A 286,130-nucleotide genomic window follows, 5' to 3' on the forward strand; every position below is an offset into this window, starting at 1 on the left:
TGGTCTTTAGTTAGGAAAACACTGGTTATTTGGACACATTTTTTCCCTCTTCTGTACGTAAAGTTAAAACACATGACTTTTGTTTCAAGCTCACAGAGAAAGAATGTCATTCCAAGTGTACACACTAAAATAAAGATACTTCAGTTAAAGAAAACCTTTTCCATTAAAGTGCCCTCTGCCTCCTGTGGTTCACAGTCCCTGGTTTGGAAATCTGAACTCCAAGGAGGCCTTCGCTGTTCAATCACCCCCTTCCCAGGATCACGACTGGGTGTCTGTTAGACATTACTTTACCACCGCTTCCGTCTTGTCGTTAGTGCAGACCTATTGCAAGTAACTGGGTTTGCATCTGAAACTGTGGAATTAAGTATTTTTCTGACTACTCTCTTTTCTTGGGAAAGGTACACTAGAGACCTCCTCTCTTCTCGGTGCCTGTGTAAATTCAGTTAGTGCCTGCACAGACAGTATGAGAATCAAAGCTGTGAACCAAGGGCTATGTTCACTCTGAAAACCAAGGATGCATTTAAACAAAGAAGAATTTCAACTTTAAAAACACCCAGGGGTTCTAACATTTTCACTTACCACTGAAAAATTACAAACGTCTTCCATCTGTATTTATAGATTTAACAGAGCTGTACTGCAATCAAGTTATCACATTTAACATATGCAATACAATGCTTTCTTTAAAATTTTTTTTCAAGCATAAAATTAAATATGTTCACGTTAAGGAAGGATTGAGGAACACACGAGGGTAAAACACTAATCACACATCATACAAGACAGCTGATTCACATTTTATTTCATATTAAAAATATAAACAAATACATGTTTTGTTTTCATAACTATGTTTATATTTACATATGCCGTTTTAAATCGGAATCACAGAATTCTAACGTTGGAGAATTTATTTAGTTCTGCCTTGTCATTTTTCAGTGAGCTATCTGAGGCCCAGAGAAGTTAAGTGACTTGCCAAGGTCACACAGCCAGTCCTTGTAAAGTCAGGGCAAGAGGCCACTCCTCCCGTCTCTTTCCTTCAGATACCATGCTGTTGGTCTTCACTGTGACGTGGGTCCTTCTCCAAAAGGACTGGAAGGTCCTTGAACAAAAACAACACCTTGTAGAGGAGTAACACGACACCTGGGAAGATGCTTTATCCGTCAAGCCATTAAATCCCCCTTTTGTGCGTAACAGACCGAGACCACTGGTAATTGGTGATGACACTGCCATTTTTCTAAATAACAACTTGATTGAGCTGTAATTCACGTAGCACACAACACACTGTATATCAAATGGCTTTGGGCACATACACAGTGTTGTGCAACCATCCCCTCTCCCTAGGACCCCAATGCTCCATCACCCCACATCCACCAACAGTACCCGTGTCTTCTTCCAAGTCCCCTGCCCCTGGCAACCACCCCTCCACTCTCTGTCTTTATGGGTTTGCCCCTTTGGAACATTTCATGTAAGAGGAATCTGACAGTACATGGCCTTTTGTGCCTGGCTGCCTTTACTCAGCACACAGTTCTCAGGGATCACCGGTGCTGTGGTGTGTATGATTACTGCATTCCTTTTTTGTGGCTGAATCGTGTTCCACTGTGTGTTTGTACCACCACTGTGTATCTGTTCATCAGTGGACACACATTCGGCTGTTTCCACTTTGGGGCCGTTATGATTAATGCTTCTGTGAACAAGTTTGTGTGTGGATGTACGTTTTCATTCCTCTTGGGCCTGTACCTAGGAGTGCAATTGCTGGGCCACATGGTAACTCTATGTTTAACCTTTTGAGCAACTGCCTGGCTGTTTTCCAAAGTGACTGCATCGTTTTACATCCCTGCCAGCAGCGTGTGAGGGCTTCTCCACGTCCTCGCCCACACTTGTTACTACCTGCCTCTTGATTCTAGCCGCCCTGGTGGGAGGACGTGGTACCTCACTGTGATTTTGATTTGCATTTCCCTAATGTCTAATAATGTTGAGCGTTTTGTGTGTGTTTACTGGTTATTTGCATATTTTCTTTGGAGAAATACCTACTCAGATTCTTACTCTGTTTTTAAATTGGGTTATTGGTATTAACTACTGAGTTGGAAGCGTTCTTTACATACAGTACATGCAGGTCCCTTGTGCGTATGGTATATACGATGACAATGATTTGCAGATATCCTCTCCCATTCTGTGAGATCTTTTCACACTCTTAATAGTGTCCTTTGTCATTTGGATTGGATCTAATGTGTCTGTTCTCTGTATTGCATTTGTTGTCATTTCTAAGAAGGCTCTGCTTAGCCACAAGATCATGATGATTTAATACATATTTCCTTCTGAGAGTTCTACCATTTTACAGTTACATTTACATCTGTGACCCATTTTGGGTTAATTTTGCTGTGTGCTGCGAGGAAGGGGTTCATCTTTACTCTTCTGAATGTGCATATCCAGTTGTCCCACCACCATTTGTTGAGAAGACCCTGCCATTTTTAACAGGAAGCAGAGAAGCATGCCTTTTAGATGATTTTAATAAAATGTCAGAGGAAGAGAATGTGGGTCTGAAGCAGGGACAATACGACAGTTGTCGCACACTATTTATGTCCCTGATGATGGATCTGGGATAGTGTAAAAGCAATGAAACGAACATGGCCCTAACTCCCTGTTCTCTTAACTGGGCTTCACCTTAGCTTTTCTGGAGCCCGCGTCTCTGCTGCTCACGGTGTCCCCGGGCAGCCTGGACAGCCCTTGCCGTCTGAGTCAGGTGACCTCGAGTCACTGCACTTTGCAGTTTGATATCTTTCTTTTCCACATAGTGCCCTTCCAGGAAACTGCCTCATTCTTTCCAGTTCTCAGGCCGCAGGCTCGGGAAGGGGCAAAGGTTACTCAGGTTGTGGGTTGACGTTCAGTATGTATTTTCACTTCAGTGAGGTGCTTGGGGAACCTGCAACCCATGAGAACTAAGTGAACACTCGTCAGTAGGTGACCTTGGAGCAGGATGGCAGACCCTTGGGTGGGAGGACTGTGGTACCTGCAGCGCACTGAGCCCAGTGTATCTGTCTCACTGTTTACAGGGAAGGATGTGAGGATGTGTGGCTGAAGTGAAAAAGCGAGTGTAGAGCAATCTGTGCTGCAAGGTTTCTTTTTTGTAAATTATATGTATATTTTTTAATTTTATATATATATACATACATATACACACACACGTATATTTGCCTGTTTGTGGTTAACAGGGTTAATCCCAGACATTCACTTTTGGATAAAGGAGCAGGTAGGCAGAAATTCTTTTTGCTATACATACTTACATATGTTTGAATATTTTATTTAAGATGTGCATGTACTACTTCTGTAATTAAAAAATGTAAACATTTTAAATGACCCAACTCCATAAAACCATTTAATCTGATGCCTTTTTTAAAAAGCGATCTAACTTGATTTTTAATTTTTTCTGTAATCATTTGTTCATTTAAGATTGCTACTTATCCTTTAAGTCAGTTTTGAAAACTTACATTCCTTAAAAACTTTTAGAAAAATTTTTTTCTTTTGGATTGTTAAATTTATGGCCATAAATACATTATACCTTTATAATTAAAAATATTTTCACATCTTTTATTCCTAGTGGTTGTTTATATGTATTTTCCTTTTGTCTCTTGACTGGACTTGGCAAAGTTCATCTGGTTATCGACTTTTTTAGTTTTATTGTTCGATTCAATAATTTATTATTATTTTTATCTATTTCATTAAATTGTGCTTGACTTGTACTGATTTTTTTTTCCTACTTTCTCTAGATTAATTTTATTTCATTTTGGGGGACAACTTCCTGAGTTGAAATCTTAGTTAATGTAGTTTATAATAAATGTATTCCTACTTAAGACTTTCATATGTAGAGCTGTGGTTTCTCTTTTTTTCTAAGTAGTTAGTAATTTCTGGTTTGTTTTTCTCCTTAAAAAAAATCTTTCAATTTATTCAGTTATGTAATGTATTTTAAATTTCTATTCAATTTTTAATTATTTTTTCTAGTAGGTGGTTGGCTGTCTCTGTATTGTTAATTTTAGGTGGTTTGCACTGTGGCTCGGAAGAATGCCTTTATGATTTCTGCACTTTGGAATTTATCTGTACTTCCTTGTGGCTTTTCTTTTTCCTTTGCAATGATTGTTTCCGATTTGCAGAAAGACTCAGTTCTCTCTTCGTTAGGTATATATTCCATGTTTCATCAGCTCAGCCTTACTGACTGTGTTACTCTCAGCCATCTTGGTCGATGCCCCCTGTGATTCTGCTAGGCGTGTGCTGAGTCGTCAGTGTAACTGGTGATTTGTCTGTTTCCTTGATACTTACCAGTGCCGGCTTTGTCTGAAGCTACAGTGCTAGGTGTCTAAATGCCCGTGACTCTAATCCTCTTGTAGCCGTTACCAGGTTAAAGATCCCTTTTATTTCTTTTCATCACAGATCCTATTCTGTCTGTTGTTTCTATTACATTTCATTTACTTTTATTAATCTTCACTTATGTCCATCTTTCTGTACATAACCTTCTTGCTTTTTTTAGGGTTGTCTCCCATGAATAGTGTGGAACTAGAATTTAAGCTCAGTCTCAGAGTCTCATTTCTCATTTATTTTTGTCCCTAATGTGTTTTCATTGGTTTTACACTGTGTGTTTTCTATTTACTGTGGTTAGTTTTCAACAAAGTTCCCTCCTTCGGGTTTCTTTTCTAGTTGTTACTCATGCATTTTGAACACATACATTGAAGCTTTCTTTTTTCCACCCAGAAATCTCAGTGTGTTTTTTCTCTTTCCTCTGCTCTTGAGGTTTGGGGGCATTGTCACTCCAGATCACTATTGTTATATTCTTTACAAACAACATGTTTAAACGTAGCACTATAGTTTTTCGGGTTTTTCCAGGTTTCTTTATTCACCCTTGTTTTTTCTACCCTTTTTAAAATGTATTTTTTATTTCCAGTTTTCTTTAGTCTGTGATTCAGAAGAAGAATCCAGGCCCTGAGGTTGGCCAAAGCTCAGTGACAGGAAAACATAAAGTTGCAATTCTACATTTTGAGGGGGTTTTCATAAGTGAGGCAGCAGATAGAAAGCGAGACGTAGTGTATAGCTTTAGCATCAGGGTGGGTCCTGGGCCTGGAAGGACAGGAAGGCAGGGCGGGGACAGGTGCCCTGACAGCAAAGACCTGCAGAGCCTCAGAACCTGCCTTTTGAGGAAAGGTCCAGTGGGCACCTCCAGCAGGGCAGGCAGCCCGCACTGATGTGGGCGGGCACTCCCTAAACTCACACTAGCCAGCACCCTGTTTGTGGGCTGTGGCCGGCCTAGTGGCCGTACTGGCCAGGAAGGTGATGTCTCCGAGGCCTGGTGCCACATGTATGTCCTTGTGTCTTCATTTCTCCTGACCATTTGTGTCATACCCAACATGCTCACATTTCTTCCACCGTCAGATGAGCAGCAATGATGGAGAAGCCTCTGCCTTGACCCCCAAGACCCTCCCCTTCCCAGGGGTCCCTGAGGCAGGCTGGTCTCACGGCCAGCCTCTCCCCACACCTCTTAACAATGACTCTACCACGCAGCCTTTCTCCTCATTGGAGTCAGAGCAATCTTTAAAACATATCTGATCACGTCCTCCTCTTAAAAGTGATTTGGTGGCTGCCAGCTGCCTTCAGTGAAATCCGTCTTCCTTCTGTGGTCCCTGTGGCCCCTGCGGCCAGTGGTCCCCGGCCCCGGGCACACTCTCTACCACTCTGGGCCTCCAGACCAGGGAGGGGCTGGCAAGGCAAACAGCCAGTTCAAAACCAGATTTAGGTTGCTTTCAACTAAGAGAAACAGAAATCCCTGACTCAAATGGCAAAAACAAAAGGGCAAATTCATCCCTTAGTCCAGGGCTGGGTGTCTGCTCCAAGCTCGGTGGAATCAGAGACTTCCTGCTCCCCCAGGTTCCAGGGTGGAAGGTGACCTCAGGTGTCACAGCCCCAAGCTGCCACTGCTCCAGGTGGCCGCCCCGTGGGACAAGTGGGGTAACTATTTCTCCACCTCCGATTCCTCTTATCAATGAGAAGACCTTGTGCTGGAAGCCCCTCTACCCGCTCCCAGCAAACTGCCCCTCGCGGCCAACGGCCAGCCTCGCACATCTAGGTCTAGCTCACCCACACCCGGGCAGGGGGACTGGGTCCCCTGTATTGGCTTAGACCAAACTCAGCTCCCGCTTTTGGGAGCTGGGGCTGCCCTCGCCTTCCGGCAGCGTTGCCCAGCGCAGACTGGACCACGCTCAGGACGGGGGGGGGGGGGGGGGGGGGCTTGAGTGACTGTCAGGCGGGGAAGCAGCGGCGTCTGCAGCACGCGCTTTAACCAGAACGAGCGCGCCAAGCCCGGAGAGCTGCGGGAACACACGCACGGGTTTCTAACCAAGAGCCGGGGCTCACCAGTCTCCGACCCAGTGCGACGTCTCTGCCGAAACCCGGGAGCAACTCGCGGCCCCAGAGATGTCCTCACGGCTGGGGACGCCCAGCCAAGCGCCACACCTCATCACACACGTGAATTCAATACATCTGTCGAGGGCGTGAGTGCCTTTATCTCTGCTCACATTATGTGTTTTATAAATTATTATCATTGTGAGAACGCTGAGTGCCGTGACCGAAGTCACAGTGAACATTTTGGGCTTTCTGACTTGCATGTGGTTTTAGTGATACTACGTGCATTTAGAGTCAGAAGTTCCTTGTGTTCCTTTAGCCTCTGAAATGTTAACATGACGCATTTTTGTGAAGACTGCTAAGGTCGTACTCATACACCCGACTGACGCGGGCAGCGTTGAGTCTCTCCAGGAGTTATCCCAAATTCACAGTCATCGCCGCTACCTTTTGCAAGAAATTCTTGGCGAGAGGAAGAATCACCATTCTTATTAAAATTTCTCAGTGTCCCTGTACCAGGGAGCTTAGACCTTACACAGACTAGAACAAGGACATTGTTCTGCCTTAAAATTTCACAGAAGGAGCAGACTGACACCCGCACAGCCAGGAAGAAAGCCCTTCCTGCAGTACGTGGGGCGAATGGACTTTAAGAACTATCCTCTTAGACACGCAATTCTTCAAAATATTGTATGAATTCAAAACAATTCTGCTTCTAAATGCCTGCGCCACACATAAGCACTTTGCTATGAGTTTTAAACTTTCAGAGGAGCTAACAACTTTGAGCCATTTCACTTTGCTGTTGTGAGGAGGATTAAAATACAATAAACGAAATAAACTACACAAACGGAGCATGCGCAATTATTACAACTCCATAGGGTAAACCCGCTACTGTTCCAGAAGGAATGTAATGGTCGTCTGTTCTCATCAGAGCTGGCGTGGAGACGGACAGACTCACAGAAACCACAGTGCCTCGGTCCCTGGAAGATGAGATGGTTCACAATTCATGCACTCATCTTTTTTCACTTGTAAAGAATCATCTGTAATTCATCATTCCTACCTTCCTGTCTATGGCGTTTTCTACACACTAACTTTGAGTTAGAAAGTGGGCATCTCCGCACGCAGAAGAGAGAAGAGGTTGTGTGGCTTTCATCACTCTGTTTCCAATGTACGCAGAACCAGCACATACGAAACTCCCACCACGGTGTGGAAATACCTGTGTGGTGCAGGGTTCATTGAACATAATGTGTTTTTCACTTGGTTTCTGTATTTTCCCTCAGAGTCTTAGATAACCAAAATGTTTACAGTCCCCTGTCTAGATGTGCAGTGTTTATTCCGTGTTTGATTCCTCAAGACAGAGCGAGACTGCAACGAGCAGGGTATTTGCACCGTTAACTTGCCCGTCATTTTGCGCAGCGAGGGCGGGTGAAGCAATACTGTGCAATAACGTACTGGGGGGAAGAGAAAGACATTAGTCAGTGGAATGATACTGTTACAGGTTCTTCTGGAGCAGACTTTAGTTTTGGAAATCCTTTTCTGTTGTTGGTGATTGAAAGAAAGTTTCACCAAAATTTTCAATTTGAGGTACATCATTGCTTTTAAAGAGAAGATGGAATTTCCTGGCTTTGAGAGGGTCGGGGACTGTGGAACAGTTACCTGCTGAACACTTCACAAACATAGTTAAAAAAAAAATTAGGTGGTTTTGCATTGTTCTAAAGACATGTATTTCACAATTAAAATTATTAGTCAAATCACATTTTCATAATGTTTCCTAAAGAACACAAGCTCCAGAGTGGACCTTTGTTATCCATTTGCCCAAAAGTTGCTCCAGAGACAACTGGACAAGCCTGATGGCAATAAAAGGGGGAGAGTGGCGTGGGGGAGGGCTGGAAAGCAGAATATGGTTTTCCACCAGTAAGTATGGCGTAATTTCTTTTCTGAAAAAAAGCAAAAAAAGAGTCATATAGAAAATGACTTCATTTTAAGGATTCCTTTAGTTTTGCTCATACCCTACTTTACCGGAGTGTGGAAACTCGGAGGCAAACTAGAGGGAAAAAGAAATAGCCACCAGCCGCTCGGCTCATTCTGCTCGGCCCGCTTTGCCCACACAACAGGGAGACCCCGGCTTGAGTGGCAGCCTCTCCTCTTTGAATTTCCTTCTTTTGTCAATTTGTCAGTCCGTCCCTGAACTTTGTTTGAACAGAGTTTAGTACTTAGTGGATGATTGTATTGTTATTGTAACTCACAGGGTTACGAGTCTCTTCTGTATTTATTTTAAATAAAGCCTTTCTAGCAGCCAAAGGGCTTCAGCTGTAGCAAATAAAGAAGGAAGTGTGCATCCAGACCTGCAAATGCTGCATGTGACTCAAAGGCCCTGCTGTCCACACCCCAGAAGTTTCTGTAAAGCCAGGACAGTCAGGAGGCCTCCCTGGTCACAGGAGGCGAGGGCTGAGGGCCGGTTTTGGTTTATCTTTGGAGTTTGCCAGAGAGAAGCCAAGTGCTGACAAGTTCCATCCCAGGAGGGTCTGTGGCCCCAGGGAATCTGATCCTTCCCTGCTCGGGGTGCCAGGAGCAGGCAGGGTGCCTGGAGAGGGTGGAGCCGAATCGCCCACCATGTGCCCCACCCCACCCCCACGGGCACACCTGGATTAGGTGCTGAATGGAAACAGCTTGTAAACATCCACGGTTTGGGGTGGGAATCCGAGATTCTGTAGGCTTGACCACATCAGCAGCATTTTATGAAAACAAACAAAATTCTGAAAATCAATGTGAGAAAATTGAATGGTCCTAGATATGACCCCCTCCCCTTCTGAGAGTACTAATACAATTGGGGAGAACATTTCCGATGCCTTCAGATGTTTTAAAACAACATCTTAAATTAACATCTGATTTTATCATTTTGATCACATCAGCCACCATCTGGTGAGGCAGGACCTGCATATTCAAACAAGAGCTTACATTTGTCCACATGAATATATTATTTTTTTTGGTGGGGGAAGGTAATTAGGTTTATTTATTTTAGAGGAGGTATTGGAGATTTAACGCAGGACCTCGTGCATGCCAAGCAGGCGCTCTACAACTGAGCTACACCCTCCCCACTGAGTATACTATGAAAACAATTTCAAATGATTTTGCATTTTCACTTTTCTTGTTCCTAATAACTCTAAGAGCAATTCCCACTTTGCAGATAAGGTGATTAATGTCAGTTCTTTCTAAATCATAGTGAGGAACACTGGATTTTTTTGTTTGGGAAAAAGCTTGTTGAGAATGTAGTCAGTTACATACCACAATCTCTCCTTTTCGAGAAATTATAGAAGAAATTTCACATAGATGCCAAACAGAGGGTAGTTAACTCAGATTCGGCCTTGTAACTTGCTCCATGTATTTACTGGCTGTACTGGTTTCCATTTGGGAAGAAGATGGAACTTTTTTTCTTATTTCCTCTGAAGATTATAAGGAGGGAAACATAAGCAAAGACAGCCTGAGTGGGAGATAATTGTAAGAGAAGATAAATTCTTGAGAATTGTTTTTGTTGAGATTACAGTCACTTTGCTAATCTATTTATTTGGCAAAATTCTTGCCTGGGTGCATATGTAACTGCTACATCTTTTACAAAGAAGGCAAAATTGTATCGATCTACAGCTTTGAGGACATTGTACTGGGTGAAACAAACCTGCACCGGAAGGACAGATACTGTGAGACCCCGCCTGTATGAGGGTCCCTAGGGTAGTCAAATTCAGAGACACAGAAAGGACGAGGTGGTGGCCTGGGGCTGGGGGGAGGAGACAGAGGGAGTTGCTTGATGGGCAGTTTCAGTTTTAAAAGATGAAGCCAGTTCTGGAGATGAATGGTGGTTACGGTTGTATAACAGTGTGAATGAACGCCCCTGAATAGTACACCTGAAAATGGTTAAAATGGTAAATTTTGTCTGTTTCAATGCAATAACAAGTCACCAAAAAAACTGCACCCAGCCTTCCTCATCAACAAAATGTCTCAACTCCTTAATTATGACAACTACCCACCCATATTCTGACCACTTCTTTTCTTCTGGTTCTGATTCTAACACCACCGAGTCACCTAAATGCTAAATTCTGCTTTCCTTCAGACGGCATTCTGTGCTGCGCCAAGTGAGATCTCACGCAAAGGCTTCTGAGCACTTGTTCCCTCCCTGGTTTCGTTACAAGTGTATCTGCCGACCCGGAGCGAAAGAGACATGGCTGTTCCCTTATTTTATTTTCAGTTCTCTTAGGAAAGTTTGCATAAACATGCGCATGTGATCAGTTATGCATGGTGAAACAGAATGAGATTTGGGGGCAGAAAAAGTCAGTGGTTTTGCTGTCGCGACAGCGTGTGGTGTTAATAGGTCACAACCAAGCTGCTAAGTAATTAACATACCGTAGGGCTATGGGAAGAGGTGGTAAGACAGGCCCTCTCTTCCCTGACGTGGGAAATCTTTCAAAAGGGGATCCTTCCTGAATTGGTCTTTCCATAAATGGATTCTGCTCCACCGCCAACTTCCTTTTATTCTTCAAGCCATGACAAACCACATCTGTGGAATTCTGTATCAACTCTTCTGCACCAGCTGTGGCTGAAAGTCTTCCACTTTAGTTGAAATTAAGAACAGATTTGAGGGCCCTCTACCTGCTGTGGAGTCCTGATGTAGTTACCAAAAATTGCAAATGGTGAGAAAATCTGGAACTGCCTGGAACTGTTAGGATGTGTTCGATACTTTTTCCTCAACTGTGAATCTGCACTAACTCTGTGATGGGAAGTTATTAGTGCCGGTATCTTTGTTGTCAACCAAGACATGTGCACAACAGTCAGTGAAGGAAACCCTGCGTTGCCATGAGAATAGGATTATGGGTCATTACGGAGTTTTCTTCTGAGCAGAAAACAAGGAGGGATTGTTAAAAGAGCTGATTCCCCGGGAAGGGTGAGGTTTCTGCCACAGGGAAAGGTGAGGAAGGCATTCTCTGTGTCATGTACACGGGTATATTTTGCACAAATCTTGGAGAGATGCTTTGCTGATTATTAAACCATATAAAAATTCAAGTGTGGCTGTTGAAGGTGTCTTCAGACTTGTACACCACGGAGACATGAAGAAATTGTCACTTTCCAACAGCATGCAGGTTTCCATCATGACTGACTAAAGCTGAAAGCTCAAGACAGAGTGACCAAAATTGCCAAATTTACACAAAAGACAGCACCAGAGAAAGCTGCACAGGGAGAAGTGATCTTGGTGTAAACATGGGGGAATCCGGGCGTCGATCACATTAGAGGTAATGGTGTGTGTGTTTAGAAGTGTGCAGTGTCTGTTTTACAGCCACAATATGCATCACCTTCCAAAGAATTAAAATTTAAGAAACAATTGAGATCATCTACTGTACCCAGAGTAAAAATATTCTGTTGGTTGACTTCAGATTCAAGCAGTCTGAAACCATTTAAAAAGACTATTTAAAACATAATCACCATTGCCTCCCATCAGGGCAGGGGATCACCATATGTTCAATTTCATACTGAATCACTCATGCCGATGCGCTGTTTTTCCTGTATAGTCTGAACACAGCGTATTCTCTGAGTCTCCAAGTTCTGTGAAAAGGAAAGATTTTAGGAAAGAACAGCAAGTTAGGATTGGGGTAATATTTTTGAAGCCAGCAGTGATGAAATAAATAGCCAAATTTCATTTACACATGAAATTACTACTCCAAATATCATAAAGGCAGGCAGCAATGAAACTTCTCCTAAAAGTCTTTACCTAGGAATATTTACTGACCATTTAAATCAAATTTATCCCCAATCCACTCTGAAATCCGTAAATTTAAGTTCGTTCTGAGAGATTATCCCAAGACTTAAGTGCATAACGTCCTTCTCCTTTTTCAGATATAATTTATAAAATCCTAATAAATTCACACAAAGACTTAACATTAAATATTTACTAAGTAGTGCACTTACATTTTTGAACATGCATATTTAATACATATTTTTAGCTTGTCTTAGAATTCATACTACAGAGAGTTTCACTTTCAGCTTTTAGACAGACAAGGCCTCTTCGGGGTTCTTTTTTTCTTTTTTTTTGTATGTATTTGTTTTTCACTTGTAACTATTCTTTAATGGAACCTCTTAAGAACTTTTCTGATCTAAATATTCAGCAATCGCGCCATCGCTTCACTTATGCAGACAAACCACTGAACACTGTTTCATTAAAATGCCATTTTCCTTAGCGTGAAGGAACAAGAGTCCCAAATACTCAACAAATAACCCCTTAATTATAACAAATAACAAGGGAAAAGAGGCATTTTTCTCTTCATCTATTTCATTAAGCAGAATTATTGTCTGTTATAAAGTTATAAATAGCCAAATACACATTCAACCATCAATCCATTAATATTGCTGACTTCTCTCCATCCAAATATTGTAATTTACCTAAATGCTTCAAAATAAAAGGACCTCTCTTGGGGATTTCAGGGATTTATATTTTGTGTAGAAACAGTGTCCTGAATCCTTAATGGTAACTGTAAATGTTAGAAGACTTTAAACAGCTGAAATTTTGACAATGCTAAACAATATGAGAGCTCAAATCTTTTGTTTTTATATCGTTTTTAAAAATACAAGTGAACAATAACGTAAACACATTCCCGCTCAGGAATGCTGCTCTCATCAGTAACAAAACCCTTCTGGCCCTCAAACTGCCATTTTCCAGGATGTAACTCTTGCCGCCTCTCAAGTTACAGCCTCAGAATCTGCGTGCGTTGTAGAGAAACATGGAAGAAAGAAATTATTTTAAAAGCACAATATTGTTTTAGAAGCCGCATAGCCCTGAGTGAAATTACCTGCGGCTGATAAGTGGACGAGAGAAGGGAAGCGAGTACTGAAAATCACAATTTTACGTGGAGGAGTTTGGACGTTTTGCTCACTGACTGTTGATCTAACTTGTCAATTTCCAACACATGGAAGTTATTAGTGCAAGACCGGAGTTTTAAATAGACCCAAGAATTTTTACCATGAACTCAAATCCATCCCAAAATACTACAAAAAGCATTAAAATTTCAAGTATGGCAGTTTTAAGCTCTTTTGGGGGTGAGTACACATATATGTGACACTATGTCTGTATATGACATTTACATCCATATAATTAGTTGCAGTGGGGGATACTTTTATTTGTGAGTTTTTACTCTGCATTGTAATGAACGGTGGGCACTGCAACACTTTTCCGTGAATCCGACTTTAATTTGCTTGTTCCAGAATACATCCCACTTAGGCATTCACGCTGAAAGCAGCAACAATTGCCAACGACCTTTACCAGGCCTGCTACCCAAATGAGTGCGCAGCATGAATCACATTTTATGAGTAGGGGTCCTTCTCAGCCCTCTTGTCCCTCCCTGTCTCTCTCCTCCCGGCTTCCTTCCTCGAGACATACGCACATGCACACCCATCACACACACTGCACTCACAACACACACGCAGAATGGCCCCAGGGCTGAGTCCAGCTTTGCCCGCACAAGCCCCTCCCTTGGCGCCTGTCCGCAGTGGTTTCTGTTGTAGATGCCCTAAGTTGGAGTGGGCCGAGAGCCGCAGCAGCCTTGCGTGCTAGCGAGTGGTAGGCACCGGGAGAAATGCCACCGCGGAAGGTAACGCCTGGACTGTGGCGCTGCCTCTCCAGCAGAGCTGCGTCCGTGTCCTGGACGGGATCCACCTTCACTGCGGGCTTGTCGCGAGGAGGGCACGGCATGGCCTGGAGCCTGGTGGGAGAAGATGTCGCTACCCCTCCGCAGGCCACCGCGCCCTGGGTCTACGTCACCGTCAACTCAGGGGGCTCCCCCTCCCACAGCCTCCCTCCTCCTCCCCTCTGCCCCCTCCCGCCCCTTCTCCTTCAGCACCCACCCCACCCCCCATTACAGCTTTCTGGAGTCAAATGGGGATTTCTATTCCCAGACTCAACTTAGCGCAACTAACTACGGCCCACAGAGAGTAGTAGTTGGGGTGAAAAAAATGGAGTTTGAAAAAACAAAAATTAAAGTTGAACTTTTCAAGGAAAAAAGTAAAAAAACAACAGTCATTAAAAAATTGCCACACAGCAGAATCCTTGTAGTGAAGTCTTTCCAGGGGGACCCCATCTTGATTCTGGACTTAATCTGCCGATACTCCGCGTCTGAAAACCCCTGAGCACATTTATCAGGAAGTTGGGTGAAACGCACGCCCCCGGCGGTCTGTAATGCACGCGCGCCCGGGATCCCCGGAAGGATACTCGCGTGTAAATCAGGATCGAGGCTTAGCGCTCAGGTGCCCGGGTCGGCTGAAAATGCATCCCCAGCACGTAGGGATGCGTGCATGTGTGTGTAGCCGTGTGTGCGCGTAAACAGCTTCCCGTAACTGGATCTGCGGCAGCGCTGGTCCTTGGGAGGAAGGGGCGACAACGAGCCGCTGGGATCGTGATTCAGTGCTATTAGGAGAAGAATTATCTGTGTCTGAGTCATCGCGAGCCTCCAGACTTTCCCCGCAGTGTGGCAGAACTTTGTGCTGAAGAGACAATAGTGGAGCGTGTGCGTTTCCTACAGGGCAGACCATTCCGGGGCTGGGGGAAGCCTCCGGCCTGCGCCCGGCCGCGGGGGCCCGGTCCTCTCCCCGCGCGGCGCAACCCCCCTAGCCCGGCAGGCGCCGGGGTCCCCGCGGGGCGGGCGCGTCTGGGGCGCGCGCGGGCGGCGCGGGGAGGGGGTCGGGCGCGTGGCGGGCCCTGCGCGCCCTCGCGCGTCCCCCGCGCCCGGGCGCAGCTGGCGCGGTCGGTCTAGTGCAGCGCTCGGCTCCGCGCCTCGGGCGCTCGGCTTCACCTTCAGAGGCGCGGGGCGTGCGCGTCCTCCTCCCCTGGCCGCCGCTTCCCCTCAAAGGTAGGGGCCGGGGTCGGGGCGCCGCGGGGTCCGCGGGGGGCGGGGGGCGCGGGGCCCGGGCCTCGACGTGTGGGGTACACGGCGTGCGCCGCGGGGGTGGGGGGCGCCGGGGAGGGGCTCCCGGGCGCGGGGAGGGCGGCTGGCTTTCCCTGTGGGTAGTTGCTTCGCTCCGCAATTCCAGGAGAGGGAAGATGCAACTTCGGGCGGCCAGGCGAGCGCCCGGGAGGTGGTTTTTACCGCAGTGGAGGGGCGGGGTGGGGGCCGGGGTGGGAGCGCGGAGGAGGCTCCGGCTTTGTACACTTCGTCAAAGGCGACGCGGGAGGAGGGGAGCTCGGATGCGCTCTCCATCCATTAAGAGACAAAGAGCAAATTGCCTTACTTTAAAGTAAAACGCTCCGGCTAATGAAGGTGGGTGATGGGGCTGCGGGGCCCAAGGAGCTGCTTCAATTATTAAGGGTTCGGCTGATGGGATCGATGCCTGTGGGCACCGAGTACTGCTGCCTCGGGGACGTGTTTGCGGGGAGGGGCGTTGTTTTTCCTCCCCCACCCCCCTGGCTGCGTGCCCGTCAGCTGGGAGCGCCTAAGTGACCCTAACATTAAAGAAGTGAGAGCCTGGAAGGGAAGTTAGGGCAGGGGTGGGGGTGGGGGAGAGGGTTCTCGCAATGACTCTGAGGAGGGGTGGGGGGGTCCGGGTGGCATGGGCTCCTCGGAGATGAGCCCAGCCTGGCGTGGTGGCGGGGGGTGGAGGTGGGGGAGGTATTGATCGCGATATATACGCGTGTATATACAAGAAAAGAGCACTTGGGGTGTGTGTTGGGGGAGGGAGGCTGGAAAAGCGCCTAATCTGCCATTTCCAGGGAGCGCTAACCTACCAAAGAGTTATGATCAGTATTCAGATTAAACCACCTCGTCAAGTTTAAAAGAAACTTTGTATGGATAAATTTGTTAAAAGCCTGCCGAGTTGGGTATTTAAAACAGCGTTTCGTGGAGGAACGTTGGTTGGTGTGCGGTGACAGTCAGTCCTGGTGGTCTGGGGAGCCGGTGGACCCCTGCTATTAGGGACCAGAGAGACGAACCTTTTACCGAAAAATGTGGGTCTGTAAGTCAGCCCCAATTATTATCAGCGTTAATAAGCTCCCGCAGCAGACCAGGATCTGAACAGGAGCTTTTGGGGTTGTGTGTCTGTATCTTACTCATTCCTCTGGGCTTATTGATAAAGAATTACTTGGTCTCCGGGTGTGCAAAGATCAATTTGCTCAGCCCTCTTTTAAAATATATTCATTCTGTGCCTTATTTAATCCAGATGCACAAAAAGCCATTTGCTGCTTCATTGTTGGTTTACATTTTTTGAAAAGGCGACTGGTGTAACCTGTGGAATTTGAAATGCAAATAAAAGCCCGTGGGAGTTGAGGCAGAACAAATCAGCATTTATAAAGTGAAAAAGATTTAATGTCTTTGAAATCATTGCGGAGGAAAAAAACTGGAGAGGGGGAGTGATTTTTCAGGGAGTGAATTGTGACGTCAGGTCTTTTTGGAAAAGATGTTATTTTTAAGGTCTGCAACCCGGGTATGTAAAGTGCTTACAGGAAAAACAGATTACAAGATTAACATCTGTTAACATGATTGTTTATCTCCAGCCAAAAATAGGTCAGTTCTTTCTTAAGGAAACACGATTGCTGGCGCATGCTTTAATAATAAAGTTAAAATAATGAGTTCATAAGTTGGGACCCGCGTTTGTTATCATCTGACCTGTGAAAAATATTTTTTAATTTCGAGATCAGTGAAAGGTCAAAGTCCCTTTTGGGTGTTGAGAACAACTCTTCACCCCGCGTCCACCCCTCCCGGATGACCCCCCCTCCTTTTTACTGAGAGCTCCCTCTCCGCCCCCACTCGGATTGCTAATTTCCCTTTTCATCCATTGTGGAAGTACGAAATATATTTAAATGGATATTGTCTGACGCCCCCCTCGTTAAAGAAGGCAAACTCGGCACAGATGGCTAACTTTCAGAGCTCTGCTGTTGTTTTACCAATAAATGAAACGGTAGGGAGGAGGGGAAAAAAAGGAAACAGCCTTGGAGAGTCTCCCTGCCCCCTGGGTGTGAGTGACGGCTCTGCCGGCCAATCGCAGCGGCTTTCTCCATCCCGGAGGTAATTTGGGGTGTGTGTACGCGCCCGCGCGCGTGCACGCGCCCATGTGTCTGCACAGTTAAGTCCCACCAACCCCGCGCATCCGCAGGCTCCTGATTTGCACAGTTGTGAGCTGTAGACGTGGACACGCTTTTATCTGAGTCTGCAGCTAGGTGGGCACGCAGCAGTCCAAATGGAGACCCACCCTCCTTCCCCGAGTGTCCTGTGAAGAACGGCCTTAAGAGGTGCTTTCGGATTCAAGCAGAAACCTGTAGAAGGGGAAGAAAAGGAGTAACGTGATTATGCTTCTCAGCAGTTGGGGAATCGAAATGTGTGGTTCCTTCCGTCTCGTTCCCACGCGGCAGGCGCGCCCTGCGCACTTGGGGTCCGAGTGCTGGAGCCCACTCGCCAGGCACTAAGCGTGGAGAGATCGAGGATAGGTGAAACTGGTGTTAACTCTGTAGAAAAAGTGAAGGACAGCATGTACCTTACAACTTCAAATTTTATTTTCTAACACTGGAAGTTGATACTTAAGTCCTTGGCAAATTCTAGAATGTTACCTGCTCGTGGTCATTGAAAGTTCTGCTGCCCACCCGACTTATGAACGCGAAGCGCTGGTCCGGGCTCCCCCGCACAATGGGCACATTCAGGGGCGGAGTGCGTCACGGCCTCCCCACGTTCCCTCCGGGCTTCGTCTGGCACCAGTTTCCCCAGGAATATCGGTGGTGATGTGTGTGGAAGCCTGTGGACCGGGCTGGCCGTGCGGCACCGCGGTTCAGTGTTGGAGTTGTGCGGCTTCACTCCGGGATGGATGGCGATGCTGCAGGGAACGGGTTAAGCACCCACTTGTGCCCCCTCCTTCCCCGAGAGCCTGGCAGGAGACCCCTGGGAGGGACCCCGCGCTCCGGCCTGGTCCACGCTCGGTGTGTCCGGCTGCAGGGCCGCACGGAGGTCACCCCGAGGGTCCAGAGGCGACCCCGGGCGACCTTCGTCTTTCCCCTGCAAGAGCCTAACTCGGTTACAAGGGAGTGTCCAGCCCCACGCCTCCCTCCGGGCCATTTCCGCCCCCCAAATCTGAGTACCACTCGATTCTGCTCCCCCCCCCCCCACCGTAGGCTCGCGGATTGAGGAATGGGCAACAGGGGGAGGTGTCGCTGGATTAAATCATTCCTATTTCTGTTTCTCCCTGCGGTGCGGCGCTGGGCCCGGGGCGCCGGGGGAGGGGGGCGGAGCGGGGGCGGGGGTATTTACCTGCCCGCCCCGGGGGCGGGGGCGGCGGCCTCTCGCGGCCTGGCTTACTGGGGGAGGGCCGTGGGCGGGGCGGGCTGGGCCGAGAGGTGGGGGAGGGCCCGCCCCCGACGCCCGCCCCCCGACGCCCGCCCCCCGCCCCCGTCATGTGGAGCGGACGTCACAAGCCTGCACTGTAACCCAAGAAGTGAAAGAGACGGGGACCCACGGCCCAACTTCGCACCGTAACAAAGGCAGGGGTCGGTGCGGGCCAGAGGGGGTCTAGTTAGTGAGCGATCGGGCTGACGGGAGGGTGCGGGGGATGGGGCTGGGGGGTGGGGCCGGCTGGGCCCGGGGCTGCGCTGGGGCGGGAGACTGGGGGGCCTGGTCCGGGAGTGAGGGCCTGGTCTGGGAGTGGGGTTCTGGCTGGGGCGGGGTTTGCGCGCGGGCGGGGAGTGGGGGCCGGGGCGGGGGTGTGCGCTGCGGGGCGGACCGAGCTCCAGGGGCCGAGGCGCGGCGGAGGCCAGGTAATTGGTTTCTATTTTAAACTTCACTTTGTCCTGGCGGAGGTGGGGCGGTGGGAAAGGCGTGGCCCCCGGGCGATTACATAAGTGTTCATACCTAATTCGGCCCCGGGTCGGGGGCAGCGCGCGGGTTTGGGCGCGAGGTGCCGGGGGGCGCCGGGCCCGGGCGTCCCCGTGCGGGGCTGCCGCGCGTGGAGTTGTGTCCTGCAGGGGGGACCTGATGCGTGTCGGCTGTGGGGAGCCAGCGTGCGCTCCGGGCTCGGGCTGGCAGCCGCGGGGTGCCCGTGGCGGGGTCCACGGGGTAACAAAGGGCAGGGCTGCGGGACCCTGGGCCGCGCACCGCGCTGACCTAACGGCAAGTCACGAAAGTCTTAATTAAACGCGCCACAGAAAGGCCTTTCCCGCATGAACCTGCCCTTAGGCCTCCCATCTTGATTAAAGATGATTAAACATTGAGGTCCACCCCGCACCCCGTGGCTGTGTGAGAAGTGCCATTAAAGGGCTGCCTGGAGGGGAAGCCGGGGTGGGGTTCTCCTAACAGGGTCGTCTCCAGATCATTTTTCGTGCCGCCCTATTAATAAGATTGCAGTATTTTGGTTTAGGAATGTAAGTGCTACTTTAAGGAACTCGGCATGCGTGCTATTTGATGGGATACTTTTTACTGCCGCCAAAAAAGAGCTCATTTTATCATTTGTTTGTTCCTCCTTCACTTTCCCTTGCATTCTTTGATTGTGGCGTCAAAATAGCTGTGTTATTTATATTGACACAGACCGGCCAGAATTAAACATACCACATGCCCCTGCTGCGCATGAATCGGAGACTTTTACTCCTCTGTGTAAAATTGGAGGGTGGCCGGCGTTGCCTGGGTCTGAGGGTTGGGTGTCTGAACAAGGACAAACTTAGTTTCACAAGAGCGACTCCCAAGCTGTCCTGAATGGGCCCTGGGAGAAACTGAGCTCCGACTCCAGCGTTTTGGTCGTGGAATTGGGATTCTGGTGTCTTAAGATACAAACGCACTGTGTCTGATGGCTTGGTTTTGTTAAACTTGCTAATTTGAATACCCTGAAACATTAAGAGTGCATTAACATTCCAAAACAAGTAATAACCCCGAGGGGTGTGCAGTAAAGCTAACCAAGAGAAGTGGGAGTGTCTCTGAAATGAAACATAGTAGCCAAGGAGTGCCTTCCGTGGGTACAGGACTCAACAGTGGGAGGAGACAGGGGTTTTGCTTAGTTTTATTTCTGAAAGCTTTTGTTTGTCAGGGTCCTCTTTCCCAATGGCTTAGTGTGCTGAAACATGCTGGATCAAGAACTGCAGCTTTTGGATGTGTAACTGATGTTCGTGGCTGATGACCCGAGAGTACTTGACATCCTCAGTGTTAACGCCATTGTTATTTGTAAAGGATCTTCAAAGTTGACTCATTTAGAGGTTAAAGTTTTCTTGGGACTCTGAAGTCATAGGTTTCTAACTTCATAAAATATTGTCCCAGAGACCAACACGGAGTGAATAGAATGAGAGATGTTTTTGAAAACAAGTCGGTGCTAAAATCACCTTGTCTCCACTTCCATGAATTAAACTTTAACTTCCTTTTCCTTACTTGCTCCCACGTGGAGATGTTGGAGTCTTATAGGTGGAGCATTTGATGTGGAGATTAAGTTTAGCAGCAGTTATGTGAGAAAGAAAAGGAGACTTTAAAGAATAACTCTAAGTGAGGTAAACGCTAACAGATGGTTCTCAGCCTTCCTGCCCAGGGAAGAGTGATAATGTGACCGAGGCGTCTCAGCAGGGTTTAGTCATGGGTTGTACTTGAAAAATCAGGACTCAGCTTATTGGGTGGTTGTGGATTTTTATTTATTCACTTTTTAGGCTGTGTATTGGTCTTATTCATAATTTACTAGAAGGAATCTTTTAAAGAGAACGGGAATGGCTGTAAGTCTGATGGGAGATTGTGTTCAGAGTTTCAACTGCATTATACCTTAATGGCATAGAAATAGGAAACTGAAATAGAAGGTGACTACAATCAGCAGGAAGGAGCTTGTGCAAACGTGTGTGCTTTCCTTTTATAGTATGCTCTTTTTGAATGTTCAAGACATTACACTGTTTTGGTTTTTATTCCACTTTCAACATTGGCGTTAATTATATAATTAAAAGTGGTATTTTGCTTGTAATGTAACTGGATTTCTCACTGAATAGAGCAACTCTTTTGTGCAGGGAACAGATAACTTTTTCGTTGGTGTTTGACGGCCACATTTAGCTGGAGACATCTCAGCTTCCTCAGTGGTAGGCATAAATTTAAGCAGAAGTAGTAGAAATGGCCTAAGAAGGTGGAATGTGTTTGATTAGATATCTGTGTTACACGTATTTGAACGCAGAGGCAACATTCCTTCAAGAGCAGACGTCTTACACGTCTTACGTGCGGGAGATGTTTATACATTTCAGCACTTGGATGGAATTACTCTGACACAATCCTTTCAAAAATGCATCTCTTTGCTGTTCTAACCCCTCCTCCTCAAAAGTTCTGGAGGCTGTGGGAAAAGTCCAATTAACTCTCTTCTTCCTGAATGCGGTCCCAGAGAAAGCTCGTGGGCCTGTGGGCTGTGCGGCCCTGGCCCTCCGGGGTGCTGCTTGCTCCTGTCACTGTCCTGACGCTGACCACGGAGCCAGCACCCAGCACACGGCCCGGCCTTGGCCTCCTTAGCGCTGGGCACCTCTGAACTCCTCCTCCAGAATTATTCATGTCTAAACACGGAGAGTTACTTGTGCCACTGTCTTTAGCTCCCAGGCTCTTACTCTGCTGGTAGGAGACCACGTCACCTTTGGATTTGCGTTTTCCAAGTGCATAGCGGTGTCGGTGTGGATTTGTTCTGGAGTCTGATCGGGGGTGTCTGGAACAGGTCTCCGTGCGTGGTATGGAGACAGACAGCAGGATGGAGCTTTCAGAAGGCAGATGCCAGCTCTCAGATAGCAGGATGGAGCAGCTGGGCTGTGGAATGCAGGTATGCCTCCTTGTCCGCCATTCAGTTGGCCCTGGAGTTCGGGTACCAGCAGTGATTCCACTCTTGTTCTGCGTTGGGCCTGGAACTTGGTGGTGGCATGAGTCACACCGGGGGTTGTGGCCCTGCTCTCCCTCCTGTCTTCCCCTTGGGACTGTTACCCCCACCCTTTTCCATCCAACAGCTAACAGTATGTTGGCAGCAGCCTGTTAAGGGTTTGAATGTGCCTGTGGGCCACACGAGTGACAGCATTTTTCAGGTTCAAGCCTTGGCCTCGGTTCTCTCTGGATCCAGGAGCAGCTGAGTTTGGGTGGGGGAGGTAGGCCGTTTCTCTTTGATGGAGGGGTGACCTCTGCCCTGAGTGAATTGAGACCCCCCCCCCACCTCTCTCACCAGAGCGAGGGGGAGTGATTTATGGTGGGGCGCTTCATCCTTGGCTTCGAGCTCTGAATATCTGACGGTTTTAAGAAATATTGGCAAATTGTCACAGGCTCGTTTGAAGAAAGGAATCACATCAAATGTTTCTTTATACAGAAGTTATTAATACAATTAACTTATGGGAAGAAGAAAAACTTTCACTATACGTTCAGAATGTCTCATCCAATTCTTTAAAGAGCATTTTTATTTTAAAATTAGTTTTCTCCAGGAGAAGACTATTTTAGGGTTGTCACTTAATTAGCCGCAAGGACATATATATGCAGGTGGTGTGCCTGCTCGGCTCGCATTTGGAATTTATACTGTCTGCTAAGGTATATCGAGTATATTTTGGATGGACTGGTAAAAATGAGCAGTTGCAACTGTCTCTTTCGTGTGTTCTTTATCCCTTGCATCTGGCTACACGTGATTTGAACAGCTGAAGCTTTTCTTTGCAGAGCTGGAGCTGGCTGTCGTATTTACGTCCAGAATGAAGGGTTTTCCAGCGCCATACACTGGAATTGTAAAGAAGTGCAATTTGTGGCTTTCCACGTTCCTTAAAAGTAGTTTTCCAAAAAGGATCTGGCCTTTAGTCTCCAGTTCAACTGCTACTAAAAATTACAGAGCACAAGTAATTAGAGATGCAGTGATTTTTAGAACCCAAACATGTGAATGTACGTGCAAGAGGGTGAGTACAGCACCACCCCAAGTGCAGAAAAAAGAGATCGAAAAGGCAGCTGCATCAGGGGAGGTATGTTCACTGCGTGTCTCACGTGTGTGTTCCTTCCGGGCAATTTCCTTTCTGGGTCTTCTTCCTGTTTTGTTGCTGATGTTTTGTGGTCAGGAATTGAATCGAGTCGTCACGTTCTGAAAATTTACTTTAGGAGAAATGCGTTACTTGTGACTGTGACGTTCAGACACGTCCTCAGTGGAGTATTGAAAGGGTGACAAGATACTAAGATTTTTTCCTTTTTTTTCAAGACGAAAGTAATCGGGCGTTTTATTCCTTCAGAAACAGGTAGACGTGTCTCTCGCTGTCCCTGACCCCCGGGGAACTGCTCTTGTCAGCTCGGCCTTCCCCGTGCAGCTGTCCTGGTGTTTTTTTTGCTCATTTAGGGGATGGTGAGCGTAGGCCAACATGTGGTGTTAGCTTTCAGAACATAGTTGAAGGGAGATTCTGAAAAATTGAGGTTCTCTGTTGAAACTCTGATTTTATTCTTAGCCACCAAGAATTTTTAAAAAGCCCTTTTTTCCCCAGCATAACGGCCTCCCTTGAAAAGCCCTCTCCTCTTCAACTTTTTCCACGAAAAGTAAAGGGTCGTTGTGGACAAATTTTTGCTCTTTGTTTCGGAAAAGGGTGCATGTGTCTGTGTTTGCCATATGGCACTGTTTAACCTGCGTCGCTCAGGCTGACCCGGGCAGCGTGAGGCACTGAGTCCTTTCAGCATTCCAGAATGTTCTTTGAAAGTCAGGCTGGTGAGGGGCGTGTGCAGAGTTGTGTGGGGACACCAGCTCTGTCCTCTGTGGCTTCTCCTTCTGCTGACATTCAAGAGCCATGAGCAGGTGTCACTTTTTTTTTTTTTTTCCCTGAAATCACTTTTGAGGGGCATAGTTTGAAATGAAATGTTGGCTGATGGTGTTAATCCAGGGAAACAGCCCAACGTGAGTGGTTCGAACTCAGGCTGTTTGCAAACAGGCTGAGGTTTAGGCTGTAAGAAAGGGCTTGCGTTGTTCAGTGCCTGAATGTTCTGGTGACTAACCTATAACTAAAAGATACTTATCTTTTTCCCTTAAAGAATTAGTTGTTTTTTTTTTTTTAAGTGGATGGATCGACCAGTGAGCAGAAGGGTGATCCCATTCTGTGGTTTAAACTTTCGTATTGCTCCCCTGGAATTATCTGGAGGCAGAACTGTGATGTTTTCACTTTAGAATTTGTTTTGTTTACACGCGTAGGAATTTTTGCGTAGACGTGTATTTCATCACAAGGGTGGCTGCTTACAGCCACGTCTCAGGAAGGTATTGGTGTGACCATCACCGAAGATTCTGCCTCTGTTTTTAAGGCCCCGTGTGGCCGTGGCGTTGCCCACCAGGGCGAATGTGTCTCCGGATACTCTGTCCTGCTGGGTTTGTCTCATTAGCGTTCATCATACTGTTCTTCTTGTTTTAAAGAAGGAAGTAAAGGAGTTTATACACACTGATGAGTCTTGCCCGTAAAGCACAGGTGGGCGCCCGCGGGGGGGGCGGCGCTGCGCAGAGACTCGGCGCGGTGTGAGTGGGGGCTGCTCTGGGGGACACATACTTCACACTGGCCTCGTCAGTGACCCGGAGAAAAGATTTTTGGTGCCAGTTTGAAAAAATACCATCCTTCACGTTGATCATCACCGTCCCACCAGACTCAGATTCATCACACCGAAGCTTTCCGTGTCCTCAGCGTGACCATTAGCACAATGACGATAATTTGTTCCTTTGAGTCACACCGAGTGTAATTTGAATTAGTGCTGTTGTGATGAGTACAGCTCAGCCCACGTGCTCCAGTGGCTTCCTTATTTCAAAAATGGCTTTTGACTTTTTAAAACAGGAGGCCAGGAAGGCGATCTCAGGCCTAACACCAACCTAAAAAGCGTAACTGTGAGTAAATAACTGAATTCCTCATGTGAAAACACTTGCCCTAGCAACGTAAACTTGGGACAGTTCTGTAGAGTCATGGGATTAGTGGTTTAGTGGTTGGATTAAAATTGGCCTCAGTAAATTACCCTGGTGACAGAAAGGCAGAATCTGTTAATGGTTTTACAGGAAGATTGGCTTATCAGTTATTTTCTGGGTTGATGAAAGATTATGGGCTGCTTAAAATTTGAACTTTAGAGAGGAAGGTTAATTTTCCTAATAGCCACACATTTTAAAGTGTCTGTAGGGACTGGTTAAAAAGAAAAGTTACTGCGCTTAGAATTTGGGATTTTATGTACATGTGGGAGTAGATTTATGATCCATGTTTGTTCCCGTACAAATGTTCGGGGGGCTGTTTAGAGGATGCATTTCAGCCAGTCATTAAATTAGGCTTCCCAGTGTCCATGGAAATAGTAGACCATTCTGGGAAGTGCATTAGATCTTTGGGGCCAAAAAGGCACCATTTGGCTGCTCACTGAGCTGCACCTTCCTGGCCTGAGCAGGTTAATGTGGTTCCTGCTCCAGAGTGTGGTTTTCCTGTCTGTCAGGAGTTTTAAATTGATTCCACAGAAAGACTGCGAAGGAAAACACTTTTGTTCGTGATTATTTACTTTTCTTTGTGTTTCTGTGATTCCTATTTGGACTTGTTTAAAAAGGTTAATGTTGAGAGTTGTTATGCATGTTACGGCAGGTGACTGAGAGATGGTCTGGGGGTGAGCCCTGACATTTCACAGGTGCTGAGATGCGGAGGGCGTCAGGGGTTCAGCCGCAGCCGCTGCGGTGGAGCAGGCTCAGACCCAGGTTTTGTGACGCGCAGACCAGGCCCTTCCCAGCACGCCGTGCTGGGCGCACAGAACCCGGTGAGGTCGCAGCCCGGTTTCAGGACGAGCGAGCCGAGAAGGTGCGCTGTCGACGGGGCTCTGCGAGCTTCGCAGAGCGCGGCCCCACCAGGTGCCGGGCTACTTGGGGCAGAAGTATCGGGCCCCACTTCAGTTTCACTTTCTGACCTTTAGCTCGATCTCCAGAGAGAAGAAAAAATATTGACTAAGTTTTTGCATCTCTCGGCGGGGCTGTCCTGCTCTTGTGAGGACCAGACGGGCTGTCCTCCTGAAAGGTGACTGTGGTGTCAGAGCGCTCAGACCAGGAGGGAAAGGGGAACCTGTCACCCAAGACCTGGCAGCTGTTGGCACCTGCTCCCAGCTCAGCGCGGGGCCAGGGTGCAGGTTAGGGTTAAGGGTAACATCCCCCTAAGGGCACTTTTATAAGAGAGCAAGTCTAAGAGGCGAAGTCCTAGAAGAAAAAAGCCACCGTGATATTGCGGGGAAAGGGGTGCTTGAAGCCCATTGGTGGCTGTGATGGACCCCCAGGTTTTCATGGGCATCCTGTCTGAAGCCACAGCAGAGGGGAAGGGCGCGCTCCGGTGGAGAGCAGGGCATGTGTCCTGCGAGGCTCTCAGCGCGATGGGGCAGGTGCTGCTGAGGCCCAGAGGGCCTGGGGATTGAGTAGGAGCTGCTGACCGGGTGGGTCAGGGAGGAGGCCCAGATGGGGACCGGGCCAGGTGGGCACCTTGCCCTCCACATATCTCTGGTGCAGGGCAACAAGATGGCAACGAAGAGGAAAGAAGTGAGGGAGAGGAGCAATCTGAGCACAGTGTGACCACCCTTCCGTTTTTCCTCTCTGATGGCAGTTCCGACGTGTGACCACACACAGCATCCCCAGGGACTGGCCGGCCGGGTCCTGTTCTGCTCCTGGACACTGTATGGAATCTGGGAGGTCCGTCCCCTCCGCCTGCTCCGGTGAATTTGGGAGCTGGGCCAGGGCGCCGTGAATTTTCCTTCATTGCCCATGAGCCACTTAGAAAACCTGTCTCCTTTACGTCTCCCATGTGGGCAGACACCGCCAGCCTTCTAGTGGTTAAGAGGAGAAATCAGTGAACTGAGACTCAAATTTAGAATCTGCTTTCCCTTTTCCAAAGAAGATAGTAGTGCTGAGTGCTTTTTCATGATTTACCTGAAACCATGTCCTAGGGAGCTGGCTGCCTTTCTGGAAGTTTCTCAAACTGTGTCATGACCAGTGAAAGTAAAAGTTGCAAAGATTTATTTAATCGGTGCATGGACATCATCCTGAATGCCCTCGTGTGAGAATTTCTGCAGGCTTGTTGGAGAATCTGGAAATTTGAACTCTATTCCTCGTATGTTGGTAGGAAGAGTTTGCTGGTTTGACCTCGTTGCATTCCATAAAGGGTATGAGGTGCACCTGAGGTCAGACATTAAATATAGAGTAAAACATAAGTAAAAGTGGGGAACAAGGAAATGGAATGATAGTCACGACCGGGGAAGACAGGACTGCACACCCCAGATGTTGTGTGCTCTCGGTGGGTATCCTGGGACCCACGGTGAGAGTCTCAGCTTTCCAGCAGCTAAAACAAAGGGCGAGACAGGGCCACTGATTTGTCGAGTCAGTGGTAAGGGCAGAGCCCACCAGTTCTCCTGGGGAAGACGAGCCTTCCTCAGCCCGTAGCCCTAAGGCAAACCTGCCGCACTGGTTTGCGTGTTGGGCCTTTTCTGCGTGTTTTTATGTGGACAGCCTTCAGCACTCTGAAGGCGGATCTGCAGTGCTTCCCAAAGCTGGTTCCTCGAAGCTGCTCTGACCCCAGGGGCCCAAGGACATCAGGACACAATGTCCTGCACTGAGAGCTGTTACTTGAACCACCGTGACAATGTGATCCCAGCTTTATGGTTTCCCACTGTGTATCAGAAGTTTAATTTTTGTCACCAGTGGCTTCTTACAGACTTGAACCAGGTTCGGCGCTTGCCTGAGTAACCAGCCCCCCCGGGAAGCAGCTGGGAGGCGCCCTGTGGAGGCTCACTTCCCGCCCGCAGGCGGCCGTTCTGGGTGTGTGGCTTAGTACCCGTCACGGTTACGAGGCAAGAAGTCATTTTAGCCCCGTTCCCCCCGGAGGACACGGAGACCCTCACAGTTAGGGACCTTGGGCGCTCTGGGTAGACCGTCCTCTGGGCGGTCACCTTGGGTCTCTGCGCTTCCTCCTGCTGGTGAGGTCACAGGGAGTTTGTTGGGTCTTGGTCCGAGCCGTCTGGAATTGTCACTGGAGAGATGGAGACAATGCTGTGGAAGACCAGTGTCCCTCCTCCTGGCCGCCTCGCCCTTTCTGGGTGGCGGGAGTTACTGGCGGGCCCCCCAGGAGGAGCGGGAGCCTGTGTCCAGGGTCCCCGGAGCTGGGACTGGCTGCCTGAGCCTTTCGGGCCCGAGCCTGTATATGGCGTGCTCACTCTGAAGCCGAGCGAAGGTTTTGAGTAATCCATCAGGAGGGAGAAGTTTGGAGGGTGGTCTGAGGATTTGAAGCGTCCAGCCGTCCAGCCAGCTGGGGGCTGTCGGGGGGCCCGGCCTGCCCTGGGCTCTCTGGCCCTCTGTTCCCCTCCCACCTCGGCTGCCTCTTCTCCAGGTTGGCTTAGGGAGTTTGTGCAGAGCCTCAGAGGGGCCTGAGCTCGGGAGACCGGGGCCTCTCTTGGCAGACCTCTAGGGCGGGGTCGGCAGGCTTGCTCTTTAAAGGGCTGGATAGCAAGTATTTTGGGCTTTGTGGGCCGAAATGTCTCGGTGGGAGCCTGTCCACTCTGCCTGGTCACAGTTACAGAAGTAGCCACAGACAACACGCCAGCGAGTAAATAAGCTTTATTTGTGGACAACGAAACTTGACTTCCGTAGAATTTCACGAGTCACAAAATACCATTCTCCCTTTGATTTTTCTTCCCAGGCACTTAAGAATGTAAAAACCCATCTCAGCTCACAAGCCGCACAGGCGTTGGGCAGGCTGCACTTGGCCCTGGGGCCCTGGGCTGTGGGATGCTGACCCTCACCCTGGGGACAGTGTTGCTTGGGAAATAGAATGCTTCTGTCATTTTAGGAGCTTCTAGTGAGCCTGTGAAACAAGGTTAAAGACATGGGTAAAATGAATGTTCATAGTGTGTTTCATTTAACCCGATACATCCAAAATGTTACTTGAAGATGTAAAAATGACACACAAATTACTACTGAGATGGCCCTTGCTCTTTGTTTCACACGAAGTCTTTGAGATCTAGCGTGTGTTTTCCACGTAGGGCTCAACCCGATTTGGCCTCGGCCCATTGGGCTACCATGGAGGATGGGGCAGGTGTGGCCTTGAGATATGGGCACCTTTCACTGTCATCCCTGACCCAGGATTGAAGTTGAGTCCAGAGTCTCCACTCCCTAAGTCCAGCTGGTTTTAGACAAGTACTAAGGGGAGACATGATACTTTGGAAATACCTGCATTGAATACTAGCCGGGGAAAAAAGTTCTTTCTCACCACTCTCAGGATCCAGGCTGGGAGCCAGGGTTGGCAGCAGTGGGGCACTGGACACTGAAGGGTGTGCTGGGTGGCCGGGAGGCTGGGGCCTGACCCCAAGAGTGTCTGCCTCTCCTTGAGGCCCTGGGAGATTGGCCTTGCACGCTCCGAACCACGAGCCGTCCTGTCTTGGTGTCTTCCTGGGTTCCCTGCAGCCAAGCCCCCACCTGGGATGTAGCATCCAGTAACTCATGTGGAGGGAGGGATGGCAGTGTGGCTTCCCATCCAGCACCCAGTGGTGGTCACTGCTGGCCGGTGTGGAGCCTGTGTGCCTTGACTTGTTCATCTGTGAAATGGGGAGAGACGCCAGCCTTCCCCTGGGGCCAGGGTTGCGCAGGGCGCAGTGCATCGGGGAGAGAGGAGTGGAAAGCAGGCTGGATTCCAGGGAAAGGCCACTCACCCGAGAACTTCAGAAAGCAGAGGGAAGGTCGTGGTGGTTCTAGTTTATTCAGTCTCATCCAGTGGTAATTTTACAGCCAGCATGTAAACATAGACATTTTACATCCAGCTTAGAAACGGATTTGGTTCTTCCTATTTTTTGCACATTAAAAAAAAAATCCTCTGTTTATTTGACAAAAGAGTTGTGGCCTAATTCAGTTAGGTAGATGTTTCTGCTGAGCGTATTAAGCCCTAAACCTGTTTTTATCATAATTGGCCACGTTTTTGTTTACCTCCCAGTAGAAAAAGCAGATTTACAAAATATAGATACTGTTAACTTTGCTTGAGGGCTTGAGGTATACCTGGAGTGAAAAGCACTGGCAGGGTTAATTTATTACTTTGTACATTGTTGCTGTAAAGGCCGGGCACCAGCAGCAAGCCCTCCGTGCTGAGAACTGGAGTGTTTTTCTGAGATGATGGCTGCTCGGCTCCTCCCCCACATTCTCCACGGACGGACTTGTTACTGTCTCGTCCACTCCCAGGTCCTGGAGATGTGAAATACAGCTGTTGGACGAGCACTGAGTACACTTTGAGCTCTTGTATCAGAGCTCGTGGAAGTGCTGACGTTGGGGGTTTTCGCTTCAGAGGGCCCCGTGGAAAGGCAGAAGCTCCTTTTTCTTGGAATAGGTCTGGAACCAATGGATTTCATCAGGCTTTTGAAAGTAGGTCATTTACATATAATAATAAGACTAAAAATGAAGATTTCCTCCCTGCAAATGGGTAACAATAATGGTTCAGAAAAGCTGTTTCTCAGAGGGAAGTATAGTCAGTAACTCAAAGCAAATGAACCCCCTAAATTTAAGAGGATGCTTCTTTTGAGGAGATGAGGGTTAAACGCAGTGGAATGAATTTTTGTTCTCTTACGTCAGTTGTGGTTTTTGAGCATGATTCGTATGTTGTTCTGGTGCTGCAGGGAGTTACAGCGAGGGGCACAGAGGCCCTGTCCTCACGGACCTCACAGCAGGCCATTTCTGGAGTGCTGGCGAGGCTGCTTTGGGGTGGGTTGGCAGCCAGGCGGAAGGGCATTTACAAGTGTAAAATTGCAGGAGAATCACGTTGTGTCAGTGTACTTATTACCTGCCACAGGTAGGCACAAAAACCTGCCATTTTCAGAGCCCGTGCAAAGCTAGTCTTTATCCCCAGGTGTCTCAAGACGGCTATTCTATTTGGTGGTTCAGTTTTGTCACATTTTCAAGGTGAGACCTAGTTAAATTGCTTCCTCATTCTGGGGCTTCCCTGCTCTTCATGCCTGTAAATGCAGGTGCAGGTCGCAAGTTTATTATTTAGACTGAGGGTCAAGTTCCATGTCTTGCCCTGTCAGTCACTGAAATGCTGCTTTTGATAATTAAATGGTGTTGAAACAGACTAGGATTCTGTTTACTCTCGAGTGTGGAACCACAGTACCGTGTTCAGAAAACTTATCAGACATTTTTTTTTTTAAATAAGATCGACTATCTTTCAGGTGGAATAACAAAGTCCAAATCTTCATGGTTCAACTCTGATAAAAAGTGCTGTTTATCTTTCTTCTGTTTCAGCAGCTCAGCAGAACAGTGCCTTGGACAAGTGTGTTAGTTTAGGCAAAGGGATATTTCTTTAAAGGAGAAATGAGAACTTTCAGTGTTTGGAGCACCATTTTCCTAGCGTGTGGATCTGAAATTCTTTGGGGAGTTTTGCAAATTCACATGCGTCTCAACGAGTTAGGTTTCACAAGCAGGCCCTGATCTAGGAAGTGATTGACGGCCCCAGAGCCGGTCACCCCGTGCTGGCCGTGCATCTGGGTGGGGGGGGGCTTAGGAGCTTAGGTGGATTCTGTGCAGTCATGCGAGATTTATGGGTATTCATTTGCCTCAGGATCTGCTAGTCAGATGGGACGTCAGCATCACAATAAATTAAAGGGTTCTGATGAAAACATCCCTTTCTTTGGCAAACCGTGACTGCTTTTGGAAGTTAGTGGAAAACAGAGGACTGCGGGCTTCCATTTAATCACTCAGGGCTGAACTTCTTTCCTGTTCATTTAAAAGTCGCTTTGTTTAATTCGCTTTAAGATGTCTGAAGTTGGAGCTACGAATTTGAGCTCTGTCCTATTTTTAATTGAGCGGAGTTGTAGCGGCCAAGCCCAGCGGGCTGCCTCTCCCTTTCTCCTGTAACTTTGTTTCTTCTGAAGAGTCCCACTTGCTGGCAGGGCAGCGAGTTGATCTGAATGTCCCTATCCCAGGAAGTTGATATGAAGCTACGCATTTTAATTACCAAACCAGAAGTGAACATGGGCAGCTGGTACCCGAGGTCTAACGCTGTGTTTCTCTTGTGGGAGGGGTTGAAGATAGACACGGTACTTCACCTGGAAGATGTACTCAGAAATGTTCACAAATGAGTTACATAGCAGGTAGTAGGGCTTGTACTCTGCATGGGTAAGGTACTTGGTTCGATCCCCAGCACCTCTAATTAAAAAAAAAAAAAAGCAAAAAAAAAAAAAAGCTGCAGAGAAGTTCACAAAATGGTCCTAAGACACAGGCGGTAGGGATGGTGTTAATACATGAATTGATTTTCAACCACATATTTGAGCAATTTAATTATAGCCAAATGCTTAGGGTGATGTTCCCCTTGTGTCAATTAAATGGTTTCTTTTCAGGTAATTATACAAAATGCATAGTTCATAGATGGCAGAGACTCTGTCATCTTTGCCATCAAGTTATGTACAATCCAAAGAGGAAACTGCATTTGGAGGAAAAGGAACGTGTGTGACATTTCACAACACGGATGCCGTTTTGTTTTATGCATGCTGCTGTTTGCTGAGTGCCTTCTGGGCGCCAGTGACGGCACTGGGCATTTAAATACACGAGCTTAATGAATGCGCTTAGATTTTTAACGTATGTGTATAAACTTTAAACATTCAAGTGGGGCCTTGTTGTGTGAGTTTCCCTGCAGCTTCGTAATGTAACCTCACCGCTGACTCTTTTGAAGGGATGTGTGCAGTGTGGATGTTCGTACACCCGCTCTGTGATTTTCCAAGGACCCAGTGTGCCCACTCTGTGGGAGCGGCCGGCCTCGCCAGCTGGTTGTCGGCCCCAGGAAGCCGCTCCGTACTCGTGCCCATGGGGGCATTTGTGTCACTACCAGTTCCCAGTGTGCAGTGAGCTTCTCCGATACACAGTTCTGTGCACTTGTGGGGATTTTTTTGGCAGAAAGGGGGCATTTTCAAGGATTGATATTGCCGATTTTCCCAACAGGATGTCAAAACGCGCCCCCCCCCACCCCCGCAGCAGTCAGGGACCTGTGGTTTCCTCTTGGTCAGCACTCGGTGTTATCAGCCTTTCAGTCTTGGGTAACTTGATAGGGAAAATTCCTCATTGTACTTTAAACATTTAAAGCTACGTTGCGATGCTGAGTACGTCTGAAGTTTGCCGGCTCTTTTATTTCTACTGTGAACCACCTGTTCATTGACTCGGTCAGTTTTTCCACTGAGTTCTTCATGATTTGTTGCTTTGTAAGAACATTTTGTTTATCAGGACAAAATGCTTGTGGTTGCGGTTGCTTGTTGCACATACCTTTTTGTTTATCTCTTTTATATCTTTCATTTCATGTAAGTTCTTTCGGCTCCAGAAACATTCAAGTAGCCTACATCTAAGTTGTTTCTCAAAAGACGTGTGGCTGTGGCTGATCTTTGTGCGCTCGAGGGGATGGCGTGTGTAACAGTTTGACTTCTGATATGATGATTGCTCGGGTTACTTTATCTGTCGATTCCCGGATAAATTGTGGACATTCATATTTTACTAGACAATCAGTCATTTCTTTCAACATTATGGCATTTGTTAAGGTAGAGTTTTGAAAACCATTGTATTTTCTTCACTTTCCTCTTGGTAGTCGGTAGACCTCATCTCCACTAGCCCCTCCATCATCGTCATCATTATTACATTGTTATTATTATTATTTGATTAGCCAGCTCATCATTTTTCTCATTCATTGGGGTTATCAGAGCCAGTTACTGATTTACTTAACAGTTTTACTGTTTTTTTCTCCCTGATTTATGATTCCCTTTTCAAATGCAAGGGTTTTAATTCTCTTTTTGGTTACTTTTCGATTTGAATGTTTCACGTATATATTTTCTTTATTTTTAACCACTGCAGCTGGTTATACTTTTAGCTTTCTGTGTGTCCCATAGATTTTGACACTGAGGAGTTTCGGGGGAGTTTTGTGGTTGCCCTATGGTCTCCTGGCCCGGGAGTGGTTGGGGGAGCTGAACGTTTTCCCAATGGCTGACCTCATGTCGGGGGGTCCTGCTCCCACTTGTTAATTGCGGGTGTCCTGCACTGCACCGCAGAGCTCAGGAGACCCGCGCTGTCCTGACCTGTGGGCTGTCCAAGCCCAGCTCTGGGCAGGGCTCCCTGGGGGCTGCCGTGTACTGGGTTGTGTACTTGTGTAGCAGACAAGCCCTACTTCTTAATTCTAGTCTCCTACTATTGTTTTTGCCCCTTTAATCTGCCACGCTTAAGAGAGATTTGTTAATTCTCCCACATCCAAGTTCTCTTGGCTTGATCTCCCCAGGTACTCACGGGGGTGTTTATGTGTTTTGTTTATGTTATTTGACTTAAACGTGTAGGACAGTTTTATTCTTTGCGATTTTTAAATTTTACTCTTAACAATTATCGCATGACTTGTGCAATTTAATGCCTTTTCAAACCATATTTTAAACTTTTAGTGATTTTTTATTTTCACTTTTGTTTTTGTTGGCATTTTTTCTGGTATATTTTATCCATGTGTCCAACTTTTCTGCGTTTCTTGGTTTTGGGTGCCTTTTGTAGGGCAAATAGTTGGATTTAGTTTTTGCTTCTGTCATTGCGTCTTTTAATAAATAAGTTTATTCCATTTATATTTCTGTGGTAACAGATTTATTAGGTCTTCTTTCCTAATCAAAAAAATTATGTTATTTTTGCTTTCTTCCTTTAAAAAAAACTTGGTTTTCTGATCATTGGTCTATGAATTATGTTCCTTGCCTTTAATCCTTGAAATCAGAAGGTAGGTAGAAAGTCCAGTGTTTTCAGTTCTCCTAGTGGTTATATTTATAACTTTTGCTTAAACCTCTGTTTCTCAATCTATCGAGTTCAGTCACAATATAATTGGACTTCCTCTTGGGGAAGAGTGAAGAAATGAGAGCTTTTGTTACCTTCCTCTGCTTCCTCCACCTCTCACCTCTCCCGTCTCCCCACGTGGGGCTGTAAGTCCTTTTTTGGGTGTCGTCTTAGTCTGCTATTGTTAATTGATGAACTTTACGTTACCTGTAGTCTGTTGTGAGAAACGCAGCAATGGCGAGTTTCCATATAGACCAGTTACTTCGACTTGATTCTACTTACACTTGCGTCTTTGGGTATCGCGTTTAGTGGTTGTTACCAGGTTTTTTTCATTTTTACTTTTTCTGCCTGTGAGTTCTTTGAGTCATTTTTTGTTTGACTGGATTGCATTTCTGAATGGATTGTAAAGGATGGTGCCAGTGAGGACAAGTGTCCTGGGGGAGCTAGTTCCCTGAGCCGGAGAGGATGCTGGCGGCGAATCCAGCAGGGGGCAACGATCAGAGCTTTGAGGTGTGCGTGGGGGCACGCGTGTGCGTGTGTGTGTGTGTGTGTGAGGGTGGCAGGTGCTCTGAGAGGTCATTGGGGCAAATCGTCACAGCTCTGCTAGTGACCTTGAGGGCCCTGGTCTCTGTCTGAAAGGCAGCCGGGCATTCTGAGGGCTCTCACCAGTGGTGAGGGGATGAGTTCTGGGTGACCCTTCAGTGGTCTGCAGTGGGGGCTCACCAGCCGGGGACTGGATAGGGGACCACTTAAGGAGGATGGCGCTTCAGGCCAGACCAGTGGTGGTGAGATGGTTCTCCCAGGACCTGGAACTTCTCGAGGGACCCGAGAGTGACACTGGAGAGTGGCATCCAGGGATGTGGAGATGTACTGGCTGGGGTGGGAGATGGAGGGAGGTGCAGAATGGTGTCAGGTTCCTGCGATGGGGCTGCTGGACAGCGGTGCCCTCACCAGGCAGGTGGTCCTGTCCAGGAGGAGGCCAGAGGCTCGGCGCGGACATGGGGGTGAGGGGCCTGGGCCTCCTGTTCGGGCCCGGGAGAGGCTGCATCGAGACGGGGCCTGTGGTCCAGCGTCCTGAGACTGGTGGTGTCACCTGCGCTGGCTGGGACCTCGTGCCCAGTTAGATCATACAATTCTAGGTGGCCACTGAATGTTCTGGGAAGAGGGCTGACCACTCCTGCGTGGAATATTTTGACAGTGATGGCCTGGGTCTCCTAGGTCCCAGAAACTCTTGGTTCCCCTGCACTCCCACCCCGCCGAATTGGGCGCGTTACAGCCTGCCCGTTACTAAGCCCTCACTCCACACGTGGGCACATGAGGGCCAGAGAAGTGCCGAGGCCACGCACCCCGTTACAGAGGAGGGGGTGGGACCCAGGAAAGCTCCCTGCGTGGAGCTTGCCTCTGTCCCTTGCCAGGTGGCAGAGTGGGTGCAGGCCGCTCTCTCCTTTCCTGCCAGGACACTGGGGGCAGAGGATGCCTTCCACCTGAGCCCAGGGGGTTGAGGGCTGGATGACTGTCATAGCCTCTGAACTGACGGTACATTGTGCATACTTGTAAAATGATTCTTTAAAAGTTCTTAACAGCAATAGTGTTTTTGTCTGTTTCTGATTTCTTCTGGCTGACAGAGTGGTGAGAGTTACTGTAGGCCCTGTCTTTGGTGTGGGTAGGATAAAACCTCTGAAAGTTGTCTTTTAATTAATCAACTTACAAAAATTCTTTCAAGAAAATTACTTAGAAAGGAAAAAACAGTATAAAAGGACTTAAAAAAATCAAGTTTATTGAACTTTATGGAAACATTCTCCAGGATAGGGTAGGCCTTGAGGTATGTGGGGTTTGTATAAAATCATAGATCAGAAGTTCTTAATGTGAATTAAGTCAGAACTTTAGTGCTTTTGGCCAAGGACGGCTGTAGCATATTTGTAACCAAAAAATGAAATGGATTAAAATTCTCAGAATGAACCGGAACAAAACAGAATAGGAATTTCCAGTCAGGAAGAAGCGGGGCACTCCACAGCCGATTGGTAAAAGGGCCCCTAGGGTCATAGCACCAGTGTCAATTAAATGCTGCATCTGAAGTATCCTGAACTTGGACGCTCTCAAGCAGTTAGTGCAAACGGAGTCACTGTTAAAGCATGTTTGTGTTGGATGGAAATAGACCCTTGATAGAACTCTGCTTTCTGTGCTCGAATTAGAATTGTGTTCTTCAAACTTTTGATTTGTTCTGGAGCTAAGTTAAAATTGAGGGAGGAGAAAAGAGAAAACTTTGTTGGTAAGTTTCTGGCCCAGGGAACCCCTAGTAGAGAACCTGACCTGTAACAGAGAAATTCACAAATAGGCTGCTCCAAATTCGGCGCATGAAAATTGGCTGCCTCGCCTAGAAAAAAGATTTTAAACCGTTGGTGGATTCTACTGATGACTTCCGACATCTGGAGGTCTGATTCTCATTCAGGGTAATACTTTTTCTAGAGTAACATATTTCTTGTCTTTTGAACAATCGTTATTGACATGATGCCTGTAAATACTATTCATTTATATTTTGGGTTATGATTTTTAAGAGAGTACAATATGAAAGCATTTTTAGTGATTTTAAACCTTTAAAACCTATGTGTTTTTGTTCTGTTTTGTTTTGTTTTGTATTTTTCATTGTGGTAAAATATACATAAGGTAAAATTTGCCCTTTTAACAATTTTGAAATGTGCAGTTCACGGCCTACATTGGTTTTTAATTAATGAATTTTACTTGAGAGGAACATGAGCCAACTCTGCCTGATTTTTTGAGCACAGTGTGGTTTACCCTTTGAGATTCCAGGGCTGGAGAAGAAAAGAAGACGAAACTCAAAAACGAAGTCTCTGTTTAATCCCAACATTAAACTATATTTTTAAAAATGTTAGAGTTTCTGGTCAGGACACGAAAGTTACCAAAATCCCTTTTGTCTAAAAAGTGGATCACCTCTGTTGGCCTAATGCAGTAATTTTATTTAATTTCTTCTTACATTGAAAGAAAGCATTTTTACCCTAAATGCAGTAGTGGAAACTCTTACCAGGTTTCTGGTTATTTCAGTGCAGAAGGGAAAATATGTAACCTGGAATTATGAGGACGTTCTTGTAACTGTCCACTCTGCACAACACATGCATTCACAGATCTGTGCTAAACTTACTTTTAAAAAGCCCGCTATGTATAAAGAGGTAATGAGTGCTGCTTTCTTAGTAATCTAAAAACAGGACAGCAGATCCTTAATAATAATAAGTTTGGGGGTCATTTCGGGCTGGTGACCTCACTGTGCTGCACGGTTTACTAGTTTTACATTTTGCCGGGAGGAGGCACAACCTCTCCCAGTGGAGGGGACTGGAGCACACCCTGCCTGACCTGAGCAGCACACCCTGACTTGACTTGCTGGGTATTTATATTCAGGCATACAGAGCTACACACACGGAAACACTGTAACTTCATTTAAGAAAAACTGTTCAAAGTGGGATAGTTAATAGCCCAGTGGTAGAGCGGTGCTTAGCATGCGCGAGGTCCTGGGCTCAATCCCCAGTCCCTCCATTAAACAAAAAGAAAAACTGTTCAAGAAGGAACTTGAAATGTCTTTAAACCAATACAGGAGGTTGGAGACCGGGAAGCACCCTTTCAGTCCTTGTTTTTAGCAGTGTTATGCTTTGATGGCTCGAGACCTTTATGGTTGGAGAGACATATAAAATGTGCAGGGCTGGTAAATGTGGTCATGTTCCCCAGGCCCCCCTTTGAGGACCAAACCAGATCGTTAACAGGGGAGGGTGGGTCAGCGTTTCCATTTATTCCCCTCAAGTGAGAGCCTGTGTTGCATATATAGCCAGTGTGGTGGTTTTTCCTACTAAGTGAATGTGGGCCTGCCCCCGTCACAAACTTTGGGCACTGCTAGTCTCAGTTTGGGTATCTCTGATTTCGGCTAAATGAACACACTTCTGTGAGAGCGGGAAGCAGAGACTAGATTGCCTATTTCTTGACCTTTCTGGTCCATCAGAACAACTCATCTTGTCACACCTGCTCCAGGAGACCTTCTCTTCCAGGTGCGTCTGTGTGTCTGAAAGGCTACCTGATCCTCCGTGGGGGCACTGAGGCATCTGTGTGCAGGTGGGCGTGGGCTGGACTGTGTTGACGGCCATCCCAGAACTACTCTAGGTCTTGCCTCATTCTCCAGGCACAGGTCTGGAATAGGCTCCACTTCCTCCTGGGAAGGCTGTCCGGCAGGACAGAGGGAGGTAGAAATGACCAGTCACGGTCAGCAGCACTCTGATACCTTTTACTTTTCACGTGGCTGCCTTGAGGGGCTGTGACGCACTGGTTCTCTTACCCCTGGAGATGCATTTCCCTGGTAACAGAAAGATCAGGAATTGAATGTACTTACAGTTTGAACATGTCTGCAAATGCAGGAAGTTACCAAACTTCTGCTTTGAAAATGAGGCTGCCCAAGCACATTGCAAAAGATTTTTGAGGTTCAGACTGTCCATCGATCGGATGTGTCATGTCTTTCTCAAGACTGCAGTCAGAAGTAGCTACACCTGGACCAGGGCTTGGCTTCACAGCTCTCCTGAGCCACGTTGTCACCTGCAGCCCCGCAGGAAGACCGGCCACTCTGCACCCGGGGCGCTTAGAATCTGGCTGGGCAGGGAGAGCCTGTGGGAGACGTTTGCTTTTGCCTAAATTGTGTGTCAGGAGACTCGGTGCCTCCCTGCCCGAGGTTCCAGGCAGTGGTCCACGGGACCCAGGGTTGCCTCTGACAGGTTCTACTTTCTGGATGCCTGGGCCTCGCCTCTGAGCCTCCACTGGGCTTGAACCTTGAACCGGCTTCTGGGTTGAGTTTCTCCTCGGAAATCCAGGCCAAGGCCCCTGCCTGGTCCGCCCAGTGCCCATGTTTGCTGCGGGGCCCATGGGATTGGCCCCTTTGGTCTCCTTCTTGGCGCCAGGGGACTTTGTAACCCATGAGTCTTTGTGTCTCTGACGTGAGATGCTCCTGGCTGCAGGGGTCTCACACGCTGCTCCGCGGAGGCAGGTCTGTAGCGTGGTTGGCTGTGCCACACCAGGGGCGCTCATACCCTCCTTTGCTCTGAGGGGCCTGTATCTTCTCCTTCTCATACGCTGTCCCTCTCTATTCTCTCTGTAATTTTGTTTAATTTTTTTGCAGATAAACAGCGTTTTATTTAAATGAGACAGCTTTTGTAAAAGTGTACACTCTCTAATAAAATGTTCCATTTTGATTTTAACGGGTGATTAAATGGTTTTCTGCCCAGCATGCAATGCAATGTTTTTATTTTGAAGTTTGGGATAATTCTAGAGTTGCCGGCACCCCCTTCACCTGGCTCCCCCGATGTGACATCTAGGAGCTTCAGTGCTGTTGTCAGGCTGGTAGGAACAGTGTTGGTGCATCACTGGTGACTGGACTCGGGACCCTGTTGGGCTCGACGGTCCCCGCGAGTGTCCCTTTCTGCCCCCGCCGAGATGCCACGCGGCATCTGGCTGCTCCCGCGCCCCAGCCTCCCCCAGGCTGTGGCGGTGCCTCGATCCTCTGTTTTTCTCTGCCTTGTTACTTCCGAGGAGGTCCAGTCAGGTGTCTGGTAGTTTGTGCCTCAGTCTGGGTTTCTCTGCTTGGTTCCTCTTGGGCTGAGGATTTTGGAAGGAAGGCCACAGAGGGGGAGGCTCCACCGTTACATCACTTCGGGGGTCGGGTAGTCTTTTAACACTTGTGCTTGGCGGCCTTTCCGGCTCTGCTTCCCCTGTCTTTTACTTGGCGGCCTTTCCGGCTCTGCTTCCCCTGTCTTTTACTTGGCGGCCTTTCCGGCTCTGCTTCCCCTGTCTTTTATTGCTTAATGAGTCTACAAATCAAGGTGCAAATTGCCGGTTGCCAAGGCACTGGCTGCCCTGAGGCCCAACCCTCTACTGCACGTCCGGCCGAGTCGGGAGCTTTCCTCCTGCGGGTCACGGGAAATCGCGCCATCAGAGCCTCCCGTGGACGTGGACTGGCTCCTGTGGCCCAAGGGAAACAGTAAACAGAGGTTTTAGAAGACCTTCTCCTTTGCGTTTCCTTGACCAAAGAATCGCAGCTGAAGGGTAAAATCTGTTTCTTCCTCCTGTTTGCCCGCGGAGTCGGGGCAGGACGTTGTCTCTGAGGACACGTGACTCTGAAAGGGTCAGTCAACGAAAGCTGTCAGGAAAACGTTCGTGCTTATTTTTAAAAACTCCCAACGTCGAAGACAAGGCGTCCAGCAGGGAATCAGTGTGAGATAAGTTAAAACCTCCGGGCACTTGGAGAGCCCAGTCCTGCTGGGGCCGCCCCGCCCTGGTCCTGGGGGGTCCAGGGCCCCTGGGAGAGTCCCTAAGGTGGGGTGGCCCTTAGTACACGAGGGGGCGTCGTCCTCACACGCAGGTGGAGCCTCCCTGCACCCCTGAGGGTGCTCGGCCTACGCCATCCTTTCTCATCGCCCAGCTGCCTCATCCTGTGGGGTCCACAGTCCATCTCAGATCTGAAAGGATATGTCTGCTCAGTAATTTCTTTAAAATGGAAGAAAGAACAGGAAACTTCTCAGCCTCTTCGCAAGTGGAGTGACCAGCCATGGGGTGCAGGAGAGGCCTTGCCAGCCCCCAGCCACACCCCTGCTTCCGCGCCTGCAGGAGAGGCGGCGGTTCTGCGGGCTGGTGCGTGAGTTCCGGTCCCGAGCCTGGAGCCGCGGACCCGTTGCGTGATCACGGAAAGAAAGGGGAATTGCCGGGGTCCCCGCCTGCCTTCTGTCGCCTGTGAAAGGCCATGTGCATTTGCGGTTCAGAAGACAGACTTCCGCGCACGGCCTTCGGCTCACGCAGCAGAGGCACTTCCCTGCAGGCGGCAGAGGACGTTTGCTGGGGTTCAAGCCCGCGCCGGGCATCTGCGGGGCGCCCTTCCGGGGTGAGAGCGGCCGTGCACCCCAGTCGGACCCCCGGCCCGACGCTCTGCTTTGTTGGCATAGACGACGCTGGGGGGCGGTGTGCGGGTGCTGCCCGGAGACCCGCGGCCCGGAAGCAGCCACCCCCGGCCTGGCGATTCTGGGGCGGCTCCACGTGCATGGGGACAGCGTGCGAGCACAGCCCGGCAGCGGGGCTCTGTTGGCGACGGGCTAACAGCCTGCATCCGCGGCGCGTCCCGGGGGGTTAGAGCCGAGGCACGTGGACCCCTCCTCCTGTCCCGGCGCTGAGCCCCCCTGTCCGCGTTCAGGCTTCTCCGCCTGCGGCCGTCGCTCCCACGGATCAGCAGCCACCGTCCTCGGTTGCTAACAGCGCGGTTTTGCTGGTGGCTGCCTTTGGGGTGCTTTTATTTACTCTGAAAACATCCACGGAGCCTGGAAAAGCCCTGCGCATTTGCAACAGTTTATTTCTGTTTTTAAATTGAAGGCCAGCTGATTGACAGTGTTGTGTTGGTTTCTGGTGGGCAGCATAGTCATGCAGTTAGACGTGTATATTCTTTTCCATATTTTTCACTGTAGGTTATTATAAGCTATTGAATGCAGTTCCCTGTGCTCCGCAGTACGTCCTTGCTGTTTATCCATTTTATATACAGTAGTTAGTGCCTGCAAGTCCTGAACTCCTGATTTATCCCTCCCCCACCCTTTACCCTTCGGTAACACAGGTTTGTCTGTGAGTCTGTTTCTCTTTTGTAAATAAGTTCATTTGTGCCATTTTTTTTAGGTTCCACATGTACCTGATATCATACGATATTTCTCTTTCTCTGACTGACTTCACTTTCTTCATTTCTTGAAAGCAAAAGCAAACTTTTCCTTAAGAAGGTAATTCTCTTCATACTGATGTTCGATCATTTCGACTCTGAGAGGCCAGGGAGCCCTTCCTCCTCACAGAACCAGCATCGCGTTTGGGGGGCGGGGGAGGGGGCCTTGTTACTTCATTTCCACGTTCACGGGAAGTCAGGTCTGGTGCAGGCAGAACTCCTATCTGTTGGGTCCCTCGGACTTCCGTCTCGCAGACCTGGGGGTGAGGGCGCCGAAGCACCGGTTGTTACTTTGACCCTGGCGTGGGACCGCGTCTCCTGGCTTAGCTGGAAACCTGTTAAAAGGGGTCTGATGGTGCGTAGAAAGGTAACTGAGCACGAATACCTGAGTGTGAAGCCCTCTGGCCGCCTTTTTATTAGGACCGAAGGGTCATAGCGCGAATTAGAGCGAAGCTCTCGGAGCGTTCTCCCTGGGGAGGCAGCTGTGTGAGCAGCTCTGCAGAGCTCGGCGCGGGTGGGCGCGGTGCGTCCTGTCACTTTATTATCTGGGAGAGCGCGCTTGAAGGTGGTCAGTTTGCATGTGAGACTCTTTCTGCGCACATTTGCACAGCTTGCTGCTGCCGGGTGGTCTTTTTGGGTAGAGGGCTTCTGAGATGCCAGTAGCTGCCCCTTCCCCTTCAGGAGGAGCCATCTCGGCGCAGGAAGCAGTGGTGCGGTCAGCTAATGCCAGACTCAGAGATGCTTCTGTTCCCGTCGTCGTGGGGAGGGGCTGTGGCTGTCGGCCGTCTGTTAGGAGTGGGGCTGTGCGTCTTCTCTGCACCCTGTGCGTGGGGACACGCGCGGACTCGTGCCGTCACAACTGCTGTGCTTCCACCTGGAGGAGTGTTCTAGAGGCTTCAGGATGCCAGGCCTGCAGCTCCTGATCAGGAGAGGTGTGGTGGGGGAACGCTTCTTCCTATGTCTCCAGGAGTCCTGTGCCTTGTCCTTTGATGCAAGTCATGAAATGGTTTGATTTGAATTTGTACAGAGTCTCCAGGTTTGAAAAAATGGAAATCTGGGCGGATGCCATGCGGTGCCTGGCGTGGCCATGGGTGGGAGTAATCGGGTGGCTCAGTGTGGCCATGGCAGGCTCGCCGGGGAATCCTGAAAAGCCCTTCTGTGTCAGAAACACTCGGAGAATCAATTGAGATGCCTGAAGGAAAATGCTGAGTTCGATTTTAATCTGGAAGGTGTTATGATGGAAAATAGGGTAGAAGGAGAGGACTTGCATGTTTTGTCTCTGGATTTGGGGAAAATCACTGGACCAGGGTCAGAGGAGGATGGAGCCGAGGCATGCCTATCACCATCCACCAGGGACTGAGCCAGCGCCCTGACAGGCAGGTGCGGATGCCCAGGGGTGAGCGCCGCCTGGTGGCCGAGCTGGCCCAGGTGGGCACATAGCAGGTATCCGATGGCCGTCAGCCTGACCACACCTGGGATGTGGCCCTCGGACTCAGGCCCCGGAACCCAGTCCTGGGTGGTGACGGGGACTGGAGTTGGTTTCCATGCACTTTGACCTTGAGCATTCCCACTGTCACCGAATCTTGGATTTGGGACAGGAAGAAGGAAGTGCTGAGGGCCCACGAGGTCCAGGCACTGGGCTGAGGACTGGACCTGCACTGTCTCATTTTACATGTACGGCTGCAAATCTTTGTCCTAAGAGTGAATTTCTGATGACTGCAGGAGCTGTGGGATAGATGACTCCCCCTGATTTTCTCCAAAGGCACATTAAATAGTGCTTCTCAAACAGTGTGTGTCCCAGGCAGGTGAGAGGCTGGCCCCTTTGGCCCCCTCAGTGGTGGGGAGGCCCCAAGTGACCTCGTCCGCTCACACTCACAAGGGAGACAGACAGTCCTGTTCTTGAGGGGCCGGGGCCCGGAGAGGCGGGAAGCAGCCCCGGGGGCCAGAGGAGCTGGGACGCTTGTACCCCTGCATATGGGGCCTTGGTGGTGGTGACGGGTGTGCCAGCAGGAAAGGGTCCCGTCTCTGTTCCATGTTGTTGTAAACATCACCAAGGAATTCAGGAGCTCCTGAAAATCAATGCCTGCCCTCCCCGTTATTTCCAGAAAAACAAAGGAATAGATAATTATTCCTCGTAAACAAAGACAGTCATGGAACACAGAGTCTGTGGTTTGGGAAGTGGGGCTCCGATTTTCCCTGCAGCTCTTTTTCAGCAATTTCTCTCCTGGGGTGGGCTCCCCCGGCTCGACCCTGGTTGCGTGAATCTAGACTCCCTGGCCCTAAATAGTAAGGGTGCCAAGTCCTTCGCTTGCATTTCATGAGCTGCTGGGTTTATTAGAAAAAGAGTGCAAACCGGAGGTGGGGACAGATTTCTCCCAGTTTTTGTTACTAGCTGGCAGCAGGAGGTGCCACCTACCACACTGTCGCCTCTGGTTCCACCTGTCCGTTTGGACTCGGGGTTGGGGGGCATGGTCCACCCTTGAGATCCTGGCCCCATTTGTGCCCCGAGGCTATTTTGTATTCCGAGAGCAGCCCTGATGATCGGGGTGGGTGGAAGCACATCCCTGAGACTCCCGAGTGGTCAGGCCCCTCCGCGGGGGGCGGGGGGCGGGGCTGCTGCCCGCTGGGCTGGCTGCCCGCTGGCGGCCGGTGCGCCTGCGCGGACGTGCGCGCGGCGGGTCTGGGCCTCGTGCACGTCGTTAGTGGTGGGCCCGCTCCTTGTCTCTCGTTGACGCGGACGGAAAGGCGAGGTTCTGGGGTTTCCGCGTGCCTGCGTCTTTGGGTGGGTGGACCCCGGGGCCAGGACCCGCCTCCCCACGTCTCTGCCCACCCGCCTTCGCCTCCTGAGTCCGGCGCCTCCTCCCCGGGCCTTCTGTGGGCGGCGTGCCCCCACAGTCCTAGTCTTGGACTCCACCAACTGCCGCTGCCCTGAGATCCCCGAATTGTAGGGGAGCCCCTGTCCTCCAAGAAAAATCTCCTGTGCACGTGTCCAGTCTGCTTCGTGTTCTGCTGCCCGAGGCCCCGCTGAAGCCCCAGGGTTGGGCCACTGCTTTGGGCTGGGAGGGAGGGTCCCCGCGGGTGCGTCGCGAGGCTGGTGATGGCCTTTCAAACGAGGCGCGCGTTGGTGCCTGAGTGCATCCTGGAGGGGGTGGTGAGAGTCCTTACCCCCGTTACGGCGCCATCGGGGCTGTGTGGGTAAGAGGGAGGGGCCCGGTGGGCGCAGTGGGATGCTAGTCGACCCCCAGGCCCCTCGCTCGCTGGTCCGTGGAGGACGTGTGCCGCCCTGGTGGCAAGAGACCCCGCGCCGGGAGGGAAGGACAGTGCTGTCTGGGTTCCCTCAGCAAGGATTCCCGGGCGCCCTCCGTGTGCGCGGAGATGCTGCAGGCGCCAGCCGTCACGGCCAAGTCCTGTCCTGGGACCTAGGACGGGGTGCCGCCCGGGAGGACCCAGCGGGCTGGCGAGCGGGTCGTGGGCTCGTTAGAAAGCCAGCACTGGTGGTCACGAGGGTTGTGTTTCTGCAGCAGCAGCCCGGACCTGGACGTGCTAGTTGGCCTCCACGGGTGGTGCCGGGCAAGTTGTTCTGTCTCAGGAAAAACTCTCCCGTCCTCATCTGCAAGATCTTTATGGTCTCTTCAGGTGCAGAAGCTCCTGGGCTTTAAGAGGCCCAATCACACAATAACGTTATTATGAGGACTTGACGTGGAATTTTGCTTGTTTCTTCTTTTTCGTTCCTTGTAAGGAAAGCATCGACGGTCTTTTATCTTCAAAACTTAGAACTTGCAGTGATGTGTCATTAGCTGTGCTTGAAAATGTATTTTTAGACGGGCAAGGCAGGATAAATCCTAGAGCCATGTGCCATCGTGTTCTTGTCGAGAACTGCTCTTTGTAAACATTCTCTGATGGATCGCTCTCCTTAAGAGGCTGGAATATCCAGCTGCTTTCAGAGGTGCCTCGTGGGTTAGTGATAAACTAGGTCATGTTACAGTAGTCGTAGGCAGTAATGGATCTGGCAAATTTAAACTGGTTATGCATGTGCACGTTACATAGTAAAGCATTTGGGGAGGATTTGCCCTTTTATAATTTTGATCCTCTTACAGTATTGATTGGTGTGGGTACAAGGGCAGACAGATCTTAAATAACTCCTTGCATGATATGCCTTTCTGCTCTCCTGCCAAAGTGTACTCAAGTTCAAGGTGTTCTTACAGACAGTGTTTGTAAGCCATTGCTTAGAATTCAGTAAAATTGACCATTGAGGTGTTTGTCTGCTGTGTGGCCTTAATGAAGGGGTTTTGGGGGCTGACTATTGTGCTAAACAGAACGACCTGAGAGGGTAATGTTTAACAGAGTGTTTTATGGCTTACTGCACAGAATTACCCCTCTCTGTATGCCGGGGCACAGCTCTTTCTTTCATTTGGTGGTGGGGACTTCCAGGTGCTTTCACAGAAAAGCGCAGAAGAAAGAGAACGCTGGACAGGTATTCGCTGTGATCTGTTTTCTTAGCTGGGAGGGAAACGCTGGTTTTAGGAAAGAGACTGGAAAACAGGTCAGTGTAAGTGTGCTGGGAGCAGATACTGCCCTTCGCTGTTGGTTTATGTGGAATAAAATGCAGCTTATTTCTAGAAGCAAATTTCAGTTAAAATGCACTTATAATCAGCTAATACACATTCCAAGAAGGTGCATCCGGAAGACCCGGAAGTGTTCTGTACTGAGAGCCCATGACTGTTTTGTTTCCAGTGCAGATAATTTCTTAAAAAAAAAAAAATTGAACAAGAAATTGGTGGCATTTTCTACACTTTGGAGTTTAGGCTGAGTGAAAACCAGTAAGTCACTTTCCAACAGGATTTTCCCTGCAGTTTAACTAAGGCCTGATGTTCCGTGTTTGTTTTTTAAAAAAGAAACTGAAGAGTCTTCATTTTCTCCGGCGTCCCCCAAGGTTTCAGTGTTTTTGAATTAATGGGAAAGACTTTAATCATCTTGGTGCAGGATGTGAAGAGTGAAACTAAAAGCTGGTTCTTCTGTGGTTCCAGTCCTGGAGAGCGAGGGATTTTTCTCCGTTTTTGTAAAGTGCTGAGCAAGCCCCTCGGTGATGACAGATTTCGTGGAGCCGCCCCGTTTGGGGGAGATGCAGCTCTGAGCTTCTGGAAATGCAGCTCTTAATGGAAATGTTGACAAGATCATTAACTCTCGGCAGAGCCGCCGTGCCACGCAGCTGCACTTAGCGCAGACCCCAGCTCTTTGTGGCCGGCCAGGGGCTCCGGCAGGACACCTGTCTGCAGAAGAGCCCAGAGCAAGTGCGCTCCTGACTTGTCTGTCTTTTCCTTTCTTTTTGTCTTGGTTTTGTGACATTTACTTTTTAAGGACAAGCAGCTTGATAAGGTCACTACTTAATACAAGCCTTGGGAAACCGTAACAAGCAGCAGCAGGGCATTCATTTTGGACAGCAGAAGAAAAAGCAAGGAAAAGGACACTTCTTTCCTCTTCAGATAAAAAAAGAAAAGTCCGCCGCCTTTGTGTTCACGTGGACGCCTCTTCATTGAAGTCTCCGTGACCATTTTGGATTTCTCAGGAGGTGTTGTTAATGACCGAGGAGAGAGTTCCCACATCCTCCCTTGTTTGTTCCTGGTCTTTCCTGAGTGTGATCAGTCATTATGTTGTGTATTCACCTGCTGTTTTGGTTCCCCCGCGAGGTCAGGTTTGACTGCAGATCTTTGCATTTTAGTAAAAGGACGCCTGGCAGCTTACGTACTGGTGGTGACATGTACCGTCTTCAGCACCTTTCTCGGCTGCTGTCTTTACTGTTCGGAAACGTTCTTCTGTCTGGAGGTGAAGATGGAATCCCTGAGCAACCAGGAACTTGTTGCTTTCTTGATAGATTGTGGTAAACCACTTGATCCAAGGTAACCTACTCGCAGAATGACATTCAGTTCACCTCTGCATTTTGCTGCCAGTGGGGCAGTGACTCTAACGCGGTGGTTAGAGGTACAGAACTGAGGTGAGCCTTGCTTTTCAAATGATGGTGGAGTTGGCATAAAAACCCTTATGTAGACAGTAACTGACACTTGGGGACTCAGGGTGGCCCTCTCATTGATTTATCTGGGGCGGAATAATTTATAGGAAGGTGGAATTTTGTCACCTCGTGTCCTGAACAAATCATTTTTGAGGAGGCTTCCCTTTAAAACGAGCGTTTTTGGCGGAAATGCCTGGGCACATCGCTCTCTGGCTGCTGGGACCCAGGTCTGCGGGTCCTGGGTTCTCCGATGCTCTGGGGTCCCGGCGGTGGCCCCCCCGAGCGGGGGCGGGGTGGACTTGCTCGTGAAAGCCGCGATTCTGGTCGTGGCTGCACATCTTTTCGAGTGGAAACGGGGTTTGCTTATAATGGATTATTGATCGACTGGAGCCAGGCGGCCTCGAGGCCCTGCCACTCTCGGCCCTGCTCTCCCCGCAGTGAATGCGCCACTTCATGGGCGACTCGGGACCCTGGTCTGGGGACGCTGAGCCTGGGGCTGTGAATCTGGGGCAGGGTGGCGCGTGGGGAGAGGAACTCCTCCTCGCTGTTGTGGAATGCCTCCCCGTTTGTGCCGAGAATAGGCTTTTTGTCTCCGCAGGAGATAAGCTGGCGCGGGAGGTTAATGGTGTATTTTAATTCACGGCTCATAATACTACAGTGTGCCCGGGAAGCCCGGCCCATTGTCTGCTGGAGGACAAGCGGGCAGTGTGCTGCTGCAGACAGACGGACGGCCTGCGCCCCCGGCGTGTGCTGGGGCCCCGCCTGCACCGGCCAGGGGGACTGCCTCACAGTCGCCCCCCGGAGGTGACTTTTAAAATTTTTTGACCTGCCTTCTAGAGCCAGAATACCCTGTCAACACCCTGAGCCTCCTGTCTGCCTGGAGCTGTTTTCTCTGTGAGGCCATCTCCCACCCCCCCACCCCCACCCCCACCCCCACCCCCGATTGCTCATATCGGTCCCCCAATTCTCCCGTTACCCCCCTCACCCGGGACAGCAGGCCCTTCTGCGGGCTCAGCCTGGCTCCCTCCTCCTGGGAGCTCTCCCCTCCACCCCCCAAGGTGACTAAGGGAGAGAGAGACCACAGGGCGGTGGCGGTGGCGGTGGCGGCGGGGAAGCCAGGCCACTTCTTAGCATCGTGATGTGGTTAATTAATGAACTGAAATGGAAGAGACTTACCTGACGAACAGCACAAGCTTCAGGCTTGGCTTCTGGAAACAGGAAAGCAGCAGACCTGGCGCAGGAGACGCCCCTTCCAGCTGCTCCTTCACACCTCCCTTGGGCCCAGGGGTTCGGTTTTGGGGTTCCTCTATGTATGTGTATGACTGAACCATGATGCTGTACACCAGAAACTGACTCTACTTCGTTAAAAAAAAACTCACACTGTTGTTTCCTTATGCAAATTACTCTTAAATATTTGAGGTTATTTGAAGATCAGCCCTCTGATTCCCTTTTCAGGATGAGGTTTTGCTAGAACTGACTTTGATGGCTTTGGGGGAAATCCGTACAACACCACCTGGCTTTTGCTTTGAGCCAGTTTACTCCACAGGGCAGAACACAGCACGGCTTCCTGTAGAGTCAGAGCTATGCTTACGGTGCAAAAATACAGGATCTCCCCCGCCCCCGCCCCCACAGCGCCACCCTTAACTGCTCAGAGAATGATTGTTTAAACCAGGGAAGAGAAGCCTGGGCAGCAGGGCTGGATTTGGACCCTGGGAGGCGATGGGATGGATGGTTTCCACTGGGACGGCGGCTGACTCACCAAGGCTGTGCCCCACCGGACCTGGGGTGGGGTCCTGAGTGTCTCTGGGGCAACGTCAGCAAGCAGCCTCTTAAAACACAATCCTGCTTTCATTTGGACAGTCTCACATGATTCAGATGATTTTTCTTTCTTTAAGTTTTGAATATTAGAATTCACAAAAGGTACTTTCCCCCAAATGGCATTCCTTAGAGCCCTCTGAGCTTCCTTGTGGCCTGGAGCCAGGCAAGGAGAGGGAGGGTGGGGGAGGGGAGTGCTGGGGTGGGGGAAGTAGGGGAGGTGGGGGGAGTAGAGGAGGGGGAGTAGGGGGGGGGGAGGTGGGGGGGAGTAGGGAGGGCCATCCCCTGTCCCAGACCATCTCTGCTTTCCACTGTGTTACTTACTGAAGTTGCAAATGGAAGTTTTTTTTTAACTTCTGTGAAAAACATCCAAAACCCAGAAGAATGGAAAGAGAAACTGATGAGCGCCTGCACGCCCCCACCTGGGTGTAGCCGTCGTCCGCGTTTTGGTGTATGTGCCTGTTCTCCGTCTTTGGTAAACCGCCTCTAAACTGCTTCATCACACGTCTCCCCCAAACTGAGAGCATTCTCCTGTGTGACCAGCCTACAAAAGTCACGGCAATTGTCAAATATCGTCTCATATCCAGTCTGTACTAAAGGTCACCCGGCACGGAGCCTGGCGCTAGAACGGTGTGATCGTGTCCCCCGCGGCCGGTCTCAGCTGTTGTGGGAAGACTGTGAGTGTGCCAGGGCCCGGCGAACACACAGGTCTTGACTACAGCCGCTTCTGTTGCAGCCTGCCAAACTGTTTGTCCTTTTGAACTGATTAAAGAGTGTCACTGACTGCGCGTGACTCAGTCCCCTTGGGTGCTGCACCGACATTTCATTCATTCATTTGACAATCACTAATGAATAATAGCACTCATGTGGACTGACCACTTCCTGGGAGCTGGACATTGCACCGTGCGTGCCGTCATTTAAGCCTCACAAAAATACTGTCAGGTGGTCATTACCATCATTTTCATTTTAAAATGAAGACATGGACTGGGGAGCAGAGAAGTCAAGTCACTTGCTCACGGTCACACAGCTGATCTGAGTGGGTGGAGGACCTGGGTTTGGCTCAACCTTGCAGCTCGCGGTCCAGACCGCCTCTCACAGTGCCGCGAAGCAGGATTCTCGGGGAGGAAGCTCGGTGTTTTGTGAGCCAGCCTTCACGATGTATGGTGTGTCACCAGGAGTGACTGACTAGAGAAGTGGGGATACTGGCAGATCCAGGCTGCCCTGGGACGGGGCTGAGCCGTGCAGGGCCATGCGGGGCTGTGCAGGCTGCGGGTGGAGGGCACTGTGGGCCTGACCTGGGCACGTGAGGCCAGGAAAGGCCTCTTAGGAAGGGGGGTGGTGGGTGAGAACCGTGCACGTGGGGGCCCAGAGGTGAGAACAAACGTGCGTCCTGGTGCACGGTCATCATTCGTTGGCTGGGACCCCAGGAACCCCGGCAGTGTTGGGGTTCAGGGCCTTATAAGACCGCAAGGAGAGTCCAGGTCTCATCTTCAGGGTGTGAAAAGGGGTTGAAGCTTTGGGGAGGCCACCTGGCTCTGCATTCGGGGAAATGATTTTGGTTTGAGGTGAGGGGAGTGTGTGGAGTAAAGTGTGAATTGGCAATACAGCCCACAGGATGTGGCGGGGTTGGGGGACTCCTGGACGTGGGCAGGAGGGACCCGGGAGTCGCTCTCAAGGCTGGCTGAGCCACATCCCGCTGGTCCCAGGACCAGCCTGGGCTTCCCCCGGGGCACGGCCGCCCGCACCAGGCCAGCCACCACCTCTCCGCCTGTTTTCTGTGTGGTGCCTGTTGCCTCTCTGACTTCTGGGTCCCTCGAAGCCAGCCCTGTTGCTTAGTTATCTGATCCTGTAGGTCCCCTGAGTGGCCCGCGCCCAGTGGGCTCTCAGGAATTGTGACAAAACCCTTGTTAGCTCGGTTATGCCCTGGGAGCCGTCATGGTAGGGGGTTTGGGGCCTGGATGCACTGAGTCGCATGTCGGTTCTTGGTCACTGAGCTCTTCCTTCCTCGGGGCCTCCTGGATCCCAGCCCCACAGGGCTTGTTCTGAGAGGAGTTACCGTTGGGCAGGTGGTGTCACCCTGGTGCTCGGATCACCGGGGGATGCGCCTGGAAGTGACTTTCCTGCCTCGTGTTGGGTCCAAGACACATTCTGGGGGTCATCACTTACGCAAGTGATTTATTAATCGAAACATTTACCCACAGATTAAATTTATCCTAAACACAGTGAGTGTAAGCTCTCGAGAGAGTCCGCTCACTTCGTCTGTGCGGGGGTGACAGGGACAAGAACCTCCCGGGGCGGGCGGCGTGGGTGCACGTGTCTCCTCAGGCCTTGTGCGTCACTGATTCTTGCCTTCACATGATCACTGAAGTTTAGCTGCATAGTTTGTTTTCAGAACTTCTATACTTTGCCCTCCCTTAAACCGTTCTATGCATTTTATGTTATGAATACAGGTTTATGTTTTCTTTAATAAACATTTTACCTTTTCCTATTTTTTATAATTGTGATTAAATTACTTTTTCGAAGTGAAATTCATTTATTTTGAAAATTATATAAGTCAGTTTTAAAAAGTAGCCCCAAACTGTTCCTGACATCCCTGTGACACACACACACGACACACACACACACGGTTCTGTTGATGTTAACGATTTCCTTAAGATAATAGTGCTTTGAGCTTCCATAGTTAAGACCCTGAGAGTATTTTTCCGTTTTCCCATTTTTGTATTTTCCTTCTCACAATATTTGTAGGTTCTTTAAAAAGACATCCCGTGTCGTTCTCGCAGGGATTTACAGCAGGCCTTCGTGTCGGAAGCTGGGGAGGGCAGGGACTGTGGGAGACAAGGACTGAGTGCACGGGGCAGGTGCCCTCGGTGCCCTTCCTTGAGACGATGCCTGTAAGTTGCAGGCCCTGCTGGCGCTGGGTGAAACTTTTAAGCTAGTTTTACAGGAAGCTCGAATAAGGATTGAAAACTATATTCTCTGGTGTTTGGGTCTCTTGAGAGGAAGTGTCTAGGCTTTGGCTGAGGGGTGGGGGGCATCGGGGAATCAGAAACTTTAAGCACCAAGGCTGGAATGTAAGAGTGTGGTGTGGACTTTCTCTGGCGGCAAAGGCGGCATTGCTCAGCCGTTTTAAATGTGCAGAGGATTCTGGGGTCCCCCCCGCCCCATGGAAGAAGGGGGCAGTGCAGGCGCGTGCTGTTGGACCCGCGGGGGCCTGGGTGCTGGCAGTGGCTGGGACCACCTGAGGCTGCCCTCCTGCCTCCACTGCGGTGGGTGGGGCTGCGCCCACGTCTTCCTCCTGCACTTGGCTCAGGCCTGCAGGGCCGGATGCGGCCTCGTAGTAGAAGCAAGGCCCCGCTGGGCCGGTGTTTTGCTGTTTGTGGACTGTTTACTCTGCACTGGGAGGGGGGTCTAGGTGGCTGGCCCTCGGAGGAGATGATGGAAAGGGGCGTTGGTGTCACACGGCTTCCTGGTGTCCTTTCCTGACAGATGAGGGCCTGCCCCGGTGGGAAGGACACCTCCGGAGATTCCCATGGCTGGCAAAGGGGAGACAGGGCTCCTGGGGTCCCGTCTGCACCACACCTGGATGGCCCAGTGCTGGGGACTCTGTGCGCATCCCCAGAGAAGCCTTCCTTTGGCTCCGGGAGGGCCAGAAGTTGCAGGGGATAGCAGAGGAGGAAGGAGCACACCGCAGAGCGAGCTTCTGATGGTTCCAGCAAGTCTTCTCACTTGAAAAATTCATTTTATCTCTAGTTGCACTTGTCGGTGGTCATTTACGATTCCTTGACCAGCTGAGCATTTGTGCTCCATGAATCTTGCTTCGTGGCTGGGCTTTGGTTGTTTGATTCCCTTGACTTGGAGAACTTCTGACATCTAACCTCCTTTATGAACCAGCTTAGTGGTCCAGTGCAGTCTGCAAAAATTATTTCAGAGTCACCAATTTCTGGTATTTTTTTTTCCCTCTGTAAACGTGTTCCAAATGGTTCTTTAAGCATGGAAGATGTTTGTGCCCAGATTGGGTCATTAAGTGAAATGTCAACAGTCTGTTTCATTTATACTTTTATATATGTTATATCAAAGTCAACATTTGAGGGGATGAAATAAGCCCTCAATAGAAGGAGATACACGGAAATAATTTGTCCTATAAAATCTTCATAAATAATATGCAGCCATCGAGGGCTGAAGCAGCTTTAGAAGATAAATGAGCTTAAATTGCCATAAGGAAGTGTTCTTGTTCAGCTCACTTGTTTATCCAGTTTTAGGGGGAGTTTGGTTTTTTGTTGGAGTCTAGCCGGTTTACAACGTTGTGTTGGTGTCTGTGCACATACAGCATAGTGATTCAGTTACGCATGTAGACTGATTCCTTTTCATATTCTGCATCGTTGTAGGCCGCTGCACGGTGCTGTGGCTTTTACCTTTTTTCTCCTGGGAGGCTCCTGTCTCACGGCTCGCTCTCCCTCTCCTCGCGGGAGGGGCTCTTGCACTCGTTCGTGTAGAGTGAGGGCTGTCTGTCTGTGTGCAGCTGTGTTTCCTGCCTCTTTCCAGTTTGCTGCCCACTCAGTTGGTTTCTTGAGCACGGGAAACTGGCTGACCTGAGGCTTTCTGGAAAGGTGTGAGAACACATGATCTGAATAAGATTTCTGCCTCTTGCCTGGGTCTCTGGGAGGAGGCGTTCGGAGAGAGCAGGAGGTGTGTTTTTTTCCCGGACGGCGACGGTGCCTCGTGGTTCCTCCCCCTGTGATGACTGGAGCGATAGAGTGTGACCCGCTCAGAACCCCTGGGAGTGTTTGGGTCACACCCCCTCCCGCCCCTCCTCTGTGTCTGTTCCTGGTGAAAACGTGGCAGGTTGGATGACCCAGAGCGAACAAGGGTCTCTGGGGACAGGACCTTTCATCCGTGAACAGACGACGAGCCGTGTACCCTGTCTGCCTGAAAGCCAGGAGCGCGCAGCTGCTTTGTGTCGTGTAACTTTTAAAATATGAGTGTATAGTGTGTATGAGGTTGGAAGTTTGTAAAAAACGTGGCTTCCCTTCTACGTATTAGAGCTTTTTTAAAAAGGAAGAATCTGCCCATCTGTGCCTCTCTGTGCAAGTCTGGAGCCTCCCCCAGTAGGGAGACCCTCAGAATCATTAACTCAGTTATTTCGGTTTAGAGATAAGAAGGATAAACAGACGGGGCCCCAGGGGCCTGCGTGTGCCCCCTCCCTTCTGACCCGGCAAAACACTGTCCAGAAAGACGCCATACCTCCCTCTTGTCCCTTCTGGTCGGCTGCTAGTTTCCTTTATTCCCCTTATCACGAGTCAGATGGAAATTCCTGAGATAGCCGCCTGCAGTGCGGGCTGCCTCTGGCCTGCGTGGCGGTTTGCAGGCGTCTAGATGGGCTCCCCTGCAGCACGGAGGGTTGCCCGCCATGCACTCGGCACAGCGCTGGGCGTCCATGTCCATTTGGCCTTGGCATGTGCACAGGGTTTGGGAAACACCCAGGCGTCTGGAGGAGTGGCCCAGATCGAAGCCGGCCTCTTGTTCTCCAGAGGGGGGATGGCCGTGAGAGCGATGGTGACCACAGTGTGACACCAGCTGTCACTGGGCTCAGGCCCCACCTCCCTGGAAGGGTGGTGTGGGCATCCCGCCTGTGGGGAAGTGGGGAGACCCCACGACCTGCCGGGATGGGGAAGGTGTTCTGCCCTGGGCCTTGGACTCAGCTCTGCGGCCAGTTTTGGGTGCCTTGTGTGGGAGAGTGAGAGAAAGGACAGGACCAGGTCGGGAAGGGGGAGGTGGTGGGATGAAGAGTTCAGGCTTTTTATCTAAGACACAGTGAAGACCAGTTGTCACTCTGGCCGCGGCCTGGTGGTCACTCACCTGGCAGTGGTGTCCGCTGGGGTGGCCGGAGCCTGGAGCAGCAGACCTGCAGCATGGGCCTGCAAGGACCTCGGGGCTCTGCCCCTGTACTTGGTCGCTTCTCTGTCACTAAATCATCTGTGTTTCTTAACCAAGACACACGGACCCGCTGTAGGGCGCCTTTCCCGGCTTTGACGGCCTTTGCAGCTCACTTGTCCTGCACGTGCCCCTATGTCCTCCTCCTGGCCCGTCCTTCTCCTGGCCCGTCTCCCTCCGTCCTTGTCCCCAGAGGCTCTCCTGTCCTGTCGCCTGTGTTTCTCCCTCCCACCAGCTCTCTCACTACAGTCCTTCATTAAAGATTTTGACATCTTTGTTAAAGAATTGTTTTAGTGTCCATTTATAGTGATTTATTTTAATGCTGCAGCACACAATTATGATCAGTAATTAACTGTTTAATTATTGCTCTTTTAAAGGAAAGAAAAGCTGCTTGTGTGTGTGTGTTTAAACTTTTGCAGGGGCTTCTCTTCTTTAATCTGGAGGGATTGGTATTTTTGAGGAGGAGCAGGCCACTGTCGCCGGGTGTTACCGGGTCCCTGTGGATGCGGGAAGCCTGGTTCCTAAGGTCTCCGTGTCTTCTGTGTTTCAGGTGCCCGCCGCCGCCTGCCATGCTCTCCAGGTAGGACATGTGCGTCCTCGGGGCAGGCGCACCTCAGCAGCTGGGAAGCAAAAGGCTCACCTGAACATGGAGAGATAAGACGCTGTCTGGCAGGCCCCAGAGACAGAGTCGCCCCCGCTGGGCGAGCCCCGGGCGTCAAGATGGACCGCAACCGAGAGGCCGAGATGGAACTGAGGAGGGGCCCCAGCCCCAGCAAGGCTAGCAGGAGCCCCGAGGCAGACGGGGACAAGGCCCTGAGCCACAGCTGCTGCATCTGCGGCAAGAGCTTCCCGTTCCAGAGCTCCCTGTCGCAGCACATGCGCAAGCACACGGGGGAGAAGCCCTACAAGTGCCCCTACTGCGACCACCGGGCGTCCCAGAAGGGCAACCTGAAGATCCACATTCGCAGCCACCGCACGGGAACGCTGATCCAGGGCCACGAGCCCGAGGCCGGGGAGGCGCGCGTGTCCGAGGGACTGGACGGCTGCACCAGCCCCACGAAGAGCACTTCGGCCTGCAACCGGATCCTGAACGGGGCCACCCAGGTGGACAACAGCAAGATCCTGCTGCGGAGCAGCAAGAAGGAGGCGGAGGGGGCACCCGGCGCCGCGGAGCAGGGCCAGGCGGCGGCCGGGCAGTGCGCCTTCTGCAAGAGCAGGTTCGAGCGAAAGAAGGCCCTGGAGCAGCACGTGCAGCAGGCGCACAAGCCCTTCAAGTGCCGGCTGTGCAGCTACGTGACCCTGCGGGAGGAGTCCCTGCTGAGCCACATCGAGAAGGACCACATCACGGCGCAGGTGCCCGGCGGCGAGGCGTACGCGGAGAACGGCAAGCCCGAGCTGCCCCCGGGCGAGTTTCCCTGCGAGGTGTGCGGCCAGGCCTTCAGCCAGACCTGGTTCCTGAAGGCGCACATGAAGAAGCACCGGGGCTCCTTCGACCACGGCTGCCACATCTGCGGCCGGAGGTTCAAAGAGCCGTGGTTCCTGAAGAACCACATGAAAGCGCACGGCCCGAAGGCGGGGAGCAAGAACAAGCCCAGGAGCGAGCTGGACCCCATCGCCACCATCAACAACGTGGTGCAGGAGGAGATGATCGTGGCCGGCCTGTCCCTCTACGAAGTCTGCACCAAGTGCGGGAACCTGTTTACAAACCTGGACAGCTTGAACGCGCACAACGCCATCCACCGCAGGGCGGAGGCCGGCCGGCCGCGCGCCCTGGCCGGGGAGGGCGCGGCGCCCGGCCCCGGCGGCGACTCCCAGCAGCTCTTCCTTCAGTGCCTGAACCTGCGCCCGGCGTCCGTCGCGCCCGCCCGCGGGCCGGCGGGGCGCCGGGTGGCCGAGCTGGACCCGGTCAACAGCTACCAGGCCTGGCAGCTGGCCACCAGGGGCAAGGTGGCCGAGCCGGCCGAGTACCTCAAGTATGCCGCGTGGGACGAGGCGCTGGCGGGGGACGTGGCCTTCGACAAGGAGCGGCGCGAGTTCGTCCTGGTGAGCCAGGAGAAGCGCAGGCGCGAGCCCGAGCCCGGCGCGCAGGGCCCCCCGCGCAAGAGGGCGGGCGCGCCCGCGGACCCCGCGCCCGGGCTCCCGGAGCCCCGGCCTGCCGCGCGCCCCAGCCGCCGCGCCGCCGCGCCCCCGGGCCACGGCAAGTCGTCGGAGTGCTTCGAGTGCGGCAAGATCTTCCGCACGTACCACCAGATGGTGCTGCACTCGCGGGTGCACCGCCGCGCGCGCCGCGACCGCGAGCGGGACGGCCCCGGGGACCGCGCGCCCCGCGCCCGCTGCGGCTCGCTCAGCGAGGGCGACTCGGCCTCGCAGCCCAGCAGCCCCGGCTCGGCCTGCGCCGCCGCCGACTCCCCGGGCTCCGGCCTGGCCGACGAGAGCGGAGAGGAGGGCGCGGTCCACCCCGCACCAGGTGAGCGCATGCGCCCCGGCGGGCAGGCTGGGCTCCGGTGGCCCCGTCCTCAGGTGGCCCGTTTCCAGGTAGCCCCTGCCCAGGTCTCCCATGCGCAGGTAGCCAGGACTCAGGTCGCCCCGTACCTGGGTTGCCCCGCATCCTGGTAGCCCTGTGCCCTGGGTGGCCCTTCCCGAGGTATCCCTGAGCCCAGCAGGTCCAGGCCCAGAAGCACTGCAGTCAGGTGGCCCAGGCCCGGGCAGTCCTGGCACCCGGGTCACCCATGCCCAGGCAGTTGAGGCTCAGGTGGCCCTGCACCAAGGTGGCCTGGCGCCCTTGTCTCCCAGACCCACGGAGTCTCGGTGCGTTGGTACCCCATACCCAGGAGGCCTCACACCCAGGTAACCCTGTGCTTGGATACCATTCCCCAGGTGTCCTGGGATCAGGTAGCCTGGCACCTGGGTGTTCTGCACCCAGTGTGTACTTGGAGCTTGGACTTGGGGGTGCAGACACAGGCCCACTTCATGCTCCTGTTTGCTGATTGCGCATAGTGTTTGCACAAATTAACGCCTTTGGTTATTGAGGTGAAGGTCTCTCTGGGGCATCAGTCATTCCTGAGCAAAGGACAGGTGAGGGGCCGGCTCCCCGATGTGCCCTTCTCGTCCTCTGCTGTTGGACCCAGTTCCTTCCCACACAGCTGGCGTGCACGCGCTTTCCTCTGGTGTCCTCCCACCAGACAGCTGAGTGAAAGAGGAACTTCAGATTGGTGTGCAGTTATAATTAATCTCCTTGGATGCAAGTAACCCTGTGGGCTTAGAGATGGGTAATTGGAACCAGATTACTTTCCAAATTGCAGCTATGTAAATTTTTAAAGATGCGTGGCCATCTTTGTTTTCATCATTTTCCTTTTTTTTAAAAAAATAAATTTTAAACATCTTGATATTTTCCTCCTCATTTTTTGTTTTGGGTAATTCTTTTAAGTGGAAGGTGATGTCTCATTTACGACCTTGTACCTGTGTGTCTCCATGTAGCCAGGAGTGTTTTTCTCTTCTCCCTGAAAATTGGTTAATGGTTGTTGCTGTTACTGAAAGATCAGAGATGAAGGAAGCCCAGGTACCGCAGCGGGGCGTTCTATGTTCTGTAGTGAGGAAAACCCACACGTGTATGTCATTTACCCCTTGTTAAAGATGTAGCCAGTTCTTTGGAACAGAGTTTAATTATTACAGGTTTATACAGTGTATTGTGTGAGCACCTGCTTCCCTCAGATGTGCGCGGAGTCATTCCTCGTGCAGAAAACGGTTGTTCCTCTGATCCTGCGGGACACCGGATGCCACACCTGCACACGTGTGTGTCTGTAGGTAGATGAAAAGTAGCGCGTTCTGCTCAGCTCCTATTTTGCGTTTCATTTCTTAGTCATTGACCTGTGACAGAGGAAGAAACAGGGCAGTCTCCTCTTCTCTGAAAATGCAGTGCTCATTCTGTGAGTTTGTTGGGATTCTTCCAACAGCTAGTCACGTAAAACAGGGGGAAAGAACCCATTTGTGACCCCTGAGTGGCATTTTTGAAGATTAATTCTTGGTTTTCCTTTTTAAAAATGTTGTCGACTATAGATTTTACTGGTCACATTCTGATAATACTGTTGGAGCCCACTGAATAAAATATTAAGCTGACAATAATTGTTTTTACTTTGATGACATATTTTTACTGTATTGGAAAGGCTCTTGGGCCTTACCCCTCATCTGTTAGGACAGCAATGAAGTGGTTACTAATACACGAACTCAGTAATGCGTCATCTTTTGTTGTTGTTGAATATAGTCAGTTTACAATGTTGTGTCAGTTTCTGGTGCACAGCATCATATTTCAGTCGTACATACACATACGTGTATTCATTTTCATGTTCTTTTTCATTATAGGTGACTACAAGATATTGAATATAGTTCCTTGTGCTGTACAGCAGAAACTTGTTATTTATCTATTTTATATATAGTAGTTAGTATCTGCAAATCTCAAGATCAAGTGACATTCACTGTAAACTGGAATTTACTCTTTTTTTTTCTTCTCAGGTTCATTAAATCTGAGACTATCACTTATTTCTTAATGAGATTTTGTGTGTTTTCTCCCTACGTAATCTCCTTTTTTTTTTTTTTTTTTGAGAAATGTGATACCTGAGATGATTCCAGAACAAGATTATACATGATGGTGAGTTTAGCAAGTTGACCACAGAACATTGTGGCTCATTGAGAGACGAGGAGAAGACATTTGGGGTATGACAGTGGCATAAAGCATTGAAGAGCATTGTAGGCCTGCAGGGGTCACTGTTTGTTACCCCAAAGGACAGTCTCTTTCCTCCTAAAAACACAAACTTAATATCATAGCAGGCCTTTAGGCCCTGACTGGCACTAAATCTCTGCTTCACGGGCGCCCCTGAAGGACGAGAGACGTGTTACATGGACTTAATACTCACAAAACAGTCTGATTGTCAGGAACTGGCAGGGCCTTGGAACCAGCCACTTTGGAAAAGCAAATGGATATTTTGACTTCTCTCTTTTGATCTGCAGCGAGCTTTTCTTTTGCTAAAAAATGCATTCAGCTTTGAAAAACACTCGCCTTTCTTGTCACTAAAAGGTTACTTAGATCTTTAAACTTTAAATGACTTTAACTTCTCATAGAGCCTTGATGGGATGACTGGTTAAAATTATTAGCGGAAATGTGGACATTGAAGGACAAAAAAGTCATACTAGCTCTCCTAAGAATGAATTTGCTACTCGGTAGCACAGTTGACGTTAGAATTCAGGTCTTCATGACCCTCTCGCAGATCCCCTTTCCCTGCAGATGTGGCAGCCGTGCATGGATTTGAATGCTGCTGCTGGCTGCAGAGATAAGCTGCATCATCACATTAATTGAAAGAAACTTCTTTTTCTCAGGAAACATTCTTTGTTGTGTGTCTGCTCATTTGGAAAGCTCTGATTGTCACATTACCTTTCTTTCCACCGAAGACAGGGGCCCTCATTGCTGGCTTAACATAGTCCAAGAGCAAAGTTGGGAATAACATTCAATGATTTAAGATGTGTTGCCGAGCTAGATGTAAATCTTCACTGAGAGGGTGATGTGGCTCCGGTAGAAAGTACACTTTCGGAGGTCACAAAGATGAGTCCTTTTAGTTAGGGAAGGGGAGCTTTGAAAGGGCGTGTAATTAAAATTTATAAAAATTAAAATTAACGTTTTTCAAACACAATGTAGAGTCAGATCACTCAAAGGTCCTCAGTGAGGACAAGCGACTGTCGCCTCACAGGTGAGCGGGCCGGAGCGGGATTCTTGTTCAGCAAGCACTGGGACGGCCTCGGCGGGATGGGGGCCCCCGGGGGCGCTGTCAGCCGTGGTGCCGCCCCTTGGGAGAAGCCCGGGGCCTTACAGTGTTGGAACTTCCCCTGAAGCAAAACTCTTCTTTACTCTTTTTTTTTTTTTGATGGTATAAAATCTTTGATTTCATCCCAATTTTTTCTTTTCCTTTTTTTTAATTTGAAGTGTACTCGGTTACAATGCGTCAGTTTCTGGTGTACAGCACAACGTTTCAGTCATACATACACCTACATAAATTTGTTTTCATATTCTTCATTATAGGTTACTGAAAGGTACTGAATACAGTTCCCTGTACTCTACAGAAGGAATATGTTTTTCATCTGTTTCTATATGTAGTAGTTAATATTTGCAAATCTTGAACTCCTAATTTACCCCTACCTTCCGCTTCCTTTCCCCCTGGTAACTACAGACTGTTTACTATGTCTGTGAGTCTGTTTCTGTTTTGTAGATGGGTTCATTAGTGTTTGGTTTTTCCTTTCTTTTTAGATTCCACATATGAGTGGTATCATGTGGTATTTCTCTGTCTGGCTCACTTCACTTAGAATGACAACCTCCAGGTCCACCCCTGTTACTGCAAATGGCATTAGTTCATTCTTCCTTATGGCTGTGTGGTATTCCATTGTATAAATACACCACAGCGTCTGTCGGTAGACGCCGAGGCTGTCTCCACGTCCTGTTGAGTGCAGTGTTGCTCTGAACGTTCTCTTCCGTACTCTTTATCTGCTCAGTGTTTCTGCCAAAACTTAGGCGACTACCCAGGTGTTTTTTCAAATTGAAGTGTAATTGGTGTACAGTAGTAGGTGAGTTTCGTGTGCACGACGTGGTGACTCACTGTCTTCATAGGTTATGCTCCACTTAAAGCTACTGTGAAATAGTGGCTCTGTTTCCCTGTGTTGTACAATATATCCTTGGCTTTGACTCTTTTTTGTCTGTCTCACTTCTTCCGTCACATCAAACGCACAGTCTCTTGAGCTCGCCCTCCCTGTATGTCTTTGGATCCTGACTGTAACTTCATGGATAGTAAAACCCCAAGTTTTGAAATTGCAGATATTTGACTATATCTGACAGAAGTGGCAAACCATATGGTTCAAGGGGATAGAACAAAAAGTTCTCAGAACAGGTACCGTAGTGTTGTATGTCGTTTCAGGAAGGAAGGAGACAGTTTTTAGAATTAAAAAATAGAGCTCAGGGAGGGGCGGGTGCTCGAAGGGGGAAATGGCTTGGTTCCAGGAAGCCCCCGTTTGCTCAGGGCTCTCTGCTTGCAGCCCCTCCAGGCCGGCGCCCCGCACATCCGAGCTCCCCGTCTTCCTGTCCTCACTGAAAGAGGACCCTCCGTGTTTTGATGGTAACATGTTAGTTGAGCGCATGCTTTGAGACTGACCTGTTGTCCATGGCTGTGCGCTGGCGGGCGAGGTGGGTGGGGAGCACCCCTCGGGCTGCGGTCACCCAGCCACGGGAAGGATAAGCGATCGTCCTTTCCTCTGATAGAGCAGGGACAGCCGTCGGAACGGCTCAGGGGGAGCGTGTTCCCACACGTCCTCCTGTTGTAACGGGACGTGGGGTGACTGGCTGACAAGGCAGGGTGTGGAAGGAGGGCTGGGCCGGCAGGGGTGTGTGCGCGGGGCGACCAGGCCTGCTGGGACCGGAGGCCTCTACTGGGACTTACGCTCAGCGCTCACTTCGGAGTCGAGCAGAAGGAGCTCTTGTGGGATGCGTTCTCCCTGCCGTCCTTCTGGCCAGATCCGTGCGGGGCCTGAGGGTCCTCATCAGCACGCTGGGACCTCCTTGCAGCCCCACCTGGTTCCCGTCTCCGCAGTGGACTCAGCGATCGGGAGAGACTTGTCTTTTTTCTTTTTAAAATTTTTTCCCCTATTTTTTGGTTTGGAGGTAATTGGGTTTATTTAATGGAGGTGCTGGGGATTGAACCCAGGACCTTGTGCATGTGTTCCACCACTGAGCTCTACCTTCCCCAGGAGAGACTTGTCTTAACACAGGACGTCATCAGTGGCCCCACCAAGAGGCTGAAAATGATGCCACAAAGAAAGGGCTTGGGGGCTTGGGGACCAAGGAGGTGAGAACAGGAGTAAAGTGAGATGCAGGGCGAGAGATGGAACACCCATCGCTGTGGATGGGCGGGGTGTACGCACCTGGGAACAGTCCACGGGCCCGAGCTGGGGCCGTGCTCATCCAGGGGGGCTCCGTCCAGGTGGGGCCCCTGTCACATAGGAATCTGCAGAGTGGGGCTCACTGACAGCTGAAGGCCGGCTCTCCTCCGAGACGTCCCTTCTGCTCACTGCGCCATTTCCTCATTGCTCCGGCAGCCCGAGGGGCATCGTGGGTGTTACCTAACAAACGGCCACACGTGGGTTGATCGGCCGCTCAGGAAGTGCCCTGGCCCTGCAGTGGCTTGGAGACCAGACCGTGGAGCGCAGGATTGCTCTCTGCCGCGTGCCAGCCAGTGTCCGGAGCCCAGTGCCAGGATGCGCCTGGTGAGAGGGAGCTCTGGGCGGGAGAGACGGGGATTAGCAAGAGCAGGTCTGTTCCAGATTCCAGAGGAGGGGCCGTAAAATGCCAACAGAGTCCTTCAGACAAACGCAAAGGTGACACCACCCTTAGTGTCTTGTACTGTATAGAGCACCGAGGCATTTACTTAGCTGGGAATAGTTAAGTGAGAGTTGAAAACCCTCATGCTGACAAATAAACTTATTTACAAAACAGAAAGAGACTCACAGATGTAGAAAACAAACTGGTTACGGGGGGGAAGGAGTGAGGGAGAGACAAGATTAGGAGTTTGGGATTAATATATACATTACATATTTATATATTAATATAGACATATATTATAATTAAATTGTACATTATACATTATATATTATAATTATAATTATAATATATAATGTGTGTATGATAAAATAAATGACAAAGTTCTACTGTATAGCAAAGGGAACTATATTCAATATCTTGTAATAACCTATAATGGAAAGTCTGAAAAAATATACATGTATAACTGAATCACTGTGCTGTACACCAGAAACCAACAGAACATTATAAATTGTACTTCAATAAAAAACAAAAAAGAAAACCCTCATATTAAATTCCTGTTCAGTATAAAAATGCAGCAAAGTTCTTTAAGAAAAATATTCAGCCACACTTGACAGCCGCCCGCAGAACGCCCTGCGGTTCAGGCAGCGTCTTAGCAACCAGAACCACTCCCGTCCGCACGCACGCGCACCACGGTGCTTGTCCACGTGGCACTGCAGTCCCCTGGCGTGCTCCTGGCTTCTCTGAGGAAGACTGAGTGACAATGAGAACAGTGCCTTCTAAGCATGTTTTACTGTTTTCTGATTCTTCAGACATTGATCATCTGCGTGTGGCATGCATGCTGAAGCTGGCTTGCACACAGTGCTGCATTCCCTGACCTTCCAGAGTGAATTTATTATTCTGTGGAACACATCCGGCCCCGGGGACTACACTCTGGCTTTCCTCCTGTCTCTGGCAGACACACGTGGGATGCATGTCCTCCGTGTTGTAAAACAGGTGCCACGCCGACACTTTGATTTGTTAGCAAAATTCAGAAGCTTGATTTGTGGTCTGTGTCACCGTCTCTTCCACACCAGATAGCATCGTAGAGTTTTGGAGCTGGGAGGGACCTGAGAGACGTTTAGTCTGTCCCGTTTTAGCAGCGAGGAAGCCAAGGCACGAGGGGGTCAGCGTCATTTGCCCAGATCCCTCTGGTGTGTTTATCGCCCAAGGACCGCATGGCTGGTGGAAGACACGTGAGCTGGCACGCCGCGATTGTGTTCTCCCTTTGCAGGAACTAGCAGTGTGTCTTCCGTCGACTCTGCAACCCCTTGGTGTCTGGCTTCCGGGGAGGGGGTTGCAGTAGGGGTGCCAAGATCCCTGCCTCACCCCCCGCTGTACCCTCAATGCCCCCCCAGAGCTCCCCACTCCGCCCGTGCACGCCATGTGGACGCTGCGCACACTGCAGACTGGAACCTCTCCTGCCGACTTGGCTGGTCTCACCCTCCCGCTTAGATTGTCTCTTCCAGGCCTCGACCCTCTCTGTTCCTGGAATTTGCATGTCTGTGCAGTTTCACGACGTCGGCCTTGTGCCGTACGTGGTGGGCACAGCCCTCTCTCCTGGAATTGTGCTCTTGGTGGGCAGGGGCCCGGTTATCCATCCTGGCGGAACAGTGGCCGGCTCGCGGGGAGGCGTGGGTCAGGTCCGTCCTCGGTCTGCAGCGAACTCCCAGGAGAAGGGCGGTGTAGTCGGCGGGAGGACCAGTGCCCCGGAGCAGGCAGGAAGCTCACAGTCGTTCCCAGCCTCGTTGTCTCTGCCCGCTGCCCAGCGGGCACATCTCCTGTGACAGTAGCAGCAGCTCAGCGAGAGGTGTTTCATGTGAGCGTCTTGTGCGCACACAGTTTTTCAGGTAAAAGTGCCAAGTTAATGTGGAGTAATGGCGTGGCCGTTTAGATGGACTGGGGTTGGTTACGTTTCGGGCGATTTGGGGCGAGTTCAGGGTCTGGGCAGGTGAGTTTCTCCCGGCTTCCGACCCCGCATGTCTTGTGTCTGTGCCGTGACTGGGCGTCTGTGTCCCGGGCCTTTCGGGGGACCGTCATTACTGGGGAGAAGCAGAAACGGGCTCACGGGGTCTGATGCTGGGCGGCCGAGAGCACGGTGCTGTGTGGTCAGCTCTGACCTGGGACATGTTCATGATGAGTGTCCCAGGAGTTGGTGACGCTGCGATGGGTCCCTGCCTCACTGCCGGGATCCCCGTGCCTGGCGTCTGTGAAAGGGCTTGGGCGCAAGGCCTGGGGTTCTGCGTGTGGCGCCCCACCCGCCTGACCCCGTGGGAAGGCAGGGGCCACATGGCCCCACGTGCACTCGGGCTGGTCCCTGGCCCAGCCTGTGGGGCTGTGATGGGTGGTTAGGCCTTGGGGGGCAGTCAGTGGCGGGCTCAGCATTGGTGCTTGAGCTGTGGTGCTTGGGGCGATTTTTGGTGAGTTCAGGATGCTGGGCAGCTGCGTTCCTCCCAACTTGTGACCCTTTGTGTCTCCAGACCCCGGCGCAGCTATGGGGGCCGTGTGGGGTGCTGGAGCCCTGGGGGCTGCCCTTCCCAGGGGGAGGGGGTCCTCGGGGCTCAGATGCTCAGAAGAAGCCGAGACCGTGTGCCTCTGCCTCCTGCCGTGGAGCCTTTGCTAAGAAAGGCAGTCCTCTCCTGTTCCCGCCGTGGCCCAAGCCCCTGCGAGTTGGAAGGTCACGGTCACCTCCCGTGACCTCGGAATGAGACTCGCCGAGAGCCCTCCCGACCCCTTCTTTCAGGGTGCACCCCCTGGCCGTGCGTGATGCTCCTGGCCGGGCCGGGCTGCCCGCTCTGTCTGTGGCTGCTACTCGGTTTGCAGCACGCTTGGTCCGTGCGCTCGCCGCAGGGAGACCGGATCGCTTAGTTGGCTGGGAGTCTCCTTTTTCAAGCCTGTAGGTTTTATTTGATAAGTATTTTTATTGTGCGCGTGTCTCTGGTACAAGTTGCTAATTTTTCATTTGTAAGTTGGTTTGTTTGTTTTTGTATTTCTTAATTTCCTGTGTGCTGGACCTCCTCTGAGGCTGGTGTTTCAGGAACCTTTGTGGGCTACGGGTATGATGCAGTGTCAGTGGACGCAGTTGGCACGAGCCTTCGCACGTTAAGACAGGTTGCGGCTCCAGACCTGTATTTTACTAGAACTGAAAAAGCTCGGGATGGTCTTCTCTGGATTGAACATTGGAAGGTCACCCTCGCATGACTGGAACCTGACCTGTGCCTGTGTGTGCACTCAGGGTGGGCACGTCCGCTTAAAGGACGCCTCCTCTTCTGTTTTATTCACAAAGGGAAGTATCTCCACAGACGAGCAAGACTTTCGGGCTGATGGCTGGCTGCCAGGTGTGTTCCCGTAACGATGTGCCAGGTCCGAGGACCACTCGTGCTCTTTTTCTCCAAACCCCAGAACGGTTACTTCCCGCGGCATGAATAGGCAGGGCCCCAGTTTCACTCTGATCGCTCTTTCCATTTAACAACCCAGCATTACTGACATGCGCCATTTAAAGTGATAGTCCAGCGGTGCCCTCTGATGACGGGTTAGCCCTCGACGGAGAAGTCTGCATGCGCCTGAGTCTAAGACCTGAGACCCACTGAGGACCGACAACTCCCTCTGGGGCCGTGGAGCCAGGCTGTTCCTGCGGGGGACAACGCAGCAGTTGAGGAGCTCCTTAGTGGCCTGGACTGTTTGAGAACATCACGTCTGAGCCTGGAACGACGGTTGGATTTCCACCCGGACTTCCAGCCACTGTAATTGCTTTGATTTAAGCTTGCCTCTGATGTTACTGGTTTTTTAAAAATGCATGTCTGCAGAATTCATGACATATGATTTATACAGGTTTTTCTGGTGTTGGACTCAGAATGCGTAGTGGTGGGGTGGCTTGAACGTTTTCGTTTTTAGGAAGCACAGTTTGGTGCCGTTTTTCCAAAAATGGTGAAATTGGATAGGGCGGGGCCATGAGGTTGAAAACAGGCATTTCTGATAGAGGAGAGTCACTAACAGCCTGACAAGGCAGCTAAACGTGCCACCTGGGGGGACCTACAGAGTCCGTGAGCTTCAGGTGTGAAGAATGGGACTGCAGAGCGCTGACTCGGGAAATTCGGAAACTCTGCACACGGGGTTCTGGACAGGCTGTGTGTTATGCCAACGGGAAAAAGAGCCCCTGCAGTTTCCACGGTGACCGCCCACTCGCCACTTCGAGCAAATTCTTGATATTGTTTTGAAACCCCAGTTACAAAAGGGCGGCGTGCTTGAAAGTTACTGGGGAGGAGACCAGATCTCTGACGTGGAGGCCTCTTGGGCTGGACAGCACCGGGCGGGCAGCAGATTCTGTGATCCCTTTTAAACACCCAAATTTCTTTTCCGTCCTGGGTCAGAATTTCTTGTTTTTTTCTTCCTTCCTTCCTTCCTTCCTTCCTTCCTTCCTTCCTTCCTTCCTTCCTTCCTTCCTTCCTTCCTTCCTTCCTTCCTTCCTTCCTTCCTGAGATAAAGATCCTTTTCTTTGAGTTGAAAGGTCTGGTATTGGGGATGGTGTAGAAGCTGGTAGAGGTCTGCGGAGCAGGACTGCACCTGGGAGCCTCTCGGGGCAGCTGCAGGATTGGGTGGGGGCTGGTGTGTCCCTCCTGCCATCCGTGGTCCAGTGCCGCCCACACCCACACAGCTGGCCATCGTCTTCCCTCATTCTTCTCAGCCCTCATGCCCCCCTCTTCTGTCAGAGGGCAGTGGGGAGTGAGGAAACCGGGCATCGGGTCACACCAGGCACTCAGCGTGCACAGCCAGGCACGATGTTGGGGGCAGTGGGTGCGTGTGGCGGCCCCTCCAGTCTCAGACAATGTTGTGCCTGCTCTGGGGCAGAGACAGAATCCCAGGACACCGATGCACCTGGGCCGCGTTGTTGTGGCCCCGTCCTTGTCTCCTCCTGAGGCCCCCACCCCTCTGCCCTGCCCAGCAGCAGGGCCTGGAGCCGGGCCTGGGGGCAGGGGGAGGGGAGCATTTCAGCCACCTGCCCAGAGCAGGTTCTGGGATGAGGTGCAGCAGGTGGGCCCTCGCCTGCACGGGGGGACTGTTGGTGTCACCGAGGCTCCAGGAGGCCCCGTCACGGTGGAGGACGGTCATCAGTTAAGTGCCTGCCCTGTGGTTTGGGTCTCGGGGAGGTAAGAGTGGCTTCTCCTCCACACCTCCCTGTTTCCTTGGATACATTCGGCTCTTCTCAGTAAGTGAAGGACACTGATTATAGATAAAAAGCAATCTTCCTCTTGATCTATGATGTTGGTGTTTGCATCAGTGTTGACGCCTTTTTTTGGGTCTTAACTCACTCAGCGCGTCCTTTGAAGCCACTCATGTAAATAATGTGTTTAGATGAGAACACGTGAGAGGTTTAAAGGCTGCCTGTTAAACTCGGGTTTCAGATGAACACCGACTACTTCTTTTAGCATAAACATGAGCATCCCTGTGATGTCTGAGACACACTTAGGCTAAAGGACACGTCGTCTGTCTGGATTCCTGTTACCTGGCTGTCCTGCGCGCTCCCTGGCGTGTGTCTACGTGGACCTTCTGGCAGGCGGATCTTTCGGCTCACCCAGGAGATGTCTGGTCTTGTTTCCTGGGCCGCTGGTCGGCCAGCTCAGGCCTGTGCAGCAGCCCTGTGTTTGCTGCCAGGCAGGATGCGGGCGACCTCACGCCGGGGGTGCTGGCAGGGTCATGAGCTCAAGAAGAAGAGGAAAGGGCCTTCGGGGGAGATTGCACTCTTTCCGTAGTTTAATGTGCTGATGTTTATTCTTTCAGTAACTTTTGGAAAGACCCCAAGGATGGGCTTTTTTTTTTAATTTTAATTTTTTTTTGGAGGGGAAGTAATTAGGTTTATTTATTTAATGGCGGGACTGGGGATAGAACCCAGGATCTTGTGCACGCGAGGCATCCACTTACCCCTGAGCTATACCTGCCTGTCCAAGTGCTGACACTTTAAACGTGTATGACTGCTGCCAAGGGTCCGAACGTCGCTGGTGGAAACAGATTCAAGAGGAAGCTCAGATCTCCTTTAGTCTGTTTGTTTGGCTGCCCCCCTGCCCCCCGAACCTTTGCATTTTCTAACGTGGGGAACATACTGTAGAGTTTCCAGAGGCGGGATGATGTGACGTTCGAGTAGTACCTGAAGGGCCGTGACCTTGAAAGTAGCTGACACACATCCCAGGGAATACGCTGCCTCTTGGGCACAGACATCAGCTCTCAGCGCGGGAAGCTGTGTCCCGTCTGTGGCTTTGTAGGTGGAGGGTCTGTGCCGAAGCTTCGCCGTCATCCAGGGTGGTGCTGTCCCGTGGCGGGTGTCAGCGTTCTGAGATGTGGGACAGTGGTCACAGCTTTGCCCTGATGTTGTGGGACACTGGCAAGTGTCCCAGAGAATCTGGTGAGAAGCCAGGTGCCAGTGAAAGACTCCATCACTCACCTCTGAAGCTTACCCCACATGTGTGGGCCGATCTTAATTCAAAGTCATTCAGAATAGAGACCAAGACTCCTTTAGACCCTACTCACGACCCAGGCTGCCCTGATACAGAGGTGCATTTGGTGATGAGTGATATGTGACCTGCGATGTTCACAAATAATAGTAAATCATGATCCGGGACTTGCTACGCCTGCCCCAAAGCAGCATGAGGAAGTCGGTTCTGGTCGTGACGTGGTGTGTTTCCTGGATGTGTTTCTCCTGATTCTGCGTTGACTCTGCCTGTGTATGATTCAGCCTTGCTTAGTTTTGTTGAAAAACATACTCCATAAATATGTGTGAAAACATCTGGCAAACCCTGTTGTCTTGGGAATCATGTGTCCTGGGTGTGGACTGTTGAAGACTTACTGGCGCTTCAGTTGTCGGTTCTGTGGTGCAGGTGGAACAGTCCTAAAAGCCGTGGGCTCTTCCCACCCCTCTGACCTAACAGAATATGCAAAGAGACCTCAAGTTCATTTGAAAAGATGGGTCTATAATTGAAATGGAAAGTTCTGGAACCTGGCGTGACCTGGAGAGAAGGCCTTTGTGAGTCAGCGGAAGGCGGTGACTCCACCCGGAGGCGTCTCAGAGGTGAGCGTCTCCTGCCCACAGACGTCTTGCCCTGTCTTGCTGCCTACCTGTCTTTTAGGCAAGGTCCTCCCAGGTCACATTAGGGAAGTATTTTGGGAAACCTTCAGGAAGGGCTGGGCTGCGTCTCTGTCCCCAGAGTTTGACCCTGTAACTTCTGCCCTTCCAGCCTGTAAAAGGGCTGGTGGCGCTTTCCTGCTGGGGACTCTTCCCTTGGAAGGACCGCATGTGAACCCCGGTGTGGGATCCTGCTCTCACTGACGTCCACTGGAGGGGCTGCTTGCTGCTGGATAGAGTCCTGGAATCTCCGAGTGTCCCAGGCAGAGCCTTTCAGATGCACACAGCACAGGTTTCCGTGCCGACTCCAGGTGGCAAGAGGATGAAATATTCAGCTGTAGAATTGCATGCAGTTTGGAGAGGATGCCTTGTCTTCTTTCATTAAGTAAAACGCAACCAGCCAATTGAAGACATGGATTATCCTTGCATGTCTTGAAGATCCATGCAGGGAGAAGCATGAGGATTGGGGTGGGGAGGTCAGAGGGCTTCCAGGCAGGTGGAGGTGGGAAGCCGCCCAGCGCACCTGTCCAGCAGGCATCCTTAGCGCTCGGCCCAACCCAGATTTTAAGGAAATGAGAACAGCAATAAGTGACTCCTCAGAATGAAAAGCAGCAGAAACACGGATATTGAACAAATACTAAACAGCGAGCATCATCGCCCCTGGAGCTGCTGGCGGCGTTGGGTCCCCGGGCACCGGGCTGTGCGCTCACCTGCCTGGGGCTGTGGTCTTTGCTGGGCGTGGCCCTGGAGGCTGGGGCCGCCCCTCTGGTCCAGGCAGCCTCGAGATTCCTTGGCCTGTGGGCGTAGATGAAAGTAAAAGGACGATGTTTTTGAGGTGGTTAGTACTTCTGCTATGTCTACTCTGTTGGATGTTTCCGTGTTATGTTATGTGCAATGTGATCATTACAGAAAGTGCAGACGAGGAAAAAGGAAAAAAGTAATGTCCTTAGAGACGGCGATGGTTGAGTTTTGGTCCCGCCATGCCTTCTGTGCAGCTCTTTGGGTGTGCTGTTTGTGCAAGTGCACGCACACACACTTGTGTCATATTAGCGTGTATCCACACGCACGTGCGCACATACTTGTGTCTTACATTAATGTATCCACGTGCATGCATGACACACTTGTGTCTTACATTAGCGTGTATCCACGTGCACACTTGACACACTTGTACCTTATATTAGCGTGTATCCACGTGCACTCGCACTCAGCTGACAAATGATAGCTCTGTGGCCCAATTTTTTTGGGGAGGGCGCATAATTAGGTTTGTTGATTTAGTTTTAAATGGAGGCACAGCGGATGGAACCCAGGATCTCGTGCGTGCTAAGCTCTACCCCTGAGCTGTCCCTCCCCCACTGTGGCCCGTTTTTTTAAGCTTAATGTATTATGAGCTTTTGTGTGCAGGTTAATGTTCTGTTCTGGAGAGTGTGTGCCCCCTGGGTCTCAGAGGCCGGAGGTGTAACTCATTCCTGGCTTTTCAGGGGCTGTGACGGCGTGGGGGCGGCGGTGACTTAGTGTCCCCTCCCAGCTGATGGGCTCCCTGTGGGAGGCCCAGCCCTGCCTGGACCCCGACACATTGTGGACTTCTTGTGTCTCATTTCCCACCTGGGAGCCAGGCCCGGGTTCCACCCAGATCCCCTCTCTGCGCCCTTGTGTTGTTTCTATAGTTCCATCAAGCAGAAAGGTATTTTTTGTAAGTGTAGTCAGTTACAATGTGTCAATTTCTGGTGTCCAGTACAGTGCCCCAGTCATGCATGTGCCTACATGTGTTTTCATATTCTTTTTCATTAAAGGTTACTACAAGATACTGAATATAGTTCCCTGTGCTGTACAGTAGAAACTTACAAAAAATCTATTTCTAGGTACAGTGGTTAACTTCAGAAAGGCATTTTTATCTTCACTTACTAGCAAACTGGGTCAGTCATTGTTTGTTCAGTTTTTGACTTCACTTCTAAATTCATTATATATTTTAAAGTGATTGCTTTTCTCTTGCTTAGCACTGTGTCACAGGTTGTCAAAGAGAAAACAGAAACTGGTTACATTTTGAATGAAGTTATTGCTAAAGAATTTTTGTTTCCACCTTAATTCTTTTTTCACATGTAAGGCTAACCCAAGGAACAGAGTCTTTTCTTCCCCCCCTGTTTTTTCATATTTTAGGCCAGTTTATTTCAGGCAGTGATCTGAGTGAGTTACTGTTAATGAACAATACTGTTCTCAGTGGTGAAATGACATTTTGGGGATCCCAAAAGGATTGGGAAAGAGAAATTCAAAAGTACTGTATTTTACTGACACATTTATTTTACCAACAAACTGCTTATAATTGAATTATAAAAATTCGCAGTTGTCTTTGACCACTAGGCTGAGAAACCTTTGCAGCTTGAAAACTAGCAAACTTGTAGGATCCATGTTTAGTGGGTGGCTACTCTTCTGTCCTTTGAGAATTTAAGTATCATTTCTCTTCAGAGGCTGAGATGGTGTAAATATTGACTTAGGAACTTCCATCAAGTTCCATAAAAGGGACTCTACGTTTCTTTTTCCCAGAAAATAAAATGTTCAATGCAGTATTTTCTCTAATTGAAAGCTACCAAGTTAATATAATTAATTACATCAAAAAAGGGATAAAAAAAACCCTTTCAAGTTTTATTACTTCTTGGCTTTAAATAGCAAAGAAATGTCAGATGTGAATTCCGAGATAACAGGTTTTTATTGAGAGCTACTTAAGGGGATTGGTTAAAGTAATAAAAAATTTGTCCTTGGATTATGCCCCTATTTAAATATTTTAACAAAGCATGTGTTGGAAATATTGATGCGTTGTTTGCAAATATCCTTGGTAAAGACAAAAAGTCGTGAATGTGTTCAGACTGAGTGAAGGCAGAGGGTTTTCAGATTTTAAAAGCTTCTTGGGACTCCTGGAGTTGTCCTGATGAAAATTTGTCTCCACGTTTTCGTGGGTTAATAAAATGCCAGAAGAGCCGAGGGAGTGTGGAGTGAAACATTGAAGGCTGAAGCCACGCTCCCAGCCCTCTGCCCTTGCCGGGGACAGGGCCAGCCTGCTCTTTGAAGTCAGGGACCAGATGCACCACTGGGTAGCTGTTACAGAGTGGAAGGATTCAGAGTTCAAAGGCATCTCACGGAAACCCTTTGCCAAGTCTCATTTCAAAACTTTACAGCAACCATCAAATGGCTGCAAGCTGAGAAGCACTGTGAAAATCTGTTTATTTCTCCGGGTCCCAGCCCGTCCTGACCCCGTGTTTGCCAGGTCGTTTATGGAGGTCTTGGGGGCAACGCTGGCCACGTGTGAGAACCCTGCCTTCGTCCTTCGTCGCTCTTTGTTTGCTTATTAACAACAGCTGTAACTGGAGATGAATTTGGGGGAGGGACTTGAAGGAGGTGCGTGTTCTTTTATCTAGAGTCAACTTGGGAAGGAGGCAGTATTTCAGATGGAAGGAAATGGATATTTTCAAAAACACTTTTTTGCCAACAATGAAGACACTCTGGGTTTTACTTCCGAAGTGTGTGCGCCGTGAGCCTGGTCTCCGCTGCCCGGAGGTTTGGCGTGCCGTTACTTCTCATTGAAGGGGCTCCATGCTTACTGCTGAGAGATGCTTCGGATGGAGTCCAGTGGGAAGGAGTCTCAGGGCTGCGGCTTGTTTCTTGAAGCCGACAGAGAATGTGCCATTTATGCTGTAGTTTCCTGATCTGGCTTTTGGACTTGGGTTACATTTTTATGATTTGAAACAGGATTAAATCTTTGAAGACCAAAAAAAAAAAAAAAAAAAAAAAAAAAAACCAAACAAACCCCAAAACAGTTAGTTTGGGAAACTTGCAGATCTTGTCTTTGGTCACTGATGGGAAAATCCATGGCCTCTGACGTGGTCTGAGCACGTGCCGCCTTCCCTGGCCGGCTGTGCCTGGCCCAGTGCACACGGGGCGCAGAGCTGGAATCGGGTGCTTCCCGGCTCTGCCTGGAAGAGAGACAGCGCATCCTCTCCGTCTGTGGGCGACACCCGGGGCTCCTTGCCCCCGGGGAGCCGCCCCCTCCAGCAGGACCAGGGTATCTTCCAACTAGGGTGCTTTCATCCCTTTCCAAGGATGCCTTTCTGTGCTGGGTTTTCATCCCGAAGTTTCGTCTGTCTTTTCTCTGAGCCTCGCCTGCCTTCCCTGCCAGTAAGATGTGGTGATTGAGTGTGCGGTGCTGGAGGCTGACCTTCTCTTCCCATCACCGAGCGTTTGGTGCGGAGGGAGTGTCACTGAACAGCTCACTCCGTTAGCGTAGGTCAGTGAGGTACTCCCAGGTGTGGGGAAGGTGGCCGAGAGCACACGGACTCCTTTGCAGACAGCTCACGGGGGGCTGGAATCAAAGTGACTGATGAAAACCATCCCTTTTACGAGTCCGAGTGATGCTTTTTTGAGCCTTGCTCTGTGGAGGGATTTGCACAAGAAGCTCTGAAACCAGCTTTGTCTCCAGGACAGGATCGTTCAGCTGGTGTCTCTCTGCAGGTGAAACCAGAGGCCTGTAGTTCCTGGTAGCTCCACGGAGCCCCTGCCGGCCGCCTCGGACCCCCAGCCACCCCGTCAGCAGAGCCCTGGCGCGATGCTGGGGAGACGCCGCCGCCCGCAGGGCCAGGGGCGACAAGGAAGAGAGAAACGGGCGCATGGTGCAGTGAGTTAGGGACCTGAGCCCAGACAGGTTTGCTGTAACCGTCATCAGAGTGCAGTGATCATCGTGTGCGGACAGATGTCAGCTCGGATTCAGATTTCATTGCATTTCAAGTCGTCACACCCTCCGACTTCTTTATCAGCCTTGCTCCCTAAGAGGTCCTCCTAAGAGCTCAAGATGGTTGCTCTCCATCCTGGACCACGTGGTTGAGCCACTGCAGGGAGACAGTTCATTTAGGATGTGTGTGTATGTGTGGTGTGTGTATGGGGTGGTAATGTGTGTGTGTGGGTGTGTCCATGTGTCACGTCATTTGGAAAAAGATTAAAAGCCAGACTCGGATGGGGACATAGTGCAGTCTCCCCAGTACGCCAGCTTTGCAGAAGAGCATGCTTTCAAGGACGTCTTGTCTTACTTAAGTACATGCTAGGGCGCTAGTCGAGAAGAAAGGGAAATGCCTTGTTTCAGTATAAAGAGGGTGGTGTTTTTTTTCCCCAAGGTGGGATGGTGAACAGTCAAGGAGTAACACCGAGAGCCGGCAGTAGTGGGTGATGCAGTTTATCTAAGCGCTTAGGGGTACATGTGTCTGTGTACACGCACGTCTTCACCGTTCTGTTAGAAGTGCAGTCTTACAGTGAATTTGTGCAGAGTAAGGGCAGAAGATCATGTGCTTTTGGTGGCATCAGAGTTTCTCCAAAAAACCTTTTGTTTCAGGTATTTAATTTTTTTTAAAAAATAAACAATTCATAAAATTCCTTGAGCTATTTGGGTGGTTATATAAGCTGTTTCAATATTGTATCAACTTGAGAAAAATTTAACAAAACCTCTTAAATAAGCAGATATCCCCTCTTCTCAGAAACATAAACATCATGTTGGAACATTTTTGTTCACAGGGTTTTGTGCAGAACTTTACTTGCTCACTAATATTACTTGCCTGTGCCGTTTTTTAAAGCTCGTTTGTTTCCGTTTTGGTTTTATCGAGTCATGTGTAACCCATGCCAGAAGTGGGTTAGATGAAGAAAGCATTTTTGCTGTTAGCATAAAATCAGTCTCTGTGGGGTGAGACTGAGGGGAGCCAGAGGGTGAGGTATGTGTGGGGAGGATTATTTGAAAGAATAAAATCAAATCTTAGTTATAGAATAGAATAAGTGATGTGAGAATGCCTCAAAAACAGTAGAAAATATAGGAAAAATCTAAGGCAATTAGAAATCCCAGTCGTTACACAATTCATTTAATTTTTTAGAAATCTGCACTGTATCTTATTCAGTGTTAAAAAGTGGGCTTAGTGGACTGGTTCGTACCTGGTTGCATCGAACACACGGGTCCTGTGGTTGCTTTAGTCCTGATACCTGCCCATCGGCTGACTGGTTCTGTAATCCATGGAGACCTTGACTGGCTGTGGGGCTTCAGGGAACTAGAGAGACGTGCCACCTGGGGCTTGTTAGTGTTGAGAAGGTCACGGTCTCGCTGAGAAGGACGCTCAGTGCATTTCTGCTCGGCAGTTCAGAACCGAGGGCTGTGTCAGTGTTTGCCTGCAGGCTTAGCACAGGGACACACGTGGTGCGTGTGCGTGTGCACATGTAAACACGTGGCGTGTGTTATGTAATTTCAAAGTCCTGGGGTAGTAAGTTTCAGCTACGAAATTCTTCCCAAAGTACTTGGGAAACAGCTTTAAGATGTCTTGGCAAGGTTGGCGTGGTTGGGGTCGGGAGGGGGGAGGGGGAGGGGGAGGGGGCCCACTTCAGAGGCAGAAAAGCCGTTCTTCTGAGTCTGCTGAGCCCTGTGGTCGCGTCTCCACAGCACAGCACTTGGTTTCTGCCTTCAGACACGCTTTCTCCTTCCTCACGTAGGACCTGGGTTTCCACGTTCCTTCTTCCCAGATGTGGGATCTGCTGTCAGGAGGGGCACATCCTCGTGGGGCCCCACCGGGAAGGGCACAGCTGGGACCACCGGCGCGGCCTTGGGCTCGACCACTGGTGTCATTGGTGGGATGACACTCAGGGTTGGGCTGCGTGGGGACTGGGGGGACGGCATTGGATTCATTCGAATTTTCAAGACACCGTGAGAAGGAGGACTCAGAAAGAAGCCCAGGGTTCACGGGAACACGAGGGAAGCAAATGTGACTCAGGCCTCCGTGATGGCCCGAAACTGTGTTCAGAAGGTGTTGAGGTGGAAGCGTCAAGAGTCACCAAGGTGCCACTGTCACTTGGGTCATCGGGGCCACATCTTGGCAGCGGGCTGACCTCCCACCTTCTCCGACGAGCACCTCACCCTTCCTGTTGCCGGCCCGTCCTCCTCTTTCGTCTCCTCGTTAACCCATCGGTCAGCGGTCCCAGCAGCACGAGTTTGAAATCTGTGGCCACTTTCTTGCTGGGGCCGAGCTTCCGGGTCACCAGGCCAGAGGGCAGGGTCTGTATGGACTCCCTCTAGTCCCTGAAGCCCAAGGCGGTGCTTCCAGGCCACACACGTGCAGGGCAAGGAGTGTGGATGAAGGCTGGGCGTGGTGGCCCTCCTCCTGTCCCATTGGGGTGGCCCTGCAGGTGCACCTGCCCCCTCCCCGGGCCCCCACCCCCCAGCTCCCCTGCCCTGCACGGAAGCAGCACGTGTGAGGACCTTGGCTGCCTTGGTCCGCACCTGGGGAGGGGCCCAGTCAGGAAACGGGGGACTTCTGTGTCATTCACTCTGGGAATAATGGGCGGCAGCGGCTGGGCAGTGTGCGTGTGTCTGTGTCTCGTGCGCGTCTACACTGGAGACAGATGTGTGTGTACTCATCTCCAGTCACTTGCATCGGGCGCTTTCCAGGGGCCTTCCCACCCGGTGCCCGCTGGAGCCACATGTGTGGGATGTTTGCAGGAAGCAGGGGACCGGGTATGTGTCACCTGCGTTTGCTGCCAGGACCGGGAGGGTGGCTGTAGCATCTCCCGTGGCCTAGCGGACTCTACAGATGATGGGGGACCGCCAGCTCATGCACGTGCCCCCGGGCACACACGTGCGTGCCCACAGTGGTGATCACAGGGTCGTTGGGGCTGGAGGGGCAGTAGGGCCAGTGGCCGGGGTCCCACGTAGGACAGGTGATGAGGCCACACACGGGTGTCACCAGCCCAGCTGGCAGTGGTGGAGGAGGGGCGACTGGCTTCTGTGGTCCGTCCTTGGCTCACTGCATCTGCTGAGCTGTGTCTCGGTCAAGTTCAGGCCCCACACTCGACCTGTGCCCACTGGGTGCTTTGGGAAAGCAGTTAGCGGGGTGAAAGGCTGAGAGCCCCACCCCGAGCCCCGATGCCCGGTGGAGTGGAGATGCCCAAGTTCAGCCCCAGGGCCGGCGCCTGGGCTGCCTGGGGCCTCAGGAGCGTGCGTCGCAGGCAGCTGCTTGGTGGCCGTGACCGTGGAGCAGAGGGCGGCAGTGGTCCTCGGGGATGCTTGAGGGAGGACCTGTGGTTCTGAAGACGCAGAACTATGCCGTGTGACTGTATATTTTTCCCAGATTCTAAGAATAACAGACACTTCATTTTTTGCAGTTACGTGTTTGTCTTGGTGAGCGTTTTGCAGGAACCGTGACTGACAGCGGCCTGTGAGTAGAGGGCCCTGTGTTTCCTGCTGGCTTAGCTCACCTGGGCCGTGAGCTTGGGCGCCCTGAGTTTTGAGGGTGTGGACTGCTGCGCTCCGCTTTTAAATATACCCCGACAGAGGCACACGTTTTCTCCTTTTAAAGAACGGTGCCTTCACTGGGTTTTGATTTCTGGACTTTGTAATTGTCTGGCTATGGGAAAGGAGTGATTCTCAGGACTCGGGGTCACGTGTGAGACGATCTGGTTGGACACTAGCTGACCCCGGCCGGCCTCCCAACCCAAACACTGCGAGGCCCTTGTGGGAAACTGTGTGTGTGTGAGACCGTGTGTGCACGGGGCCTTTGCATGTGGGGGCCTGTGTGTGCCCTGTGTACACGTGTGTGGCTGGCCTGCTTCTGCACACACATGACTGTGATGGCGTGTGGCCTTGTGTCTGTGCCCAGGAGGCGGGAAGGGTCAAGATGGACGGACGGACGCCGACAGGAGAGGGTGCAGGTTCGGCCCGGGGACCTCCAGGGTGGCGAGGGGACGGCTCGGCAGCTCTGAGATGAGTAAGGGATGCAGACACACTCTCTCTTTGAAGGTGCTTTATTTCGGCTCCGCCACCACCGTCGGTGGGCCTCAGTCCCGTGTGAACTGCCAGGGCTTTCAGAGGAGTGGAGGTTGTCAGTTAAGGGTGATGGAGACACAGCAGCTGGTAAAGAGACGCCTTAGATCAGAGGGAAGAAACAGAGGCAGTGGCTGTTTTCCTTAAAAAGTGGGTTTAGGTAGCAGAACGTGTGTGGGGACTGGTTGTGACTTTCAGATCACTTCCCATTTTACATCCTGCATCCTGATTGTCCAGGCCTCACTCTGTCCTGGGGATCTGGGTTCCCTGTCCCGAGGGCCTTCCCTCACGTGGGTGCCGAGGGACAACACAGGTCCCAGGTCCCGGAGGTCGCAGGACGGGCAGAGCGGGGGAGGTGGGGGGCCTTCCGGCTCTGGGACGTGGCCGGGCTGCCGGCCTCATCACCACGAGTTCACGTGGTTGGCTGGCTGGCTGATCAGCGGGGATCTCCCTTCCGGGGAGGAGCTTGGTGGGGACCACGTGTGTGCTCTGCTCACCACGGAATCGGGGAGAGCAATCACAGAGCCTCCTGGGCTCCGGGTACAGAGTAAATTGATTAATATTGACCAAGGCGATGTCTTTAACAAGTAGAAGACGTGGGGCCGCGACGTTGACTGGTGTCCTCAAAATACGTCCTGAGAGCGCTGTCCCCACCCCCCGGCGCGGCCCCTCCCCTCCCGCGCGTGCAGGCAGCCAGGCACGCGCACACGCGCAGTCCAGGAACGACGGCGCGCACTCAGCAGGTGCACGGAGAAACCCGCCTTCCTGCACGCGCTTCAGAGCTGACCGCGTCCTGAAGTCAGGAGGACGGTGGCAGAGGCGTCGTGGGCTGAATGCAAGTGTGACCAGCGATGTTTCCCGGCCCCTCCCCCTTGCCCCGGGTGTCTCGTCCGCGCGGGTGGGCGAGTTATTTTAGGCTGGTCAGCCGCGAGCCTGCAGCCGCGGGTCCCCTTAGGTCTCAGACGGGATGCCAGGCCAGTGGGCCGGGCTGGGGGGGCCCTTCCTTTTGAGTCCAGCTAATAGAATTTGACAGAAAACCCTTTACTTAGCTGTAAACATTTTAAATTCGTAGATTCAGGGCTCCTGCGCAGCCAGCAAGCCGTGGAACACGGTCACGGCAGCGCCCTCTCAAAACAGAAATCTGACTAAAGGGTTGAGAAAATAAACGTTAGTAGCTGGGGCTTTCCCGGGCGATGTTGCTCTACTGGGGCTTGTAATTCTTTGTCTTGACGTAAAAAAAAAAAAAAAAAAAAAAAACTGGATAAATTGAAGGTAAGCTATAAATCAGGAGAAAAAATTAAAGCTATACAAGAGAGGGGAATACAGTTATTTCCTCTTGATTAAAAAAAAAAGGAGAGAAAAAGAAAACTAAGGAATCAAGAAGTTCATGAACAAATGTATATATGCTTTTTTTCCCTCACATTTTAATGAAGAACAGAATAATTACAGCGGGCCTGGGCAGCTCGTCTGAGGTCCCTGAAACAGCTTCGTGATGAGACTTGGGAAGATTTGCTTAAATTATTAAGTAAAATATAAAGAGATTCTTTCCACACAGTGTCTCTGGTGGAGCGAAACCTCTGAGATTTAAAATTTATTTAAGACTGAACTCTTCATGTGAGCAATACAGAAAAATCTCTGTTTTATTCTCATTTATACATTTATAACCATAAAAGTCTACAAGATTACTGGGCCCGCTTCTGGCGTGGGTGAGATTCCAGGCCACACAGGCTGGTGCCACTCAGTTAACGTTCTCTGTGGTTCCCTCCCCGTGGTCACGGCTTCGTGGCTCCCGGTTAACTCCGTGCGAGGTCCGTGGTGCCCATCAGTCGAGACCAGAGGAGAAGGGATGTTGCATGAGGCCGGGTGGGATGTTTACTGTGTATAGTTAGCTTCATGAAATGATCAAGTTTTAACTTTGTGGGCACGGAGCTGGCAGATCCTGCCAGACGCCCAGGAATAGGTCCCTGGAACAGGCAGTCCCCCTGATCTGAAGACGCCTAGGACGCTACTCCAGGAACTCGAGAATTTTGATTTTGACGTGGACGGAATTCTGTGTGTGGATGAACATGGATAATGAGACCACGTCCCACACACCGTGGGCCCTTTCCCCTTCGAAGCACCCCCGTTTCTGTGTGTTTCTCTCCAAAAATTGCACATTTGGAGGTGCTGCTTATAATCCAACCTCCAAAGTCTGTTGCCTGTAAATCCATTATTTCATCTAAGTTCACCTCTGACAAATAATTCAAGTATATTCCTAGTTTAAAGCCCCCGGCGTTTTAACCGCTGGAAACCCTGATGAACAAAGGGGCATGTCGCAACGTAAGAGGCCGGAAGACCTTTTGATTGAGCTGCTTGCTTGCATCATTTAGAGTACGTTTCGTCTGCACGGACGGAGCGGATGCAGACGCACGCACGACTGTCCTGGCCGTTTTAAGGCCAGGTCTGGGTGTTGCTCTGGCTGGCAGATACCTGCTGCTTGAAGCAAATGTCTGCAGCCCCCGCGCCACCCCCCCCTCTCCCGAAATCAGGGACCACGCGCGGCCGGGCGCGGGACGTAGGCTCTTCCCTTGTGATGCGGCGCCATCTGGCGGCGGTGTCCGCACACGACGCCGGAAGCCGCGGCCCCGGGGACAGCCTGGCCCCTCCTCCAGCCCGGGGCCCCGTGCTCCCACGGGGCCTTTGTTCCGCAGGTCAGCCCGTGCCCGCTGTTCAGTCTGAAGACTGCGCTGATAGATAACCCCAGCTTTTTTTTCTTTTCTTTTTTTTTTTTAATAAAGGATAATTATAACTTGCTGGTAAACACACTGAACTGGGGCTTTGCGTTTTAGCCCTAGAAAACCTGCTAACCCACGTGAACGCTGGTTTGTGTCTGCGGTACTTCTTCGACGGTGTGGGTTTACGGGGCTGCTTCTCTTCTCTTACTCCTGTTACTGGTCTCCTGAAACACATCTTGTGAGAGAAGAAACCAAAGTGGCTGAAGTGAAGCACGTTCCTTAGGGTTCTGCCTCCTGTTCCTCGGGGAAGCCAAAAGATTGGAAGACGTTGCAAAACAAACGTTTTACGTGCTGAGCTTTCCCTGCCCTGGTTCTTACTCTGTATTTCCTTAATGACGTTTTAAAATCGGAAAGTGATAGAAATACCTTCTTTTCAACAATTGCATTTGACTTACTTTGTTTTTTGCCTTTGTAAAACGGGAATGTTCATTACTCTTTAGAGCCAAGTTTGGGAAGCTTTGTTAAATGATTTCTTTTTATTTTTACATTTGTTTGCATTTTGCCCAACAGACAATTTACAGTTTACTGTTAGGATTTGGGGGTGAAGGAGGGTGTGTAAAATGTACAACAGTTGTGAAAATAGACTTGAACCTGTTCCCTTCAGCATGAATTTGATTTAAAAATACTCCTCGAGTGACACATTTTTATGGTTGCATCTATGAGAAAACAGTAAGTTCTAGATTTCTTGAATGTGATTACGTTTTATGGCAAGACTCCTTTTTAGTAACTAGAAACTTGGGTGGAAACAAGAAGTATTCAATTAACCTTTAAAATGTTGGTTTTGTACTCTTTTAATTGAAACGTTCATGGAAAAAAAAATCATTCCCCAGACTTTAAGCTTTTCCTTGTGGAATGTGGTTAATCTGTTTAGTCAGAAGTCCTGTATAATTTGTAGCTGTTTTTCTTTAGAAATCCAAATCTAGCTTCCAAAGTGCTAAGAGATTTACATAATTTTCCATTAACACAAATAAGTTACAGTTTTGCAAGTTATTTATGTTAATAGATTAGTTACTTAAAATGAAAACTTGTATACTGTGCTCAGTCAGACAGAAAAGGCGGCAACAGTGACTTGGGGAATGTAATATTGATTCATTTATGAACGTTTAAGACATGATCATTCCGTTGTCACACATTGTTCCGGTTCCGATTTCCTTCTCACGGAGACGTTATGATGATGATTGTTCTAGTTTACACTGCATGTGGAGTGAGGCGGCTTTAAAACACTCCTAAAGGGACTTCTCCGACCGTAGAGCCGAATCGGCCTTGACGGACCCCGGGCCACTGGGAAGCATCGTGTGCAGTGAAACAAAGGCTGCTGCTCTTCGCGGAGGGTGAAGTAGGGCCGAGCCGGGACTCCCACTCGGGGGCTGGGGCTGCTCCAGGGCCTGGGGCTGCTCCAGGGCCTGGAACCCATAGTGACCCCCTCGTTTGCTGGAACCGCCCTTCACGCGGCCTCTCAAGCAGGTCACGTGGTTGTGTGCTGTCCCGGGCGCCCCGCTGTGCAGGACAGATACTAAGTGTGTCTGCTCCTTGGTTTTTTCCCCTTGATTCTTCCAGAAGGAGAACTTCCGGATCAGACCAGCCCGTGGCAGTGTTTTTCAGCATTCCACTAGCACAGAAAGCTTCCTAAATCGTGTTTGTTGATTCAAAAGCCTCCTGGACGTCGCAGCTAGAAGTTTTTCTTAAGTCGTTCCTACATTGCATCCAAGACCTCCCGTGGTAATAACACTTCTGCACCCACTTAAAGCTAACTGAGAGGTCTTCACCACGTGTCATCGAGAATCAGTGTTTCTGAGATTCTTGGAGCTAGAACGTCTTTCCGGGGACTCTTCTTGCCCCCAGACACATACATCTTTTTCTCTTTGTTACTAACTTCTTGCATGTCAGTTGTCTGAGTAACTTCCAACTAAATCTCGATGCATAATGGCTCTCATTTCTTTCAAAGCATTTTACTTTTTATTCTGCCGTGTATCTGTTTTTGTTCCCAGTTGTTCCTTTTTCAGACAAGGTAAAAAAATGATCAAAGAAGGATCTTCTGAGAAACACTATTTAAAAACTGACGTTCTTGCTGTCATAAATTTTTGGTAACTGGTAAGCACGTATTATAAAAGTTATTAGGAACTCACAAATATTAACAATAACTGCTGGAATCACAGTTACTTTTAATACAGGAGTTCTTTTTAAATTTTTTCTTGAAGTGTAATTGGTTTACCGTGTTGCGTTAGTTTCTGGTAGACAGCAGAGTGATTCAGTTACCATATGTGTGTGTGTGCATACATTCTTTTCCATATTTTTTTCCATTATGGTTTATTATAGGATATTGAATGTAGTTCCCTGTGCTGCACAGTGTAGGACTTGTTGTTTATCTGTTTTATACAGACTAATGTGTATCTGCTAATTCCAGGCTCCTAGTTAATCCCTCCCCACTCCCTTTCCCCTTTGGTAACCATCAGCTTGTTTTCTGTGAGTCTGCTTCAGTATAGGGGTTCTTAACTGGGAGAGTTCTTAAGGCTTCTAGTGCTTGGGCTGTTTTGTCTTTGGAGGAGGGTTATTATACGCCATCTAAGGCTTGAATCCCTGGTATAATTTGAATTGAGGCTATTTTCTATCTACTCAGCCCTGTGCCCTCCCCGACCCCCCCCCCCCACCAATACACTTGCATGTAGAATTAGCTGGGTGGATATTTCGTTCTTAATAAAGAGCAATGGCAAGCAGGGCTTGGAGACGATCTTGTAATCGCAGCCGCCAGGGTTGGGAGAACTGGTTACCTGCACGTGCAGTTTGCTGTCAGCCCAGAGCACCAGCTGCCGTTTGAGGTCAGCCCTCCAGATCTTACGTCTAGGTTTTAATTAAGAGACCGCGGCTGCTAATCGCATCTCATACTCCGGTTGTGACCGCATCACCTTCTGAGTCCGGAGAGGGGCCTCAGGAGAAGGCATCTCTCCTTACATCTCAGCTTTGCACACACCACGGGGCCAAGCGCGGGAGCAGGGAGGCGTGTCTCTGGGCCTGGAAGGCAGCCGGGCGGTCCTCTCCAGGTCCTCCGTATCAACCAGGGTAGATCTGACTTTGTGAAGTGCTCTGTCTGGCCATTTTGACATGACCGTGGGCTGGTGTGCAGCCTACTTTGGAGACAAGACTGTCTTCTAGAATTGCATAACCTGAAGTCATTTGGGGTTCGGTATGAAAAGTTCTAGAAATTTGCTGCACATGTGAGGCTCAATGCTTCACCTTATGAGCATCCAGTTCAAATATAACCAAGTTTTTGGAAAAGTCAAGCCAGGTTTCCCCTTAGCCTCTGATTCTCCTCCAGGCAATTACTCGACAGGGTCACTTACGAAAGACGTGGCCCTTGGACGTCCTCCTGAGGGACAGCGATGCACGTCCTTGTGGTCCGAGCAGGTCTTCCGTCTCCTAGATCACCATCCGGGTGCCTGTGTGTCTGTAGAGTGCCCTGTCTTGATTGGGAAATAAAAAAAGAAAATCGTATTTTTCTTTTCCAGATTCAGCCCACATTGAAACATTCATTACAGACATCTTGTTTAGTTTTTAAAGACCCAGTCTGCAGGAAACCCAGAGACTGCGATGGCAGTCAGTGCACTAGCTTGCCTTAAGGACTGGTTTGACTGGTTATCAGTGGCCTTTTCATGGCCCAGAAGATGATGCTGGTAGAACTCAGCCTGAACTGTGTGTGGCCCATGATGAAATCAAAGTTCAGTTTTCAGATCTGTGGGAGTTTGGCAGCATCTTGGCCTTAATGGTAGAAGGTCTTTATTCCTTAGAATGAGGCAGAGGATATGGCCCCAGCCAAACCTTTCTTCAGAAGTCAGAGCAGGTGTCTGATGGCATTCATGGACCAAAGAATTCCAGAGGGTGGGTAGGGTCACTTTAGGACTCGGCAAGTCTGAATACTCCAGGACTCTGGTCACTGTAAATAGGGGAGGACTCATCAGGCCGAGGCTGGGTCCCTGACGGCCACCCTCAGCTCCCGTAAATGGTCATGAGCCGCGTTTGTTGTGTTTCTAGGACCCCACCCAGCACGTGACGCTAGGCTGGTGACCCTGTGAGTCTTTGCTCTGTGTCTCTGGACCCCTTTCACCCCTGAGATCACCTGCATGCTCTTTACTTCTGCATAGGTTTTTTTTTTTTTTAAGTGGAGCCGCTGGGGATTGAACCCAGGATCTTGTGTGTGCTGAGTGCACGCTCTACTTCTGAGCTGTGCCCTCCCCTAAGAAAAATTTGCATTTTTTTTTTTAATGAAGTCTTTACTTTTGGTCTCTGCAGGCCCTTAAGAACGGCTCGCTGAACGCCGCACTTCATGCCGCACCGCGTGCCCTCTGGAGTGCGTTAGTTGTGTGCTGTCTGCTTACGTGTTAATCTTGGACATTAAGTGCCTTACTCACTCATTGATCATTGATTCAATGTATGTTCATGGATTATTTACGGAGGACGAAATGCACGAGGTGCTGGCAGTAAAGAGGTGAATACAACATGGCTTGCCCTCTTGGAGCTCAGATCCTTTTCGAGGGAGGCAGAGAAGAAACAATTACATATGCACAGGGCCCAGGAAGGGCAGGACTGCGCTGGGTAACTGGGAAGGGGTGTGCGGGGGGGTTGTTATGCAGGGAGGTCTGGAATATGCTTCCTCGTGGGGGTGCGAGGCCTTGGGGGCCCCCAGCAGCAGAGTGTTTCTGAAGAACACCAGGTGCATAGACCCTGAGGCAGGACCGTGACTGGTTGTTGGACGCGCGTTCCCGTGAATGGTGGCAATGTGGGACGAGGGCAGGAACTCCCGCCCTCCTGGTTGAACGTTTGCTCCATTAGCACCTGATAAGGTGTCATGCGGACACCTTTTCAGTGACTTTGTTCCATAACATGAAATACTCCTGCCGTGCCTTATATATTCACGTGTTTAGTTAGAGCGGAGGGGTTTCCAAGGATCGGTTTGAAATACACAAACCTGGAATGTAGTCTTTGTTCCCCAAACTGTCCGCAGTTCAGCTGGAAGGAAGGCGTAACGGACAGTGGCCATGGAGGGTCCATGCTCGCTCTCCCGGCCTCCTCCCAAGGTGCCCTTTTTGTCCCCTGGGACCCACAGGGTCTTCCCACAACCCCCTCCTCCCAGGTGAGCCTCTTGTGTTACCTGGAGCGCACGTCCTGGGTGCTGACCCCAGGGGCTTGTCGACCGTGATCCACGGACAGCGCATCTCGTCAGCTCTTCTGCCTCCTCCGGAAGCTGGAGTCCTGGATCCTGTGTCCCACCTCCTTTCCTTTTCTGTCCAGTCTCCTCATGTCCACGGGGACAGAGAGCAGAGGGTTCACCGAACCTTGTCGCCAGGCCCTTCCCTGGGGAAGCAGCACCACACTTGCTCCCTTACTGGCCTTTTCGGGGGGGCAGTCCAGCTGGGAGTGGAGAGAGAGCTGGGGTGGGGGACGTGGAATCAGCCACTGCCACTGCCCCTCCTCTTGCCTTTTCTGTTGGCCACACTGGACGTCGGCCCTGTGTGCTGAGCCTTTCTTGCCTGTGGTTGGCCCTGGGCTGACCTCCTCCTGCCTTTGGGGTCTGTCTGTCTGTCTGTCTGTCTGTCAGAATAGTGGCCGTCGGGGCCCAGCTCAAGTGCGGCCTTGCCAGGGGCGAGGGGTCGAGGCTGGAGGGGAGGGGACGACGCCGTCCTGGGTGGTCCCATCTGGCCTCCGGGCCACCTGTGAAGGGCCACTCTAAACGCAGTGCCCTCCCAGCCGGTCTCTGCTCCCCCACCTCCCCCGGGGATGCAGGTCCTGAGCATCCTTGGGCCCACCTGCTGGTTCCTCCATCCCTGCAGCCCCTCCCCGTGGGGCTGCGTGGGCACCTGTCTGCCGCTTTGACTGAAGCCTGACGGCATCCAGGGCTGCGCTTTGTAGTGCGATTCTCGTGGGGAGGAGCTGGGGAGAGAGGCCGAGGGCAGGACGGCGGGCCTGGCCTCCCTGAGTTGACCTGCTGCTGGCAGTTGGGTTCCCCAGCCCTGTTAACCGAGAGCCTCAGCTGGAAGGGGGTCTGGTTTGGAGAAGCACCTGCTCCTCAGCTGCCCTCCTGTCGCCCCCTCTTGATCTCAGGCTGTTGACATTCCCCGTTCTCACTGGTCCTCCGGAGCTGGGAGGCCGCCAGCCAGCGGTGGGGCCTTTGCTTTTGTCACTGTTTCCCCTGATAACACGGCCCCGCCCCCATCGGTGACGCGGGTAACTTCCCTGCTTCAGTTTCTTGCTTAGCGTCTTGGTCAGAGGCGCGCAGGTTCTCGCGGGGCTCTTGTGGGAGCATCGCGTCTGGGGGCTCTGACAGACGTGCTCGGAGCACCTGCAGGTGCGGAGTGTCCGCTCACACCGGCCCCGCTGCTTCAACACGCCCGTTCCTCTCATCGTGTCTGGCATGGGGCCCCACACATCTGCGTCCCTTTAACGCCGGAAGGAGCCAGGTCCCCAGCTGCAGGCGTGACTCTGAAAACGTAAAAGTGAAGTTGACAGACTGAGCCTGAATCCGAATTAAGCAAAGGACGAGATGGTCCCTTGAATTTAATTCCAGGTTCTATACCCCCCCTCTTGGGGGGGGGAGGTCATTAGATTTACTTATTTACGTTTGTATGTATTTTTAATGGAGGCGCTGGGCTTTGAACCCAGGACTTCACGCGAGCTGAGCACATGCTCTACCCCTAAGCTCTGCCTCCACCCTCTCCTGGTTTTTGATGCACCTCGTCACCCTCTGTTAACTAGTAACCTGTCGCTGGACAGGAGGCTCTGTCGTTCCCGTACAGCCTACTGAGTCATTTAACTGAAAAAAGAAGCCCCACCCCAGATACCGCCATCGTGCCCTCAGGTTGGGCTGCCCTTAACCGAACCTGCTGCTCCCGGGCCCGGATCGCGCTGTGGCCTAAGACGAGCGTGTCCCTCCCCGCCAGGCACTCGGCGGTTGGGGGGTGCTCCTCCGTCTCCTGTTCTGTCCTGGTGAGAAATGGTAACTTGGCGTTTTGCGTTTTGATCCTCCAGGGGCAAAGCCACACCGCTGCTGCTTTTCTGAGGAGGTAGCATCGACTGTGCTCACCAACGGGGCCCAGAGTCTCACACTTGGAAATAACCCATCAGGAAAAGACGCGGGCGAGCCCCGCGCCGGGATCGCAGCTTCTGTGTCCGCACTTGAAAACAGCAGCAGAGGGGCTTCCACGAGACCAGAGCAGCCTCGGTTCTCTAGGGACTTGCAGATGCCAGCGTTCCACCCCAGGCAGGAGGCCCCTGGCCCCAGGCATGCTGCAGGCTTCTCTTCCAGCTCCCATCAGACTTTTCCGGAACGAGCAGACCCACAGCTCTCCTCCGAGAGCCAGGCCAACCCCGCGAAGGAAGAGAAACTGTCCGATTTGCACAATAAGGAGCCTGCCGGGGGAGGGAGAAGGGCGCCGGCCCCGGACCTGATCCCGCTGGACCTGAGTGAGCGGTCGACGCGGGACGACCCCAGCCGTAAGGAGCTGGCCTCCTCCCTGCAGGCCGCCCTGGCCGTCCACCCGTGTCCTTACTGCAACCACAAGACCTACTATCCCGAGGTCCTGTGGATGCACAAGCGAATCTGGCACAGGGTCAGCTGCAACTCCATGGCCCCCCAGTGGATTCAGCCCAACGGTTACAAAAGCATCAGAAACAACTTGGTTTTCCTTTCCCGGAGCGGGCGCACCGGCCCCCCGCCTGCCCTTGGGGGCAAAGAGTGCCAGCCTCTGCCCATCTCTCGGTTCACGCGCACTCAGGTGCCGGGCGGGGCGCCGGGGCCCAAAGGCAGCCCCTCGCCCCTGGGCGCGACCACGAAAGCCGCCAGCCTGCCTCGGAGCAAGGAGAGCCCTGCCCCCGGGGGCCCCTGTGCGCTCTGGGCGCCCGGCCCCGACGGGCATCGGCAGACCAAGCCCGGCCTGGGCCCCGAGCTGCCCGGAGCTCCGGCCCAGCTACCCCCGCCCAAGCCCAGCAAGCCGGAAGCTGGCCCCAGACCCGGGCCCGTGGCGGGCGGCGGTGGCTTCAGCAGAAGTGCCCCCCCGACGCCCACCGTCATCACCCGCGCGGGCTCCCAGCCCCCGGCCAACAGCAGGCTGGGGGACAAGTACCTCACCCCCCCGGCCGGAGCCGGCCTTGGCCCCCCCAGTAAGCACAGTGCCCCAGACCCCCCGAGAGCCAAGTTCAGCCCCCAGCCTCAGGGTCAGCCACAAGGGAAGGGCGACGGGGGCCCCCCTCTACCTCCCCGAGAACCCCCCTCCAAGGCTGGCTGCGGAGCGGGCCCCAGAGGGAACGCGGCCGTCCTGCACACCATCAAGCCGGAGCCGCCGTCCGAGGGCCCCGAGAAGCGCCTGGACTTCCTCAATGTCTTTAAGACGTACATTCCAAAGGACTTCGCTGCCCTCTACCAGGGCTGGGGTGCCAGCGGCCCAGCGCTCGAGCACAGAGGTAAGACCTGCGGGCCCCCCCCCACCCGCCCTGGGAGCGCGGGCACCAGGTCCTCAGGGACCTCACCGGGGAGCCTCTGCTTAGAAGGGCCCAGTGTGCCCGCCCGCTGCGTCTGCGTGCAGCCCGCCCGCCCTGCACGCAGGTGTACGCCTTCCTGCTCCCGGACTCCCGCTGGGGAGCGGGTGCCTGGTGTTGGAGGCGTCGCGGCCTCCTGGGGGCGGTCACCTGCACACCTCCCGGGTCTGTCTCCATCTCCTCCACGCCGGGCAGGCGGCCTCCAGGGCGCGTCGCACTTCGCTGTGCTAAACCAGGAGTCGGTGGGTGCTCACTGTGCCTTGTGTCTCCAAAGGCAGGATGTTCGTTTGAAGAGACTGCTTTATTTTCACTTGTACATGATGTTTAAAATGCTCGTCAGTGCTCCAGCATCGTGAGCAGAGCCTTTGCAGAGCATAAGTGTGCCGTAGGTTTGGAGAATTAACTTATGCTCAAATTCTGGAAAAATTAGACCTCAAATCATTATCTTCCTTCCTCCCAATATCTTGGTGTTGATCCCTAAGAGTGATAATAATTACAAATTGTCAGCGAATGTCCCTGTGGGCATTGAACACCTGCACTGGACATGGTGCCCTTTTTCTTGAATGTAAACTGAAGGTTGCTCTCAGTTAACATCCTGAACACCGGGAAATCCAAGTATTTCCTATAAAAAAAAACCAACACAGACCAAAACCCCCACTGGGGCTCCGGCTCTCAGTTCATTACCTGGGTGGGCCTCACTTTTGGACAGAACTTCACATCATGCATCTATCATTTGTCAAAGTAGGCGACCATTTATGATGAGTTGAGATCTGGTTTCTCAAATTCCAGGAACTTGGAAGCACCCGTGGGGGACGTAGTTCGGGGTCTGGGGAGGTTGTATAAACAGGGAGCACCCCCATCCGTCTTGCGAATGTCCGGTGGCTGTGGTTCCGAGTGGACGGATGTGCATCTGTGAGCTCCTGGTTTTCTCCTGTGGCTTGGTACCTGCTCAGCTCCATGCCTGGAGCCATGTCCACGTGACCAGGATGCTTCGGTCCCAGTCTACCCTTAGGGAAAAATGGAGACTTTTTCCACTAGGAGAAAACTCAGGCATTCCTTGGTCTTAAGGTTTTGTCAGTGGAGTCCTTACCCTGGAGGCCTGGGGGCTCCGGCTCAGATCAGTGCTTGTTGAGAATTCCTAGAAGGAAGTGGAACCTGGCTGCCCGGAGGTGGTGGAGAGGCCTCTCTGGAGGAGTTCACGAGATGCAGTGCACACAGGTGTGTCCTGGTTAAGGCTTCCTCCCCGCCCCGGGGCTTGATTGCGGTGCGCGGCCCCTTGGTAGGCAGTGGAAGGCTCCTCTGCGTGCGTAGCTCGGCGTCTCCACGGTTACGGATGTTTGTGAAATTTAGCGAGTGCTCCGTGTTCTCAGCAGTGTTTTCCAGTCAGGCGCATTATTTGCTCTGCGATGGAATAAACGTAAAAATGAGCTGGCTTTTTGGATCTCACGCCAAGCTCGGTGCTCCAGGTGGACCCTAAAGCAGGGGAGATTTAGGCACAAGATGATGGTGAGTTTTGGGGGCCACGTTCTGGTGCCCCCTCTGTCAGTGCTGCCCCCAGACGGCACCCTCCCGGGGAGTGAGTGGGGCGTCTGCACCAGTGGTTTGTTTTTGGTTTTTGTTTTAATGATTTCCACCTAGTAAACTGGACTTGCGACTTAATTCCTTACACCCTAGTGACCTGCTCAAATCACATGGTTCTAACCTGCCGGCGCACCTAGTAAGTGGCGGACAGGCCGGCTCCTGAGAGGCCCTTGTGCTCCTGGTGGGTCTTTCTTGTTGCTTTTCTTCCTCTCGTGAGAAGCAGAAGTGAGTTTCAAGTAAGATTCAGTGAATTTCAGGTGACAAGATTGAAAGTACAAGTAGCCCGAAATGTTTTCCTTTTCTTTCAGATTTTCTAAATAAACAGTTCGGGGGCTTTTATATTTTTCTCGAACAGAGGCTAAATATTTATCTTTTAAGTGTGAAAAGTGCCAACTCGCCCGCAGAACATGTGTGTTCTTCCCAGATGGGGTCCTCTTCCCAGGTGCACGCTGAACTGTGTCAGGGGTAGGCCACTCTGGTTTGGGTTTCTTAGGGGATGTGCCTACAGACGTTTGGCTTTAACACACCAGGTGATCGGTGCGGTTTGAGAACCGTAGCCCTCTGGCTTAGGGGAGGACTCAGGTCAGCTGTGCAAACCCTGGTCGACATGCCTCGGTTTATGTCGGCTGCCCTGCAGGAGGGACTTGAACCCCCCCCCCCCACTGGCCCCTTCTCTCTCCCGACTCCGTGTGGCTCCTGGCCTGGACTTGGGGCCGTTCAGAGCAGCCCAGGGCTCTTCTGGTCCACAGTCCTTTGAGTCTTCTGTCTGTCCTGGACCCTGCCCTGGTCCAGCGCCCCGCCTTGTCAGCCTTCGCTGGTTCCTTTCTCCTCTGAGTGTCTGTTTATGACACTTCTCAAGCATCGTAGCCGCGGGGAAGTCCAGCAGGCGTGGCGGGTCTGACCGTCGAGAGGCCGTCAGAGCCGCGGTGCTCCTGTGCGCCCGCTGCTGCGGCCAGGCCCGCTTGTGGCCCCTCCCAAACCTGCGTTCTCCGCCCGTGACCGAAGGCGCGGTGGCCAGGCTTGTGAGGTCCTGTTTTCCACTCTCATTTCCCCTCGCGGGCGTGGGCAGCTGACTTGGAGCCGTGAATCGAGAACCTGAGCTAATTCGTCTCCGTTCCAGATGCTCCTTGTTGACTGTCCGGTTCTGCAAGTCTGTCCGCACTTTGCGGGTCCCCCGTTGTCCTGTGTCTCTCCCCACGAGTGTCATCTGCAGGGTGAAGGTCACAGCCTCTCCACGCGGGCTGTGGGGTCCACGTGTCATGTGCCATCCCTGGTGGTGGAGGAGGCAGAAGCACGCAGACAGGGGTCTGGTGCACGAAGAGGACGTCTTCTGTCGTGGACACACGGTTGCTGTGGCGCTGGAGTGCGATTCTGTGCTGCTTCGAGGGCTGTCTTGTGTTTCCACAGAGAACGTCGCCTCTGAGACCTCAGGTTTTTCTGAGGTTGAGAGAGAGTTCTCAGAAAGCTTCTCCCCACCTGTGTTTGGACGGAATGAGGTTTAGGTAGAAATGAGCAGTCTGGAAACTCTGCCAGACGGGGGAAGACGCTACATGGAAACGGCCATCGTCACTTCCCTTAGGGTCTCGAGGCCGAATCCTTTAAAGATGAAAACAGCTACATTTTCTGTAATCGTTCTGCAGTGCAGCTCCCAAGCCTGGAAACACGTGTGAATCTCACACGAACGGTGTGCTGACAGAACAGTAATAAAATAGCAACTGATGGCGGTGTTCCCAGACTTTGTGCCCGGCCTGTAGCGTAGGGTACCATGGATTTTAGGATATAAATGTTGAAAAGAAAAGAACGGGATAAATCTGCGTAGGATAATACATAAGGTCTTTCTTGTTGGGACTTTTGAAAAATCACTTGTGCCCAGGACGCATTCGTGGCGTGGTGGCGGGAGCTCTGCCCTCCTTTGTGTGGGGCCTGGTGGGCGCCTTCGGCCTCCTTCTTCCCCTGCAGACGGAGGGGCATCTTGCAGCGAAGTGGAGCTCAGTGAAGGCTGCAGGCTTTGGAGGGAAAGCGGGCAGGTGCCCCCGGGAGACCCGCCAGGCCTCTCTCTTTCCTTTTTAAGCCCGCTTTGTGTCCACAGCTTTGCTTTCGAGGTCGGAGTGTCAGAGCTGCTTGCTCCCTGGGAGGTCTTCCGTTCAAATGAAGTTTATAACCTTTCTCATGAGCTCAGAGTTTTGCAGTAGCTCGGGCATAACATTATTGACCACAAAGGGCAAAAGTGTCTTGTCTTTAGAAAGTGGAGAAAAAGTGACGTGATGGGATCCGTGTGGGAAGACAGTGCGTGTGTGCGCTGGCAGGTGCACACCTCATTCAAGGAGGGAGGAGTGCGTGAGCGGCTACAGGTGCTGTGTTTTCTCCTGCTAGTTTGGATAGGAATCAGCTGCTAAGAGGATGACGCAGGAGAAAAGCGCTGTCATGGCTTCATTTTGAATGCTGTGAATGCTAGGTGCAAAGGCCGCGTGGTCACCATCACCACTGGGAGTCCTGGAGGCACAGTTAGAACCTACGTTCAGACGCGGCCCGATTATACTTGGGGAAATCCAGGCGCCCAGAGCAGTCATCTGAGGGTGTCTTCGTAGGAGCCCAGCTGGGTGGTGCTTACAGAGAAAAGGAACAGAGGTGCTCTTAGAGCTGAGATTTTCCTGGACCAGGATAAGAGGAGGCAGCGACAGTAGTGTGTTAGCTGTTGGCAGAAGGTGACTTCACACTGCCTGCGTCTGACCATAAGGACCCCAGGCCGGCCCTCGGGCCCATCGGTGGGTCACCCAGGGACGCCCTCCTCAGTTCTCCCCCCACCACCTGAATCGGTCCAAACTCCAAGGAAGAGGCGGCGGACAGTCTCCACACACGAGCCTGCCGCTCTTGGAGTCCCCTGGCCGGGTGCCACTGTCCAGGTCGTCACTGAGGACTGGGCGCCCTTGTCATGGTTAGTAAGCGGCGTCCACTAGCGACAGGGGGAGTCTTGTCGTTCGTCTCGAGCTCCTGAGTGAGGCAGCGGAGGCTGAGTACTTTGTGGGCAAGTTCTTCTGTTTCTCCAAGACTCACGGTCCTGACTTGTCCAAGGGGAAATCTGACCAGGTCTGCCCTGCAATGCCTACATTTCTGTGGCTGTAACCTGCGTAGACGTCACCTGCAACGCAGCAGCGACTGCGTGTTCTTTTTACGTGCTGTGGCTTCTGAATCAGGGCAGGAAGAAGGACTTGGTTTCGGCTGATTTGGCAAAGACCCTTGGTCATCCCCTCACTCACCTTCTACACTCGAAGGTCAGATTTCAGGTACATCGATGCTCAGCTCAGGGAACATCATTTTAAAAAATCTGTTGTTACAGGCATCACTTTTTCTAGTTGGCATTTTTGGTTCTTGTTTTTCCACTGAGTTGCATTGCTGTGAAGCCTAACAGGGAAGGTCAGACCCTGGAAAGTCTCTTCGGAGCTACGATTACAAGAAAAATTAGCCTTTTCTGCAGAGAGGTGCCCTCAGACAGAAAAGGCAGATGAGTCAGCATCGTCTGCACCCCTTTCTGACAAGAGCTGGGCATCTTTTAGAATCAGGAGGGCACAGGAGGCCAGCGCTCCAAGCCCAGCCTCCTTCCAGGTGTCCCGTCTGTGCCCTGCCCGGGATGCGCACAGGTGAAGGGGGCGGATGCTCAGCTCCCTGCATGTGGTCCAGCACCGGCATTGCCATGGGGCAGGGCCTGGGCCTGGCCCTGCTTCCTGGTCCCGAGCACCCCTCCGTTGGCCGGATGTCAGGCACCCAGCGGCCCCGCGTCCGCACATCTGAGGAGCTCCTGGTACGGATACGTCACTGAGCATGATTTAATTCGCTGTGATCCGTGCTCCCTGGAGGTCCTGAGTGTGGGGGATGTCAGGGGGCCTGGAGGCACCGCCCATCACTGCCCAGCCGACAGACTAACGATGTTTTCCTCTCCCCCCCCACCCCCCGCACCTGCACCGCCACCAGGGACGCTCCGGACACAGGCCCACCAGGGAGACTTCGTCTGCGTGGAGTGTGGGAAGTCCTTCCACCAGCCCAGCCACCTCAGGGCCCACATGCGGGCTCACACAGGTACCCACCCGCCAACCCCGGGGGCCCTGGGGGTGTGGCCTCTCCCACGTCGCTTTATCTCCCGGGGTCAGTGGGTGACATACTTAGGTCTGGCCCCGCGAGGTGAGGGGTAAGGCGTCCTCTTCTACGGTTATCCTCCAGACTCTCCCACCCAGCACCTGAAATGGTTTTTCCTTCGCGTCCGAGCGCTGTGGGGTTTAGTTGAGATAAGCCTGTCTGCGAGCCTTCTGCTGTAGAGAGCAGACGCCTGAGGCGCGCCCGCGCTGACGAGCGGGCCGGCCCCGCGCACGCTGGAAGCCCAGCCCCGTCCGCCGGACGCCCGCGGGCTGTTCCCCTCCTGGCACCGCCGGCCTCCGTGGCCCGGTCAGGGCTGAGAGGCGGAATCCCTCGGCCTCTCTGTAAACGGGACCGGGTGGACGTGTGTGTGCAGACGCCACACAGCGGGGCGAGGCGGGGCTGGAGGGCACTTGGTCCCAAGTGCGAAGGGTGCATCCTGAGTGGGACTGATGCAGAGTGACAGGGGCCTGACGGTAAGTGATGCAGGAGGAGGGTCCCTCTGCACGCGCCCTGCTAATTACTCTTGTCACCGCTGGGTTTCTTCAGTGGTGAATTCTGAATTAAAAAGGGCACTGGCCCCAGGCAGCCTTTCCAGCCTCTTACAGTAAGTGTCACGGTAAACGGGTGTTTTCCGGCCACAGGCTGAGCCCCGCTGGTTTTTTTGGGGGGGGCGGGGGGGAGGGGCGGGTAATGCTTCATCTGTAAGGGACGCATGTGGCCCGGTCCTCCTGCTAACGCACCTCCTTGTCCCCACAGTGCTCTTTGAGTCTAATGGCCTCCGAGGTGCTGACATCCACGCCACCTCTGCAGACGCCCCCAAACAAGTAGGTCTCCTGACGGGCGGATGTTTGGGTTTGGGAGCTGGGAGAAGGGCGTCCTGATGGCCTGCCATGGAGGCACCGCGGCGTGTCTTACCGGAGGCGGAAGTGACTTCTTGTTGCTGTGAATGAGAACCCCGTCCTTCGGGACCGTCTCTGGGTGACCGATGAACACGGAGGGTCGCCCGGGCCAAGGGCTCCACGGAGGCGGTCCGTGCCACTGCGCTGGGTCTGGCGGGGTGCGAGGGAATTGGTAGGGACCGGTGGGAACGTTAAACACTAGAAATTCATACTTTTCCACTCAAGACGCCTTGCGGGGGATTTTGCTTGAGAACAAGCTACGTTTTGCCTCCTGTCTTCCGAACGGTGTTTTGAATTACTCCGCAGGCAGTGTCCTGCTGAGTTTGGTGCCTCCTGGCCGCACCCTCTTCTTGATTTGATTCCCGTAGGACTCACACCGCCGCTCAGCCCTGATGCCTAAGGACAGCCATGTGCAGGGACATAGCGCACAGCGCACCGCGGACATGGGGCCTTAGAGTGTAAACGTTCAGTCCGCAGCGTGGGGCGGGCTCCTGGCCCGGGGATGCTGGAGTCAGGGTCCTGCTCGGAGGTCGGGAGCCCCCCCTGGTGGTCTCCCTGTTCTCCTGGGCTGAGAGCACGTGGATTTAGAGCTCCTCTTCCTTTCTGTCCCCCACCGCCCGTCCTCTCATTCTCCATGGGCGTTTTCTGCACAACGTTCTTGTTCTCTAACCGGTCGCCCTGGAGGTTCTGTACCTGCAGCCTCCCCACTTCGTAAATGAAGAGGGGTGTCTGTGCCGCCGGGGTCAACACCCCAGGTCCCCTCTGGGTGGCTGGGCCACGTCAGCACATCTTGCCTGGACGGGCGTGGGAGTCACGGCTGTTGGCGGCGAGGACGGTGACGGAGGTCCCTGCGGAAATGCCAGCCTGCGTCTCTGGGAGAGATGAGAGGCTCTGCCCGGAGCCCGCTGCCAGCTCCTGGCTGAGCTGGCCTTGGGACTGACACCAACTGATCGGAGAGACTTCGTTTTTGTTTTTCATCGAGTTTTCAGACTCTCCCTGTTGTGAAAAGCCTTCTCTTCATAGGTCGCGGCAGGACGCCCCGCCCTGTGTTCAGCCTCGGTGAGTGACGTCTCTCCCTTAATGAAGTCCTTCCTCTCAGGACAGAGTGACGTCGTCTCATGATGCTGTGACAGTGTATGAAAGAAAGAACATCTCACTGAGTGCTGAATGGAAAGATTTCCCAGCACGTGTAGCCTCCACTCCAAATAGGCTGCACCCTCCTTCTGAACAGGAATAAACCCCCTTCGCCGGAGTCACTGTGATGTGTTTGCGGGACGTATCAGCAGCCAGGTCGGGCCGTAATTGGAGAATTGCTTCCTGAGATTACAGGTGGGATCAGTCCAGGGTGGTCCTGCAGACACAGGCCACCCATCACAGCCACCCAGGACGTGGCTTTCCTGGACGCGTGGCTGACGGGGCAGGAAGCCCCAGGCAGGTCTGGGAAGAACTCGGTGAGGGTCTTCAGGAACACACACCAGTTCATTTGCTGCACATTAATGGAGAAACCAAGCAGGTCGCTCAGGCTGTGTGTGAAATGATTCCTGCGTTGCTCACAGCTGTGTGGGGAGTGCAGCGCAGTTGCTACTCGCCCTTGATTCCGGAAGAGAAAAGCTGTGTTTATACTTTAGTCTCTGCCTCTCGAAACCCAAGTTCTGCTCTTTTATGCTTGTTACCAGCTGGCTCTTGGTCTCAGCTCGCGGTGACCCCGCACGGCGGGCTCGGCACCATGTGCTCCCGGGGCCGGGCCTCGGTGGCCCAGCTGTCCTTCCCTGGAGTCGCCTGACAGTGGTTGGACCTGCGACATCAGAACTGAGCTGAATTTGAATTACACGCCGCTGCGATGGCACCTCGTTGGCTGAAGTTCAAATTTGAGGTTGTGGCCTCGGGAAGCGCTTTTTGTCTTAGTTCCTGAATTGAAAGTGGCCTTTGCTGATTAATCCCTGAGCGTCCTGGTTCTCGAAGGAAATTCTGTTTCCTTTAATGTACCTGGGAGTCGAAGGGGTCCCACAGAGTCGCATCCGCCGGGGTAACCGGGAGCCGCAGCAGTGCGGTCGCGGTGAGTCGCGCTCGGCCCGCGGGCCGCGCTGGGCTCCGAGCTCACAGCCGCTGCCGCAGACGGAGGCCGCAGCGTGGGCTCCCGGCACGGCTCTGGCTGCTCGTGTCTGGGGTGGGGCTCCTACTTAGCAGCCACGTGCTTTTCCGTGTTTAACGTGCTTTAAAACATTGACTAGTTAATATTTGAATCACATTCTTTTTGTGAGGGCCTTCGATGCTGTGGATCAAGGGTGTTTTTTTAATCATGCAATACTGGGTATTCATGAAGAGATTATTTGATGTAACACTTAAAGCTTATGGGCTTCTGTAGATGTACCTAACACACGTTCAGTTGTCTAACTGAAATAGTATTTGGGAATTCACTTTCCCAGTAATCGTTTATGCACTTACTAACAGTATTTTTCTGAGCGCCTCCTGTGAGCCAGGCTCTGTCATACTGGGGAGATAATCAATATATTGAGAGACGAGGTAAATATTTTCCTTGCTTTTCTGGTTCTTGAGGTCCAGTGGGTGGTTTAGGCAAGGAAACAGGGCAGAGGTGCAGCGCTGTGTTGGAGCCCACGCTTGGGCGGGGCCTGGGGGGCAGAGGGCAGAGCCCCCTGCAGAGAGCCCCGCCCTGTCCCGGAGAGGAAGGAGGCTGTTCCAGGGGCAGAGCCGTAGGAAGTTCAAGGCTGGAGGAGGCAGAGCCAGGCAGGTGGGCAGAAGCTCAGGACACAAGCCTGGGAGACCTGGGTGTCCGGTGCCGGTGCTGAGATGTGTGAATTTCATCCCAAGGGCAGTGGGGACCCTGAGCCGGCAATGACGTCACCAGCCTGGTGTGTGTGTGTGTGTGTGTGTGTGTGTGTGTGTGTGTGTAAGAGTCAGGTCAGACTGTGTCGGGATGGATCGCAGGGTCCTGGACAGCTGCTTGAGCACCACTTTGGAGGTGCCTGGGGTAATCCCGGCGAGAGCTGGAGGTGGCTGGAGCTGGGGTGGGGCTGGGGCAAGCAGGCGGGTGTGGGGATGTTCAGGAGGAGGCGAAACTTGGGTATTGGATTCAGGGTGTGAGGGAGGGAAAGAATCTGGTGGACCCCAGGTTCTGGCTTAAGGCTCCAGGTCTTGGGAGGAGCCGTTCCTGGAACCTGGAACGTGGCTGGAGGACCTGGACAAAACCAGTTCCAAGTGACCTTCAAGTCAAGTTGGAGATGCCTCTTGGCAGGTGAATATGTAGGTTTGAAGTGGAGAAGAACACATGCATATTTAATAGCTGTCAACATTGAAGTTCAGTCAAGATCAGCTTGTTCTGCTCCGAGAGATGACACTGGTGCGAATTATTAAGATGCTGTGTTCCTGAGAAGAAAGGCTCTGACCTAGACCTCAGCATCGGCAGGTTAACTTCCCTGGGTTTCTTCACCTGTGCAGTGATGACAGTAGCCTCACCGCCTTCCATGCTTGCTCTGGAAAGTCAGGTGGGGGTTGGACCAAGCCTGGAGCCCGAGCCCATTCGGGCCGTGGTCAGTTATTCTAAGAGTGAGGAGTTGTCCTTAGTAACGGGGGGAGACTCGGTATGTGTGGGGACACGTGTGTAAACACAGGACACCCACGTATATGTCTGTGTGGACCTGCTCGTGGTTGATGAGCTCGGGGACCCAGTGTTGTGGCCACGTCCCCTCCTCGGTATCTTCCCGCCCTGTTGGAACCTGTGGTGTGCTTGTCAACGCTCTGGTGTTGTCTAGTTGTGCCTTCAAGGACGGGCGGGAAAGCCGCTGGTTTGAGGACAGTGGTGTCAGCCTAGACGCCGTTCCCTGGCTGGCTGCCCTCGTTCAGAAGACCCCGAGCCGGTGGGCACACACAGCCACCTGGCCGCTGCCCTGACTTTGCCGTATTAATGTCTGAATTTTCTGTTGGATAATCCTGACGTTATAATATACCATATCACAGTGGAACAGTTGAGCAGGCATGAGGCCTGTGAACGTGCACGGAAACGGGTTTAATGACACCACTAATTGTCAGAGAAATGCAAATCAAAACGACAATGAGGTATCACCTCACACCAGTCAGAATGGCCATCATTCAAAAGTCCACAAACGAAAAATGCTGGAAAGGGTGTGGAGAAAAGGGGACCCTCCTGCACTGCTGGTGGGAATGCAGTTTGGTGTAGCCATTATGGAAAACAGTATGGAAATTCCTCAAAAAACTAAAAATAGACTTACCGTATGATCCAGCTATCCCACTCCCGGGCGTATATCCAGAGAAAAATACAATCAAAAAGACACGCGTACCCGAATGTTCACAGCAGCACTGTTTACAACAGCCAAGACATGGAAACAACCTGAGTGTCCATGGACAGATGACTGGATAAAGAGGTTGTGGTGTATTTGTAGAGTGGAATACTACCCAGCCATAAAAAAGGATAAAATCATGCCATTTGCAGCAATATGGATGGACCTGTAGATCATCATTCTAAGTGAAGTAAGCCAGAAAGAGAAAGAAAAATACCATATGATATTACTTGTATGTGAAATCTAAAAAAAAGGACACAAATGAACTTACCTACAAAACAGAAACAGACTCACAGACACAGAGAACACACGTATGGTTACCAGGGGGTCAAGGGAGTGGGAAGGGCTACATTGGGAGTTTGGAAGTTGCACCTGTTGGGGAGTAATGGAAATGTTAGCTATCTTGATTGTGGTGGTGGTTTCATGGGTGTAGACATCTATCAACATTCACCAAACTATACATCTGAAATATGTGTAGTTTACTGTGCAGGAACCATACACCAATAAAGCTGTTTTTTAAAAAAAAAAGAATGACCTGCTTGAGGAGAAGTCAGAGTGTCTCCTTTCAGTGTGTTTTTGGTTGCGGTTTCTTTTCTATACATAAGGCTGGTTAAGTCCTGTCTGTGTTACAGGATTGCGATTGAGGTAGGCGATCCCAGAGCAGCCGTTTCTTTATCAACTCTTCCTCTGGTAGGTTGAGCGGAAAAGCCCACTGAGTCATTGGATGGTGAAGACCTGGACTAAACCGTAGGGTATCCTGTGGTCCATGGGCACGGTGTCTCCTCTGTGGGCATCTCATTCTCTTGTATTTATCGTAAAAGGGTTTGAGCCCTGGGGGTGAGGTACCCCCTTCACGAGCTCAGTTTCTCTGGCTGTGGGCTCCGTCTTCCAGCCCTGGGGCGTAAAGGCCCCCCACTGCTTGCTGGCTGTATTAGGAAGATAATTCTGACCATCAGAGGAGCTAATATTCCCAGCAAAATTCCAGGGGAGAGGAGGAATTCATGTGTATGTCGTTCTCAAGGGGCTTTGTCACAGATTTCACGCACCTGAATGTTTCATTTCAAGTCATCACCAAAATTCATCATTAGAAAGAACATTTTTTTGAAAACAGCATGCTCAAAGATGGGTATCAGTATGCTGTGTATGTTAGAGAAATAAGCGGGTTTCTTCAGTGTTGTAGAGAAATTGTGCTTTTCTCCCCCCTCCATCACATTGTTATTAAATGCTAGAAATTAAAATAATGTCTGAAACCAGAAGAAAATTAACCCCCCGCCTCCATTCCCCTGGCTTGGGGATTTAAGAGACCGGACCGACTTGGTGCTGAAATGTGAAATCTGGTGTTTAGACTTGTTTGGCTTCCTTGCCAAAATTTAGACTGTGATTAATAGTTTATTTCTTATTATTCTAAGTGTTATTTTAAAATAGTTCAGCTGCAGAAATAATTCCATTAATCAAAATAACAGGAAATGAGAAAATAAATGGCGACCTAATTTGTCTCATTTTGAGCTGCAGAGACTGATGCAGATGATGGAGAAATCCCGGGGTGGTGTATTTGAGTATGTGTGTAAGCTGTTTTCAGAATCACTTTGAGATTCTCAGTATCACAGACCACATTCCAAAATTCAGCGATTTCATACTCTTGAAACCAAAATCTTGAAACACAGTATCCCTGTTTCCATTACATAGAACGTAACATGAAAAGTCGTGAATTTGACTAGGGATTCATCCAGAATGACCTGTAATAACGTGAGCCCTGAGGGCTTGCTGGGGCGGTCCTAGTCGGCGGGCGTCACGTGTCTGTCCTGGCGCGTGCGGCGTCACACCAGCCGTTCCACAGGCGGCCTCCCTCTGGAGGCCGAGCCTCGCATGTGTCCCGGGGTGCGGCCATCTGTGTGTGCGTGTCACTGACCCCCACACGTGAGCGCCCAGGCCTTCCCTTCCCTTGTGAAGTCAGAAGGCGGAGAAGTAGACCTCGGCAGGCACCCGAAGTCAGTGTGCATCCCCGAAACGTGAAATGCCTTAAAGACGGTACTTCTTTCGGCCTCACCGAGAAGCCCACAGGTTGCAGGGCAGGGGAGACGGTAAGCCAGGTTTTCCGAAAGCTCTTCGTTCTCTGACGACTGTTTCTTTGTTGGAGAATGAAAACCACTTGTGTGCTCAGAACACCACGCGTCCACTTAATTTAAGTATTTCGGTGACTCCCTTCTTCCATAGCTGCCTTTCCCTGGTGCCTGATTTCTCAGGTGAATTTCATTCATTTCTTTTTTTTTTTTTTAACATTTTTTATTGATTTATAATCATTTTACAATGTTGTGTCAAATTCCAGTGTAGAGCACAATTTTTCAGTTCTACATGAGCATACATATGTTCATTGTCACATTTTTTTCTCTGTGAGCTGCCATAAGATCTTGTATATATTTCGCTGTGCTGTACGGTATAATCTTGTTTATCTATTCTACAATTTTGAAATCCCAGTCTATCCCTTCCCGCCCACTGTCCCCTTGGCAACCACAAGTTTGTATTCTATGTCTATGAGTCTGTTTCTGTTTTGTATTTAAGCTTTTTTTTTTAGATTCCACATATAAGCGATCTCATATGGTATTTTTCTTTCTCTTTCTGGCTTACTTCACTTAGAATGACATTCTCCAGGAACATCCATGTTGCTGCAAATGGCATTATGTTGTCGGTTCATTCATTTCTTGAAAGCCCTGTAGTTCTGCAGTGTTGAGCAGTAAGAGGTTGGTCCCAGTGCATCAGTGAGTGAGAACAACATGAGATACTATTTGAGCACACCTCTTCATTTATAAAGAAGTAGACATTTACCCCTCCAGATTTATGGACTAAATTTAACCACTGAGTTAGTCAGCTTGCAAGATTTTGCAGTCCTTCTGAAATAAATAGTCTTCAAACTTTCTGAGCCTGCAGTGTGAGACTTCAGTCCTTTGTGGGGAGAGGGCCATCACCCTGTGCCCTCTCGAAGGGTCCTTTTTCCTCCTCCCAGTCCTGGTTTGTGTTTTTCAATCCAAAGGAAGGGGAATCCAGGGGGATCCCTGAGGATGGCGTCTGCGTCGTGTGTGCGGGATCTAGAGACACTCAGCACACATGTTCATACACGTGCTTTGCCCATTTGTGGAATCCCACCCAGCAAGTCTGTTTGCTACACACAGTTACGTTCGGGAGACTTTCAAGGCCGCTCACCTGACAGCTGCAGTGACTGCTGGCTCCCTGTCCGTCAACACAAAGGCTGTTTTCTTGCCTCTCCTGTATCTGGAACCAGTTCGGAACGAGCCCCGACGCCGATGACGCTCTCCACAGCGTGACGTCACCGTGCAGAAACGCAAAACATCCTTCTCCGTTCACTGCAGGAAATTCACCATCTACTTCAGGAAGTTTTATCACCTCTCATTCCGTTCCTGTTTCCTACATTTGAAATAAACGCCTGTTGGCACCACTGCGCCCGCCCCCCAGCCCCGCGTCAAACGTGTTGAATGTCTTCCTGATTTCCTCCGGGTGTCGGCTGGTGGGCGGCGTGAATGCCGCGCTTGTATTAAAGAGGCGTTTCTGAAACTATTAACTAAAGAGAAGCGCTTAATTCATTATGTCAACCAGTCCTCCCCCCTACTTATTCCTAGGGTTCCTGCGGGCGGAACTGGAAACCAGTTAGGATTTGACGTGCTCGTGCGTTTCATGTGCGCATGTTAATTTCAAGCTGTTGGTTTTCCTTCGTCGCGACTTTAGTTGAAGGTTAATGCAGTTAAGTAAGATTAATCTTGCCCTGGTGTTTTGTCCTCAGATGGTAAACTCCATTGTTCAAACAGTGATGCTTCAAATGCCATCGGAGAGCCTTCTCTGAAAGCTGCCGGCTCACGTTTGTTCTGATTTTAATCTTGCGGTTCCCTTGATTTTAGAATACTCCTTCTGTTTTTCCCGCATGGTGGTTATTCGTGGAAGTCGGTGGGGGTGCTCTCGGGCTCTGGCAGACCTCTGTGAGGGCTGCACTGTTCGGTTGTGCGGCCCCCAGTTCAGCCTGTTCTGGAACTGTCGTTCACGTGTGAGCCCGCTTTGTGCCACAGAGCATCGCTTTTTTGAATCCTTGCCTGGTCCCATCTTGGCATCTTTTTAACCTTTTCTCCGGAGCTGCTTCAGACAGTTATTTGCCGTTCTTATATGCGAAACAGAGAAGACTGATAATCCCCTAGATCAGCAGGGTGACTTTCTGAAGCTGCCTTGGGAAGGTGGGAAGGCACGCCTAAAACCTGCCCTGCTCCCCGCTTGCGTGCAGCGAGTTACAGCAGTCAGGGGCCTCTGCCGACCTGACTTGGTTGCTCTGTGAAGGTCATTGTTTTTGTTCTTGGTTGTTGCTAAGAAAATTAATTGGAAAACTGCACTTGGAAACCCAAAGGCAGAAATGAGCTTTTCTGGTTTTTTTTCTCTTTTCCCCCCCAGGGGAGAGACCATTCTAATGCAGATACCATCCAGACAGTGCCTCTCAGAAAGGGAAGCTAAAGACACACTTGCAAGTACCCGTGCCCTGTGGCAGCGTCAGCAGACCCCCCATGGACGCCCTGGCAGCCTCCCGACCGCGACCCTGACCGCCCCGTGGAAACCCCTGGAGGACTCCCCACCAGACACCTCGGATCCGAGAGCCGCTGGGCTGGAGCGGAAACTGGAGGGGGAGCCTGTCCTTGTCACACGTTTAAAACCCAACGAAGACGCTCTGCTCTAGAATTACGTGCAGGTGGTCTGTATGCACACCCGTGCTCACCCACTGCAGTCCCGTGTTCTCTTACAATGAACAGTGGTATTGGCAGGCATGGTAGGGGCACAAGGCATCTATCTTGTTCAAGACAAGTTTGAGACACTGGAAAAGGTTCCCGTGCGCATGGGACAGAGTGAAGCCGCTTAGCACTGTAACAGAAGCCACCAGTGCTCAGAGGACGGGGGGTGACATCAGCACACAGAGTGGAGGGTCAGGTTGACAGCGCCCTCGCGCGCAGCCCCTCCTTGGCCGGTGGGTGCTGAGGAGCGCCCCACTCGCGAAGACGGCCGCTGGGGCGCTGGGGAAGAAGGCTGGATGGAGAGGGTGGGTGGGGGGACCCTCAGGGCCCCGTGGTCCCACCACGTCCGTGTCCCCTTGGGGCTGGTTGCATTTCCCATGCGCCGCACCTCCCTCCGAGTGTGCGTGGTGAGTCCGGCAGCGGAGACACATCCAGGGGAGCCTTCGGTTCTGTTTCAGAAAAGAGAGTTAGCAGAACACTAAGAAAAGCAGGCTTCTTTGTTTATTCTCAGGACCTTTTGGTAACAGGGCTATATTCTGCAAACTGCTTACAACGGAAGACTGCCCGTCTTAACAAATTATCTAGCCACTGATTCCGCCCCCCATTGGACCCCCTCTTTGGTCCCGGCAGGAGAATCCTGGAGCAGATGGGGGCCAGGTCACCAGGGTCCTGCTGCTCCAGGGCCACCTGTGCTCCCTCCCTCCCTCCCTGCCACCCCCATCAGTCCCAGTAAGTTAATGTCTTGTCGTCTTGGTCCGGGGCCTCCACTGGGACGAGTCCCTTTGTCCCCAGAGCATGGAGCCCCCCCGGCCCGTGGGTGGGGGCGGCTTCATATACCTCTTCGTCAGTCACACAGATGCAAGTTTTAGTGGTGGAGGGGTGGCTTAAGGCCCGTCACAAAGGATCTTCAGCCTTGCAGTGTATGCAGTTAAAATTGTATTCCACAGATAGAGATATTTTCTTTTCCTGTTACCGTGACACTATGTGTGATGGTAATGTTTCTGAGAGTTTCAGATTTTTGCACATATGATTTTATGCATTATCAAAAAGTTACTGCTGCCTTGAATGAAGATGTTCTGTGAAATTTTTTGCAAAAGCTTTACTAGGTTTTTTTTAATTGTGAAGTTTTGTAAAGGCAGGAAGTGGATTAAAACGAGCATGCGAGATATATTTTTCAAAGAAGCAATAATTTTACATGTACAGAAATTATCCTAACCTTTAATACCGGTGAGAGGGACAGTTTACTTAATACCATAACAGATTAGTGCAGTTTTTGTAGAAAATGGGCTTCTGATACAAAGACTTGTTTAAATACACACACACACACCCCCTAAAGTGTGGTTTTCCTGTTCTAATGATTTGTTGAATTATATTATTATTATTGTTGTTACTGTTTTGTTGTTGTTTTTAGTTAATATTTGGTTCTGGATTTTACTTGTTCCTGAATTTAAATTACTTGACTGTTCAGGTTACCTTGCAACAAATGCAAACAATGCAATGTACCTGTCTAGCTTACACACACACACACACACACACACACACACGCACTTATCCATATACGTGCGTGTGTATATATACAATTTTTACTTACTTTTTCCTGGTACTCCGACTCCAGATGTGTTCCAGAGCGATGCTGTCTCGGTGTATCTAGGAATGTCCGGCGGATACTGCTCAGTGGCTGCGACTTACTGGCCTGTGAGGTTGCTTTGAGCAAAGCTGCAGAGACACATTCCTCTGTTCACCTTAGAAGTCAGAACGCCGTTCTGTCGGCGTCTGTTCGATCATTTTGAGAGTCTCCCCACGGTGACTGTTTCTGCGGTTTCCGGCTTTTATTTTCTCGGCTGAATGTGAAAGGAGACGGTTCGGGAACGCACGAGGGCCAGTGGTTCGGTCTGTCTGTTTCTCTGTGTTTTAGTTATTAAAAGGAATTCTGTGCCCAGAGGGACACGGAGGAGTCCTGTGCATTTTTGCCGTCTCAGACGCGGCAGCAGGAGCCCGCTGGCCTGCGGGGGTGCAGGTGTCATCCCGGGAGACCCCTTCCCGGGGGCCCGTGGGCACGGGGACGTGTTCCCGGGGTCCGGCTGGCCGGGCAGCAGCCCGACTCGGCGGGGACACCTGACCTGCGTAGGCCGCGCGGGGGGCAGAGCCAGGCTTTCCCTGAATCCAGCAGCCGGGGGCGGGGCCCCCCGGGAACGGCGCCCTCCGAGACGGGCCGTTCGGGGTCTGACCGGCCCCTGTCTTCCCCTGGGCGCCAGTGTTGTATGGGTTTGTGGGTGTCAGTTCGACCATCGTATTTAATATGATTTGTGTTTTCTTATTTATTTAGCCAATGTGTTCTGATCCGCTCTCTCCCCGCCCAGTGACGACTTCCGCATGGCCTCTCCTGAGTCGCCTCCTGACTGTTACGCTCTCTACTACCTCTACCGATCTGCTGTTTCCTCGTTTCGTAACAGGACGTTACAGTGTTGGCGTCAGACGCCACTTAGACAGTAAAGGGTCTGGTTGTCCACCCCGCGGCCCCTCCGCGCGGCTCCCGCACTTTCTCCTGCTGCTGGTCTCGCTCCTCCTCCCCCGCTCGCACCTCTTCCTCGTGGCTGAACTCAGATAACACAAGCGACGCGCCCACAGGAGTCCCTCAGGTTACCACTCACTCGTGTTCCTTAACTTGAAGAATGAACATTTCAGTTCTCTGAAAAGTCCGCTTTTGGCATCTTTCCTGGGCGGCCGGCAGCGGCCCCGTCACCCTCCTGCCTGGTTCCTGGACGGCCTGCGGGCCGTTGCCCTGGGCGGGGTTCGCCTGGGGCACAACAGCAGTGCAGGTGTTCATGTCAAGTGGATTTTACCTTTTGGGTTTTGGAAAGTATTAAAGGCTTGAAGAGATGACCCCAACACTGACTGACTTATTTTTTAAACCAAGGAAGGCACTCGTTTCTTGAAGTGCCTCCGGGGCCAGCTTGGGGGTTACACTGTGGCCCTTGGGTGAGGTCAGGGGGCATCGACTGTGCCCTGTGGGTCACATTCGGCCCCTCTGTCACAGGCTGCACAGTGCTGCCCGTGTGCACACAGCTCTAATAATTCGGCACGCCTCTGGGACGTAGCCTGGGATGCGGCAGGTCCCAGGGGACCTGCCCAGAGTTCAAGTGTAGCTCACGGGATGGGTGTCTGTCTCCTGGGCCACAGGAAGTGACTGCGGTTCTCTGCCTGCCGGCAGGACTGTGCACCCCTGGGGTTTCGTGGCCAGATCCTCCTTCCTTATCTTCTATCTGTAAAACAGGCAAATTACCACCCCGAGAGGTTCCAAGGATCACGAACCAGGACTGCATTTGTTTGACTTCATTTTTCCACTGGCAAAACGTCCACGAGTCTGAAGCAGCATATGTGGTTTTACTGCTTTTAACTTGAGTGAGTTCTAATCACAGAACATTCTATACACTAAGCAAAAGGAGAGGAAAAAACCACAGGCCGGGACTGGGAGTGACAGTTTAGGTGCCCGGTGGCGCGTGTGTGTGAGGCCCACACGTGGGGAAATGTTCATTCTTCAACTTGCTAACGATGCTTCGAGGCAGTAAGATGCGAGAGACCATAGAATTTGTATTTCTTTTTTAAAATACAATTTATAACATTATATTTTGTACTCTTTATATTAGAATTTGTAACTAGATTGATGTATTTAACTCTATTTCTGAAAAAATAATTCAGTGTTTCAGTTGTGTGATAAAACTATTTAGATAAAACATACTCATTCTATTGGAATTTGAAATCAATAAAAACGTCTTGGAGTTCTCCGCTTTGTAAGACCTTCGTCCCCTGCTTCAGGAGGTGGCTTACGTCCTTCGGCAGCCTGTCGGGGTCTCTGGTTTTAAAATTTTTGTTGGCTGAACACAAACCCGAGTGTCAGTGCTCTGTGTAACAGAAGCGTTTTTGGATGATTCACAACATAGTACATTGAAAAAGATGCTGAAATGGCCAGAGTACTTTTTCAGATGTTTTATGGACTCCAGGATAGACACACTGTTTTTTTTTTTTAAGGTGACTTTGTGTTTCTCATATCCCCCCCCTCCCCGGCACCTTTCCCGTTTCCCTGCGCCAGACACACACACTGTTCTTCCCCTTGCGACGTTAAGTCACACGGGACATCCAGGAAGGGACGTAAAAAGAATCTTGAATCAGATGAAATAATTGCATCAAAGCCTGCAGAGGGACGGCGCTGAGATTCGCTGTGGTTTACTGCGCGGACAGCAGAGGCAAGGCTTGGGGCCCAGGGGCACCAACAACATTTTAATTTTAAACCATAATGTGTTTCAAAGTTAAAGGATATAACTGAGGGGGGAGGGTACAGCTCAGGCGCAGGGCGCGTGCTTAGCGTGCACGAGGTCCTGGGTTCAGTCCCCAGTCCCTCCATGAGAAAGTAAACAAACAAACTAACCAAATTACGCCCCCTCCCCAAACAAAGAAAAAGATACGATTGTGTCTCAATTGGCAGGAAGCGGAAGCAGGGTCATACTGTGATCGTGGCTTGCTTCTCGGGGGAAGGTTTATTTATTGGGAGCCTCTGTCCTCCTGGGCGGCTGGTTTGCACAAGAAGGATGCTGATCCTGCCCGACGTGGGGAGGTGACAGCACCAGCCTCTGAGACGCTGATAGCACCCTTGGTGTGGTGCACTGTGTGTGTCAGCCTGGCATGGGGAGCTCCTTCCAGGTGACGGGCATGTGATGGTCATAGGTTCAAGACCCAGAGAGACACCCTCCCTAGTCCTGGTGGGTGGGTGTGTGGGGGGGCTACGGCTAAACGTGCGCATTCCTCCTGGGGAGCAGCGGTCCTTTCTCTCTGTCCACCCATCGGTCACCGAGGACCGAGCATGTGATGTCCTGCCACGTGCCGATGTCCTCCTTGGTGACTGGGAAGCGGATGGTGACCCCACACTGGCTGTGTCTGTGACTGGCCACGCACCTTGCTGGTGCGGGAACTGGGCATGGCCACGCCGCGCGCATGCGCGTGCACACACACACACACACACACACACACACACACACACGAGTCAGTCCATTTACGTCGGCGCCTTTGTTCCCCCCTCGCTATCTTGCTGTTGGGAAACACCGGGTGCATTTCTGATCGTGCTGCCCACGTTCTCGATCTTACCTCCAGTACAAGGTGAGGTGTCCTCCGGGAGATTAGCACGGTTATCGAAAGGAGAGGTGACGTGCTCTGGCCTGTGCCTGCGTGAGGAGTTCCCGGGGTGTCCGACTTCCTCCCTGCTGACTGACTGATGCACCAGCCGGCGCCGACTCCGAGGCCGGGGAGCCCTGCAGGGCGCGGGAAGCATGTGTCTCCTCTGGGGAAGAGGAGCGATGCAGGGCAGGGAAGATTGCAATGAGAACGCGCGCTCTCTCTTTTAGAGAAGTCAATATGTCTAAACAAAAGTTACATTTCATTACTTCAGGCTTTTCTGTTTCACCAAAGTCTAGTCGGTTGGCAACATTGTGTTAATTCCTGGTGGGCAGCATAGTGACTCAGTTATGCAGATACACACCTGTTCATGTTCTTTTTCATTATAAGCTACTACAAGGTGTTGAATGTAGTTCCCTGTGCTCTACACTAGCTCGCTCTCTGTCTTTTCAACTAAAGAAGACATGAGAATCCCATCCCACGTCCGCTCTTAATGGGACGTCAGATCTGCTGAGAAGGGCATCAGAGTAAACCCTTAACTTGGTTGCCAACAGTTCCCACTTTGTAACAGCAGGCAGGACCTCGCCTTTCATCGTCCTGGGATTTGTCCACAGAGGGGCAGTGCTGCGGTCACAGGCAATGTCATTCCCACGTGACTCTGTGCCTCACCAGTCTCCTCGTGTCCTGTTCAGTCCCGGGAATTACATTTAAGGGGTGGTGAAGACAGACTAGAACATTTCCAGGACAAGGTCACAGAAATGGAAAAGGGGGGGTTTCTTTCAGAGAAGGAGACTGTCACACGAGACGGGAGAGCAGTCGTGGGATATTTGGAGGTCTGCTGTGAGGAACAGCAAGTCGAAACTTCTGGATGTTTTGCATTACAGAACTGCGACTAGTCAGGGGAGGGCTTGCCAGGCAGGGTGACCTTGCCCTGGGGCTCAGGCTGTTCCGCAGTACAGGGACCTGCCCTTGACCTTATAGCCCCTGACCCTGCAGAGGTTGAGCAGAAGCTCGATGTTGACGTCGGAGGGAACTGGTACCTGGGTCCTTGCACCGAGAGGCAAGCTGGAGCCGGATGAACACGCGAGTCTCATCTGACCAGAAGATTTCAGGTGTCTCTGAAATTGTAGAAATTGCACAGAAAGTTTTTGCCATTACAAATACATTTCACGAATTCCGGGTGCCTGCCACGGGTAAATCCAGCCCTGGTTCTGGGATAGAAAGAGAAGGAAACAGAACCAGCCCTTGGCGCTGTCCCGGTGGAGGAGGAAGGTGGACGCTGACTCAAGTTCTAAGTCAGAGGGACACACGCTCTGGGGGTGTGGATGGAGGGCAGATGGGGTCCACCTGCGGGGGGAGGTCCAGGAGCTGATAACAGCAACCTAATGCCCAGTGTCACCAGGGCCGGGTGGCACCTGCCTGAGATTTTGGAAACAATTTTATTTGATAAAATGATGGGGATAATTACTTTGGATTTAAAACAAAATTTGCATCTGATCTCAAACCTTAGTTGACTTGGATAATCTGTGAGAAGATCTTGATAGGAGAGAGAAAAGTGACATGTGAGTTTCAGGGAGGAAGAGCCTGAGGAAGTGCGTTCTGCGAGCTGCCCCCTGGTGCACTCAGAACGTGCTCTGAGTTGTCAGATCTGACAGAGGATAGGGGCCGAGATCACTGCTGATTACTCCTCAGTGACGTTAACTCAAAGTGAGGCTTCAGGCAAAGAGGTCCACGACGTGAGTGTCAGTGGCCTCAACAAAGTAGCCATCCTGCTGGCTTTGTGTAGGTTTTGTGCATCCGTCCTGAGTTACCGTGTGCGTCTGTCACCCTTAAGTTCAAGAACGAGGGAAAAGCCAGCGGTGGGCAGTCGGTGGTCAAGGAGAGGCTTGAACATGAGACAGAAAAGGTGAGACCTTTGCGTTAAGAAAGACAGACACACAGTTTTGTCCTGTGAAGTGTCTTAGTCTAGATGTAGGTGGCACACCTGCCAGTCTTGGGGTCAGTCCAGAACAGCAGTGACAACAGTCTCGTGCTGGAGACGTTTTCCTCTGTTTTATCTCCTTCAAGCCCCACGGCACTCTTCACAGCAGGCACAGTTAGCTCCATGTTGCAGGTGAAAAACTAGAAGATCAGAGAAGGTGGCAGAGCCTACAGCCACAGTGACACAGCCAGTAACCTGTGGCCACACCACTGGTGTCCGGGGGTGTGGGGCTCGCCAGCCCCCCGCTCTGTCCTGCTTTGATGGCCTGCATGCAGCTCAGTGACGAGTGATCATCTTCATGGGATGTGGTACTGCTTTCCAAAGCGCTGGGACCTCCATCCTCCCGGGGTCACCGAAGCCACCTGCAAGATAGATGGTGTAGGTGCCATGGCTCATCTTCAAGAGGTGGGCGGAGGGCCATCGCCAGGTCAGAACAAGGCAGTTTGGGGTTTCTGAGCTCATGTTTCAGAGGCATCAAACCATCTCTTGGTTGACCTCAGGTAACTTAACTAACACACACGGAGATAAAGACACTGACTGCGATTTCTGCAGACCTGCATGTGAGCTCCCAGATGTCGGATGCCGAGTGCGCGCATCTGCTAGCCAGTCTTGCCCAGATTCCGTCTTTCCTTCTCTGTTGACTTTTCCCTTCGTACTCCACACATCCTCCTCCCTGAAACCACCGCCAGTAAAACCCTTCCTTCGGTCGTCCGGTCCCTCTCTGCCTATCGTATCCTAGCTGTCTGTTAGCGTCAGTCTTCCTAAAACTGTAGTCCGTGATCACTTCCCCCATCCCGACTTTGAAGACCACCGCCTGCTTCACCGAACCATCTCACGGTGAGGTTGTCAAGGACCTTAGAGTTGCAGATTGCGATTATTTTCTCCTTCTATTCTACATTTTTCTCTCTCTCTTCTAAGGTTCCTATCTTTTTTTCTTTTCCTATTTTTTATTAAAGCATAGTCAGTTGACAATGTCGTGTCCATTTCTGGTGCACAGCATCCTGTTTCAGTCATACGTTTTCACACACATATTCCTTTCACACTCTTTTTCGTTGTAAGTCACTGCAAGACATTGAATATAGCTCCCTGTGCTCTACAGCGGAAGCGTTGTTTATCTTTGTTGTATATAGTGGGACCTAGTCTACATTTTATTCTAACTTTTTAAAATGGAAAATCACACTCACATACACGCTCACTCATATTCATCATCCAAATTCAACAGTGACAGCATTTTGCCAAGTATTGTCGATCTGTTTCACTTTGTTGTCATGATTGTTCTGACGTGAAGTAACTTAAGGGCTTCCTGGACGTCATGACATTTCAACAGTGACTGCTTCAGTACGCGTCTCTGGGTCACGTAGTTTTAAAAACCACAATAACAGGAATGTCACATTCCTTATGTTCCTTGGTCCTTCGCTGGAATCTTCCTCCCCCCCCCCCCCCAGCCTCCCTCCTGGCATGTTTTCCATCCCTGGGTCTCTTGGTCTTCCGTTCTCCTTTGCATGTCCACAGAAGGCTGGACCACGGGGTCCCCTCCCTCCGCAGTAAGTGGGCTTCACACTCCGGGAGCCTTGACCACAGGCTCCGCCCCGCGCGCTGGACTGGTCTGCGGGAAACCCCGCGGGAGCACCCCACCTGGAGAGCGTTTTCCTGCACCGTCTTGCTCCAGAGACTGTCTCAGTAAATGGCGTCACAACCAACCACTGGTTGAGTGATCCAGGCCACAAACAAGGAGGTCGTCCTGCCCTCTCCTTCTCTCAGTCACACACCTGTCCATTCCACGGTCAGGATCTGGCCCCTCCCCTCACCCACCGCTCCCGCCTCCGCGTCCCCTTTGAGCCCTGGGATGTCCACAGTGGTCGTTCTGCCTCGGACGACACCCCTTCCAACGCACTGCCCTTCTGTGGCCACAGGAGTTTTCTGGATTACATGTCAGATCTTTCCACTCCCTTGATTGGAGTCTTCGGAATTTTCTGTTATTTTTTGAAAAATGCTGACTTCCTTCCCATGCCGTGCGAATCGTCACACTCCGCAAACAAGTGTATTTCTGAAGGGGTCTTGCTCTGGCTTAACTGCTTTGTCTTCCTTCCTTCAAGACTCTAGTCAAGGAGACCTCTCCCCTCACCCCCAAAAACCTTTGCTGGCCCTACCTGCACCTCCCACCCGACCCCAGGTGGGCACCTGCCTCTACTCTAAATTCCCCAGCGCCTTGGGCATCCCTGCTGGGCACTGAGCACAGTGTCTGTAAGTAAACCAACCCCCTGCTTCTCCCACTGAGCTCTGAGTTGTCTGTAGGCAGAGATGCTGTGTTTCTGCAAAACAAGCTCATCATACTCGTGATGAAATAGAATGGTTTTTTTTTTTTTAATTATTAGCCTTATCCAACAGTGATTAAAGAAGAGCTAGCTGTATTCTCTGCAGGCAGGAATCATTTAATAAAATCAGGCGAACAAGCCAGGGTCCAGATCCGGTGAGAGTCCTCCAGCCGGCTTTCAGGTGCGTCTGCTGGGATGCCGTCTGCCACCTGCTCCTGACAGAGCTGTTGAGGGAGGCCGTTAACTGGGTTCTAAGCGTTTCACCCGGCAAGTGATCCGGCTCTGGCTGGGGCTTGTTAGTTAACGGAGCCGCTTCCAGTGTCTCCTGGTCATTCTGCAATGGGGACAACTCCAAAGACACAGCTTTCGTTCTTTCTTTATCTGGGGCGGGAAAGTGGAGTCACGGTTCCAGGGGAGAGGGAATTGGGGCTCAGGGGGCTCCCTGCTATGGTGGGAGGAGTGGGTGTTTCCTGGACGCACTCTGCTCGGGGCCGGGCGCTTCCCGTGATGATCCGCCAGCGGCGTTTTCATAAACGCCAGGCGTCCTTTGACGTCAGGCTGCGGAGGACAGGAGACACTCTTATTTGGGGGGAAATTCGCAGGAAGCCGTGGGCTTTGCTCCCCCTCCCACACGCTCGGCGCACCGCCTGACGGCTGCCCCCGGCGGTGGGGCCCCCGGGCGGTGGGGCCCCCGGGCGGTGGCGCGGAGCCTGCCGGGCAGGAGGACACGGGCCACCTTCCTGCCCCGCGGGCCCCGAAAGCCCCCGGGGAGCACGAGCGCAACCCGGAGTCGCCCGCAGGCTTCGGCGAGGACTCCGCCTTCAGTTCACCTTCACGTCAGACCGTCACAGCCCTGGAGGCTGGAAAACCCGCAGCGACCGCGCGCCCGCCGTCCTGCTGTGTGCGGGGGAAGCTGAGGGCCAGGCGGCGCGGGAGCCCGGCGCGCGCAGGGCTCACGGAGCGTCCTGGTCCCGCTGCACTGTGACAGCGTCGGGTCGGAAGTGTGACTGTCGTTCGGGTTCCGCCTTGCGCACCTCGGTCGTTCCTGCTCCACGCTTCCTCGCTCTCGCTGCGCCTCAGTTCACGTGTACGTCCCCCGGCTGTGCGCAGGGTTCCGAAGGACACGTGGAGCCCTGGTTCTCTTCCTGCAAAGCTCTCTGCGGAGCTGACCCCTGCCAAGTCGAGAGCAAAGCAGATTTTCCCCTGGGGCATCAAACGCAGCCACGAATACTGGCACCGTCTTCCCCGGGGTCGGGGGTGGGGGGGACACCGGGAGCTTAACGCGCATTTTAACTGGGACTTCTTTTCCTTTGCACCATTTGCTTTGCTGGGGTTTCACCCTTTTGCCCCCACCTTTCCCAATAACGTGCAAGATTTGGCTCCACAGAGGGATTGTCAGGGCTTCTACCACAGGACGGGACGATGGAGGCGAGGAGGGGAACGTGCCACCGCCCGGGACCCACGCACCCTCCCAGGTTCAGGGTCCCCGACTGCTTCTCCAAAGCCTGTCCCCGTGCAGTTGCCCGCTCCCACCACTAGATGGCAGAGAGGGGTCGTACTTGAATGTAAAACGACCCGATTTCACACTCACTCCATTCATTATGTCCGTCAGCAAACAAGTATTGAGCACCTACTGCATGCCGCACTGGACTCGCCGCCTGGCCAGGGGGCTGCCGAGGTGAAGACGAATGACGGCGCCAGGGGCGGGCGGCGATGGCGCTCCTTCCCAGTTCCAGACGTGAGCGCCTGCTGGGTGGGGGTCCCGCGGGGTCCGGGCGCCCGGGATGCGGGGCGCCGTCCCGCGAGGGCTTTTACGTTCTGGGGTGCGCCCCAGGGTCAGAGGACAAATACACAAATCTCAGGAGCTGAGTGCAGCAGACAGAGAAAGGCCAAGACGTGAAGAAGAGGCTGTGGAGGCTGGCAGGGCCTCTGGGGTACATTCTCTCAGCCAGAGGGTGACCAGCACATCCAGGCCAAGGGCAGGGGGACAAGGGCTGGAGGGGCCCAGCCCGCCGGGCGGCAGGGAGGGGGCAGAGCCTGCGGGTCCCCGAAGGCCGCCTCCGCGTCGTGCGGAGCAGGCGGGACCTCACTTTCGCTGCCAAAGGCCGCTGGGTTTGCTGTTGGCAGAGTGGATTACGGTGCCTCCGGGAAGCGTTTGGGGTGAGGAAATGAGAGACCTTGTCCTCGGGCCTCGGGGCAGCTCGGGCAGGGGGCCCCGGTCCCGAGTGTGGAGGAAGGACAGACAGGTGCAGGGGGAACACACCCGGGCTGTGGGGACTTCCTGCCTCTCGGGGCCTGAGCAGAGCAGAGCCAGGCCTGGGGCCTCCGAGGTGCAGGGCCCTGGGGGATCTCAGGGGGCTTGGAGGGGGGTGGGGCGTGCTGCTGACTGAAACGGTGGGGCTGGGGCCGGGACCTCGCATCCTCAGAGTTTCAGGAGCACCAGACGGCGGCTGTCCGTGTGGTCTGCGTGGGACATGGGAACGGGGCTGGGGATGGAAAGTGAGTCCTCAACGTCACACAGCATCTCTGGCCCTGAGCTCGGGGGCTCTCTCTGGGGAGCAGGGGAGAGCCAAGTGAGGGAAGGGGGACTGGGGTGGCCAGGCCCAGAGTTCATCCATTCTCATAGGATGAGGGAAGAGGCCGGAAGCCCCGTGGAGAGAGGACAGGGCAGTGTGGCTGTGCAAGGCCTGGAGGACAGGTCAGAGCCCTGGGCAGGGGAGTCAGGAGGTGGGGCCGAGCCTGGGGTGGGTAGGGTGGGTAGCCAGGGCTCTGGATGCCATGTTTCCCCGGGGCAAAGGGCGAGGGATACAGCCCCCTCCCCTGATCCCGCTCATACGTCTGTCAGGAATGACTCCAAACCACCAAGGGGTTTCCTACTTTACTAAAACCAATTGGAAGATTCTGGAAAACCGCTTAACGTGTCAGATGTAGGTGATTGACTTATAAGGTCTTTCCAGATCCTCAGATTCAAGTATTTTTCCAGATAAAAGCTGGACAGTGAGTCCACCTATACATACAGTTCATTTCACTCAAGCTGGAACCATTTCTGGTCCAGGGATAGACTCATATCTAATATTTTTGGGCACCGCTTGGAAATGGTGCTAAAGCCCACTGTAACGTTTGCTTTCCACATTCTAGTCACACGTCTGCGGTGCTGTCTGCGCCCGGGAGGGGCTGCTCGTTGTGGTGGGGACCTCCCCCCTCGATGAAACCCTCGGGCTTCTGGGGGCACCCTTCCCTACATTCTGCCCGGCTGCTTCCCTCCCCCGCTCACCCTCAGCTCCAGCGCCCCTTCTCAGACCACCTTCCCCACTGTCTTGTCGAAATGGGACGTGCTCCTTTCTCCAGTCACTTTCTGCTCTGGTTTCCTTCCTGGTACTTAGCATCGTGTGTCTTACATTCGTATACATATATATGCGTGCGTTTGTTGTTGTTTGTGTCCCACGCTAAAGTGTCTTTATCTTTCAGGGATCTGCAGGCTTATTAGAGTAGGTTTATCCTTCCTCTCCCTCCATATTGTCTTCTCCATGACCATCTTTTCAGAAAGGATTATATCTAGGACAAGAGTGAGGTTCTGATGGTATCATACCACCGCCAGACAACCACTGCCACCATCACCATCAACACATCACCACTATCATCGTCACCACCAGCACATCATCATCACCACTTTCACCACCACCACCACCACCATCATCACCATCATCATCACGACCACCATTACCACCACTGCCATTACAACCACCACCATCACCACCACCACCATCATCACCACCACCATCATCACCACCACCATCATCACCATCATCATCACGACCACCATTACCACCACTGCCATTACAACCACCGCCATTACCACCACCACCATTACCACCAGCACCATTACCACCACCATCATCACCACCACCATCACCACCACCATCACCATCATTACCACCACCATCATCACCATCATCACAACCACCATTACAACCACCATTACCACCACCATCATCACCATCATCATCACGACCACCATCATCACGACCACCATTACCACCACCACCATCATCACCACCACCATCACCACCATCATCCTCACCATTACCATTATCCTCATATGTAAATGATGGTGTCCTAAAACAAAATAAAATAGCTGGAAACATAGACCTAAGATTTAGGGAAGAGATAAGATTGAAAACAAAAATTTGTGTGCGACTGGTCACTCATGGCTAAAGCCAGGAAAATAAGTGCACTCTTTAAGGAAAAAATAAAAAGGAAAAAGAGGTCAAAGTATCACTAGGTGTTAATGCTTCTGCAGAAATGAAGGAGGAGGAGGGTAGCTGGTTAAGGTTCAGACTTGGAGCTGCTGGGAAGGGGAGAATTCAATGCCGCAGTGAGATCAAGGCAAATGTGGACCACGATGAGGCGGCTGTGCTTTGAAAGAGGCCGCCTTTGTGGGTGGGGAGGGTGGGGTTTCCAGGGAGGCTGGAGCGCTGCAACTCAGCGTGCAGGGCGCACCAGTCACAGCACCAGACGTGGAACGTCTGCCCCTCCAAGCCTCTGCCCCTCGGTGGAAGCCGTACCCATCTGGCCCTGTGCTGGACACCGGCTAGGTCTGTAATTTACCGCAGTAAGGAGCCGCTTCTGACATGTCTGCTAGGAGAACTGGAACTTAAACTTGCAATATTCATAGAAAACATTTTGAAGCCACTTAAATCAGTTACATAATTATTATATGGGCTCTTGGAAGAACCTTGTCATTGGAGATGCTCTGACTAGTTCTTTTACTGCGTTACCACTTCAGGGAACCACCAGGGAGCATTGTTATGATGTAAGACTGCAGGGGAGAAAAATGGAGACCTCCCTGCAGGAGCTACAGTGATGAGCTTATAATGTCACTGAAATGTCTTCTCATTAAAATAATTTGCAAGGCAAATAGATAAGTGACCATAACAGAAACTACGTGGCATCGATAAGGCCTGTTTATGATTTTCTGATAAGTTCTAGATTGTGGCACCATGAGCTGGTATGTTGTAGAGCGCTTCTCAAGGTCAGGGCCGTCTTTCTGTGCCGAATACCTTACGCTGTGATGGGGGAGGTTGGAAAGAATTTGTGGCGGTGTTTGCAGGCTATTTGAAATTCTTTTAAATGTACTGGACTAGATCAATTCCGTCTGAAGACATGGAGGGAATCGCAGATGAAAGCACTGTCGGTGACCTTAGAGGCAGTGTGAAAATTGAGGCAGTGCCAAGAAATAGACAAATGTCGCTCTAGTTTTTAAAAATAATAAGATGGTAGATTCACACAGCCCGTTACCGGTTTGCTTGAGCAGTCTTCTGGAAGACGGCATTAAGGAGATGGTCTGAGAGCGCCCGGAAGAGGAACAATTCACTGAAAGCCGTGTCAGTGGCCCCTCCATCTCCCCCTCCACACCCCCCAGCCCAGGGCTGGTGTGTCATCATATTCTAGAAATGGTTACTGAATAAAGAAAAATTACTGAAACAATCATACGGGTCTAACTGCATTTCTTCCTTTCCTTATTAAGAGAGAAATGAGGGAGTGGGGGTGCAGCTCAGTGTGAGAGGGCGTGCTTAGCACCCACGAGGTCCCGGATTCAATCCCCAGTCCCTCCATTAAAAAATCGTAAATAAATAAATAAGAGAGAAAGGATGTAGCTGGACTGCAAGCAAAGTGTTTGACCAGCTGTTCTTGCCGGAAAGTGAGAAATCGGACCCGAACATCAGTACAGTTGAAAAGACTTCTTCATGAGCTATTTAATTCCTCTTTAAAAAGGGGTTTGAAGACCACCTCCGCATTGATTGTCGAGGCCTCTGGGAGGTGGGTCGGTACAGCGTTTTTACTGCTGTTTCATAGTCTGGAACCCTGGACCGTGGAGGGGGGCCCTTGTGATGACCTGGAGCGAGACTCCGGGACCCCCCTCAGGCTCCCGCTCTTTCCCCCTTTACTGCGCGTGTCTGCTTGAAACCTCAAACATGCCGTGGTCCCTGGGGTTCTGGAATGAACTGTAGGCCCTGCAGGTTTCCTGGGGATGTGCGAGCAAGCGAGACTCCATAAAGAAGGTGGCACGTTGTCTGCCCCCCTCACCTGAAACGGCCCCGTCCCGGGCTGGCGCTGTTTACTGTCCGCCCCCCCCCCCCCCGCCGCCCCCGCGCAGGTCAGGTGTGCTCCCGGGCGTCCTGCACCGGCAGAGACGGAAACAGCGCAGCCTGGAAAGTGGTGTGGACGGCACGCCTGGAGGACATCTGGGGCTGTTCAGAGACAGCGTGTCCCTGGGAGGCGCTCACCCGAACACAGTCCCACATAAGCCAAAAGGAAGGGTCGAAGTAAAGGAGCTGCCGCAGCCTCTCTGCGCTTTGTAGGGAAAGGACGCCCGCCCCTCACGTGTTGCCCTAAGTTGCTCGGCCCTGTTCTCCGTGTGAAAATGACTTGATGTCACATCTGTAGCAGGAAATCACTCTGATCTCAGGCTCAGGCGAAACCGGGCTGATTCTTTCAGGGCTGTCGTGCGGGTCCTGGGCTGACACGCAGGAGAACGCGCGTGAGTACTCAGGTGGTGCAGGGAGCAGCCAGGAAGGGCAGCAGCCCCGCACACAAGGCCGAGGGGAGGGCTCACCACCGGCGGAGCTGGAAGCAAACCTATGTCAGTTACATTCACCCACACCCTGTCTCTCCTGAAAAATTGCCCTTTTAGAAGGTTGTTTTGGCAGCCACACCAAAACCGTGCCAAGGATTTAGGGGGAAAAAAGGACGTGGGCATTTCAGTAACAGGGTCTGGAGAAAGCGACGTGAGGCCCGGCCGGCTTGCAGTTCACTCAGCTTCCACAGGGAAGTGAGGTTAATGCCAGAAAAGCTTTCACAAGGAGGACTGTCATCAGAACAGCCTCAGGGCTGATGAGGGCGGAGTAACGAGGGACAGCCCGCTGGCCGCTGCGTTCTCCGTGCAGGGCTGTGTCCAGGGCCCACGTGGTCCGGACCTCCGCTCTGCCTCCGCTGCTGCCTGGGGGCTTTTCCAGGAGCGGGGAAGCCTTTCTACTCAGAGGGGCCACCATCTCCGGGCACCTCCCCACCGCACGTGCAGCGACGCTGGAGAGCCCTTTGCTGTCTCTCGGTGGCCGAAGCATCCAGCCTCCATCCTTACCCAAACGTCTCCCCCATCCCGCGGTGGCGAAGGTCTCAGGATAGATCTCTGCGTGTGTCCTTTTCTGAATCTCACACCATGTTTATTTTAAAGATACGTCACCTGCCTAAGGAAGGACTATTGTCCAGGCGGTCTTGCCTGATTTTGGATTTAGTAACACCTTCTTTTAAATGAATTGTCTGGGGAAAAAAAACAATGGGTGAGCATCATGCGTGCTGAAGATGGACTGTTAAAACCTTGGAATGTGCCTCAGAAGGTCACGTCTCTTCTGCCATCACCCGTAGGCTGGTTTTTTGGGGGGTTTTTGTTGTTGCTTTTTTTTTTTTTTTCTATTGCATTCTGAAACAGAGAAAGAGGCTGTGACTGGTGGTCCGTCTCCTACTTTGGAAATAAATGGACCAGGCTGACCACAGACTGAAGGAAGGAGGCTTGTTTGTAGCAGCAGTAGTGTGTCACCCTCCTCCTTCCTCTGCTACGTGCTGGTGGGGTTTTTCTTTTCCTTATTTTTTTAGTATGCCCTATTATTGGCTATTTCTTCCTTTTCACTTTATCTTTTAAGTTCCAAATAGTTTCCCTTTAATGTTAGACTAAACATGTTCATTAAAAAAAAATTAGGAAAGACTGGTTCTCAAAAAAAAAAAAAAAAAAAAAAAAGAGGAGGCGGGTGGAGCTCCGTGGTTGAGCGTGTGCTTAGCATGCACAAGGTCCTGAGTTCAATCCCTGGAATCTCCATTAAAGAAAAAAGACAAATAAAAAAGAAAAAGTAACTATCTGAAATCCCACAATGAAGAGAGCAGTGCTGTTAGCATCTTGTCGATGCGACTCCGAAGAGCTTTTATATATGATATGTTAGCTAATATAACAGGGCGTAATATCCTACGGTCTCCAAAATGCGTGTATTTTACATGCTGTTCTGTAACCTGGTGATTTCATCTATTACATGAGCATCTTCTGTGCTGATGAATTTGCTCCCACAATACCCTTTTTAGTGGTTGCAAGGCAATCTGTTTTGTGGATGTAATATTTACTTAACCAGTTCTGTTTTGATGGGCCTCTAAGTTACTTTCTATTAAAAAAAATTAATAGAAGCAAATGTCTTATAAAAGATAAGCATCCCTTGCTCACCCACGCCTGGGCACCACTGCAGTCTGTCCTGGGTACATACCCTGATCTGAAACAACCATTGACTTGTCAGTGACCATCCCAATGGGCTCGCCCAGTTCACCTCTGTCCTGACCCATTTCTCGGCGCCCTAAACATCTTCATTCATTTCCTTTTAAAGCAGGCCCCTTCTTCTTAACTTTGTTTTTATTGACCACCTAATTCCTATCTATTCGCCATTCTGGTTTGGGGCCAGTTCTCTCATCTCTGGTTAAAAACAAGAAGGGAGCAATTTGGATGCTCAACCACCCTCTGCTTTTTGGTGACCAGGAATGAATCCAGTCCCATGACCTGAGAAGTATCTCCTTTCGCTTCTCCTTGGCTGCCCAAGGCCTTGACACCTCCTCTGAGCCTCTGTACTGAGCCCCCTGCAGTGTAAGCGGTGAGACCGGCGGGGCGGCACCCTGGGTGTGTGAGTTACAAAGTAGCGAGTGGTCCGGGCTGCACTCCCGCTCATACCTCCCCTGAGCTCAGTTCATGTTTCAGTCAATTCCGGACAGTTTCTGCCATTTTCCTCCAGGTAGTAAAGGCTGATGGTGGCGTAGACACTTGCCTCTACCCCGTAATTTGTTTAGCTCTTTGTGCGATAGATTTCGTTAAAAAATAAAAAAGGTTTATTTGTTTTGACAAGTCCACGTGCCACCCTTGTGTTGTTCCATGAACGTGTCATAATATAAAACAGTCCCTGCAATTAGCTTGGTGGTACGATGACTTAGCAAATGGCTGCTTTATAATTTTTGACAATTTGCTACTCAACCAAAGTGCTCCCTATAATAGCCCTCGTATATGAGACGGCGTTTCTTTGGTTTTGATGGGGGCAGGGGCCAAGGCAAACCATCCGTATCCGTCTGTCAGGAGCAGCAGTGGGTGGGGACGCCCGGCAAGCTGAGGCAGGAAGTCGGCAGAGACAGCGGTGGGTTGGGATGAAGGAGTGACCCTCTGAAGCCATCATCCTTGGGTAACGAGTCAGGGGATGGATTCTGCCTCATGGGACGCTCTTGGGGGAAGACTTCGAAGCTCCACACCCTCCATCTCTCGGCTCAGACTTGGATTTAGATCTAAGGGACACCCTCACTAGTATTTCTACTCATTTCTTCTGCTTGAAGAGTCATTATTTGTCATATTTCTTGACCATTCTAGCTTTGGTTGGAAATTTTTTTTACTAAAATATTTAAAGTTTGGGGCTAAAGAGATAGCCAAAGCAAGCCCCCCCCCCGCCCCATTTCTCCAGGTGTTTGGAGGGTGTGTGTGATTACGTACTTTGCAAACACAAATCAACACACAGCATTACAACAGCAACAAGAACCACTCGTTTACCTTAAAACCCCACTGGAACATCTGACTGGGACCATCAGGAGGCTGGTTTTATGTCCTGGTGATTGTTAAGTAAAAATAGAGGCCGTGTTATTGTCTGCGTTTGGTAAAATGTCTTCCTCACTTAACATGCTTTATAAATAATAACATTAATAATAGTGCAGCTGAATCACTAAATGTCTTCTCAGTTTTTTTGTTTCTCTCGCCAAGTTCGAAGCCAGCTCCTCATTCTCGCCTCTTCCCACTCACCCCGGCTTCTCATGGCATTTTAATGAGTTATTTTAGCCTGAAACATATTGTTGTGCTCTTCATATACACATCTTATTTACATCCACCTCTTAAGGATGATTTTAGTATTTGCTCTTTGGAGATTCTGAGCTATTAATGTCACTGCTCGGAGGCTGAGAGGTTAATTAACTTATCAGATGTCATCAGACGAAGAGGTGGCGGACCTGGGATTAGAACTTGCGCCTGCCTGGCTCCGAAGGCTGACTCTTCTCGGGCGCGTGGCTGCTCTCGCGCTGGGGTGCCCTGGAATCAGCCGCTTGAAGACAGCGGGGGCCTCGTCCAGGGCTGCGGAGAGGCCGGAGCGTCTCGAACGCTGCGCGGCCGGCTTTCCCGGAAGCCAGGCTCCCTGTCGGCGCCGCAAGCCACGCCCACTCCCCGTGCGGCACGTTCCGCGCGCCACCTGCCCTGCCTCGTGCGGGAAGAGGGCGCCGCGCGCCTGCGCTTCGTGGGAAGCCGGCCCGTCCGCTCAGCGAGAGGCTGGTCACACGCAGGCGCGACGGCTGTGGCGTCTGACTCAGGGAGCCCGGCGTCCGGACGGGCAGGGGCGCTGCAGGGACGCACGCGTCGGGATGCGCGAAGGGACAAGAGGGCGGGAGGGGCGGGAGGGGCGGGAGTCAGCGGGCCTCTCTGGGAGCCTGCTCACCGGGCCAGGATCCAGGGCGGGTGAGACTGAAGAACACTCACTCCCAGGGCCCGGCGCTTGCCCACGAGACCCGCAGTCTCGCGAAGCCGCAGGGCCCCGGGTGAGACCCGCACTTCGGGAGGGTGGGGCTGAGCCTCTGACGAGGCGTTCTTGGAAAATCACCAGCCAGTGCACGAGTGTAAATGTGTTTCCTCTCATCACGACTAAATTTAGCCATTTGTAAACTTTAAGTAGTTGAAGTTTGAATCGACCTGTGTAACTAAGAAGCTAATCTACCAGTCTGAGTCTTTTAAAACATCAATAAAGGTTTTCAAGCAGAGTTCTGACTTCCCTTATCTTTGTTCTTCCTGGGGTAGGTTGACTGGGATTAACAAAGAACAACTGGAAATAAACTCCTCTTCAAATTCAAATATGTCTTGACACTTTGGTCAAAACTCTGTGATTAATCCAGGGACCCTTGAGCTGGACCCATGTGGACTGTTTTTTCCATTTAAGTAACAGACAAAAGTTCTACACCAGCAGTATTTTAGAATGTAAGACGCATATATAGAGCCTTCCAAGTAATTTTCTTTTTTTTTTTAATGGAGGTACTGGGGATTGAACCCAGGACCTCACACATGCCAAGCCCATGCCTCCTGCTGAGCTATACCCTCCCCACCTCCAAATAAACTTCAGATAAAACTGGTCTGCAAACATTTTGCTGCCCTGGGTAGAATTTCCACGGCAGGACCACACTCTGTTGGCTACATAGCCTTCCCTTCCCGACGGACGTCTGTCCTAAGCCCACAGTTCTTACCAACAGCCTAAAAGGAAAAAGACTCATCTTGGAAGGGTATGTGAGCAGCTTTGACATTGCCCCTCGTAAAAGCCAAATACGAAAGGGAAAAAAAGAGAAGCCGTGGTCACATCACCAGCCTTTAATCCCCAGACCACATCTTCAGGAGGCCCGGGGCTGGGGTCCTGCGAGGCTGCTTGAAGTTCTTTTCAGTTCCGGTCAGGAGAGTCAGGAAAGTGGAATTACTAAAGTAAGAAGTCATTTGGACTCAGAATGGGGAAGAACGTGAGCATTTGCAGATAGAAAATTTTCTGTGCAGACTGGACTGCGGATTCATCCACATTTTCTGCGTTCCTATCAGAACAGGGAAAAATTCTTAGGAATCTCAGGTCTTGCTTTTATTGCAGGTATTTTGCATGGCCAACCATGATGGGGCAGTGATGGCCCAGAAAAATAAGGGTCAACCAGGCAGCTCCACAGTGGATGGTCTTAGGTTTTGATATGTTTACACCAGATCATTTTTAAAAATTAACCTTGTGACGATGACCACAGACATTTAAATTGTGAAGCTAACAGAAATGTAACCACATGTATCTGTATCAATATGATTTAAATCTGTGTCTGTATCTACAGCTTCACCTGTACTTCCATCTACATCTGAATCCAAATCTCAGTTGTGTTTCTATCTGTATCAACACGACACAGATCTAGAATATATACGCTCGAGAGGAAAAGAAAGCAAGGAGGAGAAAAATCGTAAGACGTTAGGATGTAAGTGTGTTTTTAGCACTTTAAAGTGAAGGTAAATTTTGGCTTTCTGCTTGTCCTGTGTTTGGAAAATGATGGCTGTGAATTCAGGGGTGATGGGAAGCCCCCCATTTGTGCAGACCGTGGATTTGTGTTGTTGAGCAGCCTTTGTGATTCTCTGTCCTCACCTGGATGCAGCCCTACTCCTTCTGGAGGTGAAGGCAACAGGACTTGTCAGGACCTTTATCCAAGGAAACCAAGGACCCCACTCTGAGAAGACAGCTAGGTTCACCTTTTTTTTTTTTTAATTGAAGTAGAGTCAGTCTACAATGTAGTGTCAATTTCTGGTGCACAGCATCATGTTTCAGTCATACACATTCATACACATATTCCTTTTCATATTCTTTTTCATTATAGGTCACTACAAGATATTGAATATAGTTCCCTGTGCTGTACAGTAAAAACTTTTGGTTTATCTATTTTATATATAGTAGTTAGTATCTGCAAATCTTGAACTCCCAATTTATCGCTTCCCACCTCCTTTCCCCCGGTAACCATAAGTTTGTTTTCTATGTCTGTGAGTCTGTTTCTGTTTTTTAAATAAGTTCATTTGTGTCTTTTTTTTTTTTCTTAGCTTCCACAGATGAGTGACATCATATGGTATTTTTCTTTCTCTTTCTGGCTTACTTCATTTAGAATGACCATTTCCAGGTCCATCCTTGCTGCTGCAAATGGCATTATTTTATTCTTTTTTATGGCTGAGTAGTATTTCATTATATAAATATACCACAGCTTCTTTATTCAGTCATCTGTTGATGAACATATAGGTTGTCTCCTTGTCTTGGCCATTGTAAACAGTGCTGCTGTGAACATTGGGGTGCATGTGTCTTTTCAAATTAGAGTTCCTTCTGGATATATGCCCAGGAGTGGGATTGCTGGATCATAGGGTAAGTCTATTTTCAGTTTTTTATAGGTTCATTTCCTAGGACACATTCCATCACCCTCAAGCTTGTGCCAAATCTAAAGCGTGTGTGAAATGAGAGGTGGGACGACATGGGTTTAGTCTCTGCTTTTATCCCTGGGCATCCTCACCTTCTTAATTTTCTCTTCCTCTCTTTAAGCGACTTATTGCTCAAAAAGAATGAGGAGGCAAAATTTCAACTGCCTCCTGCCTAGTCCCGGCTCAGTGAGCAGAATACAGCCTTGAGGATGAGACCATGACGCACCTGCCACAGGGGCACAGTGAGGCAGGAGTCTGCGAGTAGAGAAGGGAGGGGGGTGACAGAGCCGCACGTCGACCCGCAGACAGTAAGAGCGGCACATCCCTTAAGGTAGCGCTGTGAGTGCGAATGTATTTGAGATGCTTGGCTCAGTACCTGGCCCCAGGGAAGAGCTAAGAAAAGACCGCTCGTGTGTACTAACAGCATAAGCCACAGAAGAGCGACGCTCTTGGTCTCAGGGTCCACTGCCAGCCCCTCACCATGTGCTCCGAGTTTGGTCTGAAAGGCTGGAATTTCCCAAAATTTCGGGCGGGGAGCGCCAGGCCCGCTGCCCCTCCTTTTCTCAGCCCTGCCCCCTGTGGCTCTCACCTCATCCAGGGGAGCAGGTTTATGTCCACCTGCCTTGTGCAGGCGCAGCTTGTGGGGTCTGGGCCCCCAAAGAAACTGCTGCCCTGCTGTTCCTGAAGCCGGACCTGCCTTCTTCTGTAATTTCAACATTAGGGCTGTGTTGCTTGAGTAGACTTTTCTAGAAGTCTGGCGTCCCATGGTCTGCATGTCATCTGTCAGCTGCCCTTAAACTGGCTGTTTCCACCCCGTTCTTCATGACTCTTCAAGATCCCAGGTTGCCTGGAAAATGCATTCCAGGTAAGAATGGGACTGAGGGGAGTGCTGTCTGAGAATGAAACAGAAGACACGGCCACTCTCGCCACCAGCGTGTGACTTTCAGTTATTTATGGGGATAAAATACCGTTCTGGCCTTTACTTGATGCCATGAACGCGACATGATGCAGATCCCAGACATGGGGGTCAGGATGACACTTGAACACGAGAAGAGGAATCAAGGGTGGAAATTCTCTTTTCACTCAGCTGAAGGCAGAACTTCTCTTATTTTTATTGTAGGTTTTTTTTTCTGTATTTAATATACAAGAATCTGACAAAGTAATACAGGATAATCATCTAATAATATCCATCTTACCCCCATAAAATTATTATATCCAGTCTTAAAATGTTACATATGTCACTATTGGAAGAGAGTAACATAAAACTCAGTTTATAATATTAAAACTTGTAGCGTGACACAGTGTTATCAATCAGGTCCCCGGCTAATATTACACTTTCCCCATTTTTCTTTAATTTTGCATTTTTAGTGTAACAAATTGAGATTAAAGCAGCAGGCTTTTGTTCATAACCTCTTGGTAGTGAGTGGCAGAGAAGTTACAAGGAGAGTGATGACAAAACAAATCACAGGAACCCCTAATATTTAATAACGTTTCAAATAGATTACTGAGATTTAAGGTCCTGAGTGGTAAGCAGCCCTGGATCAGTGCAGAGGGTCCAGTAATTACAGAGCCATTGCGTTAGCCCACTTCTGACTAAATGCGGACAATTAGAGAAAGGTGTGAGTTAAATCAGGCAGCGTGGAAGAAACTGAGATAGCCCTCTTGGAAGGTTTCGGTTTTTTCTCTGTGTTCTTATCAACTCTCTGAATATTTTATTTTAAAGACAGAGTAGCCTGTGAAGCGTGGACTTTTTTTTTTTAAATGCAGATTCATACAGCTTAACACAAATGCCTGTCTCTGTGCACCTCCACTGGAGCATTTAAACGGCAAAACTATTTCCCTGTGTGAAGACATCCTCGTGTGCTTATTCATTGTGTTTCTTAAGAGCACGGGCTGCAAAAAGTTGCCTTCAAAGTTTTTACTAATAAACAGGGATATGTCTTTGAAAAGTTGTTGAGATTGGTTCTGAGTTGAGGACTTTTAGACAATTACATTTAAAAAAATGTACAGTTTAAGTCAGCCACGCCTTCTCTTGGCTGTAATATGCACATCAACTATGTTGTGTTGAGCTATATGGCATAATCTAGTTCACCTCATCAAACTTTCCGACCCAGGTTGTAAACCCAGCTGTGTCAGCCTCTGCCCTGTTACCTCCAAGCAACATTTAGCCTCTCAAGAGAGCGGTCCCTCCGTGGAGGATTTGGGTAAGTTTATCACTGGTGTGGTACAATTGGACCTGATTTGTCCACGTGGAGAGCATGAGCTCTCCAAACAAAAAAGGACTCCACGTGCTGTAATCTTCACGTTGAGCGTTCTGCTCTGCACATGTCTTGAGTGTATCCGTTTAACCTCAAGCATGTCCTTAAAATTTGTACTAGAATTTTGCGGTTCTCTGAGAGTTTTTATGGCTAAGAAATAGAGGTGCCAACAGTAGTGCTAAGAGGGGCTCCCATGATTTCTCCTCTGTTACTAACAAGGTATCAAAAAGATACACACACCCCAATGTTCATAGCAGCACTATTTACAACAGCCAAGACATGAAAACAACCTAAATGTCCATCAACAGATGACTGGATAAAGAAGCTGTGGTATATTTATACAACGGAATACTACTCAGCCATAAAAAGAATAAAATAATGCCATTTGCAGCAGCAAGGATGGACCTAGAGATGATCATAGTACGTGAAGTAAGTCAGGCAAAGACAAATATCAAATATCACTTATATGTGGAATCTAAAAAAATGATACAAATTCTATTTACAAACCAAAAACAGACTCGTGGACGAAGAAAACAAACCCTGGTTACCAAAGGGGAAAGGGCAGGAAAGGGATTTATTAGGAATTCGGAATTAACAGATACACATTACTATATATGAAACAGATAAACAACCAGGACCTACTGTAGAGCCCAGGGAACTGTATTAAATTTCTTGTAATAGCATAAATGGAAAAGAATCTGAAAAGAAAAAAAATATACGTATGACTGAATCTCTTTGCTGAGCACCTGAAACTAACTCTGTAAATCAACTACACTTCAATAAAAAATAAAATTAAAAAGAAGAAGTGCTGGCTTGGGGTCGGATCCAAGTTCAAACCCCTTTCTTGCCATCACTAACCTAGCCAGGATTTTAGACAAGTTAATTTCCCTCCCTGAACCTCAGGGTTCCCAGCTGAGAACAAAGCTCCCAGCCCTACAGAGGTAGTATCGGTGACTACTAAATAGTACAGTGGGAGGCACTTAGGTAGCCCCAATACCGGCTCATAGTAAAGGCTTAACAAACAGTAATTTCACTTTGCAAACCAGCTTCCTGACTGAAACAAATACGCAGAAGTTGAAACAAAAAAGTCTAAATGCTTCTTATGCTAAAGTGAAGATTCCTTTCCAGGAAGTTTTGTATTATTTCAACCATGCTTGTTTTTCTAACCAAACTAAAAGATTAGCAAATTTCTCCAGAAGCTAGGGAGAAAGGATTCCTTTTTTTTTTTTTTCTTTTTCATTAACTTATAGTTAGTTTACAGCGCTGTGTTAGTTTCTGGAGTACAGCGTAACGTTTCCCTCATACATAAACATACATACATTTGTTTTCATATTGTTTTTCATTACAGGTTACCACAAGTATTGAATATAGTTCCCTGTGCTTTGCAGTAGAAGTAGCTAGTGTTTGCAAATCTTAAAATGTGTTTTTTAACTAATAAAATGAAGAGATGACATTCTCTGTTTTCGTGGCCAGACGTGCAATATGATATTATTTACTGCCTCAGGTGGTTTGAAAATGAAGCTGTGTTAGATGCATATAATGTCCTCACTAGGTTCTGGGTGGACAAGCAGCCAGACAGATGGAAACAGGTTTCTGAGAAAAGAGGAATAGGGTTGGACAAGGGGGAAGAAGAAGGGACAGCAGATAAAGGAGAAGAAGCAGGTGATGGGGGAAGGTCTGGAGAAGAAAGTAAAGGATGGATGCTTGTTCTCCTGAGTCTGGAAGGAGGTGTAAATGGGATGGGGTGTCGTAAGTGTCCATGGGAACCGCCCACGCTGGGTGTGCTTCACTCTTCCCCGTTTCTTACCCCTGCTCCATCAGCTCTGTCATCTGTACGTGTGGGAGACTGGTTCCCACGTTCGTGATTCAGGACAGCGTGGACTGCTCAAAAGCTTCAAATTTAGAAATGCACCTGTTTCTTCACTGAACACGCCTTTCAACCAAACACGTTTTAAACGATGCTCAAAAGCTGCAGGTAGGAACAAAGGTATGTGGGGGAAAAGCCTTCCTGAAATGGGAAGTCCCACTAGGCCTACGCCCTGCAGACGTCCCGGGGGGAGACTGTTTTGGGAAGAAGACGACGGGAACGGGCCTGCCTTTTCTGAACCACACTGCAGCTCGAGTAGCAGGTTAAGGGAGGTCTGTAAACTCTGTGGAAAAGTGCAGTGTGCTCCCCGCTTGCACTGGGAGAGGAATTCCAACCAGAAGGCAGCGGTCTGTTTCCTGGCTGATCTCTGTCATACTTATGGACACCTTTTCTAGGTTAAATTTTATTTAAAAAAAAAAAAATCACTCAGCAAAGTAACATTGAATTGATAGGTCTTTTGCCCCCGTTTTCATATTGAAGCTGGCAGCCTTCAGCAATCTGCCCACCCACAAGCCAGGTGGACGCTCAGTACAACCCTCTCAGCTAGTGGACCGATGTGACTGGGCAAATTAAAAGCAGACATTGATCACGCCGTGTAAGCAAAAGACGCTTCCTTGTTGTCAGACCTCCCAGATCCTGACTGGTGATCCCTTCTTATGTAATGGTGTAATAAGTCATTGATGTTCTTAAAACTTCCAGTAAATTTCCACCATCTCAAGTCCTGCGGAGGCCATTAAATCAAGGCTGATTTGGACATAAATATTTCTCAGATACAGCAACATATAAATGGGATCAGATGGTCAAGGTAGTTCGGGTAAGTGGCAACTATTAATTTTATTGAAAAGACCTCCCTCGATTGACGTTACTGGTTTGAAAGGCGAGCCCGTCTCTAAGGGGTTAACCGGCGTCCCATTAGTGGGAACGCTATCACAAGACAAAGTCGCAGAGTGGAACGCACCCTGCTTTGAATGCAGAGCTCATGCGTGGTCTAGACTAAAGGCCAAACAAATTCACAGCGCCTCGTGCATCTCCGTGGAGGGACGTTTTCACTGAAGGATATGTAAATACTGCGCTGGTCAGGGGTTCTGGGATTCCAAATGCCGTAACAGGTTGTGACCCGAAGCCCCGTTGATATATGAAGTGAGGGCGTAGACTAAATCCTTTTGAATGACAGCTAACATGGGGTGTTTTGCATGAAAAGTAACCTCTAATAAATGCCCTCTGCTTTTTTCTTTTCAAATCTGTGACAGTAATGAACGGGAAAGGGGGGCCTCCCTCACTGGCAGTGCTGTTTACACCTAAACAGCTGAAACTCTTGCCTGGGTGTTGGCTTCCATTCCAGAAGACGCAAGAGTGGAGAACTGACTGCAGAGGACGATTTCCTCTTCTTCTTCTGTTTTAATCTGGGGGCTTCCCCATGAGCTCCAGGTGAAACAGAAAGAAGTGCAAACACGTGCAAAGTTGCGAGAACAAGTGTTTCATTTCCTGAGGAATCCATTCCCTGCGAGGGTGTGTTTGCAATTGGGAATGCTGATAAAACCCTTCCTGCTCCGAGAGCCCGGGAGCTTGGCCCTTCAGGTTTGTGTCTCCTGCAAGGGCTCGGGGACGTTACGGCAGCTCCGAATCCCAGCCCAGAGCCCGCATTTCCCCTGGGGTTGCTCTCACGTGCTCAGAAAGTTCTGTTGTTTTCCCAGATTTCAGCTGGATCCAAAAAGCAACACATCCCCTGAAAGGATGGAGAGCTCTTCCTCTTCCCAGTGTGACAGGCTCTTTCCATATTTTGTCTTTTAAATCTGGTAGAGGATCCGTTCTGTTTGCCTTCGTCACTCAAACACTTGCCCAGTGCGCGTCCGGTCTCCCCGGAGTGACGCTGCTTCAGTCGCACGGCCGCAACTGTGTCCGGGGCTTTCTGAGGAAACATCTCATGGCGTCTGGCCTACGTTTTTCTTGACAGAATTGATGTCAGGCTACTCCTAGGCAGGTCCCCTTGGATTTTGTTCCACTAGTTCCTTCCAAGGCTTGGGCTTGGACTATCTGAAATATTTTTCAGATGCTTGTGTGGCTCTGTGTCTCCATTTTCTCTAAAATCCTTCCCCTTTTCTGCTGCTCTTGGTGGCTTTTCCTGAACCCTCCCTCTGTCTGGTGCCGCGGTGTCTGTGCGCGTTTCGCCTACACAAAGCTCGTGCCCTTCCAGCACCCCTGGTTAGAATGTAAGCCCTTGAAATTAAAAGCCCTTCTTTTCTGTATTTACAAAACCAACATGGATGGTTTTCCTGGCCTGACTCCTCCCCTCCGGGCACAGGGGCTGTGACTCTGTTTGGAGAATGTATTGGAGGCAGCAGGAACGGGACGCTCTGGGCTGCGGGTAGCGAGACCAGGCCTTTGGATTTGGATTTAAATTGTGGCCTGAGATCCAGGGAGCATGGGAAGAAGCAACCTCGCAGTCAGATTCTCTGGGCTGAGCTGCCGACGTCAGGGCTGCCGAGCAAGTCCTCTTCGGGCCGGGAAGCCCCTCTCCTGGCCAGTAAGGTCAGCATCCTTCCTTCCTGGCCTCTGGCTGGGAGTAACGGCTGTTTCGCAGCGCACGTGGACTCGCCTGGTACCTTGAAGACAGCCCTCCAGTGTTAACTCCAGGACCGGCTGCTGTAAACGTCGGTGAGGAGTGAGGGAGGGGAGGGCACTTCCTTCGGTCAGATTAGGACTGAGCCCCAGAAGGAGCTTTATGTTGTTGCCCCCGTGTTTCAGCGACAGGGCTCCTGGTGGACGTTTGGGCGAGAAGCCTACAGCCATGGCGGCCTCAATCGTTCAAGCCCACGTCCCTGGGGAGAGGGGAGCGTTTAGTCTCTGTGTGGGGGCAGTCCTCCTTGTCTGGAACCATGTTTGGATTCAGCGAGCATTTGCAGAGCGACCCCAGCCCGGCCGGGCCCAGGCCAGGCGCCGGAGGCGGGGGAGGAAGGCCCCTCTTGCTCCTGCGGAGCCGGGCTGTTGATACTCGGGGAGGAGAAGCCAGCCGTCATGGAAACCACGCTAAGAGCATGTTTGCGCCTTGCTTTATCCTCAGTCGTTCATGGCGAATTAATCTCTGTGATTTATCTGCTCCATTTTTTGAAGTGTCTTGAATTTATCAGTGGAACATCACGGTACAAAATGTTCCGAACTTACGTCCTGGAGACCGCAAGACATTTCAACCTGACACTCTGGGTCTTGAGAAAACAAATTATAGTCAAATTCTGCATCTGCACATGCAGACGACTTCTGTGGGTCCTGCACGGCGCAGGGCTCGTCCCAGCCTGAGGTTTTCTCGTCTGGCACACTTCGGGGTCTTTGTTTTGGAATAACGCAAGACGGTTTTACCATTAGCTTCAATGAGACTTCATTTTGATAGTAAATCTGCTACAAAATCAGAATAATAGAACCTCAGGACGAGTAATTCGGGATTATGCACATGGGTTGTCCTGTTTGAAGGATCCATGAATTGATTGAGTATATTGGCTCGGTAAATTTATTTTCGTATAAGAACTCGAGACCGTTCTGTCCAAGTAACCCACTTACTGTCCTGTGCGCACGTTTGTTTCACAGCCTCCCCCGGCTCCTCCTAAACATTCATGCGGTTTATTTCCTATGACTAAGCAAGAACCTGGAGACAGTAGGTGTCTCGGATTTGTGTTTTCCCTTCAAGTCTTTGCTCCTTGTGTTTATTTCTGTTTATTGTGGTGCTTCTTGGAATCTTTGAATATGTTACTTTCCGTGGCAAAAGGGATTTTGCAGATGTGATTACGTCAAGGCCCTTCAGGTGGGCGATGACCCTGACTCTCTGGGTGGGCCCGGGGTAAGGACAAGAGTGGCTTCAGTGTGGAGGAGGGAGCCAGGAGGGCCAGAGTCTGAGAAAGAGATGTGACGATGGAAGCAGAGTTTGGAGAGATGGGTTGCCGCCTGTGAAGGTGGAAGGGACCAACATCCAAGGAACGGGGGTAGCTTCTAGAACCTAGGGAGGACCTGAGAACCACCCAGACCTTCATCTCTGAATGGCCCTGAGTGCACACGCCTGCAGGAAGTGAAGGCCAAAGCAAGCTCGTCCCCAGGCTGAGCGCTGAAATCCTGCCCCAGCTCGCACAGGACTCCATGTCAGAGGGCGGAAGCCTGCTGGTGTAAGACGTCTAAAGAAATCTTACCCGTGATTAACTGAGCTAACTGAGCAGACACTCCATTGGCCACACGCTACAAGGGATACAGATTTTAAAGAATCAGCCCAGGAGTCACTACCCGTCACCCCAGGTTCACTCAGGTGAGGCCACGTGTAAGAGGCAGTGGAGGAAATTCTAAGCCGTCTTGACAGATGGACCCCAGTGTCATCAACACGTCTGTGCAACACAGCATGTGACCAGGCAGAATGAGTTCTTCAAGGCTCTGATTATGACTCTTCCACAAGATCAAGAACCTTCCAGAGCCTTCTGCTCAGTTACTGTTCCGATGAGCTGATTACAGGAGAGTAAAGGCAGTTGGCACACATACGTGACTTACAGGTTCGGCACAGTTTAGCTGGTGATGGTTTTGGAAATACAGTATTAACCATAAACTGAACAAAACCTCAGCTCTTACAGCAATAGTTTTTCACTTCATGGAACTATGTGGAGTAGTTTACGCCCCTCGATCAGCGTTGATTTATTTCACACCCACTTATTCCATACTCGCAGCAGGCCCTTCTTACCCGCTCTTGAGGGGCGTCTACACTGCTGTTTAAGACTTTAATTTTTGGCAAACAGTCATCCTAATGCATGGAAGTGAGGAAAAAACGGAAGTCTCAAAAACATATCCTTTTTCTTCTGTTCGTGTTTCCATGATTCTTGGCTCTAATGGAAGTGACCTTTGGGTTCCGTGCGAGTGCACATCATGGAATAAAGGGAAAGGCTTCCTAAGCTCGGAGCTGGGCTCCCTGCACGGACGGGTTAGATATTTTTGCTTTTTCATTTCGGCAGCGTCCCCATGGTGAGCCCACGCTTGCTGTGCCAGTAGTTTCATTTTCAAATAAGGCGTCTTATACCCGGCAGACCTCAGAGAAGCCTTGTTATTTCCATTACTTTCATTACTGCTTTGCTGCGGATGCTGAACCAGTTAACTCATCCTCAAATGTAGCTTCGACTGAGATGTTTGTGCTGAAAAACACACGCGCTGAGAAAGCAGTGCTTCCTCTGGACTGTTTTGTCCCCGATTATGTCCTTTTTCGTTTTTATGTAAAAGTTTATATTCAATGCAGCAGTTTTCTTATTTCCAGATTTTAATGTTTAATTAATTTAATCCACTCTCCAAAAATTTTCATCTGCAGATTTTCGCTCCTTTTTGGACCAAACTTATTGAAGTTGAAGTGCCGTTTCCCCCTCCCCTCGCACAGAACCCGTCACGGAGGGGGCGCTGATGAGACGCGACTGGGGACAGTGCGCAGGTGTCTCCTACAGACTCAGATTGGCAGCTCTCTGATACACACAACAGAGGCACCCACACCCGCACTCGCACACACACATACAGAGCCAGGCCTGATCAAAGACTTCCATTTGGTTGAACTTGGCAGTGATTTTGAAATGTTGACAACTGTCAAATTAAGATCACCCAAGCCATTTCACAGGCTCAAATTTGGATGCAGGTCTCAGAACAGAAGGAGATGGCTACTGGCTACTGCCCAAGTGATTTCACCATCTATCATCCGGTTAGCTGTGTTTTATGAAATGAAGCAACCCTGAGATGGGCTGGGGGTGGTCAGCATCCAACTCGGGAAATCATTTCTGTCCACATTTACCTTGATTTGAAGAAAGAAAAGAGATCCGTCTTTTATTTAAAATGTGCAAAGAAGGGGCTCGGTTAGGTTCCTTTGGCTTCTGTCTTTCCTTCTCCCCTGACTTCCGCCACTAACCTGGGGGCAGCGTCGGTGTCCTTTGTGTGTGGCGGAGCGGGTGGCTGGGGTGGGGGGTTAGTTCTCCGGTCCTCCGAAGGGCTGCATTTCGGGCTGGGTGGTGGTGGTGTGTTCCGTGCTCTGCTCCCCGGCCATGCCCACTCTGCACTGCCAGTCCTACTTAAATCCCCATGTGTTTAGTGTCTTCTTCTTGATTTTAAGCCTGTTAAGGGCGATGACTGTATCCTCTCAATTTTGGTCAGCATTTTAGCGCCCTGTGTAACAGAGAGAACAAATCTGACTCCACGTTGGATCTGTTCCTTTGGCTCTAACCCTGGGCTCTGTTTCCCGGGCTGAGTCCCACTGGTTCTGCACCTTTTGTAAGAGAATGTTGCCTAGAGCCTGAAATATACAGGACAGCCCATTCTCAAGGCTCTGACCTGTGAGGGGAGAACTCTTTCCCATTCACACAGAGATAAAAAGTTGCAGAACAGAGAGTAACATTCATCTTGCTGGAGGTTTACAAGGACACTGCGAAATGACCTACATGGACAGCTGCAAGAACAAAGGATTTTGACAAGAAGTTTGCAGCAACCAACCACACCCCTCCCCCTTTTTAGCATAAAAAGAGCCTGAATTCTGACTTGAGGAAGATGGTTCTCTAGGACATTAGTCCCCCATTTTCTCAGTCTGCCGGCTTTCCGAATAAAGTCATTATTCCTTGCCCCAACACCTCATCTCCCAAGTTACTGGCCTGCTGTGGGGCGAGCAGAAGGAGCCTGGACTTGGTGACACCCGTTCACTCTCCTCCTTGGAGCAGAGGCTGAGTCAGTGACACCAGTAAACTGAAAAGAGCAGATGATTTGGGTGCCTATGAATTAAACCTTATTTTTCTTGAGTTGCCATCTTGCTTGGAATGGAGAGCAGAAGAGAGACATTCAAATAATTTATTGAAACCTCTTTCTTCATAATGTTTGATTAGTTAGCTATCAGCAGATTACTCAGCTGATACCTGAAATTCATCCTTTTAGTTAGAAAAATAAATACTCTGTTTCCAGGAGGGATTCTTGTCTGCACAGTTGTCCTGCACTTCAAGCTGAACACCTGGACGCCGTTGTGAGCGGTACCTGGGGAGGAGCCCCGTCGTGCACTTCTCAGGGCCCTCCATCCGAGCGAGCAGTTCCAGGTTATCAGCAAATTCACATCCGAGGAGTCGAAGAAATTAAACCACCAACAAACTTCACTGTCTGTTGTAAATATACAAAGCAGCTGAGGTCAAAGCTATAAAGCTTGTCTGACAGCACTCCTAAAATGTTCCTGTCAACCTCCCGGTCCCTTGAGTTCCTGGCAAAAAGCAAGTGGCAATACCAGTTTGGGCAGCTAGTGTGTCAGGACCACAGGATGGCGGCGTGGGCGTAGAACGCGTGGGTAAGTCACCAACATATTTGAAGTATTTTTGGAATTTCTTGTGTGGCTGTGGATTAGAATTTATTGAGGTGCTGTGACAAAATGACCACATAATCAGGTAAAAGCGAGCCCATCAATTAAATGCCCAACTCTTCTTGCCTAGAGGTTGTCAAACAGTAACTGTAGAAGCACTAAATGTCTACTTTGGGTGCCACCGGGCACATCTTGCCGTGTGACACGGGGGACACGGCGGGGCTTCGACGCAGCATACTTGCACGCGCAGATTCCAGACCCCTGGCCGTTCCCTGAAGGTCTTCCAGCGGGAAGGAGCCAAGCTTCTCCCTATCCCTGCCCTGTTGTTTCTCCCTGTCTTTTGAAACTTGAATAGGAAGGAATGCCCTGGAGATACTGTCCAATTTCCTTTTATCCTCCGGTGGGGAGCCGGCACCTGAGGCTGGCCGTGGAGGGAGCAGTGTCGCAGGAGGGCGCAGCCCCGCGCAGCCCCGGCCATGCCTCTCCCCGACGCGGTCGCCGTGCTGCACACCCCCAGAAGCTGAGCTAGATGGCCGGGCAGTCTGTGTAGGGCACCGCGGCAGGAGTGCTTTTTGCCCAGGCCAGGGTGTGACCCCTTTTCCCTGTCGTGCAGTCTGCAGCCAGGACCACGGCAACCAGCACAGGATGGACGCCTCCTCTTGGAGCTCTGTGTGCCCTTCTCTGGAGAAGCGCCCATTCATGCTTTTCTGCATCCAGAGTCGACCACTCTTGCCAAATAGTGGTGGCAGGGTTACCCTCAGGCCGCATAGAGAGAGAATTTGAATTTATTGGCGGCAAGGGAGGTGCCAACCCCAGCCAGAGGGGAGAGGGCTCTACTCGTTCTTAGGAGACCACTCGGTGTCTACCTTGGGAAATAATTTCTTTTTTCAATTTATTCTATTAAAAAAAACTGGGTATGGAAATACATCCATTTCGTACCTTGAGAGAAAGAGAACTTGTCCTGAAGGTGAATTAGACAATAGTTATGAAGATGCTGGGGACGGTAAAGTGGGCGCGGTCAGGATGCTGTGCTCAAATAGCTGTCCTTGGAGGTGACGGACGCCAGCGCGGCATGTCCCGTAGCTCAGACGGAGGGGACGGTGTGTGCTCGCGTGGAGCAGCCTCACTTGTGTTCAGCATCTTGGTGGGCTTGGGACGTGAAATGTGGTTTCTTTCAAAGAAATGCATGATTGCATTTGCTCTAATTAACTAATGGGATGTTCTTCTGAGTATCCATGACTCAAAAATTATCCAGACCCAGAATCTACTGTTTTTAAAACGTCTCAAAATCATTTTAATAACATGTGAGTAAAGGGAAGAGACCTGACAAAAAACCATGAATGCACATACCCAGGGACACGTTTCATTCCTCAGTGTCCCACTGTCCCCGAGTCACTGTGTGCCTGGGGAATCCAGTTCCCCGGGAGCACTGAGGACGCGCCGTCTAAAGCATCATTCTGGCTCGTCCTCTTGTGTTCTCCTGACAGGGTCCAGGGTTCACAGACGTTACGGACAGCTACACTGAACAAGAGTCTCTTTGCATGAACTTAACCAAAAGTACAACTGTGATGGAACAGCAAACAAATCATTTCCCTGGTTCTCAGGCTTTTGGAGGGAGAGAACCTGGCAGATTGGGGGATGTGAGGCTCAGCTGGGGGCAGAGAGGGGACATTCGAGTGGGTGCAGGAGGGGTCCTGGCAGCTGTTCTCAGAGCCCAGCTGTCCCCTTGCTCCTGTCTGAGAAACGTCTTGGCTGCGGTGTGAGGAGGGGCTGCTGCCGGCTCCGGCCACAAGGTGTCACCGCACCACTCAGTGTCCTCAGGTGTCCCCGCACGTCCTGCTCCAGGACCAGGCGGTGCCTTTACTTCCTGTGGACACGGTTCCTGAGCACCTTTATTGGAGGTGAGGCACAGGGTGCGGGAGCGGGGCTGGTGCTTCCCGCGTCTAAACCCATAGTGAGCGACTCGCCCCAGGATGGAGCAGAAGCGTCCACGATCCGGGACATCCTTCGCGGGTTTGAAGGGCACCATCCACTTACAGGAGGATTTTTTTCCCCCAATAAATATGTCACTTGTATTCTCATTTTACAGATCTTTAAATTAACTAAGTCTGGGGAGAATTTGTGTTCGATTAGAGACCACAACACGTGGAATCAGAAGAACGGGGTCTGAGTCGGATTCTGTCCAGACGCTTTCCGCCTCCCGCCCTTGGCGAGTCGTTGATCGATTCCCGGTCAATTCCTTCGTTCTGGAGGCAGAACTAGCAGGACGTGGATTTTCGGCTGCAGGGTGGGGAGGGCCAGGGAGGGGCGGGGTCCTGGACACATGCTCGGACATTTCTCAGGGTATCTTTGAACCTAAAAAGCCTTTTGTAGTTTTTTGTGTATTTATTTGAGTTGATTATGAATTTATCAGGCTCTGGGCTCGGTCAGATTTTAAAAGAAGGGGCGCTCAGGGGCGCTCTGGGTGAAAGCCACAGGGGGAGCGTGGCGGCCTGGGAAATGGGCGAATTGCTGGAGATGAAACACTGCTCGCAGTTGTGACGACAGATGATAAACTTTGATCATTGTGCTAAATACTCACACGTATGAACTGTATGTTGAATTCATAGGACATTGTCGGAAATGCTTACCGAATCCTGTCCTTCTGGATGGCTGCCTGTGAGCTACACAGTCTTCAGCCCCAAGGTGGGCACATGCGTGTGTTCTCCTGGCTACGAGCAAAATACTCATGGAAATGATGACAGTGGTGACGGTGGCAATGACGCCAGGGCCCACGAGTGCCGTAAAGGAAGGAAACAGGCAGGCACTGTCCCGAGACCCGCACGTGTTACCTTTGATTCCCACACAGCTTTACGTAAGTCGTATTTTAATAGCAGCTTAATTTGACTTTAACGCAATTTAATTAATCTAAATTAATCAAATCAACTAAATTAAATAGACTTTAATTTAATTTAGTTTGTATTAAAAAGTTAAATTTTAGCATTTTCATCTAATACGCACGCTGCTTTAGGTAGGTAGCATTCGTGTCCCCATTCCACAGATGAGGAACCTGGGGGATTCTGCGCAGGCTGCCCACCGGCGCCCAGCTGGTGCAGCCGTGGCTGCCCGGGTCCTCCGGGCAGAGCTGCACGTCCTCGGGGCGTGGGGTGTTCCGGGCAGCGGGAAGAGCGTTGGGCTCTGGGGCTGAGAGGCCTGCCTTTGAATTACGGCTCCTTTCTGCATGTGCAGTTTTGGGTGACGGGCTGAAAATTCTGCACCTTAATTTCTTCCTTTGTCGGAGGGGACAGCACTGCCCCCTGGACCACATGACGCCAGGCTGAGTGGGGTAAAGTGTGTGAGGTGCTGCCGAGCAGATGCTCAGAGCATCGTTATTCAAAAGTAACAACTTAGGATGTGAGTTGTTTGAACTCTTGTTCAAGTGTAAGAATGGTTGATGAAGGAGTGTCGTCAGGGATTGGGACACAAAGACCACACTCAAGCCCTTGGTTCCCTGTAGCTGCTGGGCCTTGGGTGGCCTCGCTTCGGCTTGTGCTGAAATGACTGCCCACGCTGTCCCATTTGGAGATGCTCAGACCAGTGGGGGAGCCTGCCTTCTTGTAGGATGCAAAGAGATGCTAATATAGCAACTGTTTGTCACTTTCTGTTTACACCGCATCTTTGAGGCAGGAGGGGGAAGATGCTAGAATTCCCATTGTGGTCGATGACAGAAGGGAAATGCATCCATTTTCCTCCAGGTCAGACTGTGTCCCCTCCAGCTGTGCCAGGTGGCTTTCTGAGTTCATGTCCTCAGTGGCTCCTCATTTTCCTGGGTGTGTGTACTCAGGTCTTAGATCTGTGAGTGTGGACAGAGAGAGCCCAGGGCTTGGCCGCCTGCCGACCTGGACTTTCTCATCATTCAAGGTGCCCGGCACGACCCCGATCATTACTTCACCTGCGACGGGCACCGAGGGCTCCCGCTGTGATTCTACGCGCCACAGCGCAGTTTGTCATGCAGGCTTATTTCTTCCACTCATGGCTCACGAGAGTTGTTTGGTTCCTCTACCTACAATGTTCTTTGCTTAGCTTTCTGGGCAGGGACTATGCCCTGTGTTTCCATGGGTCTCTGAGGTTAACCCCCTTTGACCTACAGTAGTAGGTGCTTAGCAAACGCTCTTCCGTTATGTCACGGAGCTCGTACTGAACCTCTGATCTTGCCCAGTGGCCTGGACCTTCTCCAGGGGGTGGAGGTTTCTCAAGACGTTGGGATGCTCCGTGAAGCAGGTTGATGGGCGAGGACCTGACAGATGTTTCGTGATGGAACCACTTTCCCAAAGAGCGTAATCCAGCATGTCTTACTGGGCAATGTAATCTGCAACAGCGGAAGGACTCAGGTCCAAGTGCACGCTGGTCCTCCAAGTCCGGTTAGGGTGATGCTAGCCGTGCATACGAGGGCCACTTGCATCGTGTCCTGAAAAAGAAGCTTACTCGGAAGCTCGGAAGGTCTCTGTGCGCTGTGAGCTCCTCTGAACTGGCCCAAACCCTCCTGTGAATTCTTCTGTGCAGTCCCTGAATTATTCTTACTTGAAACTTCCCAGCCGGAACATTCATAGTACAAACTAAAATTTCCTTTTTAGGGATGGCTTGGCTTGTTTCTTTACAGGTGAAAAATAAAGAATAAATGTGTTTGTGGAAATCCTAATAATATGAAAGTGTTTCTTCCCTCCCCTCCCCCTCACTCTCCCTCCCCCTCCTCTCTCCTCCCTCCTCCCTCCTCCCTTCCCTCCTCTCTCCTCCTCCCCGTCCCTCCTCCCCCTCCTTGCTTTCTCTCTCCCTTCTTTTTCTCTTCTTTCTGTGCCTGTTTTGTCAGATCCATATGAAACAGAAAATCTCTGGAAATTCAAAGGCTCTAATTTCCCGATCTCCTTATAACAAGAACAGTCGGGAGGGGCTCTCTTGGCAGGGTGCAGAGTTGGGGTGTGTCTGGCTGTAGCTCACGGCACCAGGCCTGCTTTCCCTCTGCTGCACTAAACGTGTCTCTCACCCAGAGGGCAGGGCCAACCGCAGGCTGGGAGCTGAGGGCCTGGGCGGCCGGGTGACTGGCTGCTGGGCCCCCTCCAGCTTGTCCCGTGGGATTGCACAGGAGTTCTGTCTTAAATGCAACCAGGAGGCAATGCAATAAGCTCTTTTTTGTTCCCTGGGAAAACTCCCTTCCTCCTCTCCGCCCACACTGCAGAGCCATCATCCTTTCAAGGTCCTAATGGTGCTTCAGCCAAAGATCAAAGTCTCCCAGATAAGTGTTCTTTTACACAATGTTCCCGACACTCCATTTTGTAAACAGTTTTTTTTTTCTTTTTTTTTGGTTAAGAGAACACACACACATGCTGAGTGAGATGGACGGACTGTCACTTCCCTCTCTCTTCTCCTCCTCGTTGGCTTCAGGCACCGACCAGAAGCCCCACCCCAGCGCTTTCCCGACGCTCCCAAACTTGGCCTCTCTTTGGCATATGCAGGAAAAAAAATACACAGAAAAATGCAGCCATCTTGCCCACGAGCACCACCTCAAGCTTCCATCGTTTTTGGCATTTAACGGCCGTTTGGTTTTTCTCTCTGTAAATAGTTTGTGTACAGGGAGGACTGCGTGAGGCTTCTTCCTGCTCAGCCACCCTCCAAAAACACAAGGCAACAGCCAGCGTTGCAGTCTCAGGACTCTCTCCACAAAAGTAACGCCAACAAACAAAGACTCAGAACAAATGGGGAATAAAGTCTTCACTGGCTTCTGTTATATTTTCTCCCCAAATCTGGGATAATCAGCTGCACAGATATAAAACCAACGGGTACCGTTTAACACTGTGAGGACCGATCTTTCAGATCTTTCCCCCGCCTTTTTTTTTCCGGTAATTGCAAACAGATTTGATGATGCTGTTGGCTCAGGATTTTGCTTCTTCGAGTTTGTGGCTGCCAAGCTTGTGAACATCAAAGATCGTTGTGTACCTGCTGGAGGGCTGTCACCACCTGAGGGCACAATTTCAGGAGGTTTTATTATTTTCTTTTAATCTGTAAGATAGCGGGCATCCTCCGTGGTCGGGGGTGAAGTGGCTATTTCAGGCTCATCCCAGGGTGTGAGGGCCTGTGCTGTTCTACCTTTGTGCCAGTTGGACCTTGTCTAGAGTGGGGGTGGCCATGCTGGAATCAGAGGGCTTTTTAATTGAAATGTAGTTGATTGACAATGTTGTGTTAGATTCTGGTGTGCAGCATTGTGAGATTTTATATATATATATGTGTGTGTGTGTGTGTATATTCTTTTTTCATTATAGGCTATTACAAGATATTGAATATAGTTCCCTGTGCTCTAGAGTAGGTCCTTGTTGTTTACATATTTTAGATACAGTAGTTTGTATCTGCTAATCCCAAACTCCTAAGTTCTCTCTCCTCCACCTGCTTTCCCCTTTGGGAAAAGTAGAAAGTTTGTTTTCTATGTCTATGGGTCTATTTCTGTTTTATAAATAAGTTCATTTGTGTCCTTTTTTTTAGATTCCACACATAAGGAATATCATATGATATTTGTATTTCTCTGTCTGGCTTACTTCACTTACAATGATGATCTCCAGGTCCATCCATGTTGCTGCAAATGGCATTATTTCATTCTTTTTTGTGGCTGAGTAATATTCCATTGTATACATATACCACGACTTCTTTGTCCAATCCTCTGTTGACTTTGGAATTTAAGTTGTACTGTGTCTTGGCTGTTGTGAATAGTGCTGCTGTGCACATTGGGGGGTGTGTATCTTTTCTAATTAGAGTTTTCTCTGGATGTATGCCCAGAAGTGGGATTGCTGGATCATAGGGTAACTCTATTTTCAATTTTTTTTAAGGAAGAAGGCTTTTTGGAAGGTGACAGTGGTGGGGGTTGGTGGTGACCACTCCTTGGGGCCTGGAGAAGCCCCGCTTGTTCTGGTCCCGGCTGGGCTGGCAGCCTGGGAACTTTGTGGGCCAGGACATTTAGTCCCCCAGAATTGAAGGACTGGGGAGGGGCCTACCTGTGGGGAAAGGGAGAGAAGGTGGGGGCTTACAGAGCCCCAGCTGGCTTACCTGGGGCCAGACCAGCCTCCTCCGGGCCTCCCCACGTGTCCCCTCTGCCCTGATGTCTTCATGCCCCTCCACCGCAAGTGACGAGATGGGTGCAGAGCTGGCTGGTCTGGGCTGGCTCCTCTGTTCCCTAGTTATGTCACCACCAACCTATTTCACTGGCTTTCTCGAGTCTCCTTTGTTCGATCCTGGCCACGTAGACGCAGGAAGGTGCTGCTTTAGGTGTGGTGCATGGACTTTCCTCGCTCTTCGCCCAAATCTCCCACGTGTTTGCCATTCTGAGGGAGGCCCTGACCTGTTGGCATGGCTGCGTGGTCTGCTCGAGGTGCTCTGTCCAAGTCAACACGAATTCCAAAATTCCAGAGTGTGACTCGTCCCTTGCCCTGTACGTATGTGTGCCCTTATGGCCCAGCGGGGGCTGGCCTGTTGGCACGCAGGCTTTGAGGTGTCAGAGTTGTCCCTGGCCTTGCTAGACTCCCGCGCTCCATCTGTGCAAGATTGAATCCTTTCCCCTTGTGTTCAAGGCCCACTGCTGCTGTTTTGCATAAAAATTTTTCATTCCCCACCCCTCAAAAATTCCAAAGAGCAGAGCTGCTGAGTGAGCAGAGGACGGGTCAGCCTCTCGGCGCGGGGGCTCCCTGCGGACCTGCTCGCTGGCCCGAGAAAAATGAGTCGCTGGTCTCGGCTCCATCCCTAATGAACGGTAGTAGATCACATCGCAAAAACTGGACACGCGTAATTTGGCACCATTGACGGCAGCCTCCCCGCCAAAGCACGGTGCTTTCGTGTCTGAACTAACGTGAAGCTTGGAAGTATCTTTGACCTTGAAGAGTGCGGAGGGAGCGGGGCGGGCGGAGGGGTGGGATGCTGGCTGCCATGGCCGCAGAGCCCCCGGGCGCGAGGTCCTCCTCCCAGGGGCTGGTCCACCACCAGCGACCCACGGGGCGCGCTGGCCGGCCCGCGGGCCCCTCCCCATGGGACTGGCCGGGGGAAGCAGCCACCAGGACAAACAACCATAAATCAGAGCAGTCCTGATGAAATCAGGCGTGGACGGCAAGTAAGTTATTAGCCGCCTGTGGAACTAATTGTGATACTGATACACTCAGTTTTGCGGTGTCTTTCAAACACCAGTTGTGATGGGAAACAGCTGTTAGATCTGGGGGAAAAAAATAAAAGGAAAGAAAGAAAAGACGAGGGCTTCGAATTCAAAATCATAATAATGTCTGTCTTCTCTGCTCCCTTCCACAAAGGCTCTGAGATTCCCTATTCTCCTCGAGACAATTACTCCCGGCAGGGGGTCAGCTGGGATGAGCACACGGTTGCCTGGAAAGTTCATCTGTGCGGGAAGGAGACAGAAAGAGAAAAAAGGACCCCTTCTCCTGATGGGGGGGTGGGGGGGATGGCACGTTGAAAATAGGTTAGAGATTCAGGTTAAAAGCGGGGAGAAGGCGCACAGATTTTGAGCAGAGGTGTTATAAATTGTACCGTTTGACCGCTGGCTTCATTTAGACGTTCGGGTACAGGGAGAAGGGGTTTGGGATCTTCATTTAAGGAAGCAATGAGGGAGATAATTAGCCCGTTTTGAAGGCTGGAGAGAAAACCGTGGAGGAAAGTTTGGAATCTCTCCCTGAAGTCAGCGACTTCTGCCCTGGCCAGAGGACTGGTCGGGGGTCTGCCTGCTCCCCCTGCACCTCCCCTTCCCTTTTCTGCCTGTTTTTATCCACCCCCGTTCCTAGAATCCGGGCATATCGTAGATACCCTAAGAAAGGAGACGCACTCAGAGCCAGAGTGATTCTCCCTGCCCCAGCCTCTCCTGGACTCTTGTTTGGTCCCCAGAAATGTTTACGTGCAACATCTTTGAAGACATTTTTTCAGTTTATAAGGCCTGTGTTGTTACACAATAAGTCATAAATGATGCTGTCCGTGGTCCTCCCAGGAGTGCTGGCTGACAGGCATCCGCCCGGACATCCGCGTGGGGCCACATCTGAGACCCCCACCTCCACGGAGCCCTGGGTAGAGCGTCTCTACTTCACCTTAGAGTAGAGGTCCTTAAAAATTCCATCAGCCTTGGAAAGGGTCAAGATCCTTCGTCTTGTGCGGGGCAGGCTGTTTCGAAGGTCACCCCGCCCCCTTTTGATTCCAGCAAGACAGTAAATGAACTTAAAATATGGATGCCCGTGACACGGAGCGGCCCTTCGAGGCTCCCTGGCTGTGACTGGGGCTCCCTCTTCCTGCTCCCACTTGCCAGCCCTCGGTGACCCCTTCATTGCTGTGCTCTGTGGGGTCAGGGTTAACAGCCACGCTAGGTTCCCTGGGTCCCAGCAGCAGCAAGCGTGGATGTGAGTGTAATTCCCACGGTTTTGTGATGAGTGCCTGGCTCTGCCTCCCTCCCTCCCCTGCTCCAGCTGGCCCCCGCAGAATGCACAGGATTTCAGAAACAGGGCTGGTTTTCCTTCTTTCTGAGCTGTGATGTGCGCTCGTGGTGCCCTGAGTGGCCGTCTGAGCCGTGCGGGAGGGGGTCTCCATCCCGCTGAGAGCTCCCCCCACCCCTATCCGGTTAGAGGGGCAGCTTCATCCCAAACAGGCATCACGGGGCCGCCCAGGAGACACTCCGCTTTCGACAAGACACTCCGCGTGCCTTGAGGCCTTAACGCTCACCGATACCGATCCAAGAGGAAGATCAAGATTCTTCTTCTAAGATCTCAAGTGTTTCTCCTCTTTTAAACCGGAAGTCCTGGCTCTGCGCTCTGCATCCGTCATTCAGGAGACGCCTTCTGACCAGAGCCTGAAAACGCAGGCCTGAGAGAGGAAGGCGGGGCGCGCCTCAGCTCCCTGCGCACCGTGGAGGGGCCCGCGGGGCCGGAACGCCCTCCTTGTTCAACTGGTTTTAGTGGATCCCGTCCCGCGTGGGGCGGCGCCGGCCCGGCCGCGCCAAGTGCCAAGTCTGCAGGGACCGAGTGGCCGTGCGGCGGGGCCGTCCTGCCGTCCGCACGCGGGCTCCGCGCCCGCCTTCGGCGCCTGCGGTCCGGGGCCGCGGGTTCAGCACGCGAGCGCCACCCAGGGGCCCTCCCTGTCCCGCGGCCGCCGGGGTCCTTCCCGTCAAGCTTCAGCTTCTGTCAGACTCGGCCTTCGGGCCTGGAATACGTAGCTGAAGGGACGGTGCCCCTCTGGCCTCGGAAGACGCACGCCGTGTCTGACACTGAAACTGAAGGCGTGATGTGGCCGGACGGCTTCACCACCGGAGAGCAGGACGGAGCCCAGCCGTTCCCGGAGCAGCGATGGGCGTAGACTTCTCACTCGACGCATTGCTGCCCCTGTAACTAGCGCAGCGCTAGAAATATGATTCATTGACGGAGAGAACACACGCGGCGGTACTGTGCTGACGGGGGTGCGGGCGGCAGGGGGCGCCCTGGGCGCACAGCCCCTGGCACGCGAGTGTGATGGTGCCCGGCTTCGGGCTCTCCTGCTTTGTTTCCGGGTCTGTAACTCTCTTACTTGGCTGTCCGGGAAGGAACCCCAACCCCAGCTTTGGTGCCGGTTTCCTTGTATGCGAGCCAGACCCGAATTCAATTAAAAAGCAGGGTAAGAAAGGGGACCTTAAAAAATGTTAATTCTCCTGGAGTTCTTTTTTATTTCAAAGAATTAGTTTCTACCCCCTTCTTTGGAAGTGACAGCACAGTGGAATTCTGTGTTCTGTTGGTAAACAGGTGAGTAAACATTGACCCTGTTGAGCTGGGAGCGCAGTGTGCATACGGGGCGGGCTGGGGCCCGGCAGGCGACCAGCTGAGAACCTGTCCCTGAGGCCCCGCCATGACCTCACCCCGGCCACCAGACCTGCAAAGCCTGAGGGTGTGTTCTCTCCCACTGCAGTGTTTACCCAGGGATTCCCTTGGCAAGGAGCAGGATCACCAGCATATGAGGTCGTCACGCTCGTGTGTCTGTGTGTGTGCAACTATTTTTTTAAAAAAGGCAGCAACATGGCATGATGTTACAAAAATAGCCGTTAGAAGAAAACACTGCGTTTGGAAGGAGGACTTCGTATTCAGATCAGGGCAAGAGGCACAGGGATCATGAGGCAAAAGGAGCCGTATGTGTGTGTGTCTGTGTTTATATGTATATGTGTGTACATATATGTATGTGTGCATGTGTGCATATGTGCATTGTGTGTATGGGTACACGTACATGTGTCTGTACATGTATGTATGTGTGTCTATGTGCATATGTGTGTACATGCATGTATGTGTACGTGTGTCTGCATGTATATGTATGTGTGCATGTATGTATATGTGCATGTGTGTATGTATGTGTGTACGTGTGTCTGTGTGTATATGTAGGTGTGTGCATGTGTGTCTCTGTGTGTCTCTGTGTGTGTGTCCTGAATAAGTGACTCAGAGATGCATCAGGGTGGCGGTCCTCTGCCAGGGTCTCTGGATGGTTCTGGAGGGTTAATGCATCAATGCTGCGGCAGCTGATGGGCTTCGGCTGGTCCCTGCCAGGCAGCTGCCCAGCGTTAACTCTCTCCTGCCCGAGCTGCAGGCTGGACGGGCCGGGTGGATGCCGGGAAGGGTGGGGCTCCCTCACGAGGTGCACAGTCGTATGCCTTCAAGCCCTTTGTGGCGGCTGCTGTGTGACAAGGCTGCTTCCTGGCCGGAGCCCTGGGAGGCCTCTGGGGACAGAGCCAGGTCTCAGGACAAGTTCAGATGGACTATCCCCCAGGACGGCAGGTGGCTGTCTGGGGTTCACTGTGGCTGTGCCTCTGTGGCTCCAGCTTTACTGACGGCATCAGTGAGGGCTTTGCTCTGGCTCCCTGAGCCCGTGCGCGGCGCGACGCAGGGCTCAACACGCATTTGCAACATGAAAACAAATGGGATTTTCCCAAGAGGATCCCAACAGGATTCCTTACGATCTGTGTCTGTCCACACTCTGTCCATTCATCTGACCCAGCAGAGTATCAAGGTCCAGCTCACCCAGGTCGCTTTTTCCACCCTCCTTTGTTCCCTGAATGTGAGGGTTTTCAGCTACCAGTGACAGCGGTCACAGAGGGGAATTGCATGGTGTGCGCAGGCGTGTGCTCTCCTAGGGCCCAGGAAACACGTTCCCGGCACTTCATTTCCCTCTCTGTTCTTTCTTTCTCCTAGAATGTGAGGGAGTATTGGTCTGTGTAGCAGATCTGTTTGCTGAATATGTTTTGAAATCATCATTCCATAAGCATTGTCTCTCTGCCTCCAAAAATGTGCCAACCGTCTGCTCCAGGCGGGAAGGTGAGGCTGTGCTCCTGATGGCACCCAGCCTTCCGTCTCCCGTAGGTGACACCAGCCTGCATGTTTCTTCATAGCTTGATTTCTAGAATATTTCCTGTCTCTGAAGTTTGGGAATCCACGCTGATTCGCATAGTTTTGGAATATCAAACAGCTCAATCACCACCTCAGACGCACAGTCTACACCTCCAGGGCTGGAGAGCAGCTTAACTTGGACCTGTCAGCATCCAGGAAGAACATGGAAGCCATTACCCTGCAGGGTTTTGTTTTTACTGAAGGTGCACATAACTAAAAGTCTTTTCTGGCAAAATAGTCCCACGTCCATTTTTCTTAATGTAAGAAAAGGACAGGCAGGTGGAGAAACACAAAATAAGCATGTAGACAATAAAATAAAGATCCCATTTGGATTCCAAAAAGCTCCAAGTGGAGAAACCTTACTGTGCTGTTGCTAGCCCCTAGAAGCTGGCAAACTCACACGGTCTTCGAGATGATTTTTCATGCAAAGCAAAACTTGTCTTCAGTGTTCTCCATGCTTCTTTTCCTTTTTTCTTTTTCTTTTTTTTAAAATTTGAAATCAAATGACTACTTTCTTTCTTATCCACATTTCAAATTTCCAGCCTCTTTGTAACCACAGGGCAATGGGATACTGGAGGCAGAGAAGGAACCCGCAGTACAGATGCCCCGTTTTGCACTGTGGCTTGTTGGACCAGAACAAAGGTGATCTGACTATGGCTTCAGTTTCCAGGGCGTGGTTACCATGAGCATTTGGTGCACACACGTGGCAGCTGGACTGACAGGACAGGCCCTGATGGCTCCAGAGAGTCAATAAAACCCACGCCCAGAAGGGTTTACACAACAGACAGTAATGGCTCTTTTGGAACCGTTATGGTCTACTGGGTCAATCACAATCCACTTTTTAAAGGGTGCCAAAATTTGAATTTACACAGCAGACTGGAACGGGCCCTGATCTATCAGGTGAGTTACATGAATTGTTAGGATTTATACATGTGCTGCGGTACGTGGATACCTGTCAGGATGTACGGCTGTGCAGACAGGCATCCCGTGTAGACCAATACACAGCTTCTTTCGCAACGGCTGATACGAATGACGCACTGCGGCTCAGGAAGTGGAGATGTTTGCTGACATTGCGAAGTTGAAAGCCACGATGTATGTTTCATCTCTGATTGACTAAATTTCTCTAAATGCTTTGCGTTACTCACATCCCCAGAAACTCTGTTTTCTCTAAAAAGGGAAGTTATCTTCGATCCCAACTGCATTGAATAAAATACCGCGACGCCACCATGCTGGGGTGGGTTGACGCACGCTATTTAATTTACCCGGGATGTTTACAGGTAAACATCTATTTTCCATGTCGATAACGTCTACATGGAAATAGACGTGCCTGCATGTGCGGTGCCGTAGCTGCACTGAACAAAAGTGCCCGATTCTCCCCAGCAGGTGGAGGCAAACAGTAAGAATCTCTAAAGAAACAACCCCAAATCTGCTTTTCTCCCAGCCAGCGCTGCCATTTAGAGGAAAACAAAATATCTACAAAAGAGGGAAATTAAATGAATAGTTTCCACCAGGAATGGCGGTGCAACGTGGTTTTACCTAATAATCCAGAGTGAGGGGATTTCAGAGCCCCTCCTTGCTAGAAACACTCTTCTGTCTTGGCTTTCTTTCTGTTGCAGTTGGAGATTTTTCCAGAATAGGAGCCTGGTGAATTATTTAATAAATAAAATCCATTAAGAAAACCATGTTCAAAGGTACCTCCTCAAATTTCCTTTAGATTCGTGCAGCAATACATCCGTGCAGCTGGCGCAGCTCCGTGGGCGCCCAGGCCTTCGCTGGCCCATACGTGCACCCTCGTCGCCAGAACTCTCGGTGCACCCTGGTCTTGCTTTATTCACTGCAGGTGTGTGTTCTAGTGATTTGGCTAAAACAGCCATTTCTCTGGTTCTTTTGTGAGTGTTTGTGTGTCTGTTCCTGCCTGTGCATTAAAAGAAAAAAAAAGAAAAGAAGAGAAGAATTTTAAGCACTGACTAGCTAGAAAATTCTCTGCCTGAATATTTGGTTTTCCTCGAGGTAGAGGGATTTCTTCCACAGACCACTCTCTGCAGTCCTTTTTTAGGATAGATTCACGTGTATTGTCCATAATGGACAAAGGGCTGTGGCTGAAGAGAGCACACGTACCCGATCAGAACGTTCAACCGGGAAGGATGTGGATGTTTCGGGGTCTGTAGCCTGAGGACCTAACGCAGTAAATTACAGACCTCAGCTTACTTAGCAGGGAGCCGAGCAGGATGACAACCTAGGAATGCCCTGGTCCCCACCCCTGCCCTCTCCGCCGTGTCTGTGTCCGGCCGGGACCCACCGTCTGCAGTGTTGACTGGTGCATCTGAAGGAAGGGTCTCTATCGGTCTATCTTGATTGTCATCCAACAGAAGATTAAATGCTGCCTGCCTCCTTCTTGTGATTTTTGGTCTTCACATCACAAAGTTTTCAATCAAATTCAGCAATGTGCCTTTAGCTTACAGAAGCCGGAGCACTTATCTTCCCCGAGCAGAGGATTTAGACCCTGTTTACCTCTACAGGTCCAAGATATCTCCCTGCCAACCCGTCCCCATGTAGGGTGTGAGATGGTTTCCAAACCTGGCCTCTCCCTGCCTCTCTGTCACGTTCCCCACACAGCTAGGCTCCTGGCTGAACAACCGCCACCGCCAAAGAATCTGAATAATGAACAGGCACCAGAGGGGTTGTTCCAGCGCAGCGGCCCCGCGTTGTCAGCCTTCAGATGGAAGGACCTGTGCTCTGGGCAGCATTGTCCCGTGTAGTGCCTGTTCACGGTCTTCGGGACCTGCTTACCACCCGGCTTGCAGCTCAGGAAGCGGCCAGAAGAAGGGGGATGCCAGCCAGGTACCTTTCTGGTCTCACCTGCAAGGAAGCTGGGGTCCAGGAGGGGTCCAAAGAGACAAACGTCACCCCTACTTACCACTTAGAATTCAGCCCAAACCAGCTGACACCAAACCCATGTTTATCCACTGAGCCGGTTTGATGCTCAGAATTTCCAATAAATAGACTGATGAGCTTTGGGGTAAACAGCGGGGAGAGAGGAGGAGCGTGTGTTCTCTCCGGAATGCTGGAAAGGACGTGGTCCACAGACGAGCCAGGTGGGAACCGCTGAGACACACGCCCCGCAACACCCAGTTGGGAAAATGGAGATGAGGACTGGCCACAGTTCATCTCATTTTTGTTGTTTCTTCCCGCTAAATACCTGACCATGGAGCCCAGCCCTTGCACTAGGCGTTCGGCTGGGTTTGCACGTGGCCCAGGGACCGTGTGGGGGAGGAGCCGAGGCTCCTGAAGGAAACCCTGTGAGGGCGCTGGCAGCATCGGCCTGCTTGACGCCCCACGCTCGGCTTCTCACGCTTTCTCTACACGCGCGCTTCTCGTTAGATGTTTTATGGGCGCGCGTGCCGCGCAGCTCGCGCCGCGGAAGAGCCAAACGCCGTCCCCTGCCGACTCTCCGGGACGTGAAAACCTGGCTTATCGCTCAGACGCGTGAAAATGGAGAGCCCGGTGCCGGCGAGAAGCCTAACGGCCCTGGCCCTGCGGGTGACTGGAGCTCGGGCGAGGTTGGATGTGCTGTCTGTGGCCCGTCGTCGGGTACTGCCGCTCTCCCGCCCCGGAAACTGGCTCTGTCGCTTCCGCTGGGGTCGGGGGCCCGTCGGAGGACGTGGTTGGGGCGTTGGAGGTGAGCCTGGCTCTTTTACTCTCCGGTGGGCTTCCTTCTGCAAAAGCCAACCGTCAGGGGCCACGTCGCTGATGACCGCAGCCCCCGCGAGCTGGCAGTGCAGGTCACCTGGCTTTGCTGGACGTTCTCTAGGGACCCCGTTTCCCCTCCAGCGGCGTCAGGTCCTAGTGCAGGTGGAGCCTGAGGCTGGGAGAGTCCTGCCCACACCGGGTGGGTGGGCTGGGCCAGACGGGGACGTTTATTGACAAGGCGACACCTGATGTCACGTGGGCAAGTGTGAAATCAGCTGAAGAGTCCCCTTCCCATCATGTGTGCAGCATGAGCAGATTATGTAGGTCTGTGGGTGTTTCCTGACACCCCGAACCCATCGCCCACACAAATAATCTCACTGGAATGAGGTAGAACTGTCCGTGATTCTCAGTGGCCTAAACCCTTCATTTTTAATGTCCATAATCAAAAAAGCCTAGCACCTAAAGAAAAAAACATCCTTCTTTCAGCCCTTTGCTATTTATGGCAAACCTTGAGAAGGCTCAGCCCTGTACAATCACCACAAAAATATCATTAATTCTATCAACTTTACACCTGTTAGATCTACCAGATGTGTGAGGAATTAACAGCTCAGGAGAGCAAATAGACCTGAAAGGGGTTATAAGCAAAATGAAGTCAAGTTCCCCACACGTATTCTCCTCCTGACTGTTAAAACCTTAAACTCCAGAAAATACCACTAACTGAGCTTGGAGAAGAAACTAAGGTTGGAAGGATCTTTGAAGCAGGGATTCACCTCTCCCTCCTAGATTCTCTATGGAATTTCTGATACTGGAACTGCAGCTGCACCCAGATGAACTTGTTTTCAAAACAGGTAAACATCTTGTTTCCTGAGTCGCAGAAACACAGTCATCCTACTAGCAAAGGGTGGGGTGAAGGATGGTCTGTGCGTCACAATGCATCACCCAACTAGATGCAGAAATCAGTATTTGTTGAATTGATTCGGATATATATATTGACTTAATAAATTTTTTACCTGCATGGTATACAGCTAGGGAGATCATTTGGAAGGGAGGGAGGGTAATATTCTGTTTGGGAAGGCAGCTGTAAAATTTAACAAGCATTTCTATGTGCTAATCACTGGAGATCTGAAAATCATAACGTGATTCCTGCTGTGGAGGAGCAGAGAGGTTGGAACATTGACATGGACGCAAGCATCAACAAATTGAATTAAGTATAATATTAACGTGTTCGGTGAAAATGGATGCACAAAACGTTAATCGGTTTTATCTGGAAGACTTAAAAGAAAAGATGGCATTTGGCTAAGCTCTTGTAGGGTGAGTAGAAGTATTCAAGGTGGATGAGGAGAAAGTAGAAAGTAATCAGGCATTTCAGACAGAGAAACCCTAGTTTCAAGTACGTTAAAACCGCATATTTGCGCTGGCAAACGAAAGAGCCATCTCTGCCATTTCACACTGGTGAAAACAGTTTCCAGGATGTTTGCTTTGCGTTTTTCTTAATCAGTAAACCGTAGGAGTTTCCTGGCCAACACACACAGGTGGCACTAGAGTTTGAGACTTCACTCAAACAGTCTTTCCACAGCATCCCATTCTGTAGCAAAATTATTTGACACACAAAAAAATTATCCAGCATGGGCCTTTCTAAAACATTCAACTAACTGCACGTAGCCCACACGTGATGATTTAGGTTAGCTATTTCTTAGATCACAAAATGACGCTGATTAAAAAAAAATAAAGCAAAACCTCAAGGATTTAGAAATTCGTTTTGGAAACAATGAGAAATAGCAGAGTCGCTGAGTGTGGCTTTCCCGCCACGTTCTCTGTGGTGTGATGGTTTGGAAGTAAAAGACTGACATTTCATCCTCTCTTACCAGCTACCATTAATCTGATTTTAAACACCACATGCACCATCTCTTAGCATCGTCTTCCTCCTGTAAACTTAAGCCAATAATAAACAAATCGTGCCGCAGTTTACTGTGAGATACATGGTAGAAGGTGGGTGAACGCGTTCAAAAACAAGAGATATTATCATTAACATTAATTACAACAGTAATGATCACTATAACGTGGAATTTCAGGAATGTCAATCCAGAAGTATTTCTTACTTCTAAAATGCTGACACATGGGAAAATTTCTTTTCTATGAAAGCCTCAGATTTGATTTACTTCATACAAGTTATCCATTTACCCAAATGTGAACATAGCTATGCCTGGTACGTATTGTAACTAGATTGTAAAATCAAACAGGTCTATTTTAGACTTTTAGACTTGTAGGGCGCTCCACCTCGAATTTCTCTCTCCAAAGAGGTGAATGAGCATGAGATATTTCGATATGAAGAAATAACCCACACTTGTCAGAAAGTCTGATGTAAGCGTGCTAATTCCCTGCTCAGTTGATTGGGATGCAATGATTTCGTGAGAATGCCAGTGCAGGTATATTGAAAAGACATTACGGTGTCAACATGAGATGAAACAATGTTAATTTGTCTATAGAAAGTCCCCGCGTCTGCCAAGACGAACTGGAGCCTTGTATTCAGCCCTGGCGAGTTTTGGCACTCCAGTGCCCAGAGACTTCCAGTGGAAGGTCCCAGCTCGCCGGGCGACGTGACAACCCACAGGGAACAAGATTTATCTCCCTCTTCCTGCTCGGGAGCTGAACATGAAGCAGGTAACGCTGTTTGAGGGATCAGAGTATTCAGGAAAGACCCCGGTCCTCCTCCATCCCGATGCTCGGGACAATCCGATGCCCAGGAAACCCCCAGGCAGGGAAGGGGAGGGAAGGAGGGGTGGGGTGGGGGGTGGGCAGAATCCCCTCCTAGCGGCCAAGGTGGATTAAGATTGAAAAGTCTGAGGTTCCTTCCTCTTGGTAAATTGATGTGTTTTTCTGGTGTGAAAGGTTCTGCAGTGTTAAAACGTGTTCCACACCTAAGCGACATCTGGGAGTCTGAGCTTGCAGAACCAAGGTGAGCATTAAATCCAGTTGGGATGTTAATTTGGCCTCAATAAAACACTCCAGTAAAACTAACATTTGAACAGGACCCAGAATCCAAGAAGGAGCCAAGGCTATGAAAGGAAAATGAGGATTCTAAGTGCTTTGAAATCTACAACGACGACTTTCCCCTCCCACCCGTAGATTTTTCACAGCCCCTGCTCCCACCTCATCATTTAACACGGCTTGTCCAGAGTACACCAGCAGTCCTAAAGCATGTCAAGTTTTCACTTTCCATTCAAGAAATAAGACCCTCCCAGGACCTTCTAAATGTTTCTGGTTTCCATCGAACAAGAATTACCGTATGCTGTCACGGGACAATGATTGGACTGGGTTAGGAGGCCTTGGTTTTAGGAACTGAACAAGGTTTAGGGTTTCACAGGGACGGACGGTGTGACCTTAAGAAGGCACTGCTCCGACCTTGGCTGCTCCGTCTCTAGATCTGGGGCGGGTTGGTCTAGATGGCCCCAAGGATGCCTCCCACAGCATTCCTCCATTTGGTGGGACCTTTTTAGAAGGTCAGACTTCCACTTGGTAAGGTTTACGTGAATGTGTATGTAATTAGTGAAGTTGTCATGGGCAACAGAGCCAGATTATTAATGCAAAAAAAAAAGTGTTTTTGAAGCTGGCTGGCAGTTGTCAGGATATTTGCAAAACGTACTTCTCAGCATTGGGCTCCTGTTTGGGAGAGATGGTTAAGTTGGCCTCCTTTCAGCTCCTAGAGGGGCTGCTTGGGGCTGCACATTTAGGGGCCCCTCGCATTTATCTCTGAGTCCAGCACTGTGGGTATCTAATTTCCCTATTTACCTTTATGGCATTTTTATGGCAGGGAGATATTTCTCATCCACGTTTTGAGAGGTATTATTTATTCTAGCAGCCTGCTATTTCTCATCTTTTCCCTCCAATTTGAGTTTTAAATGTGCTCCCAGGAAATTTGGATCCAATGGGTTTCCTTCCTCTCAGTCTCATTCTCTCTCCCTTCCCCTGCAGGTGGAGAGAGTTGATGTCTTGGAGAAATGCCTTTCCATACTTTTAAGTGCAATATTAACTCACGTCGGATATAACAAGTAACCGTGCAATGAAATGAAGTCAGGAACAGCAAAGCCATTAAGAAAATGTACCATTAGGAAGAGAGCTCGTGTTTCCTCTGGAAGAGATTCACCAGGTACGTACTTGCACACGTTCAAGGAAATGATGGAAAAGTTTATAGCCCTTATAATTACATTCATTTGAAGAAGCAGAGACTTTTGGAGCCAGAAACATTTTCCTAATTCACTTTATTAGTAATGAGGTCTAGTTTTTTTTTTCTTTTGGATGTGACAGAATCTCAATTCACATGTAATCCACAGACATACGTGTATCCGTGTGAAGAGGCAGCCGTCAGTCTGATAGACTGTCAGCTTTGTTCCAGCCATTCTTCTTTCTGTGTTTTCGGAATTTAGGAAAGCTAAAGCTTTAGGTTTTGTTCAAACTGTAAAAGAACATATCAAATATTTCCTTATTTCTTTTCACAATATCTCAGGAGAGCGTGTTTTATCTTCTTTTTTTTTTTTTTATTTCCTGCAATTTAACATAAGTAGAAATTGTCAGCCTGAAATTGACAGGTATTTGTTTCCGTCAACAATGAGTCGCTCGCAGTGTGGCTCACCCACCAGCATAGGCGGTGCCTGTCAGGTGTCACAACAGTAGGGAGACTTACTAAACTCCAGTGAGAAATACAGTAATTTGGAGCTCGGGTGGGTAAGGTGGGAAAGGCATCAGGCGTGTGGTGAGGAAGTCCGCTCTCCACCCCTGGAGCCCTGCCCCTCCTGCAGGGCTGCCCTGGGGTCCGGGAGCAGGGGACCTCGATGCTGGTCTGCGAGGAATGATTTGTCCTCCTCCACCTGGTGCTGCACCCCGTGGGGTTTCCTCCTGGGATTTATGACCCGCTAGACCATGCTGTTAGGGGCCACTGTGAGAATTCCCTTTGCAGGAAGAAAGAAACCGGAATATAGGATCGAGTGACTTGCCCAGTGAGGCAGGCTCCTTGCTTGGCTTTTAGTTCAACTCTGAAATGCACTGTTTTAGGCTGTCCCTGGGGGGAGGTTCCAACGCGAACATCTATCCATCAGCACCTCCGTTGGGCCCCAGCTCTGAGCACCTGAACTGGGGTATGGAGTTTCTTAAAAGGTACTTCCCTTTCTCATTACATAGCCAACCAGTCAACCCCCAAGTGAAGTTTTAATTCAGTGGGTGAGAAGTGCTTCTTTGCGCAGTTCTCAGTGTGCAGTAATTATCAGGTGCTTTCTGTAGCTGTTACTGGCCATTTGCTTTGTGGGAATGTATTACTCTTCTGAAAAAAACAGGGTAATGCAACTAGAAATACTAACGCATGGTTGGCATTTTCTCTTCTGAAAGATGCTGGAATAAGAAGGAATATAAAGCATTTTACAAAATATAATATAAAAGAATTTTACCAAGAGTTCATCCCCAGAGAGCATAAGGGAAGAGATTGAGAAAACTGATTACATATAAATTTAAAACTCTTTCATATGGCAAAGTCCTTCATCAAAATACCAACTACAATCTGCAGAAAATATTAGCAACGTATTTGATAGTCAAATATTTATACATTAATTTCCTAATGTGTAAAAGTGCTTAAAATCAAGAATGAAACATAAAAATGGACAGCCCAGGGAAAAAAGGAATCTAAACAATGGTCAATGACTATATGGAAAAATGCTCAACCTTATTATAATAAAAATGCGAATAAAAAGTGAGGTTTCAGTTTTCACTCACTTTAAATATTTATTGCACAACAATTTTGTGCCTTGCTCTTTGCAGGTAGTTGGGTGCCTGCATGTCAATAAAGCAGTCTATCTGCTGGTCCAAAGCCGAGAGTCTAGACCACCAGCATCCGGATCACAGGAGCCCTAGCTGTGTGTGGCTATGCACATTTAAATTTAAAATAATACAAATGAAATTAAATGAAACATTCAGTTCTTCCGTGCCACTGGCCAGGTTTTGAAGAGCTCAGTGGCCGCAGGTGGCCGCCACTACCACGTTGGATGGTGCAGTTCTAGACCATTCCATCGCCACAGACCGTTCTCCTGGTCAAAGCGGCTCCAGATGGAGAGAACAGTAAGCAGCAAAGAGATGTAAATGACCTCGAGGTACGATGAATTCCATGGCAACAGCTAACAGGAGGCTGAGCCCAAAGGTACCGGAGGGGGCTTACTTGCTTAGGGTGGGCAAGGAGGTGGTGTCTAAGGGGAGAGCCAGGAAAGGAGGAGGAGCTGGCCACGCGGGGGCGGGGAGGTGGGGAGGGAGTTCCAGGGGCAGGAGAGAAGATGTCCAAAGGCCCTGCAGTGCGGCGGAGCTGGGGGCCTTCACGGGGCTGAGGGTCCCACTGCAGCGGCAGCCAGTGGGAAGAAGACGGCCGTACGGAGAAGCTGGGGGGACACTCATAATGGGTAGAATTGTGTCCCCTCCCCCCAAAGACATGTTCAAGTCCTAATTCCCGGGACCTATGAGTGTGACCTTTATTTCGAAGTAGGGTCTTTGCACACGTCATCAGGCTAAGATGCGGTCCCACTGGAATTGGGTGGGATCGAACACAATGCCTGGCATCCTTATGGGAAGGAAACCTGGATGCAGAAGCAGACCCAGGGAAAAGGCCATGTGACGGCAGAGAGAGGGACGCCCAGGGCTGCTGGGGACCACCGGCAGCTGGATGAGGCTGGGAGGGAGTCTCCCCTCGAGCCCTGGGAGGCGGCGTGGTTCTGCCCACACTCTCATGAACTTCTAGCCACCAGGCCCCGAGCAGACACACTTCTGCTGTTGTAAGCCGCCCTGTAGGTCGCATTTTGTCACGGTGGCCACAGGAAATGAGTCTGGTGGGTGAGGGGAAGCTGGAGGGACTAAGAGGCGAGGCAGAAGGAAGAAATATCCGAGGACTTTGAAAAAGAAGTAACTTCATCCCGTTTACGGGTCTGTGTTTCTCAAAGGAACCTTTACATCTGGGTGGACAGTGGATTGAAGCAAGGGCAAGGCTCATGAATGTTAGAGGCTCAAGCAGTTTTTGCTGTGGTGGAAGCAGGGGGTGGAGGGAAGAGGGCGTATGTGGAACTGTTTGGGGGGTTCAGCACCATTTTTCTAGCGTAATTGGGTGGAAGGCTTCTAAGGAGCAGGGAGGACTTCAGGCGCTACAGGGGGAAAACCAAGAGTTTGCTTTGGACTTATGAACTTTGAGAGGCTTGAGAGAGAGCTGGTTGGATGGGTCATGTCAGCTGTTGCATATGCAAATCTGGAACTTGCATGAAAGCTCTGGGCTTGTGATATGACTTTGGGAATTGCCCGCATCAAAGCGGAATTTTAATTCTTGGAAACTGATGCAACAGTTTTAAGGGCCCAGTGTGGAGAGGGAAGAGGACCAAGGACTGGGTACTTAGGAAGCCTGATTCCTCAGTTATCAGCTGAGTCATGTCGAAGAGGCGGCAGAGCACAGAGATGAGGAGAGGCCTGGGGGCAGGGGAACCAGGGACAGGCAGTGTGGCGTCTCTAAAGCCAAAGTGGAGACTCTGCTGAAAAGTACAAAGGTACATAGTGTTTTTCGAAGAGCATTATGTCAAACATTGTAAAAGTTTGATAAAATCCAGTGTTTGCTAGACTCTCATGAAATGGGTCTCGCACCACTGCTAGGGGCAAGGTTATATTTTATGATGCTCATTTCGTCACTGGAGCATGCTTTATAATAGTAAAATGCAGCGAAGAGAAATACTAAACAAAGCCAGGGTGGCCCTAACAGGTTGGAGAAATGAGGTCTGAGCCACCTGCAGAATGGAACACAATGCGGCATTTAAAGAAAAGGCTGAGAGTTAAAAGACGGGATCTTCAAGAAAGGTAAGAAAGCAAAGGCAAGGTGTAAAACAGTCTGCATAGCACGTTCTCGTTTGTCTTAAAAATCTGCAAACACGGGCGTGTGTTTCGCACGCGCAAGGCTTCCTGGGAGAGAGTGGGAGAGTTTGTTAACGGTGTTACAGCCTTGAGTGTGCATCTGGGGATAGGCCCGGTGGAGAAGGAAATTTTCAGTTTATACTTTCCACATAAAAATTTAACTTTTTAACCCTGTGGATGCAATGCTTTTATAATTAAGGACTAGAATAATTCCTTAAAATTAATAATTTTGTTCTTTAAATTTTTATTTTATTGTTATTATTGTTAATGGAGGTACTGGGGATCGAGCCCAGGACCGTGTGCAGGCTCAGCATGCATCTTACGCCTGAGCTTTATCCCGTCCCACCAGAACAAAAATAATTTTGAAAGCATTTTTGTTTGAAATAATGTTAGATTCACAAGAGGTTGCAAAGAAAGAACAGAAAGGTCCCATTTATCCTTCACCCCGTTTTCTTCCATGGTTACCCATGGTTAACCATCATGCAAGATCAAAAGCAGGAACTGGACACCGGTCCGACACGTGTGTGGTTCTGGGTTCTTTTCGCCGCACGGGGAGAGTCACAAAACCATCATCCCAACCAAGACGCAGAACTGCCCTCTGTCCCTGAAGACCTTCCTCGTGCTCCTCTGTCTAATCACAGCCTCCCTCCACACTGCACCACCCCTGAGACCCCGCAACCGCGAACTGCGAGATGGAAGACATCTCTAGCATTTTGTCATTTTGAAAACGTACACAAATGGCACCATATGTGACCTTTTGACACTGGCTTTCCTTCCGTCGGTGTAGTGCCCTGGGGATCCCTGCAGGCTGTCTGTGGTCAGTTCCTTTTCGCCACCGAGCGGTATTCCGTGGCATGTGGTGCCGCAGTTTGTCACTTATTGAGACACTTTGTTTGCCTCCCGTGCTCGGCTTGTGCCAAGGAAGCTGCTGCGAGCAACTGCGTCTAGGTTTCTGTGTGGTCCTAAAGTTTTGAGTTTTCTCTAATCAACACCCAGCATCACGATTGCTGAATTCTATGCTAAATATATGTTTAGTGTTTTTTTTTAAAACGGCCAAACTATTTTCCAGAGTAACTGCACCATTTTCCATTCCCACCAACAGTGCATGAGGGACTCAGTTTCCCCCATCCTCCTCACCTCTTGGTGCTGCCAGTAATTTTTATTTTAGCTGTTGTAATAGGTAGATAGTGCTGTCCCATCATGGTGTTGATTTGCATTTGTCGTTGGCCACTGCTGGGGAGCACCTCTATGTGTGCTAGTTGTCATCTGGGGAGCCCACCTGGTGTCATGGCTCTCAATGTCTTTGGCCTACTTTCTGCTTGAATTGTTCTTTTTTTCTCTCTAGTGTTGAACTGTGAGAATCCTTTACACATTCTAGATGTGTCCCCTGTCGGACGTGTGGTTCTCAGGTACGTTCTCCCAGTCTGCAGCTTGTATTTTCATTCGTTTAACAGAGCCTCTTGCAGAGAAAGAGTTTTTAATTTGGATCAAGGGCAACTTAGAGAAAGTCCTCTTTTCTCTCTTGTCTCAGTGTTGGCGTCTGTTGATTGCATTTTCTCATTGAGGCTGAGGTTTTTTTCTGGTTCTTTTGATGGTGAGTGATTATTGATTGGAACCTGGGCATTATTTTGCATTATGTTACGAGTCTCTGGATATTTAAGGGTCTCTTTTAACACGGTTGTGGCAGGGCAGGGGAGGGTGGAGATGCCACTTGTTGTACCAGGTTGTGTGGGGTCTCCGCTGATACAGGGAGATGCAGGAGGTATAGGGGCCCCTTGTCACTGCTGAATGGGCTGGGGAGCTCAGACACCCGAGTTGGCCTCTGCTGTTACCTGGCTGGGAGGGGCAGGGTGAGTAGTTCTGCCTGTGGGGTCTGGCTGGAGTAGAATGAGTTTTGTTAGAAGTCCTCACTCTGATTACACTGGCCGCTTTGTCCAGTGAGAACAGCTTTTTCCTGTCCCTTTTTACATCATGCTTCTGGGTCTTTCCACGTTCCTGGCTTCTCTAATCTGATACCCAGTTTAGTAAATAGAAGATAGACACTCACGCAAAATTACAAAATGATACCAACACATGTTTCTTCGGGTTCCCAGGCCCTGCTGGTCTACTTTCTTCTAACTTTCAGAGTCTTCTTATGTTTATTTTATGGGTAATGTGCCAGATTTTAGGTGTCGTTAGCAGGAGGAACAGTGAAGAGTGTGTACTACTCCAGCTTTCTGGAAGGGTAAGTACCTAGAATAATTTTTAGAAGAGCAGGACATGCTATGACATCGCCTGTTCATGTATCAGTGCTTCCGGATCAGCCCAACCCGGTCCTCGTCAGCAGCTTAAGAGGCAAGCTCCTCCCCTCTCCCCCTGTTTTCTTGCGTCCTTGCCTTCATTACTTCTTCCTCATTGTCCCTCAGTTTCCTTAATTCCTCCTACTTCCTTTGTTTCTCCCTTTTCAAAAAGAATTTATAACAGGTAATAACAACAGATACTAATAAAACTGTTAAAAAAAATTTTGTTTTTGGAAGTGAAAAATGTTTGTGTTTTCCTAAGTCCCGTGAAGAGTTCATATCCCAGCGACTCCATCTGGTCTGGAGGAGTCCGGATCCAGCGTCTACTTTCTTAGTGGGAGGCTGGAGAGCCTTAAATAAAAAAAAGAGAGCCAAGGTCTGATGAAATGATCACCCACTCAATCAAGGAGTCTTGTTGGTTTTGAGGATGATTGATTGCTTTTGACTCTATTTTGTTAACAATTCCAGCAGCTTTCACGTTCAGCGTTGTCTTCTGTCGTCACCCCGCTCACACGGTCCTTGGGTAAAGCATAGATGCCCGCTCTGTCTCCATGTTTTCCTTCTCAAAAGTTTCATCCCCAGGATAAGGCCCAGGATAGGAACTTGCTGCGGGGCTAAGTTTATCACTGGTAACAGGAAGGAAGGTCAGGCAAGTAGGATTTTGCAAAGGGGCCCTCTGATTTCTCTCCTCTCACCCAGTTTTGTGGCCCCTCTTTTCATTCCTTGAATTTTCCAGTCACTTTATAATTACTTTCTCTGGTTTAAATTCAAGCTTACGTCAGAATATTCTTTCTGCCAAAATTCTGTCCACTATCCGCGATGTGCTAAGAAGCAGGTGGGAGACGTCTGTGTTAGTTTTGGACATAAATTCCTCACCACAGTCATGCCACGTCATAAGGGCGAGCTGGGGACAGACTGTGCTCTGCCTGGGTGACAGGCCCGTGCTGCAGGCACGGTGAGAGCCACCGAGCGAAGGAGAGCCCGGTAGGGACCACTGTGCCCTGTGAACCGGATTCAGGCTGTGAGTGGAGGCTGTTATCACCCGCACCCCAATTTAAGGGTGAAAAACACACAGAGAGAGAGAGAGAGAGAGAGAGAGAGAGTGCTGCACTCACAGCACGACCGACGATTAAGAACTTCGAGCAGGTGCTTGTCCTCAGGAAAACTCCACTCTGCTGAAAACAGAACCCGAGCGCGCGCGTGGGGTCGGTTTGCGTTTTGCAGTAAAGTGTCCTCCCTCAGGAGCCTTAGCGGCCGCGGACGCGCCCACCCGCGGTCACAGCGCCGGGAGCCCGGAGGTGAGAGGCCGCGGGCCCCTGGTCCCGCACGGTCGTGGGAAGAAGGAAAGTCGTCTCTGCTTCCGGTTGCTTTCGCAGGAAGCCGTGAGAGGCCTGGGTTTTCACACCCCCCAGCGGAGGACAAGGAATGCGGGTCTCGGCGGCCCGCGAGGCTTCAGGTGTTGAAGGCGAAGGCGTCCCCTCGGGCCCGGCCGCGCCGCCACGGGCGGTGGGGCCGCCGGGGGCGCGCCCGGGGGGCAGGGCCCCCCCCCCCCCCTTCCCCGGAGCCGGGCCCGGGCTTGCGCCCCCGCCCCGCGCGGGCTCCGGGAGGCGAGGCCCGCCGTCAGCCCGCGCGGCCGGAGCCGCTCCCGAAAGCAGCGAGGCCCCGGGGAAGCGCGAGCCCGTCCCGCGCGCCGCGGGCGGCTGCCCCGGCGGGCTGTCCGAACGTGGCCGGTGGTGCTGCAGACCGCGCCGGAGTGCGAGCGCCGCCAGCGCCCCAGCCTCGCGAGCCGGGAATCCAGGCAAGTTACTCTCCTCCCCCACCTGTCTTCGTTCTCTTCGTCTTTACATTCAAGAATCTTTTATTTAAAGTGAAATTCCCTGTAAAGTTGTGCATGGCCTTTTATTTAAAGCCGTAGTGTCTCTGAGAATAAAGGAAGGAAGAGAGGAAATTAAAAATGCGGTGAGGGAGGACGCCTGCGTCTTGGCCTCTCACCAAGTGACCCTCGATGGGCCACGTGGGACTCAGAACGCCGCGCCTACCAGGGAAGCGAGCGATTTATGGGGCCTCGTTCGGGCTTTTGGTACGTACCTCTGTAAAGCGATGCGAGGAAGGACACCCCGGACCTACTGTCGTTGCAGAATTCCTGTAAATTATTTTAAGATGAGCGAGGCCATCAGGGCTGGAGAGAAATAACCCCCAGACTCAGGATATTTATGTGAGTTTCATTTAAAAAATCTGTGCCACAACGTCCCAGTGATGATTAAGCAAACTGTCTGGGTGTCCTTCAAAAGTCAAAGGGTTGTCCCCGGGGAGGATGAAACAGTTATTCACAAGGCGGGCTGGAGCGCCAGGAGGCGGGGGGCGAGCCCCCTGCGTGAAATGAGGAGACCTGGAACCATCGGGGTTGCCCGGCTTACCCCGAAGTTCTGTTGAAAGGTCTCTTGGAAGAGCATAAGGGACAGCCTTTTCCCAGGGCTGAAGTGTGACAGTGGTGACAGGTGCTGGCTCATTTAGTCAGGTGACAGGCACTGGCTGAAATCTGGTGTCACCGCAGAGGGAGACCTTCCTGTTCATTTAGGGTGGTGGCGGTGATTCCCAGCCGGCAGCCGTTTTGCCCCTGGGGAGGGTATCTGGCGAGCACCGTGGATGCTTTGGTTGTCACCAGTAGGGGCGCTGCTCTCTCTGTGGGTAGGAGCTGGGATGCGGATGGACCTCCCACAATGCACAGGACGGCCTCACCCCCGGAAGCATCCTGCTCAGAGGGTCAGTAGTGCCGAGGCTGATGGAGGAGCTCCTTTGCAACCACTCATCTTACTGTCAAGGACCCGACCTTCCAGGATCACGGGAACACTCTGTCTTCAGGATATCTCTGTGGGCTGTTCTGAAAGGTCCTTGGTTAGTGGTGGTGGTTAAAGAGATCTCACATGAGTTGTGTGAGCATCAAGTTACTTTCGTTCCACAGCTTTCTTCCAAAAGCTGCATCAGAAGCTGACACCGTTTTCCCTGACAGGGCTTCAGCAAACCCATCACCATTGTGGAAACGCAGAGCCCCCCTGTAATCCCACGCAAATGGGTTATTACTACAACTGGCCCCCTAGTGTGACTGTATGTCGCTGCTGGGACCATCATTTCTACTGTAAGCACTAAGGCTTCCAACTTCCTAAGATCACTGTAAAGATACGATAATCTGGAAAGATCTGACGGGAAATTCACCAAAATGAAGACCCCCCAGAAAGCGGCCTTTCTCCTGCAGAGACTCTGGTGCTCACCTGCAGGCCCCTGACACGTGCTGTCTTAAAGGCATTTACTTCATGGACGTCCCGGGAGGCAAGTGGCTCCTTCCTTTTTGTGCTGAAGCTTTTACAAATGACTTCTGGCTGCTTGTGGAAAATATTAGTGTTGGGTGTTTTTCTGTTAAACTGTTTCTGCTAAAGCAGAGCTGAAGTCAAGGGAAGCAGAAGCTGCCTGTTCTTGTTCAACTTTTACGGACAGAGAGCGATGGGTTTCCATCTGGTCGGCCTTGGCGTGGGGCTCTGCTCCCGAGCAGCTCTCTGCGGACGCTTCCTGTGCATCTGATCTTTGGAGATAGGCAGAGCCAGCCTGGCGGACTGGCTCTTGTGATGTGGAGTTCTTCTGGCACTGGTGTCTTCTGGGACTGACATAATTCTTTCGAGATTGATGTTTCCATCGTGACACACAAGCACCATGTGTTTGAGTTGAATTAAACTCAGTGAACTACCAGCACTCTTGCACTCTGGTCTCTCTCCCTCCTTCTTTCTTTCAAGCCCGTGATATGTTTTGCTGGTTGCTACTGGCAAAGGCTACAGTATTCCCTGGCTAGGGAGGGTAAAGTGCAGATAGCATGCAGAATTTACAGGAGGCCCCCAACCCTGAAGTTCCCCGGAGTCTCCAGGCTCCATCAGCCCTGTGAGCAGATCAGGTAGCCAGTGGGGTTTCTCCTCACAGATCCACTCCCGAGACCAGCCCCCAGGAAGTGGGTGTGTCAGGCACCACCACCCCTTCTCTGAAGTGAGTTTCTTGGTTTCCAGAGCAAGCTCACAGCTCACCTGGCGTGCCAATTCCTCGGCACACTGGGATGCTCGGCATTCGCCTGGGGGTTTCCAGCATCTGTAACTGCAGCTGCTCAGCTGGACCAAGCACTGTGGTCGGCACCGTGGCGCTGACAGAACAGGACAGTGTGAGGTGTCTGACATCGTCCGATCAGAGGGTTTGCGTCACAGGTTAGGTAGCATCGGAATAGCAGAGAGCACTTGAGGAGTGTGCATGGTTGTGTCTTAAGTGAAAGGAAGACGCAGGTGATGCTGTCAGTTCCTGAGAAAGGAGGGGTGTACGCAGGTGACAGCTGCCGTGGGAGGCTTCCTGGACGTGGTGGATGTGGGCTGGTGCTGGAAGGAGGTAATGATGAGATCAGGATAATAACAGTAAGAAGGCTGTATTTGCTGGGATCCTGCTGTGAGCCAGGCACTGCCCTTGTGTGTAAAATGAATAGTTTTCATTTACAAGATGGTGCTATTATGACACCTATTTTCTAGATGAGGAAACTGAGAGTGAAGAACTGGCAGGGGAACGTTCAGGTGGGAATTTGCAGAAGCAGAGGCGTGGCCATGGGTTTTAGAGCTTTGGAATGGAAAGGATCCTTCGAGAACATCCAGTCTTGGTGACTCCGAGGTCCATGGAGGATACTTGCCTCAAGCCACAGGGTGTCCTGGGAGAGCCAGCTGGAGACATGGCCTCCTCAGTGCCCACTCTGTGGCCCTTGGGGTGTGGGGGGAGGATATTGAGCAGCCTGGTTGAAGCAGAGCGTTTATAAAGGGACATAAGAGGTCTCTTGTGCTAAAACCTCGATTGTCTGCCATATGTCAGTCACGTGTGGTAAGATAAGGCAGAAGGACCTGGGAGAAGAGTGACCCAGGAGTGGAAAGCAGAGCAGACTGGACGCAGATGGGGCTGGAGATGGGCAAAGGAGGTATTCCAAGTGTGAGAGGGTTGGCCGGACTGGCACTGGGAGCGGAAGGAGGGGGGTTGCGAGGAACAGACAGGAGGACCAGCACTCGCTGGTAACTGACGAGCTAATCGAAAGGAGATGAATCTCCTGCTTCCTGCCGGTTCAGCGCAGACTGTCAGAGGGAATGAGCAGGCAATGATGACTTGACGGATAACAATGAACGTGAATCGGAAGACACAGCGACCAACGACACCAGTCCAGGCGTCTGGCTCCGTGGTTTATCTGGATAGTCTTCTGAAGAGAGCACTGCTGAGAACCAGCAGCTCCAAGCTGGCTGGAGGGTTCCATGCTCCCCTCCGTCCCCGCAGTGCCCCTGGGGTACCTCGTGTGCCGTTTCCAAAGGGCGTCTAGATTAAGATACCATGTTTGCTTGGAACGCTCAGTCCCTTCTTGGAGGTGGTCTCACCATCCATCACCATGATGCACGGCCTAAGGAACGCTCTGCTTCCCAGCTGGGATGGAATGGTGGGTTTGGAAGAGGAAAAGAGCTGCCCTTTCTGGCTCCAAGAATTCTTGGCTTAGAAAGGAGATCTTGGGAAGCTGTCCTTCCCCGGAGATCTCTCAGTGACATTCCTTAATTCTCCAGTTAAGTGCTTGCGGTAACTAGTAATAAAACCCTTCGTGAAGGGAAAATGAACATGGATGAGGAGGAAAACAGGACTCGGAGGGAAGCTGGTGTTCTGATGCAGGTGTGACCCCTGCCCTGCAAGTCTGCACGTCCTGCTGTAGCCCCTCAACCGCAGTATACCCAGAGAGCCAGTAAGTGGATGTGGGTCTGGAGCTTCCAGTGTGTGGGACAGGATGTTCTGGTCTGTGAGTGTTGGCCTTGTCAGCCAAGGAATACTTGAATTTGCGGATTGTGCTGCCCAGAAATGAAAAGGTAAAACTCGCTGGTGACAGGGAGTTGACTCCATCGGCTTCGATGCTGTTGAGTGTTCCTTGTGGGAGGCACAACTCTGGGTCCCTAAACACTTGTGCAAGAAAGAGAAAAGTCTTTTGTTTTTAGTAACTGATTAAATTTCCAGGTCAACTGCCCTTTCTCTAAGAGTGGCGGAAACTTAATAAGGGTCAATTGGCCCTTTGAATTTCCCCCTCCCACCACTCTGCCCAGTGCTGCCGGGATGTTGAGAGCTGTGGTCTCTGCTGTGCTCTGTCTGGGGCCACCTGCCCCTTTGGGAACAGCTCTGCTGGCCATGGTCCCCTCAGGGCTCATACTGAGGTCCGCATGCAGCCTTGGGTGGGTCTCCTCAACAATCTCTGTGGTCTCTCTGCTGCTACTTCAGTGGCACTTGATGGGACATGGGAATCTTTCTTCCTTTCTTTTGCCATGTGCCAGGGAACAGGAAGCTCTGTGGGCCATCAGGGACCTGCTGACCCAGACTCTGTCTACAGGTGCTCCCTCTGGGGTCTGGGCCTGGGGACTGACATACGTGCTAGGAAATTCTGGATTTTACAAGCTACATTCAGGCTTTACAGCTTCCCAGGAACCCCCCTGCAACTGGCCTCTCATCCTTCCTTGTCCGTCTTGCTTCTCTTTCCTGGCAAACCAGTGACTTTTATCTAGTCTAAGGGTGTGCTAGGTTGGACGACTGGGGAGAGACACCCATCTCTCCTCAGAACCTTTTCCGTGTCTCGCTTTGCTTATTTGTTCCTCCGAGGGGCCGCACTTCGGGAACGCACGGGCCAGAAGACGTTCGCAGACTTCTTCCTTCTTCCTTCTTCCTTTGCTCAGTTCCTCCCCTGAGGCACCAAACACAGACCAGCATAGGTGTTTGAATGGGATAAAAACAAAGGAAATAAAGGAGTTAGGAGAAAAACTAAATAGCAAAATATTTTAAGTGGTATATCCTGCTGTTGCAAGATGTGCTATTTGGGCATACAATGTGTGAGTGAACGGAAACCTTGGAAGTTTTGTGGCAACTTGAAAGTCGAGCTCTTTGAACTTCTTGTCAGCAGGAGATTGATGCCGTGGGCTGGTTGGCTTGATCCTAACACAAATGGTTTAAGAAAGTGTATCACATGCAAATTTGTTTGAAGCAGGACCTGGAACATGGTCTCAAAGCAATACCAATAGAACGTGCCAGGTTTTACATTGTGTTGTTACTAAAATGTTGAGTGATCCCAAATCATTTAGTCTTAGTTGTGTGTCTGTCTAATTCTGGGTCTGCGCTAATTTGCAAGTGTTTCCATGTGGAAGACAAGCTGAATCTTTGCTCAGGAGTGTAAATTAGATTTAATTGTATATGTATGTTTTTAAGGAACTTTGTTGTTTTCACAGAGAGGAAACCAAACCCTCATTTTGCATCACTGTAATCGAGTCTCGAGGAACACAGCTCTTTTTGAAAACCTTAGGTGTAAGCCCATGAAAACCAAGCCAGATTTGGCAAAATCCTAACATGAATTTGTGTTCTTTTTTGGATTCTCTTTCTGCCAACCTTCTCTGGCTTTCTGTATCCACTCAGTTTGTTTTCCATTACAGTAAAATATACGCCACTGAAAATTTGCCATTTTAAAGTGAATGACTCAGTGACATTTTGTTCCTTGGTTGCCCTGGACACATTTCAAGGGCTGGAGGCCCACGCATGATGTGGTGGTGGCTGTGGTGCTGGACTGGCCGAGAGAACTTTCCCGCCAGGGCAGCAGCTCTGACCCATCTTGGATTGACTCCTTCGTAGAATCATGGAGAACCTGGGTAGGTGGGTGATGCTTGAGGCAGACAGGTTAAAGGGTTTGGCTATACCTTTTCTTCTTAATTTCTAGGCTCATTGAGAAGCCAGGACTCAATGAGGGTATCTTTCAGAGCTAAAACAAAGTCCTGTCTGAGAAAAGGAAATAATGACTTTTTACTCATTCTGTAGTATAAGAATCTTGTAGAATAATGTATTAACTTGGGCATCTACAAAAATAGGCCTTTGATTTTATCTTAAAGGAGATGCTCAAATAATTAGCATTTTTCTGTATTCTAAAAATGTTGTTAAGGACTGTAAATGATGTTATTCAGTGTTGTTTATGTTATATCTGCTTCATAAGTTAAGTGTGGAACTTTACAGTTGGAAAAACATTTGTCTTTCTTGAGAACTCTAATATTCTTAGAAAATAGCGGGTTTCACTTTTTTGCCTTGACTGCTGGGAAGCTCAGAGCACAGTTCAGAACTCAATTCTGTTAAGTATCAAACCCTGGGCTGCTTGTATAATTATTTACCCACTTTACTTTTTTTACTTAACTTTTACATTTTTACCTGACTTTCATCCTTTTTTTCCTCCCAAAATTTTCATGTGTATCTATTTTTCCATTGTAAGCTCCCTGAAAATATTTTCTGAAGCAGACTAACTATGTGTAATCATGATACATTAGCATTATTTCAGAATTATCCATGAATAAGAGCTTGTGCTCCTGTGATTTTGATCAGAACAAACGTTTGTAGAGTTTGGTGGGAACCAAGAAACTCCCAAGAGGTTCAGCAGGTTCCAGGAACTAGGTACTATTGGACTGTAGGGTGTGAGGCAGCCTGTGCTCGAGAAGCAAATGTGGCTCCCCGTCAGGTTTGTACCACTCCTCACGTCTGAGGGGGGCCCACGCGCAGACCTGCTGGCAAGGGTTCCACATCTCCCTGCGTGGCTGAGCTGAGTGGCCGAGGGCTGTGCTGAGCACTGGGCTTTATTTCCTTGCAAGCAAGTCTTCTCTCACTTTATATGTTTCTGTTCTGTTTGTCTTGAGACAAGTTCCCCCAAGAGTCTTTGACAGCCCTGTGGGGCTCCCTGCGACACTGGGTGCACGTGACCGTGTCCCTGCGGCAGGGGACGCCCGCAACACACGGGTGTGAGTAACAGCAAGGGCCGCCCACGTGCTGGTTCATAAAAACCTTTGAACCTTTTTTTTTCTGCAGTGTATCTTGAGGCTTTAAAAACTATTTTGCAGAGTAACTGCAGACCTGAAACAGATTTCCAGAACGTGGGCTGACCCTGCCAGAAACGGGGTTGGGGGGTGCTGTGAGCGCCGCTGACCTTGGTCCCCTTCGGCTGCTGAGCTGAGCACCTGGCCCGGGCTCCTCGCCCATGCTGAGAAGAAGCAGGTGGGTCCCCGAGGCTTCTGGCCAGGTGTCTGAATTTTTTATTGGTTGGAAAGCAATTTTCTTAGCAGGTGGAGTTACAGAAAAGAAAAGGTCTGAGGTGACTCCCCCAGCCTTAGCCCTTTACCCTGGAAGTTACTAGAAGGAGGTGCTGTGGTTGCTGTTCTTGGGGATGGGCGTCTGAGTTCCCATCAACTTGGCTGGAAATGCCTCATTTAAACCACCTCAGAGCCTGGCCTGACTCTTCCACCTGATTCTGTCTTTCTTGGAGGAGTTGGAGTTTGGGTGAGTAACAGTAAGTTTTCTTAAATTGTTTCCCTTCGAGCCACCTGGCTTGGGCATTCGGAGGGGACTGTCTGGCTCTTTATCTGATACTCCTCTCCCAGCGCTTGGCCTCCTTCCTCTGGTAGAGGGGTCAGGAAGCTGTGCTCCTCCCGGGAGGGCCGTGCACACTGGTTGGGGCACCCCAGACTCTGTGGATGCTTTTACTCCACGTTTAATGACCTGCACGCAGGTCCCAAGATGCCCAGTCCGCATGGGGAACACCTCTCTGTGCCTGCGCTGGTGGACACACCAGGTGGACTCTTGGTGCAAAAGGCGTGATAACTTGGTTACTTGCTGCCGAGGTCACAACACTGGCCTCGAGGCAGGTTTCTTGGTTATTATCTCCCAGACTCTTCTGATGAAAAGAATGGCCTGGGTGCCCGTGACCCCTGCGGAGCTGTGCGCCCCGCCCCAAATCACAAACAGAGTCTCTAGGTTGGGGGAGGGTGCCTGCAGATCTGGTTGTTTACAAGAAGCCCCGGAATTCATGCCATCAGGAAGTTTGGGAAACCTGGGGCAAGCCGGTGGCGGCCCGATTGCTTCTCACCTCATGTCCCTGGATTCGCAGGCAGAGCAGGGAGAGCCTGGGCCCTTCTTGGATGCCCTCTGCCTCAGAAGTTGCTGAGCTGGGGCTATGATGCTCTGACTGGAGGGTCACAACTCATGGGGTTTCCCTTAGACTACAGGGCTGTAGGTCTGCCAGGCCCGGCACAGCCGCAGACATCAGGCCTGCCTGATGGGTGATGCTCTGTCTCACTGGCACGTTTCCCAGTCGCTCGGCCACCATCTAGGCTCAGAGCAGGGTGAGGGCTTCTGACAGGACAAAGGGGACAGTGAGACTGGGCTGTTCTGGAACCATCCTTCAGCCCATTAGAGGGAGCTTAGAATTTTACCTGGAGGCCAGGTAACACGTTCCCATGATGGTGCTGGTAGTGACTGATGTTTTGGGCCTGTTCTGGGCTGAGAGGGGGACACTGCAGAGACTTTGGGCCAGAGGCTGGATGTCTGGGAGTCACACAAAGAGATAATGGACCCTTCTTTGGGCCACGCTGTAGCTTGCGTGCGATCTGGCCGGGATTCCTGCTCACTCTACGTCTCCCCACATGTAAAACGCCCACTACCTCCTGGGGTAATTGAGAGGGGTCACTCACAAGATGATTTGGAAGCACTCTTCAAGGAGAGTCGGCTGTGGAATTGCTCTCATAATCGTGAAAGTTTTCACTTGAGTGGGTATTGAAAACAAAGTATTGACCTTCCAGAAAAGGAAAACACTCCTAATTTACTACAAATAGAAACAAATATGTTGTGAGTTTGCGGCTGTCAGGTCACCCGCTCGCAGCGGGGGCCCAGGCTGATACCACAGAATAGCCACTAACTCATCTCGCCAACTGTGCCGGTTCACGCACGCTTGGAGAAAGCCCTTCCAGGTCTCTGGAGGCCTCCATCCCCTGTCCTGAGCCGTGGGCTGGGCTTAAAATGGGCACGGCCCTGAGCACCTGCAGTTCAGCCTGGCATCACGAGCCCTTCGGTCACTGTGTTTTGTGGCAGACCATTCTAGAGCCCTCATCCACAGGGTGGTTATGTGATTATTCCACACTTTGGATAGAGGTACGTAAAGGCCATAGAAAAGGCAATGTTTTCTGCATTGGAATGAATCACTGTGCTCGCCTTTGGACAGAGAGGAGTCCCAGTCATTCCTTACCTTTGAGTACCATTGCCTCCTCAGGGCCTCTTAACTGCACTACAAACTGTCCAGGTATTAACACCCCCATTTTACGGATGATAACACTGAGGCCAGAATGTCAAATAACTAGATAGATGACACAGGGTTATAGACACAGGAGCATGGCTTCAGCCTGAATCTGAGCCCAGGTGTTGTTTCCCCCCAAATTATGCTGCCTTAAGAAACTGATTTCTCTAGGTATTTGGCCAAGTGCTTTTCTGGTCAACAAATTAAATTAAATTCAGTCCCCAAGAGAGGAACTCTGGGGAGTAACAAGTGGTCTTGGCTGGCTTTGGGGGTTTAACTCTTACGTTAGAAAGAATATGCTTTCTTATTTGTTAGTGCCAACATGATAAATAACCACACCTTGTTGGCAACGAATGTCAGTATGTCACTGGAATTGATGTTTTATAATTATGAAAATTTAAAAATGTTCTAATGGTCATAGTGGCACTGGTAATCCTGACGTGTCATGGTCTGAAGGCCCTCGCTTTAATGTTGACGTGTCCGCAGTGCATCATGATAAACTGAGGAGGCGCGCACGGAGTCCCGGGTGTTTTCCTCATCTGTATGGTTAGTGCTCAGCCCTCCACTAAGTGGAGAAGGTGCTGGTTCAGAACGAGGGCGGTGCAGCTTCCCCTCCGTAACCGCTTGCCGGGACCTCGTGAGTAAGAGTTTAGTCTTTGTTTCTAGATGACTCTCTGTTTTCATAAAATGGTAACAGGTCTCTTGTATGCTGTCAAGAAAAAAAAAAAAGCCCATCCAACCCTTAGACTTTTTAAAAAAGATTTGCAAATGGATTGTGCATGTGTTCTCATTACCGACGTTACTCGTCCACACCTCACTTCACGTTTGCCCCGGATTGTTGAGGAAGGAAGGCATCACTTAACCAGCCCTTCTTCACAAGGAGCCTTTCTGTTTCTGCCGTGGTCACAACTGTGTTTCTCTGTCCACACACGCGGACCCTGGGCTGTTAGCACAGGGTGGCTGGAGGGAAACCTCATGGAGTGTCAATCATGTATTTTTCAGTGATAATTTTTTTTTTTAAAAACAGACTGAAATACTGCTGCTCCTCTTGGGGGTCCCAGGCATCCTTGCTCCTGGGGTGCAGAGTAGAGCAGATTTCTGAAGGGGGTCGATGAGTTCCATGTGTGGCCGGACTTAATTCAGACACAGACGCTCCCCCCGAAACAGCCGGGGCCCATATACAAGTCAGATCTGCTGGTTTTCCTTGGGCGATGATTTATTTCCCTCTTAAATTGGCTGGACCAGTTAGTTTTTTATTTTTATTAAGTCACACTATTCTTAAATGAAACTATTGATTTAAAGTCAGCTTAGTGAGGATTTAATTTGTTTTCAGGGGATTAGAGCAGGTAGCTTGGGATAATTTTACAATAAAGTGGAACAGAAGCATTCCTTCACAGTAGCCGCACCTGGTTTTTTTTCCTTGCCGGGCTGCACAGACATTACAAACTTTCGAGTACATTGTGGAAATACATTCATAAATCAGTCTCAATCCCTTGGCCTGCTTAAGAGGATTCAGAGGAGTGTTTTCCCCTGACCTTGTCCCACTGTCCTTCAGTCACAGTCGGTGCGAAAACAAGGGTGTGAAAACACGTGTGCGTATGCGCCCACACCCACAGCTGCTCGGGATCAATGAGTCTTTGTTTCACGATCCTTCCTCACTTTGTGTCTCCGTGTCCTCTTCCACGCAATGCGTTTTCTGTTGCATGTGGAGGGTGTGAAGGGAGAAGGCTCAGTGGGGGCACCTGTCTGGTCCTGTTGTGTCAACGCCCCCCTCCCTCCCGTCTGTCTTCCCTCTAGGCCCCATGTCGCTCTGCCTCGTGGCATCAGCCTGGTCCTTCCCTCCGCAGGAGCGTGAATTCAGATGGTGGGAGAGCCAGGAGGGGAGGGGCACACGAGCCACCGTCAGGATGGCCTTAAAAACCAACTGTGCGAAACTACCCAGACACAGCGAGGCGGGGTGTTCTGCTGTTTGCTTTAAGAGGTGCAGCCTTGTCATTGCCTGCCTGTTATCTCTGAGCTGGGCTGTCACTATCCATTTCAGAATGAGTCTTTTCTTTCTACTGAAATCAAATAGACTCAGAACCATGTTCAGATTAATGGCCCTTGGTCTAGAGATCACAAAACCATTTTGGTCAGTCATTCCAAGCATTTCCAGTTCTCCCCACCCCCTTGCACTGGGGGAGCTGGGGCTGAGTCTCACTGAGCACTCGATTCCCTTTCCTGGACCAGAGCCTTGAGTCCTGAAGTGGTTGGCTTCACGCCACCCGCCGTGGGGCAGGGGGTCCGGCGGTCTTCTCTCTGGAACCACGGGGGTTCACGGAGAAATGCACGTCTGTCCGAGGAGCGGGGTCAGGGGCCGCTGCTGAGCAGCGTCCGGTGACGGGTGGAAGGACCTCGGGTTTCAGGTGGGAGGCCAGAGACATCAGCTGTTTCTGGGGTTTGCCTCTCTGTGGCATCTGTTGGGTTGCAGGGAGCAGAGGAGAGGAGAGACTCGAGACTCCAGAACACACGGCACGTGCACGTGGCCAGGTCCTTGGTGAGAACCATCGGCCTGGGGAGAAGGCTCACCTGGAGGAACTTGAGAAAACACTGCAGGCCCAGAGCACGGGGGTCACTGTGGCGAGGAACCCAAGCTAAGCTAGGATTTGAGCAGGTGCTGAAAATGCAGAATAGCTAATGGATTAAAGGAGAAACTCCATTTATTTTCTGAGTAGTCAGAGGAAAGTGTCTACTTAAAGGTGCTGTGAAAAGCGTGGAGAAACGGAGGGGAGACCCTGAGAGCAAGGGCTTGGGAACAGAGCAGGAGGGGAGACTTGAAAGCTGAACGGCCAGAAACTCACCCAGCGTAGTTCTAGAGAATTGCAGGAATAAAGCGGGTGATCAAGCAGGGGAAACCCCAAAAGTAGGAGCTGCCAAAGAGAACATCCGATGGAAGTTCTCCCACTGAGACTGGGGATGTGCCGGCCGTGGGTCAGAGGACAGCAGCGCTTAATTCAGGAGCATCTTATAACCTGCACCCACCCTCCAAGGGGAAAAAAAGAGCAGTTAAACAAATAGAGACGCTTGTTCTGTGTATTAAGGAGTTGTATATGTACATAAGCTAATTGTTCATTAAATACATCTATTAGTCATTCACAGAGTTAAAAATTTTTCTTTATAATCAGTTTCTTCCTTTTCAAAGTCCATTAAGGATCCTTGGTCAAGAACTGAAAAAGCAAAAAAAGCTAAGTTGTCTACAGTTGTTTTACTGTTAAATTCACCAGATTCCCAACACCCGACTTAATTATCAGGTGAGGATCAGCCTTATCAGCGTGTGACTCTCAGAACCCAGACCACCAGTCACCCCGCTGCCGCCCAGACAGGCCGCGCTCTCGTGCAGGGCTTTGCATTTCACAGATTCATGAAAGAAGGGAAACTGTATCGAGGGTTCTCATCAGTGTTGTCTGAGGCACAGCCTCTAGTTGGTGAATGGGTCTTTCTAATTAATTTACATACCAGAAAACTCAGCAGACTTGAGTTGTAACACAAATTGATAAACTGGACTTCGTCAAAATTAAAAGCTTCTGCTCTTCAGAAGACATTGTGAAGAAAAGGAGTCATGCTGGAAGAGAGGATCCTTAAAACGCACATGGGATGAAGTGTGGGATCCAGAGTAGATAAGTCTCATGGCTCGATAATATGAGAAACATCCCAATAAAAAATACGGGCAGAAGATTTGAAAGACTCTTCATTAAACAAGATATGCAGACGGCAAGTTAGCACATGAAAAGATGTTCGCCATCGTCCGTCACTAGAGAAGTACAAGTGAGAACCATCACGCGACACCGACACAGGAAAATGGGGCTCGAGAGGACGGTTGTGTCCCGGGTCTTGGCTGAGTCCCTGGGACACGCCATCCCCCCCGGACCGAGGGTCCTTGGCTTCAGGCAGGAAAGAATTCAAGAGCCAGCCGCAGTAGAGTGAAGGTGGATTTATTCAGAGAGATGCCCGCTCCGTAGACCGAGCGCGGGCCGACTCAGAAGGCCAGAGAGAGTGAACACAGCGTGTGGGGTGGTTCGTTTTTATGGGCTCGGTAACTTCCCGTGCTAACAAGTGGGAGGATTACTCCAGCTACTTTGGGGAAGGGGCGGGGATTCCCAGAAACCGGGCCACCGCCTGCCTTTTGGCCTTTTGTGGTCAGCCTCAGGAACTGTCATGGCACCTGTGGGAGTGCCGTTTACCATGTTAACTTACTACAGTGAGGATATAAGGAAGCTCACAGTCTGCTAGAGGTCAAGTCTTCCACCACCGTAGGCCTGAAGGTCCACTGGGGGTTGAGTCTTCCACCATGTTGGTGCAGGTTGCTTCGTCCTTCTCTTGACGGTTGTGCCCTGCCGCCTTTGCCTCTGGTCTCAATACCAGTACAGACCCACTGAGATGGCTCACAAAACCATGTCTAGTGCCTGCAAGGATGCAGAGCGACTGCATGTCTCAGGCATTGCTGGCGGGAACGTGAAACGGTGCAGCTACTTTGGAAAACAATTTAACAGGTTCCTGTAAAAGGAGACCCAGTATATTACCCTGCATCCCACGCCTAGGGTTTTCTCTGAGAGAAATGAAGATATCCTGCCATGGAAAAGCCTGCCCGGCTTGAGCTGGAGGGGACAGGACACCCTGGAGCTGCAGGTGAGCAGAGATTGTGCGAAGGTGGCCTGTTTATTCGTAATTGACTAAATCTAGAAACAGACCAAACCACCCCGGAGTAAAATCGCTGCTTCGCACAGCGCAGGGAGCCCTCCCCAGAGGAGGGCTCTGAGTGAAAGGCCAAGCTCAGAGGCTGCCTGCTCCATGGTTCCGTTCATATGAAACTTCGGAAAAGGCAAAGCTGAGGAGACCTGAAAGGGGTCAGTGGCCGCTGGGGCCGGGGGTGGTGGAAGTGGTCGGAGACGGGGTTAGCTACAAATGAGATTCGGGGTGATGGAAACAGTTTATATCTTGATTCTGGTGTCAGTCACATGACTTTGTGTGTTCATCAAAATTGATCAATTGTGAGATGATACTCAATAAATCTGACTTAAAACCAGACAAAAAGGAAATAACGGAACCTTCTAATTTACCCTAGGAGTTTTGTTAGCGCTACTGTTTTTGTGTGGTAAGAAGTGGGCTGATTCTGTAAGAAGTTTATGCAGCTCCCCTCCAGATGCACCTCCTGTCGGGAGTGTGTTTCTTGTTACCGACAGAACGACAGTCATCTCACCAAATGACTTCCCTTAGACGGTTCTCACTGCTGTGTGTCTCAAGGGGTATTTTCACCCCTACTTTGCAAATTAAAAGAACGGAGTAAATGAAATGGCTTTGACAAGACAGAAGCCTTAAATAACTGGGCGTGCTTATAAAACTTGGATTCTGTGAGGCCAGAAGCATTACAATTTGGGGGTTTATTGGCTTTTTTCTCCTTTTTTATCACTCAGTTTTTTAGATTTGACACAACTTGATTCTGTCATTATTTCTGGAATTTGCTTTTATCTATATAAGCAACTTAAAAATGTTTATGAAAGAAATGAACGGTGGGGAGGGTTTAGCTCAGTGGTGGAGCGCATGCTTAGCATGCAGGAGGTCATGGATTCCGTCCCTGGTACCTCTGTTAAATAATAAACAAACAAACAAACCTAAGTACCTCCACCCCCCCCCCCCAAAGTTAAAAAGAATAAAGTAAAGGAATGAACCATGTGCAGCACTGTGCAGTTTACAGAGTGTTTCACATGCCTCGTCCGTGTGGTTTTCTCCAGCTCTTCCTGTGGTAGGTCCGGCATCCTCCTGCTCTCATTTACAGAAGAGGAAGCAGAATTTAAGGCGTCTCCCAGTGGGCAGGAGGCAGGGAAAGCCTCGAACCTGGGTCCTTTCCTGCCATCTCCCGCGGGCTTGTCCCCTCCCTCTCGTCAAGGTCTGTGCTGAGGAGAGACTATTACTACGCGAGCTCTGAGGGGAATAAAGACGGCTCCTTAGCCCAGATGACCTTGCACGGCAGTGACGGTTCTGACGGGTCTTCCTCGGATGTAGGTGAATTGGCAGGTTAGCTGAGAGTTTCCGTTCCATGAAGGGTTGGCCATCAGATGAGTGAACAGAGGTAAAACCTGTGTATATCTGGTTCCCAGGGAGGCTACCACATTACAGAGTGCTCCTTGTTGTCACTGCGCGTAGCACCGAGCGCTGGGACTGCCAACAGGAGCAGGGGAAAGAAATTAGATCGGCCACGGCCCTTTGTCCAGCTCTCCCCGTGAAGGAGCTTCCTAACGCAGAGCGGCTGGCGCACCCCTTTCAGCTTCATGGCGTCGCTTGTATAACCAGGATGTGCGTCTCCGCAAATAACATAAAAGCAACACACCGCACAGGCCGTGGTGAGGTCAGGCTCATGGGGCGCCTGTGAGGAGACGCTACCAGGTGTGCCCGACCTGCAGTGAGGCCGGACAGACCCGGACCTCGGGGTTTGGAGCAGAGGAGGTGTACTGCAGGCTCGAGCCAGGCGGGCAGGTGGCTGGCGCCCCCAACCCCCTGAACTTCCTAAAGGGTTTCAGCAAAGCATATTTAAAGGCCAGGTAAGGGAGTGGGGTCCCAGGGTACACGATCAGCTTGTGCACAAGTCTCTGGTTGCTTGATGGTGGTCAGTGCTTAGGTGCCAGGAGGTCTGGGGACCACAGTGCTCATGATCATCAAGTAGTTGATTTCTTCCCTTTGGTGGTGGCTTTAGCATCTGAGAAACTCAGGAAACGTGCATGAGATGCTATGATTTGGGTCCTTCAGAGAGGAGCTGCAGCAGAGGCCATGGGGGAGAGTCTGTCCCAGGAAGGCCTGTTACGGAGACACCTGGACTGGCCCCCGGGCTGGCCCGAAGCCAGGAAAGCCATGGGAACACGAAGAATCCAAGTGAGATAAGGTGAGTGATCAGAACGACTCTTTAGCTCACATTTGGGGCACCAGACCTTCCACATCTCCCTGGCTCACTTTTTACCTGGTCTACGGTGTCTCTCTCTCTCTCCCCACCTCCTTCTCTGTTTGTAGATTAAGCAACAAAAGGTGTTTTCTGTAAACTAAAGGAGGAAGTACAGTTGGGCTGCTCTCAGGGTGATGTACTCATGTGTAACTGTAGGATTTAATTTTGCTTTGCATTAATCAAACAACAATGAAAGCCATAAAAACCCCGGAAGAGGCATTTTAACTTAAGACCCGAGGCTCACCGCCTGGGACGTTACCATTGTCTCCTCCAGTGCCCCTGCAGGAGGAATTCCATAGCCAGAGAAGGAAAGAAAAATTGAGTCACTTTTTTTTTTTTTTTTGCATGGAAAAGAGAGAAAACATAATAAATGAAGGGTAGTGGGAGTGAAATCAAGGCCAGGGGTAAACGCCGTTTGACTGTGAGCAGCTCTTCCTTCTGGTCCCTGCCAGCTGCTGCCACCTTCCTGCTCTAAGATGAGAGCGGTGATGGTCGGCGCGTGCAGATGCACAAAAGAACCTATCTGGGCTGGCGTGTCAGCCATCTTTATCAGATGCCGCGCAGGTATATTTTGCTGCTATGCTTCATTACCCCAGAATGGCATGCCTGAAATGTTTGTCTCTTCTATAAACCCAATAGCTTTCCCAGCCCGGCGTGTCTGACAGGGCAATAGACGGGCGTTCCTTTCACAGGCTGGCTTTGTAAAGGCCGGACAATTAGGGAGGGTGGGGGAGAGGGGGCGGAGAGGAAGAGAGAGAGAGACAGAGGGAGGAAGAGATTTATTTAAAAAATAATATGTGTCGTGAGTGCATTGTGGAAGTCTCTCGTAAATAAAGCAAACATAAAGACCTGCGTTGTGAATCCGGACTGTGCTTTGGAAAAGATCATTTCGCCGTGATCGGGAGATGTCTTATTCAGCCATCCAGGTGGTTGATTTGAAAGATGGAGCTTGAAGAGATAATTTCTGGGAAACCAAAGGAGATGGGGCAAGTGTCAGGGAAAATCCCTGCAATAAGAGAGAAGGCCATGGCACCTGAAGGGGAATTTGGTTTCTGTTACGCCTGACACTCTGGCATCAAAATCCACCTCTTATCTTCCAGTAGCCTCCTGGAAAATCAATATTTTAATCCTGTGTGATATAGATTAAGTTCCTGGGAATTAAGAATCGGGCAGGCCTGTATTTTACCCCTCCCCCTCCCCGCCCCTGCTTAGAGCAACCGTGGTAACGACTTGTGCAAGTCAGAGCTGGAAGCTGGAAGTTGTGGGGACAGGGCTGTCCTCCGATGTCTGGCCTTTCCTCCAGGGTGCCGTCCCCGTTGGGTCCTGCAAGCTGACATGGGCTTCCAGGAAAGTCACTGTGGCTGCGTCGAGAGGGGCTGCCTCCTGGGCAGGGAGAGGCTTTCTCCGTCGGAGTTTTTATGGACACGGTGTTCCTGGCAGAACTGTTACTAACCATGACCGTCACTTGTTATGTAGTGAAGAAGGGAAACTAGTTAGTGGGCAACCTCAACATGGGGGATCGGAAACAGCATGGACGGTGTGTGTGTGTGGTTTTTCTTTTTTTTTTCCGTTTGTTTTGTCTTGTCCAGGAGTGAAGAAGGGTTTTCGGCCGAGGTCTAGACAGAAATTGGCAGAACCCTCCTCATACCTGAGAGGGGAAGGAGAGGAAGTTCCATGATGCCAGGTCATCTAGCTGGCTGTGTTTTGGAATTTGGAATCTTAATGATTTTATTTTATTATTTTTTAATTTAGGTTTTTTTGGGGGGATGGGTAATTAGGTTTACTTATTTACTTATTTTTAACAGAGGGACTGGGGATTGAACCCAGGATCTCGTGCATACCAAGCACCTGCACTCCCCCTGAGCTATACCATCCCCCCCCCCAGAATCTAGTGGTTTTCGAGAACAGCTGGGTGCACCCGTCAGTGCTAAACAGCATGTCTGGGGGCGTCAGGGCAGTGGCTCTAGATCAGATTCACAAATGTAGATGCAGCCAGAATATAGACTCGTTCACTCTCAATGGGTTAAATAAAAACTATAAAGTCTCATGTCTTGGTTAGGTCAGATTTTGTCACGAAAGGAGCTATGAAAATATTTTTCGGTTTTCCAGGCTCTTGGGGTTTTGTGATTGCAGGCAGGGGCTGCACATCTTCCAGCACAAAAGCCTGCTTGCTGCTGCCGCCGAGACTCAGCCTTGGGGTGAACCGCTCTGCCCGGGGGATGCACCAGGCCCTTCAGAAGCTGGTGCGTGACCTTGTCCCCGCCACCTGCCTGTGTGCAACCGCGTGACCTCCGTCAGAGGCTGGGATGCCAGAAGTAGCTGGTGACACCCCCAAAGTGTGTGACTCGTGCTCTCTGCATATAGCTGTTGGTCAGCAGTTTCTCTTGCTGCTTTAAATTTAAAGGCCTCCAGCAGCTCCTAGGGAGAAAGCTGCCCTCAGCCTCATGCCCTGGTGCCCGGTGCTTGAGTGAGAGTGCGGGCTCTTCTCCTCTCCTGGGCCCTGAGGCCTGCCCGCCTCTGGTGTGTAAGTGACCACCACCCCCCCAGGCCTCCTGCACCAAGGGGTGTGGCCTCACGCTGCCCATCGACCTGTTCCTTACACCTCCCGCCACCTACAGCGAGGCACCCGCGGGGCTCCAGTTTCCTCCCTGAGCCCCCGCAGCCTGGAGCTTCAGCTGCGTCGCCTCGGAAAGGTCATGTCATCCTCTCCTGGCCTCGGTCTTACGTCCGTAAGCTCCCTTTGAGCTTTTGTGGCCTTTGGACCCTTTTCCAACCTGGAAGAAAAAGGTGTGTTATGATTTTCCTTTTTCAAGAATTGAGAAGGGCCAATTGTGTGTGTGTGTGTGTGTGTGTGTGTGTGTGTGTGTAATTCCCCTACAGTGGAAGCGTAACACATTTTTGTAACTTACGGACCGTTCTGGATGGTGGCCCAAGTTTAAACTGGGCTTCCCATTGAAACTTTCTAAAAGAGTCTATTTATGGCCCTTCAAGCCGCCCTCCCCCTAGCCCCCAGAACCTGGGATTGCACAGGCCTCAAAGGTTGCTTCGCAACAAATGCTTGACAGCCTGCTTTGGGGAACGTAATTAAATACAGTTTCACGACGAAGTTTTCTCTAGGAGAGTTCTCTCCATGGGCAGCGTTTCAGGGTTTCCTTAGGCTGAGTTAATTAAACGTCGTCCGCTAGAGGCAGACCCAGAGGAAGGAAGAGCTCAGGTATTTAGTAGGGGTTAGTGGTGGTAGATTCCAGGGCTCATAAAACAGAAGTTTTGCAGTTACTTTATTGTCAAGTTATCTGTGTTTACCAGCAACAAAGTGAAAAACGAATCAGAGATCTTAAGACTGTTTCTGTCCAGGAGACCCCTGCGCTGAAGACTAGGGGGCAGTGTCTTGGCATCCTGATCGAACTCCCGTCCCCGGCTGGGGCATGGGTGGTTCAACTTTCAGCGACCCCGTGCATTGACCTCTCACGATCAGTTAACTGAGATGCCTTCTTTTGGCCCCTGATGGCTCCCTTCCCCTTCCAGGGTGGCTTTGTGCTGCCCCAGCCCCGAACCACCACTTCTTCCCCCCTTCTCCGAGCCACTTGGGCTTGGCCGGGCGGGCAATGAGGGGAGACAGGGGAGGAAACAGAGGGCCTGCTGTTTCACAGAGCAGAGAAGGCAACACCTGGAGGTGAGTGATGGGTATTGTTATGAGCGAGGTGTGGCTCGGGGCAGGTGCACCCTGCGCTAACTAGGCGCCCCCTCCCGCTTCCTGACAGATGCCTGTCGTTGTTGAAACGCGTCCACAGGATGGACGGCGGGGTCGTCCTGCCCTGCAGTCAGAGTGCACGGTCTTCCTTCTTCCCGCCACGTCTCTAATCCGCTGCCCCGAGAATGACCTGGCGGAGGCGGAGCTGAAATTAGAGTGTCATTTTCTCTAGTTACATTAAAAGAAAGGGGAAGTGAGGGCAGAGGGAGGGAGGGAGACTTTGAAACAGAGAAATTTCGCAGCTCAGCAGCGGAATCAGGGGTCCTGCGGTGTTTCAGGCTCCTACTTTCTAGTAAAGATTGAAAACATGCGCTAATGTCATGTCCGCTTAGCCCACGTGGAGGGACACTGGGGAATTCTCTGGATGCGTGAAGGAAGACGACACAGCTTCTCTTTTACTGCCGTGCGCCCTCATCGGTGGGGTCCCCACCTGAGACGCCCTAGGCCTGCCTTCCGCACGTGACCGAGAGCCTGCCTTTGCCTCCACTGTTCCGCCGTCACCACGGTCCGTTCTAAAAAGTGCTTTCACGTTGCACATTAAATTCGAAGTGTAGCCAGTCGGAGGATATTGGAGCTGGGACGTTCAGATAACTTTATTTTGCTCTTGGGTTTATCATCCTGCTTCACGAGGAACCCCGTGAGGCTGTCTGACCCCGGCAGCTGGTCAATAACAACTTAGTAGCAGGGCTGGATGAAGCCAAAAAATAGCCTCGAAATGGGCTTCCCCCCACTGCTCTTCCCAGTTAGTCGTGTCTTTTCTCTAACTTTCATACACTGTTTTTTCTTCTGTTTTTTCTTCTTTTTGAAAATTTTCATACTTACCCTTTCTAGGCAGGCAGTTTGACATAGTAGTCAGTGGCTGCTTTGTGTACTTCAAAGTAAGGGAAATGTTGTGATTTCATGATTTCTTTAGACACCTTGAAAGTTTCTATATCATCTTTGTATGGTCCTGACTTGGGAATCTGTCTAAAATTGTTCAGGTGTTACCTGGCCATCGTCTCTTCCATCTCAGTATAAATAGCTGGATGAGATACTTCATTTAGTGGATAAGAAGGTGGCAGAGACATCCAGTCTGTGCATTCAGGCAGACTGCAGGATAAACACTCAAAAGTGGATCCACAGGCCACAAACTGAACAAGGAGAGAAGAAGCAATGCTGCTCTGCTGCAAATAGACTTAGTCCCCCCATGTGTCACAGAAAGATGATGTTAGTGGCAGATGTGGGCTCACCACCCTGTTGTATCACCGATCTCACTCTGAACTGGTCCGCGCACCGGGGGTTGTATGTTACAAGGTGACTTTGGGGACTGAGCAATTATCGAATCACGTCTCTTTGCAGGTGAGAATTTCTCAGAATGAGCATCACAGAGTTCCAGTTGTTTAGCTCTGATTTGTGATTGGATCTTTAGATCTCGCCTTACTTTGGATTTTCTGAGAGGGCTCCGAGTGCAAGCAATGTAAAAGTTTTCCAGTAAAGCAATTCACTAACAGTATAATGAAATGATGCATTTTATATAAATTAGTTCATAAATTAGGGGAAAAAAGTCCATCGTTAGACTTGGTATTCCAAGATTTGGGTCAGAAACGGCCACAATAATTCTATAGTAAGTTGACAAACTGTATCATCCCCAGCAGGGAAGTTGTCAAGATTCCCTTTATGTCAATGGTTGGGTCTTCCAAGGAGATCGAGGGGGTTCTCATTTGCATCCATTTCAGGAAGCAATGAGCAGATACTGAATGTCTAGTTGGCACAGGCACGGCCCAGCCAGTCTGGGTTTGCGTGGGGGGAGAAGCCCCCGATATGAGCTGAGACACGTACGTGCCAGTTAAACTGCGGCGTCTGCGCTTCCGTGTGTTACAGCTGCTGGGCGGTGTGATGTGGCCGAAGCCGCCCCAATCAGACAAGCTCCTGGAGGGCCTTCTTCCCTGGTCTGCAGGCATCTCATCTAGAGTATCAGAGAGTGGGACTGATCATCCTTAGATCTCTGACCACACTGTCATTCCGCTCCGTCCACACGCCTCAGTCCTGCCCTACATTAAAAGACCACGGGACGACTTTGTAATGAGTGAGTGACCGAAGGGTGTTTTTCCCTCTGGATGAGGCACACAGTCAGGGGTCTGAACATTCCCATGGGTAGCGGATGTGGGCATGGTCACGTGGCTCACGGAATAGTAATCTATCTGCGTTTGGGCTGGAAGCGGACTTTTTTTTTTTTCATTTCTAGGACAAGCCACTTAATCACATTTGGGTTAAAAAGCAGTGACCAGTGAGGAGAGGACAGACTCGGTGACAGTGGGCGCAGGCAGGCTGCTGCCCTGACAGCCTCGCCTGTTCAGACGGATCCTTGATGCAGAGGCTCGGAGGAGAAACCCCACAACGGGGGAGAATGGGTCTGTCACATCCATTTTTCTTCTCTTTCTGGAGGGTGAATTTATTTTTCATGTTTTGAAAGGAGTGTGTGACCACGTTACAACAGAGTACTTTTTCCCCTGGAATCATATTTCCATTTTCATTTCTAACAAAGCACATATTCGGGCCTTGGGATCTCATTGGTTCATCTCTCTCTGTCCTAACCATCCTTCGCATCCCAGACTGGATGCCAAAGAAAGAAATGCTGTGAATGCAGCTCGTAATGATGATGGATTGCAGCGTGAGGCGTCGTGGCCGGCGAGTTGGCCAAATTACCCGGGCCTGCCATTCCTGCTGACGTGGGTCTGAATTATGGAGAAGATGAATTTGGGAACCTTTTCTGCAGCTAGGACAATGAATCAGCTTTGTTAGTAGACTAGAGAAACGTTGTGGGAAGCAGTGGTTGTGTAACCTCAGAAATACAGTAAAAGGGGGTCTGGCTAGACTTTGGGCGACATCCAAGGGCCCAGACATAGGTACAAACACAGAAGAGAAGGGGAGGGAGGCTGACCCACTGCAGACCGAGGTCCCTTGCTGCTTCTCCCTCCGGTGCCTGGACCGCGGACCTCTGTCGGAGGGGAGGGCGTGGCCCAGTGACTCCTGGCAAACTTTTCTTCCCCCCCTAGTTACCTTATTCACCTTGCAGCTTTGAAACCTTGTCAGTCTATTGAAGATCGCACCTTCCCTGGGGCAGCTCAGAAATGAGCAAAGGCAACGGAGTCATGGTGTGGAAGGTGGGTCAGAAGCCAGATGCAAAAACAGGAACCAAGAGACAAAGAAGAGGAAGTTAGGTGAACCCCAGTGTTCTGCTGAGGGATGCTCAGCGCTGAAAAAATAGCAGATAGTGGGAAGTCAGAGATAAAACAGTCAAGCCAGTGCTGCGCGTGTTACATTTAAGGATCTTTAGCACCTAGTTTTGAATTTCTTGGAGTTAACAATTCTAAGTTGCTACCTCAGGTTTGGGTGGACAAAGGCTGTGTTAGTGTAGACATAGCACTGGGGAGGGGGATGGGGGACTCAGGATTGTGAATTCTGAGCCACTCATGTTGTGGGTAAAACAAAGCAGAAGAGACACATGACTACAATGGCATCAGATCATCAGTAACAAATACGTGGGATTCATTGTGTTTGACTTACTAAGTTAGGGGTCCGGATAATACTGGAAGTAGGAAAATTTAAGACATGTAGGTTTTAAAGATTCAGGTTATTCAAGATTACATGTAATGGTGTACTTTATGTAAAATATTCAGATATGGTCACAATTGCATGCACTTTGGGGTAATTAAATATATGGTAGATTATTTTTAACAATGCCAGGGTTCTGTACTGTCTTTTGTATAAGCTTTATTATAATCACCCCACATTACACCGTGAACATGGAAAACACGAAGCTGTTTCAGTCTCTGTCAGGTTTGACTTCCTTGGACTGAGCTTATGGCCAGTCCTTCCCAGAGCATAATTCATTTTAGTGAATCCTGTTTTGACATCGAGACCAATCGTAACATTGGGAATCACAGCATTACTTCTCCAGGAAATTCCTTTGAATTAAATTAAGTCACATACCATTTCAATATTAAAAAGACCAATCACTTTCTTTAAAAAAAACATAAATATTGCCACTAAATCTAGTGACCTAAGGCCTCAAAGGTAAAACACTGTTGGTAAAGACAGAGGTGAAATGCAAGAGAAAGACCGCAGATAAGTTTATGGAGAGAAGTGTACCGAGAGCAAGTAGCCCTAAACATCCTGTACACTTTGTTCCTGTAATAATGCTTCCAAGAGCCTACTCCGAGGCACGGTTTAGAGATCATCTTAGAAAAAAGTGACTAGCAACTACGTGATAAATTGGAAACTGTCTGTAGTTTTCTTGAATTCAGAAGATGCTCTGCTCCTTATGTGTGTGAGTCTCTCTCGTGATCTGATGGGACACGAGGACCAGCGAGCACGTCCCCGGGCACGTGGTGGGAGGAGTGAGGGCTTGATGTGGGGTGGGGGTGGGGAGCTGCGTCGGGAGCTCTCCATCCTCACTGTGGGGGTCACCCTGTCCCTCCTCCTTCCTCTTTCTCTGCCTCTCGTCCTCCCTTTCTTTCCCCTTCTCATTCCTTCTTTCTAAATGGTCTCAACGCCTGGGCAGAATAAACATTTAATAATACTTCTTGATCTTGAGGAGGAGGCAGATGTGAACGAGTGGCCATAAATTAATTGGGCCGTGTTTTAAGAGCTCCACGTACAATACCGTGCATATTTCTACACTTCTGGGGATTTGAATGAGGGAGCGTTTAATTCTGGTTAAGCCACTGCCTTAACCCCACGAAAAGTCACTTAAACTCACTCGGCTGAATGCTTCAGGGAGTCAGGATGTGCTGGGTCCGGTGAAGTCACACACTGAGGAAGTGTGCTCGCCACCGTCGTTTTCCCTGGATGAGAAGGGCCCCACAGGCTGGCTGAGCTCTCCGCTCTCAGACACAGGGCCGTCTAGAAGGCTGAGGCCTGCGGAGGGCACTCAGGGCTCTGACGGGCGCCGGGAAGCTGCGCCGGGAAAGGCGGCGCTGTAGTCGGGCTCTCTGGGGTTTGGGGTGGTGGGTGGATGATGGATTTGGGCTGAGGCCAGCTGCCCAAGGAGCCCCACCCCTCGTCCTCTCTCTCATTTTTTTCCCCCTGAAAGTAAGTAGAATCCATTCAGTTGTGTCAAACTATTTTTTAAGTTAAAAGCTGCCACATCAGAATTCAACACCAGAGAGCCTGGAAATTCTGGGGGAAGGCAGGAAGCCCTGCGTGAGCTGCGTCCTCTGCTGAGGGCGCAGAGCCAGGGGAACGGTGCGCCCGTGAGAGCCAGGAGGCCTCTCCTGGGATCCGTCACCTTGGCTCTGATCTTGGTTGCTTTAGGAAACTGTAGTTCAAACCCCTTGAGGCAAGATGGTGGGAAGTGGTTCTGCTGACTACACTGATGTTAGAGCCCTCTGCACCCAGACGTAGAATCTGTTTTGACTCTAATCTGGGTGACTTCAAAGAGATTGTGAGGATGGGCCCACCAAAGGGCACATGGTGTTCAGAGGCTGCTGACAGGAAGGTGGCTCACTGATTCTCTTCTCACCTGGACACAGGGAGCCAAGGTAAAAGCCATGTCCGTCTACAGAGTTTTGTTAAGTTTATCTTATGGGACACAAAGTGCTACCTCTTCTCAACACTGTCCTCTGATGATAATAACAATAACATGGTCACGGTTGCCTGCTGCATAGCAGGCGGGTGCCAGCCATGCCAGTGAAGTGAGATGGATTAGAGCACACCGCTCAGTTTACAACCATTTCAGGGCGATGACCAGGTGTTGCGAATGAAGCACGTTTTAGAATAGTTGTGAAGAGGGAAACACAGAATTGTCTGCAGGACTGTCTGTTAACCCTTTCACAGTCTTCGTGTGTTCACGATACAACTTCTGAAACAACATGGGAACTAACAATGAGGTTAATAATATTCCACACTGATGCTTTGAGAAATGTGGATAAGCAAAATTTCCACATAATTTTTAAGTCTAGAAAATATCCTTTAAAAAACGTTTAAGATGGGCGTTAAAATGCTTTCTCTGTTTTGTCAGGCCGAGTGTCCGGGACATCCTTTAACTTGTTTTAGTGCCAGGTCCTCACCACCAACCAGCAGCTGGGACTCCATCCTGAGCACCTGCCCGGCTCTTTGCCTGCCCCTGGCTCCAGCATCTCTTCTTCCCTTCCAGAAGATTTCAGAGACTGGGGCCTTGGCTCAGGGACCTGGTGTCACGGTGAGGCTCATGGTGGGTTCTGCCCGTATCTTGAAACCTAGTATTAGTATCAAGATGTTTTGCTTGGTCTGGAGGTCCTACACCCCCGTGTATGCACGTGTGAACTTCTATGTCCTCTGTCAGTAGCTGCTCCGGCTGGATGCTCTTGTGCAGAGCCCCCTACCTTGGAAACCTGCCCCCCGCCTTCCTTCTGTGTGAATGCAATCTTCTCAGTGACCCAGGGCTTTCCAGGCCCCAGCTTTGAGTCTGGGCACCTCGGGACGGTCCCTTCTAAGGGACAAACTGCTTGGAAAGGTGATGTCATTTTCTAGTGACATGAGGCTGTAAAGAGTGACAGGGACTGAGGTCTGGTCACTTCAAGGCCCCTGTTCTCCTCTCCACCAAGCAACTTTCCAAACCATGGGGTGCTGGAAACACACTGACTGCTGTGTGAGATGCTCACATTCCGCTCTGGATCGAACCCACCGGAACTGCCGTGCAGTGTGTGCAGCATGTGTTAAACCGTCTACTTGCTCCTGCCGAGCACACACGCACGGACTGCCCCCATCACAGCCCCTTTCCTCAGCCCTATTAACACATCAGCTGTAGACAATTTATATTTTCAATCTGTTTCCACTTCATAGTCCTTCTCAAAATCTGTTTTCACTTTTGAGTTTCTTCCTCAGTTCCGATACCTTCATTCTTTCCCCTGGAGTCTCTGGGTCTCTTTCCCAGAGGATGGGCCACAGCCAATTGCCGCCAGCCGCTGACCCGTTCCCGAGTCCTGCCATACTCCGTCCTCTGTTAAACACCAGCACCTAAAAATAGTTCTTTAGATGAGGAGCCCATATTGATGCAATCAGCTCACAAATGAGCTCAGGGGAGCAGGTAGCCAGGAGACTGTTGGGAGCAGGACCAAGGGGTGGAAGTGGCGCTGCTTGGCCTGGAGAAGGAGCAGTCTGGGGGTGAGTGTCAGTGTGTGTCCGTCTGTGGGACACAGAGGAGCCTCTGACTCAGCACGAGCTCTGCAGTTGGAAGGGATGGCTGGTCCTTCAAGTTAACCTTTGAAGGGATAGCTCATGGGCTGGGTCCTCCCGGGGCACCATGCGCAGTGGTTGTGGCCGTCTCCAGAGACCGGCGCCCTGGTCCGAGCCCCAGCCCTGCCAGGTGGGACCTGTGTCCCTTGCTACATCCCACCCTTTTGTTTCAGTTTACCCATCTGTCAAATGGGAATAAGACCAGCCAGCTTATGAGAGTTTGGGGAAGAGTAAATGATTTCATCCAGGAAAACCACTTAGAAAAATTCCTGGCATCCAATACTGTTCAGGAAACACTGATAATAAAATTATCAGCAGTGGTAATAATTGTTATTCTGTTGCAGAGGAGGTCCCTGGGATAGTTGAGGGGAGGAGCAACCGGAGTGCACTGGGCTGATGATGGCCCAGCCCTGCAGGAGCCAGTCTGCAGAGCAGTGCATCAGCTCCGTGCCGTGTTGCTGACCAGCGGGTTTACTGTCCTGAGAGCTGCTCTGTGTGCATTAACGCGGACTGAAGGAAACGCGATCCTGGGCCTTCAGAAACGTCCAGTTTCATGTCAGCGGTCTCAGAAACACGTTAGCCAATTGATTTAGCTCAGATTGCCTCTTTCTTTATGCATGACAGGATAAGAGGGAAAATATTACATTATTTCCCCCAGCCTTTTTTTGGCTTCTTTTCCCTTCGGTAATCTGACCGGTTGCTGTGTGGGATGAAATTGTGTTCTGTGTGTCTGGGTTTCCCATCGTCCCCCCGCTTGGCTTATCTGCACCGATTACTCTGTAGACCCGATGACCTGAGCCACCGCAGACACACCTCCATCTGTCTGTTTGCTCGCCAAGGACAGAGATTTGCAAGCATTTCTCATGCTGAACCCAAGACCACAGAGGAGTAGTTTCACAAAATGATGCACTTAATTCTTTGGCTTGAATTTAAAGGCTGTCTGTCAACTCAGTCTAGGTGTATGAGTGATGTATTTCGAGCTGCTAGGAGGTAGGGCTTAGAAAGGAGGGACTGTGGTACTTACAGCGTTGACTAGGAAGGCACGCTCAGGCCCGTGTGGGAGCAGAACTGATTCCTTATCAGACGCTCAGCAGTAACAGCTCAAAAGTAGGTGTATTGACTGAGCCCTGCTCTGTGACAAAAGCTTACATTCGTTACCTCTCTGCATTCTTACCACGAACTGGGAGATTATATCCTTTTCTGTTCTACAGTCAAGAAAAGTGAGGTTCAAAGAAGTTAAACAGCTCCCCCAAACCGAAGAGAGAGTAAGAGGTGGGACTGGGGTAGGTGTAGATGCCACCGTTAGTTGATAACTTGGTAATTGTTTTTGAAGGGAAAACAGATGAAGGAGGAGACGTGGGTCTGTGTGATTTAGAGCCTGGACCCTTGGTCATTCATTTTAGTTCGTTACAGGCTATGGGGACTTAGAAGAAGTGAAGGCCAGCGTGTTTCCTCAGACGGAATCTGGGGACGTACACGTGGGCCCCAAAAGCATGGCCGTGTTTCCAAGAGTCGGCACCGAGCTCTAGCAGTTACAGGAGGGAACCAGATTCGGGCCACAGGGACAAAAGTCGCTGAGGATTTGTAACTTCTGTAGCGTGCGCTTACTTCTCCTGTTTCCCAGAATGGTGCTGTTCTGTCACTTCCACCAAGGGTGATCAGATAGGATGTTTGGTATTAATTTATGGTCACCGGGCAACTAAAGATACGTTTTGCTTTTTTTTCTTGGTTAAAGTTTCTCTCAATTAATTCCTTACCTAGAAATAAAACAGGGGGATGAGCTTCTGAGCTTGTCGTGTTACCAGATGGTTCTGTGGGAACTTGGCTGTGACAAGCCTTCTGGTGGAGGGTGGCCTGACCCTGGAAGGGGTGCTGGAGCCCCCAGACCCAATGGGGAGTGAGGGGCTGCTGGAACACCCTGTGCACACAGACCCTCAGTGGTAGGAAAAAGGTGGATGTCATTTCCAAAGTGACAGATCGGGGCACAGATCATGCCACCAGCAGGTGGTGGAAAGCATGGGGGCGTGGCTATTTCTCATTTTTGGAAAATTTATCCTATCTTCTGCCAAGACCCTTCCTGTAATTATTCATTCTTTTCTTTTTTTTTTTTTTAAATTTAGTTTTATTTTTTATTGAAGTACTGTAGATTTACAATGTTGTATCTGTTTCTGGTGTACAGCATAGTGATTCAGTTGTACATATATATATATATGTACCTTTTTCATTGTAGGTTATTGTAAGATAATGAGTAGTGCTGTACGGAAGGACCTTGTTGTTTATCTCCTTTATATACAGTAGTTTGTATCTGCAAACCCCAAACTCCTGATTTGTCCCTCCCCCTTTCCCCTTTGGTGACCAGCAGTTTGTTCATGCTTTTCTGACGTGAGGGTTGGGTACTTGGGATCCGTCCCTGGAGCTGCCCGGGGAAGTCAGGTTCTCGGTAGTGCACCAAGGGGTATTTGTTTCTTGGTCTCATTTATCTTGATATTTAAACTCATATACATTCTGTCTTTGGGTTGCTTATTATTGGGCAAAATGGCTAGTTAACTTTTGGGGTCACATGCAACTCTGCAGATTAAAAACTTTGATTGACACAAGTCCGGGTAGAGGAGAAAGAGACTGTGGCCAAGGGCTCTGAAAAAGCACGAGCAGAGGTTTCTATGGGGAGTGTTTGCTCCGTTGAATCAGTTGAGGACCTCTGTCCTTCAGTAAGAGGTAGTCAGTCCCGCTGTGTTTAAATTTACTTCCATAGTTGACGGGTCGCCTTCCTTAGAAAACCCTATAGACATCCCTAAATATTGGCATTTCTTTCTGTAGGAAAAGATTTGCCATTTCAAGCCCCAGACAACAAAATGGTTTACTCTGTAAGGATGTCAATAAAAAAAGATTTTTTTTCATAATGTAAAACAGTAAAACACAAATATCACTGAATATTTAGAGTAAGTTCTAAGTAAAACCATCACACAGAACAAATGCACTCATTTTTCCTAATCCTTAGTAACAGATGCCCTGTATAGCTCTTTCCTAATTCTCATTCTGATTCTTAACTCAAGGCCTAAGGCTTTTCCTCACTCTCATTAACCTGCTGCTTTTCACAGCATCTCCTCACTTCTTACCCAAAGTACCAGCCGCTCCAGCTGAACTCCGTGTAGGACTACGGCCTCTTTGTCCTCTGCTGGGCTCAGGGATGGGGTCCTTCCTAAGCAATAAAGTCTGCAGTAATTCACATTGTGTTCTCTCACCATTAGTTACATCCAACTTGCACGATGGACGCTTATGTTACAAGAGCAAGAGCTATGTTCAGAGGCATCAGCCTGACACTTGAACATTTTTAACATTCCTACCATTTTAAACTTCACCCCAGAAATCTCACTAATAAATTTTAACTGTTGTCTTTTGATGCAACCGTAAATCTAGGAAAATCATAAGACCTTACCCAGAAAATGAAATGCCCATTTACACCAGGAATGTAAAGTTTAAATCACTCGAGTCTATTCCCGGTGGAATTTAAAGTAGCCTGTTCAGAACATGCTTACCAAGCCGTATGGGTTGATGCTTCTGGAGATCTTTATTACACACATATCCATCCTAGGGAGAACGAACTGTTGACAAAAGCTTTAATTTATTTTTCAGGCGTTGTTTGTCCCCATAAGTAGTGGAAGCCTCTTTCTCCTTTCTCTTTCCTCTTCCCGATTTAGGTTTCCTTAAAACTTTCGATTTCAGGGACTTTTCTGTTTTCTTCTGTATCTGAGTGTTGAGAAGCCGATAGTTGTGCAATCTTCAGAGACGGCTGCACTCGTAATCCTGCAGGCTTTCTTTATTGTTTTATTTTTTTAAGTGGTGGATTATATTTATTTATTTTCAAATTTAAATGGAGGCACCGGGGATTGAACCCAGGACCCCGCGCACGCTAAGCACCCTCTCTACCACTGAGCTAGACCCACCCCATATTCTCTCTGTTTATTAAACCAGTGTTCTAACTGAATGCTAAGCAACAGAGATGATGTGAACTAATCCCTTCCGTGCTGTGTCATTAATAAATGTTTTACATGAACGCGAACAAAAACTATTAGGGCACCTGATGAAGCGATTTGAGAGGATAGTGTTTGAGTCCCTTGGGAAAAGATGATCTATTATTTAAAACAATAATCTCTAGCCTTCTTGAAAAATTCAGCGCCAGTTCAATGCAATGAAGATTTATTGAGCGCCTCCTTGGTAGATGGAGGGAGGATGCCCCAGAAAGGACAAAGGTGTGAGAGGGTGTTCGCCTTCAGGGAATGTGCTGGGGGGACGTGCAACGTGTAGACAGGAGCATTGAGGGGGGATTTCAGCTGCTGTGTCAGGGCTGGACATGGATTATCTCCTCTAATCCTCACAACTCTGTGATGGAGCTCTGGGCATTAGTCCCGCCTTGCAGGGAGGGAACTGAACGTCGGTGCCCTGCCCCACGGAAGGCCGCGCGGCTGGTAAACAGTGGTGCTGACCCCGCGCCTCTCGGGGTCCCCAGGCTGTGGCAGGGGAGGCGGAGGTCCACAGCTACGTGAGCTCTGGTTGATGCTTGAACCCCGACTTTAAACCAGAGGTGGCTCCCTGCAGCGGGAGATACGGAGGGAAGGGGCCGCAGTTTCCCCTCGCCTATGAGTCACCAAAGCTATTAAGTTGTATTTATTTATTTACTTGTTAGGAATCAGTTTTACAGCGATGCGCAGTGGCTGAGTGGAGCTACTGAAGACGCTGAGGCTGGGAATTCACGGCTCTTGTTCTTACCTCGTAGCGAGGTCGGTCGGCCCGACGCACTGCACTTGGCTGGTGCTAAGAGCAAGGGGTTGGCGGTGAGGGATGAAGGAGACAGACTGTGTTCATCTGGCCTGAGTTTCGCTGCAGATCCCTTACGGTCCTCGGTCCCTTTCCAGGAAGCCAGGATTTGAAGTAGCAGGCGAGGTGAAAAGGCGCCGAGTGCCAGGACTGCGGGCTGCCCGCTTGTCTTGCCGCCCCGAGCGCGGCTTAATCCGCTTTGCCTCTTTCGTGTGATCCTTCGTCGGTGAAATCCCTGGTTTGTGCTGTCGGTGAAATCCCTGGTTTGTGCTGTCGGTGGGCCGACCCCTGTGCCGGTCACTGTAGGCTCACCGCTGGGACAGGATAACAGCACTGTTGAAGACAGTGAGCCTTGAGTTGGCATTTTCCGTGTATCCAAGATGTTCTGACGCCTCCACTCAATTCACGCAACACGACATAGCTGGAGATGCTTGTTCTCAAGTGTGGCTGCAGGTCGGAGCCACCTGGGGGCTTTAAAAGATGCAGATGCCCGCCCCTGCCTCACGCGCTCTGTTTTCCTTCATCTCGTCAGACGTTTCTAACATGAGGGTCCCAACGCCTTGGTTTGAGAAGCTCATAATTTTAATGCTCTTTATTTGAAAAATACCTGGTTTTATTTTCTGAAAACAAAAACAGTTATTTATTTTATTGAAATCTAGTTGATTAACAGTGTTAGTTTCTGGTGTACAGCACATGATTCAGTTTATATATATATACATATATATGTATATATATATGTATGTATATTCTTTTTGTCAGAGGTTATTATAAGCTATTGAATGTAGTTCCCCATGCTGTACAGTAGGACCTTGTTGTTTACCTATTCTGTATATAGTAGCTTGCAATGGTTATTTTTTAATGTAAGTTATTTCTGTTCATATAACCAGCCTAGTGGATCGCTGCAGGGTGTTTATGCAGTTGATTTCAGGGCACTTAGGTGTTAAAAATTTTGCAGAAATAAATGAAATCAAATTACAAAAGAAATTTATAAGTCCTTTTTAGGTAATGCATGTGTGCACAACTTAGAAACACTCAGTGGACAAGGTCTTAATGACTGTCTTCTTTGCCTGAGCCCCCGAGGGGCTGTGTCCTGGCACGTGTGCCCCTGCTTGGGGCAGTACTGGCCGCACAGGGCTTGCATGTGACCTGGGAGTGGCATCTCTTCCCCTGGGCATACGTAGCCCCACAGCAGGACGTGGGATCTGGGCCCAAGCATCCTAGGGACCCTCTTCCTGGGGGTGGTGGATCTGTGCTGGGTCACAGCTAAGCTTGAGTGGTGCTTCCCAGAATTCCCTTTGGTGCACAGGTGAGCCGGGACCACGGCGGGCATTTGCACAGTGTGTGGAGGGTGGAAGGGAAGCGGCTGCCAGTGCGATCAGGCTCCTGGGGAAGCAGCCAGGCCCTGGTCCCTCGACCCTGAGGGGCTCTTCCTGCAGCTTCTCTGACTGCTTAGCCAGTGCTCAGACTGTGGGTCTGCTCCTGGGACGTCAGGCCCAGCAGAGACGCGAGCTGCATCAAAGCTTCATCAGACTCACGCAGTCGCACAAGCTCATGAGTCCCTTGCTTCATAGGCCTCCGTGTGGTCTGCTCTGATGGACGGGCCCCTGCTCTCCTCCTGCCTTTGCCCACATGCCTCCTGCACGAAGGCTGGGCAGCCTCTCCATGTTGTCCCGAGGCGCCTTGTGCAGGAGTCACCCCGGGTCTGGCTCAGTGGATTCTGACTTCCAGTGACTGAGGCGGGGACTGTTCGGTGTTGCTGCCCTCTGTCTGTCTGTCTGTCTGTCTGTCTGTTCTTACTGTTTTCTTTTTGTCCTTTCAAGTGAGGGGACTCTCTTATCCCCAGTACGTAGATGGTGACAGCTAATGAATGTTCATTAAATGAATGGACATGTGTTTATTTTTTGAAGACTCAAGATTTGTTGTGATGGATTCTAACCTTATGGTAGTTCATGTTTTCAAATGGTGCTTTCTCTTTGGCGCTTTATCTGCCGTCCACTGAAAGATTAGGGATGGGGAGCCCTGAACAGCCTAGTTTTCAAGTGCGTTCTCCCCCCGATGATGGGCAGCTTCAGGAAGCCGAGACCGCGTCTCTGACATCTGCTACTTGTGTGACTTCTTGCTTCCTTTTGAATCTACTTACCGATATAATTTACCAAACAGTTTCGTGAGGTGGAACATGTTTCATATTGGTTTATCCAGGAGAAAGTCTCTTCCTCCACTTGCACTACCAGATGGACAGACCTGTCCTCAAAGTCTTAAAGATCTGTCCCCTGACCTGGGGTCAGAAATGATTGAAAGAAGGGCTGCTGGCTCCCAGATCTCAGTGCAGGTGTACAGACAGCACCGCACCTGCCTAGGTGACTGCGATGGAAGGTGATGGCTGGAGGCAGGCTGTGGGAAAAAGGATGAGCGCTGCAGTCATTTCTCCATCACCTGTCAGCTTGGGGAAGTCACACGTGCTCTGGTCCTTGTCCCACAGTCTATGTAACAGGAATAAGAAAAGCACCTCCCTCGTGGGACTCGTCTGAGGATTCAGTGAGAGAACACACTTCAAGCATCTCAGACCAGTGCACAGCACAGTGTAGGGGCTGAGTAAACATTGACTGTTCCCAGCTACTATTCCTCCTCTTTCATGACCACTGCAATAACAAATCACTTTGTTCTGCCCATAACTTCCCATAAAAGAGCACTTGGAGAAACTGAATGCAGTTCCACATTTTATTTTTAACAGGATCTTGGGAGCATCCATAAAAATACTATTGCAATATTGTCCTATAATGCAAGATAGTCACGTGCCAATCAGATTTCAAAAGTTAGAACACTGTGAAGTTTACTATTCTCCATCTTTTTTATTCAAATACACATGTATTTTTACTAGTGCTTTGTAATTAAACCTAAGTAAAATGCTCAGTGGACAATGAGAGTTCAGTTCTGCTCTTAGGAGGCAATGACTTCCATGATTTGATAAACTTCAAGGAATTTCTCCTTTTTTTTTTTTGAAGACAGTTTTTCAAAGAGCAGTTTTAGGTTTACAATAAAATCGAGAGGAATGTACAGAGATGTGCCTCCTGCCCGCACACATTCATAACTTCCCCCATTATCGACGTCAGTTATCAGAATGGTCCTTTTGTTGTTACCAGGGATGAATCTACATTGACACAGCATAATCATGCAGAGTCCATGGTTTACCTTACTGTTCGCTCTTGTTGTTGTACATTCAATGAGTTTGGACAAATGGATAATGACACATATCCATCATTACAATATCCCACACAGTATTTTCATTGCTCTATAAATCCCTTGGGCTCTGCCAATTTATGCCCCCCAGAACCCCCCTCCCCCGACAACCACTTATATTTTTGTTATCTTCATAGTTTTACCTTTTCCAGAATGTCTTATAATGTGTAAACTTCTCAGGTTGGCTTCTTTCCCTTAGTAATATGCATTAAGTTTCCTTCATGTCTCTTCATGGCTTGATAGCTCATTTCTTTCTGTCACTGGATTATATTCCATTGTCTGGATGGACGACAGTTTATTCATCCGTTCACCTACTGAAGGACATCTTTGTTGCTTCTGAATTTTGGTAGTTATGAATAAAGGTGCTTTAAGCATCTGTGTGCAGGTTTTGTGTGGACTTACATTTTCAGTTTCTTTGGGGAAATACCAAGGGGTGCAATTACTGGGTCACACAGCAAGAGTATGTTTAGTTTTGTAAGAAGCCATCAGTCGCTGTACCATTTTGCATTCCCACAAATGACGTGTGGGAGTTCTTGTTGCTGCTCATCCTCACCAGCGTTTGGTGTGGTCAGTGTTCCAGAAACTGGCCATTCTAATAGTGTGTGGTGGTGCCTCGCTGTTGTCTTACTCTGCGTTTCCTGATGACACATGGTGTGGAGCATCCTTTCATGGGCTTGTTTCCCATCTCTTTATCTTCTCTGGTGAGGTGTCCATTAACTTCTTCTGCTTTTTAGAATCAGGTTGTTTGCTTCCTGGTGAGTTCTTTTTTTAATTGAAGTATAGTTGACTTACAATGTTGTGTTAGTTTCAGGGATCCAGCAAAGTGATTCTGTTTTATGTATACATACATAAATATATGTACATATATAAATACATATATATTCTTTTTCAGATTCTTTCCATTATAGGTTATTACGAGGTATTGACTATATTTCCCCGTGCTCTACAGTAGGTCCTTGTTTTTTACCTATTTTATATACAATAGTGTATATATGTTAATCCCAAACTCCTTGTTTATCCCTCCCTGCCCTTTCCCCTTTGGTAACCATAAGTTTGTTTCCTATGTCTGTGAATCTATTTCTGGTTTGTAAATGAGTTCATTTGAGCAACCTAAATGTCTATGGACAGATGAATAAAGAAGATGCAATATGTATGTGTATATATGCATATACATATATGCACACACAATGAAATTCTAGTCAGCTATAAAAACAAATAATACCATTTACAGCAACATGGATGGACTTAGAGATGATCATACTAAGTGTAGTAAGTCAGACAGAGAAATATCATATGATATCACTTATACGTGGAAGCTAAAAAAACAATGATACAAATGAACTTATTGTTGAGTTTTAAGAGTTTGTTATTTTGGATAACAGTTCTTGATCAGATGTGTCTTTTGCAAATATTTTCCCCAGCCTGTGGGCTTATCTTTTCATTCTCTTCGTGTTGTCTTTTGCAGAGCAGACATTTTAAATTTTAATGAAGTTGAGGTTACTGATCATTCCCATCATGGATTGTGTTTCTAAAGAGGCATTACCATCCTGAATCTAGGTTTCCTCCAGTGTTATCTTCTAGGAGTTTTATAGTTTTGCAGTTTACATTTAGGTCTGTGATCTATTTTGAGTTAATTTTTGTGAAGGATGTGAGGTCTGTGTTTAGAATCTTTTTTTTTTTTGCATGTGGATGTCCGGTCGTCTCAGCACCATTTGCAGATGAGACGATCTTTGCTCCATTGTATTGCTTTGCCTCTTTGTCACAGATCAGTTGATTATATTTGTGAGGGTCTGTTTCTGTGCTCTCCATTCTGTTTCATTGATGTATTTATCTCTTTTTTCACCAGTATCATTCGGTCTTGATTACTGTAGCTTTACAGTAAGATTTGAAGTTGGATAGTGTTAGTCCTCCAACTTTGTTATTCTTCTTCAATGTTGTATTCATTATTCTGGTTCTCTTGATTCTCCACATAAACTTTAGAATCAGTGTGTTGATATCCATACAATAACTTATTGAGCCTTTAATTGGAACTGCATTGAAACTATAGGTCAAGTTGGGAAGCATGATATCTTGACAATATTGAGTCTTCCTATCCATGAATATGGGATATCTCTCCATGAATTTAGTTCTTTGATTTTGTTCATCAGGGTTTTGTAGTTTTACTCATACAGATCTGACAAATATTTTGTTAGATTTATACCTAAGTAATTTTTTATTAGTGCTCATGTAAATAGTATTGTGTTTTCAATTTCAAAATCCATTTGTTTATTATTGGTATATACAAAAGCAAAAATTGACTTTTGTATACTAACCTTGTATCCTGCAAACTTGTTATATTTGCTTATTAGTTCCAGTTGTTAATTTCTGATTCCACTTACTAGTTTTTTGTTGATTCTTTCAGACTTTCTATAGAGATGATCATGTCATCTGTGGAAAAGACAGTTTTATGTCTTCTTTCTCAATCTGTATACCTTTTATTTCCTTTTCTTGCTTTATTGCATTAGCAAGGACTTCTAGCAAGATGTTGAAAGGAGTAGTTTAAGGGGACATCCTTGCCTTGAACCTGACCTTAGTGGGAAAGCTTTGTGTTTCTCACTATTTAAGTATAATATTATTTGTAAGTTTTTGTAATAATCTTTATTAAGTTGAGAAAGTTTCCCTCTGTTTTCAGTTTACTGAGAATTTTTATCATAAATGGGTATTAGATTTTGTCAAATGCTGTTTCTGCATCTATTGATATGATCATGTGATTTTTCTTATTTACCCTGGTGATGTGAAGGATTACGTTAATTGATTTTCAAATGTGGAACCAGCGTTGTCTACCTGGAATAAATTCCACTTGGTCATGGTATATAATTCTGAAAATATTTTTTGGATTCAGTTTGCTAATGCTATCACTGTGTGGTGAAGTAAGTTTCTTGCAGAGGAGAGCACGTGTAGCCCATGGGTCGCAGATACACATATACAAGGGAGATTCTAAACATCTGATGGCTGGTATGGTAGAGACTGGGTGGTTGATGTCTTGGATGGCTGGTAAACTGCCAGTGTGGTCCCACGGGGCCTAAGGACTAAAGATTCCCCATCAAGATGCACCACTAAAATGTTAACAGCTCCTGCAAAGGTGCATTGGAATACAAAAGAGGAAGCAAAGTGTATTTACGTTTTGTGTGGAGCATTTAATAGAAACTCCACTTTGTTCAAAAAATAAAGTTGTCTTATGATACTTGTTTTTCTCTGTCTGATTTACTTCACTCAATATGATAATTTCTAGGTCCATCCATGTTGCTGCAAATGGCATTACGATCTCACTTATATGTAGAATCTAAAAAGAAAAAAAACATACAAATTCTATTTACAAACCCAAAACAGATTCAGGGAAAACAAACTATGGTTACCAAAGGGGAAGGGGCAGGGGAGGGATAAATAAGGGGTTGGGAAGTTACAGACACACGTTACTGTATGTAAAATAAACAACAAAGACCTACTGTACAGCCCAGAGAACTATAGTCAATTTCTTGTAATAACATAATGGAAAAGAATCTGAAAAGACAAAATGTGTGTATATGTATATGTTAAAAAAACAGAAAAAAAATGTCAATCAAGCTGCTTAAAAATGTAAACCCATATGCTATTTTAACAGATAATAGATGTTCTTTAGATATGCTTAAGAGAACATAGAACTATGAAAATTTACCTTCCCTACTTTAATCCTTATGGCACGTAGTAGGGCAACAGATTCATTTGAAGTCACTTAGGATTCACTGAGTACTGAGCAATGAAAACCTCTGTCACTCAGAACACATTCTCTGACAACGCAATTTTAAAATGGGAGAAAAATCTGCACTGCTGGATTTCTTTTGAATCACTCTGGTTTTCTTATAACATTTAAGCCAAGCCCAGTATGATTCTGTACTCTCAGCTAAAACTAATCAGGAGATGATATATTAGGTTTTTAAAATACTTGTGGGTTGCCTTAACATTTCGTTAATATTGTGTCTCATCTCCACGTGCTTGCTGGTCAGGGAAGCTGTAGATACGCAGACTTTAAGGAGATTTCACAGGAGGCCTTCCTCCCTCCCCAGAGGCACAATTATTTATCTGTATTTTCCTGTAAGGAAAATTCAGTCTCGCTCCTGTACTCTGAGACTCCAACAGCAGATCTCAGTGTCGTGCTTTGGGTATGATGATCTTTGCAGTAGAAGTACACTGGAGTTGTGAGGTTGAACTCAAAGTGGTCCTCAGCCAATGTTCTGTGTGCAGGAGGCAGTTTTTCTTTTCTTTTCTTTCTTTTTTTTTTTTTTTTTGATGTGTCCTATGGAACTTTCTCAATTCTTAGGAAAAAAAGGCAAATAGCCAAGGAAGAATGATGAATGATTTATATGTGAAGAACAATACATCAAGAATATCTAAATTAATTTAACAATTACAAGGAATATTCTTGGCCACATCAATTTAAGATATGCTGGCAAGCGGGAAATGATTTCCAATTTATATATGTCATTTCTGATATTTCTTTGGTAGCTCAGAAAAAAAGAGAGAGAATTTTGGATTTCTGTTAAATTGACCCATAATAATTTTTTATGGCATTTTTTTGTGTTTGAATAGTTGGCAAGGGTCATACGAAGGTCAGGAATTTAACTCAAGAAATGACCTAGTCTTCTCTAGGAAAGTCCATCAGTAACGGAGAAAAGAGTAAATATATGAATAAATGCATTTCAGAAGTTGGTACAGTGTAAGATGTCTGATGCTGAGTTAATTATGATGAGAATTGCCCTTTACGGTGAGCCCGTTCACGGTGGAAGCGGTTGTTGAAGCAAATGCTGTGCTCTGCATGGGAACAGCAGCTGCAGCTGCACTTGGACGTGGGTGAGCAGTGAACAGACGTCCTCTACTGGCATGAATCTGTCTCTTTCATGGCAGTTTCATTGGAAAGGTGAAAGAGAGCTCCTCTGACTTCTGGACTCTGAGTACCGGTGGTTTCACTGTGAAGTCCCGCGTTCTGGCGGTCAGCATGGCCACCGACGAGGACTGGCGAGCCGGGGCCACCACGGCCACGCACGGGCAGCCGGGTGGCTCCGGCGGCAGGCATGGCCTTCCCTGCCGTACTGGGGGCTGGAGGTCCGAGATGGCGTGCGGGTGGGGCCCATCTCTCCTGAGCCTCTCTCCTTGGCTGGGAGACGGCTTTCCACCTTCTCCCCGTGTCTTCACATGTCCTCCCTCTGGGTGTGTCTCTCCCTGATCGTCCCTTTTCATAAGGACCAGTCATGTTGGATCAGAGCCCACTCTAATAACCGCATTTTAACTTAATTACCCCTTGGAACAGCCTATTTACAAGTAAGGTCTTATTCTGGGTTCCTGGGAGTTAGGGCTTCAACACATGAGTTTTGTGGGGACTGAATTCAGCCCATAACACATTGCAAACCATCAAAAAGTAAGACCCAGAGTAGAACTCCATATCGTGGACTGTTTTAGTTCCTGCTTTTCCCCTCCACAGTACTAAAGAGGAATTGGATGCTTGTGTTCAAAACCCATTACAAATCTACCATTCCATAGAAAAAAGCGTGTGACTTCTGGTGTTCATTTTCTATAAGAGACTGGGAGGCAGGCCAGTTTCCGTGTCTGCGAGGAGAGGAGGACCAGAGCGTCAGAGCTGGGAGAGCGCGTGCACGCTGGTGTCCTTGTTTGTTTGTTTGCTCAGTTCTCAAGCCCTGATGTCTGCCTGCTCTGAGCCCGTCGCCATCCCGAAGGCAGGAGACACGGTGCAGTGCAGGACCCACTCTGCCCTCACTGGGCTGATGGCGTGACGTGGAAGATGCTAACGTGCAAAGAATGAAAGTCGTCCCCTTGTTCAACGAGCCTCTGTTCACCACCGACTCTGTGTCAGTCCTTTTCCTGGTTTGGGGTGTGTCCGTGAGGGAGAGGGACAGAGGCCCTGGTGGCCTGGGGCTCTTCTGTTCTAGTGAAGGCAGACAATTCCTGGGTGACAGATGAGAGAAATGAGTATACAGGGTGTGTCTGAAGGTGTTAAGCCTTTGGAGAAAGGAAATAGAGCAGGGTGATGGGTCAGGAGTGCCGGATGGGGGACTTGGCGTTGCTAATGGGGTGGGCTCGGGGCTCTCTGAGACATGAAGGAAGGAAGGGAGGAGAGGAGGGAGGTGCCCGTGTGAGCATCTGGCTGGAGACGGAGCCCGCTAGGGGAGGGCATTTGGGCAGGAGGAACAGCCAGTACCAAGGCCCTACAGGCATGTACCTGGTGTGCTCTAGGGCCCCGAGGAGCCCGTGGGGATGGAGCTCAGTGAGGGAGGACAGGGGCCAGAGAATATTGTGAGTCCGTGTCAGGTAGGGTCTTGTTGGCCACTGGAGGATTTTCATGTTTTTCCTGGTGAGATCAGAGGCAGTGGGAGGTTTTGAGCAGAGCAGAGACACGGTACTTCAGTACTTCAGTACTTCAGTACTTCAGTATTTAGCATCCCTTTACCTGCTGTGCCGTGACTGGGTTAGGAGGGGGCGAGGGGGCAGGCAGAGAAACCAGAGAGCAGGTAACTGCTTCAGTCGAGAGAGAAGGGCTGGGGGTGTGTCCTGGGGCAGCCTGTGGAGTTCACAGGAAGTGACTGGACAGCCCTTGAGGACAGTCAGCTGGATCTGCTTATGGGTTGAGGGAGGGGTCAAAGATTTTGCACAGGTTGTGGGGGTTTTTTCCTGAATAATTTCAATAATTGAATTTCTTTCCACCTCGATAGGAAAGTCTGTGTAAGCGGAGGTTGGGTTTTGACAATCAATCAGATGATCAAACACTATGGTGAGTAGGTAAGGGGATAAATTAGTCTAGAACGAAGGAGAGATGTCAGGCTAGAGGTCCAGATTTGGGAGTCACTGGCATTTCGATGGCATTTGGAGCTGTGAGTTGGAGACTGATGGCTTGGGGTGCAGGAGCTCTGCGTTTGGAGAGGACCAAACGCGGAACTCCTGTGAATTTCAAGGTCAGGAATTCCGGGAGACGTGGGGGAATTGGCAAAGGAGCGGCAGAGGAGGGCCGATGGGAAGGAGGGAGATCAAATAGCCTGGGGGACTGGATGCTGAGCGGAGGTGCAGGCTGATGGGGGGTGAGGGGCTCAGGTGCCCACGGCTGTTCACAGGTCAGGGGGGAGGTGGGCTGAGTCAGACTATTGGCCTCAACAGGCTTTGGTGATCCTTGCGTCAGTTTTGGTGGTCAGTGAAACACAAGCTCGAGTGGGCTGAAGTGAGGAGAGGATGGGAGAAGAAGAAGTGGTGAGGGACCGTCTGTCAGCACGCAGGTAGAGACAGCCCACTCCCTGGGGATGACCTCTGCGAAAGGTGGTCCAAGTCCTTAGGAACAGGTGTCGGGATACAGGAACAGGGATACTAGGCAGGCAGACAGGAAGAAGGGAGCCTGCTGGCTGGGCACCCAGCCTAGGTGGGGCCCTGGGCAGTGAAGGGTGCACAGATGTCCGATGCGGAGCTGGAGGGGGAGGTGGGGGCCGGTAGCCAGCGAGGGACAGCCCAGCCTGGCCTTCTTCGCACACGACCTGGACCATCGTGCACAGTATCTCTTCTCTTGGATTCCTTACCGTCCAGGCTCTGCCACTGACTTCTACGTTTTACCTTTTGGAACTTCTCTAGAGGGAGGAGGCATCATTGCTGTTAAGTTCAGGGGGTAAAGGACTCACTGCTGAGGCCCCTGGGACCAAGTTGTGTGGGGGTTGGCATGGCTCACCGCCATCTAGAACTTAGTTCCTGGAGGCAAAGACACGTGTTGAAAGCACATGGCTCGCGATTCACCTGCCGCTTCTGATGCCCACAGGGGGCCTCCACATGTCACCGTGGCCCCGACAGATCTGGGACGTTGAAGGCACAGACAATTAGGGCCGCCGGGATCAGAAAGAAAGTTCACACTGAAGGCCCTGTTTCACAGAATGATCCCCACGGGGCTGTGACAGATGTCAAGGAAAGGGTTCCCTCCAGGGAGGAATGCATTTAGACAAAAGGTCTCGCTGGAAATGGTGTCAGCATCCTGACAGGTGCATGCGGGGCTAAACACAGGACAGGCTCTGCCGTGGAGATGGCGTATTCTAGGTGGCAAAGCCCTTTACTGTGACGGCCTGCGGAGGGGCCCCAAGGCGGGGCCCAGAACATCCATTTCTTAAGTGTGGTGGCCCCTCTAAGAAGGCGCCCCCGTGCCCTGCCCTTGCTCTGTTTCGTCTCCCGCTGAGAAGGCTGGCTCGCCAATTTTTAGATTCTCCAATTCCCCATGAAAGAAGTTATTTTTGTCAGCTAGGGAATTGTCAGCTGGCCCTTGAAGTCAAACCCACCATTGTGGGCCGCCTTGACCTGCCCCTGCCTGGAAATGCTACAAAAAGACACAATTGCAGGACAAGAGATCCCAGCTCCGAAGCCAGCCCGTCTTAGAAGAAAGCTGTTTGGTAATGATTTTCAATTAAAAAGTTTTATTGTACATACTTTATCCTCCTTCACCTGGTTAAAAACTTCATGTGGTGTGTGTAAAACTCAAAAGTAAGTGAGACTGTGAAATCTGCCTCCCCTTAAAACTGAAATAATCCTCAATTTGTACAACTTTCGGGAACTTAGAATTTCACATTCACTTAAGCGTGGCCAATTATTTGGGGGAACTTCTGCTTAGCCCTAAGATTTATTTTTATTTTTTAATAGTTTATAGTCTTTTTGTTCTTTTGTGGAAGGTAATTCGGTTTATTTATTTATTTTTAAATGGAGGTTCTGGGAATTGAACCCAGGACCTTGTGCTTGCTAAGCACGTGAGTAAGTTCAGTGATGGAATATGACACTCACAAAGCTGCGTGAGTAACATTAAGTTGGAGGAATGGAGCTTCTAGGTCTCCCCACTTTGTCCCACTAAGACCCAGAACTGACAAAAGCCCAAAAAAAGCCTGCTCCCCCAACCCCCAGCCATGCCACACAAACACCTCCAAGGGGAACCTGTGTTCTCTGGGGCCTGGCACTGGGTCAGGCACTGGTGGCGTCTGTGAAGGGGAGGAGGGGGTCTAACCCTAGTCCCTGGCAGTCTTCAGGGAGGACATGCTGAGACTGGGAAGAGCTGTGACCTTGGTGGGAAGTCTCTGAGGCTGATGGCCCAGGATAGTCCTGCGTGGTTGCTCAGGGTCCCCCTGGGGTGATTGGGCCCTGTTCCTCCTGGCTACCGATCCACCTGAGACACGATCTGCTTCTTCCCGTGGGACCAGGTCTCCTATGTGGCATCTGGTTGCCCAGAATCGAAAACTATATGTCCAGGGGTGGGGTAGGGTACAGCTCAGTGGTAGAGTGCATGCTCCGCATGCATGAGGTCCTGGGTTCAATGCCGAGTACCTCCACTAAAAAAAAACTGTGTATCCGAGTAGGGGTGGTGCTTCAGAAAGGTCTCCGTCTCCCGAGCACCTTGGGTTTCCCTTGTGAGAGCAGGGCTGCTGAATTTTCCTGTGTTTCCTCACCACCTAAATGCCTTCACGGACAGGGTTTCCCCTCCTGCCTTTGTGCTCAGGACCCGGGGCTGGAGTCAAGCCTGGAACCTGGGGTGACAGGGACTTGTCCCAGTGACTAGAGTCGGTTCCTTCCAGAGTGACACGGAACCAACCTTCAGAAGGAAGGAGAGGATTAAAAATGTGAACTCGGGAGAGCTTGGGGTGGATGACAATAGTCGGAAACTTCAGGTGGTTACTCATTACTGTGATCTGGAAAGGACTCGTGGTTAAAAAGTTCCTGCTGCCCCCAGCTGTACCGACTGCCACCAGAAATATCCTGTGGGTGACAGGAGGGGCTTAGCTCCAGCCACCTTCCTCTCCCTCCTCTTCCCTCTGCACAGACAGACAGACAGACAGACAAGTATGTTTAGCCTTGAAAAGGGCCCCACTGGGTGGCCAAGAAGAGGCACTCCCTGCGAGGGAGCCAGGCACCCGCCCTCAGCCCCTGACCAGGCTGCGCTGGCAGCCCCTGGGGCTGGGCTGTCTCTCAAGCAGCTTGCATGTAAAGACAGTGGGACCGGCCGGCCATGAGAGCTCTTTAAGATGCTGAGATGGAAAGAAGCTGACAGATTTCCCTTCCTCCTCCCTGTCAACCTCGGCCAGGCCAGCGAGACTCCCTCACCAAACACAGCGGGGCTCTGGAGGGTTTTCTTCCTGTGTGTGTGTGTGTGTGTGTGTGTGTACACGTGTGTGCACGTGTGTGCATGTGTGGGTGCATGCATGTGTGTATGTATCTATTTGAGAAAGCTGGCCTTAAATTTGCTTTGCACACATGCACACACATGCACACGCATGACTGAATGGACGTGGTCGACATGACTAGCTCCTTGGTGCCCATCGGAGGGAAGAGGCTGGAAAGCTTGCAGAGGGAAAAAGCACATTGGGCTGGAATGTGAAATTGTTTTGCTTTAAAATCAAAACAAAACAAAATGAGTTCCCACCTAAGCGTTTTCAAAGCCATTCTCTCCGGAGCCGCTGGCAGTGCCCCCACTAAGCCCTGGGCCTTTGAAGGAAGTCACACTGTGGTCCTTTGGTGCAGCCGAGTCCTGCCCCGTAATGACAGCCATTACGTCTGCACAGGACCATAAATCAAAGCTAGGGGCTGTTTTAAATAGGCTGCAGCTGCTGAGGACACTGCTGGCTAAGTGGCACTTGCAAGGGGGAGAACCCGGGAAATGGCCCCAAACCACAGGCCGATGGCCAGCGGCTGGGGGGAGGGGTGAGCCCTCCTCCAGGTCGGCCCGCGCGCCCACGGCCCTGCGCCGCCTTCCGGGGCGGGCTTCGTCCGCACCACCTTCTGGACACGGGAAATTCTCTTTCAAGACGGCTTCTAAGTGGTTTAAGCTGGGTTTAACCGAAATGGCCTCCCCTCCCCGCCTGGGACCCGGAACCAGTGTTTACAAGGTGTGTCACATCCTCGTCCCCCCACCCCCTCCTCTTCACCCCCCACCCCCGCCGGCCCCGCGCCCCCCACCCCCGTTCCTGCTTTCTGGCCAAAGAAGCTTGAGGACGCTTCGGGGGCAACGGACACCGTGAGGCCGGCAATTACTGTCCCTGATTTCACTGTGAAAACTTTACAGCGGTCCCGCGCTGAAATATCTTCCTTTACCTCCCACTCCTTCTCAGAGAAGGAAAAAAATCCATCAAATTAACACATCAATGAGTTGATTGTAATCTCCAGGGCTCAGTGTAGCACTCTCCAGCCGCCCAGACAGAAGCCCAGCATGATTTATCAATGCAAACCTAATAGCATCAATATGAATCTAACTAAAAATCAATATTTCATTACCAAATTGTTAGTGAGAATGAAGAAAAATGGCCGGAGTCAGAGCATTCTCTAGGGTAGGAGCATCTGGAGTTCAATGTGACAAGATGAGTGATGTCTGACTTGGGGCCCGGGAAGGACACTGGGAGGACAGGCCCGCGGACGCCCGGGGCGCGAAGGAGGCCGCTGCCTCTTCTTAGCAGGTGAAAAACAGTGTGGGAAGGAAACACAAGGAGGGCGAGGCATTCGGCTCCCTCAGCGACGTGACCTCACGCGGAGGGGCAGGGGTGGGTGGGGGAGGCCCAGATTCCCACCTGTGCCCCCCACCCCATCCTGCTCAGAGCCGCTGCGAAACCAGGAGCAGGACCTCCCTGCCCCTTGTCCCCACCCCCACGGGCCCACAGGTGGGGCTCTCCTTTCTCAAGGCTCACCCTGGGCGGTGCACTTGGTTTAGTTTTATAAAAAATCATGGGAGAGTAAATGGTTCTCAAGGAAGCAGGCCTCCTGGGTTTGTGTTACCCAAGGATGGCCACTGGTGATGGTAGGAGAAACAGAAGCTCCCCGTGGTGATGGGCAAGCCTGGGGACGCGATGGGCTCACACCTGGTCCCAGCGCGTTGCTGAAGATGCTTATGGGCCACTTACTGCCGCTACTGCTTTGTCTCTGTTGTCACTCAAGGACCCAAGGTCAAGTCTGGAAGAGGCTGTTATCAAATAGGAAGAGGAGAACATGAAGAATGTTTAAATGAGTGAAAACCTGCGATGTGGGATTGCGCTGTAAGTGCCCGATGGTTAGAGCCGTCCCTTCAGCATGAAGCTTTCTGGTCCTCTCCAGCATGTGCCCCTCCTCAGCACCCGTCCTCCGTCACGATGGTGCACTTTGAGCCGGGGAAGCATCAGTGACTCCTTCCCAGTGTCTGAGGAGGGGGCCGCCTGCAGGGGTCTTGGTTTGGACCCCAGGTCTGCTCCTGCCTGGCTCAGAGGCCGAAGCAATGCCTTCCTCTGCAGGTCTTCCCTTGTTGGTGCCCCACCCTGGTTCAGCTTCTGCAGGACTCGTCCCCCAAAGCTGGATGGGGCAGAGGACAAGAAGATGTGAGCAGGTCCATTATTCTGGACAAGACCAGAGGCTTTGCATAGACTTGGTCTTAATGCAAAACTCATTTGAATACGTGGCCGTATAAAACAGTGACGAAACGTGCGGGCGCTGGAGTCAGAAGATAGACGTCGAGGCCCCGCCCCCGGCTAGCTCTGTGACACAGGCACACTTTTACAAGCGTCAGCAGACCTCAGTTCCTCATTTGTGGTCATGACCGCGTGGAGCTGCAGCCTGTCGGAGGATTAGGTGAGATGTGCGTGTCTGGGATTTCGCACACCGACGAAGCTTCGTACATAGGTATCCTCCTTCTTCTCCAACGATGATGATAAAATACAAGACGCGTCCATGACGTGTTTGCCCGGTCCTTTCAACCTCTGCATCTTCTACAGCAGGCCTCGCCCGTCCTGTCCTTGACATGGTGATACTTGGAACATCCGGCTTTGACAGCGATGCTGTCCACACCACTGGAAGGTTTGGGGGAGGCGGGCACCGTGTAATCGGGCGTGGTGTGATTGTAGTGCTGCTGCTCAGGGCAGCCTGACCCTGCAGTGGGCGCCCGCACATCAGATTCCTGGGTGATTAGTTCATCCTCAGGAGCCCCCATGAGATGGCCTTGCCAGGATACCGCGACGTCGAGTCCCTGTCCTTGACGGTCCACACCTGATCTGCGTTTGGCACCTGGTCTGATCCTACCAGGCTGACGTTTCCTATGGCTTGTTTACCGTGTTCTGCAGTCCCTTGGGCTGGGGATGTCGACTCCTTTGTAATAGGAGCTCAGTCTAACAAACGCCCAAATCATGGAAGTCACTGGCAGAGCCGTGGACCCGTGTTTGTGCAGAGTGGCCCCCAGAGGTGGGCGTGGGGGTCCCAGAGGAGGGGCGCAGAGGTGGACTTTTTCAGTCCACGCCGTAGACAGCTGTGCAGGGTGTGGCAGAGTCTCTGAACTCCTCCTCGGGGGTGGTCGCGGTGAGCCATCATCCCCCCTCCTGGTCGTGTGGCACTCTCCTGTTTCCAGGGGTCTTCCCCCAGCGCTTCGTTTGCCCCCTGCACTGACACCACGGGAAAGGGAGCCACTGTTGCCAGAATTTTGGCCAGTGATTTCTCCAAAGATCGGAGGGACGTCTAAGCGTTTCCAGGAGCAACTTACTCTTCTTTGAGCCTTTTGATTCTCTTCTATCCCACTGTGCTTCAGACCACAGCGGCCAGAGCCCTGCCAGCCACCAAACAGTCCCGTCACCAGCGCCTCCAGGGGCCCTTCCCTCCTTCCATCTTCTCCCGGTCACCCAGGAGGAGTGTCCGACACTGCTTCATGTCCTGTCGTAACAGTCCAGGTCCTGGTCATTCTGTGTGAGGATATAAGGATGGATGAGCTTTAAATAACCCACCTGGAGCCCATGTACTGTGAGAGGTGAATCGGTTACACTCTAGGTGGGTGGTAAGAACCCAAACACCGTGCTCTTTGCCTGGGGGTCCCTGCAAGCGCGCCCCTCCCCGCCGACCCCCGGCTCTTCAAACACTTTCCAGATAACGGGAGCTAGAACCACAAGCCGAGAGGCGCCAGAGCAGTTATCCTTTTGTGTTTCTCTTGTCTCGTAACTGATGTCATTCCCTTTCTGTTTCCCGCATCGACAGATGGAGGGGGGCGATTAGGGTGGATGAGGGGGGATTAGGGTGCGATTAGGGTGGATGAGCCGGCGGGGCAGAGGCTCTGAGACCCCAGGGGAGAACTGTCGGTCCTGGCTTGGTCCCTTCGGGAATGACAGTGTAAGGCTCGGTGTTCTCTCCGAGGCGGGGATGGACCTGACCCTCGAGCCCCCGTTCAAGACCCACGGGAGTCATCCTTACAGCAGTGCAGCGAGGAATGAGAACCAGACTCTCCGTCTGGGTTGCAAACAAGCTCAGGGGTGATGCTGAATTATTAGAAGGAGCTGCCTTGCCGTGTTTTACTTCTGGTCCGTCCTTGGTTCTTCTTTAATGCCCCCAAATTCCCAGCCTCCTCCTCTGTGTGGCCCTCAGTCTTCATGGAAGGCATTGTCGGAAGCTGACAGAAGAGGTGTCTGAATTCCGGTTCCTTCCCATCCCACGCGTCTCCTCTCATCGGCGCCCAGCTCTTTATTAGCTCGGTATTTCCTCTTCTCTCCTAGCCGAGATACGCCCTCACAGCCCTCTGCGCGCCTGGTTATTTGCCATCTTCCTTGCCAGCTGCACGCCCTTGCCACCTTTCTCTCCTTGTCTTCCCCGTGGCGGTCCACCATCATTGCTCTTTCTGGACCCTCACTTCCCGCCCTTTGATCCATAAATTGGGTTATTTTTTTTTTTTACTGAAGTGTAATTGAATTAATGATATTTGTCAGACAGAGAAAGACATTCGTGAGGTTTTCATCTTCTGATCTTCTTGACCCTGGAGGACACTCTGGTCGGAGGACTGTCTCACGATGGTCCAGCTCCACTCGCCAACGCTGCGGTGGAGATGCCTTCTCCGTGCGCCCAGGAGACCCGTGGTGTGGGCTCCGCTTCTCCACTCAGTCTAAAAGTGCCCTCCGGCTCGGCCTGTTTGCAGGTGCTTTGAAGACGACCCCCTCGCCCTCCCCAATGAGTGGTTTTGTGCTTCTTGCTTATTTCACCACCAACAGTTTTGTTTCCACACCTGACACGTGTCGCCGGGCCTTGGAAGCCGAGCGTGGATGTGCAGCTGTTTTGAAATGCTTCTCTGCCAAGGGCTTCCCAGGCATTTCAGTTACGTTTTCAGGCCTTCCTGAGGGCAGGTTGCAGACCCAAGGCTGTCTTGTTATCCGTCAGTAGAATTCTGGGTCTTGCTCCTAGTCTCTCCCCCTTCTCTGCACTCCAGACAATGTCCCCTCTGCCCTGCTGATGGCAGCAGGGGCAGCCCTTGGAGGGGGATTAGGTTTGTTTGTGTATTTATTCCTAGGGAAGGTGCTGGGGGCGAACGCAGGATCTCGTGCACGCCAGGCGTGTGCTCTGCCACTTGAGCTACACCACCCCCCCCCCCCGCCAAGAACAGCCTTTTAAATGCTTCTCTTTCCATGTCCTTCTCTTCCCTTTTTCCTTTCCTTTCTCCTCCGTCTCTGCATCTTAGAATTCGCCTGTTGTTTCTCTTTACCTTAACTTTACTGGCTTTGTTGTCCTTCACTCAGCCGGTGAGATGCGGTGTTATCCACACTCAAAAGAGAACCTGAGTTACCCCTGCGGGAATTCTGTCACTCAGGTCTTCATACACCGTCTCCCTTTAATTTTTCAATCACGTTGACCCCCCTGGGCGTACTGGTCTGCGTTGTGTCATCTGGGAAGTAGTATGGCCGTCGCTGTGGCGGCCTCCAGGGGCTCTGGAAACACCGCACGTTCTAACACCGACTTACAAAGAAGGTAAAAAAGGTGTGTCACTGTGTTGGCGGGTGCTAGTGCCTGGACCACTTCCTCTTAATCTCTGCTAGCTGTCTTTTGTTCCTTGTGCCTGTGATGCATAATACTGTAGGACTTTATCCAGCATTAAAGAAGTAAGAAAGGTGGGAGCTTTTCCGGGGCACCTCTGCTCGGCAGGCAGCCTCAGTCCCACGCTGGCTGGCGGGGAGCCAAATCCAGTGCGGTGGGGCCCAGGCCACCTCCAGCAGCACCTGGGCTGCGTCACCCAGACCTGCAGTGGCTGTTCCCACCACACCTGGGAGATGTCGGAGCTCCCCTCAAGCCCCCTGGGACAGCTCCCCGAGGACCCTCCGGAGGGAAGACCCACCCCTCCATGCAACTCTGGTCATTAGGAAACAGTGAAACATCCCAGCGCCTCACCCTTCAGTTTGAAACCCGAGGTCTCCAGCAAAAACTTGTCTTGAAAATTATGCCTGAAGACTCTACTGCAGGACTCACAAAATGATCGTTCCAGAGGACTTTTCAAAAACATTGTGACTATTATAAGGTCGATTGGTAATGCTCGGAGCTTGGTATCTTTTCCTGCTTATCTGCGCAGCTGGCAGGTAAAACGGACACCTAGTGGCACAGCCATCACTGGTGGCACAAAGGGATTTCCCCCCACATTGGCTCTTTACTATGGAACCAATTTTTGAGAATCTTCCATTTCCATTCCACTGTATAAACTGTCTTACAGCAGATCTAGTTAACTTTATTTGTGCAAAATGCCAGCGCTCTGGATGTCATTACTTTGTGCTTTGAGGGTTTTTCATTGAACAGAATTCAGGGTTTCTTTCCCTCTTGCTCTACTTTATATTTAAAAGTGCTGCTGCAGGTTTGGCAAAGAAAGCAAAAGACTTGAGGAGGACTGGTCCATGGCGTTGCTGATAAGTTTCTAGAAAATACCTGCATGTTTACACCTTTGTTTAACGGGGGCTGAGAGAGGGGACAGCAGGAGGCGTGGTGTTTCCGTAGTCCTTCCCTGGGACGCCCCTGGCGTGCCTCGTCTGTCTCCTTCTCGGTCATAAGACCCTCCCTGTAAACGTCAGGGGCTGTTGGTTAAAGAAGTTGCACTGACAAGGAGCCGGGATTCACAGAGCACCGGCTGCCGAGGTGTGCGCGGGGAACGGGCTTCTGCACCTGCAGAGTGTGTGACGGGACCGCAGACGGAAAGGGACACCGGCCCCCCGAGCGTTGTAAACTGTGCATGTGGTCTGCAGGGAAGTAGTCACATTGGGTGGGGAGCTTCTGGAACAATCTGTAGCTGGGATGCCACTGAAGCTGGCCGACATGCTGACAGCTGGGGGTGGGTGGAGCACCGGGACCACCCTGAGGATGGTGGTGTGCAAACCAGGGTCTGGGTGCCGCCAAGTGAGGTGGGGGAAGGGTCTGGAGCCTAAAGGCTGGATAAGGATGGAAACCAAGACTGCCTTAAAGCTCAGTTTTGTCCGTTTTGAAATCCTGAATCTCAGGCGCCCAGATTGTGCAGTTAGTTAGGAAGAACTATGAAGACATTAGGCCCCTGCACGTCTCCCTGCAGCAGAACTTAGAAGGACCGTCCCTCGGGAGAAGCCCTTGTCCCCGGGGCGGCCTCTTACTGTCCTGTGAGTTTGTGTGGTCGTGGCTTTCTTGTCTCAGACAACAAATTCTTAATCTTACTTTGTGGTTTAGTGCAAGTCAGAAACAAGCAAACAAAACAAAACAAACCCAAAACACAACCCCTGTTGTCAGGTGACTGACTCTGACTTCTGTGGGAGGCATTCCATTTAAGGGTCATGTAACTAACAAGTAATCAGATTCTTGGGTTCCTGGTTGTCAGGACACTGCAGAATCACTCTCAGCTGTGGGAACAAAGTTCTAAAATGTCATTAAAAGTACACCAGGGATTTTTGACATAAAGGAAATCATCCCAGCTTTCAAGGCTAAGTGTGTTCAAATTGATACGTATGTGTTAGGCTCCGGGTTCTGTTCCAGAATTTGAAAAGACCTCTGCCATGCCCATGAAAGTTCATAGCATGACTGTGATCATCAGCTTTTCAATGGTCTGAGATTTCAGCATCTCACCCTCTGCTGAGTTTTAAGAGTGAAATTGGCTTCTGCAAAGGCGATAGAAAACACGGTGCTTTCTTCATGGTCAGTCACAGATTGCACTGCTAATAATCGATGTTCCACCTTAATTTTAAAACAGCACATTAGGGCAAAGCCACCATGGGGACACACCCCAGAGTTTTATCTTTACAAAAGGACAGTAAAAAAGTATCTTCAGCCCAAATGAAAGACATGCAGATTCTGAAATTCAAAGTAGTCCACTTCGTTTTCCCCTTTTGTTTTCCTCTCTGCTTCAAACGTTCTGGAGACATGGTCTAATTCAGAAAGATTGATTTCCAAAAGAAATCATGCACTTTCTGCTTACATTTCTCAATTGATTTCAAAATTGCAAAAGAAGAAAATAAACACCTCCTGGCTGGTCTTAATAAGATTACCAAGCTTCAGCGGGTATCTGTTTTTATTATCCTGTCCACTCGCTCCAGCAGCCTCCGTCAGGAGCCAGGGGTTGGCACGGGACCATCCTTTGGGCCTGGGCTCCTTCCCCACTTTGAGTATCAGCTATAAGATCTCTATATGGATTCACCTAAGGGGAGGAAACGTTAGCTGAAGCCATAAAGATAATTAATCTTTGTTTGAAATGATATTTTCCTTTCTGCTGCCATTTGTCATACGGAAGCATTAAAAAAAAAAACCTCCACTGCAGTGAAAGCCAAAGGGATGTTACTTGAAACTGCCCGAGAGTCCGCCCTCCCCTTCTCCTTTCCTGCACCCCCTCCTCCCAACATCTATGCATTTGTTCCAATTTCAGAGGGCATCACCCCAGGCTTCCTGATATGTGATTGAAACCCCCGTCTCTCCAAGACTCATCCCAAAGACAAGACAAGGGGCTCCGAGCGCTGCGCTAATGAGCAGAGGGACGGATATCTCGGCCCTTTGCAGTGTGGGTATCGCTCCTGTCCGGTTGTCATTATGACAGTTTCCTTGTAATCAGTGAGGCCGTGCTGGTCAGGGCCCTGTGTCCTCCCTCTTTCCCGCTTTGAGCTTTCCTGTGTTTTTCATTCTTGTATTCCAGTGAGTTCTTTCTGTCTAGTGAGGGCTGGGCTTAATTAGATATTTAAATGATTTTGAGCAGTGCTGTTTCTTTAACTCCTGACTGCGACAAACACATATGAAACATACTGTTGGCGGCATTTAATCCACAGCAGTCAATTAATCACTCTCACAGTTTTGGGGAGCGGTTATGAATCACTGAGATCACAGGTACTGTAGACGTAGCGTCGTGGCACTATCATTAACAAACGCACCACACGCAGAGGGATGGCTCGGTAATTGAGTGGGACTAATAAGAATACATCATTTAGCCGCGTGTGACAAACTGTGCCTCCGAACACAAGCATGGAAAATTCACGTTTTGCTTAATAAATAAATTACACAGCCGATGTATTATACATAATTTGTGTCCTTGTGGATTTGAGTGATATATAACACATGGTCCAAGTCACTTATTTATTAAGACTAACTATATATATTGTGGGAGGGGAATTTTAAACTCCGGGGTAGGGCTTGCCTAGGAACCTGCTGGAACTGCTGGGCAGGAAATGAGGTGTGCTTGGGGATTGGAAACCTGGCGTGAGGTGGCCGTGCCTACAGGCAGAGGAGGAAAGGCAACCTGAAAGGCGGCTAGCAGGGTTAGCTGCTCAGTTTCCCAGATGAGAGGAATAAAAATATCCTTAAGTATATCTGAGGTTTAAAAAAAATCTTAAAATTCATTATATCAAACATTTTGGAGATGCTAAATGACAGACACTTATAAAGTGCTTTCAGGAAGACTGCTTGGAGGAGGGGATGTAACGGGAGGATGTTCAGAGGGAAAGGACTGAGCCAAGACGGGGACCCCAGGACTGGCCATTTTCCTCATTTGCATAGTTGAGGAGCCCGATTTGACTGTAATCGTGGGGCTGACCTGTGCTAGTATGTGGCACACTCAGCGTTCCTGGCAGGGTCGGGGGTGGGTCGGAATTCAGCACTTTGGGAGCGTGACCTCAGTATTTGGCAGAGAGACTGTGCATGCCTCTCTAATGTGGATTATCTTTATGTCATTATTTACCAACTTAACCTCAAGTGCATGCACCTCAAGAATGAGCTGTGGGCTCTGAGATGAATTTCAGTTCCTTTTCACTAAGGAACCGCCCCCCCATAAATGAGTGAATAACCAATAAATACATGAAAAACCAAACAGTAAGCAAAGTCCACCAAAAAACAAACAAACAAACAAAAAACCCACCTCTGAAAACCCTTGCTGGGAGACTGGGAAGGACTGTTTCAGGCTGTCTCTCTTCCGGTGCACCCGCGACCTGTCTTACCTCATTTCCCGGGGCCCCTGCCCTGTCCCTCTTGCCAGACTCCGCCGGCGGAGCCTGCTCTGATGCTGGAGCGCCCCTCCGTCGGAGCCTGGTGGCTGGTTCCGGACTGTGCCAAGCTCGCCCGAGGGCCACCTCCGGGTGGGCCCCCTAGAGCAGCTGCTTCCTGTGAGGCCGCGCCCGCGCCCCTGCGCGCACGAAGCCCGTCCGCAGGCCGCCACCGCCCTGCTTGCCGCCCTCCTGCCTGCGGCGCGGGCGCTCGCTGCTGGGACACGCTCAGCGGCCGGGGCGTGTTCCACTCCCGCCTGCAGGGGGACTTGCTTTCTGCCGGGGGTTCAGTGCAAATCGAGTCCCCCGGGGACCGCGAGGCAAGAGTGGCCCGGGGCCCGCGTCACCATTTCACGGAGCAACGTGGACGCCACCCCTTCTCTGCCCTCTGCAGAAGAACTCCTTGAAAAGCCGTCTCCAGGTCCTCGCCTCCAGGTCTCCCTTGAATCCCTTCGGAGATGTGTCCGCTCTGCTCCGCTGGACCCGAGAAGCTCCACGTTGCCCGATCCGGGGTCGGTTGTCACATTCTCTCTCGCTGCAGCTCTCAGCAGCTTCAACACGGCTGATAACTTCCTTCTCTTTGTACCACTTTGGGCATCACTCCCTCTGGGTTCTCTCTCTGTCTCACTCCCGACTTCCCTCTGCTGGACTCTCATTTTCCAGGCTCCTGGATGTGGGAATGCCCCCGCAGGCAGGGCCTCTGCGTGGAGACTCACCTTATTGGGGCTGACGCCCCATTCCGCGGCTGTGGACAGCATTCACGGTGATCCTCCCACGCTGCCATCTCTTTCCAGACATGTACACCCAGTAGCCCGCTCGGCCCCTCCACTCGAATGTGTAACGTGTGATACGTACACGCTTAGACTTTGACACCTCCAAGACCGAGCTCTTGATCTCCCTTCCAAAATGCGCGTTCATCCCATGTTCATCCGTCACCTTGAATAGCAACTCCATTTTCTAGTTTCTGAGGACATAAACCTTGAAATTTCCCATCTCCTTTCCTTCCCTCATTCCCCACATGCAAATCTATGGGGAATTTTTCTGACTCGGTTTCAAGTATGGCTTTAAAGCTGAATCACTTCTCAGAGGTGCGGCTTTCAAAACAGTGGCCTGAGGATGTCCATAAATCCACTCCTCCGGGAAAGAGAGAGAGATCCCCTCCAAACGTTCGAGGGAGTTCACACCTGTTCTTCAGGGGTGGGTCTTTAGGGTGGTTTTCTGACTCCCCTCTTTCCTAGAGAATATTTAAACTCTCCGGGGGCAACTCTTTCGATCAGTATTTGAGACTGAGGACACATCGCAGCGTCCTTCTGAGGGGAGGATCATCATTTAATTAGAAATTGACATATTGTAACTGACTATACTTCAATTAAAAAAAAAAAAAAGGAAAGGAAAAGAAAAACCCGAAGCTCAGTGTCCTGTGAGCACACATCAGTGTCTTCGGGACTGACAGACTGTCACCAGAATAATCTAAGCGAGCAATGATTTACTGAGTATTTACCCCAAGGTTTATGGTGAGAATTAAAGAGGAAAAGACATACACGGCTTAGCAGAGTACCTGACGCGTGCTCAGGGCACAACCCGCATTAGCTATTGTAATTCTTGCTATTACTTTCCATTGTAAAAGGCATCGTTTTCGTCCTGGGAGGAGTAAAGATAAGGCGCTGATACCGCTGCATGAGGAAAGAGGTAGTTCTCTCATGGTTGGTGGTGGTTTGGGAACAATTTTCTCTCTTTACCAATGACCATAAATTTAGATGTGGAAGCTACCTGAGGTTCAAAGATGTTGGCTGGACTAATATTGTATCTATCTGCATAGCGTTTTGCATCACATTAGGATCAGGGGACTTAAAAAAAAAATAAAGAATTCCAAAATGACATATGCAGGGAAGACCAACTAAAAACAAGGTAAATCTCAGTGGATACAGGTGCTAGTGAACACACCTGCAACAGGAAAACAAAATGTAAAATGCAGAAGGACCGTGCGTCATTTGTGATTTAGAAGAACAAGAGGCCCCAGTATTCCAAGAGTTCAAAATCGAGTTTGAAGGTTGTTAAGAGGAAAGGAAGGTGTGACAGTTATACATACATATCAAGTTCCAACCAAGACCGTGAAGGAACCATGGTATCAATCTGCAGTGTCTGCCCACAGGTCAGCTGGGGTGAGGACGTCTGTTAATTTTTACGCAGGGACTCCAACTTGCCACTGTACGTGGAGAGAGAAGTTGGGACGATGGCCTTGTCCTCAACAGCTGATAAGCACCCTTTAAGTTGTGGTCTCCTTAGATAAAAGTGAGTATTTAGTGGAGGAAAATGCGGAGAACCCAGGTATTATGGAAAACCGCAGTGGAGAAGTGACTGGATTTTTAAATTTTGTTTTGCTTGTGGCTTTAAGGAACGGAGGGACAGCTATGTTGCAGTCGTCCGCTTGTCAGATTAGTGATTAGCAAGTACAACCCTGGGCTCTGCCCTCCAGATAAAACCATCAGTTTTTAACCATCAACGGGATATGCAAAAAATGAAGCTGGAAGATCTGGAGCCAAAAAGTGTATCTTGGATATTTATTTCTTGGTTCTACAAAATTATAATAGCAACCACCACCAAAAAAAAAAAAAAAAAAATCAATGCTGTTTTCATCTGGTGCTTATCAAAGGAGAAAGCCCCTCAGTTTTATCCTGAGCCAACTGCCCTGGGTGAGCTCTGCCATTATTTTCTTTCCACAGGCGCCGTAAATTCATATCTCATCATTGACCATATTACCCCCTCTCCGTTTATTATTAGTGCGTATTTTAGAGTGGTGGTAAGTATTGGCACATTTTATTATGCTGATAAACAATGTTGGACTGCCAGGTAAAATGTGCTGTCAACAGTGATTTCTCTCTTTTCTTCAGCATCTTTTACATTTTATTCTGGGCTTGTGGAGATGAACCTTTAGGACATCAAATCATACAGGGCCTGGCTCTTATCCTCTGCCTCCCAAGTTGATGAGTTAGGAATGGCATGGAAGAGATTATTCATTATGTAGCAACATATTAAAATGTTACAAACCCAGTTCAGATAGTTAAAAGAATATTTTCAACAGTCATTGGCATTTAAAGGAAGCAAATATCCTTCTTTGAAGACGTGCCATTTTGATCCTTGAACCTGAAGGAGAAGCATCATGACAGTGAGTTCAAGTGATTGAGGGTGCGGGGAGGTAAAAGTCCATTGGATGTTGGAAGCCAAACTTCCCCACTTCAGCCACTGACCAGGACATAAAGCTCTCGCTACATCGTGGTGGGTCTCACAACACAATACGTGGGGGAAACGTGGTGGGACCAGACAGAGTTTAGGAATGTCCAGTTGACTGGCCTGCTTGGTCACAGTGGCGTCTGCACTGTCTTGAGATGATGTCTGAGTTTTCATTGAGCCACTGGTTTGGGCGTACAATTTCCATTACATCTTTTGCTCATGATAAGCTGATTGTAAAATGATTATGGAAACATGGTAGGGTATCTGGTTTTCAGGGATAGCTTTCTGTTGGGATGTTTGTAATTCTAGCCAGTTTTGGGGCAGCCACAACCGGAAACTTAAGCTGTAATACGCTTTTGTGTATTTATTTTTAATGACTGCTACTGAGAGTCATCTTGAATCGATTGTTCCAACTGGTTGGTTCCTTTGACACATCTCAGTCCTATTCTGTGATTTTTAAGTCATTTTCATTTATGAAAACAGCCTAATTTTGTTGAACGCTCTGTACGACTACACTGATATGCACATATAAATACGTATATGCTTTGATACATATGTGCTCTCATACATTCATAGATATATGTATATTCATAAATCAGAGAGAGGGGGAATGTCTTCCTTCTAGTGGAACACCATCTAGTAAGCGTAGAAGGAATAGGGAGTTAGACAGTTATCCATGGATGCTAACACTAGTAGGTGAAAGTTTGATGAGAAACAGGATGTGCACATAATAACAAAGGCACTCTCTACAGATTACTCACACGTTACAAAGGGAAAAAGAATGACATTATACTGCTGAGACCCGGCAGGCTGCAAGCGATGAGCCTGACGTCATTTATAGTGAGAGCAGGCAGGATCCTGGTGTCTGGTGCGGCGCACGTAGAGGGGCAGACCGTTCGTTCTGTACTCTTCCTGCTAATAACGCATGATCTGAATTTCACCTTGAGGAACTGTGGGTAAACCCCAACTGAGGGACTTATCCAAGATAGCCTGCCTGTCATCTTCAGAAATTCCAAGGTCAAGAAAGGTAAATAAAGGCTGAGAAGCTCTTCCAGTTTAAAGGGGATGAAGGGAAGATGTGACAACCGTGTCTTCACACGTGATGCTGGGCTGGAAAAATAATTTGCAATAAAAGCCACAGTTGGGGTGATGGTCAGAATTCCAGCATGGATTATGCATTAGGTTATAGTATTCCGTTAATATTACATTTTGTAATTTCAATAATGTTACTGCAGTTTTGCAAAGATGTCTTTGTTTTTACAAAATATACACTGAAGTGCTTAAAGGTAAAGAAGCAGAGTGTCTCCAATTGACTCGTAGTTGGTACAGGAAAAAATCTGCGCACGTGGGAGGGAGGGAGGGAGGGAGCGTGGTGAGTCAGCTGTTCAGGCTAAAGGGCGGGTAGGAGTTTCTTTTCATATTCCTGAAATTATTCTGTAAATTTGAAGTTATATCAAAATACAATTAAAACCAAATTTCTATTTTACTCCCATATAGTTATTTCAGCATCTTTGGACCCTTCTTTCTGCGCGAGCATCCTCCCTCTTTGCACCCAGGTCAGCAGTGAGCGCTCACGTTTACGCGTCCCCAGATGCGTCTGTTCTTTCGTTTACTCATCCCGACAGCACAAATGGGGCTGAACTGGAGCCTTGAGTTTCAAAGCTCGAACTGGGGCTATTCAAAACTACGAGTCGGGGATCAAATGACTTCTTTCATCATAAAGTTCTTGCCACGAAACCTTTTTGTGAGAGTTTCATCTTCCAGGCCTTCATTGCATTACGACTGTATTATTGTTTTAACTGCTCAGCTGCATATTGTCTGTCACATCTTTTAAAAAGTATTTTAAAGATATTTTGTTCAGTCCAAGTCCTGCTTCGTCTAACCTTCCTTTAATTTCCCTGCAGGATATTGGGAAGCTGGAAGGTGTTAGAAGACTAACCTTTCAGCAGGACCATTTTGAAATATTAATACTACATTTATCATTAGTCCTTGAGTAGAATTTGGTCAGTATGTTTAATGCAGCTGTTCTTAAATGAGGAACATTCTTGTTTCCTCAAACTTGAGACTCTCTTCATTTTGAAGGCTAAAAGATGATGAAAATATTAATACTCAATTTGTGAAAACACATGCAGCTTTCAAGATGACTTTAATTTGAACACTTGTGAGGAGTAGAATTGTGAGTGGAGACTCTTGAGGCAAATGATGAAGAAGATGTATCAGTCAGTTTTTGTTGTGGTGATGCTGCATAAGAAACACCTCCCACCCTAAATCTTAGTGCCTTATGAGAGCAAGGTTGGTTTGTTGCCCGTGTTTGTTATGTATCTGAAGACGGCTGGTTCTTGGTCTGTGCTTTGTGCTTCTGTGATGGTCCAGGCTCTCGGTGATTATGGTCAGCTTTTATTCCAGGAAGCAGGCTGAATGTGTATCCTGGATCTTTTTCATGGCAGAGTGTAAGAACAAGAGAGTCACAGTTATAAAATGCAATCAAGTTTAAGGCGTCTGCTCAGCTTTGGAACCATATTTACTCATGCCCCATAGTTCAAAGCATGTCATGTCACCAAACCCAAAGTTAATGAGAAGGGGAGACCTGGCAAGAGTGGGGAAGAATGAATGTGAACAAATGCTGTGTACCAGATTGGTTGATCCAGGTTTAATTTGCATCCCTCCCCAGTTTTCCTACAGCATCCTCTTTGGTACTTCTTGGTACCTCGCTCTCTGGGCTTTAGACCTCAGTGCCTCCTGGGGCTCAGGTTGGGTCTCCCTTCCAAAACTCCGTTTTCTGTTGTGTCACCTGTGGCTTGTTCCTGTCCTGATCAACTGCAGCTCCTACCAAACTATTTCTGTCTATAACTCATCTCTTCCCCAACAGGCTGTAGTTTAATAATCTAATACCCAATTCCTTTTGGAGAAGTCAAGATTTCCCAGAGCTATTACTTACGTTACAGATTATCCATAAGCTCTTTAAAACTGTACTCCTGAAAGCTCTGTCCATCTTTGCTGTCTTATACAAAGAAGTGATTCTACTGATAAGGCTGTATCAGTAGTCAAGGTGCTACCAGAGGAGCAGAACCAGTAGGATGCAGGCAGGATGACAGACAGACAGACCGGAGAGATGGACAGAGAGACAGACAGGGGGGAGATTTATCACCAGAAATTGGCTTACCTGATTGTAGGGGCTGGCTAGGTAAGTCTGAAATCTCTAGAGCAGACCAGCAGACTGAACTCTCTGTGGCAGGAGCTGCCACTGCAGTCCACAAGTGGAGTTTCTCCTTGCGGCTTTGCTTTGATTCTCTGCAGTGGATTACAGTGCAAAAGTCAAGCCTCAGAACCATTTTTTAAAAATAAAACTAGGCATAGGATAACGTTATCTTCCTCTGGACATATATATTTTTTTAATTTCCAGGAAATTTTGGAGACTGCTAACTTGGGATTATTTAAAATATTTTGGACCATCCAGATGGTTTATATCTGATCCCCATGGTCGTTTTTTTCTGGAATATTCTGACTCCCAGGGAGCAGTTTTTTGGAATTCTAGACCCAGGTGGGGGTAGACTATCAGGGTCCTGACCAGTGGTGGGCCCCAGACTCTGGGTTCTAACTATGGAGGCACCAAAAACAGGCCAGTGCCTTCCAGCTCAGCATGCGCTCCCAGAGCAAAAGGAAACCGATATTCCTGTCACCTCCACGATGTCTGTCTTCCTCGCTTTGTTGGCCCTTTGATGCTCATGTACATTGTCTGCCATTTGTGTTCTGGCGTGCGTGAGCCGATCCAGATACTCCACCTGAAGTGGAAGTCCAAGTCCTCGCTTCCATTAAGCCCTCAGCAAGCTACACAGGCACACGGAGAAAGAACGGAGAGCAGGACATTTGTCTGGCCACTGGAATCTATTTTGGTGATTTTTGGGGTGACAGATGTCACAATAAAATCAGTCTTGCATCAGCCTCGGGCAGAATATCCTCTGCACCATAGCGTTCTTCACCTTTGACATAAGGGGAGAGAGTCCTTGGTCTTTCCATTGGGTCCTAACTTTGTATTATTCTAGTTTTTAAGTTGTGAAATAGTTCAGTTGTACTATAGACCTATGGAAGCTTCTGGAAAATCCTGGATGTATCTACTAATTAGAAACAGAGAAATTTCTAGGTTCTGTAACATGGCAGAGTGCATGTTCACAGCCTCTCATCTGTGATGACCCTGTGTCCTGAACCGGGCAATGTAGCTGACCTCACCTGCGTTCCTAATTGCCCCGTAGTACTAAGTAAAACTTTTACTTTTTCCAAAAATCCATTCAGGGCATGGCTGATCAAATTCACAAGTTTATGCCCAAGAATACTCTCATAGTTCATGATAGCAAGAGGAAATAAAGGACTGACTCAATATTAACCCATATGGTCAGTTTATTGTGAACCATTAAGAAGGAGGTATGTTTAGAGCAGCTGGAAATGAGCTAAATGTTAGCTGAAGAAGTCCAGGCAACTGTCCAAATGAGCACTGGGTGGACCGAAAATCCGGAATGCTTATTTCTGCTGAATCAATTGCTGTATCCGGCTGCAGTCCTTTTACGGTTCTTGAGACTGATGCAGAAATTAATTCATTTAAACTATTCAGAACACTCAATTTGAGGGACATTGGGTTCCTCAAATGTCTCCAACCAAATCTTGTTTTATCCGGTATGGCTTTTCTTAACACAGGTGGCATCTTCCTTCTTTCTCTCTTTTTTTTTTTTTTGTTTTTTAAAGAAAATTAGGTAACGTATTCGGGCATTTCAAGGAAACATTGTGGTTGAGAAGCTGATGGACGAGGTGACTGGGATACACAGCCGGCTAACCCCAAGATATCTTGGAAATGGTGCGTGTCCACCATAACGAGCGTGGCTGCTCTGTGATGAATTTACTTCCCCATCTGCGGAGAAAGTGCTGCCTGGGCCAGGGCTCGGCGACCTCGGCTTCTCCTGCCAACTTCGCATCTTGTTTCAGTAACGCTGTGTTAACCCCCACGGCAAACTTCTGACCTTTTAATACTGAGGACTCAAGCAAGCACATTTTAAGCTTAGCTGTAGTTTGTGTATTTCTTTCTTTCTTTCTCTTTTTTTTTAAAGCAAGCCTATTATAGATTTCACTTTGTATGGGAGCGATTTTACCTAGTCAGCAGTCTTTCCTTAAGAAAGTAACTAACTAGTGCTTCTTTCCAAGAAGAAAGCATGGATTAAAAAGCAGAGTCACCGCAAATAAGGCATGAACAGGGGAGCAGGGGTGTGGGTGATCCTCAGAGAAGGAGAACTTTCCGTCAGCTCTCATGCCCCACGCTGTTGTGTATAATTATTAGCTGCAAAATAGCACAGCTTGAAGGTTATTACTGCACATTAAAGAACATTTCACTTATAATTATGGAACGAAAAGAAGCGTTTACAACTCACCTACCGAAGCATTAACTTTGTGGATGTAAGAAAATATTTTAAAAACCGCTTCATTAAAAATCTGCAAATATGTGACTTTCCTTTTCCATCTCATAGCTCCTTTCTTCTTTTTCCTTTCTGACACGTTGAAGTCCATCTTAAACTTTCCTTTTAATTAAAAAGCTGCGTAAAACTGTAAGGGAGGGAAGAAAACCAGGAAGGGAGGGGGGTGGTCTGTGTGCTTGCCGGCTGAAATAAAGATTTGATACGTGAGACAGGTTTGGAAAATGAAAAGATAAAATCTCTCCCTTAACAGTAGAAGAAAACGCATGGTGCTCAGGACCAAGAGCGGGTTGTTTTCTTTCCTGATTGGGTGTCATAATTTTCAAAATAGAAAATGCTATGGAAATCCATATATGTCAACCAGGGTGCGCAAGTGTGTGTCAGTAACGTTTCAAGGTCTGTCGACAGGGAATTTCCAACTGTTCCATGCGATTCCCTCTGCCAGCTGCTCAAATATCATCCTCTATGTATTGAATCTCTAGCCTGATGGAACCTCTGTGTGTGTGTGTGTGTGTGTGTGTGTGTGTGTGTGTGTGTGTGTTTTCAATGTGTGTAAAGACATCCTTTCACTCAAACACATTCAACGAGAGACTCTTGTCTGTCAAACATTGTGCTGGCTCCAGAGAAACAGCCAATAATATATTAAATAAAAGCATTTATCCAGATGCTTTGTCCCAAACATGGATTTTCAGATAGTTCAGGTGTCTTAGCACCTGCATAAAGTCCAAAGGGGCAGAATAGGTAATAATGGAAAGCAGCAGCACCTGCCCCTAAAGCACACGTCTGTACACACATGCACACACGGATACTCACGTACACACACACACACACAAGTAAACATATTAGTACACAGTGCACATGCACGTGTGTGCATACAGTACACTCATGCACACACATGTGCACAGATGTAAATATATATGTGCACGTGCACACACGTGCACAGACACATATACATAGAAACTTCTAGAATTCTCCAGAATACACCCGGGTTTTCTTCCATATTCCTCGTGAGTGTCCTGGGGAAAAAGATTCTGTGTAATATCCTGCTCTTACTTGCTGACCCCACACATCAAGGTGTTTGATTCTTCTTTTTTTTGTTAAAGTATAGTCAGTGTACAATGTTGTGTCAATTTCTAGTGTACAGCATCATGTTTCAGTCATACATACACATGCATATATTCATTTTAATATTCTTTTTCATTATATGTTACTACAAGGTATTGAATATAGTTCTCTGTGCTCTACAGAAGAAACTTGTTTATCTATTTTATATATAGTAGTTAGTATCTGCAAATCTCAAACTCCCAGTTTATCCTTACCTACCCTCTTCTCCCCCTGGTAACCATAACTTTGTTTTCTGTGTCTGTGAGTCTGTTTCTGTTTTGTAAATATGTTCATTTGTGTCTTTTGTTTTTTTAGCTTCCACATATGAGTGAGATCATATGGTATTTTTCTTTCTCTTTCTGGCTGACTTCACTTAGAATGATGATCTCCAGGTCCATCCATGTTGCTGCAAATGGCATTATTTCATTCTTTTCTATGGCTGAGTAGTGTTCCATTACATAAATACACCACATCTTCTTTATCCAGTCATCTGTTGATGAACATTTAGGCTGTTTCCATGTCTTGGCTATTGTAAATAGTGCTGCTGTGAACATTGGGGTGCATATATCTTTTCAAATTAGAGTTCCCTCCAGATATATGCCCAGGAGTGGGATTGCTGGGTCATAGGGTAAGCCTATTTTCAGTTTTTTAAGGAATCTCTATACTGTTTTCTGTAATGGCTGCACCAAACGATATTTCCGTAAGGCGTTAGCTTCTTGGTGGCCTGTGCGTTCTAGTAAGGTGCTCTCAGGGCCCTACAACTTGGAACCACCTCACAGTTAATAACGAATCACCTGTGACCGAGAGAGAGGGACGCTGGGTGTGTGGGGCCGAGCTCCTCTGAACAGCAAGACCCGACCTTGGGGGAGCGTTTCCCGGGTGCCGGACGCTGAACTACACCCTGCAGGCACTTTACTGGTGTCCGCAGGAGCCTCCCCGGGAGACAGGCATTATCAGCTCCACTCTAGAGATGAGGAGATCTGGGGGTAGGAAGACACAGCGACTTGGGAAGGAAAGTAAAGTGATGACTGTCCGAGAGGGCGAGGTCACCTGCTCCCTGACCGTGGCCGTGGGCGCTGCCCGAGCTGCAGGCGAGCGCGCTCCGGTGGGGCTGCGCCCATCGTCCCGCCCCCTCCCCTCCGCAACCCCTCACTCGCCCCGCCCCGCCCACGCCCTGAGTGCTAGCTTTGCCAGGCCGCAATGCCTTACCTCTGCGGAGCGTTGGGGAGGGCGTGTGCATTTTAATCTGAGGGTCTTCTACTGGGAGCCACTGTCCTTTAGCTTGACTTGCATTCCGTGATTGTCAGCCCTACTGGGAAGACAGAGCTCACAAACATGGAGGCCCTAAGGAGCAGTAAAAGGTAATATATTTATGTTTGTGCTGTGCAGGGTCTGCTTAGCACAGCGGACGCAGGGGAGTTGAGGGCCAGGAGGCTGTGCTGATTGTGGGTGCTCAGTTTTGAAAGGTCGCAGACTAATGACCTGACGTCTGGCCCGAGGCCGGTGTCCTCTGCAAGGGGGTTCAGGCAGAGTGCTCATGCCAGGGGCTTCTAGACTCGGCATTTCCTGAGTAGCATTTCCTCCACGTAAGTCAAATCATTGCATTCAGCGAGAAAAAAATTTTTTTGGCAAAGTTTTGAACAAATCTATGCATTAAACACCCAGTGAGTAGCTCCAGGAAGTGTGTGGGAGTTGTGCTCACAGGACCAGCCATGGTTTTAGCTCGAGTCTCATCTCACCTGACCTCCTGCTGCGGCTGGTGTTTCCCTGGTGAAGGTGTGATAATTCCACGTGACTGATCAAAACAGAACCCCACACTGGCCTTTGAGTGGTCTAAGGGTGAGGTGTGGAGGGAGAGAATCATTTGACTTGTTAGGTAAGGTCAAACACACGTGCTGATGAATGCAGAACCCTGTGGTTTGAAACCGGAGAGTCTCTGTTACGTATTTTACTGAAAAATCAATTATACCTCTTCTACGTGGTTGGACGCAGTCCAGAGAATGCAGTTGTTTGAGACCGCTGCATCGGTAGGGTTACAGAAACTGCCGAACAGGCAAATGAGAGGTTTCTAAATTATGTAGAGCACAACCCTCTGATCCAGAAAGGGAAGATTCAAAAGGGAAGATTGACTGACCTGGGAGGGTGAGGTCGACAGCAGGAAGCACCTCCAGAGATGACAGAGGAAGGGATATTTCTGGTTCCCAGAGCGGTTCTAGGTTCCACCCAACTGTGCCAACCCAGTTCTCAAGGAGCTGGACTTCCTTATGCAGAACACAGCGGGAGGGGCGTTCTTTTGCATCAGCCAAACACAACAGGCAGATCCATCCCGTCTGGGGACACTCATCGTGTCCAAATCTGGCTCTTAAATTCGGCTCCAGACTCTGCTCCTCCTCTTACGTTTCCCGCGTAGCTCTTACCCAGTAGCTCAAGCAAGAAACTCAGCATCTTCTTGACGTGGCTGCCTTTCTCTCACCCCATCTTCCGCCCGCATCCAGTCAGTCACCGACTCCATCATCTCTGCCTCCTGTCTGCTCTTCCCTCCGCCCCTGACGGTACCTGGATCACACCCCTCTTCTCTCCTGCCTGCATTCCCAGGGACTTCTCTCCCTGCCTCCCGTCTGCCCCAGCACCCAGTCCAGTTCTCCCTGGAGCTAGACTGAACTTTACGGGATGGAAGTTGGAGCCCGCGATTGGTCCTTGTCTTACCGCGAGTGTTTTGCACATCTTGTTTCCCCTCAGGATGAAGTCCCGAGTTCTTACTATGGCCTAAAGGGCCTGGCGTGATCTGGCCTCTCCTGCTGTTACTGTAGTTTTGTCTTTTCTAGAATTTTTTGTATCATGTTAAAAGATCTTTTTTTTTTTTTTTAATTTTAAATAATTTTAGGTTACATGAAAGTTGGAAACAGACCACAGAGAGTTCTGGTATGCTCTTCGCCCAGGTTTCTTTCCTGTAAACATCGTACATAAGGGAAGTGTGCAATTATTTAAGCCGGGAATTAACCCTGATGAAATGCTATCTTCAGAACTTACTGGGATTTTGCCAGTGTTCCCACCGGTTTCCTTTTCCTGGTCCAGGACCGAGTCCAGGATCCTCGCACCTCCCTGTCTGCTCTAGACTAGGAGTGGCCCTCAGTGCTGCTTTGACTCACCTTTGACACTTGAAGAGCACCGGCTGGTTGTTTTTGGTAGAATGTCCCCCATTTTGGTTTGCTGATGTCTCTCAGGATGAGACCGAGGTTCTGTGGTTCTGGGGAGGATGCCAGAGAGATGCCGCGTCCTTCTTGGTGCGTGGTACCCGGGGGACAGAGGCCGGTTCCTTTTGTCATTGATGACGTGACCTCTGACCACCTGGTTGAAGTGGTGTCTGCCGGTGTCTCCACTGTGAACTTATTATTTCTCTCTGTAATTAATAAATAGCTCACGATGAGATATTTTGGGACTATGCCACTATCCTATTTCTCAATATACCCTCACTCTGCAATTTTAGCATCCAGTGTGTCTGCCGTGTGGTGTTTGCCTAATGGTCATGTTCTTCTTGCCTTGTTCCTCTTTCATTTATTCATGGAATTCCGCTCTAAGGGAGGTCTGTTCCTCCTCCTCCGTTTGTTGTTTATTCGGTTATTTATGTCACTGTGAACTCACATACTTACTTGATTGCACAGGCTGTAGTCCGCGGCCATCAGCGGCACTGCTACCTTCGCTGTCCCAGATTTGCTTGGGAGCGTCTTCAAGCTGCCTTCTGTAGAATCGTATCATTTGAATGGACGGGTGAGATTTACCTCGATGTGATTAACTGAGCAATACCATTTCTCACTGAGTTGTGCTTCAAAAGCAAACAAACAAAAACAAGGACCCAGAATTTTTTGCAGGCAGTCTCTCTCTAGAATTGTCTTTTTTTCTAATGAAAGCAATCTGTAACTACTGACTATTAGCTAATGACAGAACAATCCAAAGTCCTGCAGAACAGTCCAGAAAAATGAAAAGAAACTTTACCTCAATGTAATTTTCTTAGTCTCTACAAAACCCTGTGCTTATTATTAATTTTTATTATTATCATCATATTTAGAGCACCTTCTAAACAGAATGATTTATTAAACATTCAAGGTTTTAAAACTTCTCTTGTTTGAAAGAATTCTTATATAAAAGTGTATATGTATATATAAGCTATCGATATATATGCATATATTTATGCTGTATGTAAAAAAACTGCATATATATGTATATATTACATAAAGAAACACACCCATTACTAAACTTAAGAAATAGAGCATCACCAGTACCTCTGAACACACTGTGTGCGTCTTCTGAATTCTCTCACTCTTAGATTCCATACAAGGACTATGTTGAATTTTATGTTAGTTTGCCTTTTTAAAAAAAAAATTTCATTCTGCATGTGTGTGAGAGTATGATTTGCAACGTATAGTTTAGCTTCGCCTACTTGGGGACTTTATATAAGTGAAATCACATGGGTACCCTCTTTGACTTGCCGTCTCCGCTCATCTTTGTTTCGGAGATTCATCAGAATCAACACCTGCAGCCTCGACGCCATTCCTTCCCGCCGCCAGCGCGTGGTGTGAAGGCATCGGCGTTTATCTCCTCCGTCCTGCTGCGAGGCCTCTGGGTTGCCCCTCTCTCTTTGCATCACGGCAGGGAACTCTGTTGATTCTGCTGGTCCCCTGGTGTACATCTGGGTGACATTCTTTAAGGTGTCTGACTGACTGCAGGTGTGATTGCCACATCACGAAGTAGGCAGATAATAACATTGTCAAGCCAGGTTCCCCCCAGAGTTTTTTCATGCGTTTACACTGTTGTCAGCGGTGCAGGAGCAGTGGCTGGAGCTCCTTGTCAACTTTTATTAGAACTTACGATTCTTGCCACTCTGGAGCATATCATATTAAGATGTATTTTCTTGATTGCTGATAAGGTTGAAAACTTCACATATTTATTGTCAGTTCAGATTTTTTTTTCCTGTGAACTGTCTGTTGGTGTCTTTTGTTCAGTTCTTTTGAGTGGTTATTCTTCCTCTGTCCTATAGAACTTCTTTATGTATTCTGAGTAATAAGACTTTAGTTATGTGTACTGCATATGGATTCATTCTATAGCTTGTTTCTTCACTCTCCTTATTGTGATTTTTGATGAATAGAAATTCTTAATTTTAATTAGGTCCCGTATGTCAATGTTTTCCCTCGTGGCTTGATTAAGAAACCATTTCCTATCTTCACAGTAATTATTTCTTTTATACTTTTTTTTTTCCTGAAAGTTTAAGATTTGCCTTTCAAGTCTAGTTACTTTTTCCATCTGGAATAATTCCTCCTTTCCTCGGAGATGTGCAGTATCAGTTTCCACACGTGTGTGGTCCGCTCTGTTCAGGCACCCCAGTTAGCCCTGTGCCGAGACCTCGCCGTCTGGTTTACTGGACCTTAAACTAAGCCCGACTCCCCCCTGGTCGTCCACCTCAGGCTGGCGTTTCCACTCGGGGCAGCTCTGACTGTGCAGGGCAGTGAAGGCTGTAAAACGTGGGTGACGTGAGCTGCGATGTCTTGATAACCACGATGGTCCTGCGACCTTTCAAACTTCCTGTCAGAACATTAACATTTCCTTTACTGTTGGTTATAAACATATAGAAAGTCAAAAATAGTTAAAAATGGTATTTATTAAATATAGTGTAATTAAAAACATGAGAAACATTGAGAATTAACGTGGCGTTTTATTTCTTTGTAAACAGCCTGGTAGCTGGGACGGGTCTGCTTGCTTCTCATCAGAGAACCTGTGGTTTGGAGGAAGCACCTTGTCTATGCCTTGAAGGGTGGTCGTCCTCCTTTCTAGGTCTGGATGGGCATCCGGCATTTTCCTGTGCACTCTCATTGCTGTGAAACACCTCTGAGAGGCATTTCACTTCCTCGGGGTCACCATCATCCTTTTTGTCACAAGTACTTTCCTCATTTATGTTGATAGTTGCCTTCACCGAGCTCCTCTGTCTGCCCGTCCAGAGTCTCTCAGAAAGGGGGGGGGTGTCAGCTGTCTTCTAAGCCCATCCAACTTCATGTCTCTAGCGTTACCACTTTTGTTTCTTTGCTGCAGGGGAGGCTTGATACCCACATTCTACTCCCCAGACTTGGGGAATATTACCTTCTATGGCAAAAGGGTTTCTTCAGATGAGATCAAGCTGAGGTTCCTGAGGGCAGGGGAGAGTATTCTGTGTTATCCAGGGGGACCCGATGGAATCACAGGAGACAGGCGATCAAGAGAGAAGGTGATGTGAAGACAGGAGGAGAAGCTGAGGGATGTGGCTGTGAGCCAAGGGATATCGAGGCAGCCTCTAGAAGCTGGAAGAGGCATGGGCTGGACTCTCCCTGGAGCTTCCAGAAAGAGCCAGCTCTGCTAACTTCTTGCTGTTGGCCCGATAAGATTTATTCCCGACTTCCAACCTCCAGAACTGTAAAAGAATGCATTTGTGTTATTGTAAGCCATGAAATTTCTTTTTTTTGGCGGGGGGATAATTAGATTTGTTTGTTTGTTTATCTTTTAATGGCGGTACTGGGGATTGAACCCAGGACCTCCTGGATGCTAAACACACACTCTACGCCTGAGCTATACCATACCATCCTCCCTTAAGCCAAGAAATTTGTGGCAGTGTGTTGCAGTCACAGGAAGTGATTAAAGTGCACGTCCATCTTTGTTGGACAGTGCCCTGCTTCAATGATCCATTTTTTGTAAAATGACATGTGGGTTTATTACTGGGAGCCAGAGAGACACCACAACAGCAGGCTTTGCCCTCTGTGCATGAACCGGGTGACCCATGTGCAGTGACTAATCACAAACAGGCTTTGGAAGAAGTCAGGTGATTGGTCACTGTCCATGCTGCACACCTGTTATTTACATTGTGATTTGTGGACTGAAGAGCCATGACCTTGGTGGATGGGTTCTTTTGAAGTAAACAGCAGTCATTAAAATTTGTGCATATGAGAAACATTAAAAATGATGATGTTCTGTATTCAGTGTTTCTACTCATAAACATGGTATGTCTGTGTATTTAGGCAACTGTCAATACCTTTCAATAATTTTCTCCATGAAATCTTGAATAATTTTTGTTTGATTTACTTCTAGAATTCTTGCATCCTTGCTGACATTGTAGTGAGATCTCTTTCTAAACTGCACATCTGGAGACTCGCTCATATGTAGAAATGCGATTTACTTCGGTAAATTGCTTTTTTTTGTCTAACAGTTTCACTAAATCATCCTATCAATTCAAAAAATTAACCTATAGATTTTGGTAGTATTCTATGAGGGCAATAATATAAACTGTTTTCTTTCCTTTTACTTTCTTTTTCTGAACATACTGTGCAGGCTAGGATCTCCGAAACAATGTTAAGTGGGAGACTCATTAGCAGGCATCTCTGTCCTACTCTTGATTTAAAGGAAATCCTTCCAATACTTTTTACTGTTTTAAATGGTGCCTACTAGTGGTTTTCATAAACCTTTTATTAAAGTTAAGAAATTTCCCTTGCAGTCCAAGTATTATAAATGAATACATAGTTAGTTTTTCTAAATGTTCGTCACATCACTGAAAATAACATCGAGTCTTCTGGTGATGGCTGTGGTATTTGACATGTATTCATTAGCGTAGACTTGTCAGCTTTGCTGTGCAGATGTTCTAGGTCTTGAAATTGTTTTCCTGATGGATCTCTAAGAGAGATCTATTTCAATTACCAATATGATAGTAGATTTGTAAATCTCTCTTTGTACCTGTGTTCAGCTTTGCCTTATATGTTTTAAAGCAATGTTATTAGAGGCATATGGATTTAGAAATATTTTTTATCTACCCAGTGAATTGAAATATCTAGTGAAGTTTTTTGGACTTATGATCTATGTTGTCTAATACTAATAAAATGATACCAATTTTGCTATTTTCCCGATATATATTTTAAATACTTCTACTGTCAACCTCTCAGTATCCTATGTTAAATATATCTCATGTAAGCAGAATATAGTTGAATTATTTAATCCAGTCTCCCATACATGGTCATTTCCTGGAAAGTTTAATACATTTATGTTGCCTTTGATTTATACATTTATTTCTATTTCCATTATTGTACTTAAAATTTTTCACTTGGTCTACTTTTTTTTTTTTTCTGTTCTGGTTTTGTAGTTGTTGTGATACAGCTTTTTTACTCCCAGTTTTTTCCTTTACCACTTTACTGCTGTCTCATGCTATACAGACAGTAGGGTATACATTGCTATATTCTATTCAACAAGTGTATTTGACCTAACAAAAATCCATCGCTAATGAATAACCTTCCTTTTCTCCCCTAGAATATAAGAAAATAGGAGAGATTAGGATTCAACTATATGCTCTTTTTTATTTCTGTATTCCTAGTTGCAAACAGAGCACCTTGAACATAATGAGCACTTAATAAATACTTGTTGAATAAATAAATCAATTAATATAGTTAAATTTTATTAAACATTGGCTCATACCTGCCCATAGTTTGTAAGAAGTTCCTATGAAACACAGGATATAATCACCATGTGTGATTTGTTTATTTAAAAAATCAAATGTATTAGAATGTATTAATGGAAAAGGAGGCATACTGATTGTGAAACTTATTTATATTTTCACCCAGATATAAGTAAAGAGTCTTGATTGTCACAGTGGAGACCCAGGTGGCCAGATGAGAGTTCATTCAGTCCTTCTTTCCAGAAACTCTAAGTGAAGTAAGCCCTTGAGAAATATTTTCCATGTCTGGGGCCTCCTCATTCTCTGGCAAATCATCCCTACGAACTATGTACCCCATTCCTTGAAACCATAGAACATAAAACATGGCTCTAGTCATCTTCTGTAGACGTTCATTTTCCTTAGGGGGTCTCTGCCTCTTCTGTTTTATTCTGTGGGGGGTGAAGGAGGGTGAGAGGAAGTTCGGCTGAAGAAGTTCCGCTTTTTACTGCCTAGTCCCCCGCCCTCCACTACTCCCGCCTACCCACTCCCCACCCAACACGAATCCAGAACAGGGATACCAGTGATTTTGAGACCAGCCTCTTAATTGTTGAGAGTCTGGGGCTTCCACTTCCTCCCCTCCAGAGGAGTGTTTGCCCTACACACCCCACGGAGGCCCCCGTCCCTCTGGTTCCTCTTGGAGGGGTTGGATTGATGGGGCTGGATTGGAGGATTTCTCCAATCATGCCGACACACTCTTTGCACCAGCCCCTTTGATCTCTTACCTTCCATCTAGCCAAGAAGAACCCTCATGCATTTATTTTATTTAATTTTTAGCTACTTTTTCTAATTCTAGAATTAGGTATTGAAGAAAGATAAAGGACTACTTTGATATAGAGGTAAAAGATAGAAATTTGCACATTTCCATCAAATAGGAAAGTCAGGAATGGAAATAAATTCTTACAAAGGGATGCGATAAATGCTGTAAAAGAGCTACATCAGGCATGTGGATCCAAAGAAAGTTCCATGAGGGTAGAAATGATGTCTTATACAGTCTGTTTTAGTTCTTACACCAAGCACGATGTTGTGAACATGGTAGGTACTTCATAAATATGTGTGATGAATAGAACAGTTGGAGTGGATGTTGTAGAGAGAAAGCTTGTAACCACATTTGCAGGAAAAAAGAGTTGATGAGCAGTTTAATTAATAAAAAAACCGATTTTGAAGTAGCAATGATATCTTGTTTTGTTTTGTTTTGTTTTGTTTTCCTTTTTGCATCAGACCATAAAACAAGGATGTGAAGGGATTTAGTGTGATTTACATGCACTACTTCGGGGAAGCACCAAATGCCTTCTTAGGGAAGATGCAAACCCATCCCACATTGAGTCAAATGGTCTCGCCTAAGTTATTAGAATAAAAGCTGAGAGAGGCCATAAACACAGGACAAGCATAAATGATCTCGTATTCGATAGCAAGGAGGGTTTCTGGCCTACTTCTGCATTTGCTATTTGCACTGGCTTTAATTTAGCTCGTAATTAATGACCCAATAGAAGGCGATAAAACAACAAATTCATGAAGTTTACAGATGGTACTTCATTAAGAGATATTACTAGTCTGAATAAAGACTGGTAAGCATTTGATTGGCTTTAAAGATTTTGGAAATAATTATAGAAAATAGTAAAAAAAAAAAAAAAAAAACCAAAAATCAAACTATTGTTTTTTAGGGAAATTTTAGAAGTGGAAATATAGAGGAAGAACAAACATGAACAACAGGGACTTTAGCCTTGGCTCAAACACCATGACAATAAAATTAGTTTTTAAAAACTATTTTATTTTATTTATTATTGTATTATTTAATCATCTTATGTTGATGGTGGGGGGAGGTAATTAGGTTCATTTATTTTTAGAGGAGGTACTGGGGACTGAACCCAGGACCTTCTGCATGCTAAGTGTGTGCTCTACCGCTTAAGCTATACCCTCCCCCTAAAATGAGTCTTTAATACATGCAATTTTATATAAAAATGGTATGTTGTAGAGTGTGTCCTGTGCATACTTTTGAAATAATCTCACAGATTTTATTTTAATGGGGTATTTATTTTAATGGAAAATCAATGGGAAATCCCTGGACTGGACTATCTCATCATGAAAGTGACAAGTTCTAATTTATATATATTTTTACTTTTAATTTTGACATAATTTTAGACTTGCAGGAAAGTTATAGAAAGGATACCTGTAGAACTTCCACTCAGATCACTCAAATGTTAACATTTTGTCATATTTGCTTCATCATTTTCTCTCTGTGTCTATATCTTTATCTATATCTATGTCTATTTCTTTTTCTAAACCATTTGAGAGTAAATGACAGATATATTTCCTTTTATGTTTCAATACTTTACGGGTCACTTACTAAAAGCAAAGACATTATCTTTTGGTACAAATACAAAAATCAAGAACTTCAACATTGGTATTGGACTATTAGCTAATCTGCAGATCTTACTCAAACCACTGATTTTCCTAATTGTGTCCTTTATAGGAAAAAAAATCGGGGACCAAAACTTGTATGTATCATGGCTCTCAGCCTCGTCTAATCTGGAATGGTCCATTAGTTTTTCCTCGTCCTTCATGATCTGGGTATTTGTCAAGGACACAAGTCATTTGTTTATAGAATGAATCTTGATTTGGATTTGTCTGATGGCTTTCATCATTATAGCCCGACTGTGCAGTTTTTCAGTATCACAAGAATGATGTGTTTTTCACAGTATGTTACATCAGAAGACCATGGTGTCGATCGCCCCATTTGATGAGCTGGTTACTGGGGGCGCTGCAGTTCCTCCACTGAGCAGTTACTGTTTTCCTACAGCAGAGTTACTGTAATGGTACAGCTCGTACCTTTGGGAATTAGGTTCTTATATGGAGATAGTTTGAGACCCTGTAATCAGCCTGTTACTCATTACACTTCCACCCACAGGTTTCGGCATCCATTGGATGCACATCATGCGTGGTCGAATCACTAGGATGGAGGTTGCCAGATGGTGCTATTCTGACTCAGGACGGCCTTTCACTTCCCCAGCGCTTGGGGAGGGTGTTTGTCAGCTTGGAGTGTGGGCTGTGGCTCCCTTTTGCATTGTGGTTGTCTCTTTATGGGAATTTTCATCAGTGGAGGCATCCTCACAGGGCCGTTAGTTTACCCGTTCGGGCTACTTTCCCTTTTACACCCACTGTTTGCAGTGAACCTCCCCCTTCCTCTGTCCAACCCTCTGCCCACAGACGCAGTGTCTTTCGGAGACGGCCATCTCCAGTGGACTGCACTGAGCCGCCCCATTTTGTAGCTTCTGATCTTTCAGGTCTCCTTTTATCTTTCTCGTATAATAGGTTTTCTCTGTCCTGTGGTATTTTGGGACCAACCTCTGGCCCATAACTCGCTCCTCTCTTTTCTCTCCCGTGAAGTTTTTCTTGGGCTTCCCTCGTTCTGCACAGAAACATGCAGTGAAGGGTGAGATGGTGCCCTGGGCGGGGGTGTTTTTCTGCCTCTGGGCGCTTTGAAGTTTGAGCTTTATCTGTCTTCTAGTTATGATGTAGGGAGGTCTTTTTACTTAACTTAGCAAAGCCTCCGTTTTCAGATCTTTGGAAGCGAGGTGGTGGAGAGCTCATAAGGGATGGAGGAGCATCTCATTAAGTGAATGGGTGGTTTTATGCTCTCCCCTCACGTACCTTGGGTTTTAGTTCCTTTGCATCCTGCCCAATGTAAATCTCCGGAGCACAGTGGTTGACGATGTGAACACTGGAGTTAGTATTCTCGAGTTCACGTTCTGACACTGACACTTACATGTTATTCAGCGACTTGAGCCTCCTCCTTGCATACAGATGAAGTATGCTCACACCTAACTCGGAGGGTTGTTGTCAGGACAGGTGTGATAACTCCCAGGAAGCTCTGGTACAGCCCTAAACTATCATGAGCACTTCCTAATATTTTTTAAAGCCACAGATGATTACATTATTTTACTTAAAGAAGGTCGAGCAATGAATTCTTCTCATGAACACATTTGTCCCTCTTGTGGTCCTCTCAATGTTTGTCATTGACCTGAATGAGACTTGAATTCATATTTATTAAACTTGCAGGTTGACCCAGAGTCAGAAGTTAAATAGAGCTGACAAATGAGATGACAAATTCCCATCTGAGTTCTTCTCTCCTTCTTGAATATATTTCGTAGGATTTTGTTTTTCCGTCTACAGTATCACTTATCAGAGTCTACCTCGGGTGAACTTTCGTTTATGTATCTTCATCCTTCACTAACTTGTGAGGTTTTTGGAAGAAAACTTCTTAATTTATTCAGTTTGGGAAGACAGACAATGAATCAGTATTGGTTAGAGAATTACAGTAGAGTGTTGTGACTAAGATGATTTTGTCTCATGGAAAAAAAGAAACTGAACTGAGATAGAAACAAAATTAAAATCTAGTATTTGATGCCCACCTGAATTTGATGTCTGTAACTTCTGTTAGGCCATTTTAGCTCATGTGTGTAGGGTGGTTTGGAGGGAGGCAGTGTTACTGGGTCCCAGCTCATACCTTTTGACACAGGACAGGCCAATAAATCAAGGGCTGAGTTGTTGGGGCAAGGAATAGTGACTTTATTTGGAAAGCCAGCAGTCTGAGAAGATGGTGGACTACTGTCCCAAAGAATCATCTTGCCGGAGTTAGAATTCAGGCTTCTTTTATATGAGAAGGGGTGGGAGTTAGGTCAAGCATTTCCGGCTTCTGGTCAGCCTCCCGAGGGGATGTGTTAATTTCTTCCTTTCTGCCGTCATTCACAGGTGGGCTTGGTCAGTCAGGGTGTTTCCTGTGAGTTAAACAAAGGTATTTTAACTTAACACTCATTACCTGGGAGACAAGGTTCCCAGAGACAGGCTATTATGTGTAATTTAAGCTTAGAGGTGCCATCCCTTTAGTGGTTAACTGGTAGCAAAGGCAATAGAATCCAAAGGTTAAAGGAAAAGAAACAGATCCAACATGGAGTCAGACTTGTTCTTGCCTGTCACAGCAGAGAGGACACGGAGGTCGCAGCTAGGAAGTCATCCAGCCAGAGATGGCCTCGTGGGCGAGGGCTGCAGTCCCAGAGATGAGGAGAATTAGATGCCATCTGGACCGACAGAAGCTCGTGTGGGACTGGTTTTTCTTGCCTCAGTTACAAGTGTACTGATAGAGTCGAGACTCTGTGCAAATACTGACACTCTTGCCATGAAGGAAAAAAACGCTTCTGTGGCTCTAGCAGGTGCACTGCTAGTTAACATAACTAAACTCATGTAGTAAAGAATGGCAGGACTCCTTTCTCATTCAGTGCCCCTAACCCCCAGTTTCCTGTCTCCCCTCCCTCTTCTCGGTGGCTCCTTAGCAAGCCAAGCTCAACAGAATGCTGATGGGAAAACCAGTAGCTTAAATGACGGGTGTGCGTGTCACCCGGCCTGGAGGCTAGCTGTGAGCTGACCAGAAGGACTCTGCTGGTCTTGTCGAGAATTACGGAGTTGACCATAAAGCACCTGTAACCTGTTCCTCAGGAATGGAGTTATCAGGGTTATGATGGGAATATGATTTTAATTAGTTTGCAACTTCTGAAAATAGCACGTGTGCTCCACCTGCATGACAAGAAGTGGGGGCAGAATATGATTTTCTGTGAAGAGGAATCTTGGGGAGAAAATCTTGTCAAGTCTACTGGGAAAACAGACGTGTGTTAACCGGCTGACCAGGGATCGCAAAAATGATGCTGGCAGAGACCTGCACAGGCCACCGGGCCTTCCCTTCCTGGCTCTGCCCTGTGTGTGTTCAAAGGTGCCCACCAAGTGCAGGGGCTTTTTCTTTAATTATCTCTAACCAAACACGTGGATTCCTTGCTCTCACTTGAGGTTTTTGTTTGTTTGTTTAAACAATTCCTTTTTTTTTTTGACTCTAGATGAGAGGATAAACTACCCCTGCAGCCACGCTGAGAGTACAAAGCAGCGGTGAGTCCGGGCAGCCTCGTGAAAACGCACCGCGCACCAGCAGGGCTTCGGGCGCTAATCCCAGGTCAGAGGAGCCACTGGTCAATTTTTTAGGAAATGATGATATTTTGATTGTTGATATGGGGTCTTTCTGGGTTTTCTTGGCATCAAGGTAGGGAACAACTGGAATAGAACCTTTCCATTTCCAGGGTTTAAATGATTTTATGAAACCAAGGCTCTTTGGAAATGAAGTACACTGAGCTTAGTTTGTATGAACTGTGTTGTATCTCAAGAGATACTTGTCTGCAGTCTTTAACAAATACTTAGCAAGAAATTCTGTTCGTTTGCTAGAAACATACCCTGGCAGGACCCAGAGCGGTCACTGTCTTTATCCCCCGGCTTTGGAGCAGACTTGATCTTCCCTTCCCAAATATGTCTGGCTGCCCTGCAAGGGTTTCTCCCAAGTGTACCTGCAGAATATGGGGGAGGAAGGTTGGGGCCAAGGGCAGTCTTTCCTCCGGCATACGCGTCAGAAATCACGGCGACATTCAGCAGTCACTTCTGCCCCTCAGTGTCCAGAGCCTCACCAACAGGACTGGTGACCGGTCCGCGCACCCCTGGGCGCCAGCAGCTCACTGGTGCTTCTTGTTGACATGTTGTGATGCCTCATGTGCTGATGCTGCTTCGTGGCGGTGTCTAACTTGGTCACAAAGAGGTGTGGGGTTTAGTCTGGGGCAAAGGTCGTGGCTGCCGGCATAGCCAGGGACGAGACCAGGGAAACAGACATGAGAGTGGCATGAAGTGACCGGCTGAGCCCTCCTACAGGGCTGGTACTGCGGCTCCACAGACGCCCTAGAAAAGCCACAGACCCAGCGGAGGGAAGGATGGATGCTGACGGGTGGCTGCATCTGCCCCTCTCCTCGGCGACCCATCGATCCCAAAGACCCCACGGCTCCCAGGCTGGCGTCCCTTGGCCTTTGCATCCTTTTTCTGCTCTGGGGGGGAGCACACCAACCGCAGGCTCTGGGACTGTCATGAAGACGGCCGAGGTGCTGGAAAAGCAGCGGTGGTCCTGCCCACAGGATGCTGGGGGGCCCGTGAGTGAATATGGCATCCGGAGAGCCTTGCTTTTGAAATTAGGTTATGTCCCACAGATCAATAGCTGCTTCTTCGTCTCTGACTCTCCTGGGGAGGACAGTGAGGTGAGCTGGGGGAGGGAAGAAGCTTCCTGAGACCTGCCCCATGGCGCCCGCCCCTGCAGGCCCCTCCCGCCCGCGTCCTGGAGCCAGGTGGGCATCCTCACCCCATTCTCTCTTGCTGCTTCTGTGACTGTGCTTGGCCGCCAGGTGAAGTCGTGCCAGCTGTCGGCGGAGCAGGCAGGATGTAGAGGCCCATGGCCGGCCCGCCCTGTGCCCTGAGTCCCACTGCCTGGGTCCAGCTGCTGGCTGCAGGATCAGAAGCCATCAGTCTCCCGTTGGCGCGGGTTTCCCATGTGGCAGCGTGATGGCCCAGCACTGCCACTGGTGTGGGCCGCAGCCGGCCTGGTGCACTGGCCTCATCACTCACCATTATCAGCTGCGGGCAGCCCGCTGCTGGGCACCAGGCTCTCGGAGCTGCTAGGTCCCCGGTGCCGGGGCCTGGAGTGGAGGGTGTGCTTGGCAGTCAGGCCACGCTGGCTGGCTGGCAGCACCCAGAGCCAAGATGGGCTCCCCGCTGATCTCCCTGCGAAATGCTCGGTCCACCTGTAGCTCAGCTGCTGGAGGGACTGGGGGGGTTGGGGAGAAGGCAGGGGGAGGGGAGGAAGAAAAAGAAAGAACATTTAAAAAATTTATTATTAGATTTTCACTTTTCTAATGTGGCTAAGTCATTTGACCAAGCAGATTTTGTGTGCCTAAAGACCCAGAACCAGATCCTTTTGGGGACACATTCTGTGACAGGGTTCCCCTGTCGGTGCCACTCTAACGGCAGACGGAGGACAGGGAAGAGTGGGGCGCACACCCCCTTCCTCTCCCACTGCCGAGGTCCTGGTGCTGCTGGGGCTGGGCCTTTGGGATGAGGGCAGCCCTGCGTCACCGCATCTCAGGTGACTGTGAGTCTAGATGTTGAGCTCAATCAGGGGGTTTTCTCGGCAGGTTGTTTTGAGCTCGACCACCTCAAAATCCCCTGCCCTGCGTGTGTCACCCCTCTGCCCAGGCAGGGGCTGCGTCTCCGTCCTCTTTCCCTGTCTTCTGGTTCAGGGCTTCCATTCCCCCGTATCTAGAAGGCGCTCAGTGGATGCTTTTGGAACCAAAGTAACTGAAATTGCAGTTAAGAGGAATATTTAAACCCTACGCAAATACGCAGACGCACTGCGGACCAGATCTCCTCCCCGATACATGACTCTGTTAAAAATCCTATTACTTAGCCCGAATCAGTGCAGTAAGATGCTTGTCAATATTTCCCATCTCGCTTTTCAGACAGAATCCTCTCAGTACCCCTTTGAACTCTGACTTGGAAAATCAGTTCATTACCAAAGTGTCAGTTTGCCCGTTTGCCAGACAATGAGGGGCTGGAAAAGGGAAGTTTCTAATTGACGCAGAAACAGAATTCCGGAACCGGGCGGCAGTCCTGAGTCTCAGGAGAGCAGCACATCGGCCGGTCTGGGTCCCCTGCACTCTGGGTCCCCGTTAGCTCTTGTCCTAGGAAGAAACATTTAAAAAGTTGGCTACTTCGTTGCCCTCAAGATGTTTGGCCCAAATCTGGGAGCAGAAGTGCATCTGGGAGACGGAGAAATGGAGTCTGTGTTACCAGTGGGAGTCACTGCCTGTGCTTTTGGAAACACCCATTAAGAATCACTTACGCCAAACTTTATGTCAAAGAGAAACTTGAAAAAAGCCAGAGCTATAAAATGTTGGCTTGGAGGGAAAAAGAAGTAAGTTAAAAGAAGATGTTGTATGCTGTTGATCACCTGATGCGCTACCCCTTGGCTGAGACTCCCTGTGCCCTTTGAGTTTAGGCTGAACAGTGGCTACGTGTTGAATCTTTACTTCCATACACGGCTGGTGCAGGTGCATCACAGCCTGGGTTTGAACAGAGGTGGGAGTCCGTGTGCACAAATTACAGATGTGCGGGGTGAAGCCCCTCCCTTCTGCCTGCCTTGGACCTTCGGTAATAAGCAGACATTTTCATAGTTTGAGGTAATTGAGTATTCCCAAATAATGGGGCTCCTCCAGGAATGAGGACCAAATGGGTAATCTGGTCACTCCTTTGAAAAAAATGTGTTATTAATATTTTGTATTTATTTTCTTCATCTCCGAGCTGTGTACCTTCTGTCTTATGAGATACACTGTGCCCGAGGGACCTTGGGGAAACGACAAAGGGTGGGGGCACCTGGTCGTGCCGTGGGCTTGGCATTTCTCGATGACAGTATCCTTCCACTGATCTGAGCTGGTCTGGTGCAAAAGCATGGTTTCAAATTCTGCCCTTGAAACACGGATTAAGCAGCATTGCTAATACGTATTTGTCCCTGTGCTGTCAAACATCTCATGGAGTCTAGAGTCTTAGACAGCTTAATAGCCAATTCCTCGGTCAGTGTCACCGCAGCCGTGCCGCCCTGCCTTTAAAGCACAGTTGAGATTTATCTGAGCAATAGGGGTGGAATGATACCTAGTTAAGGACCACCCCCGGCTATGTATACATCACCACGGCCCACTGACACCCACAGTGACCAGGAGCCGTGGACAGCACTCCCTCTCCAAGGACCGTCGGCCTCCGTGCCGGAAGCTGCAGGACCCCAGCTTCTACCCCCGCTCCCCCAGCACCCAGCGTGAGGGGTGCGTCCGGGCCCTGCTGGCGTAGGAGCTGGGCACCCTGAGCTTGCTGCTGCAATTGGTGGGTGTTTCTTTCTTTTTTAAAAACACAGACGTAGCAGCTCCTGGGACGTATCGCCTCTAGAACACTGTGGATTTATCTGTACGTGCTTCTCTAAGACTCCCTCACTTTCATTGTCTCTCTCACTTCTGGGGTCTGAGCACCAGAAATAGATCATTAAACATCCTTTGCATCAATTTGTGGCAGGAGCAGATTGGACTTTACTTCAATAGAATATTTCCCAGTAGCCTAATCCGACTCGGTTAGAAACTGCATTTTGATGAAATAACTTTAGGGGATTATCATCTGCGTCTGTTTCCATGAAGAAAGTGAGTGGACTCGGCCGCTCAGGGTGGTGCCAGCTCTTCCAGGCGGTCCACTGAGACCACGTGCCGTGTCGTTTCCTCTCCCTGTTAGCATCTCAGGACTTTCCATAACACAGTTGTTTAAAAATTGCTTATTGATCGAATGAAAGAAGAGACGGATGAACAAATACGAATGTGAGACAAGCAGGAGGTCGGCCTGGGACAGAGGCTCGCGTGGCAGGTCCTCTGGGGCCCTCCGTGCGACCCGAAGGTTGACATCAGACAACCAAGTGAGCAGTGAGTACATGTTAGCATCGTGAGATTCTGCCCACAAATCAGCATGGTTTTGAATCTTCACCTACCTATTAGCTCAAATCTGAATTAATTCTTACTCAAGGATGTTTCCACTCATGAAGTATTTCCAGATGCCCCCAGCCCCGCAGGTGGAATCAGAAGAGAAGCTGAAAACACAGAGATGTAAGCCTTCAGACGATCAGAGATGCTTCTGCTGTGAGGGGCTGGGACTGCAGTCTTCTCAGGGCGCCTTGGGCTGGCGGGGTAGGACGCCTCACTCCATGGTTAGATGTTGGTCCCAGCTGTTGGCGGGGTGCCTCTGTCTCCTCCGCGCAGTGTCTCATCCTCCAGTAGCCGGACCACCTGCTTTGCGTGGCAGTCTTGGCAGCGGGGTAGTGTTTTAAGTGGCGAGAGTGGAAGTTGTTCTGAACTCAGCTCTGACAACATCACTGGCCGAGTCACAGAGCCAGGCTCCATCCCGGGGGCAGCGAGGCAGACCCCACATCCTGATGAGAACAGCGGCAATGACGCAGCACAGGCTGTGGACGGACACGGGGTGGGCAGCTGCGCCGAGGCCGTGATGACCGCAGCCAGCAGGGGAGCCCCGTAATCCTCCAGGACGGCAACAGTGAGAGGTCGGGGCGGAGAACTTGAATCCCGACTCTTGGTGGGGACAGAGCCTGTGGTCCAAGATGATTCTCGTGCATTAAATTTTGGAGTCCAGGAGGCTTTGGTGGGCTTATGAGAAATGGGGAAACCAAAAAAAAAAGTTTGGGGGGTCACGTGGTGAATGCCCTCTAGGGCCTGTGAGTGGATGCTGCTTTAGGACCTCCTGGGGAATTAGGTAATCAGTGTTTGAAAATAATAGATCAAATATTAAATGAAGATTTGGGGTTAGAAAGTAAGATTTGAATCTATCCGAAAAAGCAGAAAAAGAAGTTGGTTTAGGAAAGAGCCCTACATATAAGGGGCAGCAAAAAAGACGAGCTACAGACAAAAAAAAAAACCAAAAAGCCTCTGAATGTCATTTCTCCAAAGAAGAAAGATGAGGGGCCAGCAGGCTCAGGTGAAGATGCTCCACGTTATCAGTCGTTGGAGAAACGCAGTCCAGCCACTGTGGGGTTCCACCTCAGACTCACCAGGGTGATGATGATGATGATGCAGATAAAGACTAGAAAATAACGAGTGTTTGCCAGGATGTGGGGAATCTGGAGTCCCTGTACTTTGCTGGTGGGAATGAAAAATGGTGCAGCCACTGTGGACAATTCCTTGAGAAGTTAAACACGGAGGTACCATCCGAGCCAGGAGTTCCCTGCTGGGAGACAGCCTCAGACTTGAGCACAGAGACTCAGACAGACAGACAGACAGACGTGCATCTTACAGCAGCACTATCCCAGCTGGCCAAAGAAGGGCGCAACAGCCCCGCAGTGGATAATCCAGACAGCCTGCAGCAGCCGACCACAGCCGACCCGATGCGTGCTCTCCGCACAGCGGGGTATTACTCAGCTGTAGAAAGGAGTGAACTGCTGATACAAGGTACAATGTGGATGCACCTTGAGAACGTCATTCTAAGTGAGAGAAGACAGACATCAAAGGTCGCATTTGGTATGATTCCTTTTATAGGAAATATCCAGAACAGATAAATCCATAGAGACAGAAAGCAGATGAGTGGTTTCTGGGGTTCGGGGGAGGAGGGGTTGGGGAGTAACTCCTTTTCCACATTTGTAAGTTCTGAGGGTTAGGGCGTGGACGTATCTCTGGAAGCACCCCGTTCAAACCACCGCAGGTGGGCACTGAGTTTCGAAAAATGCTCCGTGGGCTCCCCGCTGTCCTTCTACAGGGCCTCTCTGGGCAACAGAGGCCAGCAGCCCCCCAGAAAGAAAGCTGCCCTATTCGGGCTGTGGGAAACCCACCCTGAGATGACGGATCAGGAAATGAGGCCGTTTCTAAACAGTTTCATCAGTGTCATTTTCCGAAACCACATTTGGTTTGAGCAGTTCCCTGGGCTCTATAAATGTTAAAATCCTGGATTTACAACCTGGTAATAACTCTGTGGTGTGTCTGAGGGGCTCCTACAGGATATGAACCAGGTCCTGTGACAGCGAGATGCCGTGTGATCATCACTCGGAGTCCTGCTCTGATGCCACCTCCCTTGTGAGAGCACCCTGACAGCCAGAGGGCAAGGGTCTCCCGGGCTTTCAAGGAGGAACAAGTACCAGGGGAGATGGCTGTAAAAATTAAGGCCTCCCCGCAGGGGAGTCGCCCCCCCCCCCACACCTACTCTCACGTGTGTGTGTGTGTGTGAACGTTCGCGCACGTGATGTGCAGTGGTCCCGACGTCACTTCTAAGGCAACCTGCAACACAGGTTGGGTGTGAATCTAGTTACATTCCATCCCACCTTCTGCATTAACTTTTCTTTTGCGACATCCAGTTTCCGAAGAACCATCCTGACTCTTCTCGCCTAGAGTGCACCTTCCCCCCAACCCCATGTGCACCCCCTTATTCTTTCTGGTTAAAACCACCTCTCTCCAGTCCCTTCTCCGGAGTCCCTCTGAGTTTACCAGAAAAGGGGAGACAGTAGGCAGGTAGGGAGATCAGACAAAGCAGCCTCTGATTTTATGTTGGCCCCACCCCTGTAGCCCCTCAGGTTGTAAGATCCCCTAAATTAATTAATGATGGAGGGGCTGGGGAGGAACCGACTTTGGTCGGGAGTGTACTTAGCTGCCCTTAAATGCCACTGCAGCCCCACCCCGCGGGCTGGGGTCTCCCCCTCGCTGGCCAGGCACCTGCTTTCCTTGGTAACCACCCGGCGTCCTGCCTCCAGTGATGCTCCAGGCATCGCCGAGCCTGTTACCTCTGAGCCCAGGAAGCTATTCCATCCCCGTCAGGTGGGTTTTGCTCCCTCTCCGGGTGTGATTTAGCGTTCAGGCTGTGATTTAATGCTAATGCCACTAGCGTCAGATGGGGCCATCCCGGAAATGAATGAGGGATTCGGAGAACAGCTCCAAGATTTCCCTGGGCGGCACCAAGCTGAGTGGATTGGCTGGAAGCAGAGGGTCCTGCTTTGTGTCATTTGGGGAAGAATAGCTCCTGACCCTCCCCACGAACCCCCCAAAAGTCCCGGCACTTTCGGAAGGACTGTGAAATATCTGAGTGATCACCGGGGCTCGTAGCTGCAGGAGTGGAGAAGGGGAGAGGTTATTTATGTATGACTGCCGAGCACACACTCTGCCACAATTATTAGATAATCTCTGAAAAGTGGACTTCCAGGGTAGAAATTAAACATCGATGAACAGCTGTTCCAGAAAAATTGATTTCTGGTTGGATTTCTTTTTCTCTTAATGTGGTTGCTGTTGGACTGACCCGGCTTCTCCTCGGTATTAAGATCTCGAATGAATGAGGGACGGGACGGGGTTTGATGCATACTGTTAACAGAAACTCCCCCTCCAGCACATCAGCATGTGCTTGGTACCAGGCCCGGGGCTGGCTTGGCTGGGGGAAAGTATTTCATTTACATGCTTGTGTTTAAAAAGGTAGTGATTCTGAGTGATGGAAACGCGTGCTGGCTGTTTCTTATGGTCTCGGTATAACATCCAGGAGACTGTGCTACTGGGAATGAGCCAGGAGCTGGAGGGCTGGCGAAGTGCTTGAGCACGTGATCCTCTATTTGCAGCACACTATCTCATTCTTAATAGAACTTGTCCAGGAAAGTATTCCAAACAAGCTTCAATCGGCTGGCCGCCTTCTCGCCGCAGTGGGGGTTCACATCCCAAACAGGCCTATAATTTTAGCTCTCTCGTGCGATGTGGCTAACTTCCCCGCCACTCCACCCTTCCTCCTGACCCCCTCTGCCGTCTTCCATCACACACGCTGCCTCCCTCCTCAGGCCTCTCCCGGCCGCCTGCCGTTCAGTTCCGCCTCCTGCCGGAGGGCAGTGCTGGGGAAGACTGTCTGGGGTCTGGTGGAAGTGGAGCTGGCGTGTGCCTGTTTCCCGAAGCGGCAAAACAACTTAAGAGGTCTTAAAATGTTTCTCGGGCTGGCCTTATTTATTTATTTTTATTGGTTTATTGGGAGGAGAGGAGGCTCTTCGAGACTGTGGGAGTTTCCAGCTTGCAGCTGGTAACGTTTCTGTGGCTAGCACTGTGATAATCATAATAAGGACGCTGATGCCAATAATGACAGCCCTTTTGTTGCTGTTGTTGTTGTTGGAAAATGCATAAAAATAAAGATGAACAAGGAATGGGGGAATGAAAACATGGTGGCTGTCAGTGACAAGGCTCTGAGCTCTCCCTGATAAAATGGAGCAATTTACAAAACATTTATGGGGGCTTTTAAGAACTGTGAATTTGTCAAGTGTTCCGAAGCAGCGAGCAGCCGGCAGCAGAATGTCTTTAGGAAAAAAGGGCCCTGATGTTCGCCAAAAACCTGCGCAGGAGTTATTCCTAGTGCTCCCCTGCCCCCACCCCCCAGCAATATGCACGCAGATCTGGAAGCTCTTTCCCTCTCGGAGGGAGCAGGGTAATTGAACCAGCAGTTTGGAATTATCGAATGTCTTTGAAATTTCCAAATATTCTATTCCTGGAAATGGCAGGTGAAATGGCTCAGGTACTACTCTCTCCTGCCCCAGGCGCCGTCCCTACTGTGCTATTATCTTCGGATGTGATTTAGCTCAGCTCTCCCACACAGACAACCGTCTGAGCGAGGCCGGGGTGCGGGGAGCATCCGATCGGTGCACGCGGCGCTGAGACGGAAGGGCAGCCGTGGGTCACCCGAGTTCCTCCTAACGAAGGAAATGTATGCAATTCAGAACGCCAGGCCCGACTGCGGAAGACTAAATAGCCCGCAGGACCACCCAGCCAGCAGGCAGAGAGAACCACCCGGGCCATTTTTCTGAGGTTTATCAGAATAGGAGTGACTCAGTCCAGGGTGGGTAATGGATGTGAAGATGGGAAACGGAGCCATGAGAGTGGAGGGCTGCATTGTAGCCTTTATTCCCATGCCTGTGGGTTTTCCTCTGATTCTAGAAGATGCTCACAGGAAGGTGCTGCTAAGACTGGTCTGACTCACCCAGGCCCACCCTTTTCTGCAATTCCAAGGGCTGCCTTTCACATTAGGGATGCCCTTGAATTGCACCCCCTGGGGTGTCCGCCTGGCACTACGGCCTGTGAATGGCCCGGCTGCACATCCCCTCTGAATCAGAGTCGTCAGAGACACGCAAAAACCTGCTCGGGTTAGACTTTCAATTCGCACTGTTCACGTGATGGGTGTGGTGCGGCCACTGCACCCCCGCTCTGGGCTGAGGTCTGTGACACGACGCCAGTGACCTGCAAGGCTCCTGTCGGGGACCACAGGTGACCCTGCTCTGGGTGCACGCTTCTCTGCTCCTTTTCTTGTGTAAACAGTGGCTTCAATGGAGAGAAACAGTCTCAGGTCTGTTTTGTTCTTTTATGACATGTTCGTTATTGTCACACTGCCAACATTATCGTGTAGAAAAATGTCAGTCGGGGAAAAGTTCTGTAGCTGCTTCAAAAGTTCTTTTGAGACATCTCCCTTACGTGGATTCTTAATCCCTCAATACTTACAAGAATCATCTCTCACCATTAACAGCCTGTCTTGACAGGACAAGTTAAGGTCCCCAGGTCTGGTGGTGACCTTGTCCTGCCCTGTCGCCTTGTCCAGGTGTCAACTATTAATTCCTGCCAGGCCTCTAACTTAGCTAACGGCTGACCCAGTGTCTCTGAATTACATCACATTGTCTCAAAACTTTAGGGTCAAGTTTTGATCGAATAAATGATTGTTTAGGTGTTGATCTTCAAGGATGACATTTTAATTCTGAGACCTTCAGAAACTTTACGGAGTGGTCCTCCAGCCTGGCTTGGGTCAGGCCCCCCCTAGTGTGCAGGCTCAGATTTTTCAGGGTCCCAGGGTTCAAGGACACTGACTCACGTTAACACATCTCACAGGAGACTGACATAAGAAACCAGAGAGCCAGTTCATTAATTTACAGTGAGTAATATAACTGTCAGGTGGACCAGATGTTCGTTTCGTCCTGACCGGCACATTCTCTCCCCGTAGGCAGGCTACTTGGGAAGTCAAACAATCAGAGGAGTGCCTGGGGGACGGGCAGTCAGGACAGGAACACGGAGTTTGATTATTCCAGTGCCCCGCTACATAATACCATACACCTGCTAAGCAGAGTGGACACGGAGTCCAGGTGGCAGGGGCCCGCTCCCCAGATCAGTGCTTAGATGAGTTGTGCAAAACTTTGCCTATGTAACTACTCTCACCTGTGCTTGCATTGTGGCCCTTCTCATCATGCTCGAGCTTCCCTCCCTCCACCCCGGCAGCGTGTGTAATAAAGGTGCTGTGGATTCTTGCAGGACGTGAGGGCAGTCTGTCTCACTGACGGGGTATTGTGCTGTGTGTTGAATTCTCGGCGGGGAGCTGAGACCAAGGATCCTGAAGAGCATCCCTGTGCAGCCCCGTGTACCACATCACCCCCTGGGTCTGTGCTGGCTCCTTTTCACTCCTTGTTCCTTTACCCACGTCTTGGGATCGACACGCTCACTGGTCCTATGACCACAGGCTTGTTCAACCTTAAACATTTTCCATGCCGACCTTCCCTCATCTCTGTCATCAGGGAGGTAGCGGCTTTCCTGCTCAACTCCCAGGCTCATTGGATAAGATGACAAACAGCAAAGCATCGTGAAGTCTGGTTTTTGTTTTTTTTTTCCTGATGTTTGCTCTTGGGTTGATTGTCTTAATCTAGAGTGTCTCTGTCCAGCCTCAGATGGACGTGGCAAACCTAGTTAAAACAGCTTCACCCACAGACCCATTTCCACACCGTTGCTCGGCCCCTTTGCGAGCTAGCAGGTCTCCCTGCACTGCTCGGCCCCTTTGCGAGTTAGCAGGTCTCCCTGCACAGTCTCGTTTGGCAGAGCCTTATCTTTGATTTTAGTAGAAAAGCCTTTAAGATTTGATCACAGATGGCAAGTGTATCTTCTATTCACCAACACCCCAGTGTACACACACAAAGTTACCTGGTTAAGAAAAGTAGCCACAAAATTAAAAAAAAGACACATTTTAATATACATTTTATAGTGTGTATAAATATACTAATCTATACACCTAGTTTACAATATATATGCACACAGTATATATAGCATATAACACACATAGTATATAATATACACACACACACAATAAGAATTACACTGCTATGACTTTGTGGAGATTTACCAACCAGCAATAAAACATTGTTTAGTAATGTGAATTATTGCCAACTTTATTCTCAATAATTGATGGTTTAGGTCTTTAGACTTTGATGAGAAAATAGATATAAAATGGTAGGTGACTAGAGAAGCAGCTCCTTTGGTGGATTTGGTTAGTTTGTTCATTTGTTTTTTCTTGTCTTTTTTTTTCTTTTAAAAAAATTTTATTACAAGGTATCAAATATAGTTCCCTGCAGTCAGTCTGTGTTGCTTATCTGTTTTATATGTAGTAGTGTGTGTCTGCAGATCCCCAACTCCCAATTTATCCTTCCTCGCCCCCCTTCCCCACTGGTAACCATAAATTTGTTTTCATGTCTGTCTGTCTCTGTTTTATAAATAAGTTCGTTTGTGTCCTTATTTTTAGATTCCACATGTAAGTGAGATCATATGGTATTTGTCTTTCTGTCTGGCTTACTTCACTTAGTATGATGACCTCCAGGTCCACCCATGTTGCTGCAAATGGCATTATTTTATTCTTTTTCATAGCTGAGTAGTACTCCATTATATAAATATACCACAGCTTCTTTATCCAGTCAGCTGTCTATGGACACTTAGGCTGCTTCCGCGTCCCGGCTGTTGTAAGCGGTGCTGCTGTGAACACAGAGGGGCACGTGTCTCTTCCAGGATGCTTGGTTTTATGCTTATGCCTAATCTACACTTTCCTCCTAAAACCACCCCTGCAGTGAAGGCAGACATTCTTTCCTGGTACTTTTGAGGGAGTAGTGGCTGATTCCAGCCCCTTTCAGAAAGCGGCCTGGAGGTGCGCCAGGGCTTCATGGTTGTTGGACGGAAGAAACCAGCCTTCCTGCCACCAGCACGGCCTCTTCTGGGGTTGCCCTTCCCTTGGGAAAACTTTGCCGAGCATCAGCCCAGACGCCGAGATGCCCAGAGCATCACCGTCAGACCTGTTTCCATCCATCTAGTGTTGGATGGGAGCCCACCCACCACACCGCTCACCCTCTACCAGCCTTCACGTTACATCGGGAGATAAACGATTAGACTCGCTAACGACCGCAGGAAGTACTGGCGAGGCTGTTCCGACCCCTAATTGGAAGCCAGAGCAGGAGCTGCTCCTCTGTGATGAGCACGGACCTGCTTGCTGTCACCTTGCTGTCTGTCCCATCGCAGAACGGGAGCGAGCGCCAGGCCCGCCAGGGGTGAACAGGAAGTGCGCTGCCATGTTTGGTGAGCACCGTGTATCTGCAACTCTCATTAATTAAAAAGACAGCTGTTACCTTAAAAAAAAAGCACAATTCATTTGGTGACAGATATTTTAAGTGTGTATGCTAATTCAGGCTTTTCTCTTCATCCTCGGGGAGGGTAACAGGAGAAGGGACGCTGTTGTAATGCGCTCTGTGAGACAGCTTCTTCCTGCGCAAGTGCGAGGGAAGGTTTAGTGAGTGTTCCTCCCAGGACCCGACAAGTGCGTGAAGGGCCCGGAGCCAGTCCTGGGAAAGCGTGACAGGTCGCTTCCCTGCTGCGGTACAAACCCCTTCCTCTCGGAACAGTCGGGTCCTCTTTCCTGCTGTGGAAAACCACCAAAGAACTCTCTTGACATGTAGGACGTGAAGCAGTGAAGACAGTGCAGAAGATGCTGTCTTGTACCTAATGACCTTGTATGGAGAGGGGAGCAGAAACAGCTCATTAGAGTGATTTAATGTGGTATTTTGTTAAAACTAGATCAAAATAATCTGTGGAATGTGGCCGAGATTCATCCGAACTTGAAACACAGTAAGACTGCACTTTATCTCTTTGTTTTCATTTTGCCGCTAAATGGAATTCTAAATTTGAAATAATACAGAACAGGATGCTATCCAAAAAAAAAAACCAAAAAACACAAAACTTGCCTCCCAAACAGGCTTGCGATCTTGGGGTAACTGCATAGCGGGCAATAAACAAGGCTCGGCTCTCCATTTGAAGCTGCGGTACAAACAGAACCAAGAAGATAGAAAGAAAGAAAAAGATACATACAAATACACATGAAGTGGGGGAGGACAGAGGGAGACTGCTGCAGAAAGAATACCTAGAAAAATCGTTCACGAGTTCTCAGAAACTCAAATTAGCCTTGTCTTCAGTTCAGTTGCCTACTTTTTCTTTTGGAAGGAATTTTATTGTGCTGTTTCCCTCATCTCTTCTGAAAGAAAAAGCTCCGAGCCGCACTTGCAAATTGCCAGTAAGGAAATCCTTGATCTTCTCCCCCTACTGAGATTGTCAGAAGATCCGAGAGCTGGAATCTGTGCTTCATGAAGCTAATGTTTCTTGGAAATTGCAGCGAGACAAAAAGCCATCTTCCCCACCTTCCTTCCGCTAGTTTTTGGGAGGATTCTGAAACTCTCCATCAGTAAAAAGGAAGGTGCATTTTAAATCTCTGTTCCCCATTCTTTCTCCTGTTTGTGGACACCCGTGGGTAGGACCCTGTCTGTTAGTTGAACCTCGGCTCAAATGGATGTCACCAGGTAAGAAAGTGGGTCCGTGCAGTTGCCCCTGGAGGAGGAGATGGTCCTGATTTGTCCCCGAAGGTCCTGCGGCCTGTTGATTTCTCTCCGTCTAAAATATAATCCAAAAATGTGCTGAGTAGAGTGCCTCGCAGCAAGGTGAAGGGGTGGATGTTGACGAGCGACTCCGGCTGCTCGGCTGCTGCCTGGCTGTTAGCTGAGCACCGTCAATGCGACTTAGTTTTACCGCTAACAGCTGTGCTAGTGACTCTTCGGTATCCATCAGGCCAGGGCAGGAGCATTCTGCAAGAGCACTTCGTTTAAAACCGTGCACGGACAACAGCATGGTCCATCTTTCAGCTGACATTGTCCTTCCGTCTACCGACTTTCCTCTGGGGGAGAAGATAGTCTAGAAGAGTAAAATACGACAAAAGGCCTTTACTTTCCTCAAAAGTTAAGTCTCTTTCACGTGTCTGTCAAAAAGTACATGCACCTTTCACAACTTCCAGGATGGATGAAATGAGGCTCATCACCTTACGTCTGTGCACGTAAATTTATCTGACTCCGCACGTCTCTGCCTCTGCCGGACACAGGCGGACCGCGGGGCCCGTGCCCAGGTAACGGGCTGTCTGAGGACGCGGGGCCTGGGCCGGCATGGGGGCCGGCTTACTCAGAGCTCTTCAGGGACATTTGGAGGATGGGCCTTGCCTCGGGGATGCAGGTCTTACCGACCACTCCAGGCACAAGAAAAAGAATGTCTCAGAATCTCAGAGGGGCCACTGGAAATAGCAGCTTGGGAGTTCAGTTTGAATTTACCATTTCTTCAGTGAGTCAACTACTTAGACGTTCTGCTTGACAGACCACAGCGGGCAAACACGGCCACTTCTGAGAGTCACTTTTCCATGGTTTGTGGACGCCACCTCAAAATCACATATGTCACCTGGGAAAATACAAATCTCTAGACCCCTGGAGGAGATGGTCCTGATTTGGACCCTGGAGCCCAGACCAATGCGTTTTTATGTGATCTCTGGGTAATTCTCAGCCACCCTCAAGCTGGAAAACCTTGCTGTCTTCCAGGAAGAGTGTTTATCCACAGCAGATTTTTAGGAGAAAAATCGTTAAATAGATGTCTAGGAAGACAGGAGGATCCAGGGCTGATGAAAGATTTGATAAAGACAGATAAAGAGGAATATAAACAAGGCAGACGTCCCTGAAGAAAGCAAATGGACTGTAATGTGGGGGGGATTAGCGTTGAGATGAGAGGGGGAGACTTTCACACATTTCGTAACTGGAAAGAAGGGCGATACGGAAGTATCATGAAATGAGGATCGTTTACCAGATGTTTCCAATTCTCACAGAGCAGCGAGCATTTTAATGCAATGCGGATTTTCTTGAACTTGATACATCAAACTCTCTTATCAAGACGGTACTCTCAGTGTACCCCCAGCAAGGAGGTTTTGGTCCATTTTAGAACAAGCCTGCCTCCTACGATGTGGGAAATGGGCTCCTGCGGTGAACGCCCTCTGACTTCTCCACGCGGCACTGCAGCGCCTGCCGACTCCCAGGATCAGCGCAAGGGCTCCTTACTGGCCAGGACACACACGGCGTGTGGGTGGGCAGGGTCGGAGAGCGGGAGGGGGCCAGGAAGGTGCCTTTGAGACGGGCTGGGACCTGGGCCTTGTGCTGCAATGCTCGCACTTGGACAAGCGTCTCCGCGAGCAACAGAATACACAGAATACAACGGACTGAAAATAACAATGCGTGCACAGTTGGGGCAAATTATGAGCCGCCAGATACCAAAAGGTCAAAATCCAGCTGCCATTTCTGAGGTGCCGGGAGCCAAGGCAGGGTACAGCACCACCCGGGGGTGGGCTGACCACCTAAGCTGCCCCTCTGGCCCGACCCCGGACCTGCCCCCACCCTCACCCCATTTAAGGGACTAGCTCGCCCCCTCCCCCTATAAAGCCTTGCTTGAGTTTCTCATCTGGCCTCTTGTCAATTTCTTTTGATTAAAGGGTCTAAGAACCCGAGTGGGTAACACTGTCAGATGGGATGCTTGAGCACGTGAGGGCTGGCATATGACAAAATGGGAGTGGTCCTGGCATAAAAGTCAGCAGTTTGCTTCCGGGGGCAGAGCCAAGGCTGCCCAGCCCGCTCTCTCTTGATACTCCCTGCCTCCTAATCGGCCTCTCCCACCTGGGCCCTCGCAGAGCCAGAGCCAGCAGGAACCGGCAGCTTTTGCCTCCCAGGCAAGTAGTTTAGAAATGCACCTCCTTTCGGAATGTTACCGCTGCTAGAGAAGCTCACCGATCACACCCAGGGGCCCGCCATCAGTCTCTTTCAAAGTTCAGGGATAAACTGCAAACCAAGTGTGGTTCTCCTGAATATGGGCTTTTTGTGTTGTTTATTTTCCTTGAGAAAAAGCTTTCCAGGCCAAGTCTACAAAGACCAATTACTTCCTGCACCACCCCTGTCTGCACTGGGTTCCCCCTCCTCTGAAACTCCCCAGCTTTGACGGTTTCTCGGAGGCCGTATGGGACTCTTTGAGAGGCTGTTCTTGAGCCCTGAGCAAGGGAACTGGCCTGCCTGTGGGCCCCACCCTCCGGCTTGTGTTCACGTCATGGGGGTTCTGAGAAGCTGTCTGAAGTACCACATTTTAGGATTATGTTCACTTTTTTTTGTAGCTGTAGGTATTTTTAAATGGGAATTTCCCCCCAGGAAAGTTTTGAGAAGCTTATTTTAAATTCTGTAATTGTAAACCAGTGCTTTAAACACTTATGGTGAAGGATAGCCAACTGCCTGGGTCTTTGTGGCTGGAAACATTAGTTCCCACAAGTCAAACACAGCGGCTTGGCCACCAGCAACGAGGGTAAGTCGCTGTGGGCTGGAGCCTTTGTCCAAGTCATCCTTCATCCCGCTGTGTTCCATCCTGAAAGCAACTCTCTCGCTCGACCAACTCCTAGTGAGATTTTTCAGGACCCTGGAATCTTCTGTGTGATCAGAACCTTAAGACTTTGATAATTTTCCCTCCCTGGTTAGTATCTTGAGCAAAAAAGAACAATTTCTTCACGGCCTCCAGTTGGCCTGGTCACGAGAACACAAAGAAAGTCGGAAATGTGGCTGTTCCCTCCCCTGCTTGGTCCTGTAATTGAATTCCCAGGCATTTACTTTTTAGATGGTTGGCTGTTTCACATTTGTTACTGATATTTGTTGCCGTCACTGAAATGGCCAGACTGATTCCTGTGTGGTTTATTAAAGGTTTAGCAATACTGTCTGAATAAATTAAAACGGGGAATGCTTTGTCAATGTCAATGTGCACCTTGAAAATCTGAAATTCATTTAACTTTCCTTAAAAGAAGAAAGACCATCTTGAACAGCACTTTTTAACAATCTCTTAAAAGTCCATTTAAACATGATAGAAAGAAAATGAGATGAAATCTGTTTCTGTGGGATGGCAGTCAGCTGTATGTGCTTAAAAAATCTAAGCCACCTTAAACAGAGTCATCACAAAACAGCCACCAAAATGCCTTAGTTTCTGACTTCAGATCATAATGTTCTAATTTCACATCGTTACGTTGAAATTAAAGCTGTAAACATTGTTAATTATAATTTCATGTCAAGCCCACACACATTAATTTCGGGGTTGATGCCATTTCTGGTGTATGGTGCGCACTTGTGTCTGGAAGCTTCCAGAGACAGCTCTATCTCGGAATGTGCGAGGAGGCGGGTCAGTGCGCTGAGAGGCAGGACAGACACCTCGGCCAACCCTGGATGATGTATGTGTCTCGCTGTTCCTATCAGAGCCCTGGTCAACCTGCCCCTGGTGTACTGCTGAAGGAGTGTACTCCAAGCTCAGTGCCCTCAGGCCAGGAGAGGGGACCGGGTGAGTAAGTTCCTGTGGGTTCCTGGGGTGTTGCCGAGTGGTGAGGGTAAAAATGGTCAAAGTAATCATGATCAAGTACCTGCTGATACTTACGTGATTGAAAGATGAGAGGCACGGGTGAAGTGTTTCGCACGCATCATCGTATTGAACTATTGTAACAACCGGGTGAGGAAGGAAATCTGATTGTTCCTGTTTGAGAGAGAGGTTCATTAATCAGAGTGTAAGATTGACTAGTGATCCCCGGGGCCAGGGACGTGGGAGCCACTGGAGAGCCGAAGCACTGTCAACGAAGGGCCGTGTATCCATGCTGAGCCGCACTGGCACGTGGGAAGCAGCCTCGGGGCATCCAGCTGGAAATCCCGGAGCTGGGGTGCCCTTGGTCTGATCTCGCTCGGTGCCCACTTTTCCTTCAGGAGCCAGAAGAGTCGCTGCTCTTTTTCCTTAAATGATGGCATTTGGTCTCTTGTCAACCCTGACGCGAGAGCATTAACCTCTGAACTGTGATTTTCTTCTCTGAGGATTAGTAAACAGTAGCCCTTGCTCTCCTCCCGTTCCACGAGGTAAGGATCATTTTGAAGACTGAAGCAGACCGAGGGTACTCACTCTGGCTGGTACTTACCGACACTCTGTTGTGAACCAGGCGCCATGCTGTGTCTCTTCTGCACCCGTAAGATAATTTGATTTCTTCAACAGCCCATTTGATCCTCTTGCTGATGTTCTGAGACGATCATTAGTCTCCCTATACAGGTAAGTAAATTGTGGATGGAGAGTTTCCAGGGTCACCAGTTTGACCGGAACTTGTATTCAACACTAAGCTTGTGTTCTCAGTCCCTCAGTGCATGCCTTTCCAGAGCAGTATATTTGGTTCAGTCTATTTGGTTCCTGAGAGTAAAGCGATCAATAAGTCCCATATTTTTTATGCTCTTTCCAGCTGGTAACTAGGAACCACATTCCAGCTTCGTCAGACCTCCTTGTGAACACCTTTGAGATACAGCCCTACAGTAACAAATCTTGTGGGTCAGTCTAAGAAGCAGAAGATTAGCAGGAATGTAATTGCACAGGGATGTGATTTCACTTCTGGGCATAGAAGGGGGTTAGGAAGAGAACCCGGCAGCTCAATTTTAGGATTGCTAGCTATGAGGACAAATGGACTTTGATATGTTTGTCACCATTTCTGAAGGAAAGTACCCTTCAAATCTTAAATTTAGGAGAAGTGTATAACATCTTTCATGCACTTAAATATTTGTGCAAATTCTCTTCCACACACACTACCCAGTGGTGATCTTTATGGGTAAAAGATGATGGAGATTGCTTTTCGAAGGAGCCCACTAATTTCATCTTGAACATGCAGTTACAATTCAGCATTTTCTAGAGCAAAAAGGCAAAGTATAATAAAAAAAAAAAGAGATATGTTTTAATTATAACTCCAAAACGCATGGTGAAGGCAATCTTGCTAATTACTCAAGTCTGTTTCAGAAATACACAAGTACAAGGCGGGCAAACATATTTAAACACATCTTTCCTGCTATATATAAGACGTTAAGTAATTTGCAGTGTGTAAACACTATCAACCACAGTGCATGCAGTGTACTTAGGCTACAGAAGCTAACATTTAGCAGAATATCTTAATTTACTCTTGAGAATGGAAGGATGAAAACAAAAATCGGATAAGCACCAGATTTCTTTGCGTCCTCTTTGCAAGAGACGTCAGTATTTGTCAAAGTACAAGTTGGGCCACCGAGATTAAGAGATGGTGCCTTCCAGGCACGGGGACCCGAGGAGTCCGGGGGAGGGTGAGGCACGGAGTGGGGACAGCCCTTCCCCCGTGATCTCATTGCAGGGCTGCGCTCAGGCTTGGTCGAAGTTAAACTTCAGCCCGTTCAAGTCAGTTGTGAGACTTCTCATTTCTCTCTCTCTTTCCTTTCCTTGTCTTCTTCTTTTTCAGTCCTGTAGTTTTTGATTACAATTCTAAGACCAGGCAAATCTGTGAACTGATGATCGTTCGGTTATTTTTCTGTAGTTTCTGTCAATTTCCATGCTACAATTTTGTAATTTTTAAATCACCATAGTTTGCACAAAAATGCCAAACTACAAGGCAGCCAGTGGGACTGTAAACATAGTTATTTGATCGCAAGGTAGAGGATTAACAAACTAGCTCTTGTGAACATCAGGTAGGCTTTGCTGTGCAGCTCCGCGTATGTGTCTATCCGTCCCACCTGGATGTAACTGTGAAGCGACGTCTCAGTTTGTCATAATTAAGGAGACTTGGCAGGATCATTTGAAAAGAACAAATCCTTCCCCTGACCCAGAACACGAATTAGCCTGGTTATTCGTCTTCCTGTTGATTGAGAACCTAATTCACCCACAGTTTCCAGAGGCGAAGGGACGCTTATGAACCTTGCCATCTGCAACGTGGTCAGTGGACCCGATGGTTCAGCCACATCTGTGATTTAGTGGCTGTTTGAAGCTTAACTTCTGCAGGGTTTTTAGCTAAAACCACAGTACGTCTGTTTTATTCATTAGGTCAACTCCAGAACCTGTTTGTTAAATTCATTTTTGCGTAATCATGACCAGACTTAAACTTGGGATTAATGTGGAGTAAACACTTCTTTGACAGTAGGGATATTTTTCAGTCTGTATTATCAAAATTTTTCCCTAGTAGGGTAGCATTTTATGTGTCTCTCGAGCATCCTACGAACTCCTGCCCTTAATGGTGTGTTCCTGGTCAAATTGATGTGCTGCTGCACTGGTATTCCGTGTGCTATCATCATGTTTTAGGGCTGTAAACCATGTTGGGCTGGTGTGTGTGTGGGGAGGGGTGGGGTGGAGAGTGCCCAAGTCGAGCTAGGGAAATACAGCATTACCAATTATACTGATCTAATTAATCTAATTAAGTTGTAGCTAGGTATAATTTTGTTCATGCCATTTGTCTGCATTAACATTATGTAAACCTATTCTGCCTGTCCATGCATTTTACATGCAGTGTTTTCTTTAGCACCTCAAGGACTTTGGGTATTAGAGCAGGGTAGAATTCATTTCAACAGCTTAGTAAAACAGGATATTGGATGGCTGGGAGGGATTGGAAGATGAGCAACAAAGAACGCGTACTTTCTGTTATAGCAAAACACTTCAGAAATTTGCAAGCACAGATGTGTTTGGGGGGAAAATTCAGTTTCTCATCTCTATCCCCCATACGTTTTTGCTGGTCTCCATTGAGCTTGGGGCAACTGCTAGGACAACCTCAGTACAGCATTCGTGTGGCAGCCAGAAACAGGAGATGTGGTGTATTCGACCTGTCTACCTACTTATGTATCTGTTTTATATATTTGCATTATATTACCATGTTTTGATTATCTGGAAAAATCTAGAATATTTAAATATTTTAAATTGAACTTTCAGCAATTAAGACCCTTGTGGGGAGAAAATGGTTGATGGATATCAAAAAGTTATCAAAATTAAATATTTATAGATATCAAAGTTAACATATTACAAACGTGAAAATAATTGCTAATATGAATTACAACATGCTACACAGTAAATACAAATCACTTAAGCCCCACTTAACCCTACGAGACAGGCACTAATATTGTCCTCACTTTGAAGGCCAGGAAACTGAGGCACAGACTGAATCACTGGCAGGGAAACCACAAGACAGCAGTTAGAACCCAGGCAGGCCGGCTTCAAAGACCAAATCTGAGCTCTTAAACGCAGAGCGACATAGCCCCCAAAGAAAACAAAATCTGTTTGTAAAATCCAGAATACCAGAACACTGAGACACTTGGCAAGTTTTCTTTAAGGGAATTCCACCCGAAAATAAACCTGATGTGGAAGCACTGACCTAATCTGAACACTTGGGGGGTTTTAGGGATGGTTTACGGTGAGTGGGGAAGGTGAGTTGTAGTTGGTTGGATGGAGTATTTTTTTGTTTTCAGCAATACTGTAACTTGGAAAAAACCCAAGTTGTCGTAACTCCTTATTACTATACAAACGAGCTGGTCGTTGCAGAAGCCTGGGGGTGTTGGGGGGAGGTAATCGTCAGCCGCAGAAGCTGTAAAAAAACAGTGAACCACATACTGAAGTGTAGCAGTCCCTGCAGAGAAGATGCAGCTGGGAGCAGGTGGAAAAGGGTGCCCAGCACAGACTTGAAAACTGGTTCCCGAAGGGATGAAATGCCCTCAAAGGAAGTTAATGGAAGTTAGGAACTGCACCATCCACTGAGGAAGGAAAAAGATGGAAGAGTTTAGGCTATAAAACCGAGAGGGAAAGCATTTCATTTGAAGTCTCATTTTTCTTTGCTGATGGATGACGTTCTTGGGAGTTTGAGGGGCTCGGCTCCCACAGGGCTGGCATGAACAGAGGGTCAGCGATGGGGTATCAGATGTCTCCTGCTGTGTAACAAAGCACCCACCACCTGGTGGCTGATGACCACCACTTACTGAGCGAACCTGAGTCCAGCTGTGCTCAGCCCTCTGGCGCTGGCTCGCATGTGTCTGTGCCAAGTTGGTGGACCAGGTGGACGCTGGAGGAGTGAGAGAATTTTCCTCATACATATGGGGGTTGGCTTGTTTTTACCTGGGGTGATGACATGACTGAGGCACAAATCCCTCATCCTCAGCAGGCTAGACCCCGCTTGTCCTTGTGACCACAGGGCTGGAGGGCACAGGGAGCGGGAAATGTGCAGAAGGGGCCAGTTTCTTCTGCCATGTTCTGTCCAACGAGGCACATCACTGGGCTCCGTGATGCTTCGACTTCTGTTACCTTAAGATAGAATGCACTTTATTTTCCATCACCCATGGAATATTTACCCAAATTAACAAGTTATAAAATCACAAATAAAATCTCAGTACGTTCCAACAAGAAGAAAATGGAAGACATGTCGCTGAGCGCGCACAAACATTGTGTTCGGCGCTTAACAGGCACTGATAGGATGCTGAAAGAACGAACGAATCTACAACCCCTCATATGGAAAAAGTGTGTGCCTTTGCCCATTGTGCAAAGCACGCGAATTAGAACTGCACAGAGCGTCATTTCTCTCCTGTCTGGCAAAATAACTCAGAGTTTGAGAACCACTGGTGACGAGGCTGTGGATAACCAAACATTTTCATATATATGGAATTGAGAGAGGCAGTTCGTCACGATCTAACAAAATTGCATGTGTCTGTGCCCTCGGCCCAGTAAAACCGCCTCTAAGAATGGAACTGTGCTGTACTTCCACAAGTATGAATGGACTTAGAGGCACAGCCGTTTAATTTTCTAAGTGCAAAATATCAGAAGAAGCCACAATGCCCGGAAATAGATGGCTGAATCTACACATTATGATTTGCCCCACAGCGGAGGATTGGTGAGCCTGTGAAGGAACTGAGGAAGGTGTGTGTCCTCACGTCCGGATGCAGACGTGCAGGGAGGAAGGCGCGGGGTAATGGTGAAAACATTATTTTGTGTAAGGAAAGTTGGGGGGGGTGGGATAAGATGGGGATGGAGATGAAAGCTTGTAGCCTATGAATTACATAAACATTTAGAATGTAAATTAAAAAGGGAAACGACAAAATTAAGCAAAGAATTGCAACAAACTTCACTGCATTTTCAGTAGAATGACTTCAAGTGACTTGAACAAAGAACTCTACAATCTGACTGGAAAATAGAATGAAACAGTTGCCAAGCCATCTATAACTCTGTTATTTGTAGCAACTTTGGGGTAGTAAATTTTAAACAAGTTTGCATATATTAAATAATAAAGCCAACATATTCATGAGGGACATGTGTGTGCTACAGATAGCTGTCTGTGCATCTGTGTGTCAGTCTGTCTGTCTGTCACTTCCTCCTACTGATTGCACCTGTGGGGACTGATGCTCAGTGGCAATGAGCATCTCTTGTACTCAGATTATGTTTACTAACACCAGTTCTGTATTGAAAGAAATAGTCAACCCCGGATCTAGGGCCAGGGCAGTAGGAAATGTGTCTGGGCTCATTTTGTGTCAGGAAACAAGGAAGTGCTCATGAACTAATGAGGGAGTCACAAAAAGATCTACATTAGAGACCATTGTGTTGCAATAATTGGTTCAGACGAGGATCATAATGAGATGCTAAACCACAGATTATCTCACCTCATGGATTATATTTTAATTACAAAGTGAAACATGCACCTTGATGATGATCAAACTTTGTGTCACTAATGGGGGGGCAGCCTGACATCATGGGTCTCCTTGTGGGTTGCAGTTTGAGATACACTCGTCACTTAAGAGGCATCGTGACAAAAACTTTGAACCGGAATGTGAGCAAGCATTTAGATCTAATTTGCAGTGTGCAGAAAATACAGGGCCTAGAGAAACAGGGTGGAGAATGTCTTTAGATAAAGCCAGAATGTGGGACATTCTGCGAGACTTGTTTCTTCAAAAGACATGTCATGGAGGAAAACAGAGGGGAAGTCGAGGGGAGCTGTCTAGATTGAAAGCGATAAAGAGACATAGCACATTACATGCAGTGCAAAGCATTGGTTGGGACACAATTCATTTTTTTTAAAAAGAGAGAATTTGAACATATTCTATGTATTACAAGATAATCAGGGATTATTGTTAATTTGTTAGGCATAAATGTTTCTTATATTGAAATAGATCCTCATTTCTTAGGAGATACACGTTAAAGTATTTGTTGATGAAGCCGTAAGATATCTATAAATTACTTAAAAATAAAAATATATTGGATTTAGAAAAATGCAAAATGTTCATTTGTGAATTGAGTTGGTTGAGTGTATATGTGTTTTTCTGACTATTCTTTCAACTCTTATGTTTTTAAAAATGTTATTGTGAAAGTTGAAAAATGGAATGTGACATAAAACCCTGCTAAAGAACAAAACTTCTCATGGAAAATGAACTAGTTACTAGGAAAATAGAAATTCTAAAGTTAGCTCAGGAAAAGGGAGGAAGCATGAGCAAGTAAATGACCACGGGAGACCTTGACAAAATCTGTGAAGGAATTGCCATCCACATCGTTTTGTTTGTTTGCTGGTTTCACTCCAAGGAAGGGAGAAATCCTGTGAACTATAAGTCGTCAAAAAGCACACCAGTGACAGGGAGATTTCCAGTGTATTTTCTGAAGATTTTATAACCTGATAATTTTAGCAAGAATAAGAAAAGAAAAAAAGAGGGGAAAATTCTAAGAATATAAATACAGGAATCCTAAATGAAACACTAACAAATTAAACACACAAAGAATAGAGGCAGGTTGACACCAGGCAATAAATGCTGTGATTGACCACGTGCCCGTGGAAGCCACATCTGTCCTGGGCTCAGACACAGCTTCATACTCAAGCTTTGCCGCCCACCAGATACTGAATCCACTCCAGCAAGTTTCCTCAGCTGTAAAAGGAGCATGAGAAGTTGTATTCAACTCATATTACTGGTCAGTAATGACATATATCCGAAGCATTTAGCACTTAGTCTGCCAATGATAAAAAAAATGTGGGCTACAATGTTTATGCTGAAGGAGGAGAAACATAATTGCTTTGACAAATGTCCACAACATATTTAGTAAAGTGCAATAACTTTGCAAACTAAAATAAAAGTCCTCCAGGTGACCTAAGACTAGGGAGATGCTGGGAGAAGGATTTCTGTTTCAAAGAACAACAGAAATCGTTGCACTCAATGTGCAAGGTACTTGACTGAGATGCAAACATTAGGAGAAAGCCCAAGAAAACAGAGAATTTTATTGCTATTACTAGTTAATATTTTCTGGAAAATTTTGTTATAATAAAAAAAATAAACACTACCCATCAGAAAGGAGCAGTAACGTGCCCTTATTCTCTGATAATATGATTGTTCATCTAGAACGTCCCAGAGAATCAAGTTCATCTCTTATGATGACACAAACCATTTTTCTAAATCTGTGCTTTCATAAAGCAGAAAGTTGCATTTTCCAACATATTTCCCTTCAAATATTGTTTCTCTGAAATAAATCACACATCAAAGAAGTGACTCAAGGGTCAAATTTACGTGAGACCCCCTGCACTCTAGGCCCTCTTCTCAACGCACATGACTTTACTGAAGGTCCTTTGAAGTTCTGTATGTCAGGATAATTACAGAGCTCTCAGAAACGTGTTTCTGATTATTTGCTTATTAAAAAAAAAGTTTATGTAGGGTTTACAGCGTGCTATTTGCTATGGTGACTGTCCTGGTGAAGTTCATGGTGTAGCCAGAGGGACAGAAACAGCCCAGGCATGATCATGAACAAAGGCGACTTGGCGGCTGGGACAAGGTCAAGGCAAAGCGGAGCAGGAGGCTCTGGGAGCTCGTCCGGAGCGAGTGGGGACTGGGCAGGGGGCGGGGGAGGCCCTTCACCTGGAAAGAACAGGATGGGCAGAGACCCTTTGGAAGACGTGAGTGTGGAGAACAGGAAAGCCACAGGAAGACCACTGCAGGTGCTGAGGCAGAACGGTGCCAACAGCCTGAGGGGAAGGTGGAGACGGTCCCCGGCGATCTGGGGAAGTGGCGCCCAGTCTAGCACGGGAAACCGTTAGGCGGATTTGACGCTGAGGTTGGTGGAATCATGTCTGCATTTTCACAGGCTTCCTCTTTTTCATTTTCAATGGAAAATGAATTGATAATAAGAACAAATAGGAGAGACATAAAAAAGTAAGCTAATGGACACTTGGACAAAAGAAAATTAGATAAGACTGATATGGAACTGTACGAATAATGCCAGGAAATATCAAAGACATTTTCGATATGTTCAGGGAAAAGAGATTTGGTTACACACAGGTCTGTGGCTTGAAGCCAGTGACAGAGAAAAAGCAGAACATCCCTGTATCTATTTTGCCCCTGTCTTCTGTGTCAAGGAGAATCATTCTCAAACTGAAAAGGGTAAAAATAAATGTTGCTTCGAGGTAGCAGGAACCAAGCCTGGTGAGAAGATTAATGCTGAGTACCTGGCAACTCTGGAGAGCTCTGACTTGTGGTTTGAATGTCGCTGCAGAGCAAGAAGATCTGATGGGAAGAGCAGTGCCGTGTTGGGTCCTGCCCTCGAGTGGACCCGGGAAGCGAGGGGGGCTGGAAACAAGAGAGGGGGCAAACAGTCTAGTTTTCAGAGAGAGTCGTGAGGTAGGCAGAAGGTATTAAACACAGATTGGTGAGCTTGGTTTCAATCCTGAGCAAATGCCATAATGCATTTTTGAAGGGTCTGTAAATACACAGGAGAAGACTTCATCGCGAGGAGCCACCAGAAGTTCGTGAAGAACAAAGGATGTCAAGTTCAATTCCATTCCTTTGTTAAGAGGATCGCGAAACTTTTGTTACAGGGATTCAGGCGAACACGTGGAATCCGTGTCGGGAAACTGTTTACGGAAATGCTGGGATGTCTGGGAGTCAGCGTGGAGGGAGAGACCACACGCAGCTGTCTCCCAGGGACATTAGCTCCATCAGGTACTTGAACGACGGAGTCTGTGACAGTGACAGGTGAGTGTCCCTGGTTCCTGGTTTCCTCCTCTTCCTTTGACTGATCACCTCATACCTGGAGACAGTGTGGTCCAGCCTCCCTCCAGTGGGGAGGCCATGTGACAAAGTTACGGTCAAAGGGCTGCAGATGGAGAGAAGGTGAACACACTCAGTGTAACGGCCTTGGAAGGGAGCGTGGGCCTCCTCTGTCCCCCTCCCCACTGCTGGGAACGCACTCAGAGGCCAGCATCCAGACGGGGCTCCAGATGGTCTCTTGGGGCAGAGCTGCCCCTGCCACTGGGGTTTCCTGCCTCACCTCTGAGCTCTTCTTTAAAGAGAGAGAAGCCACGTTGTTCAAACAGCTTAGCTTATACGTTCGCTAAATCATGTGCCTTAGAAACTGTTAGAAACCAAGCTTATTATAAACAAGCAGAGTAATCCAAAGGTATTAATATATGCGCAGCATACATTGATATTAACTTTCGGAGAGCTCTCTCGTATAAGACCAGAGGCCTTGTCTTGTTCATGTCTTTTTAGTAAGTTGATGTAGAAGTGACATCATGAAAGCAATGCGCGGTAGATAACTTAGTTAGAACACAAACATGAAGTTTAGCAACTTGGAGCAGTAAGTGTGACTAGATTTATTCGTGTGAACAGTGGCATGAAGTCCTGCTTGTTGCTATTAGTGTCAACAATACAATAAAGTGCCTGAGAAGCAAAGAAGGAAGAAATGCTTGTTGACAGCAGACAGTTCAGCAGTAGCGACACGGATCCTCAGTGCAAAGCCCCAGTGAAACGAGGCTGTCAGGGGAAGGAGACGAGCGCTTAGGCTTCATTAGTAGCAGAGTCCCGTCTAGAGCAACTGATGAGACGCTTCTCAGTCTGCACCGGCTTTACACTGCAAACAGGTGCGAACGTGAAAACCCAAATCGAACAAACAGCCCCGAGTCGAGGAAGGCGGCTGGAAGGCCTCACAGCGGGACATCTCCGTCCTTCAGCTGAGGGGTCAGCCGGAGGGCGCCCTGGCGCTGAGGTCTGGGCTTGACGGTTCCATCAGACGGGGACGGGCAAGTTCAGAGCACTTCTCATCACGAGCACAGCAGGACGGGGCTGTAGGAGAAAGTAACACTTGAAGTTGTTACCACAATCAGCCAAAGTCAAGTGTTGGCCCAGCAGGGTCCTAAGATGCACGGAACTGTTCCAGGTGCCTTTGCTTCCTAGAAACTACTCTAAGACTTCGTCATCTAAAACAGCCACCACGTTACCACGTCTCCTGACTGAGGGCCCTCTGTGGCAGTTAGCTGGTGGCTTGGACCGTCCAGAGGGTCCAAGACTGCTCCACCCCAGGACAGGCAGTTTGTTGAAGATGGCAGGGAGGCTGGGCCCTGGGTCCCACATCACACCCGCCCGGGAACTCCCCAGCCGGGCTCTCAAGAAGGTGGTCCCGCTTCTTCCACAGCTGCTCAGGACCCCAGGCTGCCGCGGGTCCTGTCATCTCTTCAGGGCGGGTCGGAACTGGCACCACTTCTGACTTGCTCTGCTTGTCAAAGTACGAACAAAGAAGCCCGGGTTCCGGAGAAACTTGCAGATGAGAGGAGGGTGGCTTTAATTCACCGCGGGGGTTGAGAAGTGAGAACTTGAACCAGAGGATATTAGATCTGAGAGGCCAAGGCATCTGGGGACCACTGAGAGACTAGTTTCAGGGAAGTGTGAATTGAAAGCCAGATTTCAAGATATTGAAATCTTGGCCATTGAATATTCAAGATCCTCAAGGTTTCAAGACGTAAGCTGAGCTCGTGGAAGCGGACTCCTCTTTGGAGGAGTGCACGCAGGTCACATTTTGTGTTCTTAAGGAATTGTTGGAAATCTGGGGGGTAAACATTTGTTCAGCTAGGAGAGGGCTTGTGGATTAGGGTATTCAGATATTGAGGCCACCAAGTTAAACTCTTTTTTGTACAATTTTAAGAGTGAAAGAGAAACAGGCAGACTTCAGAGATACCACAGTAAAGTGAATGCCACAATAAAGCAAGTCACAAGAAGTTTTGGCTTCCCGGTGCAGATCAAAGTTATGTTCACCCTCTACTGTGGCCTGTTAAATATGCAATAATAGCATTATGTTGAAAGAAAATGTACCTACTTTAATTAAAAAATACTTCATTGCTAAAAAGTGCTAACCATCATCTGAGCCTTTTTAAAAATGAGAGTAGTGATTTTGTTGTTTAATCATTTACATTTCCTTTACCAAAGAGATATGTGATTTAGTGAGAAAAATAACACCATTCTGGCTCCGTCTCCAGCACTGATTATATAATCTTGAAGAAGTCATTTATTTTCTTTGATCCTCAAATCTTCAGCAAGTTGTAATCTTTTTGCAGTAGTAACAGCAAAAGCCACCAAGCACAGATCACCGTAAACAAATATAATAGCGATGAAAAAGTTTGAAATATTGGGAGAATTACCAAAATGTGACACAGAGACAGGAAGTGAGCAGATGCTGTTGGAAAAATGGCACCAACAGACTTGCTTGACGCAAGGTTGTCGCAAACCTTCAACTTGAGGAAATGCAGTGTCTCTGAACCACAAGAAAGCGAAGCACAGCAGGAGGAGGTCCGCGTGTGTGGCCACCGTCCGGAGGCTAACACAGAGCTCGTGGCACAGAGATTGCTGTGTGGCCCTCGCTTTGGTTCAGAAAATTAGTGATTAAATTGTGTTTTAAATTTCTATACGAATTTGAAACACACGTATCCAAACATAATAACATTACACAGAAAGCAGCTGGTCTGGGCTCTCGCCTCTTGGTGAAACACCATGACCTGTTCACATGGTTTAGACAGACCTGCTCCGATTACAGATAGAAAACCATTGCTTATACGTGCTTTCAGGTGGAGAGGTGTTACTTAACAGCCAGTCTGGGGTGGGGGGGGGAGGTGTTCATTTTACCTGTTTAACCCCAATCTTGAAGAATGCCTTCTCTCTGCCGAAGCTTGTTTAGGGAAATAGTCTCCAATATTGATCATTTCTATGCATGCACTTGTATCCAATATAAAGAGACTTTGTTTCAAAGGCAACAAATACTTCAAGTTACTGAGCCTCTGTCTTGAACCCAGCATTCAGAAGTGGGAAACCCCAGAATATAGCCGGCGGGATTGTGATGGGTGACCAATGAGTGGATTTAGTCTTTCCCTGAAAGAAAGTTGACCCACAACAGAGAAATTTCTTGGAGCTGGGGAAAATATGATTGGCTCAAAGCTTTGCGTGGTTTTGCTGCTTTTCTGTAATCACTGACAAACCTGGCAGCTCTCCACAGCAGTTGAAAGTGAGTTTTAACAGAACGTTGACTTTTTTTCATTATTGTAAAAACTCCGGCAAAGTTGGTCTGGGTGACTGTTTTCACTCCTGCAGTGCAAGCTGGTGTAATGACGCTCCCACGAAGGTGCCCCGAGGTGGCTCCCGCGATTCCCATTGTGCAGGTGGCCGAGGACTCCACTGGAGTTAAATTTTGGAGTTAAATTTGCCTGAAGTCACGTATTTCAGAGGTGTCCAAGCTGGCGTTTGAATCTGCAGTGTCTGACTTGTTCATCTGAAGTCTTCCCTGTGGATGAGGGGTACCGTCCGGGGAGGGGCACCCGAGTTCCGTTGCTGCCTCCCTGAGTGATGGCCCTCACTGCCCCCCAGGTGTCCAGACACACAGGGTGTGAAGGAGAAGTGCCTCACTGGTTATGCACGTCCTGTCCGGCCTTAAGAAATCTGAACGAATGAGAATTAGTGACAGAGAAATTCAATTTTTGTTGCTTTCTACTTCCTTTTTTTAAAAAATTGAAGTATAGTCAATTTATAATGTGTTAATTTCTGGTGGACAGCAATAGCTGAGTGAAAAAGGTCAGCCCTGAAGGTTAGTGATTGCGCGGTTCTATTTACATAACATTTTTGTTATAATGGAGCTTTGGGAATGGAGGTGAGATCGCCAAGGCTTAAGGAGAGGGAGGGAAGGTGGGGAGAAATGAGCTGCATGTGGTTATGAGTGGGTAGGAGGAGGGGTCCCTGCGGTGTCAGAACTGTTCCTGTCGTGGCTGGGAGGGCAGCTTGATGAGGGACACACTTGCATTCACTCACACGAGTGGGCATGAGTGAAACGGGAAGTTCGGACAAGGCCACTGGGTTCTGTCAGTGTCAGCGTCTTGGTTATGATATTACGCTGTGGTTTTGCAAAATGTTGGCACTGGGGGAACGTGAGCCAAGTATACCAAGGATCTCTTTGTTTTGTTTCTTAAAACTGCAAGTGAATCTACAATCATCTACCAAAAATGTCAATTAAGAGACAGGATTAACTAAGATAAACAAGGGTGTAAGAGAAACAAACAAACAAAAAAGACATTTGCCATTCAGAAGTCACAGTGGACTTCTCAAATAACTAATTGCATTAGAACATCAAAATAGTGAAATAATAAGAAAAGTATAAAAATTCTATGAGAACACTGAAAGTGGGATAAAAAGACAGGAATAATAGGAAAACCGAGGTCTGACTAGGATAAAAATGTAGACAACATATGTCTGTACTTAAAAGCATTGAATAAAACAACTTGGAATACTTAATTACAGTGAAGGAGAACTATATGCTGTATAAAAAGATCATGTAATTGATTGGAAAAACTGTTAAAAACCTAGTAGATAAATGAATGAAAGACACAAACAAAAATTTCCACAAACTTTGAACAAACATATGGCAAAAGTTCAATTATAATAATAATCTAACATAAAGTTGGACAGATATTTCCAAAAGTGTAACACCTCCCTGGTGAATATCTGGTCAACCATTGCCAGACATTTCCCAGCAGAGAAAAAGACACTTCAGTTCTCTCAGACGACGATTTGGTGACACGGGTCAGGATCTTTTGATAACTTGGAATTATTTTATTGTAAAAATAAATCCTAAGACAATCACCTAAAAATATGGAAAATGCTTTAGGTAGAATGCTCATAATAACAAAAACATTGAACACGATTCAGTGGCCAAAAGTATCAGAGAATGAGAAACAAGCACAGAACAGGACAGAGTGTTACGCTGCCTCCACTCATAACACTTCGGAGGCGTCTTTTTTGTGTGTGTGTGCATATATATATATATATATATATATATATATATATATATATATGGAATCTAAAAAACAATGACAAACGAACTTATTTACAAAACAGAAGCAAACTCATAGACATAGAAAACAGACTTACGGCTACCGGGGGATGGGGGCGGAAGGGGTAAATTGGGGGTTTGAGGTTTGCAGACACACACATAAAACAGATGAACAACAGGTGCTGCTGCACAGCACAGGGGACTGTATTCCATATCTTGCAGTGCCTTAAGGCGAAAAAGAATATGGAAAGGGGGCGTCTTAAATAACATGGTAGCGCCCTGGTGCCCGGAAGTCCGCGTGCTGTGCCGGGGGGTTATAGGTCCTCCTCCTCCTCTCTTTTTTTTGTCTTCTCCTCGTCCATCTTCCATATTTTCTGCCATGATCACATGTGGATTCTAGAACAAGAATGTGGTTGGATTTTAGGTAAAAGCAAGCGAATGCTTGTGCATGTGTCTGTGTGTGTGTGTTCCTGAGCTCAGGTCAGGCAGGTCTGGCGGCGGGAGGGACATGCCTACTGTCAGGACTTGGGTGCACCCCACTTTGGGGGGTCCAGCCGGCGGGTGTCCTGTAACCAGTGTTGACTGGGGAGTGTATTGGACTAAATGCTTGGGATTATCTCATCAATTTGCAGCCATCAGGGCATCGTTTGAGACCCTCACTAAAAATAGTACCCTGGGTGCCCGTCCCTCCCCGTGGAGCCCGGCTTTCTCTGTCGTGCCTGCAGCCGTTTGGGATGCCTGTGTCTGGGCCTGCGGAGGCCGACACAGCCACCATTCTTCCTAATAAACCTCTGATCTGTTGAGTGGTGACTACAAAGCCCGGAGCCAAGGTACCGACGCAGAGAGAGCTTCACAATATGTGAGCAAGAAAGGATGGGTCCCAGGGGCTGCCTTGCCGAGCCTGTAGCAGCTAATTGGGCCTGTTAGGGTCAGCAGTTAGCTTTGAGCTGCTCAGAACTTCTGACAGGGCCACCTTTGTCTGTAAACCAGCGCTCAGTTGAACAGTAAAGCGGCAGCCTGCCAGGAGACACCGCGAGCAGCACAAAGCCGGCCGGCGTCGGGCGGACGGAGCTTTCCCCGGCCGAGGGGTTGCTCCGTCGCCCCCGCGCCGCGCCCGGGGGCGGCCTGGGCTCCGTGCGGACCAGGCGAGGCAGTTCCTTAATGAGGAAGCAGCCTTTTCCTTAGTCCCAGGGATTTTTTTTTTTTTTAACTGAAAGTTACATATTGGAAGGGTTCAAGCATTGTTTTCTTTTTTAGTGGTGAAAAAAAAAATAAAATATTCTGCTTAAAAATGATCTACTAGTGTTGTTGTAAAGGTCAAGGAGAGAGACATTCGGAAAATAAAACTGTAGAGACGTCGTGTCGGCGCGGTCTGGAGCGTTCACTCCTGCTTTCAGGGGTTGAGAAGGGAAGCCACACGTCCCGGCTCGTACCCATCAGCCCTTCCCAGTTCCTGTTGCTCGTGCTCACGGAGGAAGGAAGCTCTCGTCCTCGTCAGAGTCGTCCTCTTACTCCCATGAAGAGGTGGCTCATCTGCCACGCTGCCTTCTCACGCTCTGCGGTCCAGCTGTGGGCTCCTTTTTAACATCTTGGTGGGAGTGGTACTTGCACTCCCCTCGAGGATGCTGGCTTCCGGAGCACAGGGCGCAGACGAGGGAAAGCACGGCCACGTTGGGGGGGCACTGCACACCTGATGCCACCTGCAGGGGAGGGGCGGCCTCCACGGGTTCCTGACAGCCTCTGCCCAGGGTCTCCCCGTCAGCCTGGCTCCATCCCTCCCGGGGAGGCACTAAACCTCAGGGCGCAGGGAGCGTCTCCTCCACAGGTCTGCGGGTGACAGGTCTGTAATTTCAGCGTTATTTTAATACAATGTAAGTGCCTACTGTATATGCGGCTTCCTTTTACATCTGCTTTTTAGGATAATTGATTTGTACTTGTCTCTGCTGGATTTCAGTCATGTGCCTCCCTTTCTTCTTTTCCTTTTTTTTTTTCCCCCTGTTGTTCCCTCCCATTTCTCCATCCTCCCTGGAAACACTAAAAAGCATTCGCATAATGCTTTCCATTTTCTCAGCCTCTTTTTTCTTTCCTCCGCGGAAGCCCTGTTGGGCAGGAGAAGTCAGATTGATGGTTCCTCCTGGCCCCGCTAGTCAAGTTGTTCAGCACAGTGACTGTTAAAGGAACCAGGCTGCCTGGTTAACTCGGTCAGTGCTCCGCTGGTGAGGGAAGCAGGCCTGAGACCCTGATGGAGTTTGGTACCAGGAGCTGATTGGCTGAGTGTCTGTGTGTGTCCCTTGTCTCCTGTGACAGCTCCTCTCCGAGGTGCATCCTTATGTGAGAGCCTCATGCAGGTGGGGAAGGAGGGAGGGGAAGCAGATTTAATGGGTAAATTTACTTGCAAAAAAATTACATTCTTCTCTGTGTCTTGGCTGCCAATTTTTCACCAAGAAGCTAGCATTTCATATCCTGCTAAAAGTTTACAGTTCTGTTTTGTTTTTGTTTTTCTTTTTGGCCAGCACGTTTCTGCACCACTGAGCTGACAGCTGAATTCTGTCCCACTCACACATGGGTGTCAGCCGTGGGCCAGCCTGGCTGGCAGGAGGAGGGGAGGGAAGAGCCGAGGGAGAACGGAGCACTTTATGGTTGTGACCAGCCCAGCTGCAACTGTGCATCAGGTGTCAGGAACCCCCGGCCTGCGGGTCCCCGAGGAGCTAGCCTTCCCCTCCCGACACGTCCTGAGGATGGTGCCCGACTCGGGGACGTCAGTGCCACCGCCCCTGGAACTCGCACGGCTGACGGCCAGCGGGCAGCCTTTCTAGCAGGAGAGAGGATCGGGCTTTTCCGAGCGCTGAGCCTCCAGGACCAGGAAACCAGGCAGCGTTGCAGGCAGTCGGGCCCACCAAGAGTTATTTCTAAAATCTGGATTAGATTATGCTGTGAAGTCAGGTACCAACTGACAAGGCCCCCTCCCTCCCCTGCGCGCCCTTGGTCACGTCACCTTTCAGGCACCAGGGAGGTTTTCCGAAGGCCCCTGTGCCACAGCTGGTAAGATGCAGGGCTGCCACGTGTCTCCCGGGCACTTCTAAAGGGCACGGAAGGTGAAAACAAGTTCCAGGAAGGGAGAGAGAAGCCACACAGAGAAAGGGAACCCGGGAAGAAGAGCCCTGGCGCTCAGCAATGTGCATCTGAAAAAACACAATTCCCGGATCAGCAACTTCTGCTTGCTTTGTTCTCACAATTTAAAGATAAAACAGAGAAGGCACCGGTCTCTATGGGAGAATCAGTGACTGCTTCTCTGTTTCCCTTTATTTCCTATTTTTAATAAAAACTTGCGATAAATATGCGATGCTTAAAGGAAGCATGATATTGTTCGGCCTGTATTTATGGGATGAAAATGTTTGAAATCACACAGCATTTTTATTAATAAAATAGATCAAAATAACAGGAGAGGAAGTTTCCACACTTGATAGAGATTATGTTTAAATATTCAGTGCTCACGGGAGGATGGAGAACCCCGGACGCACAGAGCAGCAGTGGGAAGGGGTGATGAGGCCGTGAGAGCTCTGTCCTCAGGGGACCCAGGACGGCTGGGAGGCTGGGACGAGGTGGGCGGGCTTGCCACTGTGTGGAGAGACAGAGCATCTCACTGTCCAACAGTCTTTTTGACTTCTTGTTGCCACTGCCCGGACATGGTGACCCAAGGCTCCACGAAGTCACTCCCTCCGGGTCCTGGTCCAAGTGTGTCTTCCAGGTGGGTGCCCGGAAAGCTCTGTCTCCCCCAGGACCATC

The 286,130-nt window shown here is 49.5% G+C and overlaps 1 protein-coding gene and 2 long non-coding RNA genes across 8 annotated transcripts; 2 read left to right on the forward strand and 1 right to left on the reverse strand.

The window, feature by feature from the left end:
* Positions 1 to 14,706: 14,706 nt before the first annotated feature.
* Positions 14,707 to 111,694, forward strand: ZNF516 (zinc finger protein 516). Of its 6 annotated transcripts, none has more exons than XM_032470660.1 (6): positions 14,707 to 14,909; positions 57,121 to 59,037; positions 90,689 to 92,119; positions 97,745 to 97,849; positions 98,663 to 98,730; positions 107,568 to 111,694. In XM_032470660.1, the coding sequence occupies exons 2-6, from the start codon at positions 57,291 to 57,293 to the stop codon at positions 107,625 to 107,627; spliced, it is 3,411 nt and encodes a 1,136-aa protein (XP_032326551.1). In that variant the 5' UTR covers positions 14,707 to 14,909; positions 57,121 to 57,290; the 3' UTR covers positions 107,628 to 111,694. The 6 variants fall into 6 exon arrangements, with proteins under 6 accessions (XP_032326551.1, XP_032326552.1, XP_032326549.1 ...); XM_032470661.1 differs by lacking the exon at positions 14,707 to 14,909 and adding an exon at positions 15,114 to 15,251; XM_032470658.1 differs by lacking the exon at positions 14,707 to 14,909 and adding an exon at positions 15,549 to 15,659.
* LOC116660671 lies at positions 17,108 to 18,682 on the reverse strand. Its single transcript, XR_004316256.1, has 3 exons — positions 18,630 to 18,682; positions 17,939 to 18,198; positions 17,108 to 17,647 (listed from the first exon to the last, which is right to left on the reverse strand). It is a non-coding gene; the product is annotated as an uncharacterized LOC116660671 (long non-coding RNA).
* Positions 111,695 to 160,453: 48,759 nt separating the features above from the next.
* On the forward strand, positions 160,454 to 249,835 carry LOC116660614. Its single transcript, XR_004316183.1, has 3 exons — positions 160,454 to 160,628; positions 161,940 to 162,114; positions 249,723 to 249,835. It is a non-coding gene; the product is annotated as an uncharacterized LOC116660614 (long non-coding RNA).
* The last annotated feature ends 36,295 nt before the right edge of the window (positions 249,836 to 286,130 follow it).

The sequence above is a fragment of the Camelus ferus genome, chromosome 30, assembly GCF_009834535.1.
Source record: "Camelus ferus isolate YT-003-E chromosome 30, BCGSAC_Cfer_1.0, whole genome shotgun sequence".
In the NCBI taxonomy this organism is placed as follows: domain Eukaryota; kingdom Metazoa; phylum Chordata; class Mammalia; order Artiodactyla; family Camelidae; genus Camelus; species Camelus ferus.

Coding starts and splice junctions, on each gene's coding strand:
- ZNF516 (XM_032470660.1), top strand. CDS start 57,291: ATGGACCGCAACCGAGAGGCCGAGATGGAACTGAGGAGGGGCCCCAGC. Junction 92,120..97,744: donor CCCAGCGCTCGAGCACAGAG/GTAAGACCTGCG, acceptor CACCGCCACCAG/GGACGCTCCGGACACAGGCC. Junction 97,850..98,662: donor CCACATGCGGGCTCACACAG/GTACCCACCCGC, acceptor TTGTCCCCACAG/TGCTCTTTGAGTCTAATGGC.